At 53.2% G+C, this 278,269-nt stretch overlaps 10 protein-coding genes, 1 long non-coding RNA gene and 5 other non-coding genes across 29 annotated transcripts in view; 12 read left to right on the forward strand and 4 right to left on the reverse strand.

The window, feature by feature from the left end:
* The first annotated feature begins 36,200 nt into the window (after positions 1-36,200).
* On the forward strand, positions 36,201-37,514 carry TMEM200B (transmembrane protein 200B). Its single transcript, XM_075722111.1, has one exon. It carries the CDS (start codon positions 36,201-36,203, stop codon positions 37,512-37,514), a length of 1,314 nt encoding a protein of 437 aa, XP_075578226.1.
* Positions 37,515-47,516: 10,002 nt separating this feature from the next.
* EPB41 (erythrocyte membrane protein band 4.1) lies at positions 47,517-148,004 on the reverse strand. Of its 7 annotated transcripts, XM_075722041.1 has the most exons (22): positions 147,961-148,004; positions 100,413-100,867; positions 97,803-98,033; positions 95,260-95,364; positions 91,644-91,686; positions 89,510-89,585; positions 88,807-89,025; positions 86,435-86,522; positions 85,703-85,855; positions 84,696-84,793; positions 84,175-84,347; positions 82,755-82,871; positions 81,308-81,436; positions 78,335-78,546; positions 76,513-76,569; positions 75,467-75,529; positions 72,401-72,580; positions 55,335-55,463; positions 53,500-53,601; positions 52,945-53,025; positions 51,988-52,093; positions 47,517-51,075 (listed from the first exon to the last, which is right to left on the reverse strand). In XM_075722041.1, exons 3-21 carry the CDS (start codon positions 97,854-97,856, stop codon positions 51,995-51,997), a joined length of 2,178 nt encoding a protein of 725 aa, XP_075578156.1. In that variant the 5' UTR covers positions 97,857-98,033; positions 100,413-100,867; positions 147,961-148,004; the 3' UTR covers positions 47,517-51,075; positions 51,988-51,994. The 7 variants fall into 7 exon arrangements, with proteins under 7 accessions (XP_075578156.1, XP_075578150.1, XP_075578152.1 ...); XM_075722035.1 differs by lacking the exon at positions 147,961-148,004 and having other exon boundaries at positions 100,413-100,884; XM_075722037.1 differs by lacking the exons at positions 81,308-81,436; positions 147,961-148,004 and having other exon boundaries at positions 100,413-100,884.
* A 4,147-nt stretch (positions 148,005-152,151) lies between these two features.
* Positions 152,152-163,198, reverse strand: LOC104027904 (CCN family member 2). The gene is made up of 5 exons (XM_009478791.2): positions 163,126-163,198; positions 157,438-157,651; positions 153,277-153,528; positions 152,658-152,866; positions 152,152-152,463 (listed from the first exon to the last, which is right to left on the reverse strand). Exons 1-5 carry the CDS (start codon positions 163,183-163,185, stop codon positions 152,152-152,154), a joined length of 1,047 nt encoding a protein of 348 aa, XP_009477066.2. The 5' UTR covers positions 163,186-163,198.
* Positions 163,199-195,186: 31,988 nt separating this feature from the next.
* Positions 195,187-212,865, forward strand: TRNAU1AP (tRNA selenocysteine 1 associated protein 1). Of its 3 annotated transcripts, XR_012831666.1 has the most exons (10): positions 198,468-198,538; positions 198,652-198,749; positions 199,543-199,642; positions 202,227-202,279; positions 203,603-203,734; positions 206,946-207,065; positions 208,525-208,687; positions 209,437-209,470; positions 210,780-210,946; positions 211,209-211,247. XR_012831666.1 is itself a non-coding variant. In XM_075721908.1 (9 exons), exons 1-9 carry the CDS (start codon positions 195,187-195,189, stop codon positions 211,343-211,345), a joined length of 864 nt encoding a protein of 287 aa, XP_075578023.1. In that variant the 3' UTR covers positions 211,346-212,865. The 3 variants fall into 3 exon arrangements, 2 of the variants coding, with proteins under 2 accessions (XP_075578023.1, XP_075578024.1); XM_075721908.1 differs by lacking the exons at positions 198,468-198,538; positions 210,780-210,946 and adding an exon at positions 195,187-195,213 and having other exon boundaries at positions 211,209-212,865; XM_075721909.1 differs by lacking the exon at positions 210,780-210,946 and having other exon boundaries at positions 211,209-212,865.
* A 4,244-nt stretch (positions 212,866-217,109) lies between these two features.
* On the forward strand, positions 217,110-218,571 carry LOC142595017 (uncharacterized). Its single transcript, XR_012831678.1, has 3 exons — positions 217,110-217,160; positions 217,598-217,708; positions 218,412-218,571. It is a non-coding gene; the product is annotated as an uncharacterized LOC142595017 (long non-coding RNA).
* LOC142595061 (small nucleolar RNA SNORA16B/SNORA16A family) lies at positions 217,249-217,392 on the forward strand. The gene has a single exon (XR_012831682.1). It is a non-coding gene; the product is annotated as a small nucleolar RNA SNORA16B/SNORA16A family (small nucleolar RNA).
* Positions 218,154-218,286, forward strand: LOC142595062 (small nucleolar RNA SNORA44). The gene has a single exon (XR_012831683.1). It is a non-coding gene; the product is annotated as a small nucleolar RNA SNORA44 (small nucleolar RNA).
* LOC142595063 (small nucleolar RNA SNORA61) lies at positions 218,508-218,625 on the forward strand. Its single transcript, XR_012831684.1, has one exon. It is a non-coding gene; the product is annotated as a small nucleolar RNA SNORA61 (small nucleolar RNA).
* A 735-nt stretch (positions 218,626-219,360) lies between these two features.
* Positions 219,361-219,431, forward strand: LOC142595069 (small nucleolar RNA SNORD99). Its single transcript, XR_012831690.1, has one exon. It is a non-coding gene; the product is annotated as a small nucleolar RNA SNORD99 (small nucleolar RNA).
* A 2,224-nt stretch (positions 219,432-221,655) lies between these two features.
* Positions 221,656-223,076, forward strand: LOC142595015 (ras-related protein Rab-42-like). The gene is made up of 2 exons (XM_075722026.1): positions 221,656-221,906; positions 222,662-223,076. Exons 1-2 carry the CDS (start codon positions 221,656-221,658, stop codon positions 223,074-223,076), a joined length of 666 nt encoding a protein of 221 aa, XP_075578141.1.
* Positions 223,077-223,638: 562 nt separating this feature from the next.
* On the forward strand, positions 223,639-225,438 carry LOC142595013 (ras-related protein Rab-39B-like). The gene is made up of 2 exons (XM_075722021.1): positions 223,639-223,853; positions 225,006-225,438. Exons 1-2 carry the CDS (start codon positions 223,639-223,641, stop codon positions 225,436-225,438), a joined length of 648 nt encoding a protein of 215 aa, XP_075578136.1.
* A 1,144-nt stretch (positions 225,439-226,582) lies between these two features.
* On the reverse strand, positions 226,583-233,987 carry TAF12 (TATA-box binding protein associated factor 12). 4 transcript variants are annotated; one of them, XM_009487778.2, is made up of 7 exons: positions 233,727-233,987; positions 232,524-232,901; positions 230,432-230,683; positions 229,184-229,261; positions 228,767-228,881; positions 228,221-228,309; positions 226,583-227,050 (listed from the first exon to the last, which is right to left on the reverse strand). In XM_009487778.2, exons 2-7 carry the CDS (start codon positions 232,590-232,592, stop codon positions 227,015-227,017), a joined length of 639 nt encoding a protein of 212 aa, XP_009486053.1. In that variant the 5' UTR covers positions 232,593-232,901; positions 233,727-233,987; the 3' UTR covers positions 226,583-227,014. The 4 variants fall into 4 exon arrangements, with proteins under 4 accessions (XP_009486053.1, XP_075577902.1, XP_075577901.1 ...); XM_075721787.1 differs by lacking the exon at positions 229,184-229,261; XM_075721786.1 differs by lacking the exon at positions 233,727-233,987 and having other exon boundaries at positions 232,334-232,562.
* An 858-nt stretch (positions 233,988-234,845) lies between these two features.
* On the forward strand, positions 234,846-234,974 carry LOC142595067 (U11 spliceosomal RNA). Its single transcript, XR_012831688.1, has one exon. It is a non-coding gene; the product is annotated as a U11 spliceosomal RNA (small nuclear RNA).
* Positions 234,975-235,165: 191 nt separating this feature from the next.
* On the reverse strand, positions 235,166-248,132 carry LOC142595050 (discoidin, CUB and LCCL domain-containing protein 1-like). Its single transcript, XM_075722171.1, has 15 exons — positions 248,027-248,132; positions 245,078-245,299; positions 241,497-241,634; positions 239,749-239,800; positions 239,468-239,540; positions 239,137-239,270; positions 238,937-238,974; positions 238,613-238,807; positions 237,755-237,876; positions 237,121-237,289; positions 236,956-237,036; positions 236,660-236,750; positions 236,454-236,491; positions 236,112-236,234; positions 235,166-235,617 (listed from the first exon to the last, which is right to left on the reverse strand). Exons 1-15 carry the CDS (start codon positions 248,130-248,132, stop codon positions 235,166-235,168), a joined length of 2,034 nt encoding a protein of 677 aa, XP_075578286.1.
* Positions 248,133-250,543: 2,411 nt separating this feature from the next.
* On the forward strand, positions 250,544-259,916 carry GMEB1 (glucocorticoid modulatory element binding protein 1). Of its 2 annotated transcripts, none has more exons than XM_075721914.1 (9): positions 250,544-250,682; positions 251,684-251,796; positions 252,765-252,889; positions 253,851-253,954; positions 254,406-254,560; positions 255,797-255,925; positions 256,656-256,793; positions 257,924-258,046; positions 259,142-259,916. In XM_075721914.1, exons 1-9 carry the CDS (start codon positions 250,555-250,557, stop codon positions 259,846-259,848), a joined length of 1,722 nt encoding a protein of 573 aa, XP_075578029.1. In that variant the 5' UTR covers positions 250,544-250,554; the 3' UTR covers positions 259,849-259,916. The 2 variants fall into 2 exon arrangements, with proteins under 2 accessions (XP_075578029.1, XP_075578030.1); XM_075721915.1 differs by having other exon boundaries at positions 251,714-251,796.
* Positions 259,917-262,901: 2,985 nt separating this feature from the next.
* Positions 262,902-278,269, forward strand: part of YTHDF2 (YTH N6-methyladenosine RNA binding protein F2) — a 22,397-nt gene continuing 7,029 nt past the window's right edge. Inside the window, exons 1-4 of one of the 2 annotated variants that reach the window (XM_075721843.1) lie at positions 262,902-262,946; positions 263,277-263,301; positions 263,701-263,780; positions 268,017-269,603. In XM_075721843.1, coding sequence (XP_075577958.1) covers positions 262,920-262,946; positions 263,277-263,301; positions 263,701-263,780; positions 268,017-269,603 — 1,719 coding nt within the window. In that variant the 5' untranslated portion in view covers positions 262,902-262,919. Of the gene's footprint in view, positions 262,947-263,276; positions 263,302-263,544; positions 263,580-263,700; positions 263,781-268,016; positions 269,604-278,269 lie in introns of those variants that run through there. The other variant, XM_075721844.1, reaches the window with a different exon arrangement.

Genomic DNA, 278,269 nt, shown 5'->3' on the forward strand with positions numbered 1-278,269 from the left:
TCCATCCGTAGGCACCTCAGACTCCCTCCTGTACTTGGCATCTTTGCCACCGGTGTCGTTCTCATAGTCCCACCCTGCAGCTTCTCCAAGAGCCGTCAGGAGCTGAGAATGAACACGCTGACCGTGAGTGCGTGGTGACACAAGGAACGCACTTGGTCTTCCTTCCCTAATCGCTCCCGTGTCCTTTGTCCAACCTTCCAGCTGCTGAGAAGGTCCTTGTGACTTACCTAAAGTAGTAAGTACCTTAAAATTGTAAATAGAGCAGAATCCACACCGCTGAGCCATTCAGTCCTGGATTAATAGATAGAGCAATTTGTCTCCATGCTTTCTATTTTTGTATAAGATGTTTAAGGAGTTTAAGCCTTCCACAGAGAAGACATAGGGGTGGTGGGATATTTAATAGCTGAAACATCAAATATCAGCCAGGCAACTGCAGGAGAGTTATTTAATGCAGTGTTAAGGACTGGACAAGATAAGAATTTAACTTATTAAAATACATTTTTAGTATGATAACCAGGATATTCACCAAAGAGTCACATTCCTTTATCCCGCTCTGCATATCCCACATCTGTGTAAAGACTTGAATTGTAAGTGGCATGTCCTGGACTCATGTTGACACAAGTCGCCTTCTAGGCAAAGCAAAATTGTTTCCTGACAGCTGGAGCAGAGGATCCGTAGCTGGGCTGGTTTGTTCCTGGCTCTCCACCGACTTGCTAAATAACCCTGAACCCTTATTTGCTCCAGTTTCCCCCTCTCTGACACCCGGCCGGGTGGGGTGAGTGCAATTTTGCCTTTCTCTTGTTTCTAGCAAGCACGTCCTGCCAGATTTTCTGTTTTACCTCCTTGCTTTGGAAAACTGAGTGGGGGACAGCAGACTGCCTCCAGCAATGAAACAAAATATATTATTTCATCTCTTTTACTATATATAGATAGAGGATGAACAGAATCAGTGAAACAAGCAGTGAGATTCTAGTCACTGAAATTATTCAAACAGAAGAGAAATCTTTAATCCTAGGGGCTTCCAAGCCAGCTGGATCAAAGATGAAAATGTGTACTTGGAATTTGTTCAGTGACAGCAGGAGTAGTGCTTTCAGCAAGGAGGAAGGAGGAACCCTTTTAGGGATAGAAGAAGGAGGAATGTGCTTCTTGTGCCTTTTTTTGTAATCCAATAATTGTCTTTGCAGAGCAAGCAAGAATGTGCACGCATCTCTTACTGACTCCTTTTCCAAATATAGCTATATTCTAATAAAATCAAGCAACTTCACGATAACGCAAGGGCAGAAAGATTTCCAGTGTCTTCACCGGACACGTTTAAAATTCCCTAATATTTACACAACTGAAAAAAACCTAAACCAGCTCATCTTGTAGCCCCGTAATTTAGGAATTCATTCGCTGCTGATGCCATTTCGCTTGCGTCGGGGAGCCCCGCTTTGACACGCGGCTCCGTGACTTTTTCTGCTGCCAGACTCTGCCTGTACAAACTGGGCTCTGCCTTTCCCAGTCCGGGCCGAGGCCTGTGTCAAGGCGAGGGGTCTGCAGATGCCTTCGATTGTCTAATGCCTCGTCGTCTAATTTGAAACATGCACTTTGAAGCAGGAAGCCCGAAGTTGTGGCTCTGTGGTGAACAAAGCTGAAACTGGTTAGTGCCACCTGGTTTTAGGAGGCTTTTGTTGTCTGCTGACTGTCGGCAGAAACCGGCTGTTGGCCCGACGGAGCCCAGGAGTCACTTGGAAATGTAAATATATTGCTTAGAAGCAACCCAGAGCTGTGACAGCTTCCCATGGGCCAGCAGTGCAATGGGGAAGTCTCAGTTCTCAATTAAAATGGGTCTTATTCCTGGATATCTTTTTGTTCGTGTATCCCTGGTTTTGAAATCCAAAACGATCAGATTTTTCGCCTTTTCTCTTCTTCTCCTTGGTAGAGTTCTGTTAAAATCTTTCTCTGCCATCACCAACAATCATCCTTGTAATCCAGAAGCGGCAAATTTCTGCTCTGGATAATGAATCGCATTAAAGTTGGACAGAAGCGTTCCCCAACGCTGATAGCAAAACTCTACGACCAAAGGAAAAAAAAAAAAACCACCCAAAACATTCAGCCCAGGGGATAAGCTAGTTCAGCTGTAGAAGATTTCCTGCCTGCTACTTTCATGCCCTGCTTAGGGATTTATACCACAGAAAGCTTTAAAGTTTCTGACGTCCTCTCCATCATGTGATGAGCTAGCTTATTTTTGAAATTCCTGTTACTTGAACTGGAAACGCGTGCAGGGGGAGGGAGCGTGCGCCCGTTGCCTGGGTTCAGCCTCTGAAATGTTTGCCTGTTTTAAACCAAACAAATACTTGAGCTTTTTGACACGAGCCATGACGTTGCACTCCACTGATGCTTTCTTCTGGAAATGTGAATAAAATTAATATAAGTTCAAACCTGGCTCCTTTCCGTCTGTTGCTGACAGAATATTTGAATCCCGCGTGGTTTCCTATTGCAGAGCATCCCAGGACTCTGCCGTCTTCCTACAGCAGCTTCCAAATTTGAGTGGTTAACGAAAACTAGCGGGAACTTGTTATCAGGATGAATCAATGTTAAAACTCTGCGTTTCGGGGTCTTTGTGTCTGTTTTACCTTAATGCCCTGGTGGGCTGCTTCGCTGTGTCCCCGTAACAATTTTAATTAACTCACCTGGGCATTTGCTTCTGCTCTAATTGTAATTAGCTGATAAATTACAAAACACCGTGCATATGCCGTCAGCTGGTTTTTCCTCCCAAAATCAGGCGGCGGAAGCTTTCCTTGGGATCTTCAGGGAGGTGTTTGTGATGGAGCCGAACGGCTGCGGCCGCACCTGCGGCGCCGAGCCCGGGGCAGGACCGGACCGGGGGCCCGGCTTCTCTTGGGCGGCTGAGATTGGCAGACCTTTGGAAACTAAAAATATTGGAGAGCTGGCGCCCAGCCATAATTTCTGAACTATCCCATCATCAGGGTAAACATGGGCTCTCACTGGTTTTTTCCCTTCCAAGGGTTTTTTGCTGCTATTTAAACCCCGCCTTGTTTGCTTTTGTTACGGTGATCGGATTCCCAGTCTGGTTAGCTTGGATGCTCGCTGCCCGCTCAGTAACATCAAATTTGGCTTTTACTTGCGCTGTTAGTTCCCTCGGGGTTCTGCTGGGATGCGTGCTTCTCTGTGGCGTTGCATTTGCGATAGCTGAATTTCTCCGCGGAAGGGATTTCTTTTTTTTTTTTAACCAAGATTTTGATGGAGAAGTCTTAACAGAGCAGGGTGTATTAATCACCCAAATGGCTGATTATATTTGCAGATCATTCTGCTCAGGCAGACAGGGAATTTTTTGTCCCGAGTCATATTTCTCCTTGGGCAGGAAAAACCTGTAGTTTATTTTTTTTTTGTTTGAATGCTGCAGTTGTTCCGTGGGCAGCCCTGACCGTGCTCCTCGGGACTGATTTTTCCCTGGTGCCGATGCCCTTGCGCGATTCCTCGGCGGGGCGTGCCACCCACTCGAGGGGTCTCTGATTTAGGGTGAAGGCAAGGCGTGGTGGAAGAGATGTGCCACCCGCACCGCTTCTTTGCGTCATCCTTCGGCTGGCCGTCTCTCCGCTGGCGAGCCTGGTTGCAGCCCTCCAGACCCGCTCGAGCCACTGGAGCGAAGCCCCTTAAACCCCGCCTGTCCCAAACGCTCATCAAAAACTTCTAATTACACCAAGCTGCCGCAGCTGTGACTCGAGGGTTGCAGTCGCACACACTCCGTTGGAGCAGGTGGGCGACCCCCTTCGCCTGCACCTCCAGAAGAGACCTCCTCGACCTCCTCCTCCTCCTCCTCCTCCTCGACCTCCTCCTCCTCCTCCCCAGCAGCTCTGCCCCGTGGAGGACAGCAATACCCAGCCCTGCAGCGAGGTACGTGCACAAACCTTCACGTGTTGCCTTTTTCTTGCTGGAAGCACGACGCTTTCCTGGAAGGGAAGGCGTGACCCGCAGTGCTCACCGGGGGATTGTGTGATTTTTTTTTTTACCGCTTGCGCAGAGCTTTGAGCTCCCCTTTGAGCGGCTCCTTCCTTCTTGTTAACGCTGGTGTGAAAATTTGCCAAAGGGGCAAATGTGGCTGACGGGGGTAGAGCCAGCAACCGGGAAAAGGAGCATCCTGCGCGCCTCAACCACCTGCAGCACATCTCCTGCACGATAAAACAAGTGACCCAGCATCCTCTCCTCCTTTGCCTCCTCCCTTGGAGGATTCGGCAGAGCAGCAGTGCTGCGTCCGTGCCGGCATCCTCTGCCTTTACAGCCGGGGATGCTGCAGCCTTCCGGAGAGCTGCGGGTGCTGGGAAGCTGCTGGTCTCGTCTGCGTGGTTGTGGAGTTTAGGAACTGGCACTTGCTGGGCTGAGCTCTGCTCCCGTCGTCATCGAGTGAGACGGTGCGGCACGGAGGGGCTGCGTTCCGAGCGGTGGCGGCAGCGGATCGGGGTTTTGTGGTTGGGGTGGTGTGGGCTGGTTGCTTTCAAAGATGAGTAACGTTAATTTTGAGAGAACAACTTGTGCTGGAGTTGTGGTGTTCCTTTGAGAGGTTGACTGTGGCCCTCGTTGCCTGCACGTGTAATGTGCCCAGGTCTGGCCGGGGGGACTCGGGGGGGCTGCAGTGGGGTTGCTCCGGCGAAGGAGGCGTCTGCGTCCCCCCAAGGCTCACCCGCGGGACGGAGCAGCCCGGGAGCTGCCGCAAAGGTTGCTCTGCTCAGCACCTCCTTAAACGAAAAAGAAGCCAAGCCCGTTTGCCTTTTAAGCACTTTTAAACGCTGGTTTTCATTGCGCTTTTGCAGCAGGGTTGAGGAGTTCATCAGCGTTTTATCAGGGCTCAGCTAACCTGCTGTTACCAGTGGGTGTGCAAGGAGGTGCGTACTGAGCACCACGCAGCTCTTACCTCTTCATACGTGCCCCCGGGGCTGGCCGGATCCTGCACCTCCAGGGACCCCCGGCAGGGTCTCTGCCGTGGTCTCCTGCACACACATCTCCTCTGGCCACTTAAAACTCAAACCCGGCGGCTTTCCCAGCAAACAGGAACTGTCACGACCACCATCGCCCCAATGCCCCGACAGCCCAGCCCCAGCGGGGGTGGAGGGGGAACCTGCCCTCTGCATCCTGCACATCTGAAGCCGGCGGGCAACTTCCAGCTTCGGGAGAAAGAGCGCAGGGGTTGGAGGGGTTCAAGGACGAGGCTGGCTGTGCTCTGCCCGGGGGGGACTTCGTGTTCGCTGCACCCCAGCCATCAGCAGAACTGCTGGTTCTTTCCCCAAATAATGCGCTTGCTCCACTATTTATTGTCCTTATGTGTCATTTCCCCTAATATTTTCTTACATCCTTGCTGCCAAGTACAGCCTCAGCTTATTAATTGCCCCAACAACACTTTCTCCTCTCTACATTATTCGCTATCCAGACACTGTTAATGTAAGCAAGATTTTTTTTTTTTCCCCTTTTGGAGACAGATACATTTGCTGCTGAAATGTTTCCAGCTGTTTCTTCGAGAAATGCGCTGAGGACTCGTGCGAGCAGGGTATCTGTGCCACGGCCCCGAGAGGTGCCGGTGCGGGGGCTCTGGCATCCCCCCGGCAAACCCCTTCCCCGCCGGGCTGACCAGCTCCCATCTCGGGGCATGGCACCAGTGCCTTCCATCGCGGGGGGGTTGCGTTTGCAGTAAGGTTTGTGCTCCAAACCAGGGTTATGGTTTCACCAGGGTCAACCTGATGTCCCCACGTGTCATCAGTGGTGGGTCCTTCTGGGCCACAAAGTGGCTTTTTGCAGCAATGCTGATTTAAGAAGCTTTTCCACCTGCAGAGCCGTGTCCGGGCGCCCTTTCAGCTCTCTGCTTGAGTTGACTCAAATTACCCAAGTGTTCAAAAAAAAACCCCGAAATGTTGTTTCAAACTCAGATGATTTCCCTGGTTGGGGTCATGGCTGTGCTGGGAGCTGGCAGCAATTCGGGTCGGGGCTGCCAAAACGCCGCTGCTTCATGCACCATCCTAAAACGCGAATGAAGCTTTTCCGCTCTGGGCTCAGGTACCCCGGGCACGCGGCTCTGGGTTTTGTTATCCCTGGCAGAAGCAAAGCGCAAGGAAGCTGTGGTATGTCTCTGCGTTACAAAGTGGGACCGCACAACTATTCAATGAGTCTCTCTAGATGGTTTTCGCACCGTCTTGAACTCGTCTCTCTTATGGATGGAATTGAAAAAGGCCAGAGAAGAGGCTCGAATATAAATTTCCCTTTTCCCAAGCACGCCTCTGCTGCTGGTCGATGGCTGGGGAAGGTCTTGCTCTTTGGTTTCAGTGAAAAACTTTCCAAGCATCTTCATTTCAGAAGAAACACAACAGTTGAAAAGTTGATTATTCTTTTTCCCCGTGAAATGGATTTTTTCCCCTCCTCCTTGTGCTGTGCCAGAGCCCCATGCACCGAAAGAATTAACCTAATTAGGCTTCAGAGCTCAGTAGCACCTTCTCTGTTTTTCTCCCCGGGTTGTTTTTCCTCTCTCTGGTCTCCCTCCCCTGCCTGCGGGATTTCCCTGCCTGCTCAGCTCTGCTGCCCTGTGAAGCTGCTTCCCCATCAATCAATTCTTCACGCGATCGGTTAATTCTGCTGCTCTCCCACAATCAATTCTCTTCCCATCCATGAATGCTGCACACACATGCAGCTTCCCCTTCTCTTTACCCTCCTTTCCCCACCTTCCCAGCAACATCCGCTCTCCCAAAGGTCCACCCTGACCTTGCATCCCTCCCGGAGGTGGTGGGATGGTCAGCAAAGGACGGGGAGGTCCCTGGGGCATTGCAGGGTGAAGGCAGACCTGCGGCTTTCCCGACGGCTCCTCCAAATCCCGTGACAAAACAGCACAAAGGTGCTCTCAGACAGCAGCAACGCAGCCCCAGCGGCAACGCAGCCTCCCCTGCTCCCACCAAGATGGGCTGTAGACCCTTCCCGCGGCCGGAAAGCCCGGAATAAATAGGAGCAAGCAGCACCGAGTTCGTCCACCCTGAGCGAGCCCAGGCTACTGGCAGGAGCCCCGTCTCTCTACCCACTGCCGTCATTTTGGGTGATCCAAAACGAGCGGGAATCCCACAGCGCTCAAAGGAGAAGGACTGCTCTGCCGAGGCAGGATGCTGTCGGGATCTTTGCGCTCCTGCGATGCTCGCCGGTTAGAGATTGCAGGCTGGGCTGGAAGGATAAGTGAGCATCGGAGACGTGGTTGGTGTGAGTGGGAGAGCGATGCTGGTGGTTGCAGCACGGGCTGCGTTGCTCATCTCGTTGCAGCATCCTCGCAGCAGGGCTCCGGCGAAGGCAGCTCTGGGAATGCTTTCCCAAGGGATGGGGAGGCCCCTTTCCCACCCTCCTCTCCATAAATCAGCCAAGAGGGTTTCCATGTCTTCCTTGCTGCTTTCTCTGCTTCCCCAGGATTTTGCAAAACTCTGTGCTGAGCGACCCGGTCAGTAGGAAACTGCCCTAAACAACTCATGAACCAGGCAGTAGATAAAGGAATCATTTACATTTCAAATAAATAAAGCATTTTTGGCTTTGGATCAAAACATAGTTGCGTTCAACGTTATCAGTTTTGGAGTGAGTCATTTATTTATTTATTTATTTTTTATACCCAGGCAGTTTCTCTTCTAAAACGTGCATGAGGACTTGATGCAAGCAGGGCAGGAAGCAGACTCTTATTTATTTATTTATTTATTTTTACTATTGCACGGAGTTATCTCCACGACAGAGCCACTGACGCTTTTCTCTTGCCCTAAAGCCAGTGCTTGTTTACATCTATTTACAGTCAAATTACATTAAACACCCAGAGTGATGGTGCAGCGCACAGCACTCTTGCACGTTGCCACCGTGTTTCCAGCTGGATGTCGCAAATAACTCTACATCTACTACAAATGCAAAACCTTTATAAACTTGGATCAGAGCTTCTGAGCGTGGAGCCAAGGAGCCTTCTTCCAGGTGGGATAAAAATACAGAGATTTGCCCCTATAACTGCAAAGAAAAGGGCTGGACATGAGCACAGAAGGTAACAAAATTGAGCCTGTCCCCTTATAGCCATAAAGAGCTTGTGGTGATAACCAGGAGCAGCATAACATGCTAATACCCTAAAAAACCAGTATCTACCCCAGCTGGAGACTCTTGGCATGGCAGAAGAAGTCAACCATGAGCCTTGGCTCTCATTCCAGGTGTTGTGCTTAACCAGCACCCAAGCGATGGGGTATCGCAGCCTTTAGAGTGAGAGGATGTAGCTTCTGGTAGATGCTACTGCCCACCTCACTAGAGCTTTCTAGCACCCAGGTGAAATGGATGTGATGTTTCTGCATGAGCTTCATCAAGGGAAAGAGCTGGGAATATGCATTTAAGTCCTTCTGGATGATGGAAATCGGGTAACGGCGTCTTCACAGAGGAATATGATGTAGTAAAGTGAATTCTCAGAGCACCGTTTGATCTTCCAGAGGCTTCAGCCAGAGCAGTAGCAACTGCCTCCCTTTAAGAAAACACGTCTGGTTAAGATCATCTACTGCTTCCTCTGAAACAAGATTTAAAATAGGAGACCTCCCCTTCGAAGAGGCGGCTTTGTTTAGCAGTAAAATTGATTCATTACTGGAAGGGATAAAGAAAACAAAAGTCTTCTGTTGATTCCGTGGGGTAAGACTGGCAGAGATACTCTGCAAATAACCGATGGTTTTACCTTCCGTTACCCTCTTCGCACTCTTCTGCTCTGGGGCAGAAACCAAACAGCTTTGGACCGTGAGGGACCATCGTGTGTTGCTCTTGCCCGGTTGCAAAGGAGGGCATCATCCGGATGGGTGTAGACCCGTCTGCCGGTAGCTACAACACGGAGCATCAACTGCTCAGCTCAAGGGCAAGAGCTCCAGCCAAAAGTACGATTCGTTCCAACTGGCATCAGCTGAACGTCTTGTCTGAGGTATCTCGGCTTCTGCGCTGGTCAAGGGAGAAGAAACCAGCATCTGCAGAAATGAATTAATCCCCCTTCCCTTACACAGCTGTTTTGGGATCGGATGTGTGGAAACGCCGACTTTCCCCCTCAACTCTCGGGAGAGCCCGGAGGATGGCTGATTTTCAGATGACTGAGGTCAGATGTGGTGAATCCCCGCAGGCGAGATGTACGAGGCGCTTTCAGTAGCGTTTATTGCGTGTGTTATTACAATAACACGGCAGGATTTTTCTCCTCTCTGCTCTTTCCTTACGCCTGCCTGCGCAGGCTCTGAGTGTGATTAACCCAGAAAAGCTCCTTGCAGTGCTCAGCAAGTGCTGGTTAACTTTTGGAAACCATGAGCCAGGAAATACCAGCGGCCGGAGGGGTTGGTAGTGCGGGCGAGTGGCTCGAGTGGTCCTGGAGGCGAGGTGCGTTGGAGCTCTTTCCTCACAGGGCAGGAGGGTCAACTAATTCGCTACGGCTCAGGCTGCTCAGTGTAAATTCACAGATGGAAAAATTCATTAGTTGCACGTGAGATCATGAAATAGTCCCAAAAGAATGAAAAAAAAACCCTGCCCTGATACCCCTGTGGGAGCTTGGCTTCAGCAGGACTCATAAAATCACCGCTTGAGCCCTTGGCAGAGTGTTAATTATTTTCCTGCCTATTAGAGCCACATGTGTAATTGCTCCAGCGCCCGTTAGCAGGGTTAGCGAATTACTCTCCCAAATGGCTTCTTTTTTTCCCCTGGTTTTCATCTAGATACAGTCCCTTGGAGACCGGATCCAAGTCTTCTACTTAACGTGGTGTCAAAAATCTTTGCTCAGCGGATGATCCCTTTCCCCTGGACCGCTGAGAGGGAACCCATTTTGTGGCGTTGAGATGCCAAAGGAGCTTGTGCTGTTGCCTCGGGAGAACTCCAGGGTTTTTGTGAGCCCATTTGTTTACTAGTTCTCCTGAAAATCATCCCAAATTTCATATCATTTCTACGAAGATAAGTGGCACGTAGAGGAAAGCCGCACTCTGACAGCTGGAGTTCCCCCTTGGTTCAGCATCGTTTCTTCCCAGGAATTGCTTCTCCCCAGGCAAGAGCCGAGGCCAGGCTGTTCTTTGGTTGCTGTTTAATTAGTTCCTAAGTTCTTCTAGTGCAAGTGTGGATCTACATAAATTAACGATAATAATCTCTATAAGCACCTTTGTAAGGAACAGAGCTTTGTGAGGTCCCTGCCTCATGGCACAGATTGCCCACCTCCCCTTTGGACCTGCACATCTCCTCTTCTCCCTGTTTCTCGCCTTTTTTTACCCTGTTCTTAGCTCCGAGTCCTTGCTTCTTCCCACCCCTGCCTGGGCCGGGACCTCCAGCCAAACACCCCGTGGCAGGGGGACGGGACCGAATGGCCGGTGGGTGGCTCGGAGCCCGCGCGGGCGGCTCTGCTGAGCCCCCAACACCTGCCCCCGGGAAAAGGCGAGACGCTGCTTTTGTTTGTCGACTGCAGCCCGCAGAGACGCTCTAACGACTGAGCTTGACTCCTTGACAGGTTCCAGCTAATAATCACACCCAAATGTGCCTGCAAATATAATCAGCGGTAAACGCGCAGATATAATCATGCCGGGGAAGAGGAGAGGTGCCATTTAGCAGCTCTAGAGAAGCCTGCGAAGAATCAGCTTTCTACAGACTATCAGTCCTTGGGGGACGATAGCACATGCAATATTCAGTGGGACATAGAAAGCAACATGGAAAGAGCCATAAATATCTCCAGGAAAAAAAAACGCCAACGGAGATTACGAAGCTGCAGAGGATCAGAGGTCTGGAGAGCCTCCTCGGCGAGCCACCACGCCTCGAGACCGTCGTTGATTCCCCTCCAGCCCATGCTTACAGTCGGAGAAACCCACGGTGTTTACCCACAGGGTGATGGTGTTTCAGGCACCGGGAAGGTTTCTGAGCCCCAAAATCTTTGCGGGGAGCAGGAGAGGCCGGAGGGGAGCGGGCGCGGGGCAGCCTGTGCGTGTTGCCACGCTGCTCGCTGGAGGAGCCCGGCACGTCTCGTTACGGTATTTTCCATAACATTACAACACTGACATAATTATTACAGGATTTTCCGTTAGCCAGGCTGTAATTGAAAACTTGCTGGGGAAAACAGCGTCAGGTTCCCTAAATCAAAGTTAGCCCTTTTGCTCCCAGAAAAACCCTGGTTTCTGGTTGTTCCTGCTCGGTCCATCCCAGGTCCCTTGCTGGTGTCTCGTCCCTTGCTCAGTCCTTAGATGGCCATAAAGCAGCTTGATTTCTGAAGTCAGCACGGCTTAATCCTCTCCAGAGGGATTATAGCCAGCGTTTTCCATGGTTGCCGTTGCCTTTGTGCCGATGGCCGGTCGGCTGTGACCGTCTCGGGACTCGCGCTGGGGTGCCGGGCTGCAGCCACCCGCCGGCGTTACGGGGATATAGAGATATATAGAGAGGCACATGCGGACTGGGATGGGTTGTACACAGCTTGGTGTTTTCGGGGTAAAACTTCGCAGCAAAGCGCAGTAACTGGTGTTATTTCACCTCCTGAGTTCCTGTCCGTGCATCCAGCCTCACCTCTGCTCTGTGCCATCAGCCCAAGCAGCCGAGTCCTTTCCAGCAAGGCTCTTGGAGAGGAGGGGGAGAACTCGCCCGGTGCCAAGAAACTCCAAGGCGAGGGCTTTGAAGCTTACTGAGGTCCAGCGGCAAGAGGCAAGGCCTTGCAATGGAAGGGGCTGGGCTGTTTTAATTGCAAACAGCGTTACTGGCTTGGCTTGTAAAACCACTGCATGGACTGCCTGGCTGCACCGCTGCCGCTTCCAAGCCTGCCCTAAGCAAGCGGGAGCTCGCAGTGGCTTCTCCCTGGGGCTGGAGAAGCAGCTTTTGGATGTTTCTCCCCAAGAACCGAAGCGCACGACGGAGCCTGGAAAGGCTGAGCCGTCCTTTCGCCGGGAAAGGCTGAGCTGTCCTTTCACCGGGAGCGCTTGCGCCGGGCTCCTTTCGGCAAAGGCGAGTTGCACGGCAAACCCTGCCCCGGCAAACGCTCTCTGTGGGGGGAGGCAGGTTGGCTTTGCACGCCTGCTCGTTAGCATGTGGGCTTGATTATGCACCAGGCTGGCAGGGGAGAGAGCGTGTGTGTGCGTGCGTGTGTGTGTGCACGGTGCAAACGATTCCGGTTGCCGCAAGCGGTAATGGTTGCCATATGGAGCAATGTGCTGAGGATGCTTGGCTGGCTGGGAGCGGGCAGAGCCTAATTCTCACGACGGGTTTAAGCAGCAGAATGTTATTTGAGGGCATCTTTTCCCTGGAGCATGCCAGCCTGGGATACCAGCAGAGCAGCCATTTCGGGGGTGTTCACGCGATGCGTGCGTAGCTGATGTTGTGACGTGAAACCGTCCCAACACCTTTTTCTTGCCCAATCCCCCAGCGCGCAGCGTGGGGCAGGGGACAGCGATGTCTTCTTGTGCTGTGTTTAGGTTGCACGTTTGCACCCAACCCTTGGCCTTGCAGGAGGCTGGGGGTCCTGCCGAATTCCGGATTTCCGCTATTTCTCCAGATATGAGAGCATGAGATAAATGGACATCTCCTGGCACATCCCGGCTGCCGGGAGCTTTGAGCCTCTTCTCGCTTCTCCCCTCTCCTGCGCCGCAGCGGGGAACGTGCTCGGTCCTGACCTTGCATCCCAGTGGGATTTTAGCCACCTCCCCGCTGGGGACCATGGGATCCAGGAGAAGGGGACGGGAGTTTTGTCCGGCTGAGGATGGCAATCGCACCCGAGAGGGTCACGCATCTCGGCTGCTAACCGGGGCGAGGGGGACGCCCTGCACCCCACGGACCAACTGCAGAGCGGGGTGGTTTGGCTGAGGCTGGAAAGGACGATGCTACGGCCCCACGGCACGTGGGGTTTTATTTAACCCCCAGCCAGACGCTGTTGTTCTGTTCGTTTCTGAGTGATCTGTGTCAGGGCTGAGCCTTCGGGTGGAAATTTATAAGCTGCCCTGCAAGAGGTGTCTGGAGAGGCACCAGCTCCTGATGCACAGGGACATCGAGGAGGCTGAGGCTGGCACTGGAGGAGAGGTAGAGCAGAGAGAACTCGCTATAAAGAGAATGAAAGAGAGCAGGGTTCATCCATCATGTTCTTTTTTTTTTTTCTTCTTTCTTATTTTTACGGTGAAAATGCATTTGCTGCAAAAATTCTGACTTTAATCTTAATTGCAGTCTTTAGCAGGGAAATAGTCTGGGGGTAGCTGGCTCGCTGCTGGAGGGTGATTTGCCACTTCGGTGGCCTAAAACCGCCTATTTCTGGCTCATTTATCACCCACGTATCACCAGCGGTGCCCTCCTGAACGAAGAGGGCTCGGGCAGCAAGCGCGGGCGGCTCACGGACGCCGCGGAGCATCAGCGCAACGGGAGACATCCCACCTCCCCACCTCGCCCCGTGGCCCAACCCGTGCTGACCTCTGCACGCCCACGCAGGGAAAGACCTCGCAGGATCGGCTCCGAAAGTGTCCCGCTTTATCCCCATGCTCGTCGCCTGTCCCCAGAGCCCTCTTGCGCTGGCAGTTTTACCTGGGTAAGCTCCAGCTGTCGGTTCCATTTATCTGGGCTGTGTTAAGTGGCTGGCAGGTTGCATTATTCTTTAAGTGCGCGTAGTTCTTCCAAAATTCATCTTCTTCCTAGTGAGGCACAGCAGTTCCCGCAGGCTGGCAGCAGTGAAATTTTGCAGCATCCCGGATCTTCAGAATCCCAGAATTTTGCAGGTTCCCGGCGACCTTCCCCAGCAGCCAGTGGTCATGGCTGCGGGATACTGAAACTCCCACATCGTGCTTTTTCCTGGTAAATATGGAAAAGCGGGATTACAGCTTCACCGTTTGGGCTTTTTCTTGTATCTCATCACCTGTGGATCTGCTGCTTTTTATCTAGAAAATAGCATATTGAAGGTATATACCTGTTGCTAATAGATATTTCAAGTGAGGTCAAAGTACAGTCCCTTGTTACATCTGGGGAGGGGCGGAAATGCAATTAAAAGCTCTCCATTTTGTTAATAATAATAATTAAACAAGTGCATTGATAATTTAATAATTAAACAAGCCAGGATAGCTCCATTTCTGATTAGCATTGGTAGGATCCGGGGGTGACTAGGGAATGGTGTTAATGGTGAAGTATCCTGCATCGGGATGTTCTGGAGTAAAAAGTGAGATGTCCAGAGGATGTGTAGCGGGCTGGCGGGGGGGATGGAAACTGGGATTTTTATATCCCAGGACTCGTAGGGCATCAGCAGAGCGGAGCTGGGACCTGCTCTGGGTACCGCCCGGGAGTCGCAGCCAAAACCGCACCTCTGCCAGCTTCCAGCACTGGGAAATGGGGATGCCCGGCCCCCAGCTCATTGCTCCGTGTCCCCTCTGGCTCTGTCCCCACTTCATCCCGCTGCCACTTCCAGCGCCCAGCGTCCGTCCCCGCTTGCAGCCCCAGGACCCTCCGAGCACCCGCCGGGGCGAGCGGAGGTGCCTCCAGCTTTCCTGCAAGGCAGGAGAAGACATCAAAGGCACCAAACCCTTGACTCGTCCGTGTGCCGCGTCGGCCCCTCTCCCCCCCCCCCGCACTTTGCATCATGGAAAATCATGTCCGTGGGCCTCCAGCCCAGGCCGCTGGCTCGGCTCCACGGAGCCGCTCGGCTCCCTCGTGCCCGGGGCCGGCTGAGACGCGAACGCCAGGTCCTCCTCAGTCCGAGGAGGGGGCATCTTTTCCCCTCCCTCCCCTGATGCTGCATCTCTTCCCCTCTCCCGGAATAATTATAGCTGCTCAGGCAACACCGAGGAAAGCCAACAAAAGAAGCCGCTGCCTTCTCCTCCTTCCTTCCTTCTTATCCACCGGCCAGAACCAATTAAACCTGCGGAAGCTCAGCTCTTCCCTGCTTCCCTTTTAATTTCAGACCCCCTGGTAAGAGGAGACACGATAAAATGCAAGATTAAATGCCTAATAGCTAGGATTTGGGATTACTGCGGCCAGGCTGGGCGGCTGGAGGATGTGTCTGGTTCAAGGGAGGTTTGAACTGGTGATGCCTCCCCTCGCCTTCGCTCCCGTCCGCGGCATGGAAAAGGGCAGGGCAAGAGGGAAACCCCCGCACGGATCCAGCCCGGAGGCGTTAGAAACGAAAGGCTTTGCTCGCCAGTGCTCGGGGGTGGCCTTGAGGGGGGGGTTCTGGGCGGGGCTGGGGGGGGAGGTCCAAAACCCCACCCCACGGCAGCAGGGCGGGGGCCCACGGGGCCAAGTCTTTTGGGTTTGTAGGTAAGAGCATTGAACAGCCCCTATCTTAAACCAAGCATGGGTCATCTTGGCATCCCCTCCGCTTCGCGCTCCGTACCGGAGGGTTTCAGGCTTTGATGGCTGGAAAGATGCTGCTGATTTATTCATGGCCACTTCCCACCCATTAGCTTTAATAGCTCTCCTTGCTCTCCTCCGTCTGTGGAGCCCGCTCCCAGCTCCCATCCCTCCCCGGCCTTTGCTGGGAAGGTCAAGCACAGCAAGATGCTGGAGCCCAAATAATTTCCTGGAAATAGCCATCGTGCCAGGTTTCCGTCCTCAGCATCTCACCCTTCCAACCGGGAAGGAGAAGGATGCCAGCAAATGTCCCCTCTCTGTTTCTTCTTCCTCTTGATCTTCTCACTCAAGAGAAGAAAGTTGCGAAGGTGAGATTGCGGAGAGCGGGTCTGCCTTCCTCCCAGCTGCTCGCCGGCTGCGCCACAGGGCAAACAAGCGCTGCTCTGGCTTGTTTGGGGTGGAAGTGTGCCCTTTGGGTGGAAGTGTGCCCTTGGGGTGGAAGTGTGCCCTTTGGGTGGAAGTGTGCCTTTTGCGTGGAAATATGCCCTTTGGGTGGAAGTGTGCCCTTGGGGTGGAAGTGTGCCCTTTGGGTGGAAGTGTGCCTTTTGCGTGGAAATATGCCCTTTGGGTGGAAGTGTGCCCTTGGGGTGGAAGTGTGCCCTTTGGGTGGAAGTGTGCCCTTGGGGTGGAAGTGTGCCCTTGGGGTGGAAGTGTGCCCTTGGGGTGGAAGTGTGCCCTTTGGGTGGAAATGTGCCTTTTGCGTGGAAATATGCCCTTGGGGTGGAAGTGTGCCCTTTGGGTGGAAGTGTGCCCTTTGGGTGGAAGTGTGCCTTTTGGGTGGAAGTGTGCCCCTGGGGTGGAAGTGTGCCCTTGGGGTGGAAGTGTGCCCTTTGGGTGGAAGTGTGCCCTTTGGGTGGAAATGTGCCCCTGGGGTGGAAACGCCAGCCCTGTGCAAGCCCTGTGGCTGTTGATCTCCGTGAGGCCAGCACATCTCATCTCGCTGAGCAGCCCAGGCTCCCTGGGACCTTCCCAGGCGAGGGAAAATCAAGTGTCTGCGATAAACCTCCACATCTGAGCGGGTCAGAGGGAAATGACCCCCCCAAAAGATGCTGTTAAATACCTGGGTGCTCCTGCCCTTCGGTTCTCTCAGCTTCAAACCCATCGCCCTGCTCTGCCCCCGCACCTCTGTTTAATTTTACCACCATCACCTTTAAACATGGCCAGGGTGCAGCTCCAGCCCCGCTGCCGGGCTGCTGTCCCTGGGCACCGGGGTAGGGAGGATTCGGGGGGCCACGCTGGGCTTCTGATGCTCTAGGGCTGAAATCCCCTGCTGCGACCCTCCGGGAGGATCTCGGCAAGATGCGTGGGAGCGTTTCGCATCCTCCCAAGCCCTGGAAAGTGAGAGATGCTCTTTGCGAGCAGCGGCTCTGTGCCTGCGAAGTGATGTGGGTGGGGGGGGATCCGAATCTGTCGAGGAAAGGACTGCAGAGGATGAGCGTTAATCCAGGGATGAAGCTGAATATTGCGAATCAAGAAAGCTTTGTGTCTGAGCTTCAGGTTGGGCTCAGCTCCTTTTCCGAGGGAGTTTGCCCAAGTCCTCCCCCTCCTGAGGCCTCCGCTCCCTCCCTGCGCCCCGGGGCGTTATCTGAAGCAGGGGCATGGATAAATGCAATAACGTTCCAGGGATGCTGAGACGCAGCTGATGGGTCGAGGAGCAGATAAATGTGTTAGTGCTGAGACACTGCTCCGGCTCCTGCTCCTGCCTGACCTGTGGTAACCAACTTTAATGCACAAGAAAAGGCTGTGGCCATTGTATTGGGTGATTTTTTTTTTATTCTTTTTTTTTTTAATTACTAATCCTCTTGGAGGCTTGAGAGCAGAACCGGAGCCTTCTCAGGGGCTGCGTGGGGAGCTGGTGCTCAGACACAGCAAGAGGCACCGTTTCAGTGAGCGAATGTCGGTGAGGGTACGTCTCTGCTTTGGGGATATTCGCTGTATTTGGGAAATGCAGGGCTCTGTTACCTTAATTGCCAACAAAGCCTATTTAATGTGCTGACCTAAGGTGTGCCCTCAGCTTGTGCGCTGAGGGGCCGTCTTCCTCTCGTGGCTGCCCAAACACCCGAGCCCTGCGGTTTTCCTCGTTTGACGGGCTGGAGACGCTCGGCTTCCGCATCAGCAAAACGAATATCGAAGCGTTTTGGGAAGGGGGCACTTGGCACGGGACGGCTCCGCGTCGCGCTGGGGGGGAGCATGGAGCGGGGACATTGCCAGACCCCGCTGGCGTCACCTCCGCCGAGAGGGTCCCTCCGCTGGGCTGCGAGCGGGGAGCAGCCCTCTCCCGCTGCCACGCCGGCGCAGCAGGCTGCTCGCGAAGGCCTGGCACTGATGAGCGTGCGATTTAATAAGGGAGGGGACAAATGAGGGACAGGAGGCACGGAGGGGTCGGGGACACCGACCCCGGGGAGCGGGGTCACCCACCAGGGAGCGGTGAGAGCCGGGCGTGCGGAGGATGATGCTTTCCCGGTGTGCCCCATCCCTTCGGAGCGCTGATGTCTTAAGGGCTTCTGCGGCTGCAGACGTCATCCCATCGATCACGTTCGTTAGCTGCCGATGAAGCACTTAGTCAATTTGAGTTCTCCCCTTCTGAGCTCGTTTGTGAGCTGCTACAGCGACAAGTTCGGCAATTCAATTAAAGAGGGTCTGAAAATGCATTTCCCTCTGCGTTAAAATTTGGCCCTGATGGTTTCGTTGGATTCCCCTGGGATTTCTCCTGTAGGATGAGACATCACGAAGATCCCTCGCCTCTCCCCCGAACCGCCGGGGTTTTACCGAGCTGCCGTACCTGCCGGCGGCGAGAGCCCAACCTGCCCCAAGTCCTGCCCTGCCTGCGCCGGCAAAGCAAGAGCGGGTTGAAAATACAAATTACCTTCCCCCAAGAGCCGTGTGGAGCTGGAAATATTATGGCTCATTTTGAAATGAAAAGGCAATCTCAGAATATTGCGTTTCTGTGAAATACCCCATCCCAGCCTTAGCTGAAGCACTTCACTCCAGCTTTTATTTTTGTTACTTCAACATTAGCAAGCACTAATGCTTAGTAATTTAGAATATAACCGAAATGACAAACCAAACCATTTTGATGTGGAAACTTCTCCGAAATCTGGAAAAGAGCTAGAAGGACAAGCCTTTTGGTGCATTTTGGGATAATCCTTCCTAGACGGTCCCCTCCTCCCATCAGGAGTTGGATCCTGATCCCTTGCGTGACGAAGCAAATGAAGTGATGGCCAGATGCAGCTGCTCCAGAGCAAAAAAAACTGCTCCTGAGCGCTTCTGGCTGCTTAAAATTAGGGCACTGACCCCCAGCCCGAGCCATCCGCCGAGGTGGTGGGTCCGTACGTGATGGGAGCAACCACCTTCCCTCTGGCCTTCAGTTCAGTTCCTAAGCTACAGTATATATTCTGGTCTAGAGACCCTGGGTGAAATGAAAACCAGCTACACTGCAGCTTTCCTCCCCCAGCCCGTGCTAACGCTGCGTCGTCGGAGCTGGAAATGCGATGGCCGAGTGGCTTCGGGCTAGTGCTGGTCCTGGGTCTGCAGCACCTCGCTCCCCACTCCTCCTCCTCCTCCTCCCAAGCAGCTGCTGGAGCATCAGGAATGAAAATGCAGCAGGCAATGTTGTCTTCCCAAACATTTTCTGTTGAGCGTGGATATGTTTCTGTGCACTTTCAGTTGCATAAAACTTCACAGAGCTGCGTTTTGGCCTGAAGTCATCAGCTTGGTGTTCCCTTCAACTGGAAAACGTTTCTTTTTGGTCGCTTGTACGGAAGAAATAATTCTTTACGTGGAGCTCCGCGACCCGTGAGCCTGGTCAGGCGAGGAGGAATTGCTTTACGTGGCAGTGGAGGAGAGATCCCGTAAATCAGATCCCGCCTTGTCTCCTGTGCAGGTGCTACTGGGTAGAGAATAAAATACAGCATCGTACAGTACGGTACGTGCGATACAGGAGAAGTTTGCAAAACAGGATTGTAAATCACTGGAACGAGAAGAGGCATTTAACTTACAGCTTTGGAAATATATTAAAACTCACCCATTTTGTAATTTTGGTTAACTTGTATTAATCTGTGAAAATATGCAGGTTTTCTTCTATGTGGAGACGGATGACATTTCCAGAACTCAAGTCTTTAGGCTTTTCCAAGTTCTTATTGAAAAACCAGGGATAATTACTTTTGCAGGGACATAAAGATAATGACTCCACATTTACAGAACATGATTAATAACAAGTCTGTTTATATTTACAGTCACTTCGCTTACCACTGAAACAGGGCCACCTCCGAAGCAGCCTATGGAGCTTTTTATCCCACGGCGCTGGGAATCTGGCGCTGTGGTTATTTCCAGGCGCGATACCAAAAAATCTCTCGGAGAGGGACTTTGGGAAGATGCTGGCTCATCCCCCTGCTCCCAGTGCCTTGCCCAAATCTCCTTCCCTGCCTGCCCTGGCTTCAGTGGGTGGGGGAATGGTTTTTCCCCCTTCTCTCTGCAGCAGCCTTGTGAATACTGGGGAAGCTGCTGTGGCACCTCCCGCCGGATGGAAGTTGGATGGAAGCTGGATGAAAGCCCTTGTGCCCTGCAAGCGTCGGCTGCCGGCAGCCCGGGCGGGCCGGGGGTCTGACCGCTCAGCCGGAGATTGCAGAACAAAACATTCCGCCTCTTCCCAGCGCGAGGAGTGCGTGACCGTGGGCCAGGGATGCTGCAGCGAGCAGCGGCCGTCGTGAGGCTTTTTTTAACCTCGGCAGCTGACTTGGTGGTGGGAATAAGTCACATCCCCGCTCCGTGCCTCAGTTTCCCCATTGCTGGGGAAGGGAGGGGGATGTCTGCTTCGTCCCTCGCACTTCTTCGCAGCTGCGGTCCTGGGGCTGGGCAGAGCTGACCCGTCCGGCCCCATCCCATCCCCACTGCTCCGAGTCCCCCTTCCCCAGGGCGGCATCACCGACCCCAGCCGAAAGCAGACAAGCCCCTGCGCTAAGGGTGCCCATCCCGCAGCCAGAAGGGACCCTGCTAGCAAGAAACCTCGCTCCTAGCCCTGCCTGCTGCCCAAAATACCCCTGCGGGCCGTGCCCCCACTTTGGCAGGCAGCGTTCCCCTCCCATCACCTCCCGCGCAGGTCGGCAGCTGCCCCTGCCAGATCGGAGACGTCGCGGAGGCTCCTCTCTCCCCTCTCTGCTAACGGGGAAGGCTCCGCAGCCTCGGCGTGCGGGTGCCAAATCCCGCTCCAACAGCTGTATGTTCTCCAGCGTGAGTCATCCCCACCCGGAGCTTTCCGCCTCTCCATAACAACATTCCTTCTCTCTGATCTCAGATCCTGGCTGTGATCGCTCGCTGTCTAGTTCTCCTTCCTCCGTCCACACGGTTCCTCCTGCCCAGGCTCAGTCCCCAGCCGAGGCAGCAGAGAGCAGAGGAGGCTTTGCCAGCATCGCCAGAGCTTGAAGCAAAGCAGATTCAGATCCCCGTCCTCCCCCAAAATCAAGAGGAGGTGCCCAATTACCATGAGATTCTTTTTTTTTTCCTCTCCCTAAAGAGAGACGGTGACGTCGATTCTTTTTCATACTGTTTTTTGTTGTTCCCCTCCCCATCCAAGACGTGTCTGTAAGAGCAACCGCTGCCCACCCTCTCCCGGAGCATCGGGGAAAGCGCTCCGAGCCTGGGCCTGCACATCTGTCCTGCCACGAGCTCTGCGCCCGAGCCTGCACCCCGAGCCCCTTCCTCTCCCTCCCTGCTGTCCCCTTTGTCCCTGGTGGGTTCTTCTCTCCCCTCTCTGCTCGGAGGTGATCCCACCGTCTGCAAGGGCACGGGCAATGGAAACATCCCCCTCTCCCTCCGTCAGCTGGGGACCGTGGGAAGGCTGGAAGAGCCGGGCTGAGCTCTTCCTCCTCTTGGGAGCTTGTCCCCTGCACGGTCCAGCTTTAACCCCTGGAGAACTGCAGGCAGCTGCCCTCTCCCCTGCGCCTGCCCCCAACATCTTTTATCACATTAATGGGAGACCCACGGGGAGACCAAGCCGCTCGGGGCATCACTGGGCGACCTGTGATTGGCAAACTGCTTTTGAGCGGGCTCCCGCGTAGGGACGGGCAGCGCCTGAGCACCCTCTGCCAGCTCCGCGCTGCCAGATCCCTCCCCTGCCTGTGCTGCCGAAAGTGCTGACCCTCACTCCTAAAGCTGCCAGCGCTGGGCTCTCGTCGCTTCCCCCTCCGGCTCTCCGGCCAGCTCCGCCTGGCACAGGTACAGCCTCTGAATAGAAATCAAATTTTGCTCAAAAGCATTCATTTCTTCTGGATCATGGAGTGCCCAGATGGTCTCCAGCGGTAACGAAGGGAGACCTTGAGCGTGTGTGTCTCTCGAACAGCGTGAAAAGCCAAAGTCAAATTTTGTTCCTCCCTGGGCAGTTGCGTTTGTTGGCTCGCCTGGGCAGCCGGGATGCGCGAGGCATCGCTCCGGTCCAGCAGCGCGGCTGGCACCCTGAACCCGCAGCTACAATCCCCCGCCCTTCCCCAGCGCTCGTCGCTCGAGAAGCTCCAAAGTTTCCCAAATGCTGCTTTAACTGAGCCTGGCAAGGGGGCGAGGAACGATGACCCCGTGCAGCATCTCCGCAGCATAACCCAGCAGTGGGGATTTTCCTTCATCGTTGACTCACTGGATGATGCTCCCCTGCCAGAGACAGGCGAGGCACCCCGCATCCTGCGCCCCATTTCTGAGCTTTACCCCGAAAAACCTTTCCTGGGTAACGCGCTCTGCCACGGAGCCGCCCGACTGGATTCTGCATTAGCTTACGGACCACGAGGTGCCAATGGCAGAGTCGCACAGGGAATTGCAGGGTTGTGTTTTGTGGCTCCCTGGGGAGAGCAGGGGTCTGGCTGGATGCTCTTAGATTTACCACAACTATGGGGAAGAGGGGGAGCGCAGGCTCGGCACATTTTTAATTAAAGGCTGATAACCAGCCTCTCTGCCTGCAAAACATCGGTGTCTCGGGGGTGTGATGAGGCTGAACCTCCTCAGCGCTCACCAGCGCGTTGTATGGTGGTGTCGGCGCGTGGATATGTTGGTGGAAGCCAGGATCAGTTGTTTCAGCGCATCGCGATGTGCCGCCGGCGGCTACAGCCGTGGGACGCTGCTTGCTGCCCCACAGGGATGGGGACGCAGGGATGGGGACGCAGGGATGGGGATGCAGGGATGGGAATGCAAATGCAGGGATGGGGATGTACAGATGTGGGGATGCAGGGATGGGGATGGGGATGCAGGGATGGAGTTGCAGATGTGGGGATGGGGATGCAGATGCAGGGATGGGGATGGGGATGCAGGGATGGGGGTGCAGGGATGGGAATGCAAATGCAGGGATGGGGATGTACAGATGTGGGGATGGGGATGCAGGGATGGGGATGCAGGGATGGAGATGCAGGGATGGGGATGGGGATGCAGATGCAGGGATGGGGATGCAAGGATGGGGATGGGGATGCAGGGATGGGGATGCAGGGATGGAGATGCAGGGATGGGGATGGGGATGCAGATGGGATGGGGATGGGGATGCAGATGGGATGGGGATGCAGATGCAGGGATGGGGATGCAAGGATGGGGATGGAGATGCAGGGATGCAGTGCCATCATCCTTGGGGCTGACGGAGGGGGCTGCGTGCATCTCTGGCAAGTTCAGAGGAAGAAAAGCAAAGCGCCGTGCTCAAAGCCGGATCCTTGCAGAAGCTCTCCTCTTTGTGCCTGCCTGGAGGAGAGGGTGCTTCCGGAACCTGCTTTAAACACTGTCTGGGGGGGGCTGCATTGAAACGCCTCGGCTGCTCAGGTTAACTCAGGGTAATGTTTTTATCCCAACTGCCAAACTCCCCTGTGCTTTTGCAGCTGGAAGGGGGAAACTCCTGCAACCCCAGTCCCAGCACAGGCTGGCCTGGCTGGGAGAAATGGGCTCTGTTCATAGAATCATGGAATCGTTTAGGTTGGAAAAGACCTTTAAGCTCATCCAGTCCAACCATTAACCCAACACTACCAAGTCCACCACCAAACCAGTTAAGGGGAGAGTAGTAATTTCATGTTTCCTGGCGTGGTGGCTGGATTATTTTTTAATGAAAGTAAAAACTAGGAATCATTAAGGTTGGAAAGGATCTCCAAGATCATCACTCCAACCACCAACCCAACACCCCCATGCCCACTAAACCATGTCCCAAAGTGCCATGTCCTGTTGGCGCATCGGGGGCCCCGGGGCTGGGGGGTCTGTGCCGTGGGAGTGGGAGAAGGGTCCTGGACTCTGAGCACCGTCTCAGGGAGCAGTGGGTCCCATCCTGCGCAGGGGGGGGCAGGGCTGGGGTCCCTGTGGGAGAGGCAGAGAGGGGACTCGAGGCAGAGGCACCGGCCCGGCGGCTGCTCCCATGGACCCCCGCAAAGCCATCGCAACTTTCCCACGGCCGGCAACCGGCTGCAGGCTGCGCCGGAGCCCGCACCGCCAGCGGGAGAGGGGGGGGGTCCCATCCCAGGGGGTCCCGTCCTGTCCCAAGGGGTCACGTCCCCGGGGGTCTCGTCCTGGGGGTTCCCGTCCCTGGCGGGTCCCGTCACGTCTCGGGGAGTCCCATCCCGGGGTTCCTGTCCCGGGGGGTCCCATCCCATCCCATCCCGGAGGGTCCCATCCTGGGGGTTCCCATCGCGGGGGATCCCGTCCAGCCCTGGGGGGTCCCGTCCCGGGGGGTCCAGTCCCGGGGGGTCCCATCCCTTCCCGGGGGCTCCCGTCCAGTCCCAGGGGGTCCTGTCCCGGGGGTTCCCGTCCAGCCCCGGGGGGTCCAGTCCCGGGGGGTCCCATCCCATCCCGGGGGCTCCCGTCCAGTCCCAGGGGGTCCCGTCCCGGGGGGTCCCGTCCCGGGGGGTCCAGTCCTGGGGGGTCCCATCCCATCCCGGGGGCTCCTGTCCAGTCCCAGGGGGTCCTGTCCCGGGGGTTCCCGTCCAGCCCCGGGGGGTCCCGTCCCGGGGGTTCCCGTCCCGGGGGGTCCCGTCCAGCCCCGGGGGGTCCCATCCCGGGGGGTCCCGTCCCAGGGGGTCCAGTCCCGGGGGGTCCCATCCCATCCCGGGGGCTCCCGTCCAGTCCCAGGGGGTCCCGTCCCGGGGGGTCCCGTCCTGGGGGGTCCAGTCCCGGGGGGTCCCATCCCATCCCGGGGGCTCCCGTCCAGTCCCAGGGGGTCCCGTCCCGGGGGTTCCCGTCCCGGGGGGTCCCATCCCGTCCCGGGGGGTCCAGTCTTGGGGGGTCCCATCCCATCCTTGGGGCTCCCGTCCAGTCCCCGGCGGGTCCCGTCATGTCTCGGGGGTTCCCGTCCCGGGGGGTCCCATCCCGTCCCGGAGGGTCCCGTCCTGCGGGTTCCCATTGCGGGGGGTTCCGTCCAGCCCCGGGGGGTCCCATCCCATCCCGGGGGCTCCCGTCCAGTCCCAGGGGGTCCCGTCCCGGGGGGTCCCGTCCTGGGGGGTCCAGTCCCGGGGGGTCCCATCCCATCCCGGGGGCTCCCGTCCAGTCCCAGGGGGTCCCGTCCCGGGGGTTCCCGTCCCGGGGGGTCCCATCCCGTCCCGGGGGGTCCAGTCTTGGGGGGTCCCATCCCATCCTTGGGGCTCCCGTCCAGTCCCCGGCGGGTCCCGTCATGTCTCGGGGGTTCCCGTCCCGGGGGGTCCCATCCCGTCCCGGAGGGTCCCGTCCTGCGGGTTCCCATTGCGGGGGGTCCCGTCCAGCCCCGGGGGGTCCCGTCCCGGGGGGTCCCGTCCCGTCCCCTCCCCGCCATCCCCGCGCTCCGCCCCCCGCGGGGCCGCGGCCGGGGCCGGGCGGGGCGGGGACCCGGGGCCGGGCGGAACCCGCCGCCCCCCCCCGCCCAGGCGTCCCGGCGGCGGCGAGGGCGAGCTGGGAGCCGGGAGCCGGGAGCCGGGAGCCGGGAGCCGGGAGCCGCCGCCCCGCTGCCTCCCGCCGCTCCATGGCCCCGGCCGCGGCGGCGGAGCCCAGCGCCCGCTGCCCCCGGGGGAGCGGCCCCGGCCCCGGCCGCAGGCGCGCGGCTCGGCGGTGAGTGCGGGGGGGCCGGGGGGGAGCGGAGCCCCGGGGAGGGGGGGGGGGGGCACCGGCGGGTGGGTGCCCACGCGGGTACACGGACCCGGCACCGGCTCACAGCAACCCCGGGCACGCCGAGCCGGCGGCAGGATGCACAGCGGGCACCCACGGACACGGGGCACCCACGGACACGGGGCACTCAGGGACACGGGGCACCCACAGACACGGGGCACTCACAGGGCACCCACGGACACGGGGCACCCACGGACACGGGGCACTCACAGGGCACCCACAGACACGGGGTACCCACACGGCACCCATGGGCACATGGCACCCACGGACATGGGGTACCCACGGACACGGGGCACCCCCAGGGCACCCACAGACATGGGGCACCCACGGACACGGGGCATCCCAGGGCACCCACGGGCATGGGGCACCCACAGACATGGGGCACCCACGGACACGGGGCACCCCCAGGGCACCCACGGGCATGGGGCACCCACAGACATGGGGCACCCACGGACACGGGGCACCCCCAGGGCACCCACGGGCATGGGGCACCCACAGACATGGGGCACCCACGGACACGGGGCACCCCCAGGGCACCCACGGGCATGGGGCACCCACAGACATGGGGCACCCACGGACACGGGGCACCCCCAGGGCACCCACGGGCATGGGGCACCCACAGACATGGGGCACCCACGGACACGGGGCACCCCCAGGGCACCCACGGGCATGGGGCACCCACAGACATGGGGCACCCACGGACACGGGGCACCCCCAGGGCACCCACGGGCATGGGGCACCCACAGACATGGGGCACCCACGGACACGGGGCACCCCCAGGGCACCCACGGGCATGGGGCACCCACAGACATGGGGCACCCACGGACACGGGGCACCCCCAGGGCACCCACGGGCATGGGGCACCCACAGACATGGGGCACCCACGGACACGGGGCACCCCCAGGGCACCCACGGGCATGGGGCACCCACAGACATGGGGCACCCACGGACACGGGGCACCCCCAGGGCACCCACGGGCATGGGGCACCCACAGACACGGGGCACCCACGGACGCAAACACGCTCCCGCAGACACCGAGCGCACGCAGGGGGACATGCAGGCACAGACACATGGACACGCGGGGACGAGCACACGCGTGCAGACATGGACACACAGGCAGGGGTGTGCGCGCACACGCGTGTGCGAGCCCACGCACGGGGACACACGCGTGGCCGGAAGCCGGGACCCGGGGAGCAGCCGGCTGTACTATCCGGATCCCAGCACTTTTTGCAGTTCCCCCAGTCCCCTCGCAGAGGGGTGAGGAGCGGTCACGCAGCTAAGCCCCGCGCAGGGTGTAGGCACTCGGGAGAGGGGAAGGGGGTGGAAATTATCCCGGTAGCCCCTGGGCTTTGGGATCGGGAGGGCCTTTCAGCGCAAGGGGCTCAGCTTTGCGGCTTGGAGCGGGGGAACACCCACGGCTCCCGTCTCGCTTCCAGGTGGGTTTTGATTCCCGGTCACAAAATCGGGGAGACCGGGCTTTGGCAGGGGAAAGAGCAGGGCAGATGGGAGGTTTAAAATGCTGGAGGCAAGAGTAATTCCAGCTGGGAATACGGCTGGGAACTTCACTGCTTGCAGGCAAAGCGGGATGCGGGACCCGGGGTGGGAGGAGGTGGGATATGTGCTTTTGTACCCGCTGGATAACTTGGGCCGTGCCTGGGAGCTGGGAGGACTTGGCAGCCCCCCGGAGTCCCCTCCCTCCCTCCCTCCCTCCACGCTGGCAGGGATTTTTCAAAGGAATAGTAGGGAAGGTGCCAAATTCAGAAAGAGTTTGGTCCTAATTCCCTGGAAATCCCAGCCTACGGGTTTTTTTTTTTTCACCCCCTCCTTCCTTTTCTCTGGCCGTGAGGATTTGCAAGGTGCTTGGCTGCAGCCTGCATCCCCGGGTGCTCTGCCACCCTGCACCACTTCCAAGAGGCAGGAATTCTCCCAGGAAATCCCCCTGAGCTCCGCACTCCTCCTCCTCCTCCTCCTCCAAGCAAGCAAAAAGCTGCCATTAGAAATCCACTCTCCATTTAAATTTAGATGCCTGCATTATCTTGAATTTGGATTTATTAATTATTTGCATCTGGTTCATATCAAAAAAAGTTGAGCAATGCAGATGTCCTGATTTCGGCATCGGCTTGGAGGAGAAACACAAAATTCGCCGGCGTTTCTATTGTCTCCTTAAACAATGGCCCGTCAGAAGCAGCCGGGAATTGCGATCCCCTTCGCAGGGAATTGCGATCCCCTTCGCAGGGAATTGCGATCCCCTTCGCAGGGGTCTGACAGGAGTCAAGCAGCCGTCCAACTTGCGGGATCTTTCCGCTCTGGGTGACTGCGGCTCATTTCCCAGCCGTAGAGATTAGTCTAATTAGCAGAGCAAATCTGGGTAAGGCAAGCTTTGGTAATTAGTAATCAGTTGGATGTTTCCGCGCACTTTCTTTGCCTGAGGGGTAGAGAGGAGTTTAGCGGATGGCCCCGTTTTGGGAGCGGGGAGGACTTGGGAGCAGTCAAGGTGAACGGGGCCGGTGGCACCGGTCGCTCTCCCCACGTCCCGTTTGCCCATCGGGACCTTCCCGCCTGGGGGACCCCGTCAAGCACAGGGCGGGAAGCCAAGGGACAGCCCCGTCCGTGTCCCCAGACCACCCCAGCGCCGGCTTTCCCGGTAGCCGGCTGTCCTGGAGCGTGTTCCAAGGGACGGCGGCAGTGCTGCTTGGCTCCCGGCTGCTGCCTGGCACGGGCGACCTGAAGGTGGGAAGCCACGAGGCGCTGCTCGGCAGCTTGGCCGGGCGCGGAGGCGATGTCTCCATCAGCGAGCGCTGAGCGGAGCTGGTTGTGTCGCTCGGGGGAGCCGGGGTCTGCCGAGAGAGCCGAGGGGGGTTCAGACTGACGAGCCATCCCCGCCGGGTGACGGGCAGAGGGTGGAGAGTCACGGCCGGGGTCCGCGGTGCTGCAGCGACGGTGACAGCGCGTCGCTGGCCCTGGTACAAGCAGGCGTGAGACCCCCAGCCCGGGACCAGGTGGGTCCCGCTGGGAAGGGGGATAATCCTTCCCGCAGTGTGATAACTAGCGTCACCGCGTTTGTGTGACAGCTTCTGTGAGGGAACTTAAATTGTCCCCGGCCAAAGCTGAAACTGGAGAGACGGATTTTGTCCCTGCGTTGGGAAGACGCTTGCGCTGGGGTCGCGGCAGGGGGATTCACCCCTCGGGACCAAGCCCGGAGGAGGCTCCGCGGCTTCGGGCTGGGAGCTGCCGGCGGGTGCTGGGACGGTGCCAGGGTTTCCTTCTGCTGGGAGCATCCCGGAAAGACACCCGGCGGCTTTTTCTCTTGTTTCTCCCCTCTGGACACCTTTAATGTGTAGCCAAGGGGTGAAGTTTGAAGTGGACGGAGAAAAATAGGAAAGGAGGAGGCGCCACGCGGGCGAGGACGCGGGGCCTCAATGCGCCCCGAGACGACGGTCGCGCCACGTGCACCGGCCCCGCTGCCCGCCCGCGTCGCCTCTCCTCCCGCCGGGACGGGAGGTGAGGTGGGGATTGGGGAGCCGGCGCCCCGGTGCTGCTCCGCGCGATGCCCTCCCTGCCGGCGTTGCAGGTTAGGCTGAAACGGGGAGTTATTGAGCGTTGCATCTCGGCGCAGGCTGCCGTGACCGTTCTCCGTACCTTCCCTGGTGGTGGGGAAGCCAGGGAGGGCTCTCGCAGCGCGGCACGGCCTTGTAACCCGTCAGGTCTCGGCTGCCTGGGTCCCCCTTCCCTGCGGAGGGGGCATTTTGGGGGGCTCCGCAGCCACGGGCTTTGGCACCACGGGCTCCCTCGGGGGCTTGGGCGAGGCAGAGGGGGCTGCGCTGTGGCTCAGCACTGTGGGGGTCTCGCCCATCGCCGCGGCCTTTACAGCCTGGGCTGCTCCCCGTACCAGCTCCCCGGGGTGACGCGCTGCAGGTGGGACGTGCAGAAGACCCACAGGGTGGGATCCCAGGGACAGGGTGGGATCCCAGGGACAGGGTGGGATCCCGGGCACAGGGTGGGATCCCAGGGACAGGGTGGGATCCCGGGCAGAGGGTGGGATCCCAGGGACAGGGTGGGATCCCAGGGACAGGGTGGGATCCAAGGGACAGGGTGGGATCCCGGGCACAGGGTGGGATCCCAGGCAGAGGGTGGGATCCCAGGGACAGGGTGGGATCCCGGGCAGAGGGTGGGATCCCAGGGACAGGGTGGGATCCCAGGGACAGGGTGGGATCCCGGGCACAGGGTGGGATCCCAGGCAGAGGGTGGGATCCCAGGGACAGGGTGGGATCCCGGGCAGAGGGTGGGATCCCAGGGACAGGGTGGGATCCCGGGCACAGGGTGGGATCCCAGGGACAGGGTGGGATCCCGGGCAGAGGGTGGGATCCCAGGGACAGGGTGGGATCCCAGGGACAGGGTGGGATCCAAGGGACAGGGTGGGATCCCGGGCACAGGGTGGGATCCCAGGCAGAGGGTGGGATCCCAGGGACAGGGTGGGATCCCGGGCAGAGGGTGGGATCCCAGGGACAGGGTGGGATCCCAGGGACAGGGTGGGATCCCAGGGACAGGGTGGGATCCCGGGCACAGGGTGGGATCCCAGGCAGAGGGTGGGATCCCAGGGACAGGGTGGGATCCCGGGCAGAGGGTGGGATCCCAGGGACAGGGTGGGATCCCGGGCAGAGGGTGGGATCCCAGGGACAGGGTGGGATCCCAGGGACAGGGTGGGATCCCGGGCACAGGGTGGGATCCCAGGGACAGGGTGGGATCCCAGGGACAGGGTGGGATCCCGGGCACAGGGTGGGATCCCGGGCACAGGGTGGGATCCCAGGGACAGGGTGGGATCCCGGGCAGAGGGTGGGATCCCAGGCAGAGGGTGGGATCCCAGGGACAGGGTGGGATCCCAGGGACAGGGTGGGATCCCGGGCAGAGGGTGGGATCCCAGGGACAGGGTGGGATCCCGGGCAGAGGGTGAGATCCCAGGCAGAGGGTGGGATCCCAGGCACAGGGTGGGATCCCAGGGACAGGGTGGGATCCCGGGCACAGGGTGGGATCCCAGGCAGAGGGTGGGATCCCAGGCAGAGGGTGGGATCCCGGGCACAGGGTGGGATCCCAGGGACAGGGTGGGATCCCAGGGACAGGGTGGGATCCAAGGGACAGGGTGGGATCCCGGGCAGAGGGTGGGATCCCGGGCAGAGGGTGGGATCCCGGGCAGAGGGTGGGATCCCAGGGACAGGGTGGGATCCCGGGCAGAGGGTGGGATCCCGGGCAGAGGGTGGGATCCCGGGCAGAGGGTGGGATCCCAGGGACAGGGTGGGATCCTGGGCAGAGGGTGGGATCCCGGGCAGAGGGTGGGATCCCAGGGACAGGGTGGGATCCCAGGGACAGGGTGGGATCCCGGGCAGAGGGTGGGATCCCAGGCACAGGGTGAGATCCGAGGGACAGGGTGGGATCCCAGGGCACAGGGTGGGATCCCAGGCAAAGGGTGGGATCCCGGGCACAGGGTGAGATCCAAGGGACAGGGTGGGATCCCAGGGCACAGGGTGGGATCCCAGGCAAAGGGTGGGATCGCAGGCACAGGGTGGGATCCTGGGCACACGGTGGGACCGTGCCCCGAGGATGGGCAAGGCAGCCGGGAGCGGGGCAGGACAGCAGCGATGGAAATGCTCTCCCTGGGGAGATGCTGGGGTTTAAATCCCTGCTGATGTGGTGGAGGCCGTCCCTCAGCGAGGCCCTTTCCAGGTGCTGTCCTGGAAAGATAACTGGCCAGGGGGATAAACCTGGAGGGGAAGGCAGCTGCCCTCGGCGTTGCCGGCGCTTGGCCCTTTTCCGTAAGGTGTTTTTGCAGCTCTCCAGTGCATCGCCGAGCTGGCCAGCCGCTGGCTGCCACCTCCTGCGACCTGGCACCGGTGCAGCCCCTCATCCCTCGGCCGGAGGGAGATTTTTGAGGCCAAATCTGCTTTTCGATAGCCTGTGGCATGCTGCAAATTCAGGCTGACGGCACGGGTGTGACAGGGGCAGAGCATCCCCGGGACACCCAAGGGACCCTTCCCAAATTCTGCTCTACCCCCAGTCCAGCCCCAGTGTTGTCGGATGCGCTGGGATTTAGTGTCAAATTTTAAGAGCGTCTGTCTGCGAAGGCGGCAGGAGAGGATTGGGGTGGGAGGGTGGAGCCAGCAATATGCCTTCGTGATGGGGGGGATTAGAGAAATATTTGCGTTTATTTTAATGCCGGGCTTATTGCGGGGATTGGAAGCTTAACTCCGAACCTGGCAGCAGAGCAGCCCTCATCTCGCTCCGTAACGCTAACGGCATTTCCATTTCTCTACTGTCATTCCTCCCCGCTGCGAAGCGAAACCTCAAAACTGGAGGCATCGGGTCCCGGTGAACCACGGCTGCCGCCGGGCTCCTGCCGGGAGCGAGGGGCAGCCCCAGGCCACCGCCTGTCCCCGCCGAGGGACCGGGCTGTCCCCCGCCCCGGCAGCACCCCCGGGACCCCCGGCCCTGCCCTCCAGCTCGGCTGTGCCTAGCGCCGCTGCTCCAGCCTTGAATTAATTCGCGTGAGTGTCGGCGTCTGCGAGTTGCAGAATTGGATGGCAACGCTGGGGTTTCGTTTCTTTTTTTTTTTTTTTGCTTCCCTTTTTTTTTTTTTTTTTTTTTTTTTTTTTTAAAGAGCTTATATAACCTTGGGGATTCTATTAATAAAAATAATGGTTTTGAACTCTGGGAACAACCAGCCCTGACGATGAGCAATTAAATGCTCCAACCTCAGAAAGCAGGCAGCTATCGGGCGGCGGGGAGATAAGGGGAGAGGCGCTCGGGCAGGAATGGTGGCAGGGGGCTGGGGAGGGGGCGAGGGGGGTTCCCTGCCCGCAGGCAGATCGCCCGCATCTCCCTGTCCCTCCGTCTCCCTGTCTGTCCGTCCCTGTCCTTCCATCCCTGTCCCTCCATCTGTCCCTGTCCCTCCGTCCATCCCTGTCCCTCCGTCCCTGTCCGTCCATCCCAGTCTGTCCATCCCTGTCCCTCCGTCTGTCCCTGTCCCTCCGTCCGTCCCTGTCCCTCCGTCCCTGTCTCTCTGTCCATCCCTGTCCCTCTGTCCCTGTCCCTCTGTCCCTGTCTCTCCGTCCGTCCCTGTCCCTCTGTCCCTGTCCCTCCATCTGTCCCAGTCCCTCCGTCCCAGTCCCTCCGTCCCAGTCCCTCCATCCCTGTCCCAGTCCCTCCATCCCTGTCCCTCCGTCCCAGTCCCTCCATCCCTGTCCCTCCGTCCATCCCTGTCCCTCCGTCCATCCCTGTCCCTGTCCCTCCATCCCTGTCCCTGTCCCTCCATCCCTGTCCCTGTCCCTCCGTCCCTGTCCGTCCGTCCCTGTGCCCGGGGACAGGGCCAGGAGGGGGCAATGGGGTCTGGGTCCAGACCCCGTGGACGCGGGGTGGACGGGCACCCGCTGGTCCTGCTGCACCCATTTTTAAGCCCCCCGGCTCCCGCAGTCGAAAGCGTGGGAGCAGCGGCCCGGCGCAGGGGAGCATCACCGGAGCCACCGCAGCACCCTGGGAGGGACCGGGGGGTGCTCGTGGTCCCCGTGGGCGCTGGCTTCGGCTCGGCGGGGGCTGGGGGGGGTTAAAGGATATAACGGCGGAATTAGGTTTGAAGAGGCTGGGCCGAGGCTCGGGGCCAAGAACAGGAGGTGGTGGTGGGGGGGTTCAGGGTGATTTTGGGGGCTGTGAGCTCTGGGGGGTTCACATCCCACCCCCCCCATCAAAGAGCCTTTGCTCCGCTCTTGCAGTTTGGTGGGTTTTACTGGTTTTTAATCCCTAAGTAGCCAGCAAGGTATTTAAAGGGTTTAATGTAAATTTAAGAGACGTTGAATCTAAGATGGTAATTGGAGACAGCTGGGACGTCACCTAAATCAGGGCGTTTGGAGGCAAAAAACCCCACAGTCTCTGGGACTCGTTCAAGTGCCCAATTGTTTCCCTTTAATACCAAAAATATTTTAAAACTCATTTTTTTTGCCATTCGGGGTGACCATTGCGTTTGGTTTATTGCGTTTCCCCCTTTGCAATGCAGGATTATCGGCTTGTTTCACAGGAAGGTTTGACACCCCCCTCGGCAGCGGGCTGTGGGTTTGCGTTGTTTTGTTTGGGACTTCTTTTTTTTTTTTTCTTTTCCTTTAAATCGCCCTTATTCAAATTGTCACAGCTTGACAGCCTTGTGCCAGGAACACACTGTCATCCTGAAACTCATATCTTTAATTCCTTCCCTCTGATGCTAATAACACCTTAAGATGATTAAGACTGGAAAAAAAAATACTTAGCATCTTATTTTGCTGCCGTCGGTGATGCTGGTTGCTGGCTCTCAGAGCTTCATTCATCTTGGGGAGTAAAAAAGATTGCCCTCCTCCTACCGCGGTGTTTCTCCTTGGTTTTAGCTTCTGGCTTTTAATTGCTGAATATCGATGCCGCCGTGCTACCCGAACGCTTTTCGTTTGCCATTTAAGATGCAGCGGCGCGGCGAGCCCCCTCCCACAGCATCCCTTGGCTGGGGGCCACCCTGCAGCGCTCCCCGCTCCCGCCGGTGGCACGTCCCCAGCCCCCGTTTGGGAACAGCCCGGGCAGCGTTCCCACACCGGCCCCCGGCAGCGCCGGCAGTGCCAGGAGACGCGGGCGAGGGCACGGACACGCCGTCCTGCCCGGGCTGCGCAGCCACAGCCCGCACCGCCAACCATCGCTGGGCACGCAGCAGCGAGCAGCCGGGCTGCAAGGATACAGATTCCTGTCAACGTGAGGTTATTTTTTATTTTTAAAGATGTTTTCGGGCTGGGGTGTGTTCAGAGCGTGTTTTAGCTTCCCGGTATCGCAGGGCACCGCTTACCCTGTGCATGACGCTGCCAGCCCAGCTGATGCTTCCCTGCCGGGCTGGTCACCAGCTCGTTTTGGCAGCAACTTCAACACCTTCTTGCTCATCTAGGAAACAAGGTACCGGATAAATTAAATACTCTGCGCTCTGGAGCGCCCCATAAATCCTTGGATGTGGAGCGTTATCTCGGTGTGCGTGAGGGCAGGACCCTGTGGGTGCACTGAGTGGGTGGGCTTCCCCCCTGAAGGAGAAGGTGGCAGCAGATTGGGAAAGGAGCCTCTTTCAGCGAAAATCCTGCGCGGGTGCTGGGTTGGCGGGTCCCGTGGTCTGACCAGCGGCTCGAGGCCGATGGGACGTTGGTGTAGGTTTTTAGGTCCTGTTTGGATAGCGAGCGGAGCAAACTGGGGAGCTGCATCGGCTGCGGGGCCCCATACGGCGCGGCTTTGGCAGACCTTTGGTCTGGGCTCGCACCTGCAGCCGTGCCTTGGTTTCCCCAGCGGGCAAATAAACGGCCCCTTCCCTTGCTGCTGTCGAGCCGAGCTGGCTGGTGCCACCCTTTTGCAGGTGTCGTAGGACTCGGTGAGCCAGGACGGGGCATTTTGGCCCCCCCGATGCCAGCGATGTCTCTGTGCCGGTGCAGCGGGGTCCCAGCCATCCGCACCGCCCTGGGCAACCCAGGGGGTTTAGGGACAGGAGTTTTGAGGCTTTGGCAGCATGGCCGGAGGGACCCCCTTAGCCCTTCCGCTGCTCTCGGGCGGGGAGAGAGAAGTAACTCAAGGAAAGTAGGCAGACGAAGGAGGAGAGCAAAGCTGCTGGTCCCTGATGTGGTGCAGCCTGTGGGCTCGGTGTCCCCCATGCTCCCAGCATCCCCATGCTCCCAGTGTCCATGTGCTCCGCATGCTCCTGGTGTCCCCCATGCTCCCGGCATCCCCGTGCTCCCAGTGTCCATGTGCTCCCCATGCTCCTGGTGTCCCCCGTGCTCCCGGCATCCCCGTGCTCCCAGTGTCCATGTGCTCCCCATGCTCCTGGTGTCCCCCATGTTCCCGGCATCCCCGTGCTCCCAGTGTCCATGTGCTCCCCATGCTCCTGGTGTCCCCCATGCTCCCGGCATCCCCGTGCTCCCAGTGTCCATGTGCTCCCCATGCTCCTGGTGTCCCCCGTGCTCCCGGCATCCCCGTGCTCCCAGTGTCCATGTGCTCCCCATGCTCCTGGTGTCCCCCATGTTCCCGGCATCCCCGTGCTCCCAGTGTCCATGTGCTCCCCATGCTCCTGGTGTCCCCCATGCTCCCGGCATCCCCGTGCTCCCAATGTCCATGTGCTCCCCATGCTCCTGGTATCCCCCATGCTCCCGGCATCCCCGTGCTCCCAGTGTCCATGTGCTCCCCATGCTCCTGGTGTCCCCCATGTTCCCGGCATCCCCGTGCTCCCAGTGTCCATGTGCTCCCCATGCTCCTGGTGTCCCCCATGTTCCTGGCATCCCTGTGCTCCCAGTGTCCATGTGCTCCCCATGCTCGCTCCCAGTGTCCTCGATGTTCCTGGCATCCCTGTGCTCCCAGCATCCCCATGCTCCCACTGTCCTCGTGCCCCCCATGCTCCCAGCATCCCCATGGTCCTGGCATCCCCATGCTCCCAGTGTCCACGTGCTCCCCGTGCTCCTGGCATCCCCATGCTCCTGGTATGCTCGTGCCCCCCATGTTCCTGCCATCCTTATGCTCCCAGTGTCCCTGCAGTCCCCATGCTCCTGCCTTGCCCCCTGTGCTCCTGGCATCCCCATGCTCCTGGTGTCCTCGTGCCCCCCATGTTCCTGCCATCCTCATGCTCCCAGTGTCCCTGCAGTCCCCATGCTCCTGGCATCCCCGTGCTCCTGGCATCGTGGGCACGCAGACCCCCAGACCCGTCAAGTGATGCCTCTTCTCCCCCTCTTTCTCCTCCCCACGCTGCAGGAAGAGCGGCCGAGCCAGAGACGATGACTGCTGAGAGCGCCAAAACCAACGGACCCATGCGGGAGCCAGAGGCGGGGGGAACCAAGCTGCTGGTGCTCCCCGCCCCGCCGCGGCGCCGGGGACGCAGGCTGCGGCGCAAGTCCCCGCCGGAGGTCCCGGTGAAAGGGCAGCTCCGCATGCGCTCGCCGTCAGGAGCCTTCGTCATGGTGGGCATCTCGGTGGTCCTGGTGGGCATGACCATCGCCGTGGTGGGCTACTGGCCCCACCGGGGACCCGGGGGCAGCGGGGCCGGTGCGGGGAACACCAGCACCGCAGGGGACATGAGGAGGGACGTGGCCGCCGGGCGCCACGTGCCCCACAGCGAGAAGCTCAAGCTGATCGGCCCCGTCATCATGGGCATCGGGCTCTTCATCTTCATCTGCGCCAACACCATGCTGTATGAGAACAGGGACATGGAGACCCGCAGGCTGATGCAGAAGGGGCTCTACTCCATGGCGGCGGGGCTCCCCGAGGGCACCGGCCCCGAGGACGGGCGCTGCCAGCACGGGGACGGCCAGCCCGTCCCCAAGGCCAATGCCGAGTGCGTGGAGGGCTGCTACCAGGTGGATCTCTCCTGCCAGCCCTGCCCCGGCCCCGGCAGCAAGTGGTCCGACTGCTACGGCCCCAACAGGCTCCAGACCACGGCCGAGCTCCTCCAGCGCCCGGCGGCGTCCCCCACCGCCTCCCTCCTCAGCCTCCGCTCCGGCGTCTCCACCGAGGCCAACCTCAGCCTCTCCTGCCGCACCGAAGCCGAGTCCCTCCTCTCCTCGGCCATCGGCGCCTTGGCGTTGCCTGTCATCAAGCTCAACAACCGCTTGCTGGACGCGGCAGCGCGGGGGGCCGGCGAGAGGGCGGAGGGCGGCCCCGCCGAGCCCCCCACCAAAGCTCCGCGGCTCTCCCGGGCTCTGCTCTCCGGCGGCGGCAGCATCGCTCCCCGCGGCCAGGACGGTGGTGGTGGCGGCGGCGGTGGCGGCCATGTCATCATCAACATGGATGGCGGCTGTCCTGGCGCGGGGCCGGCAGCGGCGGAGCTCAGCCCGGACGCGCAGCTCCACGCCCCGGGACACTCCAAATCCCTGGACCTCGGGCGGCCGGGGGTGCTGCTGGTGGCCCCCATCAAGGACCGTAAGAACCGGAGCTGGCCCCGGCTGGACCACGTCAGCCTGGTGGGTTACGCCAAACTGGAAAGCACTGGCGAGTCCTCGGACCGGCTGCTGGAGCCCGGCGAGCCCCAGAGCCGCGGGGAGCCCCGACCCAGCTCCTGGGCGGTGGGGATGGAGCGGGGTGTGCGGGTCTGACGTCCCCACGGCCCTCGGGGACCGTGACGTCGCAGTCCCAAATCCTGGCCCGCAGCACCCACCGGTGACCCCAAAACCCCACGCCCGGGAGGGGTCCGGGGGCGGCGTTTTCGAGCGGCCGCCAAGAGGCAGGTCCCGACCCGCTGCTCCTGGGGAGGACTCGCCTCGCTGGGACGTCCTCTCTGGCTGCCTCGGCGGCTTCCCGGGGGGTGCCCTTGGCCTTTGAAGCCCTTCTCCTGGTGGCTTTTCCAGAGGAGCCCTCGCTTTGAGAGCCGGCACAAACCCTGGGATGGGGACGCAGGGCAGGCACAGCCCCGCCGGCCCCCGCAGCGCTTGATTTCAGCGGGGTTGGGGTAGGGGGGGGATGCTTTGGGGGTTGGCGTCCCCCTCGCCTGGCCTCAACCCACCGGAAAATTTGCTTGACCAGAGCACGTAAGCCTGACGGGGCTATTAAATATTATCTCCATGCCGTGCGGTCCCGCCTCGCCTCATCGCCTCGCCTGCGGGGTGCTGGGGGTGGGCAGCGCCTGCGGCAGCCGGTCCCGGGTCTCGGAGGCCGTGCTGCCCGCAGCCAGGCTCGGCTGGAGAGGGGGAGGATGCTCCAGAGCCAGCTGCTGGATATTTGCAGCGTAAGGTGATAAGCTCCAGGTTCGGGGTTGTGTTTTGCAGAGCAGGGACGTGAAGGCGCCTGAGGAGCTGCAGGCAGCGAGTGAGGTGCTGCTGCCCCCGCTCCTGCTGCGCAGGCAGCTGAGAAATTAAAGCGGAGTCGCTGGGGCGCGGTGGTTTCCGAAGCCCGTCTGCGGTCGGCGTTTATTTGTGCTGTTTTCTGGTGGGGCGGAGGATGCGGGTAGTGGGAGGGCTGCGATGGGGCAGAGAGGTAGGGGTTAGTGTTGGTGCTGGTTTTGCCGGGCCCCACTGGGTGCCGTCGCGTTATTTGGGTGCCGTCGCGTTATTTATTTGGGTGCCCTGGGGATGCAGAACAGGAGCTGCACGGGGCGAGGCCAGAGAGCCAGCCTTGGCACTGGGGTGGTGCGATCCCCGGAGACAAGGTAGCACGGAAACAAAACCCTCCAAAAACCCATCGCAGCAGGCAAACGCAGTAAGGCAATGTGGATAAAAATGAGAAATGACGTAGAGAAACAGGGTTCGCTCTGTTGGGCGAGGCTGCGCTGCGGGATGCAGTTTGCATCCCACCTTGGGAGACGGCTCCGGGCTCAGCAGCCCGGACAAGGGACGCATCGGCTGCCCGTTTTCTTGCAAACGAGCGATTTTTGCTCTGGCATGTCTTTCCCGATCCTTTCCCAAGGCCTTTGCCGTGCTTGCCCCTGGGGAAGGCGTGGGCTGGTCGCTGCTTTGGTGCTCAGCCCTGATTCCTGTCGGTGCAGTGTCCCCATGGGTGAAGCCCACCCAGGAGGGCTCACGGGGCCGGGGGGTGAGGAGCTGTCAGGTCCCACCGGCCGTGGCACAGCCGCGAGGCAGCAATGGTGGGGCATGGTTAAAATAAATAGGAACCAGAGGAATATTCTTCACCTTTGGATTTTTAAGGCAGGGGCTGGAGGGTCCCAACTGTGCCGCTGGCTCATGCGAATGCCAGCTGGGCTGTCCTCCCTCGACCCTGGGAGGCATGATGCTGGGGTTTGAGCTGGTCCTTCCCCCAAAAAACTCCTTTTTTTTAACACCAAGTCCTTCTCTGGCTCCGACAGAGACCCAGGAGCGGGGGGTGGTTGGGCAGCGTCCCCGCAGTCCCTCCATGGCAGGGTGCCGCTTGGGCAGATGGCTGCATCTTTCTTTTTGCTCTTTGCCTGGTTCTTTTTCCCCCCGCCCCGCATCTCCGGGGAGATGTCGCCTACCAAAAAGCGGAGAAGGATGTTGGTTTTGCAGCAGCTTTGCCTCGTCGAAGCGGCCGGCGCTGGCGTCTTGCCAGGCACCCGGGGACCACCCCACCCCCCCCCCCCCGCCTCCTGCCCTCCCCATCGATCCGGAAGGGACCGCTGCCCCTCGTGCTCTGATCGCCGCCCCGATCCCGTTCTCCGGCCAGGAACACCCTGTGCATCCTCAGCAGCCGCGTCTGCCGGTGCCAGGGGCTCGTCCCAGCCCACCCCGCTCCCTCCGGCGCTCCTCCTCTCGGATGCCAAGGCTGTCGAAGGATGGACCAGCACGAAGGGCTGAGGACAGCTTTGCGCTCCGGCAACTCGGGAGGCTTCAAAATGTGGCGTTGCTGCTTACACGGGATCTCTGCCTTTTGCCTTCCCAAGACCAGAGCCCGCCGTGGTGCACATAAATGGCTGAAATATGTTTTCTTTGCATGAAATGGATTTTTTTTTTTTTCTTTGATTCCTGTCTCTGCTTCTCCCTCTCTCCGGTCTGAAGCAAGCACAGAGCCTCGGACCTTGCAAACCTCAGAGACAATATCCTTCTCCAGACCAAAACATCCCTGCAGAATGCCTTGGAAGCTGCTTTTTCTTGCAAAAACACATTCCCAGCACAAGCATTCCCAGCAGCTCGGAGACCAACATCCCCCAGCCCGGGGCTGGGCAGAGGGGAACTGTCCCTGGCCGGAGGCTCGTCACCCCTTTTTGCCACCCCGTGGGGCTGGGGACGGGAGCCAGGGCTGCGGGAGGCAGGGAGGGTTGTGCCGGCGATGCCGTGGTCTCTCGCCCAGCTTTCATCGCCTTCCACATCACCCCACGCTGCCGACGGCGCTTGGCACCGGAGCTGGGAAACGGCAGCTTAAAGCCTGCAAGAAACAAAACCGCATCGCGGTCATTTTAGGAAAGTCGGGGTTTTCCACAACTTTTTTTTTTTTTTCCCCTCTCTTTGAAAACTCGGCATGTTTTGGTTTATTTTTTATTATTATTTTTTTCATTTTAATTTCTATTTTGCCTTTCAAATAGGAATGATATCTGCTTCACGCCCGAGTGCCTGGAGCAGATCCGGCCCCACCTCCACCTTCCGCCGTGCCCCTCCACCCGCTCCCAGCCCGCCCCACGCCAGACGCCCCGGCTGCGGGGCTGCTGAACCCCCCTTTTCCCAAAAAGCAACCCCTAAGCTTCCCCCCACACCCTGCAGTGGAGTTTTTTTTCCTGCTTTACAAGAAAAAGCTGTCTCTGTTTCCAATGCAAACTCTCCCAAAAAGTTGGGGTACCAGCATCCCCGTTTGCAGGGAAGCAGAGACGGGGCCGACGGCTGCGGTTTGGGAGTCGGCAGCATCCCTGAGGTTTCGCTGGGAGCGATACCAGACCACGGCTCAGCTATTTATTTGGCTGCTTAATCTCAAAATTATTTAGGCACCGGTTCAATGCAATAAACAGCAACAACAGAAAGTCACCGGCGGGGTCTGCCCCGAAGCAGCGTCCCAGGGGACATGCCAGGAGGTTGTTTTCATCTGAAAATAACTTCTCATTTGGGCTTATCCAGCTGCAGCCAGAGCTAATGCCAGGCCACAGGCCACGCTTTGGAAATCGTCAGCAAGAGATTCAAGCCCGAAACGCTGCGAGGAGCCACGCCAGGAGCTGCTTCAGGGCTGGGGGCTTTTGTTTTCATTTTCCCCCTTTATTTTCTGGCTGGGGCTCAGCCCGGCCTCGGGAAGCGGCTGCACCCCAGCGTGGCGGATGATGGGGGACGCGAAGGGACCCCCCCCCACCCCCCACCCCGCAACGTGTCCTGCCTGGAGCACGCACCCGCCCCAGCATCCTCCTACCCAACTCAGCAGCATCCTCCGGGGAGGCATTTCTGAGCTCGTTGCAAAATGCAAAGCTGCTTTATTAATTAATCCGGTGGGGTGAGAAGACCCGTGCATTCTCTGGGAGAGCGTCATCTGTGCCCCCCCTCACCTGCAGCTCTGCCTGCGGGCACGGTTTCAGGAGTGTTTGCGGGATTTTTAACAGCGCTGGCTTCGTCCTGCCGTGGATGCTCTCAGCCCCACGCTGTCCCGCAGCGTGCTGGGAATAACACCGGGTAGGGATGGATCTGGATTAAAAACTAAAATTTAAAAATAAAGCAAAAAAAATTCCCCCTGGATCGCTCCGTCGACCCCGCTCGGGCTGCAGAGCTGCGAAGCTAAACCATCCTGGAAGCACTGGAGATCTCGCGCTGTGCAGCGCGTGAAGGGCGCTGCTGGATGGCAGCCCCTCATCCTGCCCGGGAACCGGCTCTGTAAACTATGGATTAAATACTCGGATGTTATAACCCACCGGCACAGCCCCGGTGCCTGCTGCAGGAGGAGATTCCTACCAAGAAACGGGGAATTTCACCAAAAGACAGTAGTGGGGTTGTCCCGATGCTGACCAGGACCCACCATGGTGGCCCTTGGGCCACCGCAGCAGGGGATGGAGGCAGGAGAGGCAAGTGCCCCGCTAACTGCAGTTACCCCCGCACCACCAAGGGACCTCTAGGCTGGCGCATGGTTATGGGCCAGCCATAGTTTGGGCCAAAAATGGACAAAATGTGGAAAATGGGTTGGGGGAAGCCATTGCCCTAGGCTGCGTGTGGGAGCGGTGCCCTGGGGAGAGTGCAGACCTCCCCGAGAGCCGTCCTCTGTGCCCAGTGCCGCCCCAGGCAGCGCCAGCGGGGCGCGGGGTTTGCTGCTGGGACCCCTCCATCCCCGGGGGGCAGTACCAGCCCTTCAGCCACCCCTGTGACGGGGCACCTACGTGGAGCTGGAGCCAAGGGCCGTGCAGCTCGAATGGGGCAGGGTCGGAGCTGGCCCAAGAAATCATCGAATCGTTTGGGTTGGAAAAGACCTTTAAGATCATCCAGTCCAACCAGTAACCCAACACTACCAACTCCACCACCAAACCAGTTAAGGGGAGAGCAGCAACCCCACGCCTCCTGGCTTGGCGGCTGGATCATTTATAATGAAAGTAAAAACTAGGAATCACTAAGGTTGGAAAGGATCTCCAAGATCATCAGCCCAACCATCAACCCAACACCCCCATGCCCACTAAACCATGTCCCCAAGTGCCACCTCTGCCCGTTTTTTGAACCCCTCCAGGGATGGGGACTCCCCCACCTCTCTGGGCAGCCTGTTCCAATGCTTGACCACTCTTTCCATGAAGAAATTTTTCCTAATATCCAATCTAAACTTCCCCTGGCGCAGCTTGAGCCCATTTCCTCTTGTCTTACCGTTATCTACTTGGGAGAAGAGCCCAACACCCACCTCGCTACACCCTCCTGTCAGGCGGTTGTCCCCAAAGGGGCAAAAAGGGGGGACAGGGAGAGAAAGGGCTGCAACAGCCACACCAAAAGGCAGCCGATCCCAATCAGCAAAGGCTCCAGACCCACGCCCCCCAGCACAGACGGCTACGGCCACGCTCGGCCAGATCGGCCACAGCTGGGGGCTGATGGCTCCCACCCCACACCTGATGCTGCTCAGCCCCCTGCGTTCGCAGCCCTTCCTCTTCCTCCTTCCTCCTCCTCTCCCCGCAGTGAGGGAGGCCACAGCCCCGAGTCTGCTTGGCCAGTACGTCCTCCCTTAAGATTTAAAGTCTATGCGAAGGAAAGCACTCTGCTCGCGGCTGCGCGCTTGTAGCACAGCCAGGGAATGCAAATGTTGGTGCGTTATTTAGGGCGAGTGCTCTCTGCTATCAATCTCCTTCCTGAGGCGCTGGGGAGCTGAAGTGTCGGGGCTTTTCGTGCCGGGGCTGGGGCTGTTGCGGCGCGCGCCGAGTGACAGTGCGGCGCTTTGCACCTTACGGTTAAAGATCAGGACCCCTAAGCGGGGGTGGTGGGGTGTGGGTGTGCTCCCCGGTGCTCATGAAGCCTCGTGACCTTTTGGCAAGGTATATAGGGTGCTGCTGTTGGATGCTTTGTTTAAAAAAAAAGGAAATAAGTGCGATGCAAAGTGCCTGTCTGCATTAATGAGCCGGCACTGAGCCCAAGGTGCCTGTCCTGGTGCTTCCCAGCACCCCAGGGAGCCAGGACGGGGCTGGAGCTGGGGTGGGTTTGGGACTAGTTGCTTAATTTTTTTTTTTTTCTTTATTTTTGGGGTCTGGTGGGTTTGGGGTGTTGTGCACAGACTCGCTGGCACCCCAGGCCCTGCACATTTCTCCTGCTGCAGAAAGGGGCTGTGCAACATGGGGCTGATCCCCTCGGGGCTGCTTCTGGGTGGGGCGGGGAGCGCTGAGCTCCAAAACCTGAGTCCCCTGTCAGCCGTTATCAGCGTCCCCACGATGGGTGCTGTCGGAGCCGGAGCCCAAATCTCTGGGGCTTTGGCTTGGAGCCCGCTGGGAGCGCTGCCCGTGCTGGGGGGAAACGGGGGGAAGGAAAGGATGCGCAGATAATGGGGTACCTGGCATGCAAGGGGTTAACTGGGACTTGGGGCGTTTAAGGGCTGGGAATTTGGGCTTCGGGAATCCATTCCTACCGCAGGAAAACTGTCTCCTGCGGAGAAGCTTGGTGGGAGGTGTGGGGGGGTGGCAGGGGAAAGCTCGTGTCTGGCCGCCCCGGAGCTTGGCCGCTGCGGAGGCAGAGCAGCGCGTGGGTCGGGAACGGCCAAAAGCCGCCGCATGCGGCTCCCCGGGGGCTTGGCATGGCGGCTACACCGGAGCGTGCACCCAAGCGCGGCCAGCTCCGGAGCCTGGAGCAGCCTCCGTGTCCTGCAGCGGGCGGGACGGGCGGCTGCGCTGGGAGATGAGCTGTATCCCCATGGGATGCCAGAGCTGGGGCCGATGGAGCCGTCCCCTCCGCGGGGCGGTGATCGCTCCTGGCTGCGTCCTGCAGGAGAAAGCTGCGGTGGCATTAACGCCGTGGCCATCCGAGGTGTCCCCGGGTGCCGGAGCTGTGAGCGCCTGGGCGTGGGTTTGCACCGGCACAACCGGCCCCTGCTGCCGCCTCAGATCCCACACAGCAGCTCTGCGAGTTGCCCTGGTAGTCGCTGAGGGCAGTGGGACGCATCCGGCCGATGTGTCCGGCCCCGTGGGGCGATGGAGGGGCCGGACGCTGGCCAGGGAGCTGCCACTTCCCCACTCTGGGGGTTTGGGGAGGGAGGCGAGGCGGCGGCGGCGATGGAGCGGGCCGGGGGGATGCCACTTCAGGTCTGCGGTATTGGGGAAGCCTGGTGTGGAGCAACTGGGCTGTACTGGGGTGTAAACCCACCCATCGGTTTGGTTTGCAGCCTCCCGGGGGCTGGCGTGGTCCTGGGGTGCTCTGCAGAGCAGTGGGGACGCTCTGCTCCCCCAAAGTGCCCTGGGGGGCTGCTCCCGGGGGAGCATGGAGCCCTTAGGGGCGGGGTGGGAGCAAGGAGGTGCCGGGGCTGATGGCCACAGCCCCGCAGGCTCCTGCAGCGGTGCCGGCCGGGGCTCGGGGACAAAGCAGGGATGAACCCGGTGCCACCGGCCCAGCTGCTGCAGGACAGGAGGTCGCTCCCTGCCTCCCGCTTTGACTTTTCCCCCGTGCCTCAGTTTCCCCAGCTGCGGAGCTCAGGGCTGAGCTCGGCGTGTCCTACCTGGCCTGTCGCAGATGCAATTCCTCCCTTCGAACCCTGTTTGTCCCAGACCCTCAACCGCCCTGGGCTCTCCCGTCTAGAAGTGATGGAGTCGACCCCGCCGCTTGCCTGGCTCCCGCAATTCCCGCCGGGGCCCTGAGAGCGGCCCTGACCCCGGAGCACCGCGCTGGCCTGCCGGGAACGCGACTGGCTGCCCGAGCCCCCGAAACGAGGAACAACTTAAAAATAGCCCAGGCTGGAACGAGTTGTTGTTTGAATGGGAACTTTCTCCTCCGGGCGTGACGGCTGCTCCTCCGGCTCCGGGTCTGGGATGGAGACGCGAGGAAGGACCAGGGATGGGGATGGCTGACGAAGGGAAACTGCTCTTGTGGCTCCTTCCCAAAGGATGGGACCTCCGAGACGGAGCCTCCGGTGTGGGATCCGGGGGCTGGAGCTGGCACGGGGCAACCCAGGAGCCCGGGCTTGGCCCCCCGGGAGCTGCTGCCTTCTGCTGGTGTTGGGACAAGGGGTTAGGGGATTTTTTTTTTTTTTTTTTTTTTTGTTATTTATTTGCATCTCTCTAGATTGCCATGGTGTTTGTTTACCTAATATTTTCCCTTGCTTGTAGCCAGGCAAAATGCCACCGGGCTCCGGGCTTGGCAGACTTTGCAGTTTGGGGGGGGGCTGAGGCGTGGGGCTGAGGGGAAGCAGTGGGGCTCAGAGCCGCTCCGGCTGCGGGGGGTGAAGGCACCCCGAGCTTGGGACACCCGGCCTGGGGGAGGCTTTCGGGGGCAGCTTTAAGGAAAAGCCTTTCCCGTCGTGGTGGTCTCCCGGTTGGTGGCAGAGCGAAGGGTCGTGGCTGAGCATCGGTGGTCGGTGTCTGCTGTCCCTGCGCTTGTCCCCGGGGAAACGAGCTGGGGACGAATTTCCCTGGGCGTTCCGGATGGAGCTCGAGTGTCCCCTGTGCTGCGGGTGCCCTTGCACTTGCGATGGCAGCGGTCCCGCCCAGCAAAGCGTGGTGGCTGGGGCGGGTGGGCCGCGTGGCAGCGGGTCCCAGGTGCCACCGACGTCCCTGCAGCGCCGGGGAGGGGACGGGCTGGGAGCCCCTTGGGGGGGCAGGGGCGGCGGGGATGGGCGGCAGCTCGGCGTCCCCTCGCCGTGGGGCTGCCCGGCTCCCAAGGCCGATGGTTTTTTCTGCCGGGACGCGCTGCTGGAGTCCCGCAGCCCCCGGTTGGTGATGCTCCCTGTATCGCCTGATGCCGAGCCGACGGGCTGGGACCTCCGCTACGGGGCAGCTCGAAGCCAGGCAGAGCTTAGTGCTGCTCCCTGGGCAATGTTAAATAATTCGGGGCAGGTGATGCCTTGGCCGACTGACACCCCAAAGCGCAGCTGAGCAGAATAATTCAGCTGGTTTTGGCTGTTTGTCCCCCAACACCATGTCTTTGGGGCCGCGGGTCATGCCGGCTGTGGCTCATGGTGCCAGCGCGGTATCTGAAGGAGCGGGGACGTCCGCGAGCCCCAGCTCCCCGGGACAGGGTTATTTAAAGCACGTTTTGGCGTGACCCTAATCGGGTTGGACAAGGCAAGGAGCCCGGGGCTGCCCCAGCCGCGTGCGGGAGCCCACGCTGGCTTGGGGAAATAACGCGATGTTCGATGCTGCCTTGTTGGTGCAAGTAAATCAAGTTGCTGTGATGTGTTACGGAAAAGCAGCTCCAGCGGTGGCCGTTTCCCAACTATCCGGGGCCAATTTCTGTGGCTCCTTGGTAATTTTTGCTTTGCAGTACATTTGAGATTTAATACTTGGAGCGGCTTGAAAGCAAACTGGCCAAAGGCAGGGTGTCGGTAAGATGCAACGGCTTGTCTCCGGAGCAATTGGAATTAATGTTGCTTTTTACCATGTGGCTACGGACATGTGCACGCGTGGCAAGGGGTTGCTGTAACCCTGCCCGGCTGCTGGGGAGGCTGAGGCGCGAGGTGCCCGCAGGGATGCTCTTCCCAGCCGGTTCCCCGGCTCCAGCCGGCCAAGTGTCTTTTGTTCTCCGTCGGGCTGGCGGCCAAGATGCCCCATCAGCTTTCTGCTCAGTATTTCTGTCCCTCCTAAACATGCTGCAGCCAGAAAAAATGAGATGGGACAAGGGAAAAAAAAAAAAAAAAAAAAAGCTGGCTTAGACATCTCCCCCGCTCCAGTTCAATCACATTTGCTGCAGCTACTGAGCAGAAACCCTCACCCGAGCTCACCTCAAATGCAACAGCTCACAGGGAGGTTTTATATCAAGCGATGATGCTTTAGGGAAAACTCAGACCCTGGGAGCTCCCTTCTGGCCCTTTCTGGGGGCTTTGGTCCCGCACGTGGCCCCGCTGGGAGCTGTTTAAAGCGTCTGAAGGCACCGAGAGCGCAGGAAAACGCAGCCGGCGGCGGAGCCCGGCGCGGGGCTGGGGAGAGCTCCAGCGGTCGCAGCACACGGCGGCTCTGCCGGGGACGCGCCTGGGGTGCGAAAAAGCAAATTGCCACGAAGCCAGGCTGGGGAGAGAGACCGGGAGGAGGGTGAGGGTAAGAACAGAGGCTTCAGGGCCAGGGAGACAGTTTTGTTTGAAAATTTATTGAAAAATGCAATACAAGAAGCAATACTGAACACTTACGTCTGTCTAAATGCTACGGCAACTTTCCCTTTGATTTACTATGAAAGTCCAAAATAACAGCTCCCGGCACTAGGTGATCTATAAAGACTTGCCAATTTTAAAAGTTCCTATTTATTTTTATAACGAAGAGTGTAAATGGCTAGCCTAGACAATTCACAATTGCCTTAAAAAAATTTTACAAAGCTCCTTCATATTCTCAACTAAATTTTTTTTTTTTTTTTTTTTTTTTACAAGTTTCATCTCTAAGGCTGGGACACTACCACCTCTTAAGGTAATTGTACAATTAGGAAAAAAAATCAGCAAACCACAGTTTATTAAAACCAGAAATCAGTCAGTCCTTCGCTAATACATCCGTGTTGGTCAGAGATTGCTATTTGGCAACTGGAGCTGCCATTCCAGCTTAATGGAGGAGAACATGAGCTCCTTGCCTTCCTTTCTATAAAAACATTCATTCATATATAAATAGCTTCCATATAATGTATATTATACAATCAAGACAGTCTCTGGGTGAATTTGTGAAGTGGGAAGAGCTGGGAACATTCATATAAATAGACCTTACTTAGCTGGTTTGTCCCTAGAAATAACACCGCACGCTAAGAGCCAAGGATTTTAAAAACCTGTTGGAGGTGGAAGGGGTGTGGGCAGCCCCGGGTGAGGATGCAAAAACCTTCTTCTCTCGTAACTTTTATCTTCTTCCCAGGCTGCCGCTGCTCCTGTCCAGCTCCAGGGCTCGGGTGCTGCACGGAGGCGGCCGTGTCGGCTGGAGAGGGTCAGCAGGGCTGGAAATCCCCGGTGGGGTCAGACAGCAGGGTGATGGCAAAGGTCAGACGAGGCGATAATTTGTTTAAAATACTTCAAGGAGAAGCAAGAACTTAGGAGGGGGAAGTGTGAGAATGAACAGCCTGGAAACAGCCACCCAAAATCCAGGGGAAACAAGAAATAAAAGAGGGTTTTTCTAGTCTAAGGGCCCTTAAAAAGGGATGCACGCAGCCACAGGGAGCACGTCCTTTTGGAAAGGCAGCACCTCTCGTGCCAGCAGGTTTCTCAGCCTAGAAATCCCCTGCTCAGGGCACAGAACGCCCCAGCGGAACACCCAGGGCCAAGCTTCAGCCGCGCACCGCGTTTCCCTAAGTCCTCGTGATGGCCAAGTGCCTTTAAGTGCTATGGACAAACTTAATTTATCACACTGGCTTTGTCTGGGAAAGCTCAGAAATCCTCTTAATGACTACTCAGCATGCCCGTTTACTCCTCAGGTAGCTGCTCCAGGGTGAGAAGGAAGGACCGAGTGGCAAAAAGCTAAATTCCTAGAAAAGGGACAGTGCCAGAGGGCTGCTCAGCACGATGGGCTTTTAAGGCAAGCGTTACCCAACTAAGCTGAGGACAGCAGGGCCACAGACCTGTTACAGGGTCTGTGCTGCTGAATAAGGAAGGAAGAGGCTTTTCAGACATAAATAGGAAGACTTCATCTCTGCACTACAGCTGTGGAGCCCAGGACTCCCTAAATCCCCAGAGTAGGATGCCCGGTACCCGGTGGAAGGCAGAGCATCACCGAAGGGGACCACGCACCCAGAGTAGCCCGAGCAGCAGCTACCGGCATGGGAGGGCTGGAGGCTGAGAAGGACCCACGGCCAGCAAGGCTCAAAGAAAGCAAAAATCCAGCAGCTCCAGCATTTTCGGCATAGTCTCCAATCAATACTGACAGCTTAATTAAAATTGCACCTGAATCCGAGACTAGCCCCAGTGTAGTTCGAAGGCTGTTTGCAGCTAAACAGCAAGTCGTTGCAGCCTGAGCTAAATCCAGTGACTTCTGAAACACATTATTCAAATTTAAAATAGCAGAGAGGTTTTTTTCATTGCCATTTTCTTCCCATCCTCAACCGAGGAGCAGCAGAGAGCACTCCATGCCCTCAGCTACCAAGGTGCCACACTATATATATATAAAAAACGAAATCACAACCTCAAAGTGTACTAAAGTGTTCACAAGTGTCTGTGCAGACTCTTTACAAGGCTTGTTTTTCTTTTTAAATTTAAATGCTGGAAAGAGAAACCAGGGCACGATTAAAACATTTCCATGAAGCTCAGAAGGCGGCAGCAGCAGCTCGGCCCCAGGTGCCATGGAGGGAAGCGCAGCCAGCCCCAGAAAAGCTGTTTTCTGGCCATGCCCACCTAGCTGGCGGTGGCCCCGGTGGTCTGTAAGCTCAGCCTGAAGATGCAGCCACTAACCCTGGTATTTCACTCCAGCAAGGCAGTTATGAAGCACAGACCCTTAAGCCAGCGTGGAAGAGGGGGGTGGCAGCACTTGCCATGTGGTTTGGCTCTATCACGACCAGCAACACTTGACACCTCCTAAGATTTCTTGTTCAGCCTCTCCAAGTACAGCTTACAGGCCTAGGAAGGATTGTCTAAAGGTTTTTAAATTAAATGATAGTAGGATATATGCCCCGGTATATGGGTAACGTGTTTAGCTTTAAATAGCACTGGGAGGGGAGGGGAAAAAACCAACCCATGACTTACAAAAAAAACCCCCTAATTTAAAAATCATGAACACAAACAAGTGAAAAACTATGACACTGAAAAAAATCAGTTACTGTGAATGCTGCGTAAGCCTACCTTTATAGCATTCAGAGTCCAAACACCTTAAACGCACACTTCTAAGGGCTTTTTAATTTAATGGCATCTAGAAAACACAAACAGGTAGGTAGCACTCGGCAGAGACACACAGGAGGAAGGCGAGGTGCTATCACAGTCCTCTTAAAGCTCTAAAATTCACAGTATAAGATACTTGAAGCAACTTCCAGTATTCCTTAAATCTAGTCAGCTATTAAGATGTGTGCATAAGCTACACCACAAAACCCTACTGTGTTCACACATCGGGGGCCTGAAACCCAACGGGGAGGAAACTCGGAGCGAAGGCGGCAGCTCTGCTCTGCACGCCCAGGTATCGCGGCTGGAGTCTCAAGCTCCCTAGAGCTAAAAAAATCAAGAGGCAATCAGAAATGCTGCACAAAACTGAAGTCTGACTTTTTAAACTGACTCTCCTGGCAGAAGGACCCATGGCTTTTTAAAGGCGCATACGGATCCCGCACTCGGAATATGCACGGATGTGGCTTATCTCCGTTATCCCTGACGAGGCGGAGGGAATACGACTTAAAAGCGCGACCCTTTGAGCCCTGCGAGGTGTGTCTGCGTCTGTATCCGAAGAGGCTATGCGTGAGAGGGAATGCAAAATTGAAAACCTGTAAAAAATATTCAGTACAGTTAGAAATATGGCATACTTTTGTCAATATATATATATATAAAAAAAAAAATCTATATCCAGTAGGATCCAGCGGAGTCTGGAAAATCCCAAGTAAAATGTCAAAGCGCAACTCCTAATAAATGATATGAATGTCTCTGAGTGTCAAGTCTTGTAAATCCGAGGTCTTTGTGCTCCAGGTAGTTTCTTGGTAGTTTTGCTGGGTTTCTTTTTCCTGGTGTTGTGTCTGGCAGGAACGCTTCCTAGAAAGAGAGAAACATGGCAAGTTATAGCTACCAACAGCCGGCTTTCTGGGAAAGAAAGGAACCTGCTTCCCTGAAGCTGCTGGAGAACTGAAATCAGAAGGTGAGCTGCCATCAGTGGCAGGTGTGAATTCAGGCTCAAAGCCACTCCCAGGCGCCTGGCACAAACAACGTCCTGCTCCCATCCCTGAAGGACCAAATTTTAAGAGCTGCAAGCCCAGGAAGCCTTAGGAGAGCTCTGCCATTTTTATTTAGGTTCGGACAGTTAAAAAGCTCAACCACAACGTCTGTTAAACCATGCTGTCTCTCCTCTCACCTTGTTCCACCTCCCAAACCTCTGCAAGTACCAGCTTTGTTGGGACGAAGCAGGACAGGCAGCGCAGCGCACGGCACCGCCTTGGGCACCACCACCATCACCGGCTGGGGCAGGACGGGCTTTACAGCACTCGTGCACAGGCAGAGCTCTTGGATTCCTCGAGCAGCTCTTTCCCAAAGCCATCAAGGCTGCAGAAAAGGGATCTTCCCAGGCAAGTCAGGAGCTTGGGGTCCAGCTCAGGGGCTACCTGGCACTGACACAGGCAGGGGCCCGCACGAAACCTGCAGCTCGGTGTGCTGCTGGTGCCCCGACGGTGTCTGCTAAGGCAGAGCAGCCCCGGCACAGGAGCCTTGTAGCTTCTTTTAGACTTTTCTGGCTCATTTCCACTGCAGGATTAGTCTGTATTTGTGACTGCTTCATCAGCCGTAAATGATTTAATAGGAACAGCCTGAGCGAGACTCATCAGCTAACAATAATAATTTTACTTAAACTTTTGACCATATTTAGCCAAACCTCGCTTGCACGGAGATCAAGCCCCCTGCCCTGGGCAGGGAAAGCGGCACTCGTGGCTCCTTGTACGTGGTCTCCCTACTTACGCAGCCGCTACTCCTCCGCGATCTCGGTCTCCTGGTGCACAACCACTTTGGTCACCGACATGTCTGGGTGCTGTTCCTTTGCTGCCTTTATCGCCTGCGCTAGAACCTGAAAGAGAGCACGTTTCAGAGCAAGCCACCAAGGCTCCTCGGGGACAAGAGACCGTTTCTAATTCTGGGGAGAGAAAAAGAAAAGTGATTCCACTTCAGCTGCACAGTTTGGTGACTTTGGGTAGTATTAGATTATTTCTGAAAGGAAAAGCTGTTTTCTAAGAATACGCTACATCTCTCCACTGCCCCATGGTAGAAGATGGATGAGAGCAAAATTAAGCAAACCCTGTTTATTCTTCCAGTAAGTGTGATGATGCATTTCAGACATCTTCTCAGACAGTTTCTTTTGGAATTAATAAACTAGTTCTTGTCGTACAAATGTTCTCCAGCCCCATGATACTTGCAGCTAAAATTAAATTCAAAGTATAATTCTCTGATGACAAAATCATCACTTCCAACACACGCTAGAGGCCAATGAGGCTGACTCATCAGCAAGGTTTCATATAAAGCCGATGAGATTTAATGCAGGTGCCGAGTGCTATGAAATGACTTCTGGCACAGCAGCAAAAGCATTTCAAAGTTACTAGAAAATTAATGCAGATCATTCAGATGTCAAGGAAAACTTTTATTTCACGTTTTTGTGGATTTTTTTTTTAAAAATTGCATTTGTCCAAACCAATTCTGGAATCAAAACTTTGCTGCCAACACCGGTTTCAGAGCAGAATTAAGCTTTGCTGGCGCAGGTACTCCTCCTGTCAAAGAGGAATTTATTATTGAAATCAGTTTTGAAGTTTTATTCCTACCCCAGTAAAATTTCCCTAGGTTGTTTTCTGGTTGTCTTTGGAAAGGCAGCCTGTCTAGTTCGTGCCAGCTCTGAGAAGCTCTTTTGGACCGCATCCAAGCTCCTACCTGGTCGTGGTCTACGTCTGCATCTCCTGTGATGACAATCCTTTTTTCAATCCGCGTCTCTGAAATGCCACCTTTCACAGTCTAGTACAAAAGGAAGAAACAACTGTTAGTCTAGAGGCGAAAAGAAATTCATGTGCACTGGGGCTGCCTGTGTAAAGGCAGTATCAAAAATAGTGTTACCAAATACTGCTGTCATACTATGGTATCAGAATCACGGGGGAAAACTGCCACTGCTCAGAGAAAAACTGTCAAATATTCATTTTCTTGTAACTGAGCCAGGGAAGAGCTCTGACTCACAGTACAGTTCTTTCCCGCCGTCCCACAGGACAGTCAGAGCCCGTGTCCACAGACTGCACTGCAATTAATGCATAATCTCCAGTCTCCATTCAACGCAGGCAAACCTGGGAACCTCACGCTTTGTTTCAGGTATTAATCACATTTCTTTAAAAGAACTGGGCTTAAGCTTTTTTCCCCTATTATTCAACTCTGCCCATCTGTCTGTCGTGTTGTTGTTTTAGTTGTTGTCATCGTTTTATCGTGTGCCTGTGGCGTTACCTTCGTGATCTGTGTGGTGGTGGTGCTGCTGGTGGTTTCCGAAGTGATGGTCTGAGCACTCAGCAGGATGCCAGGGTCTAAATCTCCATTGCCACCATCTGTCTGCGGGACAGAAGAACGGGCCATCAGTCTCTGCGGGCAGTGTGGACAGAAGCAGGGTCTCCACATCAACAGAGCAGGACGCAACGCAAGGACAGAAACTCCTCTCCATCGTGGACCACGGGACAGAGCCAGCTGATCTGCAGCCGGCTGAGCTGTGCCCCGCTGCACAAGGACTTCCCAGGTTTCTGAAGGCTCAGCACAAAGCCCACGGACTTTAAGGCTGGAAATGCAGGGATCCACAAAATCACCCAGGCAGGACCTATGACACTCCTCAGACCAGGTGGGCTGGGATATACCCAAATCTGGGTACACGGCAGCGCTGGTCATGCTCCATGCCAAGGTGCATGCTTTGGACCACGAAGGGAGACCAAAGCAGACACCTATCCCAAGTTACACCTGCCCGGATCCATGGAAGTTCACAAAGCCGGAGGGCACAATCTGATTCAGAAGGTACTTTCTACCCTCCCTCCCTCCTGACAACACCTTGCACATCACTCACTTCAAACTCTGCAGAAGCAAAGTCCAGATACCTGCTGAACTAGGAACAACTTCTTTTATAGCTGGTTACTTGGTTCCCATGCTGCACAACTCAACCTTTCAAGATCTGCCGAAAAACCTAAATATCTCATCCTGCCAACTCATCCTGGCCATGCTGTTCGTGCCTCCCTTACGGTGCACAACTAACACCGGGCAGCATCCCCAGCACGGCGGTGGAACGATATCTGCAGTTACCACAAGGTGGGACCATTTTCCACAGCCTGGAAGAAATCTCATGGCACATCACAAGCCGCTGCACGCATGGCTGTCTTCTCCCAGCCCTGGAGATGCACTTTTCCTTTTCATTTCCCAGTTCGAAACGGTAACAGCAGTAACCAGACTAAAACGTCTCTATTCATCTAGTCACTCGCTGAGAAACAGGGCGATGCTCGCCACCGCCCGGTGCAGGCATGTCCGAATGCCTCCTTTACTCCTGCAACTGGGGAGGATGCGGAGCAGCCACGAGATTCCTCGGGAACCCCCAAGTTATACAAGCATGGTCCGTGGGATACCCGCACCCGAACCTACATCCCACGGTCACTGCGCTCCAACAGCAGCGCGTGGGCTGCTTCTAACAAGCAGTTATGACAAACCCAAGCTAACACAGGCTCCAAATTCTCAAATAGATAAATAAAACCTATTTTAGATAGAGGATTAATTTTAACCTCAGCAAGGAAATCATACCTGCGTATGTTGGTATCGCTCCGCTAGCATTTCTAGTTTCTAATCACCAGATACCCACTCTGGTTGCATTTTGTACAAAACTTTTGGTTTTCAACACCTGTTTCAGGGTTGAAACCTAAGGGACAATCAAATCATTTATAAACCAAGTTCTGCAGAGGTATAAGCAGCAGGGAGAGCTGGGGAAAACAAGACAAGGTATCTCTTGCAGAAAAAAGGCCAACTCAGGTTAACTCTACAGACAAATCTATATCCTGAAGCCACCGCTGGCTGAAGATAAATTCTGTTTGCATGCACACCTTGAAAAAATAATTAGTCTTCAGGGACTGTAAAACCACTGCTCCTCTAACAATACCAGGTGCACCTGGAAATAGCGTCCACAGCACCGGTTAACGTCTGTGCTGTGACTCAGATGCTCGGAGAAAGGCAGGTGCCGCTGCCTCATCCGGAGGATTCAGAAACAGAATGCTTGAGTCTAATTAAGCCCCTGGAAAATTAATCAGAACACACCTTACCTGTGCAGCTTCATAGGTGATGGTCTTCATCTCCGTGTGGACAATGGGGACTTCTTTCGTGGGAATTTCGCTTTTGACGGTGCCGGACATGTCGGAGATGGTGACTGTCTGTGTCTTCACTAGTGGTGGCTATGAGACAGGGTTAAAAACATCTCCGTAAAGACCCAGTTAGCATTTCCACATCGTGACCGTGCTGCTGGCAAATGTTCTGACACTGATCTGATAAAAGCACTGTGGGAACCAAGGTCAGCCTGGAAATCTTTGGTTTTTAAGCCTCTGGTAGGACACGCTGCTCACAGGGCAGAGATCATGTGTGAGGATTAAACAGACAGAAAAATCCTCCGGACCTTGCCCGACACCGTGTCCTCAGGTCAGCCCAAGCGAGGCATTAAGGGTTTAACCGGTGTGTCACAGTAGCACAAAGAAACTGTCTCCACTGATTATTAACTTTCTAATTACTGGCAGCTCATCGCCAGCTGCCGGTAAAAGATGACCCTCATCTACTGATGACAATGTCAAGATTAAGAGGAACCCTGGGCAAATAAAGACTTGATCGCAGCTGAGCAGCTTTATCCTGACTGCAAGTGAAACACTTATTCAAAAATCCTCATCAGGTCCTAGGTCTTTAACTTTTATTAAATCAATGTCAGACAAAACAGAAACATGGCATCTCGAAAGAGAAATGGGGGGAAGAGAAATCAGTTGTTCCACCACCTGATAATCATCCAGAAGAAACCAGAGTTAGTTCAGACCCACAGTGTTTCCCCAGAGGGCTCGATCTCTGCTCACCGTCCCCGCACCTGATAGATGCCACCATGACTGTTAGCAGGGGAAGTGGGCACCTGTTTAACCGTAAGCAATTAATACCAACACTGAAGCAGGCAAAAATACCTCCCACGGTGGGGAGCAGGAAGGGACATCAAAGCCCACGCTCACGATGTAAAAGCACGTTTGACAGCGCTTCAGATTGCTCTGCTGTGCTAAGGCTCAGCCTGCTGTCCAGCAGGAAACGGCAAAAACCTTAAGGAACTAAAATTACATGCCTTTGGAGCCTAAGTATCTCCCTTTTGGGGGATGCAACAGGACGCTTTGATCAAAGAAAGGCAAAGGGCGTCGCGCTGCGGCAATCGTATTTAATGCAAAGGTAAATTGAGGGGGGCTCGTCTTTAATGCAAAGGTAGATTGAGGGGGGCTCGTCTTTAATGCAAAGGTAGATTGAGGGGGGGCTCGTCTTTAATGCAAAGGTAAATTGAGGGGGGCTCGTCTTTAACGCAAAGGTAAATTGAGGGGGGCTCGTCTTTAATGCAAAGGTAGATTGAGGGGGGCTCGTCTTTAACGCAAAGATAAATAGATTGAGGGGGGCTCGTCTTTAACGCAAAGATAAATAAATTGAGGGGGGCTCGTCTTTAATGCAAAGATAAATTGAGGGGGGCTCGTCTTTAATGCAAAGGTAAATTGAGGGGGGCTTGTCTTTAACGCAAATTGAGGGGGGCTTGTCTTTAACGCAAATTGAGGGGGGCTCGCCTTTAACGCAAAGGTAGATTGAGGGGGGCTTGTCTTTAACACAAATTGAGGGGGGCTCGTCTTTAACGCAAATTGAGGGGGGCTCGCCTTTAACGCAAAGGTAGATTGAGGGGGGCTCGTCTTTAACACAAAGATAAATAAATTGAGGGGGGCTCGTCTTTAACGCAAAGATAAATTGAGGGGGGCTTGTCTTTAACACAAAGGTAAATTGAGGGGGGCTCGTCTTTAACGCAAAGGTAAATAAATTGAGGGGGGCTCGTCTTTAATGCAAAGATAAATTGAGGGGGGCTCGTCTTTAATGCAAAGGTAAATTGAGGGGGGCTTGTCTTTAACGCAAATTGAGGGGGGCTTGTCTTTAACGCAAATTGAGGGGGGCTCGCCTTTAATGCAAAGATAAATTGAGGGGGGCTCGTCTTTAACACAAATTGAGGGGGGCTCGTCTTTAACGCAAATTGAGGGGGGCTCGCCTTTAACGCAAAGGTAGATTGAGGGGGGCTCGTCTTTAACACAAAGATAAATAAATTGAGGGGGGCTCGTCTTTAACGCAAAGATAAATTGAGGGGGGCTTGTCTTTAACGCAAAGGTAAATTGAGGGGGGCTCGTCCTTAATGCAAAGGTAGATTGAGGGGGGGCTCGTCTTTAACGCAAAGGTAGATTGAGGGGGGCTCGTCTTTAATGCAAAGATAAATAAATTGAGGGGGGCTCGCCTTTAACGCAAAGGTAAATTGAGGGGGGCTCGTCTTTAATGCAAAGATAAATTGAGGGGGGCTCGTCTTTAACGCAAATTGAGGGGGGCTCGCCTTTAACGCAAAGGTAGATTGAGGGGGGCTCGTCTTTAACACAAAGATAAATAAATTGAGGGGGGCTCGTCTTTAACGCAAAGATAAATTGAGGGGGGCTCGTCCTTAATGCAAAGGTAAATTGAGGGGGGCTCGTCCTTAATGCAAAGGTAGATTGAGGGGGGGCTCGTCTTTAACGCAAAGGTAGATTGAGGGGGGGCTCGTCTTTAACACAAAGGTAGATTGAGGGGGGCTCGTCTTTAACGCAAAGATAAATAAATTGAGGGGGGCTCGTCTTTAACGCAAAGGTAGATTGAGGGGGGCTCGTCTTTAATGCAAAGATAAATAAATTGAGGGGGGCTCGTCTTTAACGCAAAGGTAGATTGAGGGGGGCTCGTCTTTAACGCAAAGATAAATAAATTGAGGGGGGCTCGTCTTTAATGCAAAGGTAGATTGAGGGGGCTCGTCTTTAACGCAAAGGTAAATTGAGGGGGGCGTGTGTGCACCGACTGCAGGCTAACCGGCTAGTTAGCTCCGGGCACGCGTCCAAGCCACGCAAGCACAACTCCTCTCCGGGCCCGTGGCATCTGCTTGCTGCAGTGTTTGGGATCCCGCTCCAAAGCCAGCCGGGGGTGTGGGGGAGCAGGCGCTGGGGCTCACTACCTGGAAGCAGCGAATGACTGCCGGCAGCCCGTTATTAACATCTGAGTCGTGACACTCGCCATTTAGCTTTCTAAAGGCAAATCTGTCTTCACCAGCCTCCGCCACCTCCTCCTCTCCTCCCCAGGGCTGGCGGGGAGGCGCGGCAGGGCTGGCGGGGGGCTCCAGCTCAGAGAGCTCCGAGTCCTTCTCCGCATCCGCGCAAACCCCCTTTCCACATCTCGGGTCCTCCTCGCTCGCGGGGAGGCTGGGAGCTGCCGCCTCCTCCTCCTCCTCGCTGCTCGGGGAGGAAGCAGCGAAGTGACGGCTGGGAGAAGGCTCTGAGGCGGGTGGCACTGGGGTCTCACTAAAAGCTACCGACCGCTTTGAGCCCTCCCACGCAAAGCCAGTGTTAGCACTGCTCCTCTCTGCCACTGCAGCCACATCCTCTCTGGAGAGAAAGTCACCCATTCTCTAAAAAGAAACGAATACACAAAAAACGGCCAGAGAGAGAGAGAGAGAGAAAGAGAGCGTTAGGGAGAACAGGAGGTCAGGAAGCATAAAGGCAAAACATTGGTTTCTTATCATATATCACACCTCCGTAACGCATGCAACAGCAGGGGGTTTGGACACTTGAAAGCTTGAAAACCTTTGTGCTATGCGATGTATCCAGTGCATTTACTCGCATGGCCTTCCCGGTACATTAATAATCCACTCTCCTCACGTTTAAGGAATTAATATTAAAACAGCTCTCTGCAACTAAAGGAAGAGCCACCACTAAGCACTTTTTGCCCAGTTCGGAAACAGGAATAATTTCAGTGTTAGCAAGTAGGGACTTGTACACATCCAAAATTCACATGTGCAACAAAACCCACCGACTACACCGAAACCATACCCCGGTTCTGCTTCTAACTCCCTGAAACATTTTTTACGCTGTGCTTTAATCTGCATGTGGAGGCAAAGAGAATAAGCCCAGAATTCGTGTGCACGATAATCCGCAGAGCCTGTGCCTTGCTTTTTTCCTCACCCCTGGCAATGCTCACACATCCGAGCACCCTCTTTGCTGTTGCAGTCTCCGGGATAACTGACACAGACTTGTCATTATGGCATTAGTAAAATTATTGTAAGAGTATCTACAAACTACTATTGAAATCAACTGCTTCAATTACCGAGAGGCTCCTGAATTGACGATGCAGTCTGGTCATCTGAAAGAATTTGTATTATTTCTTCGAGACAAAAGTATTCAATTAACTCGCACAACTTAGCACAAAACTTTTCAGCTGAGGGATAAAGGAACGCAGCTTTAAACTGGAAAGCCAGATGTTCGCGCTGATGTGTGCTGACCCCACCGCCGCCGAGCATGCGCGGTTCGGCTGACTGCTCAACAGGTTGCATTTGACCGTTTATTGGGGACTACGGAAATATTTGTAACATACTTTATCCCAAAGGCAGCTGGCGTATGGAAACCTTTGCGGTAGCTAACCTCCTGAAGGTACAACATAATTGGCTTTTGTGATGGTGCATGGGAGAGAAGACACGTAATGAAGCAGCTCAGCCCTCCGAGAAGCAAGCAAGCATGTCTAGAGCACCTGAGATATTTGGGAAGAGCGTGCCAAGCCAGAGGGTTTAACTAAGGCTGGTGCTATTCTGCTCTCCGTTCAGCTCGTTAGCAAGGTCTCAACTAGGTCTTCGCACATCTCGGGGAGCCCTCTAGCCAGGAGGGAAGCAACAGTGACAGAAGAGAAGAGAAGAGTTAAAACATGAACAAGACAGAAAACCTTAGCAAAAATCAGCTGTTTGCCCAAACGCCCGAGTGGTGAATATTTCATATGCACGGAGAAGCAGCGTTCCAGTCACCAGCGGTGCAGGATGGCTTCTGTCTTGCCCTGTGCTAGGAACTGTGTTTCGCATTCCTGACACGGAAAGTTGCCTTCAAGGAAGGGCAGAATAAGCAGTTACGGGCACCTACAATTTCACACATGTCAAAGTTGTCGCATCATACATCATCAGGGAACAAGGACAGAAAAATCCCAGAGGGATGCTGCTTAATCAATGCCATTATTCTTTGCAATAATTAACCTCACAGTTGATTTCTGGTGACTTTGTATAAAAATAGCCACATATCTGTTCATCCAAAAACAGTGATTAAATTTTCATAAAAGCATGGCAAGTCCATTTTGTCAAGTGTTACTCTAATTTTGGTGGTGGTATTAAGACGAACAGAAACTGTTGCCTCACTTTCTATTAAGAAGATTCTCTGGGCAACCAAAAAATTGTAATTTGTGCTTAAAATGTGAGGTCTGAAGCCTGTGGGTTATGCGGTAAAATGCATTTTCTGTACACCAGAGGCTTTCACCCTGACTGACCTCATCTAATGGCACAGTTCAATAGTACGTTCAGAACGGTAACTGCTTTATGTAGGAACAAACAGATGCTTATTTTAGTACCATTTCAAGAAATTACTCTACCTCCCAGGTATTCTTCAGTTCCCAGCTTCTTTATGTTGCAGATAGATTACCTGTAAGATTTCTATCCATTAGGATTTCCAGCCTCTTGGGCATCTTTTAAGTTCTTGGGACGTTGCTTAGGAAAATGCATTTAACAGGAGTGAAGGGACAGAGACCAGCACCGTGACGGTCGCGTCTGACGGCACACGTAGGGAAGTGTTATTTCTGATCGAAGGCCACTTCCACATGTGCCCCTCCGAAGGTATATCCAGGTCCCACCCTCATTTTGCCTAACGCAAGATACTACACTGCAATATTTCACAAAACAGCAGGTTATCAGCTTTGAATGCCCGTGTCTTAATCTTGCTTTAAAACTTCGATTTATATACTGCCAATATGCTGATCTTTCCTTAATTAGATGTGCTAAACCTTGCAAATTAATCACGGGCTCTGGAGAAGACACAGTACGTCTTCTGGGGCTTAATGGAAAATGCCTTAGGAGCAAGATTTCCTAACGTACCAGCTGGGGCACTGCTTCGACCAAAGAGAAAGAACCACAGATGAAACAAAGCAGATTAAGCAGCTACACAAACGCGGATCCATGTAAGAGACAAACATTTGTATCCAGATGAAGCAACTTCCCAGCTCCCTTTCGTATACAGAAAAAATAATTTGCATTTTGGAAGTATCTTGTATGGTAAAAGCATAAAGGAAGGCAAAAGCTTAAATGAAGCCCATGGCGTACACGTACTGGTTGTCAGTAGAGCACAGTGCCGCAACAAACATGCAAGCTATAAAGACGGAATGAAATCCTGATAAGATCCACTGATCAGAAGCGCTTTTTTTCTTGCCTTCCTACTCCACCAGTAAGAAGTCAGACTATTTGAAAGGTATTTGTTTCTATATAAAATTATCTATTTACATGCACCTTTTTTTTTAAATGTTTTTAAATGTTTGCTTCTATATTTAAAAATGCAGTTTACATGTAGGCTAGAAAAGATGATGCTTTTATAAAACCAATCAACCAAACCCTAGGAATTTGAAATCTGTTACAAATTCTGATCTTATCAAGATTTATTTTAATTTGCAAATGCAAAAGCATTCCTATTTTTAGGGCTCAGATTTGCAAAGTCCCAAGCTCTCCTTGAGACCCATGAAACCTGAGAGTGCCTGGGCTGCAAACTACTCATTTCCAGAGACACAAAACCAAACCAGCGACGCCTACATCAAGCACGAAGCAGACTATTCGCGTAAGCCATCCACGGTGTAAAGAAAATACAGGACAGGATGCAATGCCCCAGAAGAAACAAATCGAACCAGACGTGAATGCAAGTGAAATATTACCCTGCTAAATACGAATCTTTGTGCGCCTGCTGCTGACAGATACTGAGGATACAGCTGAAGCGTTACAGCGTAGTAAGTGACACACAATAATTCAGACTGGGGATAAATTAATAACAGGCTTAATTGCATGGCTGATGCCAGTGACCAAAAGGATTTGTTTTTCTTAAAAAGTGTTTTTGTGTAAATTTGTTTGCCCGTATTTTTTCAAGAACCGACTGTTTTGGGTCAGGATATGTTCGTATGAAGCAGCTGCCCTGCGCTGCCAGAGCGGATGCCTGTTTTCTGCAGCCCGTGCAGGCATGCTGCTGCCTCTCCCCCCAGAAATATTCGATTATCCTCATCCCAAACCAGACTCCTACCCTGCAGGAAACTTAAGGAGTGCTAAAACGATGTCAACCTGCCAGTTACCAAAGACATTTGATAAAATTTGATACAAACGTGACATTAGGATGCACGCTAACTCCCTACAACCACCATAGGAAATGCTATACATTCCAGCTAGTCGGTACTTCCCAGTCCCCTTCTGCAGTACGGCACTGCAGTCGTCAGCGCTGGCGCGTGTTATTAGGTTATCCCCCAACAAGTATCCACGTAAGCTAAAAGGCTCGGTGTGACCGTCTACAGATGCACGAGTACATGATGTTGCTTTTGCAGCGAACCGCACTCACCAGTGAGAACTCCCAGACCAAATGGTGCTCAATCTCACAGCTGTCAAAGCACTTGGGTAGAAAGTATTATAAAGCAGAAGAGAAGAGATCCTTATTTTACAATACCTGCCATGCCTTATGGAACTGCTTTGCCTTAAAGGTAGAAGTTAAAAAGTTTAGAAGCCGTTCAACAAACCCTGGCATTTGAAAATAATGGCCATTACCTACAGATTTGCATTTTGGGGCTGATTTTTTAATTGCCATTGATCCGATCACAACACCCTGACCAGCATAGTCAGATGACAGAAGGATAAAAGAGAATTTGACCAAAGTTAAAGTAAGGCTAGAAAATACACAGCATGCTACAAGCTTAAAAAGATTAACTTGCTGTCATGATCAAGGTATTTTACATGATACACAGCAGCCACTTCCAATCCAGTGCATCAACTACCTGGCAACATGAAACAACCTCAAGATCAATACTTAAGTTATTACAATAAGGTTGCTGAGCAATATGATTCCAGGAGCATTTCCTCTCCCTTTCCACCCTGATCCCCTTCCCATCCCTTCTGCGGGGCAGGTGCCCTCGGATGGGGGGTACAAAGCTGCGCACTTCTTATTCCAAATTCCCTCTGCAGAGAAAAAGCTGCTAGTGGCATTGCAAACGTTGCCTCCGAGTTAGCGTAGCAGCAGCAAGTGAAAAGGGTGGGGATACCATCAGGGTTTATAACTGACATCACCTTTGTGCTGCTGCGTTTCGCTCGCTTCGTTTCATAAATCAAGTTATGGTTCCGCTCTGACGCCAAGCTCATCCAGGAGAGCAGCAGCACGAGCCTCGGGCTGCTCCGTCGCAGCCACATTGGCTTTCCTGTGATCACTCGTGACTGCACGGAACGAGCCAAACAGTTTATCCAGGTAAATAATCTCACAGAAGAAAAGTTGGGAGTTAAAATGACGACTGACTCTTGATACAGCCTCTAGACACAACCTCAGCCAGCTTCAACCAGCTAACACCCAGCCAGAGGCTTGCATTGTATTACCAAGCAGAAAGGTGGTGGTTAATTAGGAATGTGGTTTCTTCGCTTACAAAAATAGAAAGCAGCATTTTTGTCCTCAAATTAATACAACATGCAGGGCAGAGGCTCTCGCAGTTGCATTGCAGAGGACCCGCGACACTTCTGCTCTCAGGACAACTTTCTGCAAACGATTTTTCCTGCCATTCAGTCTCAGAAGCGAAGAGGGAGAACGTATTAGCGTTACATTAAGTATTTGGTAGAGGGCTGAACCTTTTGACCCCTCTGCGAACAAAGCCTTTCTTAAACCAAGCTGGATTTAATCCTCAATCAAATTATTGTGGCCGGTTTGAGAGCGTGCATTGCTTACAGCCGCAGCCTTGTGTGCCCCCGCTCCCCAGGAGCACGAAACCCACACCAGGGCATCCAGCAGACCCAACACCCTGAATGCAACCGGTAATGGCCTGGGCTCTGCTGGCTCCTGGTTGGAGAAAGCAATCCTGAGGGTTAGTCCGAGGAATTTGTTAGCATTGGTCATATATACCTTTTTTGTTAATAAGCAGTGGAAAGAAGAATCTGATTTGCAATAACATTTATTAATGATAAATGTACATATTTACAAAGAAAAATCTGAGAAAAAATACAAAACCGAAAAAGTGTTCCCAAAGAGAGCATTTTAGGTAAAAAAGAAAGTGTTTTTAGTCCCCATGAACTGATCTACCATGACTGTGCACCACCGCTAGAAGATCCCAAAGCGGCACAAACCAAGGCCAGTGCTTCCCTCCAGCTTCACAAACCAGCAGAGATGCAAACAGGGACAGGAGAGAACCCACCGCTGTCAGGTTCTCCAATGTCACCCACTGGGAAGTGCAGACCAGAGAGTTTCTAAATGAATCCGTAACCCTTCTCTGCGCTAAATTTTTCCAGAAAGCATCCTACCTCAGTCTGTAAGTCAGAACAGGCGCCATCAACTCACGACCAGGAAAAAAGAAAACCCAACAGACCAGTGGAATAATTCTCCGAGTGACAAATGACCGCCCCGTAGGTGAAGTGAAAGGCTTGGCCCTCCTTCCCGAGGAGCCGCGCGGTACGGACACAGCAAGGCCAGCCCAAGCTCGTTCCTGCAAACACAAACTGCTCCTTCGGCGCCACGTCGAGGAAATCCACCTCTCCTCATTGTATCAGGATAGGAGATCAATATTGAATACCTACTTTTTAGGGTCACCATTAGTTACTGCACAAACCGCAAGGGAGGAGAGCTGGTCCGTACCCTAACCCGAGCTGCCCATGCAGTCCTCAGTTCAGGAGTTTTTTCAGGGTAAAGCAGCACATGGCAGGAGTTCTAGACAATACCCTCATTTATCTGTTCGCTTTTAATAACAGAAAAGAAAAAAGGGAGGTTGTTTTACAGTAATGCACACCTCGGGTATCACCAATGATCATCACGCACAGCCCGACACCTAACGCAGCCTCAGAGCTCGATCTGAGTTTCAAGCAATCAGCTCTGGCACACTTGCTGCTTCGAAATACTCACGTCCACCTTTTCCTAAAGCATGAAAGCACAAGAAGCTCTTCGGCGTTTTATCTGGCATTCAGAAGAGATAATATCAGCGCAAGGAGATTCAGAAAGTGAGCGTGGAGCCGACCACCAACTTTGTGATGGAAAACGCTGAAGCCTCGACAGCCGCTAACTGGATCCCACACGCGAGCACCAAAGAGCCTCGCTGCAGCCGAGCGGCCACACCACAAAACACTGGGAAAGTCTAATGAACATCAAAACTGTTGGCAGTCTTATCGTAGCTACGTCACCGGCATGCCAGAGTAACTGAAATGTCATTTTCTGCAGCAGGTCACACTGAAAAATCAGGATTTCTCATGCCAGCCTGGATGAGGTTAGGTGCTGCAGGCATTTCCAGCGTCCCTTTGGAAGGGATAATTCAGTTCTCCATCACCCACAGACTGGCACCGCCCCGGCCACGTACGAGCAGGGTGCGTTAATCCCACCACCACTCGGGGTCAGCGACAGTGGCGGGGCAGGCGGCCGGGGGGCTGCCGGTGCTTTGCAGCAAGTTTGTTCCTGAGGAAAAAAAGGGAGCAAAGCACACGCATTGGTTCCTCTACGAGAACCCCGAGCCCTCTGCCCTTAACCACAGCTAGAGCAAATCAGCTCTCCCTGGGCACGGGTACAGCAGCAGGCATCCCAAAATCCTTCCTTTCAGCACCGCATCCTGCACAGACATCAAGGGAAAGGGGTGAACCAGGACTCAACCAGCACAGCACCAATGTGTACGAGATATATAATGCGCAGGAACGGGATATACAATGCGCAGGAACGAGACCTTACGTGGACTGCCACGGGGCACGTCTGTAACTCCCTTTGCCTTACAAGCAAATGGGGGAAAAAAGCAGAGGAGCGACTGACGAAGCAGCTGGAGCACAGCGGGCACATCGCTGCGGCATCGAACGGATGAGGTTTCTGTTCCTGATAAGCTATGGGCTTTCTCTGTCAGGAGAGATCATATCCACCCAGATGAATATAGATAACTGGCCTCTAAACTGCCATAGAAATATAAAGCATTTATCCAGTTTCTTTATACTCTGCAGTGATAATTGTTATATAAATCCCAAAAATGTTCCTGAGCATTCTCAGAATGTAAAGTTCCAAAGTTTTTTTGCTGATGATAACCAGCTTTATCTCAAGATTTAAAAAAGAGAAAGCAAGAGAGAGACCGTTTTAATTAGTAAGTTGAAGAGTTGAGTTTAAGTGACCAACAGAGCGCGTCTCATCACTCTGGGATAAGATACCCTGAGCACTATGTTCAAACATTGCTCTGGGCAAAGGTTTTTAGACTTCAGCTCCTTTGGAAATGGTAGAGCGAGCTACAGAAACCATGGCTTTGCAAAAGCCACTGGTATGGCTTCAGAGTGCTTGTCATTGGTTCAGGAAGACGGCACGCAGCAACCTCAACAGCGCCCAACGCAGCATCACGGCAGCTAAGCCAAGCAATGGCTTTGGAAAGGAAGCAGGTGTGTGTACAAGCTGCTCTCCTCCAGGAAATACGGACAGAAAATGGACAGAGAGAGATCGAGTAACTCCTGTCCCTTCTCTCTCCGCGCCAGGCTGGGGAGAATGACCAGTCCCTGTTTTTCGCCATGTCTGTTCTAATTTTGGGAAGGAGTTTCAGGCAGGGAATCCCAGCCAGAAGCATCCCCCCGGCTTCTCGCGTCCTGCATCTTCTGCACAGCACGTGGCACCTCAGCATCCTTCCCCACCTCTCCTCTCCAGGGCCCACCTTCTCGAGACAGTCTTCCTAAACTTCGCGCCGAGCTCGATGGAGCTCGCATGCATCCTAAGGCGCGTTCCTGGGACGCAGGCACGCGGCTCACCGAGCAGCACCGTCCGTCTGCTGCCCGTGCCGAGCAGGCAGGCAGCAGGCAGGCTGCGCTGCTGACAGCTCTCCTTCGCACCACGGTACGCCTGTGCAACAACCCAGTGACTTCTAGACTTCCAACCGCTGAAAGAGGAAGACTCTGTATTAAAGGCAGTGTATTAAAAAGGGAAGAATACTTTCCAATGAAAAATCAGCATCCTCACAAAACAAAGTCCTAAAGGCACAAACCGGTGAACTAATCAGAGCAGGTTACAAGAGTAATCAGAAAGATTCCTGCGAGATTAAAATGAAGGGTGTCACTAGCAACCTAAGTTTCTGAGACAGCATTTAGAAAGCCTCAACCTGTACACTGAGAGCAAGAGAGGCGGCTCGAATGGTCCGTGATACACCACGGTCCCTCAGATCAGACAGCACATGCCATATTTGCCTTATGTCTTTTTCCTGCGAGCCTATCTGCTAGCTTCCTAAGTAACACTGTTCACATAGATACAGATCGATAAAGGGTTATAAATACATGTATTTATATATATTCACACATTTTAGTCCCTGTAATAAAGGTCTACGCCTTGCTCTTCTGTGCTGCTGGAGCAGCTGCCAACACTGATGGCACTGGTGGCTGTTCTCGGAAGCAATTGTGTCCACACCAATCCTCCGGAGAAAACAACAGAAAGCAGATTACTACCAAAAGGAAAAGCGGTTGGCTCAGCTCAGTCCCATAATTACTATATACAGAAAAGAAACCCCGTAGACCCAAAGTCCCATCTTCCCTCCAGCTCACAAACCAGTTCTGCTCAGCTCAGCTGGGCGACTCATCTTGGAGCCTGCACAGCTCAACCAGGGTAACTCGGATAAACGTGAGCATCACCCAGACAGTTACATTTGTAGGCAATAAACAACACGCGGCATGCAACGGTTTTGTTAGAGAAGTCAAAACAATCGATGGCTTTAACATTAGAAGTGTGTCCTGATGTGGTAGAGTCAACATGCTAACATAGGAGATGTACCTAACAGCAGTGTACTCCATTCCTGTGACCTAAGCAAACATGCGTCAGTTAGTTCAACACAAATTACAAAAACCCACATCCGAAGTGCACCAAGACCACCAGATTCAGAAAAATTATTAATCTATGTTTACAATAAATATTTCCTTGCGATGAGTTTTCTCCTATAACACGATGTATTTTCTTGGAAATGAGAATAGAGCTGCGAGAGGGAAGCTGTGATGCTTTGCAAAAGGCTTCCCCCACTGGGAAAATTGAAGTTGCCCGTCCCTGCCTCTAAGTTAATACTAACAGCAGCGCTAATCAACACTTTTTATTTAAATGCCAATCTTAGTTTCCTAGAAAAGGAGTGGTTATGGATCAGATTCAGCAGATTGCTGTAAAGCCTCTGTTGGATCAGCATCAAATGTTCTTCAGCTTGTGAACATCTTACATTTAAAACAACAAGCTTAAAAGCAAGTCTTCGGCAATTCCTATGTGAAGCCTACAGGGGCTGAAGAAGCAAACGTCTCCTCCCACTTATTTACACTCCCCGTCTGCCCTCTTACAGCAATCAGGAGCACGGTTCAGAGGATTTGCTTTTGCACACCAGGGAACTTCAGAATGGACCTGGCAATCCATGACCACTCCTGCCAGGTCCCGGATCACAGCTACACAACAACACACAGCGGGATTAACACGACGGTCGCAGGGTGTCCCCTCCCTGGGACAGCGAACTACGGAGACAGGGAAGACCAGGACAAGGAAGATGCAGCAGAGGCTACGGCCAAGAAATTCAGGAGCTTTGGTCTTGAGGTTTCAACATGACCCTGTTGCCACTCAGAGAAAGAGCAGCCACCAAACAGTCAGTGCTATGACCAGGAGAAAGGACATCATAAAGGGAATACGTGGAGAAGGAAAAATGCTAGAGTACAGCCGACACTTTTTGAGTGATTTCTGCTCTTCAGGAATTGGAATAGAAACCTTTGGAAGAGTTTCTTCACTTGCTTGCTGGGGAAAGGCTGTCTCAGTAGGTACCTCCTGCTTTTTTAGTTTGTCTTCATCCTGTACTAACAGAGGACGTTCCTGTGTCTGCTTTCGTGGTAGAAGATCAAGAAAGACAGAGAGAGATGAACAAAAATGACAGATGGAAAATGCCCAAAATGATAACTTGGAGGTGTGCAAAGCATTAGGACAGCCTTCCTCTCAATGTAAAAATAAACTGCCCTGGAGAGCAGAGCCACTGGTGGCTTGGGTCACACCAGCCCTCGAGCTACAAAATCCAGTCCTCTCTGCAGAGCTCATGAACATCTGGATCAGGATCATGCACGTTTTGTCACAAACCTCTGGATCATGACCACGCGTGTTTTGCGCGCCTGCCCTCCCAGAAAAGCGTATGCTCAAAACCTACTGAAGTGTTTTGCAATTGGAATGGTTGAGAAAAAACGTTTGAGGCATTAGGAATAGAAATGGCGTAGTACAAAATGTGGCCTCTGACAGTTTCCTATTCTACAGTGCTCTTAAAAAATAGCATTTGTTAAATATTGTTGAACATCCAACTGCAGTGCAGATAAAAAATGCTTTTTCAAAGTTCTCACAACAGTATCAAAATTTCAATTGTTTTGAAAATTCTACTGGAACAAGTGAAAAATTGTTACATCTTAGAAATCCCTAGCATGGAACAGGCAGGATGGCAGTAGGAGTGTTGCAAACTCCTTAAACTTCGCTCCGCATTTTAGCACTTTTGTTTCTGGAGTCTAAAGAATGTAAAAAACCAGAATGACCAAATCATCACGTAAGATCATGCAAGGGCTCCAGCGCTTTCGTTGAAGAACGAAAAGATTGTGGGAAACGTTGCTGTTCAGTAACTCTCCATCCCTTTAGTTTGCCAGACCTGGTCAAACCCAAGTGCACCTAGGAGAGGAAAAACTTGGCTCTAAGCTCTCTCAGTTGAGCTAGCCTCCTTTGATCAGTGCGGTATTTTGGGACTGGTTCTTTGCACACCCCTAAGTGATGAGTATTGGGGAGAAAGTAGCTGGGAGACTGGGCAGCAAAAGAAAATATAAAATGCAAGAGTAACATGATCATTAAAACAAAAAAACGGAAAGAAAGACAACATAAAAAGAACAGGGTACAGTTAAACTTTCATAATTGCTTTTCTCTCCGAATACACGGTTTTATTTTTCATGCAGCTTTTTCGAACCAGCCATGCACCAAAATAAGCAAAATCGAAAGCTGCAAAAGCTGCAGCAGTGCAAAAGTCCTCTCGGTGTGAGTTATGAAACTACTTCATGTAGCCAAAAGAAAAAATGTTATCCAGCAGCTGCTGTTGAGTTTTTGCTTGGTGCCATTGCAATAGCAAAAGTCTGGTTCAGAAGCACATATCAGAACAGCAGCTTTACCTCAAGCCCACCAACCTGTCTCTCAGAAGATAGGACAGTGACTTTCTTGACCTGGACACACAAAGCGTGTTAAGGTTCAGTTTTCTTGCAATAAAACATATAGGAACAGCAGAAAAGCAGCCCCTAGCAGAATACCCTTTGGCCACTACAGCAGGGTGAAGATACCACCATGAACAGGAGAAACAGGATTGCTTTGCATCATGATTTACCATCTTAAACACGTGCAGGTGAAGGAAAACACCCTCCCCGGAAGGTGCCTGGCCAAGACGCATTTCTGGAAGTTCACAGCAGAACGTGTCTACCTCAGAGCAAGACCACTTCAGAGAGGATCAGATTAAGTGGGAATTTCCAGAAATGCAAATCCAGGGCTGACACCAATCCTTGCATCGCTGCAGACCACTGCAGCCTTAGATGGGGAAAGCCCGCACCATCCAGCTATCGTGAACAGCAGCCCCCCAAGACCTCACATGCAGTCACCATGCAAGAAATTCTTCATAATAACCAAGAATATCATTCCTGAACTGTAGCTGCGGAGCTTGAGAGCCCCTGCTCTGTCCCACCCGCACATCCATAAACCACGTGGCACCGTGGGCAGAGCTCTGCATCGCTCTACTGCCCAAATTCCTGCAGCATTTACACTGAGACTTAGCAACCAAAGAGGAAAGTCCATCCACATGTTAAACAGGGTAATTCCAAGGACAACGATTAACCCCAATTAGTTAATTTTGGGGGGGTTGTTTTTCTAACGGGGAATTGGCATGGCTTCTCTCTGTGCTTTGAGGAACCTGTAGTAAACCTGGCTGCTAAAACCCCTTGTACCTGTTCCGATAACCCTCCCTCCACTGCAAGATCATTTCTGTTTAAAAAGTTATCTCCCTTGCAATGGTTTGAAGATGAAATGGAAGCTTATCTGCAGCGCTGTGGGCAGGAAGGGGAGAAGCTAAGCTTAAACCAGGAGAGACTCTGTGACTGCTGCCACTGCAGCCAGGATGCAATTTTTCAGTTGTAATGAAAAATCACATTTATTATTTAAGAGACTTATTACCACGGGGTCTACCTACAGTTTTACTCACAAGCTTCAAATCTGAGCCAGGTAACACCAACATTAAGCAGAGAAGCTGTCTGTTATCCAAGAAGAAACTAGTTGGCAGACAGAACTCTGCTGCTCCAACTTGGTTTCTTTGGAAAATTACCTTTTTAAGGACATTAGCAGGGAGGCTGTGAATGTGTATGGCTACTAACACACAGATACTGTTCCTGTAAGGAGAAAGATTTCCATCACGTATGAACAGCCCTGCTGTAGCCACCTGAGGAGTCTTCTTGAAGCCTCCACAGCAGATCAGCACCTGCAGATCCTAACGCAAGACTAAACCCAGTGACATCCGGGATTAACTGGAGAATAAAGTGACTTTTGAAAACTGATACCATCCTAGTGCTTCTCCACTGGGTTATCTGCAATATTATCTCTGAAGTAATAATTCCCTTTAATTTAGGTGTTTGGGCTTTGGTGGGGTTTTTTTCCCCACATTTTGGTGAGACGCATTCCCTGGCACCAGGAATAAGCCAGTCCCCAAAACAGCCATGTGAAGTATACCCTAGCATCATGGATAACAGCAACGCTAGGAAAAGTGGCACCAAAACCAGGTGAAGAATTCCTACATTCTTTTCTACCAAAAAAATAAAAAAAAATAAAAAAAAAACAATCACATTTTTATGATACTACGACTTAAAGCATCAATTCTCTCAGAGACCGTTATACATGTTAAAAGTCAATATTAACTATTAAAATTCAATATAACCAAAAACTAAGGGGAGGTGAGGCTCAATCCTAGGCTGTCCCTCGGAAGTTGCACACTACTGTGCAGTGCACTAATGCCCACGTGCCGCCGAGGTACTCACTCCATCCGCTCCCGTGGGAATCTGCCCGTTGACGTTGAGGGTTCGGAAAGGGGAGTGAGTGGACAAGCGTTTGTCCCATTCACTCGGCCGAGGCTCTGGGACGGACTCCATAAAGTTCTTCTTCAACTCACTGATGTTGGCGTGATGCTTCTTGATTTCTTCTTGGGTCTTATCTAGATCCTATTAGTAAAAGGACAGGATAAATGAAGAGGCACGGAGATGACGCCTGCGATTGCCTAGGCTGCCGCATAGCAAAGCTGCGCTCAGCAGAGTTGTTGCCGACTTCCATCAATTGCGCTCACACTGCAAACACACAAAGGGAACATCCTCTCTCCTCTTTCCTCTTCTATTAATTGGGATAAACTGCAATCGGCACGGAATGGGGTCTCCTCCAGGAGCAGGACGTGCCATCGGTTCATCTCAAGCTACACAGATGACAGCTGAGGCGTAATCACAGGTTTTCCCCATATGGGATTTTTTTAAATTGCAATAGTATGTTTGCTTGGGTTAATTAATTTAATGCCTTTAAATTGGGTGGGTTTGCTTTCTTTTCCCTCTGCTAGCCTGAACATTCATGGGAATAAATGCAGTTAATGTTTAAGAAAATGTTTTCCCAATTTTATTTATTCTCTTCATACCTATTGCTCTTTCATCCTACCAGGAATTATCTTTGGTCCCAGAATACCCCCATTACTTTTTTCCCCCCGTCTCATCTCATCCGTCCAGGAGGTACCACAGGAGGTTTTAGACTCCTGAAGCGAAGATGAGATGACAGCCCTTTAAAAATCAAACTGAGAATTTATTTTATGCCAGATCAATCAAGAAACTCCTGCTAAAATACTTCATCTGGAAAAAGCCAGATTCCTACTCCGTGATGCCAGTTTACAGCATAAATGCACAGACTTCAAGGCAAGTCAGCTCTTTTCAACTTGGTTAGAAATAGCTTTTCCTTGCAAGCAAACCAGAGTTTGTTGAAAACAAAGCTTTTGCATAAAATAGGCATGAGCCAAACGACAACTCTTCTGGACAGTGCCAAAAAGCAGCAAGCCTCACTCATTAGAAAGGGGGAAACTGAGGTCAGTAAAAGCATCACTGGGGAACTTCACTCTTTTTGTGCTTTTAGTTGGTACTCGGCTCACTGGCTTTAGAAGATGGGAGATCCCTAAAGGAGGGTCCCCCCCCAAATATCTGCATCCCTGCAGCCTACCCAGGACACACCGCCCTCCTTCCACAGGGCTATAGCCCCAATGCCTCATTAACAATTAACTGCTCTTTTTGGCACGGTTCTGGGGGAAAAACACTTTTGGCATCTGTCCTGGATGAAAGCACAAGGCAAGTGCCTGCTAGTTAGGGAAAAAAAAAAAAAAAAAAAAAAAGCACAAATAAGTCTGCTGAGGACTCCAGGGTAAAGCCCTGCCCGGGTCCAGGAGCCCTACAGCTGCTCCTGGCTTAGAGAAGAGAGAAAGACCACCTTGGCTACCCACCACCGCGCAGGAGCTGGTCCTGGGAGGGTTTGCAGAGAAGCTAAAGCCATGAGGAGCTACGTGGAGCCACAACGCGTCTTGAAAGCATCTGGAGGACCAAGCTCGCTAAGCGTTAATGCTTTTCCTCCTGTTCTGCCCTTTTTGTAAGAACACGGAGCGCGGGTTATCGAGCACAGAGCGATAAAAGGCTTTCAATAAAATCAAGCGGCAGCTTCGGGAGTATGAGGTCTGCTGGAAAAACATCTGATCTGCCAAATGCATGGATTAAAAAAAAAAAAAAAAAAAAGGAATAAAGGGGATGAGCTGCTGGGGTCAGCCCTTTTCTAGGGGAGGGCTGGAGCACCTGCAACAGAACTGGTGGGGAGGGCAGCAGAAAGGGAATGGCCTGGAAAAGGGGCTGGGTGCCAGAGCCAAGTATTGCACTAATAGGAAAAAGGGGTTTAGAAGCAATGAACAAGCTCTGCTTGGGGTTGGGGAGATGGAGATGCTTGAGTTGGGCGAAAGAAAGCGACAGGCACAGTCTTCACAGTGCTCCAGCGGCGGCTGAACCCTGCCCGTCGTGTTGCACACCCTTCACTCGTGGCCGAAAGCTAAGTTGTAGCAGTCAAAAAAAAAAAATATTAAAAAAAACCACCCAAAAGCTGCAAAACTTTTAAAATTGAGATTAGGAGAAGGCAGTTAGTACATTTCACTTGCAAGAGATACCAACAGGGAAACCCTACCAGCTGCTGGTGCTGCAATTTTGAGTAGAAACACATAACACAGAGTATCAGAAGCCACAAAACGTCTTCCATAACACAGTGTATTTAAAAAAAAAAAAAATATATGATTGGCGTGGTCTGTTCTGAGACCGCGCTTGGGCAAAACCAAGTGTAAGGGGCTCCCAAAGGCAAAGGGAAGACTGTGCGTGGAGGGACGAAACGGCTTCTCACCCGCTCGTGAGCCACCCCTGGCCATCAACCCCCGCAGCAGCTCCAAGGGGACCTGGTGCCGGTGCAGGATGGGGCCCAGGGGAGCATTAAAGATGCTGCAAGGCAAGCGAGCAGCGGGAGAAGGGTTGCAATGTTGCAAGCATCGCTGCAACGTTGGCAGCAACGCCCGGAAGGAGGACTCGCTCCTGTGTGAAGCAACGTGGGCATCGCGGTGGCCCGAATGCCATGGAGGTGACAATTTCACCTGTACCTTATCCTCGTTTTTGCATTTTCATAGACTGTCTTTTCCCCCAGGAAAATAATTTATTTCAAGCAAGGAAAAACTTGTAAATGAGCCCCCCCGCCACGATGCATGTTGCTGTGAGCACCCAGCGGGTCCAAGAGCAGACCTGAGCTCTGCCAATCATATATTTTGGGTAAGTATGAGAGAATGAAAGTCAGAAGAGGTAGAAGGAAGAATGCCTGCACATTGTCATGTTTACTGTCACCATGCAAAAGCGTTTCTAAAAAAAAAAAAACCAAAAAAAAAAGGTCTTTCATGCAACAGCATGCAAAACAAAGGCAGTGGCAGAAGAGGAAGAAAACAGTTCAGCGCAGATGCAGAAGATCTAGGCAAACGCAACTGAAAAAAGCTTCAAGTTCATACAAACCTCCAACATTAAATTGCTATGCCTGATATAAATGTTTTCACCATCTAGCCTCTTTGATCTTTTCTGTGAAAATGAAAGAAAAGGGGGAAACAAAAAAAAAAAAAAGAAAAAAGAAAAGCACAAAAAATTAAAATGTTGTTCTTGCGGGATCGACAAATTGGCAAATTAAAAAAGTTAACTGAACGTTGGGAGCGCAGCGCTGTGCCAGCGTGGGGTGGGGACCCAGCCGCAGGACGCCGGCGAGGGGCCACCACCGGGAAGTGGGGGTTCTTGCTCATGGAGAATGGGGAAATGCAATGAGTCCTTTAAAGAGACAGCTCCCAGGGCTTCAGCGGCTGTTGCCTTGCTTTAGTGCTCGCCACAAAGAGACAGTTTACTGGTTTTCTGTGGAAGCCTTGCACGAAGTTCATATTCCTGCTAGTGAGGCACACCTGCGGCCTGGTGTAACTTTTACAAGGTCTCAAGGCGCACAGGAACTATGTCTTAACCACCTTCCCCATCTTGGATATGTCTCCTATTACTTAATCAATACCAAAAAAGCATTATACTTTTTTTTTTCCCCGCATTTCCTGGAATGCACACTATACAGTTTTCTTTGGTTTCTAACTACATTTGTTACAAAGATAAATTTCATAAATCAAACCAAGTATGTTTCTCTCAAACTTTCACATGCATAATTTTAGCAATCAGACTGTCTATGGGACAAAAAGCTATTAATTTTAAAATCAGGTATTTGATAGTTGCAGTTTAAAAAAAAAAACCAAACAAACCAACAAAAACCCAACCCACAGCACATAAAGAAATTGGAGGACTGTCTTTTTAAACAGGTTGCAGATGCATGAATGATATGGCAAATTTGTTTGGTGAGAGCGTAAAATGGCTAACCTTCCTCATTCTTATCAGTTCTTCCTCTTTTTCTGCAGGCTGCTGCTGTTGGGCAGTGATAAAAAAAAAAAAAAACAGTGTTGGTTCATTTAACTATGTTGAACCTCACTGTATAACCTTACAAAAAACGTGAGCAACCTAGCTGAATTATTAGCACAAACCTGGGGCTGGTCACCATTCGTGGTGGGTACTGTGACCTCAATGTGCGTTTTCCTCACCTACATTTAAGAAATAAATTGGTAAAAACATTTCTTGTTAGTAGACTTGTTCCAAGAGACCATTTAGTTTCAAAACACAGCTGCATAAAGTTGGTTTTGAAATGCTGGGCGAACATGCAAAAACCAACATGCAGTCCTCCGGAAAGAGTTAATGACACCGCAGCTCTCTGGCAGTCTGTTAGCTCACAGCACGTTTACAATAATTCCTCCAGCTTGAGAATTATTTGCATTTGAAACCAGTGCTCTCTAGTGCTTCCGAAGAAGGGCTTCCCACTTGCGTTAGCTTTGCCAGGCAATGTTTTCACATTTCATTTGCAGCTGAATCTCCCAGTGAAATCCTTCCCAAAAGCAACATGCTCAAATTAACAGAGACCGCCTCAAAACCAGAAAATTATTTGTTATGCACAGGTATTATGTTCACAGAGTCAGTGAGAAGAGACCTATCTATAAAATGAAACCTAACATCACAAGTTAAGTTTGTTACTGTCCGTGAGCAGAGAGCCAAGATTGTCTTAACACTTTAAGGAAAGTATTTGAGGGAAACTGGATTGCCAAATACTCTAAAGGCAAAAGCATCGGTGGGTGTTAAAAGAAGTGATGCAGCTACATTTGAGAAACGGTAAATTTGGCACGTTCAAATCCACAATTTCCTCCCACATCTACATTTAAAGAAAAAGAAAAATCCAGTGTTTAAGCATTTAGGAAAAAACCCTGTAATAAGTGAGATGGGATGAATAAAATTTACTTGTTCTCAGTTTAATGCTAGGGAGGGCGAGCAGCCGTGCAGGAAGAGCACTGCAGGAACTCTGGGCCACGATGCACGCTCCAAAGTGCCTTCCTGAAGATCTCTTCAGCATTTTCATTTAAAAATTGCAGGTCACACAGCAACCATCCTTTCTTCACCTCCATCTCCCAACCTTAATTAATAGCGATCTCCCCCGGAGTATGTCATACAAGACCCGCTGCGTGATACGTTAGAGCGAAAATGTGTAATGCTGAGAACAGCTAAATATTCGGAGTCATGCGAAAATTGTATCTCGAGGCATACACCTCTGCTGCAACACTGGAAGGTTTCAGTCAATAAGATGTGCAAAATATTAAGGACACTGTAATATGAACAATCATTTTTCACATTATTTTCACGTACAAGAACAATACACACAGATCAACACCAGCGGAGGTCTCAGACATTTGTAAAAAGCTCAAATAATGTTTCAAAAAATTTCATTTAAACAATAAACCCCACAAGGTCTCAACAGTGCCATTCACAACTAAAGTTTTAGTCCAGTTTGCAGAAACATATTAACAGCTCTCCCAGAGAAAGCCTATCAATGTAAAAAACATTTGCATGCAGATGCTGGACCAGATCCATATCACTGATTTCACTGGAATCGCTCCTGCTGCCGTACCAGGAATCAGCAGAGACAGCTTAGCAATGGCTGAGCTCTAAATTCAATTACCATGAACTTCTGTGCAATGCTTGCCAGCTTTTTTAACCATGTATCAGGAAGTTGCGTTTAGTTTGACTGCAACCACCAAAACCCAGCTGCCCTGGACCTCCTCCTTCCTCGCACCCGGAGGGCGAGGGCTGGGATTTCCCCGGGACCCCGACCCCCGCACCTCACTCCCACCCGATGCCTGGGAGTGGGATAAATAAACCTCGGGAGGAATAAACCTCGCTGCCCAGGAGGGGAAGGTGCCCGGAGCTGACGCTCTGGGGCGGCTGCTAGAGCCAATGCTCCGAAGAGACTCTGGTCTGACATACCTTTGATGCATCGGCTGGCTCCAGCTTGGCTTTCTCCGGCGGGATCTCTTCACGCCTCACATCGGGTTTCGCTGCTTCTTTTTCTATTTTAGGGGCAGCGGCCACGTCCTTCGTGTCGGGCTTAGCTGGGGCTGGTTCTGCAGCGTGCCTCTCGGCGATGGCTGGGGCAGAGGTGGGACGGGGACTCCTCTCGGGGGTTATCACGGCCGCTGCTGCGATGGGGAAGAGACACACAGGGACAAGGCTCAGAGCAGGCAGCGTTTCTAAAGCGCCAGGCAGTCTTTCCAAATTACAGTGCTGTCGTTTAAAAAGAAAGGGAGGAGGAGGAGGGGAAAAAAGGGAAAAGAAATAAAGATGTTGAGCAAAGCAGCTTGTGCATTTAGTACAGGAAAGTTGTGATTATTTTCCTTATGGCTTAAATAAAATAAAATAAAACCCCACAACAGATGGTTTACAAAAAGCAAGCTTGCACTCTGCAGAGAAGCCACACCAGGAAGGTGAATCTATTTTTGACACTGCCATCGATTTCTGGGTCCTTCACACGCAACAGACGCAGAAGTCCATCTCAATGCAGCCATTAAAATAGAAACACTTAGAGCTGTGGGGAGTTCTGGACTCATTGGCATCTCCTCAACCAGAAACGGATGGTTTCTGGAAGGGCAACACAGGCTTTCCCCCGTCTCCCCAATCTTTTCAGCAATTCAGACAAAAAAAAAAAAAAAAAAAAAGAAATCAACAAGCATTGCTCTATAAAACTTTACAGCAAGTTCCAGGCGGGTTTCAAAGCGGGCTGAGGCTGCGTGTCCGCGATGGGTATCTCTGCTGCAGCCAAGGCACCGCTGCAAGAGCATCACCAGCATCTCCAGATCAGTGACAGCGCAGAAATGAAGAGCATGCTGCCAAAAAAACCATCTTTCCAGAGAAGGATGACAGTCTTAAATACAAGCACTAGGTCCACACAAAATCAACTGCCTACTCTTTCCTTCCATTCCCAATTTCCCAGACAGTTCCTGATCCCTGAAAAGCCTGATACCTCCAAAATATTCAAGCCAATACTGTGCAACAAAGCAAGCCCCAATTAATTCACTGTGCGTACCTATAGACGCAATAAGCTATTTAGTTCTCCTGATTTTGGTTTTTATGGCCGTTCCACTAAAAATACACCTAGTCACCTGAAATAATTTCTTCGACGTAGTCTCATATTCCTAAAGCCACAGTTTATGCAGCAAGGGTCACGCTGTGTAACCTACCCCAGCCAACACTAGGTCACTAGTGTCCATCCAGCTAGTCAGACACCAGAAAATTTGGCGTTAAAAAAGAAATTGTCATTTTAAGTAACTCCTTAGTAAGAATTCCTGTTTCACTGACAAGATAACTGCATCTCATCTGTGTGTATAAAACGTGTACAGAATAAAGTATCCATGTGGCCAAAAACATACAAGGCGGAGGGGCAACAAAGAACCTGATTTTTCAGAGACTGAAATTACACTTTAAAGACAAACTCCTCAATGCCACGTCTTGCTGAAAATCCACACTAAGACCCCAAACCACCACTGCCATCTCCGTTATCTCCCCCCTCTTCTGCACGGCAGTTCATTTCTGTGAGCCAGACGTCGTGTTATCCTTTCGGAAGGACAACCGGTGCCGTGTCCCGGTGTTATTTATGCCACGGAAGCGGTGACAGCTGCCGGGGAGTTGTATGGAGGGACGGTGAGATGGCAGGGACAGTCGGGATTAGGAGGATGCCAGGTGTGAAAAGCTGTTGCGGTGGTACCTGGCTCCTTCAGGACCGGCTCTAGTTCGCTCATCACCACCATTTTTTCTTCCTCCTCCTCCTCCTCCTCCTCCTCCTCTTCAGTTGGGCTTATCTCAACACTGACAAGAGCACGTTTGGCTAAAAAAGTTATGCAGGTGTTAAAATGCCACCTTGAAGATCAAGTAGCAAATGAAATACTGCCATCAGTAAATCTGCACGGCCACCTCCTGATTCTCCAACAGTTATTCAGAGCATCAAGACGTGCAGGAAAAATAACAACAGATACCAAGCTTTTGCTTTGCCATTCAACAATAAGTTCTGGGCTGTCCAGAACTGCTTTATTTTAGTTACATTTTCTTGATTAACTACCTTTGGCTATTTTGACACATGACAATTTAAAGACAGTAAAAAGTGCTGCTCCAAAATATGAGATTTAAAATACCAATCATCATCACTCTGGCCAAGAAAACAGTCCCTACTGGGAACAAAAGTGTCAAGAGGAGGAAAACGTGCAGGAGGTGCATGAGAAGAAGGGGCAGCTGCAGCAGGACGTGCTCGGGTCTGACACTGGCCACTGTCTGCTCTGCTGCAGCCCATCCCGTGGAATATCCTCGAGTCTAAGCGCAGGGGCTGCTTTAGTGGTTTTTATAATAGTCAAGAAAATGGGTGAAGTTCCCAGACACCTCCCTCCACGGCTTCAATCTCCCCTCCCGGCAGTGACTAACCAACTCTGCTTCTAATTATGATTGGGGTGGACCTGTCTGCAGCAGTGAAGTTGCTCTGAAAAAAAAAAAAAAAAAAACCAACTAGGGAAGAAGCTGGCTCCCTAGCGAAGAAAAAAAGCAGAATGTAGGTGACCTCCAGCAGTCCCGGAGCACACGACCTGATTTTCAGGCACCGCACGTTCCCACAGCTCAGGGGAACGAACCTTGCAAGAAGGGAGAGTAACAGAGGAGCGTTAAAGGGCATCGCACACTTCACCTCAACACGCAGGCACGCAGCCAAGCCACGGCACGGCACCGCCTCGTCTCACCCCGATAAAGCAGCGCTCACGTGTTACAGCACACTTGCAAAGCCGAGTGTGATTTTAATGGCAACGGGCACCACTGCAAACGATGCAACCTCTGTCCTACAGCACTGCATCACTTCAATCCAGCAGGACACGGCACAGGCGGCCGTGGGAGCCGCGCCTACGCCAAACGCCGCTGCGGCTGTACCTGACCATGTCTGCAACGGCTTCGGTAGCTTTGGCTCGGCAACGGGAACCTTAACCACCTCTACCTTCTCCTCCTCCTCTTCCTCCTCTGCAATGGGTTTCATTTCAAAAGTTTCAAGAGCACGTTTGGCTAGAAAGAGGTTTGCATGGGTTAACAGAGTGGTCGGAGAACCGCGCGGACACACAGCGGTTGCCGCAGCAGAGGAAAGAGTGAGAGGAGACCCCTCTCCAAGGCAGCGGCTGAGAACAGCAGAAGGTTTTTAAACCAGGCAGCTTAATAGCAATTTTTCACCACGCAATTGCATGTCAGTCTTTCTAGTGCTGCCAGGCCCAACGGTGTATTGGATGAGAGGGGAAAAACCAACACAAATAAGGTCTGCGGGCTTCTTGCGCAGGCAGGGGTACACGGGGACACGCGAACGGCTCTCGAGCGCGGTACCGGGATGGGGTCTGCCTGCAAAGTCTGGGGAGATGCAGGTGCTGGCTGGCGACATCCGGGAAAAACACACCCAGGCTCCTCTAGGTAAAAACCTATATAAAAACTAGCAGCTTTAATTAAATGTACTTGAGTGATCAACTTCAAATCTAAAAACTAAGAAGATGCAGCCATCTATCCTGGTGTCTTAACTGTTAATTCTCCACCTGCCAGGCGATGCTGACTGGTGAGAATTCAAGGCGAGAGCGTGGTGAGGAGGCAATCTGCCACATTACTTTATGAAAGCTTGCTCTAGATTTCATACCAGAAAAACAGTGATGTCATCAGCACGCTGTGAAAAAACCAGGGTGGAAGAAGGGAAGCGGAGCAGTACACAACACGCTTGCATACGAATTATCCTCAGCCCTAACGCACCACAGGCATTCGCTATTTAAGTGATGAAGACTGCAAATATTTGACACCACCACTGCTGCGATATGCTTATTAGTATTCACATATGCTGTTGCACCTCCACACCCCTTAAGGGCGTTAGTATTTATTAACAGTACTTATCTTAAGAGAAATATAAGCTCCATGTAGCAAAATGGGCGGCATTTCTCAAACCACCAAAAAAACCCAGAATATGCTTAAAAAATGGCAAGCAGGTCCTGGGATGGAGAATTTCAGAAGCTTTACAAGAAGTTTCAAGATCAAACTTTAAAGTTTTCTAATCCACATTTACAAAAACACCCAAATTTGTTAAGGAGACAGTTCTCAAGTGCCAGCACTTCCTAAACTTTTTCCCCACCTCCCCACAAGAATTACAGTCTAACAAGGTGCAAGGTGGAAATTTAGCGAGTCTCCCAGAGCTGGGGCTCTGCCGGGCTGTCTGTCCTCTGACTGCGAAACTCTTCTTGCAAAGAAACGAAAAAGAAAGCCGCCAGATTTGGTGAAACTTTGAGTTGTCAGGAACAAGCATGTAAAGGATAGGAAAGGCGCTGCAGAAGAGTTGTAGCCACCACCACAGCTATACCTGGCTTCTCTCGGATCTGATCCGCTGGTTTTGGTTCGGGAACCTCAACCACCACCACCTCCTCCTGCTTCTCTTCCTCTATGGCTCTGAACTCAACTTTTTGAGTCGCACGTTTAGCTGAAGAAACGGGGCACATGTTAACGACTGCCCACACAGCAGATGGAAAAAGGCTGAAGACTTCAACGGGGACAGAAGCGTTACATTCACAGGCTGCTCTTTTCCAAGCTCTGACATTTGGGTGCAGGATTGCAGCGGGGATTTCTCTACTCATCTGGGGTCGTAATGGCCTACAGGGCACTGCCAAGGGGCAGCCAACAGCGCCGGTCCCCTCGCCTCCGTGCATTGTGGCCGGGTAACCTCGCACGCCCGGACTGCAGGCAAGCAGGCATTTTGCTTTGCTGTGGTACGCAGCTAAAACCAAGCAGCTCTTTCCCTCCCGGCTCTGAGGCATGAAGCCCAGGCTCGGGGCATCACTAAACCCATGCCAGGAGCAGAGGCAGCCCGGCTGCTGCTGGCCACGGGGCACTGGGGCAGCCCTGCTCCCTCCCGGGTTGCAGCACAACCTCAGGGCTCAAAGCAACGCTGTTCTTGCTCCATCAGGTGCCCTTGGGGCAAAGGGATGCTCCCCTTTTCCTGGATCCTCTTGGTGCAAAGGGATGCTCCCCCTTTCCTGGATCCTCTTGGTGCAAAGGGATGCTCCCCCTTTCCTGGATCCTCTTGGTGCAAAGGGATATTCCCCTTTTCCTGGATCCTCTTGGTGCAAAGAGATGCTCCCCTTTTCCTGGATCCTCTTGGTGCAAAGGGATGCTCCCCCTTTCCTGGATCCTCTTGGTGCAAAGGGATGCTCCCCTCAGCCCTGGATCCTAACTTTACAAGCACGCCATGATCCAGATCAAGGGGAGCAAACTTCGGCACTCCCCCTTCCATGCCTCACCTCTCCTAGCCTGCTGCTATCCGGCTCTTTTAAAAATGTCAGGGACAAGCCCAGCTGATCGATGTGCCACAAACTTCAACATTAGCATCACTTTAACAGACGCTGAAAAGGTTTCAAACAGTTGTGGCAAAAAATCTCCCCCCTCAAGGAGAACTATGTAATTTATGAAGCTACGTTAAACAAAACAAGTCCTACAATAGCTTAATTCCTGATTTGCTAAAAGGAAAACACGTTGAGATTCAATGAGGAAATATCTTTACAGCCAGAACTTTGCCGTAAGCCTTCAGCACCCACCCACACCCTTTTTTGTCAGTCAGTTCTTGCGAGTACTACTATCAGTTTGCATTTTATATCCAGGTCTTGTATTAAACTGAGAAGTAATGCTTTGTTTTTTTTTTTAAGCAGGGAATTTAGGTGGTATTTAAGGAGTATTTCAGCATCCTACTGAATCCAGCCAAGGAGAGGGAAGGGGCACCAGACACTCACCTCCATCGAGGCTCCTGGAGGCTCGCTTACTTGCCGTGCGCTCGAACTGGGGAGCGGGTCGGTCGATCAAGGCACTCGCCTGCCTCGTCTGCGCCTGCGTCCGGCCGCTGTAGCGGAACTTGGAGCCCAGCGCCAGGAACCTGCTCTTTGGGATGGCCTCGGTGGAAGTCAGCCTGAAAACCACACGCACGATTTAAAAATCATACCTCCAGATCTAGGAAGCGGCAGGTAAAGAGAAATTAAAATACAAATTAAAGAAGTCTCTGCACACGCTTGATTAACAAAACAACATACACTAGCAATACGCCCCACATCTACATAAGCTAGAAGACCTCTGCCTTATGTATCTTATGAAGCGGAAGCTGCCTAGAAATTTGTTGCAATGTAAATGCTTAATGTCTCTGCAACCGTTTCACTCCAATTTTGGTGAAACACCAAGGAACACTGAAGGAGTGCTCATTTTCAGCAGCTAATCTGAAGCATCTGTTATTCAAGGCGAGCCTACCATTTAGAAAACCCACCTGAAAAACGTGTGATGTTCAACACATACTTTCCACAGCTTCTTCGCCGCCCGATAACTTGGTAGCTTGAACCCAATTGTACTTTCATACTGTTCTTGCTGTGGAAAATATAAGTTATTTAGGTATACCAAGAAACAAATGTGGCAGGCATCCAGTTCCCAGCCCATCGACCTGTTCTGCTGCAGCACGAACTGCTGGCCTAGCCCAAGAGCAGCTCCACCACTCCATGATGTGCAGGAGGAGCGCGGGTCCGAGAAAAGACAGGGCTTGCCCACAAGCCCGGGCACCTCTCAGGATGCACCAGGATTTGCGGAGGAGCATGCCATGGGTTTTGCAGCCGTTCAGACTCATTCACCTCCCCAGCAAGCTGCCAGCTGTGGGACGGGGGTTGAAAATCGACCTCCCTGCAAGGCTGGGTCACAGCAGTTGAAGCAGGAGGAAGGAGGAGAGGAGTAAAGAGGCAGAACCCCATTGCAGCCTCTCTCCCCACGGTGTTTCCAGCAGCCAGGCTGCTCCGGGGATCTCCCTGTTCACGAGAGGCAGCGTGAGGGCAGCCACCCCCTGCCTGCAGCAGTCTAAGTCAAAAGGTATGCCTCTGTATTTTTTTTAATTTTTTTTTTAAATTTTTTTCTTTAAGTGAGACAAAGAGCCTTTGTCTTGCCCTGTTTCCGAAAAAGGAGTTAGTCCTCTCCCACTCTCAGCTGTGAACTTCCCATCGCTTTCCTCTGGATGCTGGGAATACCACACAGTGCCAGGAGGTGGTGCTGGATGACACGGTGTTCAAATTGTCACCCCCTGTTTTACAGCTTCAGCAAGGTCAGCGGGCTCTACCTGAAGAGCCGAATAAACTTAATACCAGGCCAAGCTCAGAAACCCAACAGAGTGTAAAATGCTCGTTCAGAGAAAAGCCTGCTCCCTCCCCCCACTTTGTTTTAGCGAAGCATACACGTTGGTGATGATCAGAAGGCAATTAAAGACGACACGAGCACAAAGAAGTCAGAACGTACCTCCCCTGGCCGAATCTTAATAAAGAAGCTGCTGCGTTTGTAGGAAATCTTCAGGACTTTGGGCCAAGGGAAGCGATTGATTCTCAGTTTATCTTTGTAAACAAGAAGGCCACTGGAACAGACTCCCAGAGTGATATCCACTCCTTCCAAGTCCTGGGAAAGCAGATGAGGACTTAAACAGTGTCCGAATTACAAATTCCAGGTCGATGTCTGTCCTCCAAATTACCCCTCTGGCCTTCCCCTGAGGCTCTCCGGAATCCAGCTCCCCACCACCCAGACCTCAGCTTCTAGCTCCCTATGCAGTGAGGGCCAGGCTTGCTTTTCCTTCACGTTTCTCCTTGCACCCTCCTCCCTTCTGCAGATCCCTCCTGCGACGCTGTTTGCTCAAAGGGCTGGTCTAGAGTCTACCCTGCGTTTCTCTGAGCGGAGCAGCTCACCTGGCAGGGTCAGAGCCTTATTCTAAGTTCCTCAGAGCAAGGACCTGCCTACATCAGTAGCTTTGTAAAGTTTCCTGTAATATATAAATAATAAGCAATCGGGAAGAATCACTCTTTCAACTCTTGCGACAGTGCTTGAGGCATTTCTGCTGCGTGTCTGTGTTTCTGTACCAGTAGCCAGCTTACTTCCTATTCTTTTAAAACAAGTCTCCTGAAATAGGTGAACTTGCTCCTGCAAAGGAAGAATAACCAAATTACAAAATCCACAGGCAGGTGCACACACGCTGATCCTCACCTTGGCTTGGTGAAGGTCGACTCCATACATAGACAGCTTTTTTGCATTCTCAAGAAATTCCAGGTCTGCTTGGGCTGGAGTCATGGATCTGGGGAAAGAGAGAAAGGGCTCGGTATTCCCACAACTGTTGCTTTTAGGTGGGGACAGATCAGACTTCACGAAACCATTTACTCATTAGATTTTCTTTTACTTCCAACACAAATTTGTGTCCAGATGAAGAACTGCTCTATTGCTCTGAATGCACAGATCTGTGCTTTGGGACATTCGCGTAAAACAGGTGCACCTTATTTCTGCGGAGCTGTACAGGCCCCAGACAGAAAGCAAGCTATCCGGCGAGGAAGTGCAGTACGGGGTCCAAAACTTGAGTCAGTGGAAGAAACAGGAGTTCAGCTGAAGGCAGAGGGTGACAGGTACTGTCCTCCCAGACCTCCTGCCTCCAGACCGCCCCAAACCCAGCGACTGTTCTCCAGACCGAACGCAAGGACAGCTGAGACCACTCGGCAGCGATTCCTACTGGGGCAGACCAGATGAATGAGAGGTTTTCTGGGAACAGATGGTACCCTGCCCGCGGGAGGGGCAACAGCACACAACTTTGCTTAACAGAAACATCCTGGTAATGGAGGCTATTATCAACGTTATTGAAGTGCCCTAGTTAATAAGTTTCTGGTGTACGAGGTACATCTAACAGCTCTGCTGGGAGAGCGTTCGGCTGTATACACTTCATTTTGTCCCCTGCGTTGATGTCTCTCTTACTGAGCGCTCGCATACATCTTGCGTGCCATGCAAATAGAGGTTTTAGCGGTGGGAGACAGGGCAAAGACGACTGTAAGGACAATCCTCTAGGAAAGACCCAGGAGCACTCGCCATCTCCGACACGTGCCTTGCGCTTTGCAAGTAAAGTAGCCGGAGACGGAGCATGGTTTAGCAGAGTGTCCCCACTGAAAACCCTCTGACAGTTTAATGTTCACAGAACACAGACCAGAAATTAAACGGGTGCATATTGCTTTCTCCCTCCTGCATGCACGAGCAGATTAAATATAACTAAGTCCTATACCTTGAAGTATCCTTCTAGTGAAGCCATGAATAATTTGGCAACGTGATCTGCCGCTTCCAGCACAGCTAACGGCCTTTGACTTCAAGTCATGAAGCTTGTCAGTGGCCCCGGACTTATTTTCCCTCATTTCCTCTCCTCTCAGTGCAAATGGAGGGGAATCAATTTAAAGTATTGATTTGCGGGGTTGAGCGAGGTGTTAATTGTAGCTTTGGTCACAGCCGGGGGCACACGTCCGCCCTTCCCTACCACACTCAGGTTATTAGTTCCCATCTGCCTGCGAGAAGGTCTTGTCTTTGCTCTGTTCTCATTATTACTGCGTCATCCAGCAGCTTTTCACAGGTCAAGAGGCTGCCAGTCGAGGGCCTCGGTGTCACCAAGTGGTTTTAGGGGCTTTTTCTTTGCCCCGAAAACCCAAAGGTATCTCTGGGAGGGTGCAGAAGCTGCCGGCCAGCTGCTCTCCACGCCAGCCCTCTGCACTGGCGAGCACACAGCTCCGCACAGCTTCTGCAATCCAAGCACTCAAGAGCACCGTAGTGGTTTAGCCCACCGAAACCAGGACAAGCATCTATGAAAATAAGCTCAAAATAAGATGAGGAAGAGGTTTGGTTGCTGTGACCCTTTAATCTGGTACCAGGGGGACTCCCAGGAGTCCTTCAACCCTACCTGAAGAAGACACGTCTGCCCAGGTGATGGCTGTGCTGGGAAACACGAGGACAGCCTAACTGCAGCTTTACACCTCCCACATCATCTGGAATATTTCCACGTTAGAAAGTGTTGCTCATTAAATGTGGCAGCAGAAAACCCCAAACATGCTGTAGGCTACAGCGTATACACAAAGAGATCTGCTCCAACCAGACTGCAATCCAAAAATTACATAAATCCCAAAGCAAATAGGAAAAAAAGACAAAGGGCAAGATTAAAACAGGGAAACTTTGTAGTTTCACATGAAATAAAACCCACTTTCACAGCTATCCTGTTGAAAAAGAGCACATGTTAATAAACAACTGCAAGACTTTGCATGTGCTTTCTAAAAACATAATTTCTTCTTCACGCAGGAAAAAAGAATTCCAGCTTCTAGAAAGATTTTGTTATAAAGTATTAGAACGTTTTTAAACAGCTGATGTTCTCAGCAGCCAAAGTTCTCAGTAGCTGAAAATTCACACCTTACTGCTAAAGCTTCTGTTGCCAACATATAAAAAATGGTGCAGCAGGAAACCAAAAGCATACAACAGAGGTGGGGAAAATACCAGAAAGCCCCATTATTTCCATTATTTCATGCCGCTGTGCACAAACAAGTCCTCCAGCCGCCGCACCTTACCTGTATGTTTTATGAAGCTCCACCACCTTCTCTTCGAGCTCTTTTGTCTGGTTTGGGGCCAATTTAAATTCACTGATGTAATCTGGGCTGTGTAGATCGGGATCGTAGTCTCCCAGCTCGGACTGGACCGTGTACGAACCCAGCAGAGCCAAAGTCGCAAAGGAACAGGGCAGCCGCCCTGTAACGATGTCTTGTCTAAGCTGAAGACACAAGTAATACCTGGGGAGGAGTGGGGGAAGCAAAATACTATTTACAGAGAGCATAGAGAAACCTAAGGATCAAACAGAATCTTTTTTTTATGCCACTGATAAATGCAGCATGATGCTTCCACCTGTATTTTTAGTTATGGGGTAATATTCCCACAGTAAACAGCGTGGAGGACAGGAGGACTTTACTCTGCAAAGGGAGTAGAGGACACTTACGATCAGAAATTCTTGTTTTTAAATAAAAATGTACTTTTCTACACAAAAACACACGTGCCAGGATTATAAATGATGCTGCTTTACACATGTGGACTTTGGTGAAGAGATGGTGCATCCCACACATCCACTAAAAACAAACAAAAATCCCTCCAAACCGTTAAGACATCTGATTGCCTTGCTGAGGGGTGGAATAAAACCCAAATATTAAAAATTTCTATTCAGTATTCACTGCTTTGCTGAGTGAACTCCCTGGCTGGTAGCAAGGTTCCCAGGTACTTCACCTGGTGATGTCCTCTGTCAGCTGCGCAGGATCTGGTGGATAAAACTTGACGTTGAAGGTAAAATCCCACGGCCCTCCTGCAATTACAGAGAAGAGGTTGAGAAAAAGAAACACACCAAAACAGCTTCATGATAGTCAGTCGTTACAAAAAAGCTGGGGATATCCAGTCTGATCTTCAAAATACGGCCGGCGGATCGTAACACCGATTCTAATACTGCTCGCTCGCACAGCGCTGCTGCTTAGCAGATGGTGTAAGATACGATTTCATTTACAAGAGCTAAGATAGAAGCAGGACAAAACAAAGCAGGGCAGGCAAATCCACGTGAATAAAGCACAACTTGTGGGAAAAATTAAATTCATTGCTAAGAGGCTCAATTACATATTTTTTCACTGATTGAAAAAAAAAGATTCATGAAGAGAGGTCAGGCGTGTGCCATATGTTAATGAATTAGTATTGTTTTATCACTCGACCCAATTTTCAAATTTCTCGTAAGGAGCAGATGTGCTAATTCACTCAGCAGCCTAATGCACTGCGGTCAGGCGGTCAGCCCGCAGTTTAAACTCGGCACAACGTGAGCATCAATCTCTGGAAGAAACAGTGAGGACCCAGACAGGAAGAGCTTTACAAGTCCAGACCTAAATGCTTTAATACAGCTTGTTGCAAACCTCATACAGCAGCACTGTTACAGGCATTAACTGGAGTGAGAATCCACATAATCACACGTAGAATTGGCATTATATGTGGTATGGACAGTCTAGGTGACACAGCTGAAGGGGCTACTCTATTTTTCTTTATAAAAATAATCACGTTTACTTGCAGAAAATAGTCCTGACCATCCCACTAAGCACTCAAAGTAATTTTCATAGTTACAACTCCCCCCTGTCGTGCCCTTTAACACTAGTTCAAAATAATATTTATTTCAGAAAGAGAAGACACCCCTGCGCTTGACTTGCTCGGAGATTTATCGCAATCTCAAACAGGGAGGAGGGGGGGGACGTAACATTCATGGATTTACTTCTTATGCAACACCATAACTGGGATTAAACACAAGGCATGTTGTTTTCACTAGACCCAGCTCAAAACAAGTTATTCCAAGACGACGTTTCAGCTAGCAGAGGTTTCCTACGTATTGCAAGGAGGACGCAGAGACCGACTCCCTACATACGTACAACACATTGGTGTACACGTAACTCATATGTACGTTCAACATTATTCCAGTAAACTCAAATAATTTGCCATTTAACTCATCTCAGGGGACCAGATTCCACAGCTGGTTGCTCATTACTCTTACGAGCTGAATTTTACCTGCACGGCAGAGCAGCTCGTGCCCTTTACACACATCCTGCTGTCGATTCAAAGAGAAGCTGGTGAGAGCAGGAGCTGTTCCCACCTCACAGCCCTGCAGCGTTTCCCTCCTAATCTGTACTTAATGACACACTTTGTTCTGCACCCCCCACCAAAAGCATACGTAAAACTGTATTTCACTTCCGTAAAACAGTATTTCACTTTTGTAAAACAGTATTTCACTTTCGAAGCAGTCAGACTTGCTCCTGAGAGAAAACAAAAGCCTCTAAAATTTATTGGACGCTGCCCTCCTCTTGAACTAATCCAGTGCTGGCAGACCTTAAAATACAATTTTGGAGAGCATCTGGCATTTGCCCTGATACTACTCAAGCCATTTATCATGCCAGTACCCCCTATTTGGACCCCAAAACAGCCTCAGAGTCCATAAAACCTTGCTACAGCATGCAGTTTTGCTCAGGCTCTCCCAATCTCGCTTGAGATTCAAACGGTTCCCACTGACACCTCTTTTCCCATCCTCCAACAGGAAGCAGATCTCCCATTTCAGCATCGCATGGCAGTAAGGACAGCGTGGGTTTGCATGGGGCGAACACACCCCGAGTGATGTTTTCCCAAGGAAATGACACATTTTCCTAAATCTAGAGCATCATTAAGTACTTAAGAAGAAGAGAGAGGATGCACAGGCTGCTTGAACTTGTGCTGATCCCTGCCAGACACCCTCACTCAAACCCGCACCCATCCTTGGGCCCCCTGGATTGCCTGCCAAAGCCACACTTATTTAGGGAAAGGGGAGAAACCACACACACCCGTATGACAAATTCGATCTACTTACCATGAACCTGTTTTTTTATTTCTTTGGCAGGATCCAGCCACGTCTGTAAGAGGATAAAAACATTCACAGTTTAACAGACGTTCCAGAAACACCACAGAAAACTGCAATTCGCTAAAAAGACGGCAAAAAGACAACATGACACGAACGCAGCCATGGAAACTGGAGAGACGGTGCATTTTTCACAACTTTTACTCCAGTCTGTGGTCTCGGTGGGTGCATTTCCAACCTTTCACCCACCAGGTAGTCACAGGGGAGGCACGAGGAACAGGAGGAAAAAAAAGCAGCAGCACATTAGGGCTGCAAGCACATAGCAGCAGCTACGGTTGCAACCGCATCCAGCTACAAGGGGCAATTGTGCAACACATTTTTTTTTCTCCAGCACCTTTGCAAATAGGCAAATAGGATGTTTGCCTTCATTTTAGGCACCCTGTCTCCATGCTTACCCTATTCAGAACAAAGATTGCCAAGACTTTCTATAATTAGCTATGGTTTTTAATGACCTAATCACTGAAATAAGAGTGAAAATATCCAATCGCTGGGGAAGGCTGGAATATTTTACGGGAGCGTGACCTAAACTTTGTATCTTTTAAGTATGACTCAAGTTTCTAGTAATTATCTCAGCTACAAATTTAGAAATATATCCTTTTTTCCCCACCCTCTGTAATTTGGGGTTTTGTGGGATGGTGGTGCAACGTAAGCCTCAAAAAACAACTCCTGCTTTTGCCAGCATGGTCTGAGCAACTCCCGGCACGTCAAGGCTGAGCCTTTCCCTTTGCAGAGGTCAGGGTCTGCCCCGCTGAAGGCGACGGCGCGGCGCTAGCAGCCCTCCTGAAGAGTCTACGTTAAACCACCTTCTTCATTTTCATGAGCCCTGAGCAGGATTTGGATGTCCAGGTCTCCCGAGGTAAAGGAATTAACTTATTGAATCCCCCAAGCTAATCTGTCTTGACCAGAAGGACACGTAACTTCATGGCAGGGAGACAGTGATACTTACATTTAATCTTATCTTTTCATATGCTTGCTCCTCTAACCTATAAAACTGGGGATACGAAATCCATTTGGAAGGTAGACATGCCACTCGCTGTCTTTTTAGGGCCACCGTTTTAAGCAGAGCATCTCTGCGTCCACGCCGGTGCCACGACTGCTCGTTACTGCAGCGGTAGCGCTGGGTTTCGGGCAGCCGAGCCCGCGGTGCAGTCATGCATCCCCGGCACTCGCCCTGCCTGATCCAGCAGACAATGGATCGGGCAGGGCGCGTACAGCAATTAACGGCACTTTCATCCACCCTGTGCCATGAATCAGTGGGAAACAATCCTCCCTTTCAGAGCAGCACCAGCAGCAAGCTCCTTGGTGTTGACCAGCTGCTCTATCCACTGTCACAATCTCCTGTTCCCACTGTCACCCTCCGCTATTCCCATGTGGGAAAACACCCATCCCCAGGAACGTTTATTCCCTAAACACCAAGGTGGAAAATCCCGCATACAACCACAGCTGGGGAAGGGTCTGGAGCACGAGTGCTGTGAGGAGCGGCTGAGGGAGCTGGGGGTGCTCAGCCTGGAGAAGAGGAGGATGAGGGGAGACCTGATCGCTCTACAACTCCCTGAAAGGAGGGGGTAGTGAGGTGGGTGTTGGTCTCTTCTCCCAAGTAGTAAATGATAGGATGAGAGGAAATGGCCTCAAGCTGCATCAGGGGAGGTTTAGATTGGATATGAGGAAAAATTTCTTCACGGAAAGGGTAGTCAAGCATTGGAACAGGCTGCCCAGAGAGGTGGTGGAGTCCCCATCCCTGGAGGTGTTCAAAAAACGGGCAGAGGTGGCACTTTGGGACATGGTTTAGTCTGGTCTACCCTTGATTGGTTTAGTGTGGACTTGGTAGTGTGGGTTAATGGTTGGACTGGATGATCTTCAAGGTCTTTTCCAACCTAAACGATTCAATGATTCTATGATCCTAACCCTTCCCTGTCCAGGAATACAAACGGGCATCTCCGCCTGCTCCGCACAGCTGCGGGTGAGGTGCAGCAGCTCATCTGTTGGTTTCCTACTAAGACCATTTCTACCTGTGAATCAGTAACTCAGTCTCAGGCCTTGTTTGAAGTTACAGCAAGAGAGAGATGGAGCTTCAGATTTCGAAGTTCAATGAAACATAACCAGAAAGATTCCCCAAAAAAACCTAAAAATGGTGTTTTCCCCCATCAGAGCAAACCAGACTTCCAAGCAGCTTACTCTGCACTGGAGCTAGACTCATGCACAGCAGCTTTACCTTCCTCAGCTCCCAGCTCTGGGACATAAATCTGACAAAACTGTCTGGTTTAGGTCCCTCCAGTTAAAAAGCTGCACAGCCCCTTCGCCCATGTCGGCTGGTGGGGAGGGAGGTGCATGCTTTTGCTTTAGGAAGAATCGACGCCAGCGCTCCTGAACGTGAGAAGAGCAAATCCCAGGGGTCTGGGAGATGCAGCAGTGAGCTACCCACAGCACAAGTATGAGAAGTTGAGCTGCTCCAGCTAAACTCTTTTTGCTCTTAATTGGATCTAAAAGTACAGCTATCCCTCCCTCTGCAAGCACAACAAATTCCTCGAGTAAAAAATCCAGGCTATATACATGGAAGCAGATTTCACGTACAAGAAAATAGCAAGACACCAGAGACAGCAAAACAAACCCAAGACAGAGCTCTGCCTGCCTCAAATAGCGATGGGGTGTTCTTTTGCCTGTGTATTAAAAATTCACACTTGCAGTTATGAAGTATTTAATGACAAATGTCTGTCAGCCAGAGTAACCTGGCCCATAAGTGACTGCTGTAGGTGAAGCATGGGAATAGTCAGAAAGTGGACCAACGTAACTGGTCTAAAGGACATCAAAGTGGGTGCTTGATTTCAATTTAGCACACTTTTGGCTAGCTTCATAAAACAGAGCTTGAGTAATTGCTTGAGTTAAAGTGTAACCAAGGGTTTAAAAGATAAGACACTGCTTGAGTCTAACCAAACAAAGACCTTAAACTGAAGCCATATGAGTAAGAGTTTTGGTATGAAGAGTCACGTGTGTTTTTTCGCAGGGCAAAGCCTCGACTCCAAACTGCTCTGGATGGCTCCAACCAAACCTTGCAAAGAGTGACACCAGCACCAGGGCAGCCAGCTTTTACTCCTGCTGACTGCTCAGCCTTACGCCTTTGGTGCGTGACACAGGCTCCAGGATTGTGAAGTTCCCCTGCAGTGTGGTGACATTCAGGCTCATCTTCTACAGCCTAAGAGTAGTTAAGCTATTCCTAAAATCACAATAAAAAGTCCTGCTGCTTTTCTACAGTGAGAAAAACCTTATCTTCCCCTAACTTCTTGAGCTGTAGCTTTACAAATTAATGGCATCATTTTGCAGTAAACTAATACAATGAATTTTCTCCAGGTGAAGACACAAGTTCACGTAGCTTTTTTACTAAAATCCACACTCCTGTAGTCATTTATTCACAATTTCTGCCTCTGTGATACCCTCTTAGTCCTTTTTTGGGGAGGACACCAAAAGGAATTTTAAGAAGAGCTTATGCACCACCTCCTCCCCAGGGAAGACGATCCTTTGAAAGAGCCGAGCCCACCCAGGTGCAGAACACCATGCCACAGCAGCTGCTTACCCTGGAGGTCGGTGTGTCCCATATGGCCAAACCAAAGTAGTCTTCTTCCAGGAGATTGAGGTGGTCGCAGACTTTTTTAAGTAGGTCCTGCCCCTTGGCATGTTTCTGCAAATAGAGAAAAGAAATTCTGTAGGATGGGCTGGGTTTTGCCTGCCCTCGTTCCCAGGAGAGGGGAGAAAGGGAACATAAGCAAACCACACCGTACACTATCAAGACGGGGAAAAAGTCCTGAGTAGCTCAAAATCAGATCTCCTGGCTGTTTCTGAGCAACCACCCCTTATAGAAAAGGGCATCAGGCAAAAAATTCAAACCAGAGAAGCAATGGGAACCGCAGCAGGTCTCTCTGCTACCACCAGCTCCGTGTCTGAAGCCCCCCCAAAGCTGAGCTTCTCAACACAACTCAATGAACACCGAGGATTTTTATGGATTTTCCCTCCCAAAGTACATCTATTGCACTGGTATCTCCCAGCTCCAGGCTGTCATCAAAAGATGTTCAACACAGGGTATGAAACTGTATGGTACGCTACAACCCACTGCTACGGTCCCCCATTTTGGGGACAACCTGGCTCAGCAGGGTCACAAAAGAAACAGCGTCCGAGAACCAAAGACCATTGTTTCCGTTGCCTTTTCATCAGCCCGATCTGCTGACGAAACCCAGCTTCTCCAGTTTTGCCTTATGCACCAAAAGCTGCTTAGCACACAACTTCTTGCTTCCAGAAACTTACTTTGAGCACTCCTATATTCTCTTTTTTTTTTTTCCCAAATCCTGCAGAATTGAACTGGCCCGAGGAACAGATACCCTTTTAGTTCAAAAGCATGAAGGAAAGCATCCCTGAGGCACAAAACTATGATAACCAGAAGCAGCCAATCCTATTGGAGGCTTTGCTAAAAAGAAAGTGCAGTTCCAGTGAGGCAAAATGCCTTACTAACGCGTCGCTTGTGCTCGCACCTCTCCTTTTAGCCATATTTGCATGGCAACTGATCCAAGACCATAGCCTTGTTTTATTCCAGTCCTTCAGCTGTAACGTCCTTAGTGCATACGTTACGACTTTATAGGTAACACAGTCCATGTGTTAGCCTGGATAGTTCTCAAGCAATTGGCACTTAAAGACATAGAGGAATTAAAAACCTTCCATGGCTCTCAATGGGAAAGGATGCAGGAAAGCACTTACTCCTCTTGGATAAAGGCATTTGTGCTGGTCTTTTCCTACACCTTTGCAATTCCTTCCCAATTAAGTCTTAATAAATTCTCAAAATGCAAGAGTAGGATTGTACTGGCATTAAAGCCAAGGGTACTTGTCAAGTCAAGAGGGTCACACCGACACAGCAGCCCCTCCTAATCCTCTCCGCAGTGCCCACCACCACTTTCTGGACCTACAGAAAGAGACTTCTAACACCCTGCTCAAGTCAGGACCAACCACACCACCAGCTCTCCCAGCACCAGTGGCCGTGCAGCCTGCTGGCATTCGAAGGCACTGCCACAGCAAACTCCTGCACAAAGCCACAGCAAGCTGACGCCGGCAGAGATGCTGCCACCAACATTTCGGGGAACAGCTTCTTTTCGGGGGCTGCACGCAAAATCCCCAGCAAAGGCTGGCTGCAGGTGGGGAAGGCGATCGGGGCGGTGATGCTCTGAGCTGATCCCGGGTAGTAAGAGCAGCGACACCGCGACACAAAGGGCTGGCGCTGACCTACTTGCCTGGGATCACCCAAGGTAACTGCTTCACAAGAGCCCTGTGCCCAGATACCCTCTCCTGGCCCATTTAGCCAGCGGGACTGGGGAAAAACAAGCTGATGGAAGTATGCTTGAGTGGTAAGTACCGGATTATTAATATTCTGGACAAGTGCTTCAATACTGAAATAGGGATTTCTGAGAGCTTTTTATTGCCCTGACAGCAAGACGGCCCTGTGAGAGAATGCACAAAATAAAGCAGAAGAAAAGCTCTCAGATGAAAGGGTTTGCAGTGCTGTAAGTCAATGTAATAATTTTAAATTGTTTACAGCAAATATAGTCAACTGCAGGCTAAACACAGCATGTTTTTCTTTACATCCAAGCTCCAGGAGTTACGTTATCCAGCAACCTGATAGGCAAATGGACCTTGGGTGAACAGAAAAGCACAAATCAACTTGACAACCCATTTTATTCAAAGGAAAGGGGCAGAAGATATTTAGACAATCCCAACCTAACACAAAAACCTAAACTCTAGCCTGGGATACAAATGAGAGAGAAGATGAACAGCAAAGAAAGATAACTTTTTTTTTTTTAAAACCTCCTCCCACCTTTACAAAGCAAGGCACCCTCAAAATTGTAGAACAATTGGGGGGTGGGAGGGGGGAAAGATTCCTAGGCACCCAGAGATTTTTACAACACACTAAATAAGTTGTTATAACTTACAGCGAGAGTGTTCTGCAGTAAAGCCTGTCATGTCATTCACTGACAGCAAATTAGGCCCCTACTGAATAGTGTTTGTGGTGATTTTTCAAGGGGAGAAGAAGGGAGAAGGAAAAGAGGAGAAGCACAAACCAACCCCAAAAGTACTTACATCCACAGCACACTCAAAAATGGTGTCATCCAGCAAGACAACTTTGCAGTACATGTTTCTGTGTCTTTTTACTGCTTTCTGGGCAGCTTTCAAATCCTTGTCTGCTTTGGTCTCTGGAGTCTCTTGTTTCGGCTCTGGCTTGGCGCGCTCTTCCTTCGCTTCCCCTCCTTCCTTGCCCCCGAGGTCTCTGCTGTCCAGCTCCTGGTCGTCCCTCCTCTCCTCCTGCGCAGGCTGAAAACCCCACATCACCCAAGTTGCAATTTAGACGTGTCAAGCAAAAAAAAAAAGGTCCCATGAAACAAGCACCGCGTAGGTGCACTGTAGGGCTGGGATCTCACCCCAGAATTAGTTATCTGACTTAAATGTGTAACCCAGGACCTGGAGCAGCAGCTTGGATGAGCAAGGTAAAGACATTAATTTTTAAAGCCCTTCAAGTCGTTCTCAAGTCCTCATTTAATAAAGGATGTAATAAAATAGAAAGAAAAAAGGGTTGATGAGAGAAATCAGGGCTGATTACATCGCGCAAACCTTCATGGTCTTAATGACAGCACCTTTTGGGCTCGTAAGTTTTTCCCCTCGTAGGCAAGACACCCACTGCACCCACTGCACATGCCCCCATGCTCTCACTGCCGCCCGGGGCGCTGGGCTTTGCTCCAGTGCGCTGAGCTCTAGGTATGGCAGCAGTGGTATTAAAAGGGGGGATCAGTGCTGAGATTTCACGTCCGTCTGAGCTGACCAAGCAGCCCTCTGCCACCAGAAAGGGAAGGCAGCCTTCATACCACTCTCCCCTTGCCTACTGAAGCACTTTGCGAGACAGTTTAATTCACTAAAATAGCAGAAAGAGATACAGTTTGGGGACAGGAGGAGGAAGGAAGCTGGGTTTGATTTTTTTTTTCTACTGCCATTTCAGCGGGTTAAATGAGTTCATGGCAGGCTCTGACAAGTGCTGGAAGTGACTCGATGCTGCAGGAGCACGCAGCCGCAGCAGAGGAAGAGCAAAACCCTGTCTTTTCAGCCCATCACATCTCATGAAATCACACCCAGGCACAAGTGCAGGGAGGTATTTAAAAACTGAATAATGCCCAGAAGCTGCTGACTTCTGTTCCAGCAGGGCCGGGACAATCGGGAGCAGGGAATCAGTCAAAGCTCGTAATGCCCGTCGGTCAGCATTTATCAAACAGGCAGCACCTCGCAAATGCTTTCACAGCAGAAATATCTGTCGAGTGTCACAGTTCAAAAAGCCACTGATGTTGATCTAAAATAAGAACTAAAAAAAAAAAAGCACAAATGCTTCGTCTGAAACGAACAGCACATTGTGAAGGAAGGCTGTGGGTGCACACTCACATGCGCTCAGAAGCAGCAAATCAAAGTTAAGCAGAGAAAGAAATCATGCGTTTCGTCTTGAAGACACAATTTCTGGGCTGAAATTGCACAAAAATTTCCACCTCCTCCCCATTCTGCTTATCGCAACCCTCAGAGGTATAAAACACGAGCAGAGATCATCCCATGGTTTTCACAGGCTCAGAAATTTGGGAAACGGAAGAAAAAGGCGTTACCTACTACCTGCTCTACAGCTTTGTAATTTTAAGGAGCTGGATTTACAATTACTGCCTACAGTTGGCAATGCTCTAACTTGTAAAGCATTGCTCCAGAAGTCAGCGTTTGCAGATATGTAGCAGCTCTCTGGAGCCCATTCAAAACATAAGGCAGCAGGGTAAGTAATCCAGATTTTACCACGAATGTGCTATGACTCCAGCAGCACACACGGGCTGGTTGGGCTGTAAGAAAGCCCCATCTCAGGAGAAGGGGCACCCGCCTTTCTTTATCTCCGGGCAGCCGCACTAATAACGGCGGAGCTGCAATTACCCAAGCAGTAAGAGAGGGCATCCAATACCCCCAAATCAATAACCAGCTGCAGCTTTGTGAATGTCTCCTTGTGGGTGTCTCTGCCTCAGTTTCTACCATGCTTTAAAAACTTTAAATTTTGCATGAAAAATGACCCTGGCTGTAAAGAGCAGACATCAGATGGCTACTAGGGAGCTGGGCTCAGCCCACGTGCTGTGCAGAAATCCCTGTCTGCATGATGCATAAGCAGAAAATATTTGTATTTGGCAGGCTCAGCACCAGCCCCGACTGAACAGATGACCAAGTCCTGAAATGCCACGCTTGTGCTCCTTGAAGAAACCCTTTCCCAAATCCACGTCCTCTTGCAATCCCCACCTCACACCACTGACCTGCCTTTATCCTGCACACACCAAGGACATCCCAACGAGCAACCACTCTGTCATGAATTATGAATTGGAACCCTAGTTCTGATGTGACGTCCCATGCCTCAGCAGAGTAAAGAGGTAGCATGGGGCGTTTTAATTTATGCTGTGAAGTGTGAGCACAATTTCAGGAGCCGGTACTTTGCAGGACAGTCTGATACAAGAATGCAAGAGTGGGAAGTAAGCGATGCAACGCAGGGAGCTGACAATAGCCTTTGCAGCATCTCATGAGTTTTTCTGATAGAGCTTACCATCCTAGGATATGAAGTTTTTATAGTTTTGGCTGAAAAGACATGTTTTCAAGCACAGAAGGGAGCATGCCACGTGGAGCAGGGTGTTTTACCTGTGTTTCTGCACTGCTTAAGGAATGAAGATCTAGCGACGGATCGGTTTTGAGCTCAGGCTCAGGAGCTGCAATTGGGGCTTTCACCAGGATGTCTTCATCAGGGCTTGCTCCTAATCCCGGGTCTTTCTGGTCACCTTCCGCCTCTTTAGGAGCATCAGTGTCTTTGTCCTCTTCGGACACCTGAGACTTGGGCCTCCTGAGAAAGGATGAGAAGAGGCGGGAGAGACCCCGGCCCTCGGAGGTGCGGCGCTCCTTCTTGCTCTGCTCCTCGTGCGGGGGCGTATCGCCGTTGGAGGCGTTCTGCTTCTGCCCCGCTGCAGGCTGTCCCTCCGACGTCTGCTGAGCCCCTTCTTCTTCTAGGGAAGCCTCTTGCTGTTGTGTTTCAGCAGCTCCTTCCTCCTCTTTGGCTTGCTGCTGCTCCGAATTGTCAGCATCCGCTGCTAGACTCTTCTCTGTTGTCATGATGATGCTGTAAGAGAGGTGCGAAAGGTCTTAGTTAAGATCTTCCCAATATTTAAGTCTGCATTAAGCTATTCAAACCAAGCCACGAGCACAGACACACCACGTTCCCCAGTCACACCACCCTGTCCTGCCAACTCCAGCCTACAACGTCATTAAGAGCAAGCGAATCATTCATTTTTTAAGGTTTGCTTTGATACAAACATCTCTATCGACATTTGCTCATTCGTCTTCCACCATTTGGATGACGCTGACTCCGAACTGCTAAATGCCCTGGCACCAAGTCTGCAGCCTGACAAGAGCAAATGATTAAAAAATGGAAACAAGATTAGGGAAAGGGGAGGAGATGGCAGGAGATCTTGCCCCACAGGGCTGTCCTGAGGTCCTCTCTTCCTCCAAGTCCCTGTTGCCCTCTGGCTGTGGGAGCAGAGCAGATGAGAATTACAGAATCATTTAGGTTGGAAAAGACCTTTACGATCATCGAGTCCAGCCGTATGAGGACACGCACATGACCAGGCAACCTTCCTCCCACCACACCTTGCCAAAACCCCAGACGGCCTGCGGTGGGTTGCCGTGTTACCGCATCCCTCTCCGCAATTGCAACTGGAAGGAGAAATCACCTACTTGAGAGTCAAAAATTGCACGGCTGCAACAAATTTTAATAGCTGCTCACTTCTAAATGTCCCTGAAAGAGGCCACAAATTCTCACCGTGAACTGAAAAGGGGGATATTTTAACATGATGAAGCACACTGATGCTCTGCTCCAGATGGGACTCATCGGTGCTGATCAACTACATTGATCTGCACAAGAAAGGTTCAGCAAAACAGAGCAGGCTTCAGGGTTCACGAGATCTTTGCATTGCACACTGGAAAAATGTAAAATGAAAAGGCTTCCAAACAATCCCCACAACAGAGAGCAGATTTCTTCAGAGCCTGTGGTATTAAGCTGATGCAATGTTTATTTCAACTTTAGCCTGGGCTGTTGACACAAAAAGATGGAAATCACATGAGAAGAATATCTATTTAAGGTATAAAGAGGACCCAAAATAATCATGCTTTAGAGAGGATAGAACTAATCTTTGCGCGTTGCATCACATGTATCTGCAGCAATAAACTGCCACCGCTTACGCAGAGCAAATAGCATATAATCCAATATGCCTTTCAATCCCACCAGCCCAAGCCTCGGCATACAAACGTTTGTTCAAAATACATACTTAAAATTAAGACACATTTCAAGACGTCACCCTCCTACATATTATTGCATTCAACAATTTTAGTTTAACTCATCCTGATTGCCAAAATAACCAGTGTGCCTGAAAGAGAAAAGCCCTCCTACCTTTCCAAAGGTCTCTTCCCTTCATTTAATGCAAAAGCTTAATATTATTCTTAAAGCTGTGGTTAAAACAAAGCAGCATTAGAGACCTTCACTGAATTTGTTCCCCCAGCAATGCAAATTTCCTGGGTTGACCAGGTTTGTTTTGGTTTCAATTTTAGGTTTTTGGGGATTTTTTTTGCAGGGAGGTCTTCTGTAAAAGCAGGGATGGTGACCCAGAGGGTCTGTGCTCCCATCGGAGCGATTCAGAGCTGCGCCAGATGTGGGACAGGCTCTCTGAACTCTCTGAAGCCTCTTCACTCGGACTTAGCCCCACCAGCCAGCTGCGGGGATGAGCTGCAGGGCCCATTTTAGCCTGGTCTCCTGCAGAAGCCAGGTTTGAAGCCTCATGCCCTGCACACCATCTCCCCTCGGTGAGCTGCGCTGGGTTTCTCCAAACCCAACGGAGAGTTGGAGGCCACTGAAACAGCAGCTTTCTACCTGCACGGAGAAAATGGGCACCCAAGCAGACAGCCTGCACGGCCATCTGCGGGCACCTGATGCACCAGGGACGTGGCAAGGCAAAGAAGGTGCCGAAACCCAGATGTGTCAAGGCTCCGAGCTAGACGGAGACACAGATGTGCAGAAAACCACACTGCATCGGTTCTCCTCCTCCAGTGCTTTGCACAGGAGAAGGCAGGACAGCCTGGCATAGCCCAACCAAGGCAGCAAGAGCACGCAAGGGTGATGCTCCAAAACGCTGCCGAGTTGGGCATTATGTCACCTCGTTTCCCCAGAAGTCTTGCAGGAGTTTGTTTTTGCAAAATTATCACAGAACAGGCTCTGCGAGAAAGCTGTAAAACCCAAGTTAAATGAACGGCTACAGCGGATTCACGCAGCATCCTGCTGGCTCCCACCACCACCCTCGAGGAGGGGGAAGCTTCGCGCCTGCCGCTCACTTCAGGGGAGAAGCAAAAAAAATCTGCAACGCTGAATTTCCTTCTCCCCTGAACCAGAAACATCTGCAATTTGGTTCAGGAGAGGTTTTGAAGGGGCTGTGCACTCATGGTGGGTGGCCACAGGGCTGCGATCGGTTTGCGGATGCAGTGCCCGGTGACTTGCTCCTGCAGCTCTTACTGCAGTTTCTGTTCCGCCCGTGATCCCTTGCTAGCGTGCGTGGATGCTGCTGGCCCCGTTAGCGACACGCGGCTCTGTCTGCAGAGACAGCCCAGCCACCATGCGGCCAATTCACGCTATCAACACCGCTCCAAACACTCCTAGAGATGCTACAAGGAGGTGCAGGAGGCAACAAGCTACGTTCAGCCGAACGCGCATCACCCCGAGCCCATCATGCAGGACGGACTCGCCATGGCCACCTCCCAGGGCGAAGCTCCTGATGCCCCGGCACGCACGGAGCAGTACGGATGCGCTGCAAGACTGTCCCACCACGAGCACACGGAAATAGCAAGCTCTCTTTTGCACCAGCTGCCAAAGCAGTCCGCTTTGTAGTTGCTTCCTACTGTGTTTGTTTTGAATAAATACATTTGTAAGAATCATTATCTAAACACACATTGGAAGCACGTTGCTCTTAAAAATAAAAAGAATTGAAGCTCTTGAAATGAGGACTGCAGGGAGGGCACAGCTGAAGAGCAGCTCTTATCAGCCGCAGTAAACAAGAGCGACAGTCTACAAACAAACATTTCCTCTGGAAGTAGTTTTTCTCTTTAAATACCAACATTTCTGGAACAAGAAACGTTTACTTGTTTGGATTTCAAAGGCGCAGTGGCAGACCTTTCCTGGTGTGGGAAGGTGGGTCTCGCTGGCGACGAGCAAACGTCTCCGCATCTTTCCACCATCCCCCGGAACCACCTCGCAGCTCGGCCGGGGCCCCTCGGCGGCGCCGGGGATACGGAGATGGGCACGTACGAGCCCTTCCCTTCCTGGCCCTGCCCAGTAAGCATTGCACAGCGGCAGCCAGCACCAGTAACTCACTGGGTGCGGACAAACATCGTGCTGCAAGACCCAAGCATGCTCGGCCCCGGCATGGGCTCATGGCTGGTTCCCTCCCTTTGGACTTTTATGTTCAGAAATGGTTTCCCCTAAGCTCTCAACCGAAAGCGAAGAGATTTGTAAGCAAGCAACATAACCAAGAGGCCGTACTATTTAAAAAAAAAAAGCACCTTTGCTGCACAGAGATGTTTGCTAAGTAGCATTTTGTTTCCAACCCAGCTCACAGCAGAGCTGACATGAAGAGTGAGGTTCCTACTGCACTGCTCTTCAACTCGTTATTTGGAGAAAGCACTGCCCACAGCCAAACCACAAGTGGCTTGTTTTTTTTTGTTTTTTAATTAAGTTTTCTCCCATTGCTATTCCACCAGGCAATTCTGCAGAGCCCGCAGGTGCCTCGGGAGCTCCCTGGACGCTGGAGGAGGACGCTCTGCTCTTGGAGGAGCACCCAAGCAGCGCCGCTCACCTCCTGCTCTGAGCTGCCACACTTGCAAATGCTGGATTTGGAGATTTTTTTGGTAAAGGATGAGGGTTTGGTGCCAGACAGCCTGTAAAAGGCAGGCTCTTCACAAGTCTAGTGTAGAGAAGGCGTTTAACGCTACGGAAATAAGCAAATCACAGCAAAACTTAGATATGATCCCACATAGAGATTTCAGAGTAAAAATCTCATCAGAAAAGAGTTCACGTATGTATTTATATTTAAACATTTTTAAGTTTAAGAACAACCTCCTCCAGACAAGACGCCTTTAGCAACAGGAAGCAATCTGAAGAAAAGGTAATTAAACACACGCAGAGCAGCCTGCGGGGAGAAGACAAAGAGGCTCGGCCCCCCCCGAGGAGACCCGCACCCCCCACCGACAGCATCCCCCTTCACCTGCGCCACGGCAGCCCCCGGAAGAGGACCTGGACCTCCCGGTGTCCCACAGCACTCCCGGGAACATCAGTGCTGCGATGATGAAGAGGGAGCCCCGCACACCTCTTCTTAAACGGTACCAGCATCTCCGAACACCAAACGTCAAAGCAAACGGCTACACGGGCACCTTAGGAACCTGCCGTCCCCTGCACAGCAGAGCCCCCAGCCACCCAAATATCCCGAGCCCCCTCCAGTCTCAGGGGTCACCCCCGTTTCTATCCAAGGACATGGCTGTAGGGAGCACGCAACGCCTCTGCAGACTCATTGTCACCCATACACTCACCCTACTTTCCTGCATCAAAATCCTTTAAACAAAATAGACTTGAGGCTTAAAAGGAGTATAATGGCTCATTGCTCACCCTGTTCCTAACGTCCATGGATTCATTGACCCAACGCTAATTAATATCTGGCGAGCAGAGGACAGCAAAACTCGGTTTCAATCCCACACCATTGCACAAGCTCTGCTCTTGCAGACGTCGAAAGACAACCACCCTCCAAGTCAAACCATTCCCCTTTTCCAGCCTGCACACACGCACAACAATTTCTCTAAAATCCGGATTTTAAAGTGGCTCAACAGATCCCAATGGCTCCCTGTTGAGAAAGCCTTCAGGCCTGGAGGATGCCGAATTAGCCACTCTCTGCGCCTGTGCTCCCGGAAGGTTGTCATTAAGTGACGGTGCGTTAGTCCTCTGGAAATAACGATGCTGCTCCTTTGGGCTGTTTCGTGACAAGTTACAGAGGCTCAAAGAAACCCTAATATTTCGATACGCCTACTATCACCGTCTCCTACCTGTCAGCGTGCTCCAGTCTCTCCTATTTAGGCACACAAATAAGCGTAGTAATAGTAAAATCTAACTTATCCCTGCTCCCAAGCCTGGAAATACGATTTATGGCTCGCGCCATCACTTAATTCCCAGTGGTTTAGTCTTTCAGAGAGAGAAGGAGGAGGACTGTCCACCGGGAAGGTTCATTTCTCAGAAACAAAACCCGTTGCGCAGCGATGCCCAACTCCAGATAATGGTGATCACGCTGCTAGAACAAACTGTCTTGACCTTCCTACCCAAAAATGCGCGGCTTCGCCGAACGCTACCGCTCCAGCAAGAGCTGGAGGCGACGACAAGAGAGAAACTTCTGCTAAAAATAGGCAAGAATCAAATAGTTTCAGCAACAGCGTGGGTTTTTTTAAAAATGCGTTCCTTCCCATTTCATAATATGTGTGAAAAGCACACAATTCACCAGGGAAACTAACTACACAGAACATTGCTCTGAAATAGATAGCACAGGCTGAAAATTCAGTTTTTTCAAGACCTGGTGCATGTGCAACAAAGCTGCGTCTGTGGGTGGGAGAGGAGGAAACTGCAACCACCACAAGCAGGACTCGTCCCACGCGTGTGTTCGAGTAACGTATTCTACTCATGATTTTTACTACAGGTAGAAAAACATAGCAGAGAACTGGTTTTGGGGGGGGGTTGAAACAAAATAAATTCAAATGCATCAAAATAAACCTCTCAATAAGAAATTCAAATAACTTCAAAATACTGTAAAGCACTAGAACCTTTCAAAATTTATAATATATTTTATTAGAGGAATAATGAGCACTGGCATTTTATAACCACTGTTAGCATTAATGTGCATCGTCTTTTTGTGCCGGTACTTTGGGTCCTGAACAAAAGGGATGCTGTTGCTCAGCCGGCAACGCTGCCTTACCCGGAGGGTAATGGGAGACTTCAGGAGCCTCATCCAACGGGGGAAAAATAAACCACCCAACACAACACAGATGGCACATTACAACCGCCCGGATTTAATTCTCACTAGACCAGCCCTCGTAATCTACTGTATGTCGGCAGCACCGTGCCCCTCTTTCATCTTCTGGTGTCGTACAGCTTTCCTATTTAAATGAGGGCAAAAAATAGTAGCTCACCATCTGCTGAAAGCAAATCATTTATGTCAAATTGAAGACTGGGCTTATAAAATGACCTGACTAAATGGAGCAGTAAGTGCATTACAACCGAAGGGAGCCGGGAGCTCCTCCCATGTATCCTCAGAAATCCTCCTGGATGCTACAGAATTCCTCACGCAGGAATTCACGGGCTTTGCTCATCAGTAAAGCACTGAAATTTAAATGAAAACACGTACTTGTCACTGGAGCCTTGTCTACAGCAATGGGTTTGGAAAGCCTGCCCATGTGGGACACGTTAAGAAAACGCACTTGAACTTGGAGCAGTTGGACCCCGAATAGAGCGACGGCGCACGCCCCAGGCTGCCAGCAAAATAAAGCTCCTCACAGGCTATCCCTTCTCCTGCTGCCACGCAGAAGCAGATCAGTAGTTTGCTGCAAAGACTAAGAAAACCATGGGTTTAATATAAGCGTTGCTTCCTGTCCCACAGCGAGCAGTAGAAGCGACTCTCGGGGCTCCCCTCCCCTGCTTCAACAGAGGCCAGAGCAGAAACAACAACATTTCGCCTCGACTGCACGGCGCCTGCCAAAGCTTTCCCTCCGCAGAAACAACTCCCCAAACCGCCCGACCGCACGAAACCCCCCCCGGAGGGAACAGCGAGCTCAGCCCCGCGGGCGGCAGTCGCACCGAAAGCCTCCTTCGCAGAAGGAGCCAGTGTCTGCCCAACTTGGCGGAGGAAGGAAGGGACCCCCGGCACCCGTCCCCACCCCGCAGGCAGCTCCGGCACCCGCGCTCTGCAGAGAGCATCCCGGCGGGCTGCTCCGTCCACCGGCCTTCCTCAGAGGCAGGGAGTGCGGTCAGCCCAGCACGCACAAAGTGAGGCGGGCGCCAAAAAGCCGTGCAAATAAAAGCAGCGGGAACGGCGCAGCCCGCACGCTCGCAAGAGCGCCGTGAGCGAGCGGTACTTCGTCACGAGTGAACAAAGCCAAGGACGCGCGGGCTTCGTCCCAGCAGGTCACGCCATCGCACCCGCTCCCGACTTTGCACTCAAGGAATACCTCGGGTGGCTGCAACAGCAGAACGGAGGGTAACGCCAGCGCCACACCCAACAACAGCCTCCTTCCTCCAGCAGCACACTGCTGTCTAAAGCAACAATTAAACACAAATAAGCAATAGATCTCAATCAACTGAACAGGAGGATTTTTTCCATGCATTATTCATAAGGGTTGGGTTTTTTTTTTCCCCCCTGCCTAAACACAGATGTGTTTACTCACACAGTGCCTCATTTACACTCAAGGTTTAACATAACAGGGCTCATTTTCCTTCCTTACAGTTTTTTCAAGTACAGGGGTAAAGCGCTTTTTGCTTTTGTTGTTTTCCCTTTGGTTGTTTGCAACCCAAAGCTATAATTAGAACCCAAGAGGGACCTGCACGCTCCTTTGATAAAGAGCTGCCTGCTAGATAAATACCAGCCCTGCACACACACAGGCACCTGCCAAGTGCGTACCGCTGCAGCACCAAGAGCCAGAAGGATATTTGATGCTAAAAGCTCTTAACAGGCTTCATCGCCTGCTGCTGCTCTACAGCGGGGCCGACGGCTCCGCTCACACGCGCGAGCTGTTCCTCTGCTGCTTGCTGGGGACATCGCGCTTCACCGCTTCATCTGTAGTTATGCGGCTGCAATACAATTCGTATTCTTCCGAGCGCCTTAAATACATCTGCCACACCCTGGTACAACGCCCCAAATGAACTGAAACATAACCTATCGCGCCAGTTATTTTTACGTTAGCTGCACAGTAAATGCACAACGTTTAAACTAAGGGAACCACTCGCAAGAAGGGCTGCCGCGGCCGGAGTCACACCAGGCTCGCCCTCCGCCAAGCCCGGATAAAAGCCACCTGAAAGCATCCTCAATCTGGGCTTTAAGCTGGGCTTACTGCTTCAACATCAACACTGAATATGAAGGATATTTAAACTAGTTAGCACCTACACTACCCTACGCTGATTTCGAGACTTTTTCTCCTGTAAATCAGCCACCGCTTCTCCTCCTCCTGACACCAACACTCCAAAAATACTCAATGCAATGGAGAGTCGCTCTCCGCCGCGGTGAGGACACGCCGTCTAGACCGGTCCTTACACGGGTCTGCCCAGAGGCAGCAGCAATGTAGTGTTGTTCCTGTTTTAACAAGTTATCGGCCACAACGCTGAGTTTGCTCTAGTGTGCTCACTGCAACCACTGAGCAGCAAGCAGTGAAGCGGGGGGCTGCAAGGGGACAATTGCCTTTACGTTCATTATCAGCAAGCCCTGAACATTGCACTTTTAAAGTTTAACAATCCCCACCTAGAAGTGCTGGAAGGTACCGGCCAGCTGCAGATTATCCTATGAAATTCCTCAATTCCTGGTTTTCTCAGCAGGATGGCCAAGCCTCAGTCACTTACAGTGGTGCAGAGCAACAGAGGGGACGGGGAAGCTGGAGATGTCCTCAGAACCCACCAGCCCGGAACGACCCAGCCCCATCACGGCCACGGGCTCTGGAGACACGACTGGGATGGCTGCAGAAGCTTCGACAAGCCCGGGAAGGATGAGTCAGCCAGCAGGGAGGTTGGTAAAGCTGAGTTTCACTGGGTGGGTACGCACCACCACAGGTATCGTACTCGCAGCAGCAGCAGCCTGGTTTTAGGCTTTGTTTCAGGAACCTGCCACCCTTTGGCATTTTCCCTTTTCTGAAGTCTCCTCTTCTCCTTCCAGGGCTCAGCATCACAGGCAGCAACGCCAGGACAGCAAGAGCCTCGTGAAGGAGGAGAAATTTGTTCCCACCACAAACCTGGGGCTGTATACTCCCAGTATCGCAGAAAGAACCCAGACTTCAACCATTTGGAAACTCACATGACCGTGCAGCTTAGCTTTAGAAACCACTAAAAGCTAATTAAAGTCCCCCAACAAAACCAGAAGAGCCTGCAGAAGCACAAGCCCCACAAGTCCTCTCCGAGCCGGCTGCAGCTCCCCAAGGCACATAGCAACGGGGAATGCAAACTGGGATGCAGACCCCCAGCCAGCTGCTGACCTCGCCTCAAGGCCAGGAACTGCAAAGCATCTTCTGCTGGCACCGTGCACAGAAGGGAGGTGGGCAGACACCTGCCCCAGAAAGCTCCCCCCCTTTTTTTTTTCTTTTTTTTTTTTTTTTTTTAAAATCGTGCAGGTGATGAGTTAATTCAAACTCTGCACCATTCCCAGAAAAGCATCCCATGGGGACGATCCCACTGCGCATCTCCAGGCTCCTGCCTGGGCCCAGCCAGCGCCATTCAAAGCCTGAGTGCAACCATGTTCTCAGCCAGACCTGGTCCACGGGTAACCAACAGGCAGGCCTGCAAACCAGTCATTCGGATGTTTTCCCCAATACTCACACCCAAGAGTCAGATGCTGTTCGTAAAGCCTCAAGGTACCGACTCAGTTTGATTGGGACAAACTCAAGTGCCACCAGGGCCCCAGAAGGACGTTGCCCTGACGAACGTCTCTTCCGTTAGCGATAGGACAAGAGGAAATGGCCCCAAGCTGCGCCAGGGGAGGTTTAGATTGGATATTAGAAAACATTTATTCACGGAAAGGGTAGTCAAGCATTGGAACAGGCTGCCCAGAGAGGTGGGGGAGTCTCCATCCCTGGAAGTGTTCAAAAAACGGGCAGAGGTGGCACTTTGGGACATGGTTTAGTGGGCATGGGGGTGTTGGGTTGGTGGTTGGACTGATGATCTTGGAGATCCTTTCCAACCTTAATGATTCCTAGTTTTTACTTTCATTAAAAAATAATCCAGCCACCAAGCCAGGAAGCATGAAATTATTCCTCTCCCCTTAATTGGTTTGGTGGTGGACTTGGTAGTGTTGGGTTACTGGTTGGACTGGATGATCTTAAAGGTCTTTTCCAACCTAAACGATTTCATGATTCTATGATTCTATAATGCAGCACCATGTATTACAGAAGAGCATTCCATGTCCCAGGCATGCACTCGGGCACTTAACACCGCCTCCACAAGGACGGTTTTCTTCCCATCTTTCCTGCTCATGACGCTCAGTGACTCCAAAATCACCCTTCCCCCTGGGGTGGCTTCACAAACTGGAGAGCAAAGGAGAAGATGGTTCCTGGAAAATCACAGCTGGCATTGCAACACCTCCCGCGCGGAGGGTGTTCCCCCAGCAGCCCTTCAGGGATTCTGCACCCACGCAGCACCTAACACCCACCTGGAGTCAGCTAAGCAATGGGAGATCATAGTGTCAGCATCCTCGCCGGCAGTCCCCATCCCACCACAAAGTACTTCTCTTAGCAAGGCTAGGGAGAAGCCCACAGCGAGCACAGCTTTCTAATATTTCCATTACACAACATACACTGTCCCGGATCTGGCACAGTACTGCCCGTTTCGTGCACGCAAAAGCACCTTGCAGATTCCTGGAGGTCCTGCCCTGTGTCCAGCACCTCATACACACATCTCACTTCTGCTTCTAAGCAACAAGATCCCAAACCACCATCCCGGACAGCCAAGAGCTGGTAACGGGTACCGAGACAGTGGGGAGACACCAGGACACGAACCCACCGACGACTGTGACCTCCCCAAGGCTGCATCCCAGCACGGCTGGCAGGGGATGAAAATCCTCCCATCCCCACCAGGAACAGAAACAGAATGGGAGGGAGCATGAAGCAGCAATTATATATCTTCTTCTACGCTCAGCAGTCAATTACGCACAAATTACCGAGCGGCTCAGTGCCGTCACCCTCCCCAGAGCTGCTCCTTTCGGTACCCGATGTGGCTGCAGCAGAACCACCCTACCCAAGACTTGGCCTCCCAGCCGTTCCCACCAATCTGTCTGTTTGTTTTTTCCACCCAGCAGTGAAATCAGGCAGCTTTAGTTTTTAATCCCCTTAATTAGGGGTGTGCAGCAGTCTTCATTCCTTAATTACATCCATTGACACATCTGATGCAACACATTTACAAACAAACATTTTCACTGGAGATGGCTTTGAATCAAAATTGCCTTCTTTTCCACACTGGCTGCGCCGTGTCGCCGACGGGGAGAAGACATGACCCGGCGTTCTGGATGCTTTAACAAGACACGCTCACGCACAGCTTGGAAATGCAATTTTCATTAAATAATCACCTGTTCCTTTGGCAGGGTTTAAGCACGAGGTGAGTACAGGACTGAGAAACCACTGGCAGCCTGCTTGAAGCAGCAGAGCGGGAGCACAGCTATTAAAAGTTTGCAGCAAAAAGTTACCATCTCAGGCAATACTCTCAATATTGACCCACGGGCTAGAGGGACGCTATTCCAATGCCAAGCCGGTTATTTCGGTACGTCGCCTTTCAGTAGCCCAGTTAAAGGCGGACAGCGGCCCTCTTCATTTCAGTTGCTCAGCTGTCAGGAATCCCTTTGATCCTCTGGGAGAGCAAATACCCAGCGAGCACTTTATTACCACCACTTCTGCTGCCGACCCAAAATAATTACGCTGACACCTTCTGCCTGCGCAGGGAGCCATTACAGCGTTATCCCACGGGGTGCCTGTGTTCACTCTTGCTTTGAATTACTACGGCGGACTCCCATCCTCACGCGCTAATGGCTCACCAGGACACGGCAGCTGAGCTCCAGCACGCAGCCTGTCCTATCAGCCATAGGAAACAGTAAGCAGGATATTAAATATCGTCTTGGGGGGGGAAGGGAGGGCACCGATTTTAAAAATGGGAAGGAAGATAACATGGCATTGCGAGATTTTCACTGCTGGAGGCCCAAGTAAGCATCCTCGCTGGTCCCCGCAGCACCCTCCGCTCAGCTCCCGCATCAACCCTCCCGCTCACGGTCGTTGCAATCATTTGCATGGAGGAAATGTGCACAAATGTTGCTTGCTTCAAACTACAGAAAAGAAAAGGAAGCTGTGTTCACCCTCGGTACCTGCAGGGAGGGGATCAGAAACATCCTCTGCACCCACATTACAGGGCTTGTTTGCGTGTATTTTCAGTTGCTGCCTTCCTTTCTGCACTCGATGGGTTGGTATGGGAAGGGCTCTGTAGGTTTTGATTTCACTGAACAAACACTAGCTCTGCCACGTTTGAGCAGTTCTCGAGAGGTAGTTTTTTACTTCTTTAACTCCCAAGCTTTGCCATCCAGCACATCAGGACAGCGTCAGTGCTGAGTCTCATACTGGTGCTCCTGGATGGCCCTTGCATTTCTGAATAACACACTGCAGCACCTTCCTCTCCAGCCGTGCTTAATTCTGCTGATCCAAATATCGCTCCACTCCAAAGCCTACGCTGCTCAATGGACAAGATGCGCTAAAAGGATCTCTCCCACCCTCCTGTCCGGCTGCACTGGACCTGCTCTCCTCCCCAGCACCCCACTGCTCCCCTCCTACCCTCTCCCTGCTCCCAGGGGCTGCCCGGGTCCCCCCTTCCCCAGCCCACTCACACCTTCCCCCCCCCGCAGCCCTTTCAACCTTCTCCCTTTCATTCTGCATTAAATGCTGCACCGGGAGAAGCTTAACGTCCCCGAAGTCATTAAAGAGAGCCTGGGCGTAAAGACAGGCCGGCAGACCGCAGGCGTGCGTGCTGGGGAAACCGGGGCATCGCTTTGAAGTTGTAAACCAGCTTTCTCCGCTCCCACCGGTGCCGATGCACGCCACCACGGCACAGCCGGCACGCTGCCAGCCACCGTCCAGCTGAGAAGACGACAGCAAAACAGCTCACAATTTTTTATACGTTGCAATATTTTAAAAGAAATGAAGAGCCACGCAAGACAAAATAGTTCCTCTAGCAAGGATAAAGCATATGCAGAAACCAGAAAGCAGCTAGTTTAAATATCTCCCTGTTAAAATAAATCGTAGCTGAGGCTAGCGCTGCTGTCTGGATAAGCTACTGGTCTCGTGTACACAATTTAGCGTCCCATTGATACTTATTTTGCAAGTTAGGTCTCACAATAATCCTTACTCTATTCAAAGTGCGCGCATGTGCGTGCACGCGCATGCACCCAACAATACGAAGGTGGTATGAATAACTGCATGTTGTTTTGGAGAAGCTTTGATTATTTTTCCCTTTTTTATATTTAAATCCCAGTTGTGCAATTGCCTCACAACGCAGCTGAAGCCTCACTGAGCCCAACGCTGCTTCATCCAGCTGAAAGCTCTGCAGGCTCATGGGGGCTCAGCACGGCTCAGGTATTTACCAAGTACCAAAACCACCAGAAAATTAAGACTAAACCTTATTATCCTCAGTATTTTGGACTCAAAACCTACTGGTCTTGTCCGGCACTCAGTAGCGAAGACTGAATGGAGAGCCCCAGCTAGAATTATGCTGCAAAAGGCCTGCGAGTGCCCCGGTCACAATACCAGACAAGTGAGCTCCTCTTTTCACTGTGCTGCTGACAGCAGGAGCAACACAACAATATCGCTGAAATCCACATTCATGCACCACAAGGGAATAAAATGCCACGCAAATCCTCTTTTCTGCAAGCTCTGTTGGTATCATTGTTCAGGCTAAAACTGCCATGAGAAGACCCTTCAAATGATGCCCGGGCGAAAGAGTGGAGAGAGCAAAAAGCATCGGTGAGCTCACCCAGGCTCCCGGCCAGGCGGCTCATGCCAAACCAGCTCTTCACTCCTCCAATAAATATATTCTTAAACCACCTCCTTTGCACTTCCTTCAGGTTCTCTTTATATATACACAAGCTGAAGGTAAATGGTCGCCTGTTCCTCGATAAGACGAAAATAATGAACATGCAAACGAGGTCTGACCAGGGCTCAGCTCGCTCCGAGACACCTCCTCGCTGGTGTAAGCTGTTAGCAGGGCAGTACGGAAAATGAGAGCAGAGCAAAGCCACACCAGCTCCAGAAAGCAGACTGGGGTTTGCAGCCCTCGCAGTGGCAAGAAAGTGTGGATCAAGAGTAAAAAGCAAAGACAGAAACAAATGTAATGAGCTGGTCTCCCATTTAGGACATTGGTGCACGCACACGCAGCAGCCTGAGCTCATTTCAGCTCCCCAAACTAAACAAGTTGTAAAAACTGTTTAGAAGTGAATTACAACTCCACATCAAGAACATTTCATTATCTTATTCCTAAGCAAGGGAGATGCCTAAAAACCATCTGCCTTACCGGGCGGTGTCCCCTCTTCAGCAGCCAGGGAAGGAGAGGAGCCTGCCCCTGCTCCGCGTCTGCACCTTTCGGTTTTGCTTTGACGCACGCCTGCGTTCAGCACAGACCGCGCTGGCGGACGCTCGCAGCGTGCGTCACTGCCATGGGGATTTGCCGTTTCCCAGGCATTTTACCTGCTGACATTACGACTGCAAGCCTGTTTGTTTTATTTAACCACGCTCCTACTCTTAAGCTACCATCCAATTACTGCTCCCAATTACTCGACACTCAAAAGCCGACATTAATTACAGAGCTCCCTGCGCACGAGGTTGCTGGCAGCTGCGCTGCACGGAGTTGGAGGCACTGCTTCAAACCCACCGGCATCCAGGACCAGCCTCTCCTCTGGGAAAAGAAACGGAGATTCCCGGTCTCGGCGGCAGACTAACAGCCCTGAGCAAGAAGAGCAGGTTTGGTGAAAGAGCGGATGAGCAGGAGGTCATCGGAGCCTCAACACCCCAATCTCAGCAGCCTCTGCCAGCCCCTCGGATCCCCCGCGCGCCCGCACACTACATGTCTGTTTTCTTCTTTGGGATTCAACAAAACACAGCAGCAGTTCGGGACTGGGGATGTTAACCTGGAAATCTCCAGGATGTGGGGCATACATCACCATCAGGGGCCAGCCCCATATAAATTCATCCAAGTTGCAAGTGCCTTTGGCAAACCATTCAAAAAAAGGAGGACGGAGACCCCAAACTCCCCAGACTACAGGAGAAATGCCCGAAATCCTCCCTCCAAGCACGGGTCACTTTAAACCGTGAACCGAGCCCGTTCAGGCATTAACGCCGGACCTGGGAGGTGAGACCCAAACCAGCTCCCTGTTGCAGAGACACGGGAGCGCAGCGCGAGCCTTCGGAAACGGCGCGGAAGGACCCCCTGCAGCGTGCGAGGCCGTCACAAACACGCGGGCATCTGCAGACGGCAGCGCAAGAAGTTCATTTTGCAACTCGCGTTGCTCAGATTTAATAATCACCCTGGTGCAAGACATCCTTCTGTCAGATTTTGAGAAAGATCCCATAAACTTTGGTCTCTTTTTTTCCTTTCTACAAATAGACATCTCTTGCACAAAGGGCTGATGCAGTGCCACTTGCGCGAAACAGCTGCACGCCAGAAGGAAATATTGCTTTACCACAATTATCTACTCATTTTTTAATTGAATATTAGATTTTTTTTCCAAAACGTGTGTTTCTCTTTGCGTGGCGCAGTGCACTTTCAGAGTTTTTCACAAACCGCACTGCGAAATTCATTCTTGACAACAGCTGGGAAGGCCAGTGCTAGGTGACTTCTATATACAAGAGGAAAAATAAACAGGTAAATAGCCCTTCTCTGTGCTTCATTTCTGCTCCCAGTCCTTGCCTACCTTCCCAAACCCGAGGTTTTTGAGAAAACCCCATCTCGTCGCAGGGTTGCTCAGCAGCAGGGCTTAGAGACCCCGCTGGACCACGAGCAGGGAACGCGGTGGTGGCACGAGCTGCTCGCATCAGGGACGCGCCTGCACGGGGACACGGCGAACGCGGGCGACTCTCGCGCATCTGGGACCGCTTCGGTCGCGTACTTCGGGGCAGCAGAACACGCCTTTCCAATCCACAATACGTTTAATATTAAGAGCGGCAATTAAATCAATTAGTGGTCACCCAGTGAGCTGCCAGTTTACAAAAGGAGCTCATTTTAAGCAGCAAAATCCACTTGTAGCACTGTTTAAAATAGGAAGACGCTACACAAACATAAACATGCTCATGCCATTAGGAATTAGGCAATGGCTGCGTAGGCTTTTACTGCAGGTGGCATATACCAAACACTCTCGTTTAATGGATCTCGGATTTCGAATGAAACACACACATCCCCATTTACAGTGATTCAACCAAAAAGACAGTCCGCCTACTCAAATGCAAGTGCCACATCCATTTTTCCTCGCAGTAAATGCAGATCACATATACGATCACTGCTGTCCTACAAAGCCATGAGGGGACGTACCCGGTACCACGCTGGCTCACGACCTGCACAACAAACGATCAACTTAAAAATCAAACGTCTGCATTGCTCCAAGCTGCATTTTTTCCAATTTGCATTTAAAAAAAAAAAAAAAATTATAAATCACCACTTGGAGCGACAAAGACAGATTCTTCTTAAAAAGAGAGCAACAAATTACAAGCATTATTTCCCAAAGCACCACTAAAAGAGCTCACAGCTGCCAATACCAAGAGGTCTGGATCTTTTTGTGTCTTGGAGTCAACCTTTAATTTTAAGCTTATGCAAAGCCTGGGGCTCTCCCAGGTTGTTTTCAAGAAACTTGCCCCATCCTGAGCTCTACTGACTCATTCCCAAACACTTCTGTGACTCGCAGCATCTGAGCTGGCTGCACCCATGAAACGCCTTGTGACCAGGCAAAAACACAGTAAATGGGTGGGAAAGCAATGCAAGGAAATTAACTCACAAAAGCAGACAAAAGCCACACGTCGTCCAGTTGCTGTTTCCTCCAGGGAGGAGGAACCGAGCAACTGCTGGGCTTGGCTCACGCAGGGGTGTTGAGACGATGCTCGACTTCGCAGGGCGCCGCTGGCTGCATTTCTGCCCTGTTTTCATAAATTGCTCCATTAGAAAAGTTCTGATGATGTTTTCCAACTGAAGGAATACAGAGAGGCTTGTGCTTTTCTCCATGTTTTTTCTGTTAAAGAAATGTCTCAAAATATTTTCTCAGGGAGTGTTTCTGCTGAAGCGGGTCAGGGTATTCAACCAGGGGAAAAAATAAGCAGACCCTTGAAGTACACGGGAACAACTCACCCACAAACCTCGTACTTCAGAGCTGCACGGCTGCAACTTCAGTCTCTGTCCTCTCCACCCCCAGCTAGATTGCGATAAAGGTTATTAGAACAGGTGTTTTTAGTAAAAGAACAAATGTTCGTCACCTGTCCCAAGATGTTTTTCTAGTGGTAAAGCTGGAGTGTTACAAAAGTTACAATTAACCAAATTTTAGTTTCAGTATAACTGATCACTACTCATTTGTTTGCCAGAGTCAGAAGTTTCAGAAGGTTAAACTGTTTCCAAAACAAGCACAATCTATCCACAGATTTTCAGTTGACTTTATAGTTAATGCATCAGAAGGGCACCGTTCTTCGTTTCCTTACAATTCTGTTTTCAATTTAAAAGAGCCAGGCAGGAGGTGGTACACGGCACAGAAAAACCAGGGCTGAGGGCTTTTTGCATCTGTTCCTACCGCATGAGCGATCTACAACTGTTTGCGATGAGAAAGCATGAGAAATAGTTAATGTGCAACCACCTCCAGCAGCAGCATGAGCCCGGCGAACGAAGCCAAGCCCCTCATCAGGCTCGCGCCTCGCCAAGCCGCCGCTCAGCTCCGTGCAAACCTTACGGCCCACCGAACTCGTGCGCGACGGGTCCCCGGGCACGGGGCGCTGGCAGGTCTCCCTGCGCCAGCTCTGCCGCTCGCTTTGCCTGTGTTTGCAATGAACCTAATCGCTGGCAGAGATGCAGCTGCGCATCGACCTCAAAAAAAAAAAAAAGGAGAAAAAAAGTTTGAGCCCGCTGTATTTGCATTACTAGATCGCCTGCCTTTTCTGCGATCAGCACTGCACGGATCAAACCCAGCCTGAACAACCCCCCGGGCAATACTGATGCTGGAGAGGCCGGTACAATTATAGAACGGAGTAAAGCTGCAAGAAAAGCGTCACAGCGAAAGCCCAAATTTCGCTGTAATTGCAGCCTCCTTGCTGTGCTGAAGCCATCCCTCACGTTCATTACGCAGTCCCATTCCTGCCTCTGGAGGCACGCAGGCGCCTAACACTGATAGATTCGGTTTCCTCGAGCTCTCCCTCTCTATTCATCACACGGTGGGAGCTCTTTTATTAATAAACTACACCTTTCCAAAAGGAATATAGCCATTTGTCATCATCAGGTCAGATGAAGAGAGTCAATCATCATTTTTAAATAAGCCGAGAGCAGCAGCTGCAAAATACGAAGGCAGTAACACCGCCCATGCCACTGCTGGTTTCCCTGCCCGCACCCAAGACGCCGTTCGGCTGGGCGTCTGCAGGCGGGATCGAGCGCACCTGAACGCAACCGAGAAGAGCAATAGCTTCTGCATCGGTGCCCCAAAACTGAGGGGACGGCAGACACCAGCTACTCAAAGCACCTCACTTCAGAAGCAAAATAAAATAGAGTAAGACTTGCTCCAGCGTGCAAGCAGGGGGAAAAAGGTCATTCCGTGAGACAAACACGGACACTGCTAGCCCCGTGCGCTCTCGTTACCGTTTCTAACGAGGGGGCGAAGCATACCAAACCACGCCGCAGAGAGGGGCAGGGACGCGATCCCTGCAGCGGGACGGGCAAGGCGCTGCTCTGACCTCACCGGCCAACTCCAGCTTTTTTCCCACCGATTCCTGGGGGAGGGAAGGGAAGCGCAGAGAGACAGGCGGGAGCAAACAAACCAGATACTGCCACCCATAAACAAAGGAAGTGTTTTTTGAAGACAGCATCTAGGTAGACAGGAGGGAAATAACAGAAGCAGCAGTTACAGCAATAACGACAACAACAACAAAAAAAAAAACCTCAACGAGAAGTCTAAAGAAACTATTTCCTCTAATGAAACATGCTGGAAACGGTATCAGACGCTGCTGAAGTCAGAGGAATTCAGCACACGGTCATTTCCTCGTGCTATCGGCAGCACACCCTTCCCATGTTGATGCAATCACCCCCGTTGCTCCTCCTGGCTCCACCACAGATAACCCTCCTTTCTCCAGGGCCCATCCTGTGCCCGTCCTCTGCAATACTGAATTTTTTTTCAGAAACTCCTGAAGAACAAAGTGGGCCGATCTGTGTAATTAACTCAGCAAACCCGTGCATCTGCAAGAGTTCTTTTCCATCGTGTTTAAACACCCCAGGAGGCCTGGCTGCACGTGAAAATCAATGGAAAACCAACATATATTCAGCCTGCATTTTGCCCTCCCAAATCAGTCGCTCTTCCTAGCTGCTCCCCCTCTCCACGAAAGCGGGGGGGCTCCTTAAACCCTTTTGACCAGAGCTATGTACCACAAACAACTGAAAACAGACATTTTCTCTGCAGCTATACTTCTCCCCAAGCCCCAAACATTTCCAACTTGCACCTAGATGAAAGTTACTCCAGCAGCTGCACCAGGCAGCCCACACTTCCATTTTATAGCACTGCTATTTGACGTGCGTATTCACCAAGACTTTCACTAGCTTCTCACCACACGTACTCACTTTCAAGTTGGCAGCTGGAGATAAAAAAGCAGCAATATCGGCAGCAGCCGCCAGCACCAGCCCCGGGAGGGATGGAGGGACATGGGGGCAGCGCCGGTCCTCCCCGGGAAGGATGGATGGAGTGACATCCTTGGAAGGGTAAGTCCCCGGGAGGGATGGAGGGACACGGGGGCAGCGCCGGTCCTCCCCGGGAAGGATGGATGGAGTGACATCCTTGGAAGGGTAAGTCCCCGGGAGGGATGGAGGGACACGGGGGCAGCGCCGGTCCTCCCCGGGAAGGATGGATGGAGTGACATCCTTGGAAGGGTACGTCCCCGGGAGGGATGGAGGGACACGGGGGCAGCGCCGGTCCTCCCCGGGAAGGATGGATGGAGTGACATCCTTGGAAGGGTACGTCCCCGGGAGGGATGGAGGGACACGGGGGCAGCGCCGGTCCTCCCCGGGAAGGATGGATGGAGTGACATCCTTGGAAGGGTACGTCCCCGGGAGGGATGGAGGGACATGGGGGCAGCGCTGGTCCTCCCCGGGAAGGATGGATGGAGTGACATCCTTGGAAGGGTACGTCCGCGGGAGGGATGGAGGGACACGGGGGCAGCGCCGGTCCTCCCCGGGAAGGATGGATGGAGTGACATCCTTGGAAGGGTACGTCCCCGGGAGGGATGGAGGGACACGGGGGCAGCGCCGGTCCTCCCCGGGAAGGATGGATGGAGTGACATCCTTGGAAGGGTACGTCCCCGGGAGGGATGGAGGGACATGGGGGCAGCGCTGGTCCTCCCCGGGAAGGATGGATGGAGTGACATCCTTGGAAGGGTACGTCCCCGGGAGGGATGGAGGGACACAGGGGCAGTGCCTGGTACTCACCCCACCGGCACTGTCACTGCTCAAATTCTAATACTTGCTACTGAGGATCCCAAAAACGCCGTTTTCTTGCACGAGATGTGACCCCTTCCTCCTACAAGAAGCCTGGGAACACATCTTCTGCCTTCTGCTTGTGTCAGGGCACGTTTACGTTGAAGATGGCCTTCTTACTGCCTCTATACACTTACACGCGCTCACGCGGGGGAAATGGAGATGTCAGTCAGGTGGCGTTTCCTTTGACTTCACACCAACAACCCCCCCCCAATTTAAACACACAATTTCCATCTTGCACGTCAATCACGGCCAAGCCAACAGCTGTAAAACAGGCACCTAAGACAGAAAACTTTGGCCTAATGCTGGATTTTAAGACTTTCCACACAAAATGAATGGCTGTGTTCTCATTTATATGAGAACAGGCGGGCTCCCTCAGCCGGGGGGATTACAGCTCCCCACCGCTCTTCTCTCCCATCTGCCCAAGGGGCTGCATCCCCACAGGGTCCCACCGGCTCGTGTCTCTAGCGACTGATGTGCACGTCAAGATGGCACCACGAGCAGGACTAGAAAACGACGTGCATGCAGAATCCAGCATTTAAAAAGACAGACTAACACTTTTTGTTTGGGGATTCAAAGCGGGTTTTTTGTCAGGTTGCAAAATGCCACCCTGAGCTGCCTCTGCACCTCTTAAATTAAATTTGCAATTTCCCGTAAAGCTCCGGGGCATTCTGCTCTCCTCTGGCCCTCACGTTAAGAGGACAATTCAGGGATATTTGGTTTTAGGGCCCTCTTATCATTTGTTTCATGAACTGGAACGCAGCAAGCAAGGCAGGCTTGGAGGAGGAGAAACATTTCCTAGCTACAGCAGCTGAAGCTGGACCTGAAAGATTTTTACCCTTCCATGAACCAGCCCCTGCCCAATGACAAACAACTCTTAAAACTCCCCAGGAATGGTCACCAGCTGCATGTTTCTCATTTTCCGAGTGCCTGGCTTGAGGCACTGCGGGCAGCTCACAGAGGCAGAAACCAGGGCTTGAATACAAAATGTTCCACCGTGCTCCGCGTTTAAAACCAAACCACCCTTCAAGGTTTATACCGTTACCCGTCCCGAAGCATCCAGCCCCATCTCACAAGCGAATCGCAAAGACCAGCTCCTGCTTTTGATGCATTTGCACACACAGGCATCGCAGATGAACCCGGGCGGGAATTATTAATCCCGTCTTCGGAGCAGGGGCTGAATAGCGTGACATAAATACAGCCCGGGGCCCCGTGCACGATGGGACGGGACTATTCCCAGTTAGCGGGCGGCTTTCTCCTATGCTCAGCGATACGCGAGCCCTGCGGGGAAAAAGCCCGTATGCAATCACGCACCGAGACCACGCTGGCCTGCGCTGGCAGAAAACGGTGGAGGAGATGCTGCGGGACCAGCAGCAGCACACGCCATCTTCTACCTCCAAGCGTTTGACTCTGCAGTTCTACTACAAAGCCGCATGAGCGGCTTAGTTATTTATTTAACTAAAAGCTTTTAATTATCTCTCTCACACACACGCATTACGTGGGGCGGGGAAGGGGGGGAAATAATCAGCCTACAACCGGTGGCTCGCGGGTTCAAAGGAATTGTGTTTTTCATAGAAACAGCCAACTAGCCCAAATCTGCTCCCGCTGCTTCCAAACGGTGCCTCCATCTGCAGGGTTCCATCCGTGGTGTATTTTGCTGCCGTTACAACTCAGGCCGGCCTGATCCCCGGAAGAAGGACCTCGGTTCGAGCAGAGCGAAGGCTCCTCCCCGAGTCCTGGTTGCAGGTTTCCTCGAGTGGCCACGGAGGACGTTACTTCACGGTGTGAACCCGCCGGAAAGCCCAGCCGACGTCCCGTGGCACTCACCCTCGCCAACAGACGGAAAGAACCGCTCTCCAAAATTACACGCGTGGGAGGGAAAGCACACAACGCGATAGCCGTGGCCACGGCACGCGACCGGCCAGCCACGCGGCTCTCCCACCGCCAGAAACACGCTGCAAGGAAGCGCTCCCCAGAGCTGCTCTTCTTCCTACATCTTCCAGGCTCTGCATCGAGATCAGGGAGAGACAAAATACTCGGTCCCCTCCAAAGGCACCAGAGTTCAAGTGCTGTGCGACTTAATAAATTATAAATTATAAACCACTGCTGTAGACGCTTGCTCTGAGCACAGCAGCTAAAGCAAGCTGGCATGGGAATTTGTTTAAAAAGCCTGTATCAGAATGGCAGCGGGGTCCAGAGGGGTGTGCCCTGGAAGAGTACGAGTGCTTGGAACACACACTCCAAGCCCACGCAATTTTCCCCTCTGTGGAACTGCTTCATTAAAAAAAAAAAAAAAAAAAAAAAAAAGATATTTAGTCCGTCTACACAGACGAATTAAAAGTATTTGCTTTTAATACATAATGTTAGTGGCATTATACAAGCAAAAATTCACATAAACGGAAAACAAGCGTAAACAACCAACTGAACATAAAGAAACTAATAATATTAATCTGGATTAAGTACAAGCCATGACCATTCCTGCCTAATCCATCCGACGGACAAAGATAAATCCCTGCTACGCTGCATCCTACAGTTCTTTGCAACTTAAGAAACCACAGTACTGATCAAAACTGCGCAGCAGATGAGAAGTATAAGGTGAAATCTTTACATATAGCCGCCTGCTTAATCTACACAAGATTACAGCGAAAGCCAAGCGCCAAGAAAAGCAGAACAATCATTGCAAAAGATCACCAAGCCCAGAGCGCAATTTCCACTCAAGATACAAAGCTTTGCGCCGAGCTTCCCCAGAGAGATGCACGACAGCAACGAGACACGGCTCCAAGTCTGAACAATCTGAACAGCTGCCATTTCTTAACGCTCCAGAAAAGTTGCATGGGGGTGAACTGCAGTTAGGAAGAAGTAGAACTGCAGCGGAGTTTAAAAACACAAAATCAGGTTTGTGAGAGGAAACGATTTGCATCCATGGGGCTCCTGCAGGCCCCTCAAAGACTACCTTGTTAAAGCAACGCTTCTGATTCATCAGCGCTCATTACCATGAAGGCAAGAGCAGCTCCAGCAAGCAGAGCAAGTCCAGACAAACCCAGGAGCACACAAATACAGCCCGGCCTGAGCTCCCCACCTGCAGAGCCGTGCACGCCTCCAGCTGCAGCCGGGTGGGAAGCACCCACTCCACCTCCCGCTCCCGTCGGGTTTCTCTATTCCGGGCAAGCCCCTGGCCTGGACACCTGGAGAGAGCCCGGAGCTCTCCCCATCCACGGCACCTCTGAGCTGCACCGACTTCCCGGGCTTTTTCCAAGAAATAGATGCAATGTGGCAGTAAGTGGCTGAAGAAAACCTGCTCTGCAGCAGAACAGGTACCGTCACGGTCCCCCCAAATGCAGAGGCTCCCATCAAACACCCCTCGTTAGAGAACGCACCGAGGAAAGGTGTTTGATGAGAAACTGCTGGCCAGGTGCTGTGGGCACACAACCAACACCTCCAAGAACTTCCCTGAGGATAAAAAGCCGGAGGTTTTACTCACTGACACCAAAAATCCAAGATTCCTTTGAGATGCTAAATAACGCCCGGTGAAAACCCAGTACAGACCCACTGCCTTCCATCAGCAACATTTCTGTACATACAATTCTGTTCCAGCACGTTACATGCCGCATTCCTGACACTGTCATCCACCCAAAGACATATCAAAGCACACGGAGCATCCCAACATCCCGTGGCTGGAAGCCTGCAAGCTACCCTGGCACAGCAACACTTTGATCGCTAATGAATGTATTTGTAAACGTGGCTGCTTACTCGAGAAGCCACGTACCTACCAGCCGACCTCCCATCAATTCAAATATTTGCTCAACAAGCAGTAAATGGGGCGTCAGAACAGATATGTTTTACCACTTTCTGAAAAATCAAACGCTGTCAAGTGAAAATCCCGCGTCCCCTCATGCAGAGCACACGGGCAGTTGGCGGCGCGTTACCGGAGACAGAAGCTGCAGATTTGGAGTATCGTTGTCTAAAGCATTTTTAGCCCTCGGGAACATACGGTGTGTTGGAACAGGCTGAGAAGAGTCCTTCCTCCCTCGCCTGGGCCAGGAGTGCCCGAGAGAGGCTGCTGCCTTCCCGTCAAATGCTCTGCTTCTGGTAAGAATTTGGGTTAAATTGCAATTGTGAGATCAGATGAAAACACACTAATTCCTGTTCTTTTAATCTAAACTGATACAGGAAATAATTAATGCATTTATGTTAGGGGAAAAAAAAAACCCACCGTTCTCTGTTTCATAAGGCTCTAATTGAGTTTTAAAGATAAGGAGCGCTATGTTTATCCTGATTTTTACCTTCTGCAGCAGATTACGTTTGTCCATGGGAATCCTAGAAAATCCTCGCCTTCTTTATTAAGGCCATGTCAGCAGAGATACACAAAGGACCCCACTGCCTTTTAAATCACACCCAGCGCTCAAAATTATCACAGAAACGTTGCTGAAGACACCAGAGGTTGGCACCATAGTGTAAAAAAATAAGCATTGAGTGCATTAGCAGCATTGACACCCAACACGCACCGCAAGCAGGACATCCCCGTTAACAACCACCACAACATCGCAGGAAAACCTCCAATTAATTCAAAATATGGTTGTGCCAGCTATTACCCCCCCCAAAAAAAACCCCCAACCAACCAATCTACTACTGCACCTCCACAAAAGCACCTCTCCAGGGCTGGGGCACCGAAGGGAACGGCTCCGGGGCAGCGACACGCGCGTCAGCTAATCGCGGAAAGATCTGCGCTCCACGGCATCGCCACAGCCACGAACAGCGACAGCAGCCGGGGCAGAGCCCCGCCACGGCTCCCATCGATGCACGGCCGTACTCTCCTCCCCCTGAGATCTTACAGGCATTATTTTTATACTCGGTAACTCAGTTGTGAAATGAGAATTAACTAATTAGAAGGCCCGTCCCTCCAGATCTACGTAACTTAGGCAAACAAAACCCAGCGCATTTGGAAAGCCTTAAAATCCTAAAAATAAATAGCAAAGCAAGGCAAAAATTGGTTTTGCGCCGTCGTTCAGAATTAAGATTTCGCTTTGCTTCTCCGTGTTTTTACCAGCATCTTAACTGAATTGTAACACAAAGAACTGAATTATAACTGAATCATAATTTCCAGCACAACACCTGCCCCAGAATTTGGACAGCCTCTTAAGAAATCTTCTCTTTGCGGCTGGACGTGCAATCCTTAAATAAACTTTTACACGCCCACAGCTGGGAGGGCTGCCGGCCCCTGCCCAAAACCAGCCCCCCCAAACCGCACGCAGCCCCCTCGGCACACAAAGGCGGCGCAAGGTCCTTTGCCCCAAGAAACGCTTCGGCGACGGCGCTCGGGACGCTGGCAGACGCGGCACTCACGGAGGTGGTCGGGGTGCGATTTCAACTCATTCCGGGCCCTTTGGAGTCATTTTCGCTGTAAACGATGCCTTGCTGGAGATAAAAAATAAAAGCACGCCTTGGCGGAAAATCCTTTTAGCGGAAGAGCGTTGCTTCCCAGCAGGCTGAGGTGTTTTCTTGAGCTGAAATTTGGAGGGAAGCGGGATGTGCGGCTGGGAGAGCCTTCGCCCGGCCAGTGCCAGACCACGGCACCCGCGTTCATCCCACGGGTGGGCGAGCAGAGCCCAGAGCTCTTCCCCGCCGTGTCTCCTTCCTCCTCCTCCTCCTCCTGCACAATGGACTCCATGCAGAGCTGGGGACCCCGGCTCGGCCGCCCCGGGCGCCCACCGCCCCAGCAAGGGGGGGACAGCGGGTGCCAGCTCCCCGCGCCGCGTCCCCCCATCCCGCAATCCCCCCGCCATCCCTCACCTCCTGCAGGAGCCGTCCCTGGCCGAGCCTTGCGGCTCCCCGTGACACACGCACCCCCACGGAGAGCTCGCACACCGCGCTGTGCGCGCACAGATACACCATGCAAGGATACGCCGCGCACACACGGCTACGTGCAGGCCACGTGCACACGTGTGCTGTGCACACGCGTGCTGTGCGCGCGGGCAGAGCTCACAGTGGACACGCTGTGTGTGCCCCAGCTGCACCGCGCACACGCACGAGGGGTGCGTGTGCAGGCACGGGGCGCGCGTGCAGATGCGGGGTGCGTGTGCAGGGTGCGTGTGCAGGTGCCGGGTGCGTGTGCAGGCGCGGGGTGCGCGTGCAGGTGCGGGGCGTGTGTGCAGGCGCGGGGCGCGTGTGCAGGGTGCATGTGCAGGCACCGGGCATGTGTGCAGGGTGCGCATGCAGGCGCGGGGTGTATGTGCAGGCGCAGGGTGCGTGTGCACGGTGCATGTGCAGGTGCCGGGTGTGTGTGCAGGCGCGGGGCGCGTGTGCAGGCGCGGGGTGCGTGTGCAGGCACCGGGCGCGTGTGCAGGGTGCGCATGCAGGCACGGGGTGTATGTGCAGGCGCAGGGTGCACGGTGCGTGTGCAGGTGCCGGGTGTGTGTGCAGGCGCGGGGTGCGCGTGCAGGCGTGGGGCATGTGTGCAGGTGCCGGGTGCGCGTGCAGGTGCCGGGTGCGTGTGCAGGCGCGGGGTGCGTGTGCACGGTGCGTGTGCAGGTGCCGGGTGCGTGTGCAGGCGCGGGGTGCGTGTGCACGGTGCGTGTGCAGGTGCCGGGTGTGTGTGCAGGCGCGGGGTGCGCGTGCAGGCGTGGGGTGCGCATGCAGGTGCCGGGTGCGTGTGCAGGCGCGGGGTGCGTGTGCACGGTGCGTGTGCAGGTGCCGGGTGTGTGTGCAGGCGCGGGGTGCGCGTGCAGGCATGGGGCATGTGTGCAGGTGCCGGGTGCGTGTGCAGGCGCGGGGTGCGTGTGCAGGCGCCGGGCGCGTGTGCAGGGTGCGCGTGCAGGGTGCGTGTGCAGGCTCTGGGTGCGTGTGCAGGGTGTGTGTGCAGGCACCGGGCGCGTGTGCAGGCGCGGGGTGTGCGTGCAGGCGCGGGGTGCATGTGCAGGGTGCGTGTGCAGGGCGCGTGTGCAGGTGCCGGGTGCGTGTGCAGGCGCGGGGCGCGCGCATACCCTGCGTGCACACTCAAACCCCGTGCACGCACGCACCCTTCACGCGCGCGCGCGCCCACCCGCTCCCCGCGCGGACGCAGCATGCGCCTCGCGCGCACACCCCCCCCGCGCCCGCGAACACGCGCGCCGCGTGCACGCACGGACACAGGGCGCACGCAAACCACGCACGCACAGGCTCGCGCGCACACACGCGCCGTACATGCCCAGAGCGCACGGGGACCGCGGGCACGCGCTGATACGCCGTTTGCACACGCACGCACACGCACCCCCCCCCCCCCCCCCCCGGCGTGCACCGATACCCCCCCCCCGCAGGCGCGCGCGCACAGCGTGCAAAAACCATGCGCGCGCGCGCGCACACGCTCGCGCCCTGCACGCACACGCGCCGTGCACACACGCACGCGCTCCCGCGCGCACCTACCCGCCCGCCGGGAGAGCGCGCGCGCGCGCGGCCGCCCCCGCGGCGCCCACCGCCTTCACGCCGGGCCGCGCAGAGCCCCCCCGGTGCGGCGCCCGGGGGTCGTGCCGTGCCGTGCCGTGCCGTACCGTGCCGCACCGTGCCGTACCGCTCCGCTCCGGCCCCGCTGCGCTCCCGCTCCCGGCCCCGCTCCGCCCCGCCGCCGCCGCCGCCGCCCCGCGGCTCTGCCCCCCCCCCGCCTCACCGCGCACCCCGGCCCCGCCCCCACCCACAACACTGTAGTAAGTTCCCATTGGCCGAGAGCAGGGGGCGGGGCGCGAGCGCCGCACTCCTATTGGCGGAGCGGAAACCGCGCCTGGCGGGGAAGGTGGGGGGGAGCGGGAGCGCGCGCCCCCTCACCGCTTCCCCCCCCCCCCCCCCCCGCCGTTTCCCTCCCTCAGGGCCGGCCCTGAGGCACCGCGGCCCGGCCCGGCGGAGCCCCCCGGGAGGGGGAGGCTGGAGTGAGGGGATTACCGCCGGCCCGGCGCTGCACCGATGGGGGGGCGGGAAGGAAGGGGCCGCGATCACTTGGCACCGCCCGGGACCGGTACGGAAGGGGCAGGAGGGGCCCTGCCCGCTGGTAACGCCGGGCGGCCGCGGGCTGCTCTTCCCCCCCCCCATGACCCAGATTTTCAATGCAGTTCGCTGTCTCCCACAGAAAGTTGTGGCCCGGCTCAGAAGGGAGAACCCGGGGGGGGGGGGTGGGGGTGTTGTTTTTTGTTTTTTTTTAAACATAGGGCCATTAGGAAGCGAACAGGTACGGGCTCGGTGGGGTGTCGGGCCCACAAAGCGACAAGTGAGATGGCGAGCCCTTGGTCAGCAAGAAAACCCCACAGCCAGGCTGGTGAGCGTGCAAAAACCGGAGTACCAGCACAACCCTGCGGAGGAGACCGACCTGCCCGCCGCTCTGAAACGGCGCGTAACGGCACGGAGCGGCTTCTCCTCACCCACAGCCAAATTATAGCAAGTTATTTTTGTCAACCAGAGCTGTCCAGCTCTCCCCACTACGTGCGCCGGAGCAAAATGCTGCCCAGCTTCTCATCAGCGCTTCCGCAGGGCTCCGGCGAGGCGCTGCCAGCACGCCAGCCGGACCAGCTCCGAGAGACCAAATCCCTCGCAAATATTTACACAAGCCCAAAAGACGCATGGCACTGAGGCATCCCCGTTTGCCTCCCAAAGAGAATTAAGTTATCAGGCACGTTATTCTGCTTGCATTAAGAGCAACCGTCCTACCTCTTCATCAGCAGGTAACAGCCTGGGCTGACGCACGCCCTGGTTGGGATGGCTCCATCCTCGTGCTGAAGCCCTCACCAGCACCGACCTAGCGAGGACCACTCACACACTAAGGGCACTTGTGCTAGATGGGAGCCAAAAAACCCCCCAATTTTCTAGAAAAAGTAACACCCTTCTCTCAGCTATTTACCCCTTCTCCTCTATATGTCTACAACACTCAGCTCTGCCAAAGCACGCAGAACGGGGCAGCTCCCCCCTTGTCTCAGTGTTGAGATCGCTTGCAAAAAGCTTCTTAATGAGAGGGAAGAGAGGTAGTTTCGCCTTAAATCTGGACTATCTGGCGGTTGCCCTAGACTCAGATGAGCACACCTGACTCAAAGACACGGGCTGGGAAAGGTCTGGCGGCTGCAAGTTGCTGCTCCTGCGCTGGGGACTGGCAGTTCCCCTGGAACACGCCCTGAAGTTCCAACTTCATTCCCCACGGCATTAAATTAACACATTTTAATAGCCCGGGCTGTGAATGGAGGAGGCTCAGATGTTTGGTGCTGACCCACCACAGTAACTGCTGCCTTTGCTCACCCGCGGATGGGCTGAAAACAGACTGTGTCAGAAGAGAAACGCGGGTCCAAAGGGCTTTGAGGAGAAAACCACCAAGCAAAGAAACCACAATTTTTGGATGCGAGGGGTTGGCAACAGCTTCTTGCAATTAAGAAAAACAAGCAAACAAAACCACATGGCTTCGTCACAACACGCACACACACTGACCGACGGCAGATTGCAGATTACATGGAGGAGAGACCAGGGAGGGCAACGAAAACTTCGCGTCCAAATGGTGATTTAACACCACGCAGCACGTCATCCACCCCGCTCAGATCACTAGATGATCCCCAACTCCATCTGCCAGCATCTGAGTACAGAGAGCAGCGGCTCCCATATTTTGAGCCATTATTTCCCAGGTGAAGCGTTTATCCACAGGGAGCACTAGTGCAAGCTGCCGTACACGCTGTGCACGAGGCCAAGGGACGCTGTTACCTCGTCAGACCCCAAACAAATGGCCAAGAGTTCGAATGGCAGGAGATACTCAAGAGCAGTAGAGTCATCAGACATGAAAAGACATCAGACATGGCACATGGTCCGTGCCATGAGAGTGACTTGAAAATGTTCTTCTGGGGCAGGGCGATTTGAACCTCAGCCAAAGCAATCCTTTCATAAGGAGCAGAAAAAGAGAAAAAACCCAAAACAACACTCTTTTGCATATGGAAATACCACCACCAACACCACACTTCTGCTGTAGATCGCTGGCTTAGCTTCTAACCTCCTTCCTACACAGCCCCAAACTGACCTCTGAAATCCCATAGGAAGTAATGGAAATGTCTTAAATTCTTCACTATAAGAACACTTTGCCCCTGTGCCAAGCTTGGATTGCAAATATTTAAAGAACTCTCCCAGCTATAGCTGGTTTAAGTCGCTTTACAGGAGTAAATTAGAGATTGAGAATTATTTCAATAAGTCAGGATTTCTTGGTATTCAGCTGCTGGATATAGGAATAAGGAGAGGAATTATATTCATTTTAGGCATGCGTTTGTGGTCTCTAAGGCAGAAGCGGTTCCTTGCAAGCTGAAAGGCCGCTTGCTGAGTGCTCAGATCCCAATGGACTTGGTCAGTGCAGATCAACTGGGTCACAACGGAGAACGATGCCAAACCCTTCCCTCTGCCTGTTAAACGTGCGTGCAGCTAGCAAGCAGCTCAGAAGTACACGCTTGAGCATCTTAAGAGCATCTAGACAGGAGATTAAATCCAGCTCAAGTAAGTTCTTCATTAAAAAAAAAAAAAAAAAATCCTTTTTAAGGTGATCCAGTGCTCTGCAGGGCCCTGCAGGATGCACTGCAGGTAGGATTTGTTGGAAAACAGGGCTCCCGGTTTACACCAGTGCCGGTGAACACTGTGCCTAGAGCATTACTGGCACAAATAAACTGCACAGAGCTCTCTGCACCCCGAGGAGCTTCTCTACGTGAGGAATTCCCAATCCAAACAAAGGAATCGTGCATCACACTGGTATCTGTGCTCCCTCCCCCAAAGCAAGCAGGATTTAAGGTGAAGAGAAATACTCAGGATTATGCCAAGTTCTAGGAAAACAAAGAAATTAAGCTGGTCAACTGAATCATTTATCCACTACTGCTCTGAATAAGCTGGTTGCGTCTGTATTATGCATACGTTTGTACACACACGATAGGCACATTCGGTTTACGTGCCACATTCACACATTTTGCTAGCAAGTGACAGTCCCCAGAGCAGCAGCAGCCATTTCACAAGAGCAAACAAGGTGGGAGGAGAGCAGGTGCCAGCTACTGGCCCTCTGCCCTCGGCTCCTCTTCCGAGATTTACTGTCACCATCACCAGCGCTGATTTGGCCGATAGCAGAAGGCCAGGATGAGGTGTAAAGGAAATCTCCCTTCGGCTTCACAAGCTTCGTTTTACTGTAAAGCGTTGATCTAGAATGAAGATAGTTCAGGTAAATGATTGACCTAGAAGGAAGGGGTGCTTCAGCTAACGCTGCGTTTCTCCCATGCTCACCCCTCGATTTAGCACACAAAGTGGCAGGCACAGCAGAATTCACTCTGCCAGAAAAAGCCTCTGACAAGCTGAACTGCAAACTCAAGAAATTTTCACAAAGAACTAGAACACGCTGCACCGCTTTGCTGCAACATGTGTGCACGCAGTGAAGGCAACCTGGAATGTCTGCACTCACCTGGCTCCGTATCAAGTATTTAACCAAAGATTAAATCTAGTCCAGCCCGTCGCAGCACTTTCCAAAACCAACAATTGATTCATTGTCGAGCGAGTTATTAAAGGGCCAAGCGGCACCCTCCATAGTTAAAGAGACTGAGTGATTGTGCTGTTGTAATCCTACTTGGCATCACAGCAGTCAGCCTCAAGTTTTGCTAAATCCAAGCTCCTTCTCCTATCCTTTTCTGCGTGGTTCCCTACCGGACAGTTTTCCTTTGCTGGCTGTTTTAACAGCAGGAGTTGTGCCCTTTGAAGGCCATTGTTGCCAAACTAAAACCGCATGTTCTTCCCATGGGCAGAAGAATCCAGTTTTCGAGCCACTACATCTTTTTGGTACTGGGCTGGCTTATGCGGATGCTTCTGGGGAGATGGGGAGGGCAGAGGGGACAGCTGGGCAGCGAAGCCTGTATGCCTAGGAATTCCTCTCCCACCCAGAATCGGGTTAATTTATGCAAAAAACTCCCACTGTAGGTTTCATCGGTTTGCATGAAGTTGATGTTCACTCGAGTCGGTGTCTCGCAGCACAGCAGACTAGCTCCAAGAAGAAAGAGGAATAAAACAGATGAAGAGGAGCATCAGCTCTCGGCAAGGCTGCATGCCAGTGCAGGGAAGAACAGCTCCCTGGAAAGTCAGCTTTGTTCCAGGCCTTAGAGACAGTGCGTAAATCACGTTTCTGCCAAGATGCACCACTTAAACATCAGAGGACGTCAGCTTCAGATTGCAGGATCGAGTTTTTGTATGGTGAATGTTTCTACATTGAGAGAAAATACTTTTCCCCTTAAGTATGGGTAGGAAGTATTAAACACGAGTGGCTGCACTTAAAGGATCTAGAAAGTGCTTTAAAAAGCCTGGAGAATAGATTACAGGCGATGCCATGAATACAAGCAGTGCAGGCTCAGGAAAAGGGAGAATCAGTGTGGCATGAGCCTGAGCTCCAGAAACAGCCCAAGAAATGGACTGGAGCGTGGAAAGAGCCATTGCAAGAGACACAGCCGGCCCAACTCCGCTGACCTCCTCGGGTTGTGAGCTCTCCCTCATTTCAAGCATTCACCAGTTTTTCATTCCCTAGCAGCCTTAGTGAAGATGCAACTAAAAATAGAGGAGCGTGCTCACCGAGAGTGCTCGACTCCCTGCCCCTCGTTAATAAATTCCAGGAGACGCTGCTGGAAACCTCTATGTTTGGGCAGCAGGAGGAAGTTCAAGCCCTTGTGCCAGCCTCCTAAACCAAACACGGACAGCCAGCTTGGCCAGAGACGCAGCTGTCACTTCAGCGGGGGACAAGCTCAGCTATGCAGCCTTTGTTGAAATAAACCCAAAAATAACAGTTAGTGCCACCTAGGGACCAGCGCTAAGGCAGGGAGGCAGAAGAGCCATACCACAAACAAAGGATGTCAGCGGCTGATTTACTCCTTGCACGCATGAGAGGTCAAACTGCAGTGAGGAGAGGCTCTGGTCTATTTAAATAAGACCAGGTAGGTGTTTTTTGAGCTGCAGCTTCTCCCCAGAAAGGCACCAGTTAGGTGAAGCTTTCACAAGGGGCTGCTCAAGCGCAGATTTGACTCCATGCTGTTAACGCTCCCAATCTGGCCAAAGATTACGCTCCCTTGGCCTCAAAATACTCCAAGCTCTTTGGTTCAGGGAAGGCAAGTTTCAAGATTGGGGTTTATTTAGGACCGATGTGTACCTAGCAGTAGTTTAGAGCCGGGTACTTGGCAGAGAGCCCTCTACTCTGTACTGACACATCACTTGTAACCCAAAGGCCGGGCAGCAAATTCACCCAAGCCGCGAACGCAGCCCTAGACAACTGACAGCAGTTCATTATTGCAGGCTAGACCTGCACATCAGTGAGGGATGCCTGGCAAGAGCTAACATTTATTTAATTAAGACTTTAGCTACGGCAAATACAACTTCTAAATGGAGCATGGGCTACCTTATTTCTTCCAGAAACAAGAGCTGAAGCTCCGCAACACCTTGTTCGCTGCTGTTTCCCCTACCTGCTATCTCCTTGGACCTTGCAGGGTTTGTCTTAAGCTACTAACTGGATCAGACTCATCACCCCAAGTCCTTTCCACAGATGATCCCACAACCCAAAACAGCACAGCCAAAGTCTGCTAAGAGAGGCATTTCTGCAGGTGCGCCATGATTAATTGGTGCACGCTTCCATATCACAAAATTAAAAAAAAAAAAAAAAAAAGGACTTCTCAGCTTGGTTGAAATGCAGTATATTAACCTTTGAAACTGGCAGTCATGGATACCAGCTTCAAAAAGATTAATATCAATAGGACAAAATCCCAGAGGATAGCATCACATTGCTGCCAGTTTTTCCGGAGCTTTACAAAATAAGGCATTTTGAGGCTTTATTTAAGGTCATATCTTTCCATGCTCAGTTTATAAAGAAAACCCAAAGTGGTTCAGATTTATAGGCCAAATCCAAGTACTGGAGGAGGGGAGGGGGGGAAATCAGAAGTTGCAGAGGAAAGCTGTGGGTATGGATGGATAGACGGGAGGAGGGGGCAGGAAGCATGCTTCATCTGAACTGTTCCCATTGTCACAGTTAATTGCCGAGAGTCGTCCTCTCTGAAAAAGGTTTGATACTGAAATAAATAATCTAACTCTGTTAGTTCAGCGCATTCTGCAGGTCCACAGAGGCTGTGATTTAAACCGGTGTACATGGTAATCTTGCGAGCAAGAGACGCAGCAACAGCTTTGAGATGCACGCTAGCCAGATCTCACCCCTGCATTCAGCTTTCACCACAGACTGCATCAGAAAGAAGCTAATAATCATTAAGCTGCCATCTTTTATTTCTAATTATTTGTCTCCACAGCAGGGTTCCTCCAACCATCAAGCAAAAGGAAAGCAAGTCTCAAAGGAGTAACTGTTTTGAAGAGGGCTTGCAGCTGCCACCGCATGAATGGCTCTCCAAGAACAGTAGCAACTGCTACAAACTGCCCACAGAGCTAGGAGGAAAGCATCTCTGCTTAGCCTGTTTTTCAATGTTGGTTTTTAGGTCAACTAGAACAGCTTTTCTTATGCAACAAGAGATGCAGAAAGCTCACTTGCTTTTGAGTTTTTGCTTTCATCTAATTAGATGGTAATTCAGAAGGCAGAACTGCTATTTTAAACACCACAATGAGAACTATTTCACTGCCTTACAAAGCATTAAAGTGAAACCACTGAGCTAAGCCAGCCCTAGAACTTGACACCGCGTGGGATTCTGATGGTCTCTTCTGAAGGGGTGGGACACGCGAAAGAGATACCCTGCTACCACGCTGCCAGGAGAGGTGCAAAGCAGAAAATCTCACTGAAAGGTGGAAAAGCAGGAGACCGTATCTGTTCTTCTTCTTTGAGCTGTAGGTGAACGAGAATTAAGGTGAGACCCGAGTTGACAACACAACTGCTGTTCAACGGCTTCACGAAGCAATGCCCTTCTCTAGGTGACCCGTGAATTAAGGGATAGAAAGAAACAATTTCGTGTACAGGTAAACTTTAAGATCACAACACGTGGCTCCCAGCATCACCCATGCCAACGTCTGGACAGACACAGCCCAGCGGCAGCCCGCTAACGGACACACTGCGCTTACCACCTCCTTTGCCACAAAGAAAGCTCTGAACGGCTTTTCAGCCAGCACGCATGACCTCACTTCGGATTTCTTGACAGGCTTCAAATAATGGCAACATATGTTAATCTTAGCTTGAAGGTCAAGAGCACAACCTCAAACATCACTGGCTCCTCTTGCTGCACTTGCATCTTCAGCATTTTTCTTCATGGTTTCCGCCCTCCAGCTTCTCACAGCACATCCCTTTACGGAAGCTGCTGGTGAGTTACTTTTAGGACCGATGCCCAACACTCTTATCAGGCCAGGAGAGGAGATTCACTTACTACAGCTCCTATGCATTTTATGTTTACCTACGAGATAAGCCAGGCTTAAAGATGGAAAGGCAACCTGAGCCTGCCAATTTCTCTGCTGGGTGAAGGTCAGGGCTGTCCCTGATCCAGTGAAACTGTACCACACAACCTTTATCTTTGCCATCGCTAACAAGGTACCACTTAGCTTTCTTGTTTGCTGACCAAGATTAACACCAAGTATTCAGCAAGCAGCAAATTTCATCTCGTATCAGGGTCAAAACCCCAAAAGCCTATAATAAGCAGGACCACTGAAATGCAATTCTCTACTCTCTGTGCAGTACATGAAAGACAACAGACAGCTCACACAGACAAAAGTCGCAGTGAGACTGCTCTGGGGAGAGCAAACCAGGGGTTGTTCAGGTTACCGGCTTTCCCCAAGGAAGAAATTCACCCTTGACCAGAGATTTGTCACACAGCAATAACCAGAAGGGTGACTGTGTCCTGAAGGTCTGCGCACAGCGGAGGAAGACCCCGCTGCCGCTCGCCTGGTCCGGGACAGCCCGGCACAGCTACAGCCGCTGCACTGGTAGAGGCATGCCTCTCGCTAACCCACTCCGACAGTCCCACGAGTGAGCACTCACATTTTGCTCCAAATACGAGCTGCTGGCCAGCACGCTGCCAGCCTGCGTTTCTTGCAGTTACACCTTCTGCGCAGAGGAGTTTTATTCTGCATTCAAATGACTGCTGGGTGTTTGGTGGGGATGGGAGCTCAGCATCTCTGATCAAGGCGGTTTCTCTCGTTAATTAATGATGCTTCTTTTAGAGACTTGGTAGCAAGGAACAGCTCATTCAGAACAGGAGACAGCTGCTCAGCTTCCAAATATAGCGCTTCACTTACTTCTGTGTAAGAACAACAGGTTTATGCTTGGATTTGATTCATCTCTCCTGCCCTCCCTGTGAGGCATTTTATAATAATGCTGAGTTTAAGAATAAAGCAATCTGTTCCCAGCACCTTCCTCTGCTTTCCCTTCAAGTCTTTCATCAGTGACTGGCAGTACACTGAGCGCTCGGGCACGGAGCAGAGCTGCTCTAAACACACTCAGTCCTTTCCGTTACCAGGAGAGAAGAGGGTGTTACTGGGGAAAGGGGGGTAATGGACAGGGAAGGGGAAAGCTTAGCAGGAGGATCCTTTAAATTTAAAAAAAATAAGTCAGTTAAAAACTTCTGAACTTCCCAGAGATAGCAACCTCAATGCAAAGGCACCACTGCCTCCAGAGAACCAGCTTTACCAAGCAGAGACCCCTCTCCTTCCTCCACCCTGAGCAAACATGCCTTTATTTTGAGAGGCACAAACAGCACCTCACAGCCAGGCTCAGGAGCAGGCACCAAACCTCTGCTGGGAAACCACAAGAATCCACCCCGCCAGGACAATCTTCCCTCTGCGCAAAGGCGGATCTCTGTGAACACAAGCTGGAAACCTCAGTGCCCGCTGCACTTCTCCAAGCTGGACACGCATTTCCCCTCCTCTCCTGCCAGAAGGGCCTCAGGCTCCTCTCCGTGCCCTGCGATGCCCTGCGCATCTGCAGGTTTGCAAAGGGGAAGCCAGCCCAGCGCTGCGCTCCAGCCTTCAGAGAGTCCCTTACACAACCACGGCACTGATTGACCATCAACAGCCGTCAGGAGACATCTGGGGAGAAACAGGGAGCATTGCTTTCCACTACCAAAAGCGTTTTCACTTCCCTTTGCTCACTTGCTGGCGCTTAGTGTGCTTTTATTGCCAGGTCAGCGCTCCGCAGCCCAAGCTGGCAAGAAAAACTACTGCTGGGGGCTTTTGCATGTTATAAACCTGGCCTGGAAATTGCTATATGAAGTGCTTTTCAATATCCAAAATCTTCACACACACACACAAACATAAGATAAATCCCACTGTTTGAGAACAATCAGTGCTCTAGAGTTTAAAACGGAATAAACAGGCCAGTTCATTATTTAAGTCCAAGTGATTCATTTCAGCTATTTCCCCTCGCTGATCTAAAGAAGCAGGTACTTACCCAGAGATGAGACAGCCAGGCAAACCACGCAGGCAAGGCACCAAAATCCATCACGGGGCAGTGTATAGAAGAGAAAGGAGAAGAGACACTGGTTAATAAGCAGTTCCACCTAAACATGAAAAACCCCACACACCTGCCAGAAAAACCCCTCAAGCCACAAAGCCAAGTGCTCACACTTGTATTTTAACATGAGCGTGGCAACACAGTTCACATAAGCGAACTTCAGTGTCCGACTCTTCCCAGAACCGAAGGTGGAACCGGACGTTCACATTGAGCCACTTCTTAGAAGTGTAAACACCAAGTGGGGAAGGAAAAAAAAAAAAAAACAAAACCCAACACATCAGCCCCACATTACTTAACGCTGATAATACAGCGAGCGGTGACACAGGCGTCCTCCGGAGCCCCGGCCGGTGCCCGGGCTGGCACGGCACGGGCCAGGCACCGCCGAGCCCTGGGCAGAGCCGGGCTGGAGAAGCGGCGAGCGCCGGTGCAGAGGGACCCATGCGCTTCTGCGTCCGTCCGTCCGTCCGGCTCCTCCGGCCTTACGTAATTTGTCCTGCAAACTTTGCAGGGGATGGACACAGCCCAGCACCTCCAGCCCCAGCTCCGCAGGGCTCCAGCTGAGCCCTCTAGTGGGCTTTAAAAACTCAACAAAACACCCATAGACTTAATTTAATTAACACTCTGCCAGAGGCCTCTAAACCCTAATCCTCTCAACAAAAGGATCATTAACTAAATGAAGAGTTTCAAGAGAGCAATGGTGGTCTCAGCCGCAGCAAGGCCGGCTGTGTGCTCCAGCGGGCACACGCTGGGACACGAGCAGGGTGCCGAAATCCAGCCAGATCCTCGGCCCCCGCTGCAGCCCCACCGAGGGTCCGGGGACCTGCTTGACACGAGCGCACAGCCGAGCGCTGCCAGCACGCAGGGGCAGCCTAGCACGGCGCCGCGCTGCACCGGGCACAGGACCACGCACCTCCTCTACAGCCGTCCTGCCACGCCGGAGGGACGGGCACGAGCCCGCACCCATCCTTCGGCACGCACCGCGATGCTGACAATCTCTATCGGACTGAAACCCTGAACTGCTGAACCAGGAGAGGATTTAGGTGGAGTGCTGGTTGGTTTTAAGTGTTATTATCCACTGATGTCAAGAGCCTGGCAAGCAGGTGAAGAAGAGCTCTCCTTTCAAGAGGCAGCCTCGGTCCTTCAACCAAAGGTTGGGAAAACATCTCCATCTCGGCCAGCCCCGGCAGCACGAACAGCAAGAAGGGTTTTCCTCACTTAAGAGAGCGGGGTGTACGTTGGCAAACGAATTTACAGCATGCAGGGTGCAGTCCAGTAAGGTGCAGCCAGGGAAAAGCCTTGCAAGTCAAAGGTTCCCAGCCCACAAGCTTCACCCCAGTGAGACAGGGACGGAGACCTGGGTTTGCCCTTTGCAGGAGGCTCTCTTGGAAAGCCACCTCCAGCTCCTGAGCCACACAGAGGATCCAGAGCACTGTGGCTCCAAGGAGCACATCCACGAGACTACTCATTAGTATGGTGAACAGGAGCAGAAGAGAGCTTAATTACAGGGCAGGGATCATTCCCTCTGGGTTTGATGTCAGCGGCAGCCTCGGCGGGGCCGCGCTGCCCCACGGGACAGGCGTTCCTCGACAGAGCCCGCAGCAAGCGCTGCCTTTGCCCATGCCACGTGCAGAGCCTGTGGTCAGCAGGATCCTGGCTGGGGCTCTTGCGATGAGCTGCAGAGCCTCAGGCTCGCAAACGTGAGAACCCAAAACGAGGAAGACTTTAGGCATTGCTCGCAAAAAAGCCTCTCTTGGTCAGCAGCAGCCTGCGCAGGTCTCTGGAGACGCTACTGCATCCCACCCATAGGTACTGGTCCCCTGGTTTTGGTGCTGCACGCGAGCACCCCTGTCCCGAGGAACTCCGTCTCATCAGCAGCTTCTGAAGCTCAAATCTGAGCTCCAGCCATGGTGTTCACCAGGGCAGAGACTGCAGTGGCGGCTGCTGGGGCGGGTTCATACCCCAGAGGCTGCCACAACCTGGGGCAGGGCTTTTAGCGTGGCCAGGAGGTGCTTTAGCACCCTTCCTCTCCCCAGACCAACACAGCCTCCCCTGGAGGGACCCCAGCCCTCCAGGGCGCCAGCCAAGCGCATCGCAGACCCTCTACGTTTGGGTTTGTACGCTGGCAAGCATTCACAGGGGTCCCCATTTTCAGTAAGTGCCTTTTGCCCCTGCTCTCTCCTTGCAGTTTTTCAGGATGTGCCTCCAGGATAGAGCTGACATGTCGTCAAGGCCTCCTTGCCTTAAGATGCAGGAACAAATGTTCCCAGAGTTAATGAGGCTGTCCTGCTTTGACTCGGGGCAGTTTTCGGCAGACACAGAATAAGCAGTCCTCTCCACATTCACCCCCTGGAATAAATCCCAAGAACTCCCATCTCCCCAGCCCAGGCAAGAACACAGATGGTCGCAGAGATTAAAACGTACAGAGAATTAACCGCCCCATGCAAATGAGCTTCTTCATCCAGCCCAGCGCTGCCAAGGTGGTTTGAGGTACAGCGCTTGGACGTGATCATCACAGTTTGCTGAGCTCCGATAACAGCCTCGTATCGACCAGAACAGGGGGCCAGAAAGCCAAGAAGTTTGAAGCCAGTTTGTAGGGGAGGCAAGACGCAAACTGCCAGAGCCAGGCAGCTGCCGCAACCACGTTTGCCTCCTGCTACAGCAGTGGGGGAAAAACAGGCACCAGGAAAAAGCCTGGCCAGCAGCATGGATCGATTCTGTGCTCGGATATCTTGTGTATTCCCACCGAAAGGCAGCTCGGATGGATCAAACAGCACCGCAACCCCAGCACCAGCCATCTGCAACTCTGGACGCTTCCCGCATGCTTCCCCAATGCCTCCGACTGCCGCTCGCGAGGCACCCATGGGCTGGCAGCGGGCAGCAAGGGAAACCCACACCGGCCCCCGCTGCCTTTCCTAGAAGGGTGAAGCCTTGGCACTCGGCCGAGGCACAGGATCTGACACAGCTCAGCACACCGGGAAGGATCCGACCATCGCACACAGCTGAGCGACCTTCCCGAGAAAGGCAGGGCTTTCCCCAGGCTGCCTCCCAGGGAGGAACTGCACCCCAAACCCATGAGCACATTAGCATCACCAGTGATACGTTTAAACCATACTTCTTTTTTACTCAAACCCAGGGAAAAAATTCTGAAAAGAATGGACTTCTTGCGCTCAATCACATCCCAGCTGCCAGTCGGTATTTTTAAGGGACAGGTCTCAAGCTACACGATGATACAGACGACCACATTTGCTATTAAAAACCTCCACTCGGCATCCAAGGAAATCCCCGAGCAGCGCTGACCCCATCTGCCAGCCCGCGGCGAGGCTCCTCGCAGCCGTGGATTGACTGAGGCCGATCCCGACCGTACGGGAGAGGTTCACCTTCACCTCCACCTCAGACCCAGGCACCCCCGCACAACATCAACACAGACGGAGAAAGTCACGTTACAGCCCAACGTGGCTCAGGGCTGGGCAAGCATCTGCCCTCCCATCACTCCCGTGCTCAGCGTTCAAGTTCATGCAGATGCCGGGAGGCGACGTGGTGCTGTTCCTGTTTGATACAGACCCTCAACGCAGAGAAAGGGCTCCCCTCAAGTTCTGAAGGACCCGCAAACAGCTTACCCCACCTCCAAGGGTATTTGGAGAGCGGATACAGAAACGCAAGCCCTTAAAGGCTGGTGCTGTCTGGCAAGCAGCTACGCCATCGCTGCAATCAGGGGACAGCAACCAAGCAGGGATCAGCTCACGGAGGTCACATCCAGCATGCTAAATGCTGTAATGCATCAGCTGCGTTAACGCCCTGGCTACATTGATGCTGCAAGACATTGGTCCACCCCAGCTCCCACACAGGCCAAGCAGAGCTCAGCACCGACACCGGGTTCCCCAGGCTGCAAACAAGCTCAGAGCTCCCCCGCGTCTCCCACTCCATCGCTGCGATGCGCTGGCTTGTTCGCACCGCCTACAAGATTGCTTTAACACCGCTGCGGTCGGAGCTTGGTCACTCCAAAAACTCCCAGCACACGTCAAGCCTCATACCCCCTTGTTGCTCAAAGCCAGCTCAGGTCAACCGTGGCCAAATGTAATTACCTACATGAAAGGAGCTCGAAGCCGCCTCTAATAAAAGAGGATGCATTCGTGCCGTCAGGCCAGGGTTCCTCCTCCTGTTTTGCTGCTTACCAGGGTGCCAAAACTTGCCTCACATTAAGCGGACCAGCAAGAACTTAATCTCATTCCTTGCTACCAAAACAGGCTTTCCCAGGAACGGCAGGGGAAGGCGGGTTTCTTAGTCACCTATTTAGGAAGAGGAGCAGGGAACATTTTAACGGGATTCATTCATTTAATTGAATAGCGCACAGGGCGTCAGCGGCTTTAGTTGTGCTGGCAGAAGGCTTTGGGATGAGCAAACGGAGGAGCGAGGGCAGGCCCTACACCCCAAAACGCTTCCCAGGGGCCAGGCAACACGCCGCTGGTGAGCCCACGGGCCGGTGTGGGGCTGGGGTGGCTCCCGACAGCCTCAGCATCCTCCCGGGTGCGATCTCCCAGCTGCCTTCAAATCGCCAAGCTGCAGGACGCAGCAGCAGACAACTCTAGCTAAGAGGCACCGCAACATAAAGACGACCCAAGCCCCCTTCCAGCCTCTCCTCCTAAAATCTGCAAGCGAGAGGCAGCTTTAGCGCCTTCCCAGAGCAGCAGGGCCCAACACGCGAGGCTCAGAGAACACAAAGCCGTTCTGACCCAGTGTTTTCTGCCCCCGAGCAGACACTCGGGCCGGGAGCCCAGATGGTGCCTGCGTGTGCACTGCCCACGGCGCCCCGTGCCTGCACGTCTGATATTTCAGGATTTTCTTGGGGGGCATCAGGAGAGAACTAGAGACAAACCATGCTAATTGGATAGACGAAGAGTCCTCTGCAGCCCTATAAAGCTGCGAGCAGCTGCTCAAAACCTCTTGTGAACCACAAAAATGGTTTCATCTAAGGAGCAGGCGTGGATTAAACGCCACGAACGCCCTTTTCTTCTCTCTGTGCAAAGTGCATTTTTTCCCCGTTGCGGTCCCAAAACAAAAACCAGACCCGCCGATCAAACCAGGAAATTCAGCAAACTTTGAGCACCAACAATAGCAGGAGGATTTTCCAGACCTTCAAGCTTGTTTTGCAAGTCCCAGATTATGTAAAGCACCGCTCTGCCATTGTCGGGGAAGCCGCGCTGCCTGCTCGGTGCCGGAGCCAGCTGGCACCGCGCTGCCCTCCTGGCAGTGCCCGTACCTAGCAAAGGCAGCGGGGTCTTGTGCAACGCCGCCAATTCCTTCCCAGACACCTTCCACTGCAGCTATTGCCATGCGGCAGCAACTGCCTTTCATTTTACACCTAATTGGTACGTGATTAATCATCTCCCAGGGTCTGGGGTTGTTTTCCAGACTACCATCCTGCCCAGGCGATAGGCACTAACCCAGCTGCCTGGAGAAGTCTCCTTTGTGTCTACCGGGCGGCTTCACCGTGCCGGCGTGGCTGTGTCCGGCGGTGAAGTATCCCTCCCGTCGCTTAACTAATCCTTGGCCTTTCTGCCCGTTGGGATACGCCGGAGGGGTGAAGCGGTTATCGCTGCGCACACACCCTCCGGGAAAACGATCTGACCAGCTGAACTCATTCCGCATTCAGTGTCCAGCTGGAAAAACCCTGTCAGCACCCCCGGGGCAGGCAGGGTGGGAGCCGGCATCCCTGGTGCCCGGCTCCACGCATGATCCGTGCGTGTCCCCTGGCAATGGCCTCGCGCACGGTCCCGGTGCATTTGCCTAATTAAGACCTAATGAAGTGGGGAGATGTATTGTGGGCCTGGCAGGGGAGCAGATGCGCCCCCTGAACGCGGCCGCCGCGGGGGGAAGCCCGCTGCTGTCTCCAGGGTGAATCAGCAGGAAAAGCTCAGGCCGGGATGCTCAGCCCTGCAAATTCAAGACCCCGCTGCTCCGTCAGAGCCAGGGAAAGAAAAATGCTCTGTTCATCAGCAACCTCTAGTGGGGAGAAGCACGCAGACGGGCCGGCCGCGTCGGTGGAACCCCACCAGCCCGGGGCACGCAGCCCCACCGAGCCCACCCTGCCTGTCCCCACCAGCCCAGCCGGGCACGGCTCAGCACGGCCCCGGTGCTCACAGCGTAAGGGACCCCGAGAGCCGTGAACCGAGCCACGAACCGAGCCACGAACCGAGCCACGAACCGAGCCGCCACGGCCTCAGCGGAGCGCCCAGTGTGCAAGACCACTCAGAGGGGTCATCCCCACGCACCGGCCGCGGTCCCACACCCAGTGCTGGTCCCGGGCCAAGCACGGAGAGCCGGCTGCAGCATCTCCCCACGAAGCCTGACTCAGAGCCTCACACAAATCACTAGGTGAAGAAAAAAAATGCGTAAAAGGGACAACCAAAACATCCAAATCCTTCCTGGGCAGCTCATGCAAAGAGAAATCTCCAGGCTGACGGTGGGTGAGTCCACCCCCCCCACCCAAATCACACCTCAGGCAGCTCCCACACCTCCAGCCCGCAGCATCCAGCGTGGCCAAGAGCCAATTCCGACCCCAACCTTCCAGCCACCGTGGCCTTGAGCCTCCTCCCGCAGCTGGGAACACGCACAAAGGCAAAACGCTGCTCGGCGCAGCAAGGACGGTGTCTGCCCTCCGAGGTAGGGACCGTCTGCAGCCCGCTCTCCTCCCCAGGGAACGGCTGCGGATGGAGCTCAGAAAAAGCTTCGTTATCTATTAAATTAGTGACATATCTTCAAAGTCCCTTGCTCAGAGAACGGCTGATGTTCTGCTTACCCTCCGAGCGACCTTCACCCACCGGCGGCTCCGAAAGGACCACGCCGGCCCGGGGGGGGACACGCGGTGCGGAGAGATGCGGCTGCAGGCAATTCCAGCAGCTGCCAGGCTGCGCGCCGGGAGGAGAGCGCCTCGTCAGAGCAGCACCGCCGCGGATGAGAAGGCACTTTCTCTCCTCGGCAGGGTTTCAAACCCTCTCGAGAAGGCCTGAAGTTCCTCTTAAGCGCGAGGCAAAGCCGGGCAAGGGGATGGGGAAGGCCCCCGCCGCCCGCAAAACAGCTTGAGCACGACCACGGGGAAGCAGCTTGATGCACGGAGGAACTTTTTGCTGCCGCTGACTCGCCGTTACCATCACGACACGCAGAAGCGGCACGTGCCCCGCTTTGGGCGAGAAACAGGAGGGGCTGCCGGCACCGCGACGAGCTGGGGGAGACCCACGGCTATGCACGCCCCCGCGCCCCGAGAGGAGCCAGCCCACGGCCGCGCACCCGGGGGGGACACAAACTGCTCCACAAGTTTCGGCTGCCTCCTTTCGGGGACGGGCACGGCGTAGCCGCATCACCCACGGGCACGTTTAGCACGAGCAGGGCAATGGCTGCGGAGGAAGGATTAAGCCGAACAGGGAACCTCAGTCCCTCGTCACCCGAGGCTCTGGCGCGGGTGCAAGTTACTCCCACGGACTAACCGGGTTACTCCGGCAGAAAGAGGATGCCGAGGGGAGCGCGCGCTGCTGCCGGCAGCCCTGACCCTGGCTCTCCCGGAGCTGCATCCGCGCCTTCATTAAATCCTTAGGAAGGGAGCAGCAGAGGGACGGAGACGGTTTTGGGGTGCGCCTTCCAGAACCTAACTTGCTCCCGCGCCCCAAGGCAGCTCCTCTCCCGCAGGGCAGCAGAGATTTCCTCGCACCGTCGGCCTTCCCCATCCCGGCCGTTTGCTCCGGCTCGCCCGGTCCCGCTGCCGGGCAGTCGCAGAGCACGCGTGCCGGTGCCGGGGGGGGCGTCGGTGCCCCCCGCGCCGAACCACGGCCCCGCGCAGCCTGACCTCGCGCAGGGCGTGCGTCGCCCGACGTCAGCCCCTGCCCACCCGAGCCAGCGGGGCTGGCCAGCGGCCTTGGCAGAGACCCCGCTGCAGGCAGCGGCCAACGCCGCCCGGCCCCAGCCTTCAGCCCCTTCAGCTGCGGACCCCACGGAGGACGGGGCACCCCAACACCCGCTCCCGCCAACCGCGGAGCAAATGTTGATTCTTCCCACGCGGGAGCCTCGGCGTAAGTCAATCCTGGGGCGAGGAGGCGGCTGCCGGCAGTGCTGAGCCAAGGCACACCCCTCCGTTGCAACACAGCCCTAAAGATAGCCGCTGCCCCCGGCGACTCCGGCCAGCGGCTCGGACCCCGCGGCACCTGCCGAGCCCACTGGGAAGCGGGGAATGCAGAAGCCCCCAGTGCAGCCTGCGGCACAGACCAGCGAGCAGGTTCAGCGACCCCTCGTCCCGCTACGGCTGCAGGAAGGCGAAATTTGGGAAAGGAAGAGATTGCCGGGGACGCCAAGTCCCTCCGCGTGCTCCTCTGGTTGCAACATCAGCGCAAGCTCCCCCGTCTAAAAGGGGATGTGGCGAGATGAGCGTCCCGCTCCCGCATTTGCGCGGGAGGAACGGCACGGAGAGTTGGTGGCGAGGTTTTAGCGCTGCCCGGTTGAGCGCGGCATCGATCCGCACCGGCACAGGCATCGACGGGAGGAGGAGGCTCCCGGTGCTCCGCAGCTCGGCCGCTGCTGCTGCTTCGGGAACCGTCTCGGCGGACGCAGCCGGCGCCTTGGAGAGGGGGGAGAGAGCGCGGGCGCCCCAAAGCCCAGGGCTGAGGCTGCGGCTCCGGCACAAGCCCAGCGAGCGGCAAACGCCGCCGGGAAGCGGGAGCCGGACCCAGACGCCCCGGCGGGAGCCACAGGGAGGGGCGCCCGGTGCCGCTGCCGCGGGGTGCAGGGGGGACACGGCTCCCCGAGCCTGCTCCCACCTCCCCCCCTCGGCTGCGCCAGCGGGAACAACCCCGGGGGGGGACCCCCGACCCGGCGGCCGGCATCCCCCGCGGGGCCGGGCCCCCCGAGCCCCAGCACCCCCGGGGCCGGAGCCCGCTGCGGGTCGTCCCCCCCCCCGCAGCCTCCCCTTCGGCCCCGCGCAGCCCCGGCCCCTCGGGGGGCCCCGCCACGGCCCCGGTGCCCCCCAGCCCGGCCCCACCGGGGGTCCCCCAGCCCAGGGCGCCCCACGCCCCCCCCCCGCGGTGCCTCCCCCAGCCCAGGGCGCCCCGCGGCTCCCCACGACCCCCGCGCCCGCTCTCCGGGGTCCCCGCACCCAGCCCGACCCCCCCCCCCCCCCGAGCACCCCCACTCGCTTGCCCCGACCGGCCCCCGCCCCCCAGCCCCCGGGCCCCCAGCCCGCCCCCCCCGCTCACCCGGGCCGGGGCCGCGGCTCCGCTCCGCGCCGCCTCCACCTGCACCGCAGGCCCCGCCCCCCCCGACGTCAGCGGCGCGCCCCGCCCACCCCGCGCCGCCGGCCGCGCCCACTGGCTGCCGCCGCCGCCCGTCAGCGCCGCCGAGGGGGCGGGGCCGGGGCCGTGACGCAGCGCTGCAGTGGGCGGGGCGGGCAGGTGGCAGCGTGGCGTCATGGGGCGCGAAGGGGCGGGGCGAGGGGATCCCCCCCCCTCCGCGCGGGGGGGCGCGTGACCTCACCGCTGGCCTCCCAGCGCCGCCGTGACGTCACCACCCCATATAAGGAGAAAGCGGCCCCGAGGTACCCCCGGGCCGGGGTCCCCGCTGGCACCGCGGCAGCGCCCAGATCCCCCCCAGATCCCCCCCCACCGCGCGGCACCGGGGCGCCCCAGCTCGCCCTTTCCCTCCCTCCCCTTTTTTCCCTGTTTTTGGGGAAAATCCCGGCCCTGCCCGCGCCGCAGCAGCCGGGGGCTCGCCGGGGGGGCCCGGGGACGACGCTGCCCCGCGCGCGGCATGGCCGGGGCCGATAAGGGCGGCGGGGCCGGAGCCACCCCTGCTCCTCGCCGGGGTCCCCAAACGCCCACCCTTATCCCGGGCCAGCGCCGGGCCACGCCCGGGCTATCGGTGCCGCGCAGGCGGCAGCTGCGGGCGATAACGGGGCAGCGGGGCTCCCCCTGTGGAGGGGGCGGTGGGCTGGAACCCCTCCCCTGCGCCCAGGGCCTCGCTGCCCTCCCGGCCGGCCAGGCCGCGGTGGTGGCCCTGGGGTGGTGGTGGTGGCCCTGGGGTGGTGGTGGTGGTCCTACCATGGCAGCGGTGGTGGCCCTGCAGCAGTGGTGGTGGCCCTGTGGCGTGGCAGTGGTGGCCCTGTCATGGCAGTGGTGGCCCTGCAGTGGTAGTGATGACCCTACCATGGCAGTGGTGGCCCTGTCATGGCAGTGGTGGCCCTGCCACAGTGGTGGTGGCCCTGCAGTGGCAGTGATGACCCTACCATGGCAGTGGTGGCCCTACCATGGTGGTGGTGGCGGCCCTGCTGCAGCGGTGGTGGCCCTGCAGCAGCAGTAGTGGCCCTGCAGTGGTGGTGGCCCTGTGGCAGTGGTGGTGGCCCTGCTGTGGCATTGGTGGCCCTGCAACAGCAGTAGTGGCCCTGTGGCAGTGGTGGTGGCCCTGTGGCAGTGGTGGTGGCCCTGTGGCAGGGGCAGTGGTGGCCCTGCCATGGCAGTGGTGGCGGCCCTGCCATAGCAGTGGTGGCCCTGCCATGGCAGTGGTGGCCCCGCAGTGGTGGTGGCCCTGCCATGGCAGTGGTGGCCCTGTGGCCGCGGTGGTGGCCCTGCAGCGGTGGTGGGTGCCGCCCCGGGGCTGTGCTCAGCAGCCGGGTGCCCCCAGGGGCAGGCTGAGGCCCTGCACCCCAGGCACCCAGGGTCCCCCCCCGCCTTGGGGACCCGGTGTCCCCGTGGGGCGCTGCCTGGTGCCACCTAACGGCCACGGCCCTGGGGACGCTGCGAGGGCCGGCACCGCGTCCCCGGGGCTCCCCAGGGAGCGACGGGACGGATCCTGCTCCGGGCTCCAGGCCCCGGCGCTCTGACGGGGGCTCATCGCGCCCTCACCTGCCTCTCCCCAGGGCACCCTGAGGCCTCCCGGGGGGAGGAGGAGGAGGAAGGTTTGGGGAGGAGGAAGAGCCGCCGGCCCCCGCCGCGGTGCCGGGGTGGGAGCGGGGGGAGCCCGCGGCTGATGTGATGAGGGGGATGAGCCCGTAAGCTGTTAAGCCACCGCAAAGCCCCTCGCGCCCCGGCCCCGTTATCGCCGACTCCTGCTCACATCTGCTCCCGGGGTTATTTTTAACCCAGCATTAAGGACTTCTGGGTCCTTAAGCAGGCGGAGGGGGGGCTCCGCTTGTGCCCCCCCCCCAAGCAGGAGCCGCGTTTTGTGGCTGCAGAGGTGCCAGTCAGACACTAACGCCAGCCGCGCTGATATTTGGGAGGGGGAACAGGGACCCCCCGGGGCCCCCCTCCCCTCCCCACCCCGGCATCGGCTTTGCTGAGCGTCCCAGCACTGGTCCCAGCAAGCTGGGGGCACTGGGACAAGGCCGGGGGGGGAACCAGGCAGGAGCCTCGCACAGAGGGATGCTGCCAGGGATATAAAAAATAAAGAGAGATTTATTAGCGTTGAGTAAAGTGCAACCTCAGCGTAGTTTTACACTCGGAAGCCGCGTACACGGCAGGAGAAAAGTTCAGAGCAGACCTGGAGGGCAAGGGGAGAAGAGGCCCCGAGCGAGGTTATGCTGAAAGGATACAAAAACTGTACAAAGGCCTTTAAAAAAAAAAAAAAACAACAAACCAAAACATCATCAGATAAGTTATTTACAGTTCAAACTGATTACAGGTAACAGGAGGCTGAAGGCTCACAAGCTTCCGCAGGCTGAGAGCGGGAAGAGGGGCTGAGCAGGCGTTTCAGCGTCACCGGCGGCTGGGAGGATCCTGCGGCACCGAATTTGGGGTGCGAGTTGGGGTGGGGTGAAGCCTCGGGGCTGCAGCGTGGCCCCGGCTGCTGCCCGGCTGGGACAGGAATTCATCGTGATTTCCAGTGATGGGAAAAGGGCGAAGGCAGGGAAGATTTAAGGAATGAGATCGGGCCTTTACCTGGATGCTTCTGCTAAAATCAGCAGGGACGGAACACGACTGCCGAGCCTTCAGAGATCCCGCGGAGCGGCCGAGGCGTGTGGGAGCGCTGCTGCTGGCTGGGCCAGCTGGGCCGGGGGCTACGGGACCGCTCCCGTGCCGGTGGCCCCTCCTGGAGCGACGGGCGGCCATCAGCACGCGGTCAAGGGCAGAGAGCCCCGCGCAGGCCCGCGGCAAGAAGGGGATCCCACCGCTGGAGACCCCAGCACCACGCGGCTTTCCGTGCCGCTGCCTCGGGAACTCCAGATGAGATCTGCTCCGTTTACAACTACGGGCATTTTTCTTGCCAGTGCTTTAAACTCCCCGGGGGAGACCCGAGCTGAACCGCGTTCCTCCAGCTGATGACCTACAAGCAACGACTGCGGAGCCGAAATGTAGCTGCAGCCCCGCTGTGGATGTGTGAGCCGGCGGAGTCCAGCCCCTCTCCCACCCCGGGGCCATTTCGGGAGATATTACCGAAAGGCACAATAGGACGCGTTCATGGAGGCACTAAAAACTGCCAGGAGCAGCACCTGGGTCCGAAACAGGCCCCAGGGAACGCCGCCCCGCCAGCACCGGCGGCAAAGCTACGGCCCGGCTGGATCCTTTCTTCTACCAAGAAACCCCTTCCTGGGCTCAGGTCTTCTGCAGGAGGCCGGAGCCGCGCTACATCTCCTGCGGTGACACTGCACAACTCGCTGCGTCCTTGTCTTCGCTGTCACCCTCGCTGGCACGCAAGGCGAAAAGGAATTTAACGGGGAAAAAAAGACAGCCCAGCCTTGAGCTGCCCGGAGAAGGGGTCACCCAGCAGAGGATCCGGCCTCTCTAGGAGCAAACCGAGCTGGAACAAAGCTGCTGACGGGAAAGCACGTGGGAGGGCGAAAGGCGGGTACAAGGATGGGGAAGGGCTTTTGCCAACTCATTGGATCCAATTAGCCAAAAATAATTGAAAAGCTCAGCAGGAGCCCAGCACAGGGCCAGGACCGCTTTCCTCACCGAGAAGCTTTGCATCAAGACGCAGCAGAGCCCCACGCCACCGGAAAGCGGGCTGCGGAGCTCAGCCTTAGCTCAGGCCTCCTGGGCTTCCCCTGCCTCACGCTCTGGGTTCGCTGCACGGTTTTGGCAGGCCAGCGGCCACGGGGAACGGCACCCGCTGCGCTCTCAGCCGGAGACGGGCTGGAGCCACGCGGCTTTGATCCACTCTCCCATCTGGTCAGTGGGAACGTGGATCAAGCTTGCAGCTCAAGCCTGTTTCTGGTTCCTTCCCTGACCTCTGCAGCACCACGGGTGAAGGTCAGGAGCCTGGGGCAGACGGGGCTGGCCCCCCACGCCCCTCGGCTTGTTAGCAAGGCCGCAGGGACCACTGATGGCAAACGGCACTGTTCCGAAGAGCACAGCCCCTCACAGAGGGGGAAGAGGCTGCATTGTCCTGGGACACAGCCACGAAAGCGCTGCAGAGCCCTCTTGACACCTTGGCCTGTGGATCTGGCACAGAGAGGGCTACTGCCTCTCTGTCTTGACGTGGTCTCCAATCATCCTCCTGTGATACGTGGCCAGGAAGATGTCGTTGTCTCGGGGGCAGTCGTAGTGGCAGGAGCACATCTTGATGAACATCATCTTCCGCTGGAAGAAGTCCCCCTCGGGGCAGCGGAACTCCACCTCCACGGTGCTGGTGACGTACGGGGTGCAGCAGCGGCCGTCCGTGCAGCTGCCGCAGAACTTGGGCCGGTAGGAACGGGTGCTGGTGCAGCCCGAAAATTCGAAATGGAGGCTCTGGCGTGGCTTCGGGGTCCGCACACACTTCTTCCCCTTCTAGGGAGAGAGCAGATGGGTTAACAAGGACATGACATCAGGCGCAAGGTTCACCTGGGCCTGTGCTCTACCTCCGTCACGGGGCAAGAGGAAGGAAGCACAGAGCAAACGCTGTGAGATGGGCTCATGCCTGACAAGCACCCAAACTGGGTTGTCCCTGGCACTCACGGTGTTGTGTGCCCTCTCCCCAGTACCTTGGTTTTCTCCATGGGGAAGTCACAGGGCCGGACCATGCAGAGCCGGGTCTCCTTCTCCAGGCGGCACTGGGGGTTGTCGTTGGTGACTCGGGCAGAGATGCCCATGCCGCAGCTCTTGGAGCAAGCGCTCCACTCCGTGGTCTGCACCAAGCAGTTCTCCTGCAGGTTATTCAGCTCCGGCTTGTGTGCTGGGTCCTCCCTGAAAACTGAGCCACGCGGAAGAGACACAAGGCAAGGTTCAGGGCTTGGGACGAAGCGTGGCAGCTCCGTGGCTGCTCCCGACTTGGTCCAACTCTGATCCATCCCGTGAGCGACCCAGCCTCGCAGCAGGAGGAGGATGCAGGCAAGCACGGGGCCATTTCCCACCGCAGCCCAGCTCCAGCCAGTTCTGCTGTGATGTCGGAGGGTGTGCGAGCCTCCCCGCAGCACCACTAAGGTCTCACCTTAACGGGGCTGGAGTTCAACACCCAGTACCCACACCACGGTGCACAAGGTGAGCAGTCACCCCCAGTCCCAAACCAGATGTGACTTAGGGCCCCAGTCCAAAGGCAGTTTGGATCCACCCCTCTCCCCCAGCAAAGAGCTCCCGGCCCCGACTCGTCTGCCCACCACTCACCCGCCATGGCTGTTTCGAAGCGGTTTTCCTCGCTGCCCTCCTCGCAGATCCACTCTTCGCAGCACTTATTGCGAAACTTCACCCGCCGGGGGTTGGGGCACTCGGGGGACGGCAGCCGCAGGTCGTCGGAGCAGAGGGGGATGCAGCCGATGGCCCCGTCCATGCAGATGCACTGCAGCTTGCAGGTGGGCTGGAAGCTCTCCCCGTTGTGGTAGATCTTGCCCAGCAGGTCACAAGTTGCACCCTCGTGAGCTGTGGGAAGGAGGAAGAGGAGGAGAAGCTGAGAAGCTGGTAGGGGGCTGGCAGCACGGCCTCTCTCGGGGGTCACAGGGCTCCTGATGAGGGACAGGTGCCCACGTGCAGACTCCCCTGCTCTGCCATCCCAGTGCCGCAGAAGTTGGCACTTTTCATATTTGGCTCCCTGGACCCAAGGCTGTTCCTGACATTGATTTTTCGAAGTTGGCTTCAGCTGTGCCAGACCTCCCAAAGTTCCCTAGAAAAATCTCTTCTCCAGTTGGATGAGCTACTAAGGGGGACTTTGTCTTTACATCTTGTAAACAGCCTGTTCTGCAGAGGCCTTCCTCTCCGGCTCAGAGAGCGCCCGTGTCAGCGGCGTTGTGCAAGATGCATTCCTGGCACAACATGTGAGCCAGCGGCTTTGCTCCTCGTTACTCCTAGGAGACCAAAAGGCAACATTCTCCAAAGAGCAGTTGGTTCCCCACATGTCTAAAGGTACCTACAAAAGGAAAATAACACTTTGGGTTTATGACCTTTTTGGCTCCTCTGTGATGCATGAATCTCTTCTTCCTTCCAGCCACAACTTTTTCTCTTTCTCTCTCTTCTGATCTCCAGATCTCTCATCTCCAGCCCTCCTACGAGTCTTTCATTCCTTCCCAATCAAACTTAAATGAGCAAAAAAGGAAATGCAACAATATCTGACACGTAGGAGCAAACTTCAGTCTGCGGGTGCGAGCAATGCTCACAAGTTCTTATGTCTGTATTAGCCAAAATTTTTCCAGTGGAAGTTTTCCAGCAGAAAACTCTTATTTGATTAAGAGTTTTGCAGGCACAGATCAACGTCAGGAATGTTTTCAATGAGAAACAACTGAAGCATTTCAATTTGATATCAAAGATTTCCTTTATGGTTTTACAATAGCTCAGCCGATATACGTGTTGGACAGTATCCATAGGGGGAAGCATTTTGCTCGGGTAATTATTTTAGATACTGTGAGGATCAAGATGAAACATTTTGATATAATGGAAGTGGAAAGTTTTGACACAGCCAAACAAGTATTCTAAATAACTCATGGAAAGTGTTGAGATATTTTTTTTTTAATATGTTTTTTTTTCTTTCAGCCTGCAATGAAATGTTGAAATCTCAAGAGCTGTTCACAGGACAGAAATCCTGCTTTTGGACAGTTCTCATCAGCTGCTGCTTTCTGCAATCCTGACCCTTAAAAAACAAAAAAAATCCATGCAAACCTCTATTGGGAAGTTACCAAAATGAAGGATTCTTGGCTGCTTGCGGAGGCTTACCAGGAAATCTGATCTATTTTCCCCTTAGTCCTGCTCGCCCATGGAACATTGTCTCAGACAGAAAGTGTTTGGACCAAACGAGGAGCGAGAGCCTCTTTCCATCCCACCTAGTCCTTGAGGGGACACAAATCCTTCCGGGCTGCTAATGCCTTGTTTCTAACCAGAGCTGGATCTCAACTTGCAACTCTTTTCAATGCCATTGGTATAAAAATACTCCTGCGCTCCTACTTAGAAGTTTCAAAATCCTCACTTTTTCCATCAAAGTGGAAGCCATCCACTTTCCCTCTACACAACCATTCATACTTATTTTTAAATCCTCTTTCGCTGTTTTTTAGCCCAAGCCCTCTCCCTTCCCGACGAACTGATCGTGCTGTTCCCTCAGCAGCGCTCCTCCCCACCCAAGGCATGGCAGCCCGCTCAGGGGTTTTATTATGTTTTCAAAACTCAATCGTTTTGTCATGCCCTTCAATACCCTACAACGACCTCACTTGCCCGCTGACCCGATCCGCTTAAAGCACCAAAACAGATTGCGCCAGCGGAGTGACATGGCTCTTTATTTACCAGCTCCGCTTGGCACCGCTGCCACCTCCCGCCTCCAAGCACCACGTCCAGCCAAGGAGACTTTTGCCCTTTTCTGCAGGGAATATGGCAGAGCTCAAGCGAGCTGCTCTGGTCGCCGCAGCTCTGCCAGCTCCCTGCGCCCACCCAGGCCACCCTACCACCCTTAGGCTCCCCTACTCCAGAGTTACTGCGGGATCATCTCTACCTCTCTGATACTCCAAGGTCTCTGCAGGAAGGGAAGGATTCCTCTGCAATACGTGAAGCGCGACATACTGTGACATTAAACAAACACAGAGCAATTTTTACTCTCCTGTCTCTTCTGATACAGCCTTCAGGCTGCTTCCCAGTCTAGAAGCTCTTCCCATGACACCTGAACCCCTCTCTGCTCCTCTCTGCTCCCGTCACAGCTGTCTTGTTTGGGTACCTGTAAGTCCTCTCTTACAATTCACAAACATTGATCTTTCCCTTCATTTGATTCATCACTCCACCTTCAGCTTCCTTCACTGCCTCCAAAATCCCCACCTTCCAAGAGATCAGTGCAGACATCACAAAAGTATCACCCAAGGATATTACGGCCCAAATCCTCAGTCCAGTTTAGGGAGATATCCTGCCCTATGTTCATCTGGGGTTTTGGCCATGAAAATCTTAATTTCCCATTTAAAGGCAGGAAGGACAGTTGTGGTCTTCAAGTCTGATTTTCTACACAGCAGGGATCTGGGACTCTCACTCCAAAATCTTTGTATCAAACCCATACGTCACGGTGAATACGAAGCGCTTTCTTCAGAAGGATGTCCAGTCTTCATGCGACATCTTTGAGATGAAGACTCCTCCACACTCCTGAGTAAATTGTTCCAGTGATTTAGCTACCTTTACTCTACAAACATACACCTCATTTCCAGTCTTAATGAGGCAGTTTACAGCTTACACCCGCTGGATGTTACTATGCCTACGTTTACCTTATTAAGCTTCAATCCTCAGCTCCTAGGTGTATCAATGCCTACAGAAAGTACAAGGAAGCCCGTGTGGCTTCTAAAGATCACAAGAATTGGGGGAGGAAAATTAAACAAATAACTCAGAAAAAACTTCTCAAAAAAAAGGAGAAAACACCTTCTGCAAGTGCAATTCATTATTTAGAGTAAAAAAAACTGTACGTGATCCTGGCACAGTGCAGTTCCACCCCGAGCCCCTGTCTCGGGTTGATGCGAGTGGTACGGCTGCCGGAGCGTTGCCAGAGGTGCCACGTGCAGTGGCTGACCGCTTCCCAAAGCGTTCACATCAGCTTTCCAGCCCTCGTGTCTTCCTGACTGTTTTGAAAAGCTTGAATTAAAAAAATGGTCAGCTCCTGGCAGAGACGGGGCAGAGGAGTCTTGTTTTTAAACAAGGAACAGGAGACTGAGGAAATACTTTTTTTTCCCTCTATACCAAAATAATTTTTGCATGCTTTAAAAATAGCTACTAAACAAAAAAAAATATCAGAAAGATTTTTCTTTTCTGGCTGAAAAGAGGCACCAGGAGAGAAAACAGGTCTGCATTTGTATTTACCTGGCTCAGTAATTCTCATGTTCTACATATACACTATTTTGCAAACAAGTTGTTCAGCTCTTTCCACCCAGGTGCTAAAGCCAGAAACACAGTATGCCTGTCGCATGCAAGCAGTCGAGTGCAAAATACCAGTCTCCAGTCCAAGGCAGCGAGATTTTGGGTGAGATTTTCCAAGCAACTGTACTTTCCAGTAAAAGTCCAGATTGCTGATGTTTACCCACAGGTGCTACAGCGCTAGAGGATGTCTCCTAACAATGTCACGGGAACAAAGGAGAGTCCCAAACCCCCACTCGTGCCTTTGGAAACATCCTTCATGGCAGGAGGAAGCAGGCTGTGTGTGTATCGGTATCAGTCAATCTGTTGGCTCGCAGGGCTGGCACAGATCTCACAGCGTGATGCTGGATGAAGCTCCAAGCGCTACAGGAAATTCTGACGATGCCGTGGGTCTTCTGGGAGGTCTGCAGGCAGAGGGCTGAAGGGGCCACAAGAAAACCGCACAATAACAGAACATACAGCTCTCACCTAAGCAGATCCCGCTGCCTCTGTGGATTTTGGAGAAGTCGCAGTAGAGTCCCTTATGATGATCACAGGGCTTCTGCAGGGAACAGAGCTCGCCAAGCTGCCTGGCACACACCTTGCAGCAACCACAGGCATCCAACACGTGGCTGGTGCCAGCGGGGCACTGCAGAGGCTGGGAGGGACACTGGCATGGGTACGTGCAGGCCTGCGGTTCTACCTGGAGGGCAGACAAGCCATGGAGAGAATGAGTCTCCCGCAAGCCAGCCAGGCAGAGAAATGAAAAACACAATTCTGCTTCAGACACCCTGTCAAGACGAGGGACAACCGACTTCGCCCTCCACCGGAGAGCCCTGCTGCAGACGATGTGTGTGCAGCTCGCGAGGACTCGCAAGGCTAATTTCTTTCTCATCCCTAACTCCTATGGAGTTCAAGGGAAAAAAAAGATGCCTCTGGAAAGCAGGGCCAAAACAAACAGGACAAGCAGTAGCTTGGAGTCCCATGCGCAGCTCAGCCCCCTGCTTTCCTGGAAGCAATAAAATGGTAATTATTAACAGTAAGCAATTGCCAGCCCTTACATAGCACTGCTCAGGAGAAAACATCAAAGCACTCTGCAGCAGCATCATTAGATCCAGTCCGAAGATGGAAAAAGCGAGGTGCATAGCGAAAGGACTTGCCCAAAGTCAGCCAGTGCTGAAAACTGACCCAAAGGCTCCCGAGTCCCATTTTGTCCCCCGGATCCCATACTTTCTTGGGTATTCCCAGAGATGTGCCCTCTCCTCTCCCCTTTCCAGGGAATGCAGCGTAACCAACCTTCCTCAGGACCCCATGAATCTACAGCCGCCCCGCTTGGTAGCATTTCAGAAGTGCTGGCCACCTCTTAGAATCATAGAATCATCAAATCATTTAGGTTGGAAAAGACCTTTAAGGTCATCCAGTTCAACCACTAACCTAACACTGCCAAGTCCACCACCAAACCAATTAAGGGGAGAGTCATAATTAATTTCATGTTTCCTGCCTTGGTGGCTAGATTATTTTTAATGAAAGTAAAAACTAGGAATCACTAAGGTTGGAAAGGATCTCCAAGATCATCAGCCCAACCATCAACCCAACACCCCCATGCCCACTAAACCATGTCCCAAAGTGCCACCTCTGCCCGTTTTTTGAACACCTCCAGGGATGGGGACTCCCCCACCTCTCTGGGCAGCCTGTTCCAATGCTTGACTACCCTTTCTGTGAAGAAATTTTTCCTAATATCCAATCTAAACCTCCCCTGGCACAGCTTGAGGCCATTTCCTCTCGTCCTATTGAAACCCACCCTTGGCTTTTATGCCACTTCAGGTGCTAAACAGAGATGTTTAGCTACGTCTGAATGAGGGTTACCTTCTCCAGAAAACCCAGGATGCTTCAAACACTCCAGTAACTCAGTCTGTGGCATCCTTGTCCTGAATCAGCTTGGAGCAAACTCACTAGCCTCAGCTCTGGATGTGCCCAGATGTGGGCAAGATGTAAAACCACGCCTGTGAAAGGTGCAGAGCATATGGTCTGGAAAGATCCTCTCACACCTCCTCAGAAATATCAGTGTGCCAACTCTAGCCTGGCTTTCTGTTCAGCTTCTGCCCACTAAGATTCCCCAGGTAGTTCAGAGGGATGCAAGAGCCCCGCTCCGGTCCGCAGTGCTCAGATGCTGCGCGCTGCCAGGCACGGGTCAGCTCCCACCCCAGGGCCGGCTGCGGCCGCAGGGCTGATGCAGCCCTTGCATGTAGATGGTGCCAGCAAAACGCTTTGGGATCCTGCATTGCTGTGAGCTGGGTGAAGGGGAAAGCAGCCGACGGGGCAGACCCCTCAGCTCCGCTGCCAGACCCGGCCGCTGCCACCCAGCGAGAGGGGCTGCAGCAGCTGGGAAGAGCCTGGGGATGGGCGGGAGGGGAAACACCTGGAACAGAGGCCAAAAAAATATCTTGCTACAGGTCTGTTCGCACTTGTTATATCCCATCCAGCCCTCGCTTGTGAAACAGCTTCCTTGGATATTGTGTTTGTCACCAGTAACAGTAGTAAAACTTTTCCAGCTGTTTTGACTGTTGCTCAAAACAGCTGCTCTGACTTTAGCTCACATGGGGTCAGAAGACGCCAACTGCTTTGTACTTCTGTAACAAGCGGCACAGTACCGTGCGGGACAGGGATCAGTCTAAATCTTAACTCACAAGTCCTCCCAGAGTCTCATCCTGCTCAGCAGGAATCGGCATAATTCTCCTTGAAAGCTCCTAGCACAAAGTACTTTGGAAACAAGCCTCTCCTGCCCGTAGCCCAGCTGTTTGCAGCCTTAGGGCCGCTCGCTGGGAGCTGGCATGTCGCAGGGATCTCCTCCCGGCTGCCGAAGTGCATTAAAAGACGCTAAAAATACAGAACTGCTTTCCTACTCTTTTTCATGTATGCAACCGCTGTAGCTGCCAAAGGGACGTGTTATTCAACCACGGATGAGTGGGTGAGGGGTACATGAGATCATAAAAGAGGTGAAGCATTCCTAACACAGGACCTATATTAAGATGCAATCCCTGCACTTAAAAAAAAAAAAAAGACAACAAGCATTTTCCAATGCAGTGTCAACCACAGGCCATATAAAGAAACACTCTCAAAATAACTCTCCTACTGAAAAACAAACCAAAACAACCTCTTTCAGGATAACAGAGAACGTGACGGAATTAAACCCAACCGAGTTTTCTTTCTCGCCTTCATTAATCATTGTTGGTGCTGTTTATTTCCTTTAATAACTCACCCACAGAAACCAGACCGCCTGGTTTTACCTTCTGTTCACAATCAGCTTCACTTCCTCATTATATTACGGCTGCTTTTCAGCACAAGAACATCTGGATTCCGATCTCTGACGCATCAGAGACCTGCTGAGTGACTCTGCACCCCTACCTCTTCTGAGCCTCGCCTCCCCCACCCGTGAGCACAAGCGCGGCTTAAAAGGCCCAGCTCATCCCTGCTTGCAGGGCTCTTTCCAATACTTCGAGATGTTCCCATCAAGCAGCTCACCATGCCCCAGTCCACCTGGCCCCAGGGTGCGCTGGGGCTCCTGTTTGCTTGTTTTATTACTGAGCAAAGTCAGCTCGTGCTATTTATAACTCCCGCTCCTCTCACGAGCCCAAGAGAGGAGAGAATGAGCTGAAATCTTTTTTGGCTCACGCACACTCAACAGCGAGCACTGAATAACTGGCTGGCGAGGGAAACTTCTTGAGTTGGGAGCAGGTGGTAGAAAGTCAACGTTGAACCAACGTCCTAGAGTTCTCCATTACTTAATTTGCTTTCACAGCAATTTCAAATAGGCTGAATAATGGATTATATTGGATTTGCACGGAGCACCCTCCACCGTGCATTATTTTCCAGGACTGCTTCTAGGAGTTGTTTCAATACAGTGTGGAAGCCACCCAAACTGTCCCAAAGAACAGCAAGGGCTCGCACTGAGGGCTTTGCTACAGACCCATACGTACCCCAGAGACCAGCATTTCAACATAACACACCACCGACCTGGGTGCGGAGGGATTCGACTTTGAGAACATTTAATTTTCTTCCCCTCTGCAGAAGGGTCTGTCCCCAAAATTACACTTTTACCTTCACTGAGCAGGATCCTAACTTCAAGTTCCCTATAGCCTTGACCATGTTTCTGTTGAGGTTAGCAATGCATTTCTGTGAACTTTGAGAGCAGCAGAACAGAACCAGTATTAGAGATCAAGGCTACAGATTTAAGAAAGTGCTAAAGCCTGGAAAATCAGCTCTCCCTGCTCCTGGCTTTGCTGGCAGCTCTCATATCAATCACGAACACCACGCGTGAATCTGCCACTCCCAGGACTCCTGAGCGATGGGGGGAAAAGCAGCCTGACTAGAGGACTCCCTTGCCTGCGCTCCATACGCGTTCTCCACCACTGACTCCCAGGTCCCATCTGCTCAGCTGACAAGCCAGAACAAGCTTCCTCCCAACTGCCAGCACCGAACCCAGTTACCTGGGGGGAAAGAAAAAGTGAGAATATCCTTGCTGCTTCATATTCACATAAAACCTCTTCCCCCTACACCCTCAGGAAGGCACGAGTGGGGGGACACGAGCTCACACCACTGCAGCAGTTCTGTGGCATCGTCAGGACTTCTCATTCCTGATTAGTCAATGTCCACACGAGCCCAGGGAACCAGCTAAGAGGGCCAAGCCAAAGAGGATTTTTGAAATGCGTTTGGGCTCATGACTGCATTCAAAGGGCTGGGAAAGGAGCTTTTTGAAGCTGAGCTAGCTGTTTGCAAAGTGCTTTGGGAGCCAGGGGTTAACGCCGCAAGGTAGAAGTAATAATAAACACGTAACTGGTTCTCTTTCACGCTCCAAGACTGGCAGTAGATAAAGCAGTCACAACACAGCTATTCACATGCTCCAAACATGGAATTATCATGGATAATACCTGCATCACAGGCTCTCAAGGCACCTTCCCAGGTTGCTGCAGCACGTTGTACAGCAGCCCATTACGAGAGACCAGAAGCACTACCCCCATGTCACAGACAGAGAGCGGAGGCACGGAGACTTGCCCCGGCTGAGCCTGGCAGAGCTAAACATAACTCCCAGCAATCCTGGTTCTGCTCTCACCTCTGAGCAACACAGGAGGCAGATTCAGGAGTCACAGCTCTCGTTTCCTTGCTCGATCTACTAAACATCACTCTCAGAGCTCAAAGAAAGTCAAAAGTCCCATTTCCAAGGCAGTCGGCAGGTTTAGGGAAAATGACATCATCCCAGAGCAATAATAAAGTGTCACAGCAGTGGGATTCACTGCTATCGTTTATATGACCAGTACGATGCCGCCAAAGCTGGGTCAGTGCAAGAAACAAGAAAACCACCCCAAACCGCAGGAGTTCCCCGTAGATCACAGTGGTGTTATTGTGCACAGGACACCTTTCCTGGCAGGAAAGGGGCTGGCACACGCTGAGTGCTGCCGGGAGCATCAAACAGACCTTACCAAGCAGTTCATTGCATCTATCAGCACAATAACCCTCGCAAGGCGGAGTGGCTCTGTGAACCTGATTTCTTCACCAATCCAAAAGGCACTTACTGCAATTTAGATACATTAACGACTGCAGCAATGTTCCTGCTATTAGTGGCACTGTAATAGCACACAAAAGTCCTAAGCAGAATCAGCTGCTCTGTCAAGCACTTTTATTAACACAAAAACAAGCACAAATCCTGCTCTGGGGAGGCTGCAGCCTAATTTCCCCCTCTGGATCACTGTTTTTGGGAACACCTGGGTGGATTCAGTGGCAGCTGGGGAAGGATGGTGATGGTAAGGACCTGGGATACGAGACTTTTATTCCTTGCAGTGACATAAATTCAGTGACTTCACCTCTCTCTGTTCTCTTCTCCCCCCTTGTAAACCAGGGCTGGCTTCTAGCTCACAGGAGTGGAGTGAAACAAAATCCATTCGCATTTGTCAAGAGCTCTGAGATCCATAGATGACAGGCGTTACGCGCGGCGCAGCTCCGGGCGTGATTTAGTTGCACAGTGCATTGGCATTGCTCTGCTAAGAGGCAACCTTCTCTCAGAAACCTTTGGAGGCAGGTGGCAGCTGGAAAGTGTTATTCAGCCTAAAGCATTCACATGCATCAAAGCAAGAAGCTGCAATGCCCAGCCAGCAAACGGAGCTGCTGCAGTGCAATACATACCCAGCCAGGTGCAAGGAGGAGGAACAGGGTCCAGGTCACTGTCCCCAAGTTGCCAGACATCCCGAGTTAAGGGAAGGGAAGGGATTCAGGCTGCCGACTGACTCACTCCTTCTCCTTCGGAGTTTCTCCTCTCTCTTTGGAGAAAGTTGCACACCAGCTCCTCTTTAAATAGCCTCCTGGAGGGGGCGTGCCCCACACTTGAGTGACAATCTGGAAAGCAAGCCGAAATGGGTGCAAGAAAAAATGTCCAAATTCCAGGGAACATGAGCAGATTCCTGTGGCCCGGGCGGTTACGGGGCTGCCGGCGCAGCCTGCAGCTTGGTTACTTTCCACGTGGGTAAATCAAATCCCAGTAAAAGCAGGATTATTATTTTTTAATTTTTCTTCTTTTTAACTCCAAAAGTATGAAGCCCGGGACAGCTTTCTTGACACAACCCCCCTTTCTCTACCGACATCCATTTCTTTTTGGCTGCAAGAGCTGAGGACTTAAATAAGCAGAGCTTTGTGGCGCTCAGTGTTTTTCCTTTGAACAGGAGGGAGAGATGGAAAGTTCAGCGCTGTTAGGTGCAATTAGGTACCATAACCGACCATGCATCACCGGCACTTGCTCCTGCCAGCTCTGAGAAATGAAAGATTCGTGACTATAAAGACTGCTGTCTGAACTCCCGCAATGAGGAGCTGCTTGTTTTACGAGGCAATGAAAAGCTACTGGGTGAAGGTTATTGATAAAGGACAGCAGTTCCCTGTAGTGCTTTATTTGTGCCTCGGGACTGATGCAGGGTATCACATATATTTATCTCAGGGCATGATATTTTCTGTTTGCTGCTGAAATACAGAACCAGGCTTCTGCACAGCCTGCACAAAAAGACCTTTGGAATATGAAAGATTTGTCTTGTGTATTAAAAGAATTGTTTTGTTTATTCCCAAACAGCAAGCGGAATGCTGCCATGGAAAGATGCAGAGAAGGAGTGCAGCAGAGGGCACTCTTAGTCCTTGCTGGCCTGGGGTGTGACAGAGCAGGTTGGGTACCGGACAGGAATCCTCTGTGCTGCACATGAAGTGGCCTTAAAAAGATGGAGCTGTGCCTTCGAGTCAGGGACCTTTCCAGGGTAGACGTGGTGCAAGATCTGTGTACTTACTCTGGGCTGACATAAAGCAGAGGGCAGGAGCATACGCAGCATGCACCGTGCCATACAGCCCCTACCACACCCCAGCAGAGTGTGCTGGGAAGTAGGACAGAAGATGAAGAAAAATACAGGGAGCGTGTAGCGGGTCATTTAAATTCATCCTCCTTCCTTCCTGCTGCCAGGTGTAGGGCATCCTAGCTGGGAATCAAGCCCTGCATTTTACCCAAGTCCTTTCAGGTCCCTGTGCAACACCAGCTCAGCCTCCATACTCCCTATGCCACTGTTTGTCCACTGCTGAAAACAGACAACTCCGACTCTTAATTAATTAGCACTTGAAAAGCCCCTTGGGATTTGGGGCTGGAGAGCATTAGCACAGTGCAAACCACCTCAGGTGCACCTCCTCCTTCTCCTCTTCCACAAGACCAGAGATTTCACAATCATTTCCGTAACAGCTACCTCTACTAATGTCACAACGAAGGATTATGTCTCCATACAAAAGATTTAATGTACTGGAGGTGGTATAAACATCCAGTGCCCTAGAGCAGCTTGGAGCTAAAGGCAGTCTAGCTGGATATACATTCCTTCCCCTTTTGGAAGGCTTGGCACCTTAAACTAAGTTGTCACCTAAAATTAGCTGCTCACATGTTGCACGACATTCTCCCACTGCTCGTAAATAAGACAGGGATAAAGTGCTAGACACCTCTGTTCTCATTTTCTCACGCAGCAAGAATATAAACCACAGGTGAATTCCAAGCCATACGGGGCATTTGAAGGTGTGATATTTGTGCCTTTTTAAAAGGACAGTGCCTAATGTATGGCTGAATTCATACATTGCTCCTTGTGCAAGAAGCAGCAGTTGCACCTTGAGCTATGATCTTCCAAATTCTGCTTTCAGAATTTCTTTTAACCTGCTGCGTGACCTCAGATGAACTGTTCAAGCAAAATCATAACGCTCACTTACCTGTCAGCTTTGTGGGGAATATTCAGCACTAAACCAGCATTATGATGGCTGATTAAGTTTTCAACCTACAACAAAATTAAAGAATAATTCGATTACAAACCATCCTTCCCAAGCTGCTCATCACCATCCACCTGAATGCTTCCATCTTCCCAGAACAGTAGCATAAGTAAAACGTAGAGTTGCACTCCTGCTCGTCCTTCAAGCCGCCTTAGCTCTGCCACGGCCAGCCAGCGGCCTCCCCTGCCTTGCACCTGGGTCCACTCTAGCTCCTTCGCTGGATAACAGAACCAACATCGTGCACCAGTATCTTCGCTGCAAAGTGCCGGCAGCAGCGCCAAGCCCTCTGCACGAGGGTTTCTGGGGACAGAGAAGCCCACAACCAAAACCTAATGCCAGCAGCTGAACTGTTCACCCCACTGGACGTGCCACTTGCCAAGAAGCAAGAGAAGAACATGAAGGGTGAGTGACTCAGAATGATCAAAGGGAGGAAACACCCAAGTTAACACTGATTTGCGTCTCTTCTTTTTGCCTGAGCTGCCTCAAGTGAAGGGATAAAGATGTCAACCCTGCTTAAAATCTCCCCCAAGCAAAGAATAGTGGGTGTTTAATTTACCTTGTTATGTTCTTCTGGGCTCACTCACCATCCCCAACCAGTGGTTTTTCTGAATTTATAGTAATTAAAAAAAGAAGACATTTAGATAATTGCTAAAAATCATGTGAGGCTAAAGAATAAAATTAAGGCAAGCACACACACAGGTTTTTTGGCTCAGCGTGATCTCTCCCAGTGGCACTCTGCCTGCAGAAGCCAAAATAAAAAGCCGGTACAAGCAGCATGGTAAGGGGAATCATGCTCACCCAGTCCTCAGTGACTTCAAAACTGTCCCCTGTCTCAAAGCTGCTCGGTCATCCACAGGACATGCTGGTGGCTCTCAGGACTGCTTCTTACGGGAAGGTTTCCGTTCTCACAGCTGGCCAGCCTTAGCAACAGTCACTGTTGGAGAGGATCACAGGCAATCACTCTAATTTGGCACTCTTAACTTTATGAGCCTCACTGAAATTATATCAAACATAAATTTGGCCCAGCAGAGACAGTGAGGTTCATCCAGCTAGATGGTCTGAAACACAGGAATTTCATTTCATTGTTCATTACCCAGCTACTGATGCCTGCTTGATGCATCCTGCTCACATGCTCAGGCAAAACCGATTGCCAGATTTGGGGCCACGAAGGACTCCTGTTTTGCCGCCTTGCGTAGGCTGAGGGTAAGATGTAATTCTTAAGACTGGCTGGGCACTTTCATCCAGCTTCTCCCCTGACAATACAAGGCTGCAAGACATAACTGACACTGTTGATTTCTCCATCTGTGGTTTATTACTAATAAAAGAACAAAACCCATCAACGTCTATCAGGGCCGTAAGTTTGCTGCAAGGCTGGGAAGGAGTTCTGCAGGTCCGTGTGCCTTGGGGTAGGAGAGGTGAGCAGTCTCTGAATGCTTTTGCGCTAAACGTGGTTTCCAGAGACTTAACAGCTGAGAAGATCTCTTCCAGACCTTCCAGTTCAAGTTCAGTGCTAATTCAGCAACTGCCTAGAGGAGCATTTGCGGTCAGATTCATGCCATCTAATCCTTAGGCTCTTAATTAAGGCATCTGCATTAGAAGCCTAATCTCTCTAGGCTCTCTTTATAATCAGTGGAGAAGGACCAAAGCTCCCAAACTGCCTTCTGACGGTCCCTATCTCTGCTGCTCCATCTGAATCCGCTGTATCAGGACGTTAGTTGCTGCAAACTGTCAAGACAAAGTGTCATAGAAAGGCAAGAAATTGTCAAGCGGAAGTGTCATATAAAGGCAACGCCAGAGCCCAGCAAAGGCTAAATGCTACAGCATACCTGCCTCCAGTCCGGGTGGGAAAGGCCACCCTGCCCTAAGGACAGAAAGGGCAGGAAAAACCACCCCTCCCCACTTCAGCACAGCCTTGGATGAAATCCTGACTGCAGGGAAACACCCGCTGGCTTCAGCAGAGCTAGGATTCCCCTCTCCGCCTGGCTTGCCAGATACTACAGCCCCAAGGGCACGCTGCTGTGCCCATCGTTTAAGGGATGGCAAGCAGGGAGCAAATTTTGTCCCTGGCTGCAGAGTTCACTAATGAAGCCTAGTTATTTTGGTTCTGGGAGGAACACTCCATTGTATTTGAGGATTTATTGTGAAATAGAAGCCTATCGAGGGACGCAAAACTTGGGATGGGTGGGGTGCCTGTTGATGTCCTTATAAAGGAAGTGAATATATAGCAACGCTGTTGGCATCACGAGCTCGGAAAGAGCCAGTGCTTAGACACAGAGCTTGCCAGCAAAGGCACACATTCTCCTCTTGGAAAAAAAAATGCCCCCCTGGAGCCTGATCTTGGCAGGAGGCAAAAAGCCAGTTCTGCAGCTTACCAAAGAGTGTGCAGCCCAGGGCACCCAGAGGGGCTAGCAGAAAGACACTAAACCCCATTTATCAATGCACAGGATTCCTGTTTCAGAACAGGTGAACAGTAAGAAAGTCAACACTTCTAAGGACATACATGCAACAAGAAGCCTTCCCAAAGCAGAGCACCAGAGGTGTTGGCCTTTGCAAAAAATAGGCCTTGGTTTGGGAAGCAGAGCCCTTGACGGCCTTCTCCCTCTCTTTTGCCCTGTTTCTGCTGTTGTGAGAGATCTCGCCTTTCACCCCAACCCTGGGCACAGCCAGCTGGGAGGCTTTCAGGCCAGCTAGGACCACTCTAATTATCTAACCTGACGTCTTGCCTAACACAGGCTGGAGGATTTTGCCTAAATAATGCACAAGATCCTGCAACAAGGGCTTCCGTGACCAGCTTCTGACCTGCTGCAGACCCCTGCGTGACCCTGGGCACACTGTAGCTACAACCCCTTCGAAGAGCGGTCGAGAAACGGCTGCAAGCGCCGTGCCTGCAGGCAGCGTGGGCTGTGCAGGCCTGTCCGAGGGCACAGTCTGCACCAGGCGTGCTTGTGCAGGCAGGTGCCCCGGGATTCCTGGGGCTCAGCATCCAGGTCACTGGTCCATGCAGAAATCAGACCTCGAGGGCAACGCAGAGGAAGCTGCAGGCAATCACTCTGTGTCTCAAGGTTTGTCACGGTGCAATGAAAAAGTACCTGCTACCTGCAGACCAGCACAGGTCTCCACGTGGTAGTGTAATAGCAGGTGATCTTCTGAGACCCTAAGCACTGCAAAATTGAGATACAAATGTGAGTCACCCTCACAGCCAGGAGCATTTGTGCCGAGGCACTGGCTCGCACAGAACTGCAGGAGGAACAGGCCCTGGGAGGACAGAGTCAGCTGCACCCACCTGTGAAATGGATGCTTCCTTGGGTTTTTCCACTTCTTAACTTACTGCATGCTTAATTATCCTGAAGGAAAACTGCAGGGAGGGAGGGTACATTTAAGGTGGACTTGGGCAGGCTCATATAAGGAGGCCTCCTATCTAGAGGACTCCTCTGGTGCACACCTCTGATGTACCTGAACAGCACTCCACCTTTTATGGGATTTGGTCCTCACAGCGCCTGCACAGACGTGGCACAAAAGGACGTGCCCAAGGCAATATGGCTTGCGAAAGAGAAGGGACTAGTGTGAGGTCTCTAATTATGGGCTACTGCATTAATCACTGGACTCTGCCACCCCCTGAAGAAGCAGCCACTCTGCCATAATTACCAGGAGCTTTTTCCAGTGCATAAGCCAGGCACCGCTGTTGTCTATACAGCCGTATCCCGGTTGCACCCGAAAGGGTGCAAGGCAAAATTCTCCACCAGATCCCGTCTCTCTAAAGACCTCTGGGATCACCTAAAAATCCAGGACTGGGCCCCTCAGTCAAAATAGCTCTGCCAAAATCAATAGGTCTTCCCTAATTTACACCAGCTGCACATCTCACACAGATTCAACAGGCAGCAACAGGTCCCTGAGCTCTGCCAGGCTGGTAGGACCTGGAGGGGTGGGTGGCCTACCAGGACTTGTGTGTATCTCTCATTAGGGATTTGGGATTCCAACAGGAGCCTGCCCACACCTTTCCCATTCAGGTTTTGGAAAAATTCCAGCTCATTACCTGGAACCAGTGAACAATTTAGGTTGGAAGGACTCTTAGGTCATCTGGTTCCTCCTGCAGCCGATCCCAATGCAGAGGGTAGAGAAGAGGGGTGGACTTCAGAGACCAAGAGAGAAGTGCAGGTCAGTGGGGTCTGCAAGTTCAGCAAGGCAGTGCTTTTGCCAGCCTGTTCCTGCACGGCACAAAAGAATCTCTGCACATGAATCTTTGATGAGCTTTCTAGCCCCTGGGGCTGTAATTGTGAGCTAGCCTTAGCACGGGGCTTGCACCTTTAGGGAGGCAGGGACTTCTCTCAGCTGAAGGGAGTGTTAACCCTGGAATGTAATGCAGACACCTTCGAAATTAGCTGTAAACCACCTACTTCACTGCTGATTAAAGAACATGATTTTCCTCTGATGGTCTGCACAAACTGCTCTAAGTTACAAAGCGATGAAAAATAATTTGGGAAATGTTAAGTGTGAGACTTTCACTTACATGTTCTCTGTTCTTTATTTTTGTTACAGGCACACATCTATGAGGTTGATCTTTCATATTTGTTTTTTTTCATTTGTTTCCTTACAAATAGATTTTTTAGAAGTTTCACGTCACAAATGTTTAAGAAAACACAAGTCCCAAGCTCCATGAATAGCCTTGTTATAAGAACGGCATCATTTTACACAACATTATGATGGCAATAGTCTGTATTTGCAGCCATGATTGCCTTCAGACAGACCGAGCTCCCACAAGCTGAGGAAGATGAAATGTTTCAGCAGGCTGCAACCTGCGTGAGGTCTCCAGTGGGGCTTCCACGCGAGCAGAGCCAGTGCTGTGCTCCTGGGCCCCAGCAGCGGTCACTGGCCCCTCTGTCCGTGTGCTGGGTGATGTGTGCTGCTTCTCGGCCCCTGGTGCTTCTCCTCCCCTCGACCCCTGTCCCAGATAATCGCCCCAGCTCTTTTCCCCAGAAACTTGTATGATGTTAGAAACCCTCTTGATATATTTAGAGGTGATAGTAGTAGTGAAACATTATTAGTTCTGCCCACAAACGCTGCATTTTTTCTTACCATTTTATGTACAGGTACAACAGCATTAATGTTCCAAACCTGCTTAAAGTTCAGAGCCTTTATTTTCAGTATGGCTTTTGCCACACTGTCTTTTAAATACCCTGTTGCTGGTAAAGCATCAGACTATGACAGACTACTAAAGCTTTTACAGTTTAGGCCATTTTACCCCAGAGATGCAGCAACAGACGTTTTCAAATAAGTTTTACAAAGCCTCAGTCTGCTGTTGTTGTTGCTGTTTTAAGGAAGTTATTGGAACCAATAATTTTCATCTCTATAGTTTAAATTGTTTCACCCTCAGAAGCATGATGTCATCTGGCAACAGAGCTGCACAGAGATGGGTTTGAAAGCAGACTTTAGGTGAATAATATCCACTTGTTTTTTTCCAATCTGATCCCTGCGGTACAGCCATGAGTCAGGTAAAAGAAAAGCTGTAGCTGTTTCAATTTCTTTGCCAGGCAAATAGCCCCAAATCATCTTTACTCTAATGCCTTTTTATGCAGTCATTTCACAATGTTCTCCCTTGTGCATTAGACTGGAAATTAATGACCTGCCTGGCATCTGTTAGGTCAAGAGGCTTTCTTTAAAAACAGTTATTGGGGATTCTCAAATTATTACAATTTTGAGCCCAAGATGTTCTGACCTCAAAAAAGGGGATAGGTAAAATGAAAACTACGGAGCCTGGCTATGTTTCAAGGTAAGGAGGTAAGGAAAAAAGGCTTTTGCTGCCAGGGCAGCTCGTGGTCACTTGGCACTCAACACCTTCAAAAACCACAGAAAGGTTCTTGACTCTGGCATTAACTGTTAGAGCTCTGTGTGTTCCCTGGTGTTCCAAGTGGGGAAATAACTAACCGGCTGCATAGACTCACCAGTGTCATCGCCCTCTCCACGTGCAAGTCCCCTGGACCGGTGAAGTTCCTCCTCTGCTATGCTCATCTTCAGAGGAAACAGCGAGGGCCAGGACACAGCTCAAATGCCTGCAAGCCCTGCAAGCCTGTTCATTCTGCCCCAAACAAGGAAGGCTGGCAGGGCCCTGTGGATCCCTTTCCTAGAACAAAGGAAACAAACAAAATTACTTCCAGCTTCTCAAATTCTTCTCAAAATATTATGTCCGCTTAGTCCGTACTGCTATCCTGTAAAAAGAGTTTGGAGAAACAAAGGGAATGAGACAAATTCCCATGCTTGCACCGCGGCTGCTCGCTTTACCAGAACGTACATGGGACAGAGCTTGCGACGCTATTTTAAGCCCTAGGTGTATTTCAAGGGGATCTCAGCTGAAGAGGCCAGGGAAGAGTCCAGGCTGTGCTGAGTCAGAGGGGAATCCCATGAACCAGCCTCATGACAAGGATATAAGACCCTTTTTCATCCTTCACATGAACTAAAATTAGAGTTGAAAGAAAGAATCTTGTGGCAGAAAAATCGCCCGCAACAAAGGGACCTCGGGAACAGAAGCATGAGGTTAATTTGACACTGCACTGATATAACTAAAGCCAGAACTTTACCCCTAGCATTCCTGTGGCAACCGCACAGCGATTATGCTAGTCCCCGGTTTCATCAGAGAATGATTTCAGCTGGCAGTGGGGCTCAAGTGATGTGTTCGCTGCAGGGTGAACTTCTGAGGTTATAGACACAGCGCTGGCAGTCACTCCTTCTCTGATCATTCTGAGACTAACTTCATGGATAGTCATCCCACAGCTCAAACAAAGTGTTATGAGGTACAGAAGAACATTTAAAGCTGCATTGTTGTGATCGGGAAGGCTTTCACGTTCCAAAAAGATTAGTGAAACATTCTGCCTGGTCAGTGGAGCTACTGGCCGTGTGCCTTTTCATCAGCAGCAGCTGGTCTTCAAAAGGAGACATGCGGATCGCTGCTAAGAGTGCAGCCACACAAGCAGCAGGCAGAGAGCCCAGCCCTTTCTGGAGAGGGGCTCCCACAGCCCCGGTCCGTGGAGCCATGGTAGCACCAGGCTTCGGTGACCTGGTGTTGGACTCAGATCTGTGAGCTCAAGACCAAACCCATTCTCCCTTCTCAGTCTCCAGGCCCGAAATGGCATTCACTGCACGGCCCCCCACCAGGCTTGGCTGGCTGCTGGTGCAGCTTGTGCCAGTGTCTGCTCAGCTCTTTCCCACACTCGGAATCTCATTTCTGTGTTCCACAGGCTACAGCATAACTAGCCTTTAGGGCAGACATGTCAGTGCCTGCAAGCTCGGTCTCATCTGCTGCCATGAGCGCGGTACAGCCTCTCCTCCGAAGCCAGCACTGGGAGGTCATTGCTTGCCTTGGGTTCGAATGCCAGAAATACCCAGCTCAGCAGAGTTTTCTGGCTCAAAAGCTACCACTTCCATAGGAGCAGAGCCTCCGGGGAGGGGAAGGGATAGGCTCTGCTTAATTGTTTTGTTTTTAAAGTAGCACTCTCTCATCCTATTTTTGTCCCAGGGTTGTTTTAATTGGACAGCTCTAAAGCTCTTTGCAGCTCATTCAAAAGGAGGGAGAGAGAGCAGACCCTTTGGTTTTACCCCTTCCCTACAGAGGGATTGTTGCTGTTCCAAGTCTTCCCACCTAATGACTTATCAGACAAAAGCGAGAGCCCTTGATCTGTTCCATTGGCTCCAAAGTGACCTGGGGCACGGCAGGGTTGGGAAGGAGACAGCGTGAAAGGGTTTTCTGTCTTCTCCCTTTGAGTTGCCTTCTGAAGTCATTGTGCCCTGTGAATACCATTGAGGAAGGTGACTGGCATGGCGGGAAGGCAGTGGTGTAGGACGTGCACACAGCGTGCTTGGCAAGAGGTGGCTGACTTGTAGCTGGAAGACAGAATAGAGCAGCTCAGGAAAAGGCACCTTAGAATAATCTTGTCACTCAAATCTCTCAGATGAGGCCACAAAATGAGCTTGGGGAATGGCAATTCCCATCTTCTTGCAAGGTTTATTGTTTTATTTGGTTGTGGTTGAGTTCTTCTCTGAGTGCAGGTGTTCCTGTTTGCACATTCAGCAACACCTCCCATCAACTCACGGCAGAGTGAAGCTACGAGGGAACAAGTCTGTTCCCAATCTCCTCAGTGCTGCCATCACCTTGGCCTCTGTGCTAGTCAAGTCTCTCCTACACACACGATCAGAACCAGGTCCTTTCTATTTCCCGAGAGACACATCTGCACTGGGGCTCCTGGGCAGATGATTCCATGCACAGCTTTTAAAGACAGGAGCTCCTAATTCTGGAGTATCTGGGGTTGTTCTGCCGCAGGTAAGAGCTCAAGGGGAAGCACGAACCTCTGGATTTTAGAGGGACCTTCAGAGCCATAGCGGCAACAGTGAACAATCATCAGTCCCCATGTTTCTTCTCTATCAGACTCTCCTCACATGACAAGAGGGTCCAGCTACAAGGGAAGGTCTATTTTCATGTTGTACATGCTGTAAAATTAAACTGGAGGGAGCGTGCTTGTCTCATGCAGGCTGATGAGCTCCTCTGTAGTAACAACTCGTCCCAGGTGCCATGTGCTTGCCCTTTTCTTAGGGAAAAGGGTTGTAGAAGCCATTGAACAACCACAGACCTTGCACCAGCCTCTGTGCTTGGCGGTTCCTGGAAAACATAGAGCATCTTCAGCGCTGGGGGCAGGAGCAGGTCCAGCTGCAAATCTTACCCCTGCTTTGTGGATACACAGCGTACCTGTCTCATAACACCTCCTAGGGCCAGCAGCTAGCACAGCTCTGGTGAGCCAGGCTTTAGTGGGAAAGCTGATATTCTCCTAGCAGGATTCAGGCTTTCCCTAGGGCATGGGAGGGAAGGCAAAAGCATTTCTCCTGCCCTTTCCTTTCCTGTGCAGAATAGAGAACCAGCCAGGATCTGCCCCTGTTATTCCAGTCCCAGATAAGTGAAACAGTCAGAAAAGCATATGTATGAGATACGAGTGAACGTGAGGGAGGGTAGGGGCTCTACGGTGGTTATATTATCCTTCCACATCCTTTACAGGAAGATATTCACTCCATAAATATCATGGGTTATGGCCGGGCCTGGAGTTCACGCTGAGTTTAATGGACTGTGCTAAGCAAGCGGTGTGCATGTGAACGTGCGTGTGTATTTCTTCTCGCTTGCTGGAGGGCAGCTATTCCAGGTTCTCCCTACCTGACTGACAACTCCTGAGTCAGGGAGCTCTGTGGCTCTCCTTAGGCTAAACTGGCATTTCAAAATAGTGCTGGTGTATTTGAGGAGCGGAAGGAAGGCAAAACCATCCGTTACCAGTGAGTATGGAGTTTCTTCATGAGAGCTGCGGGAACCTGAGATCTGGAGAGAGCTAGAAAACTTTGATTAGAGGTAGGGCCTGGGAAGCCCCACACCAGTTTACACCAGTTGAGCATCCGACCTCGACTCACTTTGGGCTTTTGGCACTCAGACTGCTAGGGTGCTGTTGGAAATAATTCTAAGCCTTTGTCTGCATCTGTAGACCCCTAACTACCTCCAGTTCAGCACTGGATCTCAATTTCTTCTGGCAGTTGGGGTTGTTTTGATCAAGGCTTTGGCCTGCCTGAGGGCTCAGAGCCAGTAGAGAAGCTGCTGTCAGCATCCCCAAAGCTCAACCCCCTTCTCTGTCAGAGCATCCTGCTCCTCCACGGTCCCATTGCATATACCTGGAACTGCTGCAACCGTGGCAGGATGAACCCCCAGTTATATGGCCGCAGGAACTGTCCCTCTGCAGTCCCCCATGGCATTCACCACGCTCCCTCCAAGGGTTCAGTCTTTGTTTACAAACTAAAGAAACCCAAATTCTTGCGTTACCGAGAATTTCCGCTCAGCTGTGGGTCACATTTTAAGATTCCTGTTTTTCTTTCCAAGTAACAAATGTTTGTTTTGCTGAAATAAAAGGGAGTGATCCTGTTCCACTCGAACGGGTGTAAATCAGGAGTAATTGCAATGAATCCAAGGGGCCAGGAGCAGGGAAAACCCAGCATGAGAAGTGTATCTTGCCCATTTCTATGAGCATATGAAGGCCAGATTTCTTAATTCCTTTACCCCCCACTGCTTTTGTTCTCTTCCCACCCTTGCCCTGTCTCCCTGTTAGAAAGAATGTCATGACTGGGATGTCAAAGAGCAGTTATCACTGGATGTTTGGTTGGGTTTTTTTTAATAAATAGATTATGTTCTCCAGATGCTAAAGAACCGAGTAGGCTTCAGAAGATCACCTCTGCTCTCATTTACACAGCTATAAATCCTGAGTCACTCCACTTACTTCAGCAGACTAATTCCAGATGCAAGCAGAGGAACCAAGATCAGCATCCAACCCTGAGCTACTAAAAGCCAACTGACCAATTGCATTTCTTAGAGAAAGACTTTTACAATGACTAATGACAGACAGGCAAACAAAAGAGGGGCCTTGGGACACATTTCTCTAAGTCACAGCAATTTGCACTTAAGCAACTGGGACATTGTTTAAAGCCCAAAACAAGAGAGACAAAACTATTTACTGTGTTCAATTGAACTAGTTTTTGGGGTTTTTGTTTTCTTTTTAAGAAGATACATGCTTACTGGGAACATGAATGAAAAGGTCCTGTTCACAGCTTTGCCCTGACATTGCCTGAACTAAAAGTCATTTGTGTTTTAAGTCAACATGAGCCAGGCATCAGGCAAAAAGAATGGTTCCCACAGCCCCAGATCAGGAATCGGTGCCCTTTAATACAACTGCTTTGCTCTCAGTGGTGCCAGGAGCCCATGCAGAGTCAAAGGAGCTCTTCTAGATTTACGCAGCTTCTGCAGAAACCAGAATCAGGTGTAGTTTTGGGATCCACCCGATAACGCAGCTCTTGCTCTCATGGTTGTGTATAATTAGTTGCAACTGCATTTTAGTTCGGTTTCACTGGGCCAGTTGTAACCCCGGTTAGAGTTTGGGGTCTGAGGAGCACCGCATGGGAAAAGTCTTGCAAGAAAGGCCTTGTGATCCTCCCAAAGGATGGCTGAGAAGCAGAGATTTCCATGCAAAATGTTCATCTTTGCACACTCGTCCAGCTCCTCACAACTGCAAGATACACCGCAAGATCACTTACACGCTTTTTAGATTCACAGAATCACAGAATCGTTTAGGTTGGAAAAGACCTTGAAGATCATCCAGTCCAACCATTAACCCACACTACCAAGTCCACACTAAACCAATCAAGGGTAGACCAGACTAAACCATGTCCCCAAGTGCCACCTCTGCCCGTTTTTTGAACACTTCCAGGGATGGGGACTCCACCACCTCTCTGGGCAGCCTGTTCCAATGCTTGACGAGTCTTTCCGTGAAGAAATTTTTCCTCATATCCAATCTAAACCTCCCCTGATGCAGCTTGAGGCCATTTCCTCTCATCCTATCATTTACTACTTGGGAGAAGAGACCAACACCCACCTCACTACCCCCCTCCTTTCAGGGAGTTGTAGAGCGATCAGGTCTCCCCTCATCCTCCTCTTCTCCAGGCTGAGCACCCCCAGCTCCCTCAGCCGCTCCCCACCAGCCCTGAGCTCCAGACCCTTCCCCAGCTCCGTTGCCCTTCTCTGGACACGCTCCAGCACCTCAATGTCCTTGTAGTGAGGGGCCCAAAACTGGACACAGCATTCCAGGTGCGGCCTCACCAGTGCCGAGTACAGGGGCACGATCCCTGCCCTGCTCCTGCTGGCCACACCATTCCTGACACAAGCCAGGATGCTGTTGGCCGCCTTGGCCACCTGGGCACACTGCTGGCTCATGTTCAGCCGCTGTCGACCAGCATCCCCAGGGCCTTTTCAGCCAGACAGCTTCCAGCCGCTCTTCCCCAAGATTTTTTCTGACTAATTTAGGTTTGACATACAGTTAAGTCTCCTGTTTATGTCACTTCTGAAGTGAATCATGGACATTTGTGTTGTGTTGATACAAATTTACGGACAAAGTTATTTGATTCTTCAAATGCTTCCCAGATCCTGTTTACGAATTCTTTTATACTTCAGATCAGATGCATCAGCATGAGCCAGGACACCTTTCATTGTTCTAGTAGCGCAAAGCAGCCATAAGCCCGGTTTAGTCAACCAGCTACAGTGGATTTACTGGTGCTTTGGACTTGAAGCTGCTCAGACAGCCAGAGGATATCAGTGAATACTGTGTGCATGTGGCACATTTCAGATGGATCCTTACAAAAAATGAGTACTTTCCTAAGAGAGATGTTTGTGACACTATATGCTCTCTTCCTTCTGTGAACATAGTGCATTTTATTGAAAACAGCTGGATTTGCATCAGTGTCAAAGAGATTATGGTCTGTGCTGGTCTTGTTCTGACAGTTACAGGTGTCAAAGATGGCCAGCAAAGGCCTCTTTCCTTTGAAGGTACAAAATGGACGTGGCAAGAGAACTGCATTTTAGACACACGTACAACCTCTTACATCAGAGTGTCTGGGCATGTTAAAATCTTTTTCACATGGCTTAGTGTTTACTGGTGTCAGAGGTGGATAGCCTCAGAGCAGCTGTTTGGCTCATTAGCTCTCAGACATGGAGAATGTTTGTCCTGGGAACAGTATTTATAACCTTCCTAGGCAAACGAGAGCCAAGATATTTCAAAACACGGTTTGTACTGGAGTGATATCTCTCCTCCCAAATACCCCACCGCAAAAGTTTCTAACTAGTCACTGGGATTACCAAGACAGCAGGGAATCGAGCGGAAAAAGTGTATTCTAGATTTTGTAGGCCAATCCTGCTTTTGGTTAGGGTAAAGAAAGAATAACTTTCTTGAATCGACAGCTCTGCGGTGTTACCTGGCCAAAGCAAGTTAAGAAAGAATCAGTTCCCATTCCTCTTTTATGAGATGAAAGTTTGTGCAGCGGGAGATTTAGAACGGCCTGTTTGCTAATGTGCTCTTTTATGAAAAGAGTTTACAAGAAGGCACAGGTGAGGCTTTCTAAAGTGTTTAAGTGCTGCAGGAGCCTGTTTGCACCACTAAAGTGATTCAGGTCTCATCAATAAAAACCTATGTGACAAGACAGAGAAGAAAAGGATTTTCTGCAGAATCAGTCACTTTCCTGTATTTCCCTTGCCTTCTTTAAGATTCAGGTATTTAAAACCTCATGGCCCAAAGGAGAACTAATTTCAAATAAACTGATAAGTATCTATTTGGAGATCTTCTGGCAAGTTTTACAGTATCACAGGGTTTCTTAAGAAGCTTTTCCAGTGCCTGAGAGCACATATTTTCTTTCCCCACAGAAAAGCAGCAGCTATTTGACACTCCACTCCTCAAGGTGCCTAGTTCCCTCTGCACTAGCACCACATCTCTGAATGATGGATTTCTGTGACCAGCACTATCCAAATAAAGGGAGCCGCCAGGCTTTCCCAGAAACATGAAACAGCCACATCCAAGAATCTCAAAGGCAAGTAAATATCCTCCTTTTTAGAGATGAGAGATAAACAACTGCTCAGCAGAAGCTGTGAGGGCAAGATTTGACCCACATCCCTACATTTTGACTAGCAGCTGGTGATCTAGGGTATTTTCCAGTCTTGTGATAATATGATTTTTTTACTGCTAGGTAACTGTCTTGTGAAGAATCACCCTCAACTTAAAAGCACTCTCTTAAAAACTGAACCTCAAGTCTTTTATATCCCACTCCTTTCTTTATTCTAGAGCATTAGGGACACACTGCCACACTGAGCAGGCAGAGACTCCAAATGTCCTTTCACGTATGCTGCTACAAATGAGAAGACCCAGAAGTCAACATAGCTACGCTACAGTGAAACAGGTGCAGCCGTTTTCATCAGAAAATTCCCACTGAATATTCCTGGCTTGCTTTTCCAATCATATAAAACAAGGTCACTTCACCTTAACCTCACACACTCTCCTTTCAGTGCTCCTTGAGATGTTAACTACATATGTGACTTTTTAACTCAATTGTAACTTCTCAGGATTAGCAGGAATGGGATCAGATGGGAACAGTCTGCTACTGCTTCATTAGGAGGGATGTGAGCTGCACTGAGTCTGAGATTAGAAGGCATGATAAATTATAAAATAGGCGGATTCTAAGTTCCAATGAGGGATGCTGGAAAAGCCTCAAGAAGGAATAAAAAATGAAGCAGAAGAGAAAAGTCTGTTTTGAGAAAGTGCTGGTGCCAGCTTGTGTTTCTGGAGCCCATATGTGGATCTGTATATTTTTACATCAGCACCTGTCCAAGATGCATCCCTCCTGGTAGATGCCTCCTCCATAGAGAATTTCCAAGGACACAGTAATTCACAGCTGCATGCAGAACGCTTTGGTGTGTCCCCGGGATGCCCCTAGCCCATAAAACACAATTTCAGAGCATGGCTAGAAAATCTTGTCACTTCCCAGGCTGGTATGTAGTGCCCAGGTGTAACAGGAATGATACGGTTACTTTGCATGGTCCCGCTGAGAACTACATCCCAGGTTTTTACAGATTTAGGCTTTCCTTAGCATTTTCATTTTTACCATAGGACAATCAATTGGCTGCTTTGGATATGGAGAAATCTGAAAGTGGTTTCCATATTTACAGTGGGAGAAAACAACAGCATGCCCTTAGGTCCAAGTCTCTCTCAGTTATTCCCACCTCCTGCCTCAATTTAACTTCTGGAAAAGGAAGGAAGTCCATCAATCTGAGGGAACATGTACGTCTGTCCTATCTGCCCGCCATGAGACTGGACAGCAGTGTGCAGAACGGGGCACGGAGGGGACGCTTTACAGAGCCCAGCCAAAGCACCGTGGCCTGACCTGACTCCTCCTTTTACACTTTAATCCCGAGCCCCCTGCCTCCTGTCACACTCACACTGGAACCGCAGTGGAGTTCTTCAGTCCTCCACTCCTCTAGCCCAAGCCACCACACGCAGCCATCACTGTGCCTGAAATATGAATCACGGAGTAACAGAGCCAAAAAGCTGAACTCACAACGCAGCAAAAAGAGAGAAAAGCATTTCATGTGAGAGAGGCCAAGCCTGCTCCAGTGTCATCTCTGATCGTACCCAGCCAGCCTCTTTCTCTCTTTGCTTCATTTCTCATTTTCACTGGTGGCAAAAAAAAGAAATCTGTCTTGTAACAAGCTGCCTTCTGTCTTGTAAAAAGCTGACCTTTCGGCCGAACTTCTCGGCCCCTCCTCATCTTTTGAATCGTATGTAAATAATTATACTAATATGGAACATTTACCTATTCTGAACATAGCGCCTTCCAGCCACAAAGCACCTTGCAAAGTTTAAAAGCTTGGCCACAAATCCCCAGGGAAGCAGCTTTCTATCCCTGACCTCAATGCGCAACAGGAGGAACTACAGCACAGAGGAGAGAGGCAACTTGCTTGAGGCCACACAGCAAGCCTACAGCTGAGCCAAGAGAAAAAGGCAGCTCTGCTCACTCCCCGCTCTGAGCTTGAACCAGCCAGTGCTTTTTCATCAGCACTAACAAGACAGATATTCTAGTGATTCCAGCGAACAAAGAGGGCCCTCTCTGAGCTGCCGTATGCTGCCATGTGTTTCCCTGCTGTCGATGATTATCCATGGGATTCCCAACAAGGACCTACAGTCACTGGCAACATCTGCTGCAGGGTTTCTCAAGGGGCTGAGGACGGGCTGTTTTTAGCCTTTTGTTTATTTGGACAAGTTTGTTGCTTGCCAGAAGCGCTCCCCCCGCCGCACACACATACGCACCCCCCCACACTCTTTCCAGCCAGAGAGCAGGGGACCCTCCATCCCACACAGGCTGCTTTGTAAGGCCCGGCTCTGCAGGAGGCCGTTCCTCCCTTCTCCCTGGAGCCAGCTGCTAAAAGCAATGCTGAGATCAGACAAAAGATTTCACCCATCAGTTGGGCTGCGGAACACAGGGATTGCTGTCCCGAGTCAGCCCGTTGGCCTGATAAAGCCGGCATCCTGCTTCTGGCAGTAACCACCCACCCTCGATGCGTTAGAGGAATGCGGTTTCCCCTTCCACAGATGCAGCCAGCCAGCCATGCGAGGCCCGCTGTGGTGCACGGATAAAGGTCTCCTTTCCATACAGCCAACAAAACAGGAAAGACTGAGCTCCTGCTGTCCAGTTGTGTCCCAAAAGTCCCAAATACTAGAGCCAGATAGAGCCAAGGTGATGTGCTCAGAATGAATGAGCTCTAAATGAGCTTCCTCACGGACCAAAGAGGGCAAAGACCCAAATGCAAAGATGTTGCAGGATGTTGGAAAAGCCCCAGATCTAGGATCTGCTCAAGAGCAGGATGTTCAATACAGGCATCGCAGAGGATCTGTTCTGTACTGAATGGTGTGGACACTATTACCACTTAAAGGCACTTATAGGCAGGATGCTTATCAGTCCATTACAGGATTCAGTTGTCCTTTCACATATAGTAGTGTAGGACAAGGCTCAGACAGAAATCAATGAGAGCACACAAGACTAAGCCTAGCTAAAGGAGATGATTCATATAGAAGCGACCATCGCCTTGTCTGTCTTCCTCCTCTATTTTTTACTCTGCTCCAAAGCTCTCTCTGGTGCCCTTAGCTCTTCACTTCACTGCTACAGTTACCAGCAAAGAAATTAGTTAAATGGCAAAGGAGAAACCATAGCTCTGTGAGATTTCGTTTCCTCTGACAAATAAAGAAAACTCAAAGAATCAGTTCCTGGGCCTTCAGGGAACTCAAAAGCCCTGTTTCCCTCTCATCTGTTCGCCAATTTGAAGTGGACCCATTCACATTCAAAACTAAACCCTTCTAATTTAGAGGTTTCGTTCATTTGCTCCTAGAACAGTCTATTTTGGAGATCTGGGGATGTTCTGAGGTGCTGAAGATGAATTCCAAACATCTCCAACTCATTGAACAAACACATGTGGTATTTATGCAGTAATGCATAATGAGGGAGCAATGCGTTTTCCAGCACTCAATACGAGAAGGCTGGCTGCATTTAGATATATTCCAGGACTATTTCGCAGCTCTAAGCCTTATCACATTGGGTGGGACCTTAGCTGATATCAACAGTTAATTGGGGCTATGCAACCGACAGATGGATACAAAATCTGACCTCTAAGGAACACTCACACGCTGCAGGCTTTGGTGCTGCCAGTTCATTACCAATAGACTTGCGCTCTTAGCGACTTCTGCAGCGATGCTGCAAGGTCAGGGCACGCTCCAGGGTTGTCAAGTTGACACAGCAGTTAAGAGTGAAACGAAGGTCAGCAGAGACGTCAGGAGAAAGGAAGCCTTGTTACGGGTTGAGTTTGGTCCCAGGAGGGAGCTGCAGTTGCTCTCCCAGGCGTTATGAAATCAACAAAAAGAGAGATTCAGCCTGATCATACAAGAAAAATGTCTCTGATCTCCCCCTCCTCGGCAGTGATACGCCACCCCACACAACAGAGAAGGATGAGTAAAGCAAACTCACAGCCCGGGCACCCAATGAAGGGAACTGGTGGGTCCAGACCAAGAGAGCAACCCCAGGTTTGTTCACGTTGTTCAGGGTTATGGGTTCTTGCTCTGACTCTGCGCTGGAAGCAATGCTAGCTTGTATTCAGGGTGGCCATTCAGAGCTCATGTTCTGCTGCAGCTATTGTACTGTGTGACAAACACAAAGCCTACGGTAAGTGAAATTACATGTTGGGCTTATTTTGAAAAGCATTAACATTTAGGGAAAACTAGGAACTTGTACCACTTTGGGCTGAATCTGAACAACAGAGAAAATAAATCAGAACAGACTTCATGCACATACTTTTCTATGAAGGAAGTTGTTTACAATGCATATTACACTCCAGAAGAAATCTGGGATAAACAAAGTTGAACTCTTACCCTTCTCTGTCCTTCTTCCTGTGAAAAAGTCTTTCAAGAGAGAACCAGCCCACCATCTGCTCACCCCATACGCCCTGTTTAACTCCTTGTGAATACCAGTGCAGACATTGTGGACGACAGTCATCTTCTCATCCTGCGTGCTACTCAGCTGCGTTAGTGTTTCCAAACACTCCTTCCCTTGCTTCGCTAGACAAAATACACCTTTCTCCAAAGAAAGCAGGACAGCTTGCCTATGTGCCAGCTACAGATCTCTTCTGGCAGGCGCCAAGCACCAGCAACTCCAGCAGAAAGCAGGAGAAGATGAAATCATTAGTTTGCAGGAAGTGCTTAGCACGTTTAAAAACTAGGACTTCTCTTCCCTGTATCTGAATGCTTGTACCCCAGAGATTTTACGAGAACACCTGTATGAGTTCCCCAGTAACCACCAAAACGTTGTCACCTGTTGGACCATTAGTCAGATACCTCCAATACTCTGTCTAGGATGACGACCAGTTCCTTTCCTACTTTAGCACACGTTGTCGTGTTACACGAAGAGGTCCACTTTAAAGAATGAAAAGTAATGCACTAATTTTTGAACATGCAGGACTTACTTTAAAAAGTCATGCTCCTTCTGAAATGTAGTGAACCTAGCACTTCCCAGTCTCCATATAACCTTTTTTTTTTCCTGCAAACCTAAAGCCGTTTGTGAGTTTGTTGACCATGGCAGAGGTTTTATGCCCAAAGAATAGCAGAGCTTTCTACCCAGTGACCAAACACTGAAGACACAAACTGTCTCCTTGGACACGAACACCCAACCACACACATGTCTCGCTCACTCCTGCAGCCAAGACTCACTTCGAGGTCCTCATGACTCAAGGCAGGGCAAAAGAGAGCTTCTCGGTCCGGGCTCAGCCTCTTGTTGCACAAGCATTCATTTCAGTAGAAGCGCTGGCTTAAGCAGCTCCTGTATTTCTGCCCCTCACCACCCTCTCACTGCCTCTACAACTTGTTTCTGCAGCGGAAATATGGATTAGGGAACTGACCTGAAATAAAAATAACCTAACAGAAAGGAAAACAAAAAAGGGGGGATTTTGTTCTTGTTTCTTTTTAAACTGAGGTAATTCCCTAGCCGGGCCATCACACAGCCATGCAAAAGGCACAACAGGATGAGAGAGGGGAACAGTGCAGGAACAATCATCCATAGCAAGGAGAAAATGACTGCGTTCTGGAAGTGTGCTGCTGCTGAAAAGAAATACTTGTGAAACAAAATCCTTCACTGTGCTAAGCTCGCCCCAGTTTGGAGCTATTTGTTTCGCACTGGAGACTTGAGAGCCTGTCCACTTCTGACTGAGAGCCTTCCATAAAGCGAAATCCCCGCTTGGCTGCCATTAGCTCGAACGGATCCTTGTACTGCAGTACCGCCACATTCTTGGGTCCGTCTCTGACTACTTTGGATAAAAACAACCAGAAAGTCTCACATGAAGAAATAAATTTGTTGACAGAAGAACAACATAAACCTGTTAATGTAACTATTGCTATTAATAATCTTTAAACACCCAGGCTGAAACTTGGGTAAGGCCCACAGGAAGGCAAGAGGCAAGCTCCGGGTCCTTGCGGTACACGAGAATTTCCTGTCCTGTCAGCGTGGGTTTCCTCTGCTTCGGGGAGGGATGGCGTCCAAGGCAAACGGCATTCCTTTAACTCACCGACCACGGCATCATCCGAAGGAAGGGGCGGCCGAGTAGCTCTAACGCTGACAGATGGTGATTTAGAAATTGAACCGCTGGGAGACCCAAGCCAAATCAGATATGGGGCCTCAGGGATCCTGGTGGTAACTCCAGTAAGGATGTGCAGCTATTACTCAAATTAATTCTGACTGCTGCTTTCCTAAGGAAGCTGTATCCAGCAGGGCGAGGAGCATTTCTGCACCCCCCCAGAGACCACCAATTGCACGTACTGACTGAGCTGATCATCCCCCACCTGCCCCTCTGCAGCTGCCTCTCGGAGTGCTGCAACGGAGCCACGGCACTCGGAGCACGGAGGCCTGCGGGGATTACACGGAACTGCTGGGGAGCAGGGGGGAGCCTGCGAAATTGGCCAAGCTAAATGGCAGGATCCCAGCGGGAGGGAGTCCTGTGATCCCTCCGTTTTCATAGTCCAGTGAGAAAACACTCCCCATCATGTTCTTTTTCATTAGCAGACAAACTTCTGGAAATCAGACCCTTTTCAATTAGATGCCCACATGTGGATTTAGGAATCTGGGCAATCGGGTTTGTAAATGCTTAGAGCAGGATTTTTCAAAAGCATTTGAAGCACATGCTTGTGAAAATCCGTCCTCTAGCAGTAAAGACCTCAAGGTGCTGTGGAAATGTTCTTTAATTAGTGCATGCAATTTGTGAGGTTGCATTATTTCCTTAGCCCCATTTTATAGATAGGAAAGCCAAGGTACAAATGAGGCAGCATGTTTCCCAAGGCTACATAGCGTGCTAGTACCCGAGCCAGAAACAGACCCTACCACTACTGACTCCCAGTTTCTTGCTCTAATTACCAGAAAATTCCTCTCCTCTATGGCACAGCCAACTGGTTCCAATAATAAATCCAAGCTGTTGCAAAGATCAAGTCCATTTTTTCACTGCTTAACCCAAAAAAACATTTAATTTTCAAAACACAGGTTTGGCTTCTCACCAGAGAAAGGATTTGTTTTTCATTATTCATCTGTTTTTTGTTTTTTTCTCTCTCTTTTTAAAAGCCAAACATTCAATCACTCTGTTCAATATAGAGTTCCTAAGCTAGGAGCACTGCAACTATCGTTACCCTATAAATCTTCATTATTCTTACTATAAATACACTTCTGTATTTTTCATTTTGTTATTTTTATGACTAAATATGGCACCTTTAGCAAACCTCAAAATGCTTTCCAAAATTAAGAACTTTGAATCAAATCCTGTAGTCCTTATTTCTGAGAAGCAATGCTGCTTAAAAAACTGTAACATTCCTTGGTATATGTCCAAAGCAATAACCTTCACCTATGGCTTTTCAACACTACTTTAATTATGCCAGTCTACGGTGGCAAAGATAATACTGCCTTACCTAGACACAGTCAGATTGTTATAATGGTACCTTCTATTACCTATTCCTGTATGGGAATAAGCCAAAGCAGGATAAAATATATATATTTTTAAACTGTGCCCACTCTAGGTATGTCAGAACACAAGATTTGTGAAGAAGCTTTAATGCTAACAGGTACTTCTCCTAGCAGGTACCGTAATCACTGCGGGGCTAAAAAGAAGATACATGCACAAAAGAATGACATTTGTCCTTTTTAAAAGTAGCAGGATACTGTTTCTAGCTTTGGTTTTTTATGTATTTGTTTTTCTAACACAGAAATTCAGATTTCGTGGAGGCTGGGAGATTCTCAGATGTCTAGAAAGTAAGCGAAAATAGCTTTATCACAGAGTTTGAGTGTAACGACTGATCTGTTGAAAGGAGAAGCAAATGTTAATTAGATCCTTAAACTCTGTTTCTCATTCCCCATTTGGCACAAATAAGTAATTAACATTGTGCAGAAAGGATGCTTTTGTTAAAGAGCTAAATGCCACAGACTCTTCCCACCTTGTCCAAGAACCAGTAACTCACTATAACCAGGAGAACAATAGGGTGGTTAAAATGACTGAATCCATCCGCCTTTTATCTCTGCTCCCCCTGTGGAACTGTATCTGCTGATAAATCAAAGATCGACTCACTGGCCAAACTTCTCAGGTGCATCTTTCAATAATACCTGCGATCCTCAAAGTGGTGGAAACGATGACCGAGATTTGCAGCTCTTTATAAAAAGGACTGCGATTCCGCTGTCAGCAGCACCCTGTAGAGTAACGTGACCCACATGTTCTCCTTCACCCCATAAGCTGGGGTTGTCCACAGTTAACTTTCCAGTCCAATAGCAGGAGGCGAGAGGCCTTCACCACGGGTAGCGGTAACTTTAAAACCAGATACCTTTATGGGCCTTTTGGTTGTGTTTCCTTGGGTCTAGAGCCTTGTGCTGAGCTAACAGGCATAAGCTCCGAAAGCAATACACTCAGTGGAGAACCAAAGAGCTTTAGGGCTTGCAAGTGGTTCAAAGGCAAGCGAGGAGACCAAAGTTGTTCACCGTGTGCTAGCTGCAGCGGTGGCGGCACCATTAGCCTCTCTGCCACACAAAAGAAGGAAATTAATCACTTTTTCCTGGATGCTTTTGATATGGACACTAGCTTTCTTTCATCAAAGCCAAAGAACACCTGGAAAACCGCTCCAGAGGATTTTAAATTATTTCAATTTATCTTCCATACCAAGAACACTAAAATAGGAGAAACTGGCTGGGTTGAAATTTAAAAATCAAAAAACCAAACAAAATCTTTGCTGCAAAACTCAAGCCTATGAAAACCCTTGCCCACTGAGCTTTTAGGCTGAAAAAGAGGGAATTCCTACCTGCCATTAAGTTTGTCAGCATTCACTAAAACAAGAGCAAGCTCAAGAAAAGTCTTCTCATTGCATTTCTCTACGAAGACCTGCTGAAAACTTTATGATCAGAATTAAGTAAACTACAGTTTACTTCTGGAACCGTGCTACTCAAAGCCAAAGAGTTCTGATAGCAAGGTTTTACCCTCTTTAAACTTAGGAGCAAACTCTTGAAGATTCACAACCTAATTCCCTGATCCATGTTTTTTGTAATCAAAGCAGCAATCTAAATGTTTGACTGATTTCTCTGAAATTTTCAGCGATCAACCATCTCTAAGAAAGAAGCTCTTGCTAGACAGTATTGTTGGCAACCAAGAAAAGATACAAGTGGCTACAGGCTCTCTGCTCACTGAAATAATCAGTTCGGTTGGCCTCTTTGGAGGAGAACGTTCCCTCCCTGCCCCTCAAAATGGGTACTGCTCCATCAAATCCAGGGAATTTCAGGCATTTATAGCATTTACTACACCCAGATATCCTCAGATCAGCCTTACAGATTTAATATACCCTGCACATGCAAAAACACACCCTGGAAGAGGTGTGAATGTCATCTTACCTCCCCTCCCTTTCCTCATTCTTTAGGACTGTTTTATTTTCTTAAATATAAGGTTGAGATCCTTAGAAAAGTCCCTTGAGTTCATCTACCTAGCAATTGTGACTGTGATGGTCTCATTCACAGAAATGGTCAGGTTTTGGTTTATTCTGTATAGTTGGTTCCAGTGCTACATTGTAAACGTGAAAAATTACTGGAGTCAATGGGAGATTTGCACATGGCATCGACATTGCTGCAAGCCAGCTGCCTGTACGCGAATATACCTCTCCCACCCCTTCAAATTTGCTGCTCCTCAATGTCACTGAATCTTGTTCCAAGCACAGAGGAAGAGCAATCTTCCCGACTCCCAAAGAAATGATCCAATCCCTCCACATGCATTATCGAGCATATGTATACCATATTCAGGGGGTTCTCTGATGTGCTTACAAAAACCACACAAAAAGTCCCATATGAAGACTACTGCCTAAGAAGAAGAAAACTTCTGCAAAAACCTCATTAAAAGTGTTTTGCTGGAGGTTAAGCAGCCTTCCTGTCCTGCCCACAGCAGAGTTAGAGGAAAACTGATTCAGCCCTCTTACCTTTCACTCATTGGAAGACTGTCCTTAGCAAACCCTACCCTTCATCTTTGATTTCTGGATTAAATAAATCCAGTTCCTTCAGCTTCCTCCCTAGGTCCACAGTTTTAGACCTCAGGTTGTTCTTCTTGCTCTCCTTTGGTTTCCAGCGCATTCTCCTCTTCCTTAGTGCTCAAAGCTGGGAGCACCAATGCCTGCCAGAGTGGCATGATTAATTACCCTTTGTCTCACGTGACCTTCCTGCTAATACATGCCAGAATAAAATTAGTCTTTTTTTTACAGAGGACTGACTGTTGAATCACATTCACCTTGTGGTCCACTAAAACCTCCGCATCCTTCTCTGCTATGCCACTACTGAGCTATTTCCCACCCTTTATTTATAAACCCACTCTGGTTTTCCTTGCTGTTGGAACAGTTGTCTAGGAGAACCTGATGTACCTTTTCCAGACTTGTAGGAAGAAATGTACCAACAGTAAATGCTAATTCAACTGCACAAGCCCCTGGAGAGACAGAAAAGACGAGTGAGCCCCGATAGCTCCCTGAGAAGCCTCCCTGTTGGATCTCCAGCAGAATCTGAGCAAGGATACAATTTGTAACTGCTCCAGAAATTAATCATGAGTCCCTCACATGTCACAACTGCATGCATGTTATTTTTCTGATCAACGGCCATCTGAGGGGCTGGGCAAAAGACATCTCCAGCAATCTCCAATTGCTGCTGTGTTTTCAGTTTAGTTTTCAGGCTGCAGGTAGCAGACAGCACCGAGTAGAGCCAGATGTCACATAACTGGGACCAAATCGCCACATGCTTCTGCTCTTCCACCCAATGCCCAGCTTTGCCATTGCTTCATGACGCGGGTGTGACCTCCACCCAATTCCAGACTTGAACTTGCAGCAACAGAGTGCAAAAGTCACATGCTCAATGAAGATTAAACCGAACACTTTGCACGCTGCTTGGAGCTTGCTAAGACTGAAACCCATAGAAAGTGCTGTTATCTGCATTTTACAGAAGGGATTAAGAGAAACGAACCCTGATTTAGCCCTTTAACTCCAGGCATCTCCTTGAAGTGCTTCAATTAGAAGCCTGAAGTGAAGAGTGGATCTTCTCCCACACGTGCTGCACCGCTCCACATACACATAGACGTACCCAGCTGCACACTGTGGAGTACAGCAGACTCGTGCAAGCTGCTGCAGTGACGCTGGTCACCTGGCCTGCCACCTTCCAGCCATGCCGTATCCAAGACGGACACCCTGGTGAGTCCATCGCCTCTCCCCGTTAGCGCGTGATGCCCATGCCCCATGCCGCACAGCCTCCACCTCCTCCCCTCTTTCCCTGCCAGCTGATGCACTGTGCCTTCCCCTGCGCTGGCTCCATTTAAACAATGCATTTGCAAGATCTACTGGGTTTTCTGTTGCCTTGAAATCGGACAGCAACAATTTAAACAGACTGGGGCTTCTGTTTTCAGCAACATCAGAAGTGTTTGTATTGAGTCATTAGCTGAACTGCTTTTGGAGTTACACGGTTTGCTCACTGATGGGGTGAAAAAGCCTATTTATTTATTTTACCTTAAAACATCACTGGAATAAGATCCCACAACTGACTGTGGATGGACTACAAAGATCTTGGCAGATACCCCAAGAGCTACTCTCAATCAAATATCCAAACCCAGGATTAAGTCTGTCTCGTGGGATCCTTATGGAGGATGTAAACAAATGAGCCCTGCCAGCTAGTAAATTATTACTGTGAACATCCGGAACACTCTTATTTGACCTACTGACATTATCATAAATTCTCTGAGGGTGAATTCCCTGTAGTACCACGGAAGAAAACGAGCAACAGACTTCTTTTTTGACCCCATTCCTAGTAAGTGACATCCACAATCCAAGATGGCCCTTGCTGAATCCTGGCTTGGTGAGACACAGCGGTCTATTATTTGATCCCTGTGGGGATAGATGAGGCCTCCAAAGAAATTCCCTCAGAGGAGTGAGTAAGGACATCCCTCAGAGAAGATATGAAGTGGATAAAAACTACAGAGGAACAGGGATCAACTGACACTGTGGGAATAGGAATGCAAAACCAGCAAAGGGAGCACATAGAGGGGAAAGCTGACAGACCTGGGAATAAATTCCGCTAGCCCTGCTTGCTCGTTGATGTGTGTAGCTATTCTCCACGCTGAACTCTGTATGTTGTTGCTCACAGCCATTCAGCTCAGCAGCCACTCAAGCTTGAAAGACACTCCTTTAAAGGAACAGGAATGGAGCGTCCTTGTCCTGTTTGATCTTGGCTTTGTTGAGGAATCTTACACAACCCACAGGACCAGAGAAATACGAACATGGGAGTATGACATAAGTGTCTTCACTTTTTCTTAAATACATGGCAAGAGTGAACATCAGGGCTCTACCACTGCACTGTGTTGATATACAACACACTGGGTTCGGATAAGAAAACTAGCAGGCACATACATATCAATAATGAGCTTTTACTACCACTTCCTTAAAAAAAACCACTGGTAGCTAGAACTCGGTCAGAAATTATTTTTACTTGCTGCAAGATCAAGATAGGAACAGCAAGTCTTATCAATAAATAAATAAGAATGTCAAGTCTACAATAATTTGTAAATAATACACTGGAAAAAAAGATCTTAGATCTCTGTATCTTTAAGATACGTTATCTTCATCATATAAAAAATGGTTCTGATCAAATTTTAAGACACCATCTCATGCAATAATGGAAAACAGATTTCATTGCATAGTTTCTCCTGGATTACTTAAATTACTTTCAGAATCTCAGAAGCCATTCCAAGCTCAAAGTTTCGCTTTATGTACCTTTTTTTTTTATTATTATTTTATTTATTATTTCAGTTATCCCTGGCCAAATTCATCCCTGATCCCAGTCCATTGGCTACAGTTGTCTGAGATGGAGGACAGACTTGATGCCTGCAAGACCAACAACAGGGAAGGCTCTAACACAGTAACATACAGTACCAAAGGCAGAAAAACTATGTGAGTCAGTCTCAAGCTCAAGCTAAAAATAGCAAATTAAAATCTCCCAGGCCAGATTCTCATGCTCAAAACCATTAATTTTAAAAGCTGAGACCACTCAGGGCCTCCTCCCAGGAGGTACTTACTGAGTGACCCTCAACTCCAGTGAAAGTTACTGAGAGCTGAAAGAGCCCTGAAGCTGACAGGATTGGGCCCTTCGACGGGCTAAGCTCCTAGTGACCAGCTGAGAAACAGGCTGCCAGCATTACCCAGTCCTGCGGCGGGCTCAAGGATCACCCCTCCAGTGGATTCCAGTAAATGCCAACTGGAATTTACTCAGCAGTTTTCAGGACCAAGTTCCTTGACCAAGAAATCCCTACTGTCCCAGCAGAGGTGACAAGATATGCAGAGGTTTTGGCTGCTGACTACTGACATCCACACACAGGACAGAGGAATCCCTATCTTCCTGTTATGAGCTGCTGCCTTTTTGCCAGTTCACAAATTTTTAAGGCGGAATAAACAAGTTTTCAGGTAATAATATTCTTCTGGCAGTTTTTTTGCTCTGTCACATGGTTAGGTGCATAAACAGCAGTCACTTCAGATATAACACTGAATATAAAATTCTTACCTTCTCCTGGTCCAACACAATCACATGATCCTGGCTTCCTTCTGCATTTTCATTGCCCAACATCCATCTCTATGGATTATCCCAGGAAAAGCAAGTTCTGTATTACTCAGCTGGAAGGAAAAATGGAAAGGAGTTATTAAAGATACTGGACTCACTTCATCAAATGACAAAGAGCAAACTCAAGTAGTCATAAGGTAATAACAGAGAGAGAGCGACAGCTTCATAGGCTCTGCAAAGCAAAGCTCAGTGCTAACCAGTGGATGAATTGCCATGTTGCAAAAAAAAACCCATCCTGAAAGCTGGCACCTGAAAGGCAGTCTCGGCAGGGACTCCGAAGAGGGTGAATTTCCAAGACACCGGGTTGCCAGTGATACCGAGGCACAAAAAGTGCTACCTGACAACCGAACGTCTTTATTCAACAGAGTTATCAGCTGTGGGTCTTGCTAGCTGTCTTGATTTTATGCCAGATTTTGCAATGTTGTAGGGAAGAGCTTGGAAAAAATGACCTGAGGGTGTCCTAGGGACTCAAAAATCAGAAAACAAATAAATCAAACTGTAAATATGTTTTTAATCTTATGATTCTTGTACACCCATGATTGCTGAAGAGTTGATATTCCAGAGCAATCAGTACTGGCCATGCTGCAGAATGATGATGGAGATACAGATCCTGCCCAGTATGGAGGATTTTCAGAGTCTCCTGTGGAAATGTAGTAACGTTCATCACACTTTTCGTCCGCAGGGAAAAGCAGAGCGAATAACTTTTCATTCTACTCCTGGTCGGTTTCCGACATTAGTCACTGGAATGAGGATGCTCTGAGGCGAGATTTAAGCGGGCATTCACACAGGGCTTCAGAAGGAGTTTCAGAGCATTGGCTCCATCGCCCGGTGCTGCTCTCCCCGCACTACCAGGACGCCCAATTTCACCACCTGAAAACCCCCAGCCAACAACCCGCGGCCTTGTGCTGCCCTCTCACGGGCTGCGATCAGCAGAGCAGCAACACCTCTGCTCGCCCAGACCCAGCAGCCAGAGAGGCAATAAATAGTGCGGAGGGTTTGGAGCATCCCTGTCATCATCAGCGGGATTTATGGCGTGCTGCGGCGACTGCACAACCACAGCCAGTGCTTCAGCAGCTCTGCCCCATGCCTGGCTTTCCATAAGAGGGTACAGGGCTCACACAGCAAAGCTCCTGTGACCAGAACCGCAGCGTTGGGCGATGCCGAAATACCAACCCGCTGACAAGCACGCAGCTCTCGGTGCTCCGGGTCCACTCGTCCCTGCTCCATCATAACTAGCAGTCTCATTTGCTCCAGGAACTGCCACCCTTGCTGTCGAGGGCCTGGGGGAGCAAACAGGAGAAAGGGGAGGGTTACACCGTACCCAATCCAACCCCACGTGTTGGGCTGACGACCCCAGAGACTGAATCTCCTGCCTGCCGAGTGAAGAGGCAGTGGTCTGGCCCCAGAGCCGGGGGCAGCCCCGGTTTGGCTGGGATTCGGAGCACAGCTTCTGCCCCGTCAGGTGGAGAGGAGCAGGGATTATGGCTGCTCACAAACCTCCTCACCCCAGTAAACCACGCTGAGCCTTTGGCCTTCTGCTGACGTTGCCAACAAGTGCCCGACTTCGTAAACCACGTGCCAGCACCGACAGCAGTGGTCCGAGTCGCACATTCACAACAGAGAGATGAAAAACTTCCACGCAGCTTATTTCAGCGCCTCCAACTCTTGCGAGAAAACCTTGAAGAGATGACCAAAGTGCTTTTAAAACACCTCAATAGTAGGAATGCTATCTCTTTGCTACACCAAATTATTTGGGATACACAATGAGTTTCCAAGATACTTACGCAGAGCACAGCACAGGCCTGTGTACTACTATATGAAGCAATTAATTCTTTTCTTCATTTGAAAGCCTCATGATTTTTGTAAGGCAACCCCATGATGCGTGGGGGCCTGGGTTGTCAGCTTGGAGTGCTAAAATGAATTCAACCCCCGTCTCAGACTTAAACACAAGGATCTTTTAATTAGGAAATTTGGGGTTTGTTGTATTTGTCTTCTCACACGTGAAACTTTGGAGTGTGCAACAGGCCTCATTTTCTTGCCCCATGAAAGGGGCTGGAAACTCACTGTCCCTTTTCAGAAAGCGCCGAGCTCCTCGGGCACGAAGCGACTCCAGGAGCAGAGGCGTGAATGGAGACCCCAGCGCTGGCCCCCGTGCCCCTCTCCAGGCCAGGCGCGCGGCCTGCCCGCTGGTTTTCCATCCACCTTCAGACACAGAGCTTCTCCTGGGGCCAACATGTCCTCCCTGCCCCACCACCCCCCCCGCCCCGCTGCTCCTGCCCCACGGGGACTCTCCTGTCCCCCACGCCGGTCCCCTCATGGCCTCACCCGGGCTTGACCTCCCTTCCCGGCCCGCCTTGCCTCATGATGCGTCCGCCCACCCTCCCCATCGCCCCTCAGCCCCTTCCTCCTCCTCCTCCTCACAGTCTCCAGCCCTGGGCCCCCCATCTCGCCCCCCTCCACCCCGGCTTACCCCTCACCTCATGCCTCCCCTCACGGCCCCACCTCCCCGCACCCCAAAACCTCCTCGAGGAGCCCCAACCCCAACCCTCTTCCCCCTCCTCGCCCCCGCCTCCATCTTGCGCACACCCCCCCCCCTCCGCCTCCGCCGCCGCCCCCCGCCCGGCCGCTGGCGCTCCTCCTGCCGGCAGGGGGCGCTGCCGCGGGCCGGGCCGCCCCTGGCGGCGGGGGCGCCGCTCTCTCCGCCCGCCGGGCGCCGCGGAGGAGGCGCGGGGCAGCGCGGCGGCGGAGCGGGCCGGGCTCGGCGTGAGGCGGCGCCGGCGGCGGCAGCGGCGGGGCCGAGCCGGGAGGCGAAAGCCGCGGCCCCGCTGAGCCCGCCCCGGGGCCTGCGGGAGCAGCATGGCCGCCAGCCTGTGGATGGGGGACGTGAGTGTCCGGCCGGGACCCGCGCGGGGCTTTGTGAGGCGGGCAGCGGGGCGGCCTGGCCGGCGGGAGGCGGGAGGGCAGCGGCCGGGGCGGCCGGCCCCGGGGCGGCGGCGGGCTGGGGCGCGCTGACTGACCGGCTGACACCCTCGCACCGGCTGACACTCTCACTGACACCGGCTGACTGACTGACACCCTCACACCGACTGACACCCTCACACCGGCTGACTGACTGACACCAGCTGACTGACTGACACCCTGACACCGGCTGACCGACTGACACCGGCTGACCGACTGACACTGGCTGACTGACTGACACCCTCACACCAGCTGACCGACTGACACCGGCTGACCGGCTGACCCCCTCACACCGGCTGACCCCCTCACACCGGCTGACTGACTGACACCCTCACACCAGCTGACCGACTGACACCGGCTGACTGGCTGACACCCTCACACCGGCTGACACCCTCACACCAGTTGACACCCTCACACCGGCTGACCCCCTCACACCGGCTGACTGACTGACACCCTCACACCAGCTGACACCCTCACACCAGCTGACTGACTGACACCAGCTGACTGACTGACACCCTCTCACCGACTGACACCCTCGCACCGACGCCCTCACGCACTGACACGGCCTGACGGACCCTCACAGGCTCTGACACACGCAAGAACTCCCGAGCTGGCTGACACTCTCTCACACACACACTGCTGTGCGCGCTGGCGGGCTCACGCAGGCTGACGCGCACACTTACACAGGCTGACACACAAACACGCACTCGGAGACGCCAACCCCGGCGCGGCGGGCATGGTGGTGGGCAGTTGCACACTCACAGACACAGTTAGACACGCACACCCCCCTCCCAGAGTGACCCTGGTTGCCTGCCCGCAGCTGGGGTCACAGACACACTCGTGGCACGCACACCAGTGTCCCGCGCTGCCTGTGCCCGCGCTGGTGGGCAGGCACGCTCGTGGGCACTGCTGGGCACTTACACGCTCACTTACACACTCACTAGCCTGTACGCTCGCATGCTTCTAGGGTTTATATGCTGGCTTATATGCTTACCTGCTTGTCGGCACTTACATGCTCGTGGTCATGTGCTCTAAGGCACTTACACGCTGACATTCGCACTGGTGCTGCTAGGCTCACACGCTTGTGCTCGCACTTGTAGGCACTTACGCTTACTTGCCCTCGCATGCTTGTATGCACCTATCCCAGAGCATTCCCTCACTACCTGCCCCACACACATGCACACCTTGGGGTGCGCTCGCACACTTATGAGGATTTGCACTCTCCTACATGCATACACACTCATAAGTACTTACACACCCCAGTATTTCCCTCGTTCCTGGCTGCATGTGTGCCTGGCAGCACGCTCACCCTCACAGGTGCTTCTTCACCTTAGGGCGTCTCTCGCTGCCGGCTCACGTGCACGCCATGGGCACACTCATGTAGTGATACGCACCCCACAGCGTCCCTTGTTGTCTGCCCTTGACACACACTGCATACACCCTCATACTCGTGCCCCTCTGTCCCTCACTGCCTGCCACCGTACGCACACACTTTCATACACACTCACGTATGCGTACTCACACCCAACCTATTGTAGTGCTTTGCCACCCACGTACGCGCCTGTATGTACATGCTCGTGTTGTATTGTAGTGTCTGCGCTGTCTGCCGCTTGTACACAGTCACGGATGCAATCGCACCGCTGTATCGTAGTAGCCTTGCTGCCTGCCACGTGCTCCTATACAGACACGCATACGCAGTTACACCACTGTATCGCAGTTTCCACCTTGCCTGTTACTTGCACGCACATCTTTCTCCAGCCTCTTTCTTACAGACTCGCACCAGCATGTTGCACAGCCCTGCTCGCACACGCGCCCTGTAGTCTTCCTCAGCCTCCCTCAGGTGTGTGTCACACCACCCAGCGCATCGCTGGCGATCCCACTGGCTGCTTCTCTCTTAGACACACGCTTCCACCCGGTTTGCCGTTGCATTGCACGCATACACTGACACGTCAGTGAGTCTTCCGCTGCCTGCCACTCAAACAAACACACCCTACAGAGTCCCTTTTCTTTTTACCCGCACAAGGAACTATCTACCACCTCTCCACCGTAAGGCCATCTTCTTTTTCAGTCACCTCTCTCACAAGCAGGCCGCTGCTCTTTGAAACACACACACACACACATCCAAGCAACAGTCACCTGTTGCCTTTATGAGTCTGGCTGTCCTGTACACACACACCACAGGATCTGCACGGCGTGTCTGTGCAGAGCAGTGCTGCCTCCTGCTTTTGGCATGTGTAACGGAGTCATTTCTGCTTTACGCTCGCACCTCTGCAGGGCATTTGCCACCTTTTGCACGTGTGAGTGCAGTATGGTTCCCCACTGTCAGATACCGCACAAGCCTGCACCTTCTGTCACGCACGCAAGTGACGGAGCCACCTGGTACCTGACAGACACACGAACGCGCTCGAGGGCTGTCAGCTACCACAAGGCCATCTGTCTTACTCACACAGGTACATATACTTATATATATGGAGCGATAGATGTTTCCCCCACACCCCAGCCTCGTGTTAGCTGTCACACGCAGTGCTCCCCATCAGTATGTTGCACAAAACCTGTATTTCAGTCAGTTCCCTCCTCCGCTTTCTCTTGCACAGAGAGGCATCCTTTTCCCTCAGCACCTTCATCATCTGTTTGGTCCAAATTGCAGTGCTGTTTCATACTTTGCAGTCACTTACGCCATACAGACACCTGCCCTCCAGCGTGTTTGCTCGCACAGTACCGCCACCCTGCATTTCACACACACTCTGACGTGCACAGTGCCACCCTCTCACCTATGACATGAACACGGTCAGTGCACCCACGTGCAGTACAAAGCGCAGACCTCCTGCGGGACGCGATTAGAGGTTTCCCCTCCAAGTGCTGCCCTGCGTACCTCCACCGTTATGCGAGGTGGACACGGCTCTGCAAACCCCTACCCCAGCTCGCTGGGGGCTGTGTTACCTGACGCATGCTGCCCGTTGGTCGTAGCACCCTGAGCTGTGCCGTGCCTCTGTACCGATAGCGCTGGCCCAACCTCCGTTTGCATACAGATAAGGAGCCTGCCATCTCCTGATCCCCTGCTCCGTGTAGTGAACGCTCAGTTTGTTGCTGTATGTTTCTGAGTGGCTTTTGTCCTTCTGTGAAAGCTCCCTGTTCTCTGAAATTCATGCTGTCTCTTGGGTTCCACTTTGCAGACTGTTGAGCCTGGTTCATGCATGCCTGCTGGTTTTGAGTGGCATCGACCCTCTTAAATGAGTCTTCTTTTTGAAGTGTAAGGGTAAAATACTTCTCAATAATGTTTTAACTGCTTAGGGTGACATTGACACATATATTCTCCTTTTTGTAGATGCCTTGGTCTAACTTTTTTTTTTTTTGCTTTTATAGCTGGAGCCATATATGGATGAAAACTTTGTTTCAAGAGCCTTTGCCACCATGGGAGAGCTCGTACTGAGTGTAAAAATCATTCGAAACAGGTTGACAGGGTAACTGTTTATGCTTGTTCTCAGTTTGTTCTACCAGTGCGTTTGGATTGAACCGGTTGCCCTCTGCCCATCACTGTGGTCCTGGCCACATCACAGTGACTTTCCCTTTGAGCTTTTCACCGTTGCTGCCAACAATATGGGTATATTGATGATAGCAATGGAGAGGACGATTGCTGGCTCTTCGACCTCCCCATCAACAAACCAAGGTTTGGCCCTCATCCTGCAGTGCTTCAGCCCTCGTTCAGGGCGGCATATGCATGCCATACGGTCCCTCTGGGAATTACACCTCCTGGGCTGAAGGCTTCAGTGACTAGGCTGTGTTTATCGTTGCACTAGTGCAGCCACGTGATGCTGGCAGAGGTGGGAAGTCTGACTTTAGAAGGAGCCGTGTGAGGACCCTTTGAGTTCATTTGGAATAAAATGAGTGACTTCGCACAACGAAGTAGTTTCACGTTCTCGTAAATGTTGGAATTTCAGTTTTCAATTGTTTAAACTTGGGTGGGAAAATTTATATAGTCAATGAAAGTAGGAAGTAAACTAATTGTGAGCAAAACTATTTTCTGTGTGCTTATGTTGACGGGACTTACTGGTAAGTAGGGGCTGTCACTTGAGAGCCGAGATTACTTTGCTAGCTTCTTTTTGGTAGCTAATGTTTATACTTTGAAACCGAAATTGTTCTAAGTACTGTAACTATAGCAAATTTCCTACCAGTTATCTAAAAATACAATATTCCTCCTTGAATGTGTTTTAAATCTGAAATCTTTCTCTCTCCTCTCCTGTGTCGTGCGTTCAGAATTCCAGCAGGCTATTGCTTTGTAGAATTTGCAGATCTAGCTACTGCAGAGAAATGTTTACACAAAATCAATGGAAAACCGCTTCCTGGTGCTACACCGGTAAGTAAATGAAATCAGCCGGTTGAGAACCAAAACTGGGAACGAATAGATGGTGTAGAATCTATATTTTGAATGATTCTAAATTCGTAGTTAGCAAACTGGGATTCTTCTTTTCTTTAGAGTTAAATTAATGAACGTAAAACTATTAATGTTCTTGCTCAGAAAATTGTTGGAAAAAATACTGATTTCTGTGTGAATGTCTGGATAAAATCCAGGTATAGAAATGTTGTATTTCTGAGCCTTTCTACTATTACCAAAGTTGGACTAATAAGACACCAGAGAAGAACAAAGAAAAAATAGATGGGGTATACCTAGCACAGTCCTTCTGTCTCTCTCCGTTTGTTGTTCTATATTAATTTGTTACAGCGTGTATGTTGTTATATATGTACAAGATGAACTTGCAAGTTCACATTGAGTTTTGAGTAACTTTGATTTGCAAGAGAAACATGACTTTTAAGCCTTGCATTGTTCTTGGCCCTTAGCAAACAAAAGTTATTCAAACCTATTTACAGTGGAGAAAGAGCTAGTCCATTGTATAATTGTAATACATAATAAACGTCTCGGATACTTAAAGGCTGGGTAGTTAGGAAGAAGAGGAGGAATAGTCAGAGAGGCTAATTTTAGGATGTTGACTCGAATGTGTAGTAGATTAAAATGGGATGGCTGACACAGCTGTCCGTTGTACCCACAGAAGTTGGCTGCAGTAGCTAGGATGACTGGTTCATAAAGCAGCTCTCGAATCACCTCAGTTACAGTGTGCTATAGCAAGGTACATCGATGCCTATTTCAGTGTAGTTAATACCCTGAGTAGGAAATGGGGAAGTTCAGGTGTTGTTCCTTGAACTATTTGGTCAACCTTCCTGACAGGATGGCGTCCCCTATTAACAGGGGTAGATGAGAGGCCTGGGGGTATCTGTTTCAGCTGTCCCGTTCAACGTGCCCTTACGCTGCAAACCAGAGCCCAAAGATTAGGGGAGGCTAATCTTCCTACGTACCTTCTGTAGTCACCAGAGAGAGAAAGAGAGCAGCTCTTGCAAGGAGTAATACAATAACTGAAGTTTGGTTTCGGAAATACCCGCCTTTATCCACAGTTTAATTCAAAATGTGGTGTTGTATAGAGGGATGATTTACATAACACATGGAGAGAATTACAGATGTCAGAGACCCAACGTAGGCAGCCTAAAGCAGTGCACTCAGCAGGCAACTGTCCAGCTTGTCTCTTGCATTTAGATACTTTTTCTCTTGTTTGCAGAAAACTGAACGTGGCTCACTCTTTTATTTATTTCTAAATAGTGAATCAGCCGAAGGAATAACAGAGCGCCATGGTGCTGTTGCTGTCTCTGTTTTACAGAATTAGTGTCCCCAGTTCCCATTTGCGTGGAAGTACTCTCAGGTCTCTCATTGATTTTAAACATAAAATATTGCGGTGAAGAGTGAAATCCAAAAAGAAGATGAAAGTGCTTCACAGTGGAATCTAAATTTTGTTTTAGCTTGTAAATGGTCCACAGAAAGAGTTGTGTACCGCTGTGCACCAGTGAATACAAGCATGCAAGGAACGTGATTATAGCCGAGAGATAAGTGTTTGCTCTGTTTCCCAAGAATTATTTACGCTGTCTTTGAGGGAAGAAAATACATGATACAAGGTGCAGGAGCACACTAGGCTCTCTGCTGTGCTAAACAAATGTCCTGATCTCTAGGTTATGGACTCACAGTAGGCTTGCTTGCTTTGGCCAAATTCCCCTTGAATTCTTGCTATGCCACTGTGTAGTGCAGGGGATATCTGCTTTGGAAGTCTGTTGCGAGATAGAAAAATGGTTTTGAAGCCCCTCAAGCTGACAAGGGAAACCAGCTTAGGTCTTCCACTCTCTGGGTGAGTTCTGACACCAGTGTTCTTGTAAAGGAGTGCAACGCTTTGCTTCTTCCTCTGTCAGACATGCTTCAGAAGGAAATAGCAATTGCCACTGCACTCTGCGGTGATCCTGCTTGGGTCATTGTGGGCCAAGCATCGTATAAGAATGCCCGTGGGATTGAGACCCTCAGGATTTTGAGACAGAAGACCCGCTGCTCCTTAGATCTTGGTCTAGACTTAAATGCATCCAGAGCAAAGTGTTTAGCCATCCTTCCAGACTTAGGGATTGATTCCATTTTCCAGTGTGGCAGATTCTGGTCTGCCAGTATTCTTGTAAATCACAAATGTCCAATGGTCTGTGCTGTCATTTCATTTTAAGACCTTAAAATTAGAAGTCATTTAATATTTGTCGTTAGTACCCCTGTCTTCCTTAAAGATGGAAAAGTTGGATGCCATGTAAGGTTCACCTCTCTTTCACTAGCTTTATATGTTGAAATAAAGATAGGCCAAACCTCTTGGTGCAGGTTCTTTGCTGATTTTCATTATTATAGCTGTACTGAAGTCAAATAAAATTGTTGTCCTTCATACCTTAACTGGCTGGCCTGATGGCATTGAGCATCTGTCAGCATTCAGAAAGTTGTGTAAAATAAGCTTACTGTATTTTTTCCTAATTGTTTGGATTCACATGAGAACATTCATTTGAATGTATATGGATTCATTTTTGCCTTGTTTCAGGCAAAGCGATTTAAATTGAATTATGCAACGTATGGAAAACAGCCCGATAACAGGTAAACACTCGATATTCAAATATTAGTTTTGCCTGATTAATGTCTCTTCATCAATTGCCCTGCAAAGAGTATTCAAAATATGTAAACCCACAAGTTCATCATTGTCAGATGAGACGTACAGCTAGCGAATTTGGATAAGGAGAGCATTCATGAGGTGCATACAACTAAAATTTGTACCATTTTGTCTACCAGTGCCAGATAACTAAATGCCACAATTAAAAATGTAGATTACATTAAACTGCCTTGGCACACGATGTAGCATGTTAGCACTTTCTGTGTATCCGAGGATGCATCCCATCATGATACTCTATAATGCCATGAGTGTGTTTATGCATTAAAGATAAATGCAGTGGTTTCACACCACCTGGCTTAACTGGCTGGAGTAGCGCAACAGTCAGCAAAGAGGGAGAAGGGTGCTCTGAATTGCCCTCTGGAGGAGCCCATCTTTCTCCGTTGACAGCGAGAGGTGCGTAAGGAGACAAACGGGCTGAATTAGGCTCCTAAGTTGGGTGTTGTGAGTACCTTTCATAATGCCTGCCCAGAAACTGCTTACGCAGTTGAAGCAATAATAACACAAGGAGGTGTTCAGGCAGGTGTGTATGAGGGTGAAAGCAACACAGTCCTGCAGTTTATTAGGGTAGTGTTAGTCATATCTTGGCAATTATATTTTTATTTTAGATTATTATTTATGAACCTTTTTATAAAAAAAAAACAAACCACAAAACAAAACACAAACCCCCTTTTTAGATTAGAATCAAGGCACGACAGATGGGTCCAAGAATGAGATTCACATCTGGTAACTAATTCGTATGGTTCCATTTGCTCTGGAAATACAGATGGATAACGTAGCTTAGACTGCCTGTTGGTTTTAGACTTTACCTTTTCTGTGGCACAGCAGATTTGTCAGGAGTGTCTTTTAAGATACTTAAACTTTTCTGGCATCAAAGTATCTTAATTCATATGTTATAATTTAAGACCAATATACTGGAAATAGCAAATCTAGAAATGAAACATTAATGTTTTCTTGCCACGTTAGAAATCCAGAGATATCCTGTTAGAACTAAAAAATGAAATTATCTTTAAATAAAAAGCAGTATTGAGTAGATTAGTTGTGCTGCTTGAATTAACTTGAAAAAGCAGCGTCAATAAAAATTTTAGTCACCTAAGCAACTTAACTTAGTGACTTTTTAAAGTATCCATTAAATGTTCCTTTAATATCACTTTTCTCTGAAGTCAAATGTTTAGGCTAAACATTAGCTGTCACTCAGCATGCCTCTTTTTTTGTATGATTGTACTTAAGAAATTTTCTTTTGATTTCTTTAGTCCAGAATATTCACTTTTTGTGGGAGACCTGACTCCTGATGTGGATGATGGCATGTTATATGAGTTTTTTGTTAAAGTTTATCCATCGTGTAGAGGTGGAAAAGTTGTTTTGGACCAGGCAGGAGTATCCAAGTAAGTAATGTTTTATTCATTCTTTTCTTTCACTTCACATACAGCAACAGGAAAGCTATAATGCAGCAAGGGAGACAGAATAGTTCTATCAACTTAGATTTTACTTATCTAAAAATATGATGTTCTTGGATATTCAGTCTACAGTACACTTGGGTTTTGATAGTCACCACAGCATATCAGCACTCCTCTGTCAGTATTATGCCCTTTATGTGTTGGCAATATGTTATTGCACTTCTGAAAATGCTGAAAAATGTCTAAGTAATCTTGAAACACTGTCTCCCTGGACTTTCAGATGGAATTGTGCTTTTAGAGTCTTTAGGCTGTTGAGTGTATATTCCTGTGAAAGCTTTACAGGTGTTTTTGTTTCCAATAGGGTAGGGCAAGCAAAGCTATGATTCATTGTCAAGTACTTAGTAGCCACCTTGTTCATCTTTACTGGAAATGTCTCACCAAAAACAGATGTCAAAAAGTCGGGTTTCTTAATTATTAAAACACCTTCGAAATAGCAGAAAATGAAACTATTTTCCTGGAAGAGGGACCAGTTGGTGAGCATCTTGTTTTCAAAACAGAACGTGGCTTCAGTGAAACACAATATTCTGATATAATACCTATAAGAATGTTGTGATAAGACTTAGGAAATGGCTGTAGATCTCCCCTCTTTCTCACATAAGCTTTCTCAGTCTTAGACATGTTGGTTTGAAGGAACCTGTGGAGGTCTCATGTCCAGCTTCCCACTCTGAACTGGACTGCTGCCAGCACTAGATGAGGTCAGCCATGAATTGTGTAGCCTGGAAAACCTCCCAGGATGGAGATAATACAACCTGTCTGGGCAGCCTGTTCCAGTGCTGCACTACCTCCCTAGTCATGAAGTTCTTCTTAATGTGCAATGTGAACCTCTTGCAGAGCTGCTCGGTAGTTCAGTAGCTCTCTGGCTGTTAAGTACTCATCCTGTTACTGCTGCCTCTGAGACCAACACTGCTGGGGTGGGCTCCGGGTGCCGCTGCCTCCTCAGAGGTGTAAACCCAGCAGTTCTTGTTTTGCTGCGCCTGCTTCGATCTCTGCCTACAAAATAGGTGTGGGGTAATGCAGGTTGGGCCATTAGTTGGGATTTGGGAACTGTTCCTAAGTGCAGACCTCAGGGAAAGGAAATCTGTGGTAGCCTGGGAAGCAGGAAAGGAGCAGGGGCTTGCTGGGAAGTCCGGCAAGTCCCAGTCCTGCAGCTGGGAAGAGCCCAGCTATCTATCTCCCCTAGCAGCGCCAGGCTGTTGCTGCCAGGGGCTTTGTCGTGACTTGTGCAGCTACTCCAAGCTGAGGCAACTGCAAGTGTTAGTGTGATGCGAGAGAGAGACTTGGGGCTTGTGGACATGCCGAGCGAAGCCCTGGCCCTTCCAGCCAGGGCAGGTAGACCAGGAAGGCCTCCTCCCAGCACCTCTTGTCCAGCCAAGAGAGGAGCTTGGAGCCTGACGCCATAGTGCTGTGCCTGCTTCTTTGCTTTGTGCTGAGGGTGCAGGCTGGGGGGCTTGTCCTAACTGCTGGGACAGGACGGAATGTCTGCCAGGGCGGTCCTGGCCAGGAAGAAATTATTTCTTGGTGGGTTTTCTTCTGTACTAAAATCTGGTTTAGCCATTGGTGTGAAAAACTGTCTGGAAAAGTTGGAAGAATCACTGTCTCCCTTGCTGCACCTAACATCTTTTCCTGTACCCTACATCCAACTCCTTATCTGTCTGTCTCAATTTTGGAACTGCCAATATTCCTGATTTCACTTACACACTCCCGGTCCCATCCGAAAGGCTGCGGGATTCTTTGTAGCAGCTTGGAAACTTACACACTTTTGTGTGCAAACACCTAAAATTGACTTAAACTGACTTAAAAGTTGACTTGCACTGGTTTCATTTGCTGCAGTCCTTTTGCAGAGGGCAAGTTAAACAGAATGTTTACCCATGTAGAGTTTTGCTCTTGCTTAATTATCCAGTTTGTATATAGATAAGCCTGAGCTTTGGTTTGCTCTTCTGTATGTGAGGAGTACGCATACATACATGCATATATGTATAAAAATACGTATTTGGACTTTTGTGTATAGCTTGCTATGCAAGATACTGCATTTTATGGGGCACCAACTGCTCTGTAATAGCTTCCAGCGTGGACCGACTATGAGTACTAGGTGATGCTGCTTTCAAAATAGTCTGTTACTTGGTGTTTAAGAGTTCCCACAGAATAGATAATATGCTGTAAATTTACACCCTTGCTTACGGCTCGTTCTTTTCCCCAGGTAGGCAAGCCCTTTCCCTCCCGAACTCCTTCCTTCGCCCAGTTGGATTCCTCTTTCCCTCCCACACCTAAGTCTTTGATCTTTCTGCTGCGTGAGGCAGCCCATCCCATCTTGGGATCCTGGCACTGCCCTCTTGGATGCTGTTGCATTGCTTCTGACTCACTACAGCATCAGAATCCCACGCAAAGGACCTTTGGGGCTGGTGGGGGAATTAATATTTTCTGGCTGGCTGGCGTACAGTACTGCTAGCACCGCAGCAAAGGATTGCCATGGAGTTGAGGGGTTGCTGGCTGCGTGCTATCCCCCTTCAAGCTGTGCTGTCCGAGCAGGCTTTAGCAACTTGACATTAAGAGCTCGTTTTCAGGTCCACTGTTGAGAATGCTGATGGGGCCGTGCCGTTGTTAGGAATGACAGAAAGCCTATTTGAATATTTTCCTGTTGAAAAAAGGACTTGATTGGGAAGTGTATCTCAGTCAATCCTACAGAAAAGCAAAGTTTTCCTTCACGGTGGGGCAGTTTTAGATATAAACGGTGCCTTATGTCTTGTCAATCCTGTGCTGACTTGCATCTGTTTAGATTATCTGTATCCTCCCAGTATAGATTTGAGGCTTTGCTACTGTCTGTTCCTGCATTTCGACATGTCTTGTGTCAGCTCACTTCCAATTCCCCAGAATCCACTGGCACAAGAATTACTTTACTTGTGTGAAGTCCTTGCAAGTGCTGCCAAAGCTTGGACGTACGGTTTCAAGTATTTCGCAAATGATGCAAAGGAACTGGAGGACGGAGTCGCTTAATCTCTACTAAAAGCAGGCACAGGCCTAGCAAAAGTGTCTCGTTGGCTGTGGTCTTTAAAATGAACTTTGACATCACTGTAAATATTAAAAAACAAGTGGCATGGCTTTTCTGGTTTTGTTTTATATGAGTTATTCTGTATCTCTGCAGAGGTTACGGGTTCGTGAAATTCACGGATGAACTGGAACAGAAAAGAGCGCTGACAGAGTGTCAAGGAGCTGTGGGGTTGGGCTCTAAACCTGTACGCTTGAGCGTGGCTATACCAAAAGCGTGAGTATAAGAGCAGCCAGGCGTTTGTATAAGAGCACCGTGATGTGAAATCACATGTATTTTTAAATGTCTTTTAGTGGTTTGGGTACATTTCCTGGATGTTTCCATCACAAAGTGAAGGAATGCCCACGAATATACTAAAGTAGCTGGAGTATCAGAACGCACAGGAATTCAAAAAAATGATAACATTAGGTCACGACTAAGCATTTTACACTGTTTTTGTTTGTATACATTATTAAATACACACACATGTACACACACTGTATTTAAATATGATTATTTTTAAAGTATATGTTCCTTTGCATTAAATTGAAATAGTCTAAATCTGCTTATTGATTTCTGGATAGCAAAGCTCAATTACCTTGCTAATTCTATTATAATGTCTACTAAATATAAGTCTTTTGGGGCAGGGATTAACTTTTTTTTCTGTGTTTGTTCAGAACCTGATACAATGAGATCCTGGTCTGACTTGGGGCTCGTAGCACTAGGGTAATACAAATAATAGTAATTGCTCCCTATTTGAATAATATTTAGATTTTCAGTGACCTCAGAAGTCTTGGGGGGATAAGGAAGAGAAAAGCAGAAACAGGGGGTGTATCATGGTGAGAAGATTGATGTTTTCCTCTTCCTACTTCTCACTAATTTCATCATTAGACATAGCTTTATGTGTGACATATTTTCATTTCCAAACAATATTTGTCATCTCATTATTCCAAATCTTGATAATCAGATGAGATTCCCAGTTCCTGGGGAATGCTGCCACTTCATGGCAAGGAATGGGAATTTTAGTCAGCTCACAGGCTATTTAAGTTTATTTTTTTAATTACTTGTAGTCCTTTTTACTTCATGAGCTCTTCCAACTCTGTGTATTGAAGACCACCCAGTTCAGTGGGAATGGGGCCAGCCAGTCGTTGGTTAGGCTTCTGTCTGATAGTGGCAGAAGGGAGAGGTTTTTGTCCATTCTTAGTAAAGGAAACCCCAGTTATTTTGCAAGGCTCTAAGTCTTTAATTCTTCATGTAAAGCAAGACTCAGTACCTTGTCTCAGGAAGCTGCAGGGTGCTTAACTTCATCTTATTTATCAGAAGGAAAAAGGGATCCAAGAATCTGGACCGTGGTTCAGGATTATTCTAAACTGAGACTCATAGTCCTGAACTCTTCCCTTCCCAAAGCCAGGAAGTGATACTGAATTACTCATAAAGAATGAAAGCAATGTTTATTAATGAAGATAAATATGAATACAGGAAAGGGCGTTAAATTTAAACCACTTCTTTCTTTCTGCAAATGTATGCAAATGATAAATAACTGCTGCAGTAAATAGTGACTGCATTTTAAAGACTGAAATTTGCATGTTAGACTAAGCCTTGTCTACATACCATATTGTATCTTAAGCTATTTCACTGCTTTTTTTCATAATTGTTCTGCATTATTTGCAACTTATTCCTGCTTTATTTTTTTAAGTAATCGTGTGAAACCAATGGAGTACAATCAGATGTACAACTATAATTATAACCAGTATTACCAACAATATCACAACTACTATGCCCAGTGGGGCTACGACCAGAACACAGGCAGTTACAGCTACAGCTATCCCCAGTACGGATACACGCAGAGCACAATGCAGGTAGGACAGCGCGACGGACTCGCTTTTCGGTGATCCGTCAGCACGGAAACGTGACATAGGTTACAAAACAACGATGGGCACATTTTGTATTCAACTCTGGGGTCTTAATCTAGCCGCTGGATGAGGAAGCAAAACTGTTCAGCAGAGCCTGGTGTGTACTGTTGCCTTGTGTGGGGGATATTGCTGGGACTGGAGGGGTAGAAAGGTCTGGAGGGCACAAAGGGTCTCTTAGTACAGCTGTCCTGGTAGAAGGGTTCTCTTGATACAGGCAGTTGGGCAGGCAGTGCTAAGACTTTTTTTCATTAAAAAATAATCCAGCCACCAAGCCAGGAAACATGAAATTAATGACTCTACCCATAATTGGTTTAGTGGTGGACTTGGTAGTGTTGGGTTAATGGTTGGACTGGATGAGCTTAAAGGTCTTTTCCAACCCAAACGATTCGATGATTCTAAGACTGCCTTCTGGGATCCTTCACAAGCCTTGTTTTAGAGGATAAAACAGATCAGGACAGCCACCCACTGCGCCACAGGGATTTGAAGAACTGCTGCCTGCGTTAGAAGTTTAGTGTGGGATCTCCCCCGTGGAGTGTGTTGAGAGTGGAACATGGGGCTTATGTGTGAAGAATTCTGTTGTAATCAGTCAGATATAAAAGTCAGTATATGACAGCAGTAATCAAGAGATGTTGTTCATAAAATAAAAGATACGTATCTGCTGTCCTAAGGTGGTGTTTTTTTTTTTTCCCTTGCAGACGTACGAAGAAGTTGGTGAGGATGCATTGGAAGGTACATTTCTTGAATTCAATATTGAAGTTTTCTGTTTGTTCCGCACTGATTAGAGATAGTCTTTCTCAAATTGGCCCTTAATTTCAATGTATAATATACCTTTATCTTGGAGTAAATCAGGTCTGAGAAAATTTGTGGGTCACTATCACCTAGCGCAATTGCATCTTATTTTACAGTTGCTGTTCCTAGTCTGAACCTTGTTGGGACTGAAACTAATTGACTTTGCTAGCATTGAGATTTTAATCTTCTATAGTACTCAAACTTTTATCCTTTTTTTAAGTATTTTTTTCTGGTATGCTACAAAAAAAATGTAGATATTCTGTTTTTCTGTAAAATCTTGGAATTTAGAGCCCAGGATGCTTCAGTCTGCTTTTAGTTTAAAAAAGAAATAATATCAGTTATCATGCTGATAAAATATTTGCTTTAGCAGTCATTGCTTGAAGTGGGCCACTAAACCATGCTGGGGTTTTAGATATGCATACAAGCAGTTTTCATTTATTGATGAAAGAAAAAAATCATTTTATACTAGCAGTTCCAAATTTCTGTCTTGAGTGGAATATGCACTGTGTAGTGTATTTTACTCTTCTCTTCAAAAAATTTAAAAATCACATGGTAACAGTAGAAAGCAGCTGGATCCTTTACAGGATCCATAGGTATCAGTAATGATGTCAATGAGAAACCCCTTAATGGCTTTTAAAAGCATTACCGGAGAGCTTTCCTTTCTCTGAAACTAACACACCAGTACTATAGTTAGAATATCTCTGGGGTGTCTTTTTCTTATTAATTAATATGTTGAAGCATGTAGGAAACTAAAATAATGTATTGCCAGTGTATCATTCCTTTTTCTTAATTCTGTTCTCCTGTGATGTGTTACGACACGACGTAGCTGACACCGAACGTATTTACTAGCATTTTATTCCTGACGTGTTTTGTAGCTTTTCCATTCAGTCGGCTAGTTGCTTTGCGCTCTGATAGTCGCTTACGAACCTATGTGATTGTGCTAGTCTGATAACCTGGGCTTCGGTGGCGGGTGGTGTTAGGTGAGCTTTGCATCCTACAAGTGGTTTGGGGAATACGACGAGTCGGTTTTTGTGAAATGTTAAGTGTGCATTGGTGGCAGCACAATTGTACCCGCTGGGTTGCTAACCAGCTCCAAAATGCTTTACAAACATTTCTTCCAACTGTAAAATAGGGGACATATTCGTACGTAATTCACTGGGTGTCGCTGGCGCTTCTTTGGTTACTAACTGTGAAATGCTTTGAGATGTTCGAGGCTTTGGCAGACGAGCTCTGGTGACTCTTGTTGCAGCAGCGTAAGACGCTACCGTCCCCAGCCATCCACTCTGACCCTGTAGTGGAGGGAGCAGAACGGAACGTGTGCCTGTGCCTCCGCTCCTCCACTTTGCAGTCCGGTGCCTTAGTGCCAACCCACCTTCTTTGGCAGTTTAAGTGGCTACCCTGGGCTGCGAGGTGCAGGTATGCGTTCTCTCTGTTGACTCTGCTGTGGGGGCAATCACCACTGGAAAGAGGGACATATTTGGATGTAGTTATTTCTTATCCCATTGCCGAAAGATTTACTAGGGCTAATCTAGTCAGGTTCCTGATTGGGCAAGCGCTGGGAATGTTTTGTGACTCCCCCCAGATTTGTTTTAATAAAACTAACATGTTTACGGGGTGCGGGTTTTTCCTAACACATTTGGCGTGTGACCTATTTGTCCGTCTGTCTTTCCTCCTTTAGATCCGACGCCTCAGTTGGACGTCCATGAAGCAAATAAACAGTTTATGGAACAGAGCGAAGAGCTCTACGATGCCTTGATGGACTGTCATTGGCAGCCTTTGGACACTGTCTCGTCAGAGATTCCAGCCGTGTTATAGCCTCGTTGCTGAGGCACTGTGTCTGTGTGACAAGCCCGCCAGAGCGCTCCGGACTGTTACGCTGCACCTGGATCCTGCAGTAGTGAGGGGTGGCCCTTTCTCCACCCAGGTCTGTTACTCGAAGTACAGGAGGGCCGTGGCCTTTCCTGTACAGAATGAGTATCGTAGGAGCATCATGGTAACTTTTATTCATGGTGAAAGTTAGAACTGCAACGGTTTTATTCCTTTTGTCTTGAAATGAACTCTTAATACTTCTTGGGAATTGTAATTTATAAACTTCCAACGAGATGGCACAGGGGAAAGACTCTACTCCAACGTACAATAAAAAAGTTGGTCTTTTAAGTAAAATCACCCTTTGCATTTTGGTTCCTGCCCATCTTTCTGTTTTGCTGCCCATTTAACTGTCTTCAGTCATTTGATCCAACTCTCGTTAAGGTGTTCTTTTAAAGAAATCATTGTTGGATACCACTAAAATGTCTCAAAAGCTGTCTAGTGAATGGGTAAGGTTGCTGTAACTTGAGGACGGGAAAGAACCATGTAGATGAAAGCTTATGTTCTGCTTAACCTAAGCTGTGATCTCGAGCTGGCATTTTTATAGCTCGCTGTTCTTAAGCAATCTACCTGAAGAGCATTTTGGAGAGTAAAGACAGAAGGGAGTGTTACAAAACTACTACAGACCGACGCCTTCTACTTGGTGGTCTCTCGCACGTTTGGCTTGCCTCTCCACCTGTGCATGAGGAAATAATTCCCCATCAGTCAAACCGTTTAAAACACTTTTACCAGCAACCTTGTTTAAATGTTACTTTGCTTATCATGCCTTCTTTCATTGTGGACACGCCTTGATGGTCTCATTAAGATGTTACGATTTCATAGCGTCTTCCACTGTCCTGTCAGAGTGAATATGATGAAATTGAAGATCTTGCAGCAAAAACGGGTCAGAGCAATCTAATCGATATATTGTGCAACAAATTGTTGCTAACCTGGAAAGCAGTTTTCTACTGGATGTTGTATAAGCTGGATGGACAAGCAATATATTTAAGCTAATATTATGTTGCATTAGAGGTGAAAGCAAAAAGAATAGCACTTATGTACATGTTATAAGCCCTTTTCAGGCTTTTGTGCCTTAAACTCTTTGCAAAACAGGAACAGATAAACTACCTGTAATAAATGTCTATCCAAGAAATAGTTTGGTAACTGAAATTGCTACTGCAAAGCATTTAGTTGCCTCCCTGCCCATGTTGATGCAGAGATTTGCCACAAAGTTTAAATACTTTCATAAAGCCTACTTCTACTACACCTTTGTTTGTGTCCATAATTACGATATATTTGTCAGTCTGTGGTCTTTTTATCAACTGCAATGGTAAACGCACTGCGAATATGAAGGGAATGGTGACACGTACTGGAGTTAGCGTATTTCTGAACAAGTGGAACTGGAGGACTACTGCACCCCTGCCTTCTCATCTGCTGTGATATTTTTTTCCTCCCGCTGCACATCTGACTCTGCTGCGGGCTGTTAAGTGTCCTAACCTTCAGTTACTCTGAATTTAAGGAAATGAATGTTCCCTGCGTGCGCTGGTAGTGTTTCAGAGGCGGCGGAGAGGTGGAAGAGAGCAGAGTGCTTTTTTTCTTCTGATGGAGCTGGTCAGCGGTGCTGAATGCTCAGACAATGCCCCTCTTCTTGAAAAGTGCCTGTTCAATAGAGTGGCACTTCAGAGGTGATGTAAAGAAGGGGTTTCTTTATGTTCTGCTGTTAAACGCTTTCTAGATCGTTCTGTTACTGTGCTGCAACAGTGCTGCCCTGTATGCCCTTCTCTTTTGGACCTGCCTTTCCCTATTCCCCCAATTTTTAGCTTTTATAATGCAGCCCTCCTAATTTGCTACGGGAGGTGACCTGAAGCCACGCTTACTTTATCGGTAGAAATTCATGCTGCTATTCTAAGGCTGGCCAGCATTGCTGTCCTGTGTAATATTTCCTAACGCGTGGATAAGCCGTATCCTTCTGTCTCTAAAGGCCAGTGGGACAGATTATCGCAGAGCAGCACCCCTCACAGACAGGAACCCTGTGGGAAAATCCTTTTGCTCTGTGCTTTTGTTTTTGTGGTGGAAAGAACGTCGGTAATGATTAGTCTGAGCCATCATAAGTGGCATCCCCTAGCTTCTAGGAGAGCTATGTATGTACAGACCCTTGGGCCCTTACGCAAAGAGCAATTTGGGAGTACGGAGGCCAGCAAAGATTACCCTCTGAAGCCTGTTTACGGGTGTTGCGGAGCTTAAAATAGCTCATGCATTTCCTTTTAGGAGAGGGGTTGACGTGAGGCTTTGGGCCACGTTCCCTTGATGTGCGAGCCAGCCTTTTGGGGTTGTTTGTGAGGATCTCAGCCAATGTTAATCTCGCTGCACTTTTTTCTGTCTATTGCTTATTCATCTTAATGTTCATTTTCAGCTTCCGGCCATTATTGCAGCATCTGAAGCACAGAGGAGACTTTTATGTGGAGCTACGAAACAGCCGGTCACCTGGATTTTGTAGGGTTTGTGTTTTGGAATCCAAGTTAAACAGAGTGTGGGATTTTGTTTCTCGTGGATGGCTACAGGAAAAGCCCTGATTAATTACCATTTAGAGTAACGCAAGATGAAAGACAAGGACTCCGTGTAGTAAGGTAAATTCTGCTTTTATCTTTATGTGCTAAAGGCAAGAAATCCCAGGCAGATGATATCAGAGCTCACCAGGATTATGTAATTCTTGAAAATTGCATAAAAATCTGCGATTGAGATTGTGAAGTATTCTGCCTTTCAGCATGCAACGTTTACTAGTAGTTACAAAAACGACTCAAAAGATTTTTACTGTGTTACTTGATGAAGATGTGATGATCCAATTTAGATTACTCTAAATTGCAGGGACTCTCGGATTACCATTTCAGTTACACAGACTGAAAAATGTTCAGCCAACTGCAGAGCTGGAAAGATGTGGGCGTTACTCATGTTGGGCATGAAGTAGTGATTTCTAAAGCATAAGCTGCGAGGCTGCGGGGTGCCCTCTTGCCATTAACATGTGTTTAATTAAAAGCTTCACAGTAAGCGTCAGGGCTGGCCTGTGAGAAATTCTGACCGGCTTCCAATGGGATGAGGAGCCTGAAACCATTTCTTTAGCAAATGTGGGGCTGCACGTGCGCAGCCCCGTGTACGGGTTGAGGGGTCTGAGGGGGCTGGCAGTGATGTTTTCCGTGTGTGTCTGACTAGAGAAAAATTCCTGTTACTTGGACCGTTTTCAGGAGGCAGGTTCATATCCCACACACCAAGTACCACCAAACACCCTTAGGTATTTCTCTGAATCCCTTTTGAGGAACAGCGATGTTTGGCTCTGATCTTTGCGTACGCACTTTCTCATTGCTGGCTTGCTAATCCCCAGCTTCTGCTAAACAAGATCTGAGAGGAATTTTTACCTTCCAGCCTTGCTATCTCCTGGTGTATCTTGTAGAGCATACTGGATACACCAGTTTCTGGATTTAACTTGGGATTTGCTTAGACATGAAATTAATTCAGTGTCAGGATAGGGTATGAATTTTAAATGCAATAGCTACATTTCAAAACTGATAGAGGTAGTTCAGAAAATGTCACTCTGACAAAGCTTGCTTTACCTTTTTGCCTGGTTAGAGCATTTCTTGAGAAAATATCTCATTTTTTTCTTTTCAAGTTGCTACGTTTTTCTTCCTTAGCAGTTATTCCCAGTCAAAATGGTTTTACCAAGTGCCGTCAGTTTTGTAAGAAGGGTTTTGGGGGCACTGCTTGGTACAGTTTTTCTCAGACGATACACTGCTTCTGTTGCAAAATTTCCAGGGTCAAAGCAATGGTAGATAACGCAGTTAAGGCGATGTAGATGAGGCATATGTGGAGAGGGTTTGTCTTGTGCCCTCAGCACACAGGAACCCTGAGGAGCTGCAGGCGCAGCAGCCCGCCTGGATCCCTAGCTTGTACTTGCTTTTCCTTACTGCTGTTTTTCCATAGTGCTTCCCTGCGGGTTGTCTGCTCCCACCTGTCCAGCGGTGGGAATTGCAGCCTCTTCCAGCGTTCGCTCCCCGTCCTGCGCTACGCAAGAGACTGATGTGAGGCTCCCAGCCGTGCTGGGAGGTTTCACCAGGGCTTTGCTGACCTTGTGGTCGAGCAGCGCAGACATGCAAGCGGGATTTTGTCTGCTCCATCTTCTCTCCATCCATCTTCTCATGATGGGCTGAGGTCTACTGAGCATCCGTTGGGTGTTGGTATTGCTCTTTGGGGATTCTCCCAGTTTAGCATTTGGAAGAGTCTTTTCCCAAACGCTCGATGTTTTCCAAGGCTGTCTGAATGGGGTGGGGTGGGTGGTTTTTGCTACAATGAGCAAGTTTCTGCCCTGCCCTAGGATTTGAGAGGAAGATTTCTAGGTTTGCTTTGCACGAGTCGCTGTGCCAAGGAGAATCTGGGCTGCCTGGGGAATGCCTTGTGACTTGGCAGAGCTGCTTCAGGATGCATGGAAGAGGTGGAGGACGGGACCGGCTCCTTGTAACCTGTCCCCACCAGCTTTGACGAGGGCTGTTTTTAGAAGAGTTTGGTCACGCAAGGTTTGGGGCTCATTTCCAGACTGACTTCTGCTTTAAATGGGTGCCAGGTTTATTTTGTTGGTAATCTGGCATGTTTGGGTGGGGTTACCGACTTGAAAGGGCAATTCCTGAGCACTGTGAACTTTTTCATCTGTGAATTTTGCTCAGTACAAATTAAAAACTAACTGTTGCTCTCCCTCATCCTTTTTGCACTTTCTCCAGGGCTCAGGGGCAGGAAGCCGTCTCGGGCTTTTCAGCCTGATTTCTGGTGGTGGCTGTGGCTTCAGCATCGGTACCTGCAGAAATTTCAGCAGTCCCTTCCAACCAGTTGGCAGGTGCTCTCATTTTAAATCCCTTCCACTGATCATGCATCATGAACCAGGAACCTGACAGAGGTATTGTTTTGGCAGATACGCTTTTGTTCCCAATAAACTTTCCTTCCATTCCCTGAGGGTGGGGTGTTCCCCACCCCCCCCACACCTTCCAAAAGGAAGGGGTAGCAAAAACATGGCTGCTGCCTTCACCTTTTTGAAGAGCAACCCCTGACGCACACCTTGCGGGGAGGAGGAGAGAGAAATTGTCTGTGTGCACGTAGACTGGAGGTTTGTTTAGGTGGGGTGGGGGAGCGCAGCTCAGCCCCCAGTGCAAGCTTTGGTGGTGGGGGGGGTGTTGCAAATCCTGGTGGTGCTGCTTGCAGGTGGGATTTCCCCGGCCTCCCCTGCTGCTGTTGGAGGAGGGGGCGCGTTTATCCTTTGGGGAGTGGGGTGGGGTGGCGTGGCCTGGGGTAACACGGCGTGGGGTGGCCTGGGGTAACACGGCGTGGGTGGCCTGGGGTAACATGGCGTGGGTGGCCTGGCATGGCGGCCTGAGGGGGCAGTGGGCGGCGGGAACTACAACTCCCAGAAGGCTCTGCGGGAGGCCTCGGCCCCAACAGCCAATCAGCGCCCGCGCTGCCGCACTATAAAAGGCCGCCGCGGGCTGACTTCCGCCTCTCTCTGTGATGGCGGCTGCGAAGGGCTGGGGGGCGGCGGCGCGGGGAGAATCCGCCGCCATCCGCCCTCCCCCGCGGCTCTCCCGCCGCTCGGCCTCGCCGCATCGACGCCCCGCGGGCTGCGCGCCCGGGCGGCGGCGCTTGCGCCGCTCCGATGGGCTGTGAAGGGCGGCGCGGCCGCCGCAGGGCCTGGCTCCCTCTCTCCCTCCCCGACCGGGCCCAGCGTGCCGGGGAGATGCCGGGGCCGCCGTGGGTGAGTGACCGCCGCGCCTCCGCTGCGGCCTGAATTAAAAAACCACCCTGGGAAAGGCGGCTGCTGGGCGGAGGAGCCCTGTAGGCCTGCCCGGCCCTATCGAAGCTGCATCTGTCTCGGTGCTGTGGCAGATGCAGTCAAAAAGGAGCCGAGAGCGAGGTTTTTTCCTCGACGGTCGCCGCGCAGTTTGAGCCTCCGTAACTGTCCGGCAACATTTCGGGAAAATACACGGCCCGGGGGGCTGCCGAGCCAAGGGTCTGGGCATCGCTGGTGGGAGCCGGGCCGTGGCTGCGGGTGGGGTGCTGTGGGTGCTGTCGGCAGAAGAAAGCAGCTACCCCCGATACGTGCTGCTGGGGTCCGGATCGGTGCACAGAGAGGTGGGAGCTGGTGGATATCGCGGCTTCTCTCTTGTTTTAAGATATTTTTTCTGTCTTAAGAGCCTACCTGAAGCTCAAGGCTGTACTCTTCCCCAGCAGCATCCTGGCATGGAAGGTGATCCCCGTGCGCAGTGTGGCTGCTGATGGCCGTGGCTCGGCAGCGTTGGGCAGGTGAGAGATGTACGATTTGGGCTCTGGAGTCTGCCCTTGTGCTGGGGATTTGGTTGCCTTCACGGCCTCCCTTGGCCGGAGCAGCGAGCAGCAGTATTTCCTGGCCCTGCTAGCACGTAGTGCCGGCGTGGCCCTTGTTCCCCGACGCTGCCGATCCTCTGCAGGGCTCGTGCTTGGGGACGGGCCCGGCAGACAAGGATTTCCCGCTGGCAGGGCCCATTGCAAGTATCTCTCCAGTCATTAAGAACTGCAGAATCCCCTTATTCCTTGCTCTGTCGAGATCACGTGTGGGTGGGATAAGGGGATTTTCTTGCTCCAGCATCACCGGGACTGGCTAGTGGCAGAACTGGGAATGGGATCTGGTCCAGAGCCAGTCGATCGCGCCGCTGTTCTTCCGTCTGCCGCTCAAGCTGTAATGGGCGTTGCCAGGCGAGGTCAGCGGTGACCGCATGTTTATCCAAGAGCTGTGGCTGCACGCAATAGCTGCAGGTCTCCAACAACATGCAAGAGCAACGGGAAGGTCTTTGACTGCTGGGCCTCCTCTTTGCCTGTTGCTGTCACTCGCCCCTCCTATATAATTTTAGGAATTAGGGTGTTCCTTCACGCAAGGCGCTGGTGATTTTGGGGTGGGGTGTGTCAGTGACGCGTACTCAAGAGTCTGCAGCCTGCTGCTGACGTTGGGGGTGTTTGCGATGTGTTCCAGGGTTGCTTGATGTTCTGGAATGCTCTCAGCCGACGGCCAGCCTGCCGCGTGGACGCGAGGTGAGGACGCATGCCCGTGTCGGGGCTCTCCAACCTGTCCCTCCAGATCCCTTTCCCATCAGATCTAAATACCGATCTCATGGTCGAAAAAGGAGGAAAAGTAAAATTCAAACTGGTCTCGGCCTCTTTGCTGGTGCAGTCCGGCTCTGAGAGGGGCCAGGTTGAAGACACCTCGTGTTGGCCGTGCTCCTTCGGGAAGGCTGGGCGGGAGTGAAACCCCCTGGGCGGGAGAAGGGGTGAATGTTGGGCACGGTGGGCAGAGGTGCCGTGAAGATTTGCAGGCTGCTGTTCCCTTGCGCTGGATCCGATGCGTTGATTCCTGGTGTACAGTGGCCCAGTGACTTCGGATGCTTACCTGTGGCTCTGTCTCTCTTCAGGAATGACTTGTTAGCGGAGAAGGCTGAGAGCTTCTGAGCCCCTGTCCCTGGTGAAGGGATTGGATTTGATTTCCTCAGGGCCCAAATCATGGGGAAACTGTGACATGGAGCACGTGAGTGTCCTTTGTCGGTAATTGTCAGAGTCCTAGTTTTTACTTTGATTAAAAAATAATCCAGCCACCAAGCCAGGAAACATGAAATTATTCCTCTACCCTTACTTGGTTTAGTGGTGGACTTGGTAGTGTTGGACTGGATGATCTTAAAGGTCTTTTCCAACCTAAACAATTCGATGATTCCCTGTTTGGTGTTTCACGACTGGGATTGTGCCGGTCCTAGAGGACAAAGGATGGTTGAGGTGTGCTCTGCCTGTGCTGGCAGTGGCCAGTCGTGAATCTGGGCATTGCGGGTGGGAACGATTGACCTCGTTAGTGAGATTTTTAATTGGGTGGGCTGTAATGGGTAGGGCCGAGCGTCTGTGAGATCAGGTGCACTGCACCAGCCCTCTGAGTGCAGCCTGGTCCGTGATGACTCCTTTCTTTGGAGACTGTTGGATGAATCCTGCGGATATGGGGCTGAGGCCAGGCGTGAACCAGCCAAAATCACAGCGCGGGGCGAGGGAACACCAGGGAAAGCCTTAATGCGGAAATCTGAAGCAATGCTGAGTCAAACTGCTTTTCCTTCAGGCTGGATTATTTTTTTTTATCCCCTCTTTAGGTCTAAGTAGAGCTGAGATGAGCCAGTGCCTGAGGGTTTTGGTGCTGCGGTGTAAGACTTTTCCAGCCCTCTCCAGAGCTCTGCATGACCGGATCCCGGCTCCTTCCTGGGCTGTGAGCTCCCCCAGGTGGGAACAGCCGCTCTGGTGCTCCTGGCACCGCTTGTTTGGCTCCGGGTGCTGCTCGAGCTCCCGTTCAAACACTCGGCATGGAAGGGTGGTCCCTTCTGTGGAGTTTTCTTGGGAGAAGAGCTTGGGGAAGGGTCTGGATATAAAATATTTTGAGGGTGAATAAACAAAATCACTTGAAACTCTGGCTGTGTCTCCTGTGCTTGTGTTTGTGGGGCGTTGGTCTGGGGTCATGCCCGGGTGCTGTGGGGGAGACTGAACTCCCGAAATCCGAGCGGCTTCTCCCACCTGAGGTTACCCATCCCTCGAGGTGAGTTTCTGTCCTCCCATGGCTGTACCGGGGGGCTGCATCCCTGGGCAGCTGCTGCGTGGCTGGCATGTGCTCTTGGATGGACTTTTCTCCTGGAAATCGGTGAGCGTGACTGGTTTTTCTTTTTCTGTGCAAATTAGTGCTCATAACATTGAGTTACCGCCTGAGGGGGCTGATCAGAGAAGAATCGAATCGTTTAGGTTGGAAAAGACCTCGAAGATCATCCAGTCCAACCATTAACCCAACGCTGCCAACTCCACCACTAAACCAATTAAGGGGAGAATAGCAATTTCATGTTTCCTGGCTTGGTGGCTGGATTACTTTTTAATCAAAGTAAAAACTGGGAATCACTAAGGTTGGAAAGGATCTCTCAGATAATCACTCCAACCATCAACCCAACACCCCCATGCACACTAAACCGTGTCCCCCAGTGCCACATCTACCTGCTTTTTGAACCCCTCCAGGGATGGGGGCTCCCCCACCTCTCTGGGCAGCCTGTTCCAATGCTTGGCCACTCTTTCAGTAAAGAAATGTTTCCTAATACCCAATCTAAACCTCCCCTGGTGCAGCTTGAGCCCATTTCCTCTCATCCCATCGCTGGTTCCTTGGGAGAAGAGCCCGACCCCCCTCCCTGCCCCCTCCTGCCAGGAGCTGCAGAGCGATCAGGCCTCCCCTCAGCCTCCTCTTCTCCAGGCTGAACACCCCCAGCTCCCTCAGCCGCTCCCCACCAGCCCTGTGCTCCAGACCCTTCCCCAGCTCCGTTGCCCTTCCCTGGACACGCTCCAGCACCCCAATGTCCTTCCAGCAGAAGCCCTTTGCACGCCAGAGTGGTGCTGGTCAGGAGCCGGACTTTTCGCTTTCCCTCCCTCCAGCCACGGGAGCTGTGCGGCGCCGCTCCTGCTGGGTTCCTGCGGGAGCTTCCCCTCGGCAGCGCGGGGCCGTGGGTCCCTGGGAGCGCGGGGAAGCCCTGGGAAAGGCAGCGTAGCCGGCGCCCCGTGCCACAGCCCTGGTGACACGGGGCGCCAGTTTTCACCATGGGGAACAAACCGGGGTTGCAAACAGCCCCAGAGCTGTCCCGGGGCTCTGCTGTTCCCGGTCTCTGTGCGTCCCTTGGGAGTGGGAGGGCTGGGTCCTGGCAAAGTCCCCGCGGCGTGCGGTGACCTGGGCTGTTTGCACAGCACCTTTGTCCGGGGGACACGGGGTTGGTGCCCCTGACCCCTTCCCTTCTCCCCGTGGGGACTCCAGAGCCCCTTGCCCGCAGACCTCGTCCCTCCCGGCTCTCCCAGGATTTCGGCGTCCTTGGGGGCACCAGCCCCTCTGCGGCAGCATGTTTGTACACCCAGAGCCTGGCTGTCCCCATTTTGTCGCCAAAACCAGGCAGCGGGACAGAGCTGGCGTGCGACAATGCCAAACACAGCGTCCTGGGGATGGGAGGACGAGGACAGAGCCGGCGGCTTCTCCCTCCTCCCCGGGAGGGTTTGTTTGTCCGTCCAGGTGACCGTGAGGCCAGAGCCGTCCCTGTCCCCGGGGAAGGCGCCGCGGGGTGGGGACAAGGGTGGGGACCTGGCCCCGGCCCTGCCAGCGCAGCAAAGCCCAGGTCAGGATCCGGCCCCGCTGGGGCCGGTGACCGCGGCTTTGCCAGGGAACAGCCGCCGGCATGGGGACGGTGACGGGGCCCCCCCAGGACCCCGACCCCGGGGGACACTACCAGTTCCGCGTCATCGTGCTGGGGGACGCGGCCGTGGGGAAGTCGTCGCTGCTGCGCTGCTTCGCGGAGGGTCCGGGCGGGGGCACGGCCACCCCCTGCCCCACCGTTGGCGTGGAGTTTTACAGCCGCACCGTCCCGCTGCCGCCCGCCGGCAAGGCCAAGCTGCAGCTCTGGGACACGGCCGGCCAGGAGAGGTTCAGGTGAGGTGGGCACGGGGGCACAGCACCCATGTGGGACCCCAGCACCCAGCTGACTCGTGTCCCCCCGCCCGGGGTGGGTGTAAAGTCCCCGGCCGGGCGTGCGGGGACAGGCAGCGATGGCTTGCTGGGGTGGTGACGCTTTGGGGGCCGTTGCATCCTTGTGCTGAGCTTGCAGCGAAGCCGGAGCTGCTTTTGGGGGGCAGCCAAGGGAGCAGGGTGCTGGGCCCTGGGTGCAGCTCCTCGGGTGCCGGTGGGCTGGGTGATTTCCTTCCTGATTGCATCAGGCTGGAGCCGGGAGCTCCGGGGAGCGCGGAGGAGGCTCAAATGGGGTGTGCTGGGGTGAAGAGCCGGGTGCCGCGGCTGGAGCGAGGGGTCCTGCGCCGCCCCCAGCCCTGGGAGCATTTTGGGGGCCCCAGGGCTGGTCTGGGGGTGCCCAGTGCTCAGCCCCATCAGCACCCGCCAGTGGGTGCTGCCCCATCCCCGCTACACCCCGGGTGGGGGGGGGGGCTGGAGGGACCCCTGAGCCCCTGCAAAACCCCACTGGAGCCCCCAGTCTGGGTGGGGGGGAGGATGCTGAACAGAAAATTGGGGTGCAGATGGTCCAGGCAGGTCTCCCCTTCCTGCTCCCGAGGTCCCAGCTGGGACCCAAAAATCCCCTGAGCACTGTTCGGGGTAAGCGGGTGCAGGGGCTGGCGGGTGCTGGGGGGGTGCCCCTCCCTCCCCCCCCCCCCCCAAAATCCCCCCGGTGTGCCCAGGTCCATCACCAGGTCCTTCTACCGGAGCGCGGCGGGGGTGCTGCTGGTGTTCGACCTCACCAACCGGGCATCCTTCGAGCACGTCCCCGAGTGGTACCGCGAAGCCGCCGGTGACCGGCCCCCCGCCTTCGTCCTGGTGGGACACAAGTGTGACCTGGCGGCCGAGCGAGCCGTGTCGGCGGAGGAGGCCGGGCGCCTGGCCGCTACCCTGGGCATGGCCTTCGTGGAGACCTCGGCCCGCGGCAACCTCAACGTGGAGCTGGCCTTCCAGACGCTGGCGGGGGGCATCCAGCGGGCGCTGGGGCGCGGGGCCCTGGCCCCTCACCGGGGCTGCGGCGGCGTCAGGCTCATCCCCAGCCAGAGCCGCCGCCGGCCCCCGGCGCAGGGGGAGCCCCGGGAGCGCTGCCGGTGCTGACGGGACCGGGGGGCGCGGGACCCTCCGCCCGCCGGGGTGTTCCTCTCACCCTTGGGCAATGCGCGGGTCCCCGCCCCGGCTCGGGTTTGTTTCAAGCTTTAATTTGGCGGCTCTGAAAAAAAAAATAATACTCCTCTTCAGGGGCATTATTAATAAATCTGAGGCTTTTCTGCGCAAAATAAAGGCTGTGCCGAGCGCCGGACCCCTGGGCAGGGACTCGCTGCCATGCTCAACCCACGACATGGGGGATGTTCTGCTTGGGGGGGGTCACTGGAGGGGTAACACCCCCCGCCATGGCTGTGTCACTCGGTGGGCCCCGTGTCACTGATGGGCCTCATGTCCCAGGGCCGCTCCCCAGGAAAATGGGAGCAGGCACCCCCCGAGCGCTTCCAGCGGGATGGATCCAAGATAAAAGGAGCCAAGCGGCTCCCAAAGGGCCACCCAGCACCCATGGCGGGGCGGGAACGCCTCCTGGGTGGAGGAGCGGAGGCTCCCGGCGCTGCCTGCCTGTACCTGCGCCCGGCGCGGGGGCGGCGGGTGGCAGCAGCCGACGGAGGTGCCGATGGAGCCGCGGTGGCAGTACCAGTTCCGGGTGATCATGCTGGGGGACTCGACGGTGGGCAAGTCCTCGCTGCTGCGGCGCTACACCGAGGGCGTCTTCCTGGACGCCGTCAACCAGACGGTGGGGGTGGACTTCTACGTCCAGTTCGTGGAGCTGGAGCCGGGGCTGCGGGTGAAGCTGCAGTTCTGGGACACGGCCGGGCAGGAGCGGTTCAGGTGGGTCCGGCTCCGGCCATGGGGCGGGAAGCGGCAATGGAGCTGGGGAGGTCCTGGGAGTGAGGCGTTCCCCTGGATTTGGGGCGCTGGTGGGATGCTGTGATCCCAGCCCTGGGGAGGTTCTCGATACAGCTCTGTCCCCCCCCCGGTCCCCGGGCTGGGGGACCCCTGTGGATGAGGCAGCGCGGTCCCCGGTGCTGGGCGGGCTATGGGTGCCCAGCACCGGGCTATGGGTGCCCAGCACCAGGCTATGGGTGTCCAGTGCCGGGCTATGGGTGCCCAGCGCCGGGTGGGCTGCGGGTGCCCAGCGCCGGGCTATGGGTGCCCAGTGCCGGGTGGGCTATGGGTGCCCAGCGCCGGGCTATGGGTGCCCAGCGCCGGGTGGGCTGCGGGTGCCCAGTGCCGGCCGGGCTATGGGTGCCCAGCGCCGGGTGGGCTGCAGGTGCCCAGCACCGGGCTATGGGTGCCCAGCACCGGGTGGGCTGCGGGTGTCCAGCGCCGGGCTATGGGTGCCCAGCGCCAGGCTATGGGTCCCCAGCACTGGGTGGGCTGCAGGTGCCCAGCACCGGGTGGGCTGCGGGTGCCCAGCGCCAGGCTATGGGTGCCCAGCGCCAGGTGGGCTATGGGTCCCCAGCACCGGGCTGTGGGCACCCAGCACCGGGAGGGCTGCAGGCTGCAGGGGCCCACAAGCCAAAGCCAAGAGAAAGGAGCCCTTGGGGTTGCTTTGTAAGCCCTGGGTCTGGCTCCAGAGGGGGTACGGGACCCCCCCAGGCACCCCTCTGCCCCACCAGCTGCCGAGGGCTGGGGGAAGAGGTTGGCAGCCGGGCAAAGCAGCTTCCTCAGCTCAGCTGCCAGGAGCCTTCACACCGTGCTGCTGAGGCTGCTCACCACTGGCTGGGCTGCAGGGGATGGGAGAGCTCCAGGACTGTGGCTGCAGGGGCGGATGAGCTCTGATGGCCATGCAGGGACAGAGCTGCCTGGAGCGCTCGCAAAAGGGACAATTCTCCTTGCCCTTGGAGCGCCTCGGGAGGAACGTGCCGGTTGCAGGGGGCAGGACGTGGCTGGGGCCGCTCTGCAGGCAGGGGAGATGCTGCCCGAGGCGGCGCAGGGGAGCCCCGGGGGCCGCTCACCCTGTTGCTCTTGGTGCCCCAGGTCCGTGACTCGCTCCTACTACCGCAACTCGGCCGGGGGGATGCTGCTCTTCGACCTCACCAACCGCACGTCCTTCGAGAACGTCCGGCAGTGGCACCGGGAGGTGATGGACACGGTCCAGCCGTTCCGCATCGTCTTCTTGCTGGTGGGGCACAAGAGCGACCTGGCAGGGCAGCGGCGGGTGGGCAGGAAGGAGGCAGAGAAGCTGGCGGCCTCGCTGGGGGTGCAGTACGTCGAGACCTCGGCCAAGGACACCAGCAACGTGGTCCAGGCTTTCCAGATGCTGACGCTGGCCATCTACCAGGCGCTGCAAACGGGGCGGCTGGCTCCCACCGAGGCGTGGGACGGGGTGAAGAGCAGCGTCCCGCTGCCGGCACCGCTCAAGGCTCAGGTGCCGGAGAAGGAAGAGAAGCGGAAAAGATGCTCGTGCTAGAGCTGGGGACGCTGGCGGCATGCCCCGGCGGGGCTGGGACACGCTGGGCTCTGCCGGCCGCGATGCTGGGGAGGTGAGGCAGAGCTCAAGCAGCCGGGGCGCAGGCAGGAGCAGCGAGCGACTGCAAGGGCGCATTAAACACCCCCTGTTCACCTCTCCGCCTGCCCGTGTTTTCCTGGGGAAGGGGAAGCGGCCAGCGCCGAGGCTGCCGGTGGGCAGGGTGAAGTCCCCAGGCAGGAGAGAGGCAGGTGGCACCTCCGTTCTCCCTCCAAACCCCCTCCTACGCGGCCGTCCCCGTGCCCCAGAGAGGAACCGCAGCTCCTCCGGCCCCCCCCAGGTCCCACCTCAGGTCAGTGCTGATCAAAACCCCTTCTACTCGCCCAGAGCTGCGCTCCTCCACGCTCGGGCGGGCGAGGCGGTCCGGTTGGAACAGCAGCTCCTCCCGGGTACCCCGAGCTGGAGCAGCCGCTCAACAACTCCGCGTCCCCGCCGGCAGCAGCCAAGCACGGCCGCGGTGCAGGAGCAGCTTCCCTCTGCCCCGAGCGCCCGTTGGACCCGCCTCGCCTGCGAGGCTGCGTGCATTTATCGCGTTCCCCAGGCTCCCTCGCTGGTGCTGAGAGGAGGAGAGAGCCCGTCCTGGTTTCTGAATTCCTTCAGCAGGAAGGATTTCCTACCTACCTCCTGTAGGTACCGGAGCCTGGGAGGTGCGCAGGAGCCTCCCCGTTGCGCAGGGGAGTTTGCAGAGCTGCCGGCTCCCTCTTCACCGGGACACCCGGCACCTGCGGCTCCTCTGATGGAGGCTGAGCAGAGCAGGCAGGAACAGTTTATGTCCCGGGCAAGGAGAGAACCAGGATCACCCTGATTTCTCATCCTCAGCCACCGCGTCCCACTCCTCATGCTCCAAATGGCCAAACAATGGGCAAACTGCTCACCCCGGGCCAGAGGCAAAGAGGGGAGGCCGCCCGCCGAGCCCCGTCAGCGTGGCAGAGGCCGGCCAAATCCTTCCGCTCGCTTTAAACCCCAGGGCAGATCTCCTGCCAGAACAGCAGCGCATGCAGAAACCGGGCAAGGCGGAGGCTGCCCACCTCACTTGCAACCCCTCTGCGCGCCGTCTGAAGAGCACAAGGCCGTGCCACGGTTTTAGATTAATAATTTCTTTATTCATGTAAAACCAACGCAAGTATTTATATAAACACTGACATTACAAAGTACTGGAGCAGGTAGGGGCAGGAAGGAGGAAACAAAAACCTCTACGGATGCTTCTAATACTGTCCCAAGCAAGATCAAATGCTCTGTGCCTTGGATAATCACTTAGACGATAAACCACTTTCAAGTCACAAATAAAAGTCTTTGTTCTGAGATACGTTGAGCTCTTAGGGCGAATGAGGAAGGGGGCGTAGAATGTTTTTGGCAGATCTCCTCATAAAGTCAAGATATTGCTGCACAGTTAATAAAAAATATATGCTTCTCTGTAAAGCATTAAAAAAAATATTCCATGGATGGCATTGTGGAGGCTTCAGTGGAGAGGCAGATATCCCAAAATGCACTGGCGTCTTCTCCCGGCTCTTCCCAGGGGCTATTTCTTGGTGGTTTTGCGAATCAGTGCCATTCTCTGCAACAAGAAAGAGAAAAACGTGGGAAGCCGAGCGTCGCAGACAAGGTTACTGCAAAACAACCTGCAGCTGTGCAGGAACAAGGTATCTCGGGTTCTCTCAGGACACTGCCTGACTTGTTTCCACGCAGGTCTTTCAAGTCCGTTGGAATTTTAATGCAGTCCCAAGCTGGAGCCAGAGGAAAAGAAAGCGTCTGTGCTCCTCTCCTCAACACGCGGGGCTGGCAAGTAAAACCCCGACATGCCAGCGAGGGGCAATGGGAGGAAACCGCGCACGGGACCAAATCCCACTTCAAGGCCTCCACTCCCTCTGCCCGGCGGCTGCTGCGGGAGCTTCGGGAGGGGAGATGCAACATGATCATCCGTGAACTCCAGCGGCTCCCGCGGGGCAGCTCCTTCCCCGGCTCCGACCGGACACTTAAAAAAGCGCCGGCCCAATTCAATTAAAGCCAAATTAAGGGGGGAAGGAAACGCCAGAGCTGCTCAGCTCCAATCTACAGCTGAAATCCCAGGACAAGGGTGTGCTCTCTGCTACACCATCCCAGGCCTTTGGGCTTTCTGCAGCCAGTTTAAATTCTTACGGTGGCGAGCGGCACAGAGTCCCAGCCCTTACGCACAGGCACAGGAGGTGCCGTACACTGCTCCCAAAATACCCGAGCGCAGCAGACATAAAATGGTCCCAGGAACTCGAGCCACAGCCCAGGAGCCCTGCGGTTCAGCTGGAACATCCAGGCTCCTGGAGCCGTTCGAGGGGCTACACCAGCATTTAACCCCCCATGCCTGGGTATGGATTTTCTACTGAACCAGAGGAGTTAGCAGCGTGGTTTCGGTCCCTTCTGCGCAAAGACGGAGCACATGATCTGCAAGGGAGCAGCTCACAAGTTACTGTCTGCAGCTCTCGGCTGGTTTTTAACCCTTCCAAGCTGGGCTGCACTTCAGACAGCGAGCGCCGCTGCTTCTCGGAGGGCACAGCCAGCACTGCTCCACCGCAGAGGAGCCAGAGCAGCCTCAAGCCTCGCTGCACAAACAGGCGAGGAGACTCTGGAAGTTATTTCAAGTCCAAATGGCTCGGAAGAGGCTACAAATTCACGTCGTGCCAGGAGTCCAAGACCCCCCTCCCCGAATCAGGCTTCTACCATGCGATTCTCAGTGTTACCGAGGGCTCCTTACCTGTTTGTGAGCTTCTGTAGTGCAGGCTTTTTTGTAAGGCCTGATTTCTTCCGAACCAAAGCCCGGGATCCACATGTTCCACTGACGCTCTGGAAGAGAGAGCGCAGGTCAGCACGCTCTACCCCGCCCGCCCACCGCAAGAGCGGCCTCGTCATCACAAACATACCGGCAGCACGCCCGCCTGGAGCCGGTGCTAGAGACGTGCTGGTGATCCGCACACCAGCTACAAAAGCTTCACAAAAGCAGAGTAGTGGAGAGCTGCACAGCATTAAAATGGTAAAGATGCAGTCCCTGTGCTAGGGACCTTCCAACACAGGCTGATGGAGAGCTACAAACTGCACAACTGCAAAATTTGGAGAGGGGATGGTTAGGGGCAGACACCCCGTTCATCCCCTGATTATTAAGGCGTTATTAAGTAGCAACGACTCCGTAGCTACTCACAGGTTTCCACCCCAACACCGTGGCCATGCCCTGACTTCAGGGTGTGTGCCCAGCTCTCAGCTGAGGGGGGAGAAAAAAACCAAACCAAAACAAAAAATCACTCACCAAGATGCAACTGGACGTCTTTCACTTCCAGGGTGTTTGACTTGCGATGCCGTGCAAGCTGGCAGGCAGCCGTCACCACGCTCTCTATGAAATCATCGGCGATCTGCAATAGCATCTGTGGCAGAACAAGGACAACAACCAGTCTTATCAGTACTGAGCAGCTGAAATTACGCGGAAAGTATGAAAATGAACCCGCAGGAGCTAGTATTTCAAAGGCGTTTGCTACAGTTGCTGTTTTAAAACCCTTCTGGACATTGGGACACAGAAACAGACACGGATGGCTGAAGGCTGCAGCAAACATGAGAATACGGCAGTGTTAGATGAACCAACCCTCCCTGCCTTGGACAAAGGGCCACCGGTCCGTGAAAAATCCCAGATTAGCTCTTTCTGCAGCCCCTGCCATGGGTCGGTACCTACTTCCTCCACATCCTCATCCAGCTGCTCGTTGGGATCCACCTCACGCACCAGGTCCTGCAATTTCTTCTTGGTTAAAACCTGAGCGTGTGGGAGAAGAGGAACGATTTACTGCCCTGCTTTAGCAAAGCAGCTGCCCACGCAGCACAGCCGCGGAAGACCTCCTCCTCCTCCCCCGCTACCCGAGTCACACATGTTGACGCAGCGTATCAGTTCAGGAATGGCAGAGATAAGAAATATCAGGTGTTAAGGAGTCATTTTCAAGCACCAGTGGTTGTTCTGAACAGAAAGTGGAATGCAGCAGGCCAGGATAAATAAGTCTCCTGCACTAAACTGGCACTAAAATGCCACTGGCTGAAGCAAGGCTGCTGGCAAGAGGGGACAAAGGCAAAACCAGAAGTCTTAAGAGGCAGACAGCAAGTGCAAGCAACGCATCAGTGACTAAATTTGTGCTCAGGGCTCAAAGGAAGTATTTCCATGGCTCTAGCACTTACCAGCTTTAGTGTCTCAAATGGAAAACAGAGAGATATGAGTGTGCTGGGTTATTCTAGGGCAGGAGGCAGCACCCTTTCAGCCCAAACATGGCAGGGAGCAGCAATTTTACTGCTGCCGAACAACAGCAGGACACTTAAGTCTTACAGGATATGGATAAAAGCCCTCACCAGTGATCTGCCAGCCTGGTCAGGTGAACCAGACACACGTGGGAAATTTCTGCCCTTCCCTTACACCAACGGTGGAACTGCTGTGCGTGTGTTTGTGTCGGGGGACTTGTACGCTTCCCAGAGAGGTCACGGCGCCAGCAAAGCCCGCAGAGAGATCAGGGCGCGTTCCTGGAGCACTCGCTGAGCAGCAGCGTATTTTATGCACGTCAAAGACTCCACAGCACAAGCAAACACGCAAGTCAGCAGCTCCCAGCAGTGATGCTGCCTCTCGCAACACCCCAGTAAGACAGGCCACAAACCTGCACTTTTATTTCTCCCCTCTAAACCACATTTTAAAAGAATTTCCCAATCACAGGCCAAATACAGATTTTCCTGAGACTGAAAAAACCTCTACGCCTACAGCGTCCATACCCCATCCAGCCTGAAAGTACCTGGGAGGGCAGAAATACATGAAGATGTTTGCTCACTCAGTAACTGATACTTTAATAGACGTTAAGTTTTTGCTGGTAGTTTAAGGAAGGAGAGGAATTAAGCCACAGGCAGGTCTGAGCATCTCCCCCCGCTGTCCTAAAGTCAGGGATGGAATTACCTGGTTGCTTTCAGGACTGAGCCGTCCTCCTCCGCTGGGCGTCCCCGGCATCTTTGCCACGGTGGTGCTGTTGGCCATGGAGCTCTGCGGGGGGGTGCTGGCTGGTTCCGGCTTTATCGAGGAGAAGTTGGAGAGGTTGATCAAGGTAGAAGGGCCAAACTGGTTCATAATCTGTTGGGCTTTAGCTTTTAGATCATAAAGCTTATCTAGGTCCTGCTGCTTCTTGGGGTTGTGGGGACCCAAACCAATCAACTGGAAAAAGAAACGAAAGCCACAGTTAGCAAACAGAAAAGGAATTCACCAGGGCGATCACGTCTCTGTCTGGAGTAAACCGCAGTGTGCTGATGGGGCGCAGAGGTTTACAGAAGATCAAGTCTCTCTGGACGCAGCAAGAAGGAAGAAGCAACGTTTAGAAGAAGAGAAAACATTCCCTGGTACATGGAATATGAAGATTGCCACGAGAAGCAGAGCGGCTGCACGCAGCGCACTGCCAAGAGTGCGCTGACCCGCCTGCTCCTTCCTTGGGCTGAAGCCCCCGCACGCGTCCACCCCTCGCCCTCCGGTCAGGGCCTTTCTGAACACGTTTCACTTGGACCACAAACAGCTTCGAGGAAGAGACCACGCAAAGAAGATTTAACTAAAGGACACGGTGTGCTCCTGCAGCAGCAATGCAGGGGAACGGCAGGCACAGCGTTTGAGTCTTCATCTCCACGCTCCGTGGGCCTGAGAGGAAGACAGGGTTCAAGCTCCCTTGGGTGTCTGCCGCAGGGTCGAGGTCTCGTCTTTGACAACACCACACTTCAGGCCTGACCCACAGCGATCCCTCGGTGCGGGCTTGACAACGTAGGGTTCGGTTTTGGTTCCGGGAGCACAAGTGTGGGTACTCAGAGGTAACGCGACAGAGACACACACGCGTGCACCCACACCTTCGATTTATTCTTCCCGCACCGGGCAACCGACAGCCACAGTAAACGAAGTCAGATTTACTGAGCTGTTAACGCTGAACCAGAAGTGGGTTGTGGCGGCTTAACTGGTTACTCGGATCTTCCAGGTTCAGTCTTCAGTGCCTGAAGTTATTCAGGTTATTGGCCGCTGAGCTATCACGCAGACTGACTGGCAACTACTATATTTCATGGCTGGAAGGCTCTAAAATCCACAGCTCTGTTCTGTCCTCACCGTTCCATGAAAGGAAACTCGACCAAACCCCAGGGCCTTCCGCCCCCACAAGCGCTGCGGGCAGCAGTGACAGGTCTGTCACGTGAAATGAGCATTTAACGAGCAGGTTGATATAAAAGCTCCTTGCACAGCGGCTGCGGCAGCTGCTGTTGGGCCCAGAGATGGGTGAGAAGCAGCCGCTGAGAGCGGACGCCTTTTCGGAAAAGCCCGTGCATTTCAGGGTGAGCTTCCTTACGAGAGAAGAAGAGAAGTTGTTTAAACAGCTTTAGAGCACGTTCGCATACGAAGTGATGAATGGAGCATCCGCTGCTTGAGCTAGAAACCGACTTTTTCCCCTCATCAGGGCAAGCTTGGTTAGTTTGGATTAATTCATACCAAAACACAAACCAGAAGTCACGCAGGAGTATTTAGAAGCTTTAGTGCTTCATTCCAAGGCACGCTCATGCACTGCCGCACCTACAGACACGGAGCCCTTTTAGGAGAATTTCTATCCAAGACACAATTTCTGTAGCACCCTCAGCAAATTCCTACCTCGATTTTAACTAATTAATGGTGGAAACCCATTACATTCACACCCCAAAACCCCTCAGATGGCATTTCTGGACGAGGAGCTCAGCACGAGATCAGGAGGGACTTCAGTGTGCCAGCCTTGGTTTTAGCTTAGGCTGATCTCAGGCTGCTCACCCCCACGCCCCAGTTACAAATCCACAAAGCAGGAATTCTTACCCACCATGCAGGGGAGAAAGCTCTGAAATCCTCGGGCAGAATGCACTTTATTAGCATAACGTCGTTTTGTTCATTTATTTGCAGATCTTATCGCACCCTTTGCGTGCCATTAAGATCACCAAAGGCAAAACTGATGGGATGCGCAGATTCCCAGGACAAATCCCGCATGCCAGCCCGACGCTTTACTTACAGCTATCTGAGTGTCTAGATCTTTAATTACATCAGCAACCGCTGTGGGGCCAGCGAACGGAGAGGCCATTTTCCAAAGCCTTCCCAGTACGTCAGCAGTCAGCGTTAACCTACTCTCGCTTCCTCCTCTCTTCCATATAACTCTCCTTCCTACAGGAACACCAGATATTTTTCATGTCACCCATTCTATCGTAAGATCGTGCGAGGACGTAGTTTCACACAAGAGAGCACGCGTCGTCCTTCCTGCGCCGCAAGAGGGTTTATCTATGGGAAGATACTACACGACTGGGAGCAGAACATGAGCATACGCTGCTGCAGAGGACGAGGCATCTCCCAGGATCCTGAAGCGGGAGCAGAAATTGGGCCAAATTTCATTTTTCTGTCAGAAGACAGAGTATCTTAGAACAGAATCATAGAATCGTTTAGGTTGGAAAGGACCCTTAAGATCATCCAGTCCAACCATTAACCCAACACTACCAAGTCCACCACTAAACCAATTCAGGGGAGAGTAATAATTAATTTCATGTTTCCTGGCTTGGTGGCTGGATTATTTTTTAATGAAGTAAAACTAGGAATCATTAAGGTTGGAAAGGATCTCTAAGATCACCAGTCCAACCATCAACCCAACACCCCCATGCCCACTAAACCATGTCCCAAAGTGCCACGTCTGCCCGTTTTTCGAACCCCTCCAGGGCTGGGGACTCCCCCACCTCTCTGGGCAGCCTGTTCCAATGCTTGACTACCCTTTCCGTGAAGAAATTTTTCCTCATATCCAATCTAAACCTCCCCTGGCACAGCTTGAGCCCATTTCCTCTTGTCCTATCTTGGTATCGGCCGTCAGCAGCAACACGCAGGTGAGCCCAGACCTCTGCAACAGCAGCTTCCCCCCGTGGCAGGAATAAATCTGGCGGCCACAATTAGCGCCACCGACCCACCGTGACTCATTAGCATTGACCGTGCAGGGTGACAGCTGTAATTAAAGTCTCTGTTAAAGCCAAACAAGCCTTCAGTGGATTCCCTGGAGTGCTTGGGGCAGGGGGAGGTCCCCACTTCCCTTAAGACATAATGATTTTCACCAAATATTTAAACAGTTTTGCAAAGGACCATCCGGTCTGGGTGTCTCTTTATTGTTAATAGAGAAAACTGGGAAATTTCTTGGGGTTTGCTTTAGTTATTATAAATGTGAGACAAAGCCCTCCCTTACGCTGCTAGAGGACGCATCTGCTACAAGCACTTCTCCATCGGGTGTGCTAGCTAAAAGGGAATGAAGAAGAAAGTTCTTTTGTCTTCTCCGCTGGATGCGTTTGTCAGATGCTGAAGGGTAACTCAAACCTCTTCCTCCTCGCCGCACAGCCCCCGGCGCGGCGCGTTACCCCCGAAACACCTGGCAGCGAGGGGGGTAACGGCCCCACGGACACCGCCCACAGAGGTTTTCCTCCAACATCTTCCCAGCCACCAGGTTAAAGAGGTCCCCAGCCCCACGACTGCCCACGGGGAACGCCACTGCGGGACCGAACGATACCCACCCCCCACCCCGCAAAACGCTTCCGCCGGCTGCCGGGGAGCCGCGGCCAAAAGCGCCGGCAGGAGCCAAGGTCACCGCGGCCGCACACCGGGCCGGCCCCCCCTGTCAGCGCTGCGGGAGTCGCCCCTCAGGCCCCGGGACGCCCCCCCCCGGCTGCCGACCGCCACACGGGCAGGGTTTGGGCACCAGCTGCAGGCCCGGCCCTGCTGCGGCCCGGCCCGGGGAGCGGCGGGGCACGGCCGGCCGCGCCCACCCCCAGGCTCCCTCCCGTGCCCCTCCGCATCTGAGGCTGTAAAAGCCGGCGTAGAACAGCCAGGGCCTCCCGCCAGCGGGGGAAGGGCCCCCGGGCGCCCCGTACCTCCCCATGACCCGCGGCCAGGCCCGGGCTCCGCCGCCGGCTGCGCTCCCTCCGCCGCGCACCCCGAGCCCTTCCGGGGGCACCGCCCGCCACCACCCGGAAGCACTTCCAGCGCCGCCAATCGGGAGGGAGCCTGGCTGTGCATGCGCACCGCCGTGCCCGCCAAAGGCGCCCCCTGCGCCTCCTCCGTGAAGGCGCGGCGGAGAGGTGCCCCGGCATGCCCCGCGCGATTTGCATATCCTACGGGCCGGTGAGGCAGGGAAACGGCGAGGTTTTAGGGGGAAAAACGAATAAATGGCTGAAAAACGCGATGGAGCATGGGGAGAAAGAGAGAAGGAACAGGAATCCGGGCGCTGTCCGTCCCGTCGCACCCGCGTCTCGCCGTGAGCTAGGTAGTACCCTGGCGCTTTCCGGTGGCGGCGTGGCGGGAGCGCAGCTTTAAAAAGGGTTTCTGCCGTGCGTGGCACGGGGGGGCCCCGCGGCCGCCCCCGCGGAATCGACATCAAGAGATTTCGGAAGCACAATTTTTGCGGCGGGGGTCGCCGGTAACCGCTTGTTCCGGCGCCCCGAGGAGAGTTAAGGGCAGAGCGGAAGCCGCGGCCGACGCGGGGCCGGGCGGCGGAGCGGAACACGGCCGGTACGCACAGGCGGATGTGTATTTAAATAAGGTTGTGCTTAAAAGATTCCCCCCGGGGTCCCGGCGGCGCTGCCCGCCCGGAGCGCGGCGTCCCCCGGGCCCGCGCCGCGGGGCTCCCGCTGCTCACAAGGCCTCGTGGTAGACGTGCGGGAGGCCGCGGTCCCCCGGCGGCGAGCGCGGCCCGTCCGGGCAGGGCCCGTCCCCCCCGGGGCTGCCAGTCCGCTCCGCCCGCGGGCCCGCCCCGCCCGGCCCCCGGGGAGGGGGTTCCGCGGCCGGCAGCTCCCCGGGCCGCGGGGCGGGAGCGTCGTAGCGCGCCGGGGGCGAGCAGGGGGTGGCTGGGAGCCCCGCGATGCCGCCGGGGCTCCGGCGGGGACCGGCGGGCTCGGGCTCGCTGAACGGCGTGGCGTACTCGGGCTCGGGCGGCAGCGGCTCCGCGTACTCGTGGCATTTTCCCGGTACGTCGTAGTGGCTCACGACCAGCGGCAGCGTGTAGCCCTCGTCCGGGAGCGGCTTGAAGGTGGAGGGGCCCGCGGGGCCGCCGGGGCTCAGCTGCAGCAGGTCCGGCTCGGCGTACTCTGCAGCGGGGACGCCGGGCTCTGAGCTGGGGACAGCAGGGGACTGTCCCCGCAGCGGTGCAGGGGTCACGGTGCCCACCCACGGCTGTCCCAGATGTGTGTGGGGAGAGGGGGTGGAAAAACCAGGCACATCTGGACCCCCAAGGCTTGGGAAGAGCCGGGCAGATGTGTGCCAAAACCCAGCCGGGGCAGGGCACCCACCCCACCGGGACAGGCACGGCCCTCTGCCCCAGCACCGAGCGGGGCTCCTGCTGCCCTCCGGCTGCCTTCCAATGCCCACATCTGCGTCTGAGGTGCAATACTACTAATAATAACGATGATGATGAATAAAAAGCCCTGCCACACTCTCCTTGTTGCACAGGACCATGCTCCAGGACAGGGGTCAGACCACGGTGGTGCCGGGGGGCAAACGGGCACCCCAGGGTGCAGCGGGGGAGACACGGCTACCGGCTCTGGGCTGAGGGACCCCTTCGCGCCCCGCTGTCCCCCGTTACCTGGCGAATGGGTCCGGCTGAGGTCCCCCGGCACAGCCGCCGTGGGGAAGGAGGCCAGCGCGGGGCCGGGGGGCGGCAGGCTCTGCAGGGAGCACACCTGGCTCGGCTCCAGTTTGGGGTACCCTGAGCAGAGAGCAGAAAACCCCGGCTTTCAGCCCCCGGTTGTCACATGCCGTCCCTTGGGGACAGGCAGCGCCATGCCAGCGGGCAGACCCCTGCCCCCAGGGCTGGGACAGCTCAGGGCTGGGCAGCAGCACCGGTTAAAGCAGCTGCTGCAAATCCCTCCTAAATTTGGCCCCCAGGCGCGGCAGGACCCCCAGGGAGGGGTTGGGGGTCCTTTACCTTTCACGATCCCGCAGTTCAGCTCCGCTGCCAGCTTCCTGCCAAAGGGAGAGAGCGAGATGGGGGCGAGGGGTCCCGGCCACCCCGTGCCCCCCACCCCCTCACACCCGCTGCGCCCCTCGGTACCCGGCCAGCAGCCAAACGGAGCCGCCCGGAGCAATGCAGGGGTGACGCTGGGGCGAAGCGGGGCGCGGGATGGGACCCACCTCTTCCTGCGGCAGAGGAAAGCCAGCAGCAGGAGGCTGGAGCAGAGGAGCAAGAAGCCGCCAATGAGCAGCATCACCAGCAGCGTGGAGCCTGGGGAGGGAGGGCAGCGTCAGCCCCCGGGTGCCCCGTCCCGCCCCTCCACACCCATGGGTGCCAGGAGCCCACCCGGGGCCACCGGAGAAGGCAAATCGATGTGTTGTCACAGAGGGATCTGAAAGCCCGAGCGGGTCCGTCGGTGCTTGGAGCACCCGCGGGACGATGCTGTGCCGCAGGGACAGCCCCCCATGGCACCCACCTGCCTTCTCCGGGTCCAGGGCGACGCCGGGGATGGGTGTGCAGCTGGTGGGGATGGCGACCTCCGTGGGGACGCTGGGCACTGCGGGGCAGAGCGGGGACCGTGAGCGTGGGACCACTGCCTCAGAGGTCCCCAGCGGACGTTTGGGAGGGAGGGGGGGCTCACCGTAGGGCCGGGGCGCGCGGACCCGCGCCAGCTGGCAGCCGGCCAGGGCCACCTTCAAGGCCACACGCTGGTGCCAGCTCTTGGGGGTGATGCGGACGTAGCGGGCGACGATGGGGGGGATGAAGGCGTTGGAGACCTCGCTGTGGCTGTCGGTGTTTCCTTCAAAAACCTGCCGGAGAGGGTGAAGAGGGTGCCAACGGCCGAATGGCCGCAGGCAGGGGGTCTGCACCCCCCCTGTTGTGTCCCCCCAATTGCATATGAGGAAAAATTTCTTCACGGAAAGAGTGGCCAAGCATTGGAACAGGCTGCCCAGAGAGGTGGGGGAGTCCCCAGCCCTGGAGGGGTTCAAAAAACGGGCAGACATGGCACTTTGGGACATGGTTTAGTGGGCATGGGGGTGTTGGGTTGATGGTTGGAGTGATGATCTTAGAGAGCCTTTCCAACCTTAGTGATTCCTGGGTTTACTTTCATTAAAAAATAATACAGCCAGCAAGCCAGGAAGCATGAAATTGCTACTCTCCCCTGAATTGGTTTAGTGGTGGACTTGGTAGTGTTGGGTTAATGGTTGGACTGGATGATCTTAAGGGTCCTTTCCAACCTAAACGATTCCATGATTCGATGATTCTACGCCCACCTTGTCCTCCTGGCCACCGCTGCCTCTGTAGGGTCTCCAGTTCTTCCCGTCGCGGCTGGAGGAGACCCGGTAGGACGTCACGTAGTAGCCGTGCTGCTCGGAGGAGCCCTTCGTGGTGATGCCTGTTGGGGCAGGAGCAAGCCCGGGCGGGCCCTGCTGTCAGCGGGGGGCTGTGGGACCGGCGAAGGGCTCGGGGGGGCCGCCCCGCCCCGCAGCCTGTCCATGCCGGGATGCACCCCATTGCATGGAGCGGAGTTTTCCCAGCTGGAATAACCCCCATCTCTGGGATACTGGTGTCCCTGCTGGGAGGGGACCAGGACATGGGGTTCCCTCTGGCCCTGGGAGGGGGTTTGGGTGGCAATTTGAGTGCCAGACCCCCCGCTCTGCCCCCAGGAGCCGATAACCTCCGGCCCCGACTGCCAGCCCCGCATTCCTCCCTCCTCCAGCCTCCGGCTGGACAATATTCCCATTTTCCTCCCCGCGGTCGCCAGCCGCCACCGCACAAAGCCCCCGCTTTCGGCAGGCTCCGGCCGAACAAAAGGCGCTCGCTGGCACCAGATGCAAGAGCATAATATTAACTTGTTCGTCCCAGAAACGGCTGTGGGTGGCGGGGGGGGGCAGGGACAGCAGGGACAAAATGGGGACGGGGGACAGCCGGGGGGTTGGTGCTGTCTGCATCCCAGTTTGCACCAGTATAACCATGGCACAAGGAGCTCTAATCCCTCCTGGGTGTTATGGGGGGGTTTGCAATTGCTCTGGGCAGTTTTTGGGGGGTCAGTGAGGCTGGCGCCCACATCACCATGGGGAGGACAGCGGTCAGGGTGGCCTGGGGATGGGGGTCCGCTGGCTGGCACTCACCGGTGACGTTCCTGCGGGTTCCCAGGTCCAGCTCCAGCCAAGCGGCCTCGGAGCCCGTTTCGGCCGCCCAGGAGTGGCTGGCGGTGCCGAGCGCTGCCCGTTCGGGCACCCAGGCTCGGTTCTGCCCCACCGCGTCCACCTCGTGCCACCACGACGAGGCATTGTAGGTGGCCACGTTCAGCGCGTCACCGCAGGCTGGCAACGGGAGATGGCAGGCTGGGAGCCCGGGACCCCCCCGGCTGGGCACGGGTTGGGGGGTGGCACCGGGTTTGGCAACCAAAATTGTGGCTTAATTTCAGGGAAAATGGGGAAAAAAAAAAATACCTTTGTGGAATATGAGCCGCTTCTCGGAGAGGGATCCCCTGTGGGGTGGAAAGCGGGGGGGAGCATCAGGCAGGTGAGCGAACCTTGGGGGTCTCCGAAATCGAGGGGTGGCAGGTCGCCGGTGTCAGCGCAGATGGGTGCCACGGCCGGGTGCGGGGTGCAGCCGGGTCCCCAGCACCCTCCCCCCGCCCTTTGCCCACCTTTTGGAGTGGAGCCCGTTGGCGAAAGCCGACTCGTAGAGTGTGATCCCCTTCTCCCGGGACAGGGTGACCTGCCCGCCCAGCTCATCCGCGATCACCCCAGCGTGCACGGCCGCCTTGCACAGCACCGAGGTCTGCAGGGAGCAGGGGAGGGGTGACAGCAGCCCCCCCCTGGGGGGGGGCACCCCATGGCCAAACCTGTCCCCCGCGGTCTGCTGGGGGGTGACAAGCAATAGCCACGCATGCCGAGGACCGTCCCCGGTGGGTGCACCCGTGGGTGCCGACCCACGTGGCAGGGTGCCCCGTGGGGCGAGCCGGGCTCTGCACTTACGTCGCGGTAGCCCTGGCTCGGGTTGCCCCAGATGTCCCCATCGATGTCCTTGCAGCCCGCGGGGCAGTACACGCTGAAACACACGGCGAGGGCGCGGGTCAGGGCTCGCTCCCGTCCGAACCCCCTCTGTGCGCCCGCTTTGCTCCCCATCCCGCCGCGGTCGCACCCCAAGAGCCCCGGGGCGAGGGACGGGGACGAAGCCGGGGGCTGATGGGGACCGGCAGCGATGCCGGGGAGGGGGACGCCAAAGCGGGGACCGCTCGCACCCCCTGGCCGCTCACCTGACGTGCTCCTGGGCGTAGTGGGTGCCTCGAACCAGGCAGGAGACCAGGTCTGCAAGGCAGGGACACCCCCGGTGAGGGACCCCCGCCCGCCCCACAGCACCCGCCTCTGCCCCGGGGCACCCCGTCCCAGCGGGGCAGGGAGGGATAGCCCCTCGGCCCCTGCAGCCATCGGCCCCACGCCTGCGGCTCTGCCTCATATTGGGGTCCCAGCCAACCTGGGGGTCCAGGGTGCTGGGGGGGGGGGTGTCCCAGCCGACCTGGGGGCCCAGGGTACTGTGGAGGGGGGGTCCCAGCCAACCTGGGGGTCCAGGGTGCTGGGGGGGGGGGTCCCAGCCGACCTGGGGGCCCAAGGTGCTGTGGAGGGGGGTCCCAGCCGACCTGGGGTCCCAAGGTGCTGTGGGGGGGGGGGTCTCAGCCAACCTGGGGGCCCAAGGTGCTGTGGAGGGGGGTCTCAGCCGACCTGGGGGCCCAAGGTGCTGTGGAGGGGGGTCTCAGCCAACCTGGGGGCCCAAGGTGCTGGGGGGGGGGTCCCAGCCGACCTGGGGGCCCAGGGTGCTGTGGGGAGGGTCCCAGCCGACCTGGGGGCCCAAGGTGCTGTGGAGGGGGTCCCAGCCGACCTGGGGTCCCAAGGTGCTGTGGGGGGGGGGGGGGTCTCAGCCAACCTGGGGGCCCAAGGTGCTGTGGAGGGGGGTCTCAGCCGACCTGGGGGCCCAAGGTGCTGTGGAGGGGGGTCTCAGCCAACCTGGGGGCCCAAGGTGCTGGGGGAGGGTCCCAGCCAACCTGGGGGCCCAAGGTGCTGTGGAGGGGGTCCCAGCCCACCTGGGGGCCCAAGGTGCTGTGGGGGGGGGGGTCTCAGCCAACCTGGGGGCCCAAGGTGCTGGGGGGGGGTCCCAGCCAACCTGGGGGCCCAGGGTGCTGGGGGGGGGGTCCCAGCCGACCTGGGGGCCTAAGGTGCGGTGGGGGGGGGGGTCTCAGCCAACCTGGGGGCCCAAGGTGCTGGGGGGGGTCCCAGCCAACCTGGGGGCCCAGGGTGCTGGGGGGGGGGTCCCAGCCGACCTGGGGGCCCAGGGTGCTGGGGGGGGGGTCCCAGCCGACCTGGGGGCCTAAGGTGCTGTGGGGGGGGGGGTCTCAGCCAACCTGGGGGCCCAAGGTGCTGGGGGGGGGTCCCAGCCAACCTGGGGGTCCAGGGTGCTGGGGGGGGGTCCCAGCCGACCTGGGGGCCTAAGGTGCTGTGGGGGGGGGGGTCTCAGCCAACCTGGGGGCCCAAGGTGCTGGGGGGGGGTCCCAGCCGACCTGGGGGCCCAGGGTGCTGGGGGGGGGGTCCCAGCCGACCTGGGGGCCCAGGGTGCTGGGGGGGGGGGTCCCAGCTGACCTGGGGGCCTAAGGTGCTGTGGGGGGGGGGGTCTCAGCCAACCTGGGGGCCCAAGGTGCTGGGGGGGGGGGTCCCAGCCGACCTGGGGGCCCAGGGTGCTGGGGGGGGGGTCCCAGCCGACCTGGGGGCCCAGGGTGCTGGGGGGGGGGGTCCCAGCTGACCTGGGGGCCTAAGGTGCTGTGGGGAGTCCCAGCCGGCTGGGTGGCCTGCGGGTCTCCCGCGTTACACCCCCAGCCGTGGGTCTTCAGGGAGCTCAGGGTGATGGGAGCCCACCCTGGGGTGGGCAAGGAGCTCCCCCCGCCCCCGGCCATGCCCCCCGTCCCAGGAAACAGCCCAGGGGGTCTCTGCACCCCCGGGGGAGGATCCCCCCTACCTGGGTGCTGCGAGGTGGCGTAGGAGAGGAGCAGGCCTCGTCCCGAGCGGTGGCTGGTGCTGTTGAAGAGGACGGTCACCGTGCTGGAGTTTGTCACCAGGAGCGGGGCGGCGGGGCCGGCGTTCCTGCAGTAGGGCCCTGCCGGCGGGGACGGGGCCGTGGGGAGGATTGGGGCACCCGGAGCCCGGGGCTTCACCTTCCCTGCCTCAGCCAGGGCCAGGGGGGCTCAGGCATTTGGGCTGTGCTTAGGTTGGCCCCAACGTAGGGTGGCCCCAACGTAGGGTGGCCCCAATGTAGGGTGGCCCCAACGTAGGGTGGCCCCAGCCCCAGGGTGGTCCCAGCTCCAGGGTGGCCCCATACAGGGTGGTCCCACGCCAGGGTGGTCCCATATAGAGTGGTCCCAACCCCAGGGTGGTCCCACACCAGAGTGGCCCCAACCCCAGGGTGGTCCCACGCAGGGTGGTCCCATACCAGGGTGGCCCTGTGCAGGGTGGCCCCAGCCCTAGGGTGGCCCCATGCAGGGTGGTCCCAACCCTGGAGTGGCCCCATGCAAGGTGGTCCCACACCAGGGTGGCCCCAACCCCAGGGTGGTCCCACACAGGGTGGTCCCACACCAGAGTGGTCCCATGCAGGGTAGCCCCATGCAGGGTGGCCCCAGCCCCAGAGTGGTCCCAACCCTGGGGTGGCCCCATGCAAGGTGGTCCCATGCCAGGGTGGCCCCATGCAGGGTGGTCCCACACCAGAGTGGTCCCATGCAGGGTAGCCCCATGCAGGGTGGCCCCAGCCCCAGGGTGGCCCAATGCAGGGTGGTCCCAACCCTGGGGTGGCCCCATGCAAGGTGGTCCCACGCCAGGGTGGTCCCATACAGGGTGGCCCAGCCCTAGGGCGGTTACATCCGTGCTATGGGGGGCAGGCGGGGCACAGCCACCCGCAGCTCACCCTGTCCCCACCACCCCCAGCTCCTGTCCCCCCCCCAGCCACCAGCAGCACCGGGGGGACGCAGCCCCCAGGCACGGGGGTCAGAACTGGACCAGGCTCCCAGGGGGGCACCCCAAGATGTCCCCACCTCCCCGAGTGGGGACAGACGGGCTCCCGGCCAGGCAGGGACCCCCCGCTGCTTCCCAGAAACGCTTCCCCCCAGCACCTCTTCATCCCAGCACAGCTGGGACGGCGCGAGCGGCCACCAGCCCTTATCGGGCGCCTGCCACCGCGTCCCCCGGGCCAGCACGCACAGCGCGGGACCCCGAAACGGGGGCTGTGTCCCCGTCCCCTCCCCATCTCCCCTTTCACAGGTGCCGCTGAAGCTGCCTCCTAAATCCCCCCCGTTTAATCCAAATTAATTTGCAGTCTCCATCTCCCTGATTAAAACTTCAGCTTAGCAGGCAGGCGGGTTCCTTAGGGACATCTCCAGTCCCAGCTGGGGACAAGACGTGGCCCCAATCCCCAGACTGCCATTACCCCCCCCAACTCTCTGCTCTGGTCATGGCCATCACCGGGGCCTCAGGGCGCCCAGAGATGCTCTGAGCAAATGCCATCGTTGCCCTGGGGACAGGGAGCTGTGTCCCCGTGAAACCCCCGCCGTGGGGTCGTGCCGTGCCTCAGTTTCCCCACCTTGACCCGCACCCTCGCCCTGCCTGGGTCCTGTTTAACCCTCGGTCGAGCCCAGGGGACACGGGACACACGCGTGTGCAGGGATGCCGCAGGGTCGCAGACGCGATGGAATGGGGGCTCTGCATCATATGCAAATGGAATGCATATGAGATGCAGATGACACGCATGCACAGATTTCCCACCCGCTGCCAGCGCTGCTGCGGAGCTGCCGTGTCTGGTACGGTGCCCACCCGGCCGGCGGCTCTGGAGACCCCCTGGGTGCTGGGGACCCCTCGGCCGAGCCGCAGGCTGGAGGCTGCCACCCCCGCGGGGACCCCGGCACGTCCCCGGGCAGGATCAGGCCCAGCGCCAGACGCCGGCTCTGAGTCAGCCGGAGGGAGCCCACAGCCTCCGGCCGCTTCCCGAAAAACATCTGGGACTTCTCAAGGGCCGGCGTCAGCCGCGGGCGAGGGAGCGGGACCCCAGCCCAGCCCCACGTCACCCCCCGCCTGCCGGCACGCAGGGCCCCGGCGAAGGCACCCAAAGAGGCTGTGGGTGCCCGGCCGCCTCCCCCAGCCCCCGGGAGCATCGTCTGGGGGTCCCCCGCTTTCCGGCCTTGCTCCAGGACCCCTCAGCCTGGGCCAGGCGGTCTCGCGTTTCCCAGAGCATCCCCTGCCCGGCCCCTGCCCCTCACCAGGCCTCGGGGCTGCTCCTCCTTCCCACCCCATCGACACCCCCGCGGGGACGCTTCCTCCCCCCCCAAGGCATCTCCCCCAACACCCGGTGCTGTCAAATCCCTCCAAGACCGTTAAATCTCTCTGGGAAAATCCTGGAAGCATTTGGGCAGCGGCTGGGCGGACCGAATGAATTAATCGGTGGCCGCATCTGGTCCCAACTGGGTGCCCCCTCCCCCAGCTTGGCAACAGCCCCCTCCTCGGCTGCCCCCGTCCTCAGATACCCCCCTCCCCATGATGAAATCCCCCTCCTCAAATATCCCTCTTGGACATCCCTCTCCTCGGCTGCCCCCCTCCTTCAAATATCCCTCTCCTCAGATAACCCCCTCCTTGGGTACCCCCATGCTCGGGTACCCCCATCCTCGGGTACCCCCATCCTCAGGTACCCCCCTCCTCAGGTATCCCCCTCCTCAGGTATCCCCCTCCTCAGGTACCCCCATCCTCAGGTATCCCTGTCCTGGGATATCCCTCTCTTGGGTGCCCCTGCATCCCCCTCCTCAAATACCCCCATCCTCGGGTACCCCCCTCCTCAGGTATCCCCCTCCTCGGGTACCCCCATCCTCGGGTATCCCTGTCCTGGGATATCCCTCTCTTCGGTTGCCCCCATCCTTGGGTATCCCCTCCCTCAAATACCCCCATCCTCAGGTACCCCCCTCCTTGGATATCCCCCTCCTCGGATATTCCCCTCCTCAGGTGCCCCCCTCCTCAAGTACCCTCTTCCTCGGGTACCCCCATCCTCGACTATCCCCCTCTTCAGATATCCCCCTCCTCAGATATCCCCCTCCTCTGGTACCCTCTTCCTTGGGCACCCCCATCCTTGGATACACCCGTCCTCAGGTATCCCTGTCCTGGGATACCCCTCTTGGGTGCCCCTGCATCCCCCTCCTCAAATACCCCCATCCTCAGGTACCCCCCTCCTTGGATATCCCCCTCCTCAGGTATCTCCCTCCTCAGGTATCCCCTTCCTCAGGTACCCCCATCCTCGGGTACCCCCTTCCTTAGATATCCCCCTCCTCAGGTACCCCCCTCCTCGGGTGCCCCCATCCTCAGGTACTCCCCTCCTTGGGTACCCCGCTCCTCGGGTACCCTGCTCCTCGGGTACCCCCCTCCCCATGATGAAATCAGCTAAAAAGCCAGATTTTCCTGCAATTCTCCTTACCCAGGACTCTCCATAATGTGATATCACCACCCCACCCCACCCCACCCGCAGCCCCTTGGCGGGCGCTGCCTCAGTTTCCCCCGGGATCCCCCCCTTACCGTAGGCGGTGCCGGCCTGGGGATCGGCGAGCAGCAGGGAGCTGCTGGCGCAGCGCTCCGAGGGCTCCAGGTCCACGTCCCCGAAAGCCAGGAGCAGGGAGGTGCCCGGCGGGGCGCGCAGCCGCCAGCGGCAGGCGGTGTGGTTGGGGTAGGTACCGGGGTAGTTCTTGGAGCTGAGGGTGCCGCTGTGGGCTGTCAGCAGCGTGTGGCCGCAGCCGTCCCCTGCGGAGAGACCGGAGGCTCAGCTGGGCTGCTCCCTGCCTCAGTTTCCCCACTTGGCACGGCCCCGCGGACACCCCACGGGCACCTGCACCTTCCAGTGTTTTCCTCCTCTGAAAAATCTTTGGGTTTTGTGGCTTTTCTGGCCACTCCCCCGCACCGGGGACAGTCCCTGGGGAGGATCCAGGGATGGAGCTGCCTCAGTTTCCCCCCCAGCCACCCAGCACAGACCTCCAGTTCCTCTCCATCCCCCCAGGACAGGAGGACCCCAATTTTGGGGACTACAAAAGGATGCAAGGAGGAAATCCCCCCTCTCCCTGCGCCGTGGGGCTGTACAGCACCGAGCAGCCCCCAGGAACCCTCGGCTGCAGCCTTGACCTTGAGGATGACCTTCCCGGGGCGATGCCAGCGCCTGCCACAAAAGGGGCTTTTTTCCGGGCTCACTGTGCCCGGGCATGAGGGAATATCCCGGAAACTTGAGTTGAAAGTGCCCGGTGTCGGGGACCGGCCAGGATTTCTGGCAGAGCCGGGGCAGGATTGGGGTGTAGGGAAGGGCAGGGAGAGGGGGAAGCACCGCCCAGCCCCTCTGCACGGGCTGGCGGGATGTGGGGGGGCTGTCATTCACACACACCCCCCCGCATCCCCAAAAAGCTGCTGCTCCTGCCAAGCATCACCCTGGCACAGCCAGAAAGAAAAGCGATGGCGGGCACGGCTTCGGCCCTGCCTTGGCTGCCCTCGCTGTCGCCGGGAGACGGCACAAAGCAGCGGCAGGGGAAAATCCTGCAGGGATAAAAAAAAAAAGGGGGGGGGGGGGGGGCGGAGGCAGAAGATGCCAGCAGCCCCCCCCCTACAGAGCCCACTCCTGCCCAGCCGGCGGGAAGGGCTGGTGGCCAAACTGGGGGGGTTTATCCTGTGAACGACCCCCAGCAGGGATGCGGGACTGGGCGAGATCCCCAATTTTCCCCCCCTCGGCTGGGCAGCAGCCCCCATTCCGGCAGAGCCGGGAAGGATCGGGCCCTGCGGGGCTGGGGGCGGCGCGGGGGGGAGGCTGCATGGGGGTAACGGCACGGGGGGAGCCCGGGGCTGCTGTGCCGGGGGGAGAGAAACCCACAGCATTCAGGGGAGTTTCCAGCAAGGAAGGTCGGAGCCAACGGGATCTGCATGGAAAACCCGCTCTCGCCAAACAGCCTGGCACGTGCGCCCGAGCTGGGGGTCTGGGATGGACCCCCCCCCCCGGCTCCAACCCCACACCGCTGGATGTGGAGGAACTGGGGGGACCCATCCCGGGAAAAAACCATCCCAGGAAAGGAAACCCTTGGTAAAAGCATCCCGAGCGTGGCCGGCGCATGCCGGGCAGGCATGCCAGAGATAAGCGAAGATCCACACGCGCGCCCGGCGATTTGGCTCCCAAGATGCTACCAAGGGGCCGGGAATGGCGAAGGCAGAGCCATGGTGGGGCTGGGGACTTGGCCCTGGCCACGGGACACCCTCCCCCTGCCAAAAAAAAAAAATCACTTGCCAAAAAATGGGAAAACTGGATTTCCGCTGGGTGATAGGCGAAACCGCAGCCGGGCCCCTGCTGGGGCCATCCCTGCCAGGGATTTGTTTGTTTTCTCACAGGATGCAGGAAAGACACAACAGGGCGATGCTCTGGGAAGAGCCCGGCACGCTGCCGCCTCCGGCACGCTGCCGGCCCTGGGAGAGCTCCCCCGCGTCCACCGACAGCTTTGTGATCCGGTGGAAACCCGCTGCGGGATGGCTCCCAAATCACACACCGGGAACGCAGCCGAGTTCTGCCCGCCGTGATCCCGGCCCAGCCCGTGCCTCAGTTTCCCCTCGCTGGGGACGATGCTCTGGATGTCCCGTCCTCGTCTCCTCGCTCTCGGATGAGTTGGGGACGAGCGACACCGGGGAAAATCGTGTCTTGGGGATGAGGTTTGGCTGAACGTTCCCTTGGGGCCTTTCCGGACCCCGGTGGGTGCCAATCCCCCCCGGAGCAACGCTGCCGGGGCCCGCAGCATCCCCGGGATGGAGCCCGCTGCCCGGCTCTCCCGGCTGTTCACCGCAAGCTCCAGCGAGCCGCTTCGACCGGAGCGGAGTCGGGGCCCTGGGGATCAGGGGGTCCTGGGGAAAGCCCTGCGGGCGGGACGGCGTGGACACCGGGACCCCTGGGACCCTGGCACCGGGAGCGGGGCGGGGGCTGCCGGGGGACCAGGCGGGTGCGGGACCGGGTTGATGCGGGGGTGGTGGAGGCAGCGGGGAGCCCGTCCCGTCCGGTACCGGGGCAGGCGGACCGCGGGGACCCCGTCCCGTCCGGTACCGGGGCAGGCGGACCGCGGGGACCCCGTTCCGTCCGGTACCGGGGCAGGCGGACCGCGGGGGCCCCGTCCCGGATCGGTACCGGGGCAGGCGGACCGCGGGGACTCCGTCCCGGTGTGGTCCCGGTCTAGGGACAGTGGAGACCCGTCCCGGATCGCTACCGGGGAGCCCATTCTGGTCCGATCCCGGTCCGGACACAGTGAGGAGCCCGTCCCGGATCGGTACCGGGGCAGAGGGGAGCCCGTCCGGTCCCGGTCCCCATCCCGGACCCAGTCCCGTTCCCGGGCGCGGCGCACGGCCCGTCCCGGCGAGTGAAGCGGAGCCCCGGGGGTGCCGATGGGCGCGGGGCTCCCGGTGCCGGCTCCCGGTGCGGGGTCCCCCGCCGCCGGTGCCCCCGCAACCCGCACTCACCGTCCTGTCCGCCGGCCGGGCGCAGCCCCAGCGGGCCCAGCAGCAGGCAGCGGCGGAGCAGCGCCAGCGCCAGCGCCCCCCGCGCCGCCCCGCCGCCCGCCCGCATCCTCCCGCTGCCGCCGCCGCCGCCAGCCCCGCCGCGGCCCCCGCCGCGGCCGCCCCCGCCCGCCCCGCCGCGCCCATTGGCTGCCGCCGCCCGGCCCCGCGTCGCCATTGGGCCGCCTGGCTGTCAGTCATTCGGCCCCGCCCAGCGGCGGAGCGGGCGCGGCGCGGCCGGGGGGGGTCCCGGGCACGGCGGGGGTTCCCGGGCACGGCGGGGGGGTCCCGGGCTCGGCGGGGGGGGGTCCCGGGCTCGGCGGGGGGGTCCCGGGCTCGGCGCGGGGGGCTTCGCTCGGGGCTGGGGGACGCGGAGCCCCGAGGCGGGGCCGCGGACGCCCCCGGATGCCCCCTCGGGGGCCGTGAGGGCTGGGGACGGAGCCGCCGCGGGGGTACGGAGCCCCCGGGCGGGGCTGAGGGTGCCCGGTACCGCTTTCCACCCCCGCCCCGGGCCGTCCGGGCAGGGGCTGGCCCCGCCCCCCCGGCCCCGTGGCCCCCACGCGTGTCCCGGCCGCGCGGGGGGAAGCGGCGGGGCGGCGGCGCCGGCCGCCGCCAGGGGGCAGCAGGGCGCCGAGTCGCGCCGTCGGTGGCGGCGGCCCCTTTAAGACAGGCGGCGGCCGGAAGTGCTGGCGGCCGAGGCCGCGGCGGCAACTGCGCATGCTCCGTGCTGCCCGGCCCGCTCCCCACCCCCCCCCGCCTTCCCTCAGCCCCCGGACCCGGCCGCTCGGCCACGGTAAGCGCCGGCCGGCGCCGCGCTACGGGAGCCGGGAGGGGCCAGGCGGCGGCGCGGCGCGGCGGGGCGGGGCGGGGCGGGGCGGGGCGGGAGGGGGCCCGGCCCGGCCCCGCCGGGGAAGGGGAGGGGGCGCCCCAGCGCGCGCCGCCGTACGTGCCGCCGCCGCGAGGGCGGACGTCGCGCGCCGCGGGGGGGGGGGGGTGGTGGGGTGGGGGGGGGCCGCGCCGCTGCGTCCGCCCGCGGGGGGGGGGGGGAGGGGGGGGAGAGGCCACACCCCTCCCCCGGGCAGCCCCGCCCCGCCGCGCCGCGCGCGCCGCGGGGGGGGCCCCGCGCCTCCCCCCCCCCCGCCCCTGACCCCTGACCCCCCCCCGGGGGGAGCTGACCTCTGACCCCTCGCCTCGACGGCCCCCGGTCTCCGGGGTGGGCCCTGCCCGGGGCCTCCCCGCGGCCCAGCGAGGGCCGGGGGCTCCCCGGGGGCGGGCGGGGGGGTGGGGGGCAGCGTCCCCTGCGCTGCCCCGCGGCCCCGGGGGTCCCCCGGGCCCCAGCGGCCCCGCTCCCCGCCCGGGGCCCGGCTCTGCAGCCCCCACCCAGGCCTGGGCCCGGCCCCACCCCGCTGCGGGCCGCAGCCGGTCGCCGTCGGGGTTTCTCCGTCTCCCGGTGCCCCCCCCCCCCCCGCCCGTGCCGCAGAGCCTGAGGAGGCCGCGGCCCCGGGGGTCCCACGGGGGGGCCCGGGGAGCAGCCCCGGCGCGGGCCCGTGGTGTCGGCAGCCCCGAGTGGGTGAAGCCGCGACCGAGAGGGAGCCGCAGCGACCCACGGGGGCTGCGGGGCCTGGGGCGCGTCCCCTGCGCCTGCAGCTCCCGTCGTGCCCCCCGCCACCTCCCCGCCGTGGGCCACCGAGCCCCCCGCCGCCGCCTGCCACCGGCTCCTCTCCCGACACCGGCGGCGTTCCCAGCAGCTTCGCAGGCCCGGGGCGGTGACCCCGACCCGCGCCCTGGCACGCGGGGCTGAACCCCAGCCCCACGGCGGTGACAGCCCCCGCTTCGTGCCTCCCTGCGCGGCGGCAGGAGCAGCCCCTGGGAGCGCGGCGCTGCTCCCTGACCCCCGCCAGCATCTCCCGCGGCCCCGCGCCTCTGCCGCCGGGAAGCCCGGCTTCTGCGCAGCCCCTGCGCGGTGGGAAGGCTCAGGCCCAGGCACGCTGCTGGCGGCAAGGGGTCAGAGCGGCCCAAGGGCGGCTGGAAGCACTGCCAGCTGTGGGGAGAAGCTCCATCTCGGAAACCTTCTCGTGCTCCTGCTGAAACCCACCGCGCGGGTTTGCTCGGCCGGCACCGGCCGCTCGGGAAGTTGTGAGTGGGATGGCACTGGGGAGATCTGCCTCTGCCGCTTTTGTATCGTCGGGTGAGATGTTCCCGGCTATCGTGATCGAGAGGGGAGGAGAAATCCCTGTGTGTGTTGACAGGCACTTGCCGTCTCTCTCTGGTGGTGAATTTAAAATGCTTGCTGCCCTCTTTGGAGCCGGAGCTTTGCTCCGCCGGCCCTGCTAGCCCGGCCTTTGCCACGGCGGGACTGGGCGATCATGCTTACACACCGGTGCCTGCCCCTCGCCCTGCACAGGCAGCGGTGCTGCCGCGGTACAGACCTGCCTCTGCTTTGCCCTCTGCAGCACCGCGGCACCCCGCCACCGCCGGGCTTCATGTGAGAGATGGCGAATGCCGAAGTGAGCGTCCCTGTGGGCGATGTGGTGGTTGTACCAAGTGACGGAAACGAAGGGGAGAACCCGGAGGATACCAAAACCCAAGTGATCTTGCAGCTCCAGCCGGTGCAGCAAGGGTGAGTTGGATGGTACCGGTGTGCCCGGGAGGTGCGGGGTGGGCTGGGGGGCATCCCTGGAGATTTTCGTGGTGTGGGGACCGAGCGTTGCTGCGTTTTCCAGGTCTGCGTCGGTTTTGTGCCACGCACGGGAGAGGGGAAAAATACACACAAGAAAGCTTTTGTGTGTGTCGCTGTCATGGGGCTTCCGAGGACTGAAATTGCCCTGCGGAGACGTGCCTGCGTGATGCTGTCTCTGTGGGTCGCGGCAGCCCGGCGCTGGCCGTGGCCGTGGGGAAGCGGCGAGGTGGTCACGGTGCTGCCCCAGCCACGCGTCCTCCCGGTCTCCTTCTTCCCTCTCCAGCCCCAGTGTGCGTTTTTGCAACACTGCAGCTGCTGTACGTGGTGGTCTGTGCCCGTGTGTCCAGATCCACATATTGCCTCTGTGCCAGCTTTCTACTAAAATAATCCTCCTCTAAAATACAGGGAAGCTGGGATGTTGGAGGGAATTTTGTGCTACCCGTGGCAGCTATTGTGGAGAAGTGGCTGCCACCAGGCACTTCATCTTAACTCTGGATCAATCAGGACGTAAATATACTGGCCCCAGTTTGATAATATTTGCAGAGCAGGGTGGCTGTCGGCCTGACAGGGACTCTTCCCTGCGTGATCGCCCGTGCTGCGGTGTCACGCAGGGCGGGAAGGGAAATCCTGGGGCATTGAGCGCTGCTTCCTGTGGCCGTGGGTAACTGCCTGTCGCAGAAACCAGAGGAGAAGGCACAGGGAAGCGCACTGCAGAGCTGCTTCAGCGGTGCTGGCAACGCGGAGGGTGCGATGACAGGACTGGGAACGCCTCTGCGTGTTTCAGTCCTTGGGATTATTACCGTATTTTGTATGTGCCAAAAAAATGCCTGTGATTGAAACCGTATCAAACGAAATCCGCATCCCTCCAGGACAGGCAAGAAAGAAAGGAACCAAATTTTTAACCCCGTGCTGTGAATCTTAATTCCCCTTGATTTTTATAGTTTGTTTATAGATGGCTGTTTTCACAACAGGATTTACCAAGAGGGCTCTGAGGCCAGCGCCGCCGTAGTGGCCGTCGAAACCCACACCATCCACAAGCTCGAAGAAGGGATCGGTGAGTTCCCGCTCGGCATGGGCAGAATCCCCTCCTCTGCAGGGCTGGTCGCCGCTGAGCTGGTGTCTCCAGTTCGCTGGGCTTCCTTCTGGCTCTGCCCCTGCAGATGCTGTTTCCCAGGCATGGATGTGGGTGCAGGGTCTGGGCATACTCTGGAATAAGAGTCTGCTGTTACTGCTTGGTCTCAAAGTCCTGGAACTGAGATCCTGGCTCTCCTGCAATGAATGGTAAGGGCTCCCACGGGGTCCAGGGGAGCCGAGATTTCACCCTAGTCGTGGTGTGCAGACCCTAGCAGGCAGGAAGGATGGTTATGAGGATGGCGGTTGTGTCTGCACTGCCCGAGGCATCAGGCTCTGGTTGCCGGTTCTTCGTTGAACAAACAGCCTGGCAGTTTGGGTTGGATGTTCAGAAGAAGCGAGCAGGTTGGCTCTGGGTGCTCCCCGCCATCCTGAGGAGTATGTGGGAGAAGGCTCCTGTCGTGAGGTGCTGTCACCAGATCTTGACTAGTGTTCTGCTTCCTGTGTGGGTGTGGGTCTTTTGGCAGTATTAGCAGAAACTCTGCGTGTGAAGAGAATATATTATCAGTAAATATCTGATATCGCTGCTAAAGAGATACCAGAGCTCCAAGAAATCGGAGAGATAGCTGTGCTTCAAATTTTAAAGCATTTTGTTTCCAAAAAGATTGTTCTCACTTCCCCCCCGCCCTTAAAGATGTGTTGGATTTCTGATCTCACGTTGTCCTGATAGATGAGCTTCATTTTGAGTGTTGCTATATTAAAAAGCAGATGCCAGTTGCTGTTAGAGCTAGTAATTGGAGCAGACTAAGAGAGAACTGATCCTGAACTGGGATCAGCCCTTCTTTTGGCTTCCTGAGTGTAGGTCTCACAACGTGTGAGCTTTCAGCTCCCACCTTGTGGGATTTGAGCCTCTTGGGTGGAACGTTTCATTTTCACCCATTCCTCCCTCAGACCCCAGCACCATTGAAACGAACGAGGAAATCGAGATCGCCTATCCCATCACCTGCGGGGAGAGCAAAGCCATCCTGCTCTGGAAGAAGTTCGTCTGTCCAGGAATTAATGTCAAGTGTGTAAAGGTAAGGGAGTTTTCACAGCGGATTCCTTCTCTGCTCTCAAGGTCTGGTGCTTGACCTCCGCAGGACTTTCTTACTTTTTGTGTTCCATCTGAGCCTTGTCCTGGAGCTGAATGACTTTGCCTTTGCAGCGTGCTGGATTGTTAGTGCTAAAATTGTTTCTAGCATGGGGAGAAGCAGGGGAGGAGTGGGTTAAGGAGCAAAGGCCTCTCACCCACCTGATATTTCAGCGCCGCTCTTGATTACTGTTTAAAGCAGCGTTGTATTTGGCACTTGACGAGGGACTTGGAGCTGAAGGCAAGCAAGGGATGCGTACTGAGATCTACCAGAGCTTTTTGTCCTTATCTCTTTCCCTTGGTGTCCTGATACTCTGCTCCCGTCACTTCCTCAGCGAGCAGGTTGCATCGAGAAGGGAAATCTTGCTGTTACCTTTTTCCGCTCGAGAGCGTGCCCATGTAACGGCTGATGCGCTGGGGCTGAGTCCCCGTGTGCTGCTGCAGCGAGAGTGCGCTGCTGCTGACCCTCAGCAGGAGCCGTCTTAGTCACTGGAGCAGGACGGAGCAGATGCCCGAGCGAATACCTGCATCAGCGAGACGTTGCTCGGCTGTTGGATGTAACGGGAGTCTCCCATAATGATCTCCAAGATGGCTGTACGTGTTCGCAGAAGGAGCTAATTTGGTTCACACTTCGTACGAAAGCCCGCGAGGGCTGTTCTTGGCTAGGGCTGTGTGGTTCGAATGCCGGTGGCCGGCAGGTCATCCCTGCAAACGTATCCGCTCTAGAGTTATAAGCATTGCTGTGCCGAGGGGATCAAAGCTGGTGGGAACTTGAGAAGCAGCCCCGCTTTCTGGGTAGAAGCGTGGGCTTAGATGAGCTGTGGACTGGCCGTGTTGGGTGTCCCAATACAGTCTTCCAAAGGGATGTTACCCTGTGTTTGCTGAGCCCTTCTTTATCTCCCTGGCAGTTCAATGACCAACTGATCAGCCCGAAGCATTTTGTTCACCTGGCTGGGAAGTCTACCCTAAAGGACTGGAAGAGAGCCATTCGCCTTGGAGGAATCATGCTGAGGTATTTGACTCGCCTACCGCTGTGTCCAGCTTCAGGGCTTCATCACCGCAGCTGCAGGATCCCGAGCAGGCATTTTGTCTGCTTTGCAGTCCCCGGGAGATCTCCTGAAGGCTCACATTACCTGGCCAGCAACCTGCAGCACCTCTGGGGCAGAGATCCTGGCCCCGTGGTCTGAGGAGCAGGATTCCTCATCCTGTGCAGAAGCAGCCTGGCCTGGGGGACCTAGTACTTGGTGGGGGTAGAACAGGACTGGAGCCCTGTGTGTGAAGCTGGGGGATGGCTTGTATTTGGCATTTGAAAGCCCTGCAGGAGATGTTTTTTGTGCAGAGTGGCCCTGGCTCTCCCTTTCTCCATTCTTCCCGTGGCCGTAGCGTTCCTACGTGGAATACTCCCTTTTGTCTCCAGGCTGAGATTTGAGCTGAGCCTGGTTTTCTCCCCGCTCCCTGCACAGGAAGATGATGGACTCGGGGCAAATCGACTTCTACCAGCACGACAAAGTTTGCACCAACACCTGTCGAAGCACCAAGTTTGATCTCCTGATCAGCAGCGCCAGAGCACCGGTGCCAGGGCAGCAGAGCGTGGTGCAGACTCCTACATCAGCTGATGGTAGGAAACCGGTTAGCAATGCCATGGGAGTTTCCCTCTGACATTCCTCTCCCTCCCTGGCCTAATCAAATCGGGTTGACGCCCCCCACGCACTTTACACCTTCTCCCCAGGCCGTAGCAGGGCAGTCCCACCATTTGGGAGACTGCTCTGGCTTCTGGGAAGGAAAATGCTTCTCATGTCTGCTCAGAGAGGCCTCGGTAGCACCCGTCAGGGAGCTCTGCTCTGCAGGGAGCTCTGCGCTGCAGTAATGGGGGGTGGAAAGCAGACGGTGTTACGCAGTGACCAGAGGCAGCCTTGGGAGCCAGGGGAGGCTCACCTTGAAGGGATCCCTGTTCTGGGCTCACCGTGTGAGCAAACACCCGAGAGAGCTCGGACAGCGTTTCCTGAAGGCTTTCCTGTTTGAGGGTCTATTACAAAGGCATGAGATGGACTGGTATGCAGGAATGAATCTAAGCATGCTGACCTCTTCTGGAGCAGCCTGCTCCACATGCTGGACATCCATGAACGGTGTGTGATGGCTGGACATGATTTGATTGTCATTCTGACTGCAAATTCTTGGCAAATCCCGTGCTTCAGAGCAGAAGGTGATTTCTTTGTTGAGGTTAAGGGAGAAGACCGCTCCCAACCGTACCACATCGTTCAGCTGGGCAGGTTACGTTTCTCTAAGGCCCTGGGTGGGTGAGATGGCAGAGTGGTCCACAGGCCAAGGAGAATCTCCTGGAAAGCACCATGGCCACATGGTAAAACCTTACAGTGGCTGCACGTTGGCTTAGTCCCAAATTTGATCCAGAAACTTAGGATTGAGTCAGATCCATTTCCCTATAAACCAGCTTGGACCCTGACCCTGCCATTTTCTAAGAGCTTAGGGCATCTGTAGGGTGCAGAGCTCCCCATTGGTGATGCAAGGGGAGAAGGGTGGCTGGGCTGAGGCTTATCTGTTCCCTTCTTTATTCTGATCCCTTTCTACTCCTTTTATACCAGGACTCCAGTTTGCTTTCTGGAGGGCACGTGGTTTTCCCTCCAGAAGCCCCAGAGCCTTTCACAATCACAGTGCCAATGAGAAGCAGCAATATTTGCTTTTAGCTAATTTGGTTGAAAGAAGCCAGGCACAAACAACCTGACCATGAGAGTGAAAACGAGCCTGGGGAGGGGGTGAGGGGGGTGGAAAGCAAAGCAGGGATTCAGGGCTGGCGCTCCGGGTGCCGCAGAGAGCACTGACGTTGCCTCTCTGGCAGGGAGCATCACCCAGATCGCGCTGTCGGAGGAGAGCATGGAGGAGGGGATCGAGTGGAACTCGGCTCTGACGGCTGCCGTCACCATGGCCACTGAGGAAGGCATGAAAAAGGACACGGATGAGATCTCGGGTAAGCTCAGGCTGCTTGTTGGGTGTTTTCTCCCCGTTTCCTCGCCTGTTATGTTCTGGAGACTGAAATCCTGAAAATAAGGAGAGTTTAGGCAGTGACAGAGCTGCCCCCCAGCCCCTTGGCTATCCCAGCGTTTCCCAGGTGGGCAGGGTCCCGGCCAAATGGAGCTCCCCACTGCAGCGGGCAGAGTGAGACCTCAGCCCTGGCCTTGTGGCTGATGGGTGATCCCCCAGAGCAGTTGCTACTAGTTACAGTGTGGGGGGCTTTTTTTTGTTGTTGTTGTTCATTCTAAGGATGTAGATGTCTGCCAGCCTGGAGCTAGACTGAAACCATCAGGGAGCAGTGTCTTGTTTGTACCCTGTCCGCTCTCTTGGCTGTGTCTCTCTGGCTGCGGTGCCTTGCGTTCCCTCTTAGGATCAGTACGGAAGCTTAAGCATAGACAGAATTTCCTCCAACAAAGATTTTAAGCTCTGTATCTTGCAGAGGTGAACAGAGGCAGTGAAATGTTGCCTTGGAAGTCACGGTGCTGCTTGAAAACATGTTAGTGATTTGCTGCCGGGGTCTGTTTTGCTTCTTTTGGGGTTTTTTTGGCACGTCATATCCACCCCAATGGCCAAATTAGAAGTCGTCTTGCAAAGTTACTCGTGCCTGGAAGGTTTAAGGTAGCCTGGTGGAAAAAAATGCCAAATGCTTGTCTGTGTTGACTTCTTTTTCCCTCTCCTTGTGCCAGAGGACACGCTGATGTTCTGGAAAGGAATAGCTGATGTGGGGCTGATGGAAGAGGTCGTGTGCAACATCCAGAAGGAGATAGAAGAAGTCCTAAGAGGTGTCCAGCAGAGGTTGGGTCAGTCTCCCTTCCAGATGACAGGTAGGTTGTGAGCCACAGCCTCTGGCTCTGCGGTGGGGAAGGATGCTCAAAAAGGCAGCTGCAGGCAACAAAAAAAGGTGACCAGGGTCCATCCCCACCGTTTAAAGCTGTCAGGGTGGTGAGCGAGTTACCGCTCATTAGCTGAGCTGTGGGAGCCGAGTCTGGGTGTGGTCTCAGCCTGCCCAACTGTGAAGTGCGTTCGCTTACACCGCTGCGGGGCACAAGGACACGATGTGCCACCCTGTTCCCTGGGCAAAATGACCCTGGCAGCTTGCTGAGACCATCAGGCGACTGTCCTCCGCTGCCGGCCCTCAGGAAAGCCTGCCCAGATTCACTGCTCGGACCAGAGTTATTCAAACACTTTTCTCCGTGACAGTGCAGGCTTAGACAGGTCCTGCCCCCTCACTTCTCGTCCTGTCTTCACTTGAGCCAGAAAACCTGTTTTTGGGGCTGAACCAGATGAGGGAACTGATCTGGGTTAAAAATAACTTCCCTCCCCTCTTTAGGGTTATTTTTAACTTGGTTCAGTTCCCTAATCCAGTTCAGCACATGCTCCTGTGAGCACAGGGTTTGAGAGCACCTCTTGTTGCTGCTCTTGCTGAGAGAACATCCATGTAGCCATAAACTTCCTTTTACCCAGGATGGTTTTTTTTTTATTTTATTTTCTAATTTAGCTTTGAGCTGGCGGATCTTTGAGTCTGGTAGGTGGCAGCTTTTGGAAGCTGTAAGTGATGGAAGTCAGTGGATTATAATAGAAGTTTTGCACAGCTTTCAGTGGAGCTGGCATGTTAATGACACTGTCAGCAACATGGGGTGATGATTTGTAAGTGGAGAGCTCGTTTGTATCTCTGTGATTGCAAATTATGCTTTCATTTGCAGCAATTTTGAGCTGCTTGGGTGACACATCTCTGTTTCATTTTCTTTATCATGTGAATGGGATTATTTAGTCCTTAGATGTCAGAAAGATGAGGGAGCGGGGTCTGCCCTTGTCAGCCAGCCCTTGTCAAAGAACAGAGATAGCTTTACCAAAGGCAGCAGAAAATTTTCGGTGTAATATGAGCATCTTTTGAGTACCTGATTGAGTCCCACCTGTGGGACCAGGCACTCGTCCCCATGCACTTTCCTTGCAGATGCTGCAGTCTTGAACAACGTCGCCCACACGTTTGGCCTAATGGACACAGTCAAGAAGGTTCTGGACAACAGGAAAAACCAGACAGAGCAAGGAGAGGAACAATTTCTTTACACACTGGCAGGTACAGTCAGCGCCTAGTAAGGCTTCTCATCCTGTTGCCGCTCTTGGGAACTGATGTGACTTTCCTTCGACATAGGAACCATATATGGGTCATTGTTCAATACACGCTGCCCCGAAACAAATGTATCCCAGTCCCTTTCCGTCCTTAGGGCTTGAGTGGAATTTCTCCTCTCCCTTGCCTCGCAGTGAGCAGTTGCTTGGGGCAGTCGACAGCCCGAAGTCTGTGCCTTTTGCTGCAGCCAGGGTGCTGGGGGTGCGAGTCCAATTCCATCGGCATTAGGAAATAGGTGCTGCTAGCTAAGGGCTGCGCGGCAGTCATTTGAGCTGCAGGCAGTGCCGTGCTGTGCCCGAGTTAATAAGCTTCTCGGTGTACAGGGTGCTGAGTTGTCTGCTTGTCTTGGCGTGGAGCTGTCGGGTGTCTTGCACGGCTTCCCCTGAGCTGAAGCCAATAACCTGACCTGGATTCCCCAGAGCCGCTTGCTGAACGCATCTCCCTCCTCACCGTGTCCTGTAGGACCTGTTCTTATCTGGGATGTCCTAGTCCCCTACTGCCCTGGATAAATGAGATTACTGTGCTGCTTCTGACTTCCGACGTTCACACAGACAAGGGTTGAGGGAGATGTGTCATCGACCTTGGCAGTCCTGCTCCCTGTCCCCAGTACAGGTGCTCAGCTCCTGGGGAGGGGACCCAGCCGAGCTCGGGGAGCAGTTCCTACTGCCCGGGGGGGTTGTCCTCTCTCCCTTGTAGGTGGGTCTAGCTTGGGGAGCAGAAGTGCCCATGTTCTGATTGGGAGGAGCAGCCAACTGGTACAGAGCATCGCCTGTTCCTTACCCAGGCGCTGCCAGCCGGCCAAAGCAGGCTGAGCGGGTGCAGAACATTGACCGGGTCTGCGTGGGTGGCCTGAGAATCTGGCCTTTTCCTTCAGTGCAGTTTGATCTTGAGCGAAATGCTAAGATCACGCTCGACTGGGTGGTTAGGAGACCTCCGGTCGCAAACGTGGGGTGTAAGGGCTGTTTGCGGAGCCCTTGAGGCCCCAGGAGCTCCCGCAGCGTGCTGGCCCTAGTCCGACGCGCTGCTTAGCCGTTCTCTTTGCAGACCTGGAGCGGCAGCTGGAAGAGCAGAAGAAACTCGCCAAGGACCAGAAGGCAAAGTCCCAAACCATCCAGAACGTGGTGCTGATGCCCGTCAGCGCTCCCAAGCCCCCCAAGAGACCCCGCCTGCAGCGCCCAGCCTCCGCCACCGTCCTCAGCCCCTCCACCCCCATCCAGCAGCCTCAGTTCACGGTCATCTCGCCCATCGCTATTGCGCCCGTCGGACAGCAGTTCTCCGTGGGCAACATCCCAGTGGCAACCATTAGCCAAGGCTCCAGCCCGGTGACTGTTCATACCTTGCCGTCCGGCTCCCAGCTCTTCCGATACGCCACCGTGGTGTCCTCCTCCAAGACCAGCTCCTCCGACACGGTCACCCTCCACCCGTCCTCCAGCCTGGCGCTGCTGAGCTCGGCAGCCATGCAGGACAGCGGTGCCCTGGCGAACGTGGCGGCAGTGGTCAACCCCGTGGAACTGGTGGCCATGGAGTCCGGCCTCACTTCCACCATCCAAGCTGTGGAAGGCACCTCGGATGACGGGCAGACCATCATAGAGATCGATCCGGCGCCGGATCCTGAAGCGGACACGGACGAGTCGGAGGGCAAAGCTGTGATCCTGGAGACGGAGCTGAGGACTGAGGAGAAAGTGGTGGGAGATGTGGAGGACCATCAGCACCAGGTCCATAACGTGGAGATTGTGGTCTTGGAGGACTAGTGGGGAAGGCAAGCGTCAGTTTGGGGAAGAGTTGGGAATTTGTTTTGTTTCAGGCTTTTTTGTTAAGCATCTTTGCCAGCCACCCCATTTGTTTCCATGGATATTTTCATTGTACTGTATATTATATATATATATATATAATTTTTTTTTTTTTTTTAAAAACAAAAAAGCTGGAGAAACACGTGAGACCTGGAAAAGGCTCCGTCTCCGTGGAGCACTGAACAATACCGCCTGTTTGCAGGGTCAAGGAGAGACTGGATCTCTGCTGAACAACCCAACCGGGAGGAACTGGACGAGGGCTCCCGGTGCCAAGAGCGTGCCGTGGCCCAGCCGCGCACGTGGTGCTTCTGCTCCGGGCCTGCCCTGGCCCTGATTATTTTATTTCAGAGAGACAATAACCAGTGGCTGGAGTGTTGATGTGACTGCGGGAAGGGATGACGGCTTTGGGGTGGAAAAGGTACCTCATTTGTATTTTTATTTTTCCCCCAGGGAAGGGAATTCTGTCGGACTCTTCACTGTCACCTCAACTGGGATTTTTTTATTGTTATTCTTGGTTTGGGGAAGACGACAGTAACCCTGCCTTTACTGTCCATATTCTCCTCCTCCACTCAAATCGGTTTTATATCTATATTTTTTTGTATTTGTTTGCTCTCCCTTCCCTTGTCCACATTTCCCAGCTGCAAAGCCCTGGACCTACTCTTGCCGGTCTTGGGGTCCCTGGATCCCAATCCCACCTCTTCCCATGGCACTTTTCCCCCATCCCTTTCCCCGCCTGGCCAGGCTCGGTGCTGCAAACGCTGCTTGGAGACTCCGAGATCACTTCAACCTTTTGCATAAAGGAGAAAAAAAAAAAAAAAAAAAAGGAAAAAAAAAATCAACTCAAGCTTAAAACCACAACCTCCCCCTTCGCTGCTCAGCGCTGCAGGGACCTTTCGGGGTGTACAAAGCATGTTGTGCTCTTGCTTTCCGGGAGAGCTGGACTCCGGATCGGGGCAGCTTCTGTTTACACTGTGTGCTGGGGCTGCTCCGTGCTTGTCGCTACTTGTTTGGTGGTTTTATTTTTGTATTTTTTTTTTTCTTCTTTCTTCCTATAATCTCTTGGCAGGATTAGAACCGGCACGTTGCTGAAATAATGTGCGCCCCGCCGTTTTCCCTCTTTTTTTTTTTTCTTTTTTTTCTTTTTTCTTTTTTCGGGTGGTCGGGGTCCCTTTGGGCTCCGCTGCGGTGGGACGATGGAAGGGGGGAAGCGCCGGGCGCTGTTAGAGCTGCGGAGGTTTGGGAGGGCTGGGAGGGGGTGGGGAGCTGCTTGGCTGGAAATATTAAGCGAAACAACAGCAAAGGAAACACACCTGGGGAGGGAGAAGGAAGATGTGTTTGGCTATTTTTTGCATTAAAAGGAAAAATCGAACTACGCTTGAATGGTTTATTTGTGGTTAGGTGACAGGCGGCGGCTCCCTCGCCTCGGAGGCAGCGCCGGACGGGCAGGGACCCCTCTGCTGCAGCCGCGGAGGGGTGGTCGCTGCTGCTCGGACCCCCTGCCCCGGCGGGGAAGCCTTCACCGGCTTCCCGGTGGAGCTTGGAGCCGTGGAGCGGAGCCGGGTCACGGCGGGAGCCGGTAGCAAGTCGTGCCGGCCTTGCGCAGGGGCTGAGGAAGGGCTGTGGGAGCCAGACCCCAGGAATTTTGGATCGGGGATCCATCTCCATGTCCAGCAGCCTTCGCTCCATTCCCCTCTGGCTTGCGCCATGCAGGCAGCCCCTTGGCTGCGGAGGGCTGGGGTCCAGGCCCCTTCGGCTGCTGAGGGCTGGGGTCCAGGCCCCCTTGGCTGCAGAGGGTTGGGGTCCAGGCCCCTTCGGCTGCGGAGGGCTGGGGTCCGGCCCCCCTTGGCTGCAGAGGGCTGGGGTCCAGGCCCCCTTGGCTGCAGAGGGCTGGGGTCCAGGCCCCCTTGGCTGCGGAGGGATGGGGTCTGGCCCCCCTTGAGTGTAGAGGGAGGGGGTCCAGCCCCCCCTTGAGTGCGGAGGGCTGGGATCTGGGCCCCCTTGGCTGTGGAGGGCTGGGGTCCAGGCCCCCTTGAGTGCGGAGGGCTGGGGTCCGGCCCCCCTTGGCTGCGGAGGGCTGGGGTCCAGGCCCCTTCGGCTGCGGAGGGCTGGGGTCCAGGCCCCTTCGGCTGTGGAGGGCTGGGGTCCAGGCCCCCTTGGCTGCGGAGGGCTGGGGTCTGGCCCCCCCTTGGCTGCGGAGGGCTGGGGTCCGGCCCCCCTTGAGTGCAGAGGGTTGGGGTCCTTTTGGGGACCCCTCCTCAATCCGGGCGTACAGCAGGCCCCCCCCCGTGCCATCCCTGCCCGAGCTGCGCCCCTCTCCTGGCCGGGAAAGGCGCAGGGTCTGGGCAGGCCGCGCTGCCCCCCCCCGCTCCCGCCCCTCGGCTCTTGGGGCTGGCGCCCGGGGAGCCCCTTGCCCGGGGAGCCCCTTGCCCGGGGAGCCCCTTGCCCGGGGGTCCCGGCGGGCTGCGACAGCCGCTGCACCCTGGGGTGCTGGGGTGGGGGCCGTGCCGTCAGCAGGGGTGTGACATATCGGGGTGCCGCAGAGTGGGGGGGGGGCGGCTGCAGCCGGGCTTTCGGCTTTGCCATTTTTTTGCTGGAAAAGCGCAGCTGGGCAGCGGGGGCGCCTGGCCCTTTAAGAGCGCCCCCCCCACACGCGCGCACCCCCGCCTGCGCTCCCGCGCCCGGCCCACAGGGGGCGCTGATCCCCACGGGTCCTCCGCCGTCCCGGCATGCACCGCGCTCCCCCCCCCCCCCCCCCCTTCCGCCGCCATTGTGCCTGGGAGCGCGGGGCGCGCGCGCGGGGCCGCGTGACCGCCCGGGGAAGCGCGTGTGGGCGCGAGGCGGCGGGCCTGGGCCATAGAGGCGGGCCGGAAGGAGCGGCGAGGCGGTGGCTAGAGCGTCCCCGGGCAGGCAGCCGCCGCGGGCGAGCCCGAGTCCGCCAGGCAGCCGCGCCGCGCCCGCGCCCGGACAAAGCCGCCGCCGCCGCCCGCTGCCCCGCCCCGCCCCGCCCCGCCAGCAGCCCCCGCCGCGGAGCCATGTCGGCCAGCAGCCTCCTGGAGCAGGTAGGAGCCCCGCCGCCGCCGCCCGGCCTTCCACCCGCCGTACCCCACCCCCGCCCTCGCGGCGCCGGGCCTGGCCCGCTAGGCGAGGCCGCGGCTTGGGGCCTAGCGGCGGGGGCGCGGGCCGGGCCGGGCCGGGCGGCGGCCGCGGCCTCCCCCGCCTTCGCCCTCCACCTCAGGGCCGCGCCTCCATTGTGCTGCGGCGCGGCCGGGCCTCCCCCCCCCCGCCAGGCCGGGCCGCGCCTCGCCGGGCTCCCCGCCCGCGCCGGGGCCGCTTCCCCCCCCCGACTCACGGCTCTCCCTCTCTCTTTGCATGCCGCGCCGCCGCGCCAGAGACCCAAGGGCCAAGGCAACAAAGGTGAGAGCGCGGGGGCGGCGGGGGGGGGCTGGGAAATGGGGGATCCCGCCGGAAAGTCGCGCCTTTGGGGAGCGTGCCCGCGGGGGAGGGCCGGGGAGGAGCTCCTCCGAAATGCGCTGGGCATGTCCTCGGGTCTGGGCGCCTTTGCACGGCGGAGAGCTGGCGGGGGGAGCCGAGAGCCCGTCCTCGCTCCTGGGGCTGGGGAAAGTTTGCAGCGAAAGAGCGTGTGCGCGGTGGCGAAGCGTCTTCCCGCTCCGCTCTCCGTTGGGCTCAGCGCGGTGTGTGCCAAAGTGGCGAGCGGTGGCTGTGGTCCGAGGCCCGGCTTTTAAGTGCTACGAGTTGGTGAATGCTCGAGGGGATCGGCAGAGCTCTTTCTAACGCTCTAAATCTTTTCCGCAGTGCAAAACGGATCCGTGCATCAGAAGGATGGGTTAAATGATGATGACTTTGAACCCTACTTGAGTCCCCAGGCCCGGCCGGTGAGTAAGAGTGCCTGCTAACGGGCAGGAAGCACCGAGAGCCCCGGGGCTTCCTGCCGCTCTCTAGCGAAGGGGAGCTTAACATCCTTGACACATCTCCGCTTGTTCCATGTCTCCACTGACTGCATTTTGACATTTGCCAGCTTTCTTACTATAACGTGCCATTTTATACGAGCCTTTCTCCAGACAGAAAACGCTAAAATCTATTAGGTTGCGGTGGGTGAGCTGTAAAGGTTTTAGCAACTTTTTGGGGGCGTAAGGACTTCCTACAGTTGGCGTTGAGCTCATTTTTTCAACGTAACTGTCTTGAAGTCACCATTTCTGCTCTTTCGGTTTTACTGTTACGACCGTGTTTCCTTGCTGGTTTCTGGCTCTTTACACCGTACGAGGAGACGCACTGTGTTGCGCTGTGAAGTTGCCTCACACGATGCAGTTACGCTCCAGGGGCTTTTGGAGGATACTATCAATGTTCTTATCTCTCCGCCAAGTAAACTGAAAATGCATGTCATGGGGTTTTCTCTTATTTTTCACCCACAGAACATGCATGTGATAAAGGCTGTTAAGACTTTTTGAGAAATTTACTTACAAGTCAAGCTGGAGAGTTTATGATCAGCTCCTGAAAGTCAGGCTTCCAGATACTTTTCTTCTTAACTTTCTATTTAAAATTAGCCTTGCTGTTAACTGGTTTTTGTTTGGTTTTCTTCATGAGTGGTAGGAGAGTGACATGCAACAGATGGAGTTCAGCTGATTAGATGGTGCAAGTAAGCATTATAGATAAACATCTGTAGTAGCACTGGAGCAGCTAGCTCATTCTCTTGGCTTCTCTTTCCTCTCCAGTTGTGATTAGTAAAAATAAGCTGTTCTGGGTTTCCCTTTCTGTATTTTTTTGATCACTTTTACTGGCCAGTGTAATTTTTTTTTTTTCTCCAGTTAAGGGGCGCATGTTTTACTGGAACAGAAGAACAGGTTTCTGTCTCAGTTAAATTTTCAACAAGTGTTTTCCTAGTTTGTGCTAAAGGTATGAGGCTAAGTATTCTTTAAGGTCCTGTCAGCTGTTCATAATCTTCAGAATTGAGCCTGTCTGTTCAGATAACTTAGTGCATTCAGCTCCCTGAAAAGCTACAAGCCTAAATTCGACCTGCATAGGGTGAGGGAGCATGATTGCTTTCTCAAGTCTTGAATAAAACTAGCTACTTTCCTAGTAACTGTTATTTCGTGGTGGGCTTTTTCTACCCCAGAAATTAACATCACCAATTCCCAGCTTCCTTTTGAATGGGGAAGTATTTCCTACAAAGTGTAGTTTTATTTAAATCTCCTGAAGAGAGTGAAGGTTACTACAATGCTAGAAGCAACATGGTATTTTACCCTATTTTGCATGTTTGATTAAGAACAACTGAATATTTAGTTTCTTTTTGCCTGTGTCACACCGGTAAAAATACTTTTTAAAAACAAAGAAGTGGTTGGAGCGTGCCCCAGGATGTGGAGCAGAGCGGTTGCTCTAGAAATTCAGCAGGAGTGAGGTGAAACAGCCGTGTTAACTTTGAATGAAACTTTAGGGTGACTTTATCTGAGTTTCTCTCCGTGCTGTGTTGCTTGCCAGTTCTCATCCATGTTTTGAAACTCGCTGTAGTAGAAAACAAAACCCCAGGGTTCAGTCTGGAGGGGACCACGGTTCTGCTGAGCCGGCCAGCCAGGTTCAAAAATACAAAGGCATCAACGCGTGCACCTCTTTTCTGAAGATGGGAAAGGGAGTTACAGATAAGGCTCTGAAAAATGAATTACATGCAGTCCACTGCTGCAGGGTAACGCGAGTGGTTTCTGAAATTGCTTTCCGAGCTCTCCGCACAAGCACTGGGTAACAAGTCATAAAGTTTCATGGCTCCTCATTCAGGAGCTGCTGTTGCGGGTGCGACTGTTACTAGCTTGTCAGCCTAGTAAATTGGGTTACTGTGTATTTTAAAGCTCAGATACACAGTAAGTGATTCTTCAACAGTTTAAAAAAAAAAAAAACCAGAACAAAAGCTTAACAGCAACAACAAGCAAGTTTAAACCCTCGTTCTAATCTTGAGGTGAAGAGGAATAGTGAATTTGAGGAAATAACTGTACAAAAAGTCTTAGTCATTGGGGAGAATTAAAAGCCAGTGAAGTTTTATTTGCATACTAATCAGTAACTGTGTCAGTTGTGCGAGTGCAGGGTAGCAGAGCGAGGTGGCGTGTTTGCTAGCGAAGCGTAGTTCTAGACATTCAGGTAGTGCACAGCAGCGGGCCTGCCTTAAATCTGCTTTGAGCCGGTGGTGCTCAACCATCGTTCTGCTCCCTCCTTGCTACGTGAGTATAGCTGGTGAATACTCTGCAGGTTAATATGGACTACGTTAAAATACCTCATGAAGTTAAACGTATAACAGCATGCAAGAAAATATTTTGAGAAGCCTGCGGAAAGTGCTGCTCTGCCTGTTGGGCTCAGGTACGGGCCGGCGTGCTCGTGTTCCCTTAAAGCTAATTTCCAGGAGAGTATATTGTTACTCTTATAATTGAGGAGATTATCTTTTGAAGAGACTTTGCTGGTTGAAAATAAGAATTTTTTTTTTTTTAAGTTCCTTCATTTGCCTTGCAAATTAGTCAGTGTCAGTATTCATGCTTTTGGTCAGATTGAGCCCTAAAGATTGTTTGTTGGTTTGGGTTTAGCAGGACTGAGTTCCTCAATTAGTAAAACTGTACCCTGGATAAGAGTTAGTTTTGTTATTAAATTGCTTTTGGGACCCCTTCTTTGGGAAAACAGAAAGGTTGGAGAGAGCGTCTCTGAGTTTTCGTGCATTCACACCATGAAGTACCACAGAAAGCTTTTTAGTGTTGTATACAATGAAGCAAACCTTGTCTCTGAACACATTATGTTAAATAATCCCTACTAATTTTTGTAAAGTTGGGGCTAGGTTAGCCCCAAACCTGTCGCTTTTCTTTAACTCAGTGGAAGGTGGAGAGGCAAACCAGCTGTTTCTGGAGGGTGCCAGAGCCATCTTGAGAGCCTCCGTAGATTTCAGTATGGCATGAAGTCCTTCGGGAGCTGCACTTGGCACGTGAAAACATGATTCAACGAAAAATGGAGTAGAGCCCGCTGCAAGCCAAGCTTTTAAATGGGAACTGAACCTGACTTTCATCTCGTCTGCATTGGGCTGGCACGAAAGCGGCTGTATAGCACGAGGCTGGCTGCGCACAGGTTCAAATTACTGGATGATAATGTCCATTAGTGTGGCTTTAACCGCTCCCCGGAGGGGACGTTGGTTTGAATGCAAAATGACAGATGTTTTTCATGTAAGCAAATCTTGGTGTTGTCCGAGAGTTCCCTAGTTGTAAAACTAGGCATTTGTTTTCATAACCTAAAGGCTATCTATTTGGATGTTAAAAGGGAGACCAAGGTATGGAGCGGCTTTTTTTCCTCTCTGAATTTGAAGCCTGCCTGCCTTGTGCTGCTGCTGTCGCCGTGCCGTAAAAGGTTCCTGTTGAAACCCTATTGATTACTCGCCATGTTCAGGTGGATTTTTTTTGTGTGTGTGCCCGCAGCACTGGAGCAGTTTGTGTTTTGAGGATGAGGCTTTAAATCCACGTTTGTTGGCAAGTTCTTGGGATATTTTGAGCTCTGAAACTTTAAATTGTGGGGATAAAGCTGTTTTTATGGGTAACAAGTTTAAGGAAGGGACTAAGGGAGGCAGTTGGGGACATTCATGACTTTGGCAGTGCGCTTCCGCTGGACCTTTTTCCTCCATATTCCACTTCTCTCGGAGTCCTTTCCCCAGACAGCACAATGCAGGTGCATACGTACGTTACTCAGGCAAGAAAAGCCCTTCTTGGTAGCAGCTCCAAAAAGTAGAAGCTAACATTTGGCTGATAGGTAAGATACTGTTTTTATAGCCTGAGCAGGAGCTCGGGGGCGGTCTGGTGTCCAGTCCCACACCGTGCGCCGGGAACGCAACACGCTCCCATCTGAGCATGGGAAGCTTGCTAAGCCTTTGTGTTTAATCTTTCTGGCAATGAAACGGTTTTTAGAGCGTTCCTAACAAAGGAGGTGTTTCAAGGCCGGGCTTGTTTATGTGCCGAGCCCTAAGGTAGGGAGGGGTGGGGCACGGGAAGTCTAAGATGGTTTTTATTCCTGGTCGCTTGAAATTTGTTCAACTCATTCTAACTATTCAGTGCTTATTTTTTGTGTTGTGGTTTGTTGTTGTTTTTTTTTTTTTTTTCCAGAATAATGCATACACTGCAATGTCCGATTCCTACTTACCAAACTACTACAGTCCCTCCATTGGATTCTCCTACTCCTTAGGCGAAGCTGCCTGGTCTACGGGGGGTGACCCACCCATGCCCTACCTAACCTCTTACGGACAGCTGAGCAACGGGGAGCCTCACTTTCTCCCAGACGCGATGTTTGGGCAGCCAGGGGCCCTTGGCAGCACTCCATTTCTCGGGCAGCACGGCTTTAACTTCTTTCCAAGTGGGATTGACTTTTCGGCTTGGGGGAATAACAGTTCTCAGGGACAATCCACTCAAAGCTCCGGCTATAGTAGCAATTACGCCTATGCCCCTAGCTCGCTGGGCGGAGCGATGATCGATGGGCAATCTGCCTTTGCTAACGAGACTCTGAACAAGGCTCCCGGCATGAACACCATCGACCAAGGGATGGCAGCCCTGAAGCTGGGCAGCACAGACGTTGCAAGCAGCGTCCCGAAAGTCGTCGGTTCGGCTGTCGGTAGCGGATCCATTACCAGTAATATCGTGGCATCTAACAGTTTGCCTCCAGCTACTATCGCTCCTCCAAAGCCGACCTCCTGGGCTGACATCGCTAGCAAACCAGCTAAGCAGCAGCCCAAGCTGAAGACCAAGAATGGCATTGCGGGTTCAAGTCTTCCGCCGCCGCCGATAAAACATAACATGGATATTGGAACTTGGGATAACAAAGGGCCGGTGGCAAAAGCCCCGGCGCAGGCTTTAGTTCAGAATATTGGTCAGCAGCCAGCCCAGGTGTCCCCGCAGCCCGTGGGCCAGCAGATCAATAACAGCCCACCGGTGGCACAGGCTTCAAGCGGGCAGCAGCCGCAGCCGCTGCCCCCGCCGCCGCCGCAGCCGGCCCAGCTGCCTGTGCCGCAGCAGGCGGCTCAGCCCACCCGCTGGGTTGCCCCTCGTAATCGCGGCAACGGGTTCGGTCAAAACGGAGTGGACGGTAACGGAGTGGGACAGTCTCAGGCCAGTTCTGGTTCTGCTCCTTCGGAGCCGCACCCGGTCTTGGAGAAGCTGAAATCCATCAACAACTACAACCCCAAGGATTTTGACTGGAACCCAAAACACGGCCGGGTTTTCATCATTAAGAGTTACTCTGAGGACGATATCCACCGTTCCATTAAATATAACATCTGGTGCAGTACAGAGCACGGCAACAAGAGACTGGATGCCGCCTATCGCTCCATGAACGGGAAGGGCCCCGTTTACTTACTGTTCAGTGTCAACGGTAGTGGTCACTTCTGCGGAGTAGCAGAAATGAAATCTGCTGTGGACTATAACACGTGTGCGGGTGTGTGGTCCCAGGACAAGTGGAAGGGACGTTTTGATGTCAGGTGGATTTTTGTGAAGGACGTTCCCAACAGCCAGCTGCGGCACATCCGCCTAGAGAACAACGAGAATAAACCAGTGACCAACTCCAGGGACACTCAGGAGGTGCCTCTGGAAAAGGCTAAGCAGGTGTTGAAAATCATTGCCACCTACAAGCACACCACCTCCATCTTTGATGACTTCTCACACTATGAGAAACGCCAAGAGGAGGAGGAAAATGTTAAAAAGGTAACTTGTTTGTCTGTCTCGGCAAAGTCCTGTGGGGCAGGAGATGGAGGAGGGCCGCCTTGCGCCGGACTAAATCCAGGGCCTGAAGGCGTGGGCTTGTGAGCGAGCTTGGCGGGCATCAGTCTGCCTTTTGGCTAGCTATGTGCTTGCACGTGGAACCCGCTGCCCAAATGGCAACCCCTGTTTGGGGTGGAAACGGGTGCCCGCGCCCCGCAGAGCGGCGTGAGGAGGCTCGCCCAGGCCCTGCCTGCAGTCGACTGCCCTTCGGTTGCTCTAAATCTCCGCCTTCCCCGAGTACTGTATTCTAAACAAAATTTATTTCTGTGCTGTTGTCAGCTCCTGGGTAGGAACGGTATGAAGTAGGAGATCAGCGGGGGGTTTGGGGAGTTGTTAGAAAACAGAGCCGGGTCTTTGAATGGCCCCTAATCCACCCCCTGCCCCAAGTGGGGCCAGCGTGACGGATGCTTCCCACCACTTGTAAAACCTTCAGGATCGGCAGTTCCTGTCCCTCCCCAGGCAATCTATTCCTACGCTTAATTATCCTTCCTGTTAGAAGGCTTTGTCTAATGCCCAACCTAAATCTCCCTTGCTGCAATTTAAGTCCGTGACTACGTGTCCTCTCTCCGGCGGACGCGGAGCGGGTCATTCTGTTCCTCTTGGCAGCGAGCTGTGCCGCCGTCGAGGCCGGTGGGCTGTCGCCTGCGTGGGCACTGCCCGGCAGCGTGGCACGTGAGCCGCGCTCACTGCGCTCGCCGTGCTCGCCGCCTGCCTGCAGCTGCGCCGGCTTGCCGCTTGGGTCTCTTGGCTTGAAGCTCGCTGTCGTCGTTGGTTCGTTAACAAGAGGATTGCTAATTGAAAATTCTGCCCGAAATTCGGTGACCAGTGGGCCTTGAATCTTACTTGGGTACAGCTGTGTTAAAGTCACCTGTAGCCGACCTTCCCCACAATGGGGGTCTTGCTTGTATTTGATCAAAACAGTAATTAGAAATTAGCATTAGCACAGCTTTCTGGTAGTTTGCCAGGTTTTCTGACGATCTCTTTTAGTTTCAGCAATGGGGAATTTTCCACCCAGCAGCTGAAGAACTGAATCAGGAGCTGCAACTGCTCACCATGATGGTGAATGCAGTTTTTAGGGTTTTTTTTTTTTTTCCCCTCTCTCTCACTCGGAGCATTGTCTGTATAAACAGCATCACCCGTACACAAAGGTGGTCACGTTTTGCAACTGCTACCCTAGCACTTGCAGTGCTTGAAGAAAATCTGTAAGGGAGGAATACATTGCAAGGTGTGGAGGTGTAAACTTCATTTTTCTGAGAACCTGAAGATTTTTGTGTGACTTCACATCCTAAAATTGTTCCGCTTAGTATCCAGCCTGTACTGAAGCGGTGATTTCTCTTTTACTAACTGAGGTTTTGAAGGCAATCAGAAATCTGGTCTGTGCAGGACATCTTAGGAAGTGGGACATCTCACGCGCTCCAGATCCGCCTTTAGGGAGCAACAGCTTGCAGCGCGAGAGGGGCAGACCCTTGGCACGGTGGGAGGATGCAGGGGAGGGGAGGAGTGCTGCCGCAGGGCGGGTGGGGGTTGGATGGATGGGAAGAGTTAACGCTGGGTAAACGTGAGCAGGTAGCAAGCGGAAGGAAGAGCAACGGGGTCCGCAAGGCTGGGGGCAAGGCGGACAGACTGACAGTCTCTTCTGCTGGAAGGCTGCTGTGTTTGCAAGTTGTTTGCAATGTCTGAAAATGGGTAAGGTATTAAAAAATGTGGCTTAGCGACTTTTTCTTAAAACTGTAAACCATCTTTAGTCATCTTTTCAACTGCATTTTGAAGTCTCCTCCCCTGCTTTCTTCAATTTCTTTGAGACGTGCTAGCGTAGGAGGGTCAGAAGCAGAACGGTAGCTGATCGACGTTCAGTGTGCCAGCGCCTCCTTTCTGAACGATGTTGGAGTGGATTCAGCGTGGCACTCCAGTGCAGAAGCGGTTGATTAGGAAAACATTTATTCTTTGCAATGGAACTTAGTCATATGTCCCTGGAATTCATAGCAAGGAGGGAGTCTTGTAGATACACAGTTGGTGCTTGCTTTTTAGCGTTGACTCACTCTTTGTCGCCCGCTCAGGGCCCTTGCCCTGTAACATCTGGCACGGAGGAAGTGACTTGGTCTTCCTTTCAGCGACAGTTTGACCTCCTCAATTGCTTGCTGACGCAGCCTTGAAGATGGTTGAGGTTTCTGTAACTGCTCTTTCATGATTTCATTGAGAAGCAGTCATTCTTGCTCAAGCAGGCTTTGGTTCCCCCCCCTCCCCGCCCCGGGAGTGAATGCTGATGGTTACACTGGGACTGTGGGTGGCAAAAAAAACCCAAGCCATGTTCTGTCTGCCTTGAAATGTCTCAGGTAATCATCTGGAAAGAAAAAAAAAATCCGAAAACCAGAGTTGAGGCACTGGAAAGTTAAAGTGCTGCTCTGGCAGCAGCCGGTGGCACAGCTCCCTGCCTGCGGTCTGTCAAGCTGCCTTTTTCTCGGGGAAATCCCATTGCTAGCAGCTTGTTGTCTCTGCCACCAGTCTTTGGATGGTGGGGATATGTTAATGTTCTGCGTTTCTGTTCCTTGAAGCTTAAATGTCTCAAGGTTTGGCTTATTTTGAACTTCTAGCAAGTTGCAATTGTTTCACTTGGCTTCAATTGTCTGATTTGCAGTTTGATTCCTGCTTGCTACCCGAGCAGATGGACGAGCTCTTGTGAAAGTCTGCAAACTGTTGAATAATCTTTTATACTTCTCACTGTTAGAGTCACTTCTTCAGAATTCCCTAAAATAGTTCCCAGAAAGCATATGAAAAATGCTTTGCTTAGTGTTCATGCTCTTCCCTTTGGCCAGTGAAGGAGGGTAAATGGTTCAGCAGTGAAAACACTGAATCATGCTCTTGCTTGTCCTTTTCTGTTGCCTGTGCCCATCTTGTCCTTGGAGACTAATCTCCATTTCTTTTGAGTGTCTTGCTTTGCTCTACTAATCCAGTTTTCTAAAGGTTCGGGTGTTCTCCTGACCCAAAATGATGAAGCTGACTCCCAGTGCGATCCTACCTGAAGCAGTTTAGGACTTCTTGAAATCCTAACAGCTGCTTTTGTGGTAGAGCATGTCACCAACTTCTTCCCTGTAATGACTGTTTTATCTTTGTTTAAAAAAAGAAAAAAAAAACCCACCCCAACAAAAATCCCTAGCCCATAGTAATACACTTGTATTTCTAGGAAACTTGTTGCAGTGACCTCAGTGTAAAGATCTTGGCTGGTGATTTGCTTGCATGTGAAAGGTTAACAGCAACGAATGTCAACTCTGAGGGAAGTTTATTTTGGTTCTTTCTCCCATTGCCTTGCCCAGGGTTGGGGTACTTGGCTGCTCGCAGGTTCCAGGGATTTTAGGAAGGTTATCCCATGAAAACCAGTCCTGTCCTGTCCCTTCCAGGGCCAGAGTGCTCGGCTGCCAGGTTTGCAGTCGCTGAGAGACGCTTTGCGTTGGGACGTTGGTGCGTGTTGAGGCAGGGTGGTTTTCTGTGGGTTTTTTCGTGCTGAGGTATACCAGCCTCGAAACAGAAAAGTGTGATTTGCCAGATTGGAGCTGTTATTTCCGGAAATGTGCTGCTTTGTGTCTCAGCTGACATCGTCTGCCAGCTGAAGGAGTATTAATAGTGGCGAGTGTCACTGCCCCCCTTGGAAGATGTGATTTAAGGGAATACTAAGTGGCGTTGGATGGCCTATTTGAAACTAGCAGAGTGTTTCGCAGTCACTGTAAAAAAGGAATGCTTTCTGATGTATTTTGCAAAGCTCTTTTTTTTTTCTTCCCCCTTTGTAACCTCGGAGGGGAGGAGAGAGCATATTTCCTATAGGGTGGGGTAGCACTTCTCTCCTGCTGTTACAGTCGTCCTGGCTAGTGCTGTGTTTCTTTGGTTCCACCGTACCCACCAGGACAGTCGTTCTGACTACAAGATTCGGTTCCTGGATGCTGCATATCCAGGCAAAGCCAACTGTTTCCTATGACAGCAAGGGAACAGGGCTTGCACTCACAGTTCCTTTCATCCCGTGATCCTAAGGCCATTTGTTCTTTCTGCTCCAAATCCTGGCCAGAGTGCAGCTGATTGATTGATGCACCGGGACAGAATTTCCTTGCTGCAAATACCTTCCACTGTTCAGCAATGCACACGGTTTCTCTCAGTTTATTGCCAGGCCTTTTAAATCCTGTATGTGTGTGTCCATGCCCATATATTTGCCCAGTAACAGAGGAACTGGAAACCATACTGCTTATTCTAGTAGTTTGGTACTGGCTGTTTGACGTACGGAGTGCCTCGTTCTTACGATACCTTTAAGCCAGCACTACAAAGCGCTTAGGGCATTTTCGCATGTTTTTGGTTGTGTTCTAGCTTTGTTTAAAGGCAGGAGAAAATTGGAGGGGGAAGGCTTAGATCTAGCTGGTGCTCTAATCCTTGTTTTCTGCTGTAAGATGGGGGACTCTGTTGCCCCATCTGTAAAATGGGAGCAGCTGGGAGCCATTTCACTGCAACTAAAGTGGAAGTTGAGTGGTGGAAGAGCAAGCCTGTTGCACTTGCCTCACAGCCCTGCCTCTCACTCTTAATATCTTGTTAGCAGTCTTTAAAATAATATTTTAATGTCACATTTTGTTAATATTGTGAAATAATAAAATCTAATGTTTAAAGTCCACTTGTTGAAGTTCGTTTAAGGAGCTGTCAAGATGCACTGTTTAAAATTGTTTTTCGAGGACCGGTAATGGGATTCAGAGCGGTTCTTCTCTAGTTGCTGGGCCAGATGCAGCGCGGCCGTAGGCGATGAGGAGGTTTTGCAGCTCTTACAGGTATGCCCTCGAGCAGGGGGAGTTTATTTCATGTCCTGCTCTTGTGAACTTGTTCCCAACTCGCTTGTTGCCCACTTGGTGTGGGCAAAGCTTCGTGTCCCCTCCCATCCAGGTTATATTCGCCTTGGCTGGGTGATTTCAGCTCCCAGTTGCAGAGTACCCTGAACTGATCGTTCTTAGAAATATGCTAATTGCATTCGTTATGAACATACTAATGACCTCAAATGAATGTCTTAAATTAAAAAAAAATACTTTGTTCTTCTTTCAGCAGTTGAGTTGAAATTGCATGTGTGTGGCTGGCAAATTCCCTAGAAACAACGTGGAGGGTTTGGTATGCGAGAAGGGAGTGTGTAAGATGTCAGCAGTGGTGGCTTCTCTTTTTTATCATCCCAAGTGTTCTGGGCAACTTGCTGACACTGAGGTTAATAGCTACTGACACAGATGTTGTGTTTTGGCGTATTTTATTAACAGCTACTTCTCCAGAAAAAGTAGTTTTCCTTAGAAGGTAAGTGTTTGCCAGCTGGTTTGTTCAGTGAAAGCACCAGGGCATGGTCCTTGTTCAGTTCCCTGGATCTTCTGTCTGGTGCGGAAGTGCAGTGGGTCACAAAACACTGCTGGAAGCTGATTAGAATCCCAAGAAGATGGTTGAAGTACATTGATACGTGAGCCTTGTATATGTGCCATACATCAAGAATAGCTTCATGCACAAGGGTCCTTGCTTGTTCTTAATGAAAATGTAGTTCTGGAACGGTTTGCTGTCTGAAAGAAGTTGCTTTCTTTTTTTTCCCGTCTCCTGTGAAGTGTTATGTGACAGGTGTTCATTTTTAGGAAGCTTCTCGTTCTGTACTGTGCGATTGTTTTTGCTGCAATTATTACAGCCCTCTTGTTTGCCTGGATGTTCTTGTTTGTACCTGGTAGTCATTGTGCTATCTTACGGCTTTGTGAGTTAATAAACCGACTCCTTGGTGGTGCAGAACGCTGGCCACTTGCCAGCGAGAGCCATGCCACCCTGCTTTTACTGGAGCAAAGTTACCCAGGGAGGTCTCCGTTAACAAGGATTGTCATTATCCAAGCTGATGACTGGGATAGAGAGTTGATTGTAGCTCCTTCCAGTGACTAGCTGCCCAGCGTGAGGCTTTTTAATTGCGTATAAGTCACGTAATAGTGCATTTGGGCAGTTAATGATAAAGCATTCGGATTTTGTAAGCTGTTCTTCAGCAAGAACTTGGAGATGAAGGCTGCATTTTTGGTTCCATATCGTTAGAACTTTTTTTTCTAAAAGGACAATGCTGAGCTTTTTTTTTTTTTTTGTGGTTAACTGCAGAGCTATTTCTTGTAATGTAATACCGGTTTAGAAGACTTAGATAAAATCTACCTAAAATGCTGTCTTTTGTTTCTAATCTTAGGGAGAAAAGAAACCACGCTATTTTAGTTTCCTTCCCTATGTGTATCTGTACACACAGGGAAGGCTCTGCTCTCTCAGCTCTGTTATTTATAATTTGATGCCATCTCCTGTAAAATGACTTCAGACACTTTCCCATCGTCATCTGCAAATCTTTAAGAAATGGTGAAGTCGTGATCATCAGCCTTTTGGCTGGTGCAAGCCAGCCTCATTTGGGGTTCAGCTGATTTGAGTGCCGTGTTCTTGGTATGTTTAAAGGGGGAGGAAAAAAAAGTTGAAACATAAAACTGTGTTCCCGTGAATACTGCTGTGTGTTCCCTTTCGAGTGGCAATAAAATGAGGGTACACACAAAGGGCTGTAGGGAATATTGGCTCTTTTACTTGAGCTTGTGAATTCAGCTCTTCATGGTTGACAGAAGTAGGCAAATAGATCTCCTCTTGTCCTTTCATTATACAGAATATTGTGTGTTTTTCTTGTAGCGTGAAGTATTTCTTCTGCCTTATTTGGGATGGAGGCAGCGTTGTAGCCTCAAACACAAGAACAACTGCAGTGGGTCAGACCGTCAGTCTGCGTAGTCTAGCGTTGCATCTCTTGTGGCTGCGAGATCTGCAGATCTGATGGGCACGTAGAGAGACATTGCTCGAGCATCTTTACTTTATTTTTCCAAGTAAAAAGCTGTGTGTGCCGTAACGATAACCTGGTCAAGAGCAGGTGCCTGTAAGGACAGTGCAAGCACATGTTTATCCCTCTCTGAAGGTTTTCCTTGCCTTTAACAATATGTGACTCAGGAATTCTTTTCACCCAGAGGCTGTATCTTTGTCTTTAACGGGTCATGATTTCTCTTCTTGTCCAAGATGTTGATGCATTCCTTGAGCATCCTCAGGATCCTGGCAGCAAGTTCTTCAGCTTAATTATGTGTTGTGGAAAGAAGCAAATCTTTTTGGTTCGCTTTGGGTCTGCCTCATGGTGCTCCCTAGTTCTTGTGCTGGAAGGGGTGGTGAGCAGCTGATTTCAGCGTACTCTCTGTGCCTGCTCTGCTTTTACAGTCGTTGTCTCTTCCAGGCTCGAGAGCTAGGGCACGGTGGCTCTGCAGATGAAAACCCTTCTGTCCTTTGCTCGTCCCTGTTGCTTTTCTCTGACCCTTTTCCAGTTCTTCTGCCTGCCCGTAGAGATGGAGAGGAGCAGAGCTACACGCTGCTCAGGGTAGAGGTGCAGCTTGGGTTTGTATAAAGGCATAGTGAGCTGTTCTGAATGATGTTTACTTTCCTTGATGGTAGGCGTTTTCCTAGAGTTACAGACCGTAACCCTGAGCTCGTGTTTCCAATTGTTAATGGTCAGTTTGGAGCCTGTCATCTTAGAGTTAGGACAGTGCTTTTTCCTAAACCAGCCACACCAAAGTCACTGTAATGTTCAGCTGCTTTTTCTCGCAAAGTCCTCCATTTATTCGCAGTTGGCTGCTGGTTTTATTACCCCAAATAGCTTAGTATCATCAGTAAACTCTGTCACTTTATTATTCACTCCTTTCTCTAGAACTTTTATGAATACGTGGAACTACAAATTCCGGTGAAGCTCCACAGGTTTTCTCCACACAAGATCATTCGGTCCTTGGCATTACACTTGCGTGGTGTGACAGGACAGCACAGAGGCATTACTAACTTTACAGCAGTGAGGATTTTGAAACATTAAAGTGGGGGTCCTTCCTTTTCTAAAGACTCACGTAGCACTCATTTTCAGGTGCTAATCTGCATGAGCTATGATTTAAGGTAACCAAAGTCACAAAACACATTTCATGTAAACCCAAATGAGAAGGAGCACTGGTCTGTTACCTGCTGGAGATCGAAACTCTGGTGCGATGCTCAGAGTGAGCCTCTGGTAAATGCAGTTCAACACTGTTTGCTTAAACTTTCACATTAACTATTCCCATTACTTTTTTCCATGCTATTAAGTTTCTTAACTTCCCTGCTTTGTGAGGATTTCGGCGTGGACTGATAGGTCAAAGCCAAGTGCGCTGCTCCGTACTGGGAAGATAGAGCTGCCCAAATTGGAAGCGCTGGCATGCTTAAAGCAGCAAACTGCAAAAAGAAACATGGCAAATTTCTCGTCCCTTGTAGTGACAGGGAAGGATAAAGACTCCCTGCTGTAAGACAAGGAGGATTTTATTTTCCATCCTAATGACTTGAAAGGGCTTGTGCTGTTGTTGTTTTGCTTGTGGTCCAAAGCCAGCAAGTCCAGTTCCAGTCCCCAGTGGGAGCCTAGTTGTTCCAGCATGGAATGCCACTGGGAGTCCTCCCAGGCGGCTCTGCCTTGCTCTTTGCTCTAAATATTCATGCACGTTCTTAGGGTTTTTTGTCATGCTGTTTCCTGCACAAGTTTTGCTCTGTGGGGCAAGGCTCTCTACAGGAGGGTAATT

Source organism: Pelecanus crispus, chromosome 16 (genome assembly GCF_030463565.1).
Source record: "Pelecanus crispus isolate bPelCri1 chromosome 16, bPelCri1.pri, whole genome shotgun sequence".
Classification (NCBI taxonomy): Eukaryota; Metazoa; Chordata; class Aves; order Pelecaniformes; family Pelecanidae; genus Pelecanus; species Pelecanus crispus.

Coding starts and splice junctions, on each gene's coding strand:
- TMEM200B (XM_075722111.1), top strand. CDS start 36,201: ATGACTGCTGAGAGCGCCAAAACCAACGGACCCATGCGGGAGCCAGAG.
- EPB41 (XM_075722035.1), bottom strand. CDS start 100,877: ATGACAACAGAGAAGAGTCTAGCAGCGGATGCTGACAATTCGGAGCAG. Junction 95,365..97,802: donor TTTTTGAGTGTGCTGTGGAT/GTAAGTACTTTT, acceptor CTCTATTTGCAG/AAACATGCCAAGGGGCAGGA. Junction 81,437..82,754: donor TCAGATCCGAGAGAAGCCAG/GTATAGCTGTGG, acceptor ACCTCTTTCTAG/CCAAACGTGCTCTTGAAACT.
- LOC104027904 (XM_009478791.2), bottom strand. CDS start 163,185: ATGTCTGGCAACTTGGGGACAGTGACCTGGACCCTGTTCCTCCTCCTT. Junction 152,867..153,276: donor CTTCGAAACAGCCATGGCGG/GTGAGTGGTGGG, acceptor CGCGTGGCTCAG/TTTTCAGGGAGGACCCAGCA. Junction 152,464..152,657: donor TCCCCATGGAGAAAACCAAG/GTACTGGGGAGA, acceptor CTCTCTCCCTAG/AAGGGGAAGAAGTGTGTGCG.
- TRNAU1AP (XM_075721908.1), top strand. CDS start 195,187: ATGGCCGCCAGCCTGTGGATGGGGGAC. Junction 203,735..206,945: donor GACCAGGCAGGAGTATCCAA/GTAAGTAATGTT, acceptor GTATCTCTGCAG/AGGTTACGGGTTCGTGAAAT. Junction 209,471..211,208: donor TGGTGAGGATGCATTGGAAG/GTACATTTCTTG, acceptor TTCCTCCTTTAG/ATCCGACGCCTCAGTTGGAC.
- LOC142595015 (XM_075722026.1), top strand. CDS start 221,656: ATGGGGACGGTGACGGGGCCCCCCCAGGACCCCGACCCCGGGGGACAC. Junction 221,907..222,661: donor GCCGGCCAGGAGAGGTTCAG/GTGAGGTGGGCA, acceptor CGGTGTGCCCAG/GTCCATCACCAGGTCCTTCT.
- LOC142595013 (XM_075722021.1), top strand. CDS start 223,639: ATGGAGCCGCGGTGGCAGTACCAGTTCCGGGTGATCATGCTGGGGGAC. Junction 223,854..225,005: donor GCCGGGCAGGAGCGGTTCAG/GTGGGTCCGGCT, acceptor TTGGTGCCCCAG/GTCCGTGACTCGCTCCTACT.
- TAF12 (XM_009487778.2), bottom strand. CDS start 232,592: ATGGCCTCTCCGTTCGCTGGCCCCACAGCGGTTGCTGATGTAATTAAA. Junction 229,262..230,431: donor TCAGTCCTGAAAGCAACCAG/GTAATTCCATCC, acceptor CCACACGCTCAG/GTTTTAACCAAGAAGAAATT. Junction 227,051..228,220: donor CTACAGAAGCTCACAAACAG/GTAAGGAGCCCT, acceptor TTCTTGTTGCAG/AGAATGGCACTGATTCGCAA.
- LOC142595050 (XM_075722171.1), bottom strand. CDS start 248,132: ATGCGGGCGGGCGGCGGGGCGGCGCGGGGGGCGCTGGCGCTGGCGCTG. Junction 238,808..238,936: donor GCGGCTCATATTCCACAAAG/GTATTTTTTTTT, acceptor TCCCGTTGCCAG/CCTGCGGTGACGCGCTGAAC. Junction 235,618..236,111: donor CAGCCGGACCCATTCGCCAG/GTAACGGGGGAC, acceptor TCCCCGCTGCAG/AGTACGCCGAGCCGGACCTG.
- GMEB1 (XM_075721914.1), top strand. CDS start 250,555: ATGGCGAATGCCGAAGTGAGCGTCCCTGTGGGCGATGTGGTGGTTGTA. Junction 253,955..254,405: donor CTTGGAGGAATCATGCTGAG/GTATTTGACTCG, acceptor CTCCCTGCACAG/GAAGATGATGGACTCGGGGC. Junction 258,047..259,141: donor ATTTCTTTACACACTGGCAG/GTACAGTCAGCG, acceptor TTCTCTTTGCAG/ACCTGGAGCGGCAGCTGGAA.